A 288,358-nucleotide genomic window follows, 5' to 3' on the forward strand; every position below is an offset into this window, starting at 1 on the left:
ATGTTTTGAGCTATAATCTTAGACACCCTGTAGTGAACTTTGGCCTGGCTAGTCACATGTTTTTGACTCAAGGGTCCCCTTGGCTGCTAGAGGAGAAGAAATGGAGAAACCTGTGATATTTCAAGTAAGGATTCAATAGAGTCAACATTTAAGGAAAGAGCTATGATATAAAGCAGAAAGCATCAATAAAACTTAAAAGAGAAACTAAAAAACAGAATTCATAGAGCCCCAGTGTTCATATCAGAGAATGAGATAGTAGCAGCAGTACTGGGAAGGAGGTGGGGAAAACAGCTCCTGACTTGGTAGTTTTCTTCCTTCCTTTCTTTCCTTCCTTCCTTCCTTTCTTTTTTCTTTTTTTCTTTCTTTCTTCTTGAAATCCTCTTAAGCTAGTCTGTATTCCTGTTTAATTCAATTTAATTTCACAAATATGTATTAAGTACCAAGTACAGGTACCATTTTCAAATGGCTTATATTTTACTAAGGGGACACAATAAATAACAATACTTAAATGGAACTGTGATCTCACTGATGAAGTACCCCTTCCTAAGGTGAAGATCGCAACGCATCCATGCCTTCTCATGCTATGAATTCCTTGTCCATGGCCTTCCTTAAATCCTTCGGAGAAAATTTAAGACCCAGCAAGTTGGGGTCTTGCTACTTTCTTTCCATAACTTTTCCAGCATTGGCTATTTCCATCCATGTCATCTTTGCCAATTTCTCTGCATTTTTCTTTTAGATATCTTAAAAAGTGATCAAATTATTTTATCTTCAGAATGTAGTTCTTCTATGTGTACCTGCTCTGACCCACTGACTCTGTTTGTCTTTACTTTCTTAAGTTGTATTTCTATTTCCTCCTATTTATCTGTGTTACATTCTTTTACATGTATACATATATACTCTACACAAAGAAATAGAGTAACTTGAGGAGGGATTGAGCAAAAGGGGATCAAGAAGGGCTTCACAGAGGAGATGACACCCAAGCTGAACCTTCAAGGAAGATGAGGATTCTTAGAGGAAGAAGGATGTTTCAAGGCATGGGAAACAGCTATTGCAATGCATGGAGTGAGTAGGCAGAATGTTGATTATGGGGTGCAACTGGTCGACCAGTTGGACCAGAATGCAAAGTGCAGGAAAGGAGTAAGGTGAAATAAGGCTAGAGAGAGAAATTGGAGGCAGATTGTGCTAATAGGCTTTAAAAGCCAAGCTGAGGAGTTTGGCTTTTGTTGTATAGGCAAAAGGAAGCCACTGAAGATTTTTTTTTTTTCTTTTTTAGCAGGATAGGGACATTGGATTGTTTTGGCGGCTATGTGAAGGATGGATTGGAGAAGGGAGAGACCAAAGTCAGTAAGGCTAATTAAAAACCACACTGGTCCAGAAGAGAAGTAAGGAGGGCTTGAACTGTAGTTTTGGCTTTAAAACTAGATAGGACCTCAGAGATCATCTTGCCTAATTCCTTCATTTTACAGCTGAGTAAACTAGTGTTTCATTTTTATTAATACTTCACGATTTATTTAGCTATTTTCTAATTGTTAGAATGTAGATTGCTTCCAATTTTTAACTACAAAAGCATCTATGAATATTTTTGCATATAATCTTCCCTTTTTTCTTTCTAGGTTATCTTCAGGATAAAGTCTTAGCAATAGAATTACTGAATCAAAGGACAGAATCAATTTTGTCTTTTTTTGCAAACGGATACATTCCTCTCTAAAAAAGTTTACACCAGTCTATAGTCCTTCCAACAAATTAACGTGATCTAGCTGAAGTGTCCCCTCCCCTTTTCAATTCTGGACACAACTCCTTGTTTACATGTTATGTCTAGCTGAGACACACACACACACACACACACACGTACACACATGGATTAATTCAGTGGGCTGTCTTTCCAATTGCACGTTGTAACCTGAGCAATATTCCCCTCCCTCCATCCCCATTTTGCTTTTCTAATGTGGATGGCTAAGTGTATCTCTTTCAAATGATTACTATTTCCATTCAGAAGGCTTTGTATTTTTCTCAGGGTTAAGGCAATTATTAAAAAAAAAAGAAGTATTTGAAGAAACTTGTCTGTTTTGTGTTAAAGTACTATTTGTGTTCTTATTCTTTACTTTGGAAAACTTTTCTTTGAGATCTTGAAAATGGATTCAAATTATTTTAGGATGGCATTACCTTCAGTATGGATTTATTCTGTATGGATATAGTCAAGTCTGGCCAGTCTTTCTGACTTCATCCTCTTCAATGTCATGGTCTCTTCCTTGCATAGTATATCAGGTATCATTGCTGTAGTCATCAACAGCCTTGTTGATACAAATAGGTCATTATAAAAATGTTAGCAAGTTGTTTTTATTTCAGACCTACTTACTATCCTTCTAGTTTCATCTACAAATATTCTCAGAAAGATCTCTTCTGAATAAATGAAAAAAGCATTTATTAAGTTCTTACTATATGCTTGGCACAGTGATCTTTCCTGGGTATATAAATACAAGTAAGAAAGATAGATCCCCCCTTCAAAGAATTTATGCTCTAATGAAGGAAGATGACAAAGGGGAACTATAAAGCAAGGGGTGGAGAGGGCTGGGAGTATGTATGTAGTGGTACGGTTTTGAAATAGCTGGGAAATGGCACGGAGGCCTGTGATAGCCAAGATCAAGTGAAAATTCATGTATCAGAGCCTAGAGTCCCAGGCTGGTCCAGGTTCTGGTGGGAGTGGGATCAATCAGGAGGATGGCCAGAGTACAGGATGTTTTAGAAATGGCTGAGAAGTGACAAATGTAGGATCAGATCATACATTTTCCCTAATGCTACTTCTTGAGTGTAGACTATCATGAGAAGTATTCTATATCTTGCTTACATTCTTCATCCATCTCTTTTTTGCTCTTTGGCCACAAAGACTGTTGTTCCAGGATTTGCAATTGTATGGCTCCACCAAGACATTTATTTTGGAAAAAAAAAAGTCTTTTCTTAGAGGAGCAATTTGGGATTATTAAAAGTACCTCATGAAAAAAAGTCAATGAAAATTTTTTCAAAAAACATGCTATAAAAATGTTACTTAACCTAAGTAGTTGAAGATGGGGCGGGAAGGTTTTGAACACTATGCTTATGTGGGCATGGAAAGGGAAGGGTCATATGTAGGGGGTGTGTGTGTGTGTGTGTGTGTGTGTGTGGACACATAAATAATTAAAACTAAAGAAGTGAACAATTTAAGTAAATATTCCTTGGGATAGGGCAGGTATGTGTGTGTTGGGGAGAGAACCCATGGGAACAGTTTAACATCAAAGTAATGTAAGCAAAACTAACCACATGGACAAAGAGCAGATTTTAAAGAGGAAGAGGTTAAAAAATTAATAGAAAAGAAATTGAGGATTTATAACACAAAGAATCATTTCCCAGTAGAAAAGTGGTCAAAGGACATGAACAAACAATTCTCAAAGGCAGTTGCAAACTCTTAACAATTACATAAGAGATTGTTCCAAATCACAAATAAAAGAGGTACATATTATAATTATTAATGGGATTTTACCTCATATTTGGCAAAGATGAAAAAAAAGATGGAAATAATCACGTTAGAGGGGCTATAAGAAGACAGGGATGCTAATGCACTGTTGGTAGAATTGTGAATTGGTTCAATCATTCTCACAAAAATGTCTGAGATCTTTTGATGCAGAGATCTCACTTTTAGAAAAGTAAGTAAGGCAGGAAGAGGGAAGGGAACAAGAATTTCTGTAGTTGCCTACTATGTGTCAGGCACTGTGCTAAGTGCTTTTTACAAATATTAGATCACATGTACCGCCAAGGAAGTCAAAGATAAAAAGAAAGGTATCATATATAACAAAATATTTATAGCAATACTTTTTGGGGTAAACAAAGAACTAGAAAGAAAGTCCTCATTGCTTGGGGAATAGTTAAACAAATTGTGGTATCTGAATGTGATAGAATACTATACAATGTAAAAATGATTTATATGAATAATTAAGAGAAGCTTGGGAAAACTTATAGGAAGTACTGCAAAGTGAGGTAAGCTGAATCAGGAAAACAATATATATGACTACAACAATGTAAATGGAAAAAAAAGTAAAAAGAAATTGGGCAATGTGTAATTATGATGACCAAATATGGCCATGGAGCAGAGATGAGATAATGCATTTCTTTCCTTTTCATCAAAGAGGTGGAAGGCTATGAGCAAGGACAGTTATATATACTGACAGGTCATTGTGTCAGTTGGTTTTGCTGATTTTTTTTTTTTAATCTTTGTTACCAGGGAAAGCTCACAGGGTAGGATATATCTGGAAGAAGGTACATTATAAAACCAAAAGGCACTAATAAAACTTTAAAAGAAAATTTAAAGTGCTACATAATCCTCAAATGCAATCCAGTCCAATTACTTCCTCCAATTTAATTCTAGGACCAAATAACTGTCCATCTGTGACACCTGTTCCAAATATATGTACTAATGTACTAACTCAATGTATTAGCTGTCCAATTGTGTCTTGAAACTCATCATCCTGAAAAACTTTTTATTATCATTTCCTTCAGGATAAAATCCAAACCCATTGTCTGGTTGATTAAGGTACTCCAGAGTTCAGCACTAATTTACCTTTTCAAAATCTCTGATGTTACCTCTGCTTTAGCCAGATTGATGTATTGATTTTTCTTTTATTAACCTTGTATTTTCTTATTTCTTAGTTGTCTCTTTCTTCTCTACCCCTATTATTTCTCCCTGATGCTTTTCCTCACCCAGTTTCTAGTTCTTCAGTTAAGCCTTTCTTTAGCACCTTGATCCCCAGTGCCTCTCTATCTTTGAAGTCTTATAGCTCTTATTTTCTATGATAACTATTTGGAATTTATTATAGGATGCTTAGTCACAGAACTCTCATTACTGTCCTGAAGTCAATTTAATCTTCAATTGTTATTTAAGAATATCGATTGTGACCAAATGGAGAAATGTGCAGGACTTAGAATCAGGAAGCCAACCTCACTGGCGACAAAGGCTGCAGCCTTAAGGCTTCGATCTACTCAGATGGCTTGCATTTTGCATGGGCAGAGGGAATCCTCATATAGAAGATTTATCTCTTCCTTTTCTTCTCAATTAGATGATAGATTCCCTGAGACCAGGAGCCCTGTCTTACTTATCTAAGAATTATATGGTTAGAGATGGAGGGGACCTCGGAGATACCTAGTTAAGTTGTTTTCAAGTTTTGTTTGTTTGTATATGGCACAACTTTCTCTGCATTGGGGAACTGAGACTTGGACATGTGCAGTTTCCCTTCAAAAAGAGTAGCCTTTTTTATCTCTTTGCAAGTTCAAGGTATCTGTAGTAAAGTAACATTCAAAATTTTGTGGTATATCTAGGGATGGCACAATAGTTTCCTGAGGCATTTCCTTTGAGAACCACTGGTCTAGCCAATCCCCTTAGTTTTTAATTTTTAAAAAAGTATTGACTTTTTTTGCACATAACCCCAATGCTTTGGAACTGAGGTTACATTTGTCTTTATATCACCTCCATTTCCAAATATATTTCTCTCTCCTCTACCTAGAGAAACATACCTTGTAAAAGAGAATGGAAAAGGAAAAAAGAGCTCATCAAAATTGAACCCATCATAGTATGTGCAAAGTTCCACATTCATAGTCTTTCACCTCTGTAAAGTATATTTCTCATTTCTTCTTTGGGACCAAACTTAGTCCTTATAAAACCCAACTTTTTTTTAAAAATTCTTTCCATTGGTATTGTTGGAGTCATTGGGCAAGGTTTTCCTGATTCTGCTTTGTATCAGTTCATAAAAATTCAATGCTTCTCTCTATTCTTCATGATAGTTTCTTACAGTGCAGTAAGTAATGTTCCATTGCATTTATATATGACAATTTATTTAACCTTTCCCCTATTGACTGGCACCTACTTTCGTTTCCAGTTCTTTGTTACTATATGTGTATATAGCATGTATGGCATATATAGTATATATGTAGTTATATATATGTAAATATTTTGGCATTTATGGGCCTTTCTTTTGTCATTGATCTCTTTGGAATATATGCTTAACAGTGGGATCTCTGTGTAAGGGTTATGGACATTTTAGTCATTTTATTTGCCTGTAATCTAAATTACTTTCCAGGATAGTTGGATCAACTCGCAAACCATGCAGTTTGTCTGTCTTTTCAGAACTCCCTTCCACACTGTCTTTCTTTATCTTTGCCAATTTGCTGGGTGTCAGAGAAATTTCAGAGTTGTTTTGATTTGCATTTTTCTTTTTAACTGCGATATGGAACCTTCTTTCACACCCAGACATCCTGATTTTACAGGTGAGGTATCAGAAGCCCAATTCAAACAAAGCTAAGCCAATAAGTATTTAATTAAGCGCTCACTGTTGCACGTCCAGTGCTAAGCAGTGCACACAGTAGGCGCTTAATTGTATTGACGATGGAATAGTGAGAACAGCCCCTGCCCTTGAGGAGCTTACATTCTAACTCAGGGGAGGCCGGAGTGGTTTGAGGAAGATGACACAGTGACTTAGCCTAAAGGCCAATCCGAGCGCCCCGGGTCTCGGCTGTTGCTAGGATCTTCGACTCACACAGCAGGTATTCACTAGGTACGTGTTGTGATGTGAAACTCTTTGGCTCTTTACAGGAAACTGTTCTTGTCTAGGACGAGTCACTAGCACCACACTGTAGTCACCTAGGTGACTCCCTCCACTTTACTGAGGCCAAAACGTCTGTCACCTGGCCCGTAAGCCTGCGGGGCCCAGACCGGCCCTTTGCCACGTGGGAAGGCCGGGAGGGGGCGATGTGGGGGGGAAGGGGGTAGTAGGAGCGGAGCGCTCGCGCTCCTCCCGCCCCCGCGCGCCGCTCCCCTGCGCTCTCCCCCCCAACCCCCTCCCCGGCCCCGCCCGCTCCCGAGCTCGCCGCTCTCGGGCTCTAGCGCCGCCGCGGCTGTTGGCTCTGCCTCAGTCCAAGATGGCGGAGGGCGGTGAGGGCCTGGCGGCCGTACCCGAACACGAGCGGATCCTGCAGGAGATCGAGAGCACAGACACAGCCTGCGTGGGGCCCACCCTTCGGTAAATCCGCGCGGCTTCCCGGTCTTCCCTGATCTCCTAGGGTCCCGGACCCAGGGTGGCGGCCGTTGTCCCCCGGCTCCCGCTTGTCCCCGCCGCCGCCGCCAAGGGAGGGGGCAGCGTGCGGGGAAGCGCGGCCCTGACAGGTGACCCGGGGCCAGCCGGGGGCGCGGGGCTCCGTGGGCGGGCCGCTGGGCCGGGCGGCTGCACCTGCCCGCTCGGCCCCCCGCAGGCAGGAGCCCGAGCTGTCACCGGCTCTCGGGGAGGAGGGGCCGGCAGCGTCGGCGGCTTTGACACTTGGGCCTCTTCCCCTCCCCCTCCCCGCAGCCCCGCCCGCCCCTGCGGGGGAGGGGTTGCGGGCCGTCTGGCCAAGGTGTGGGCGCCCGCTGCTGACCTCAGCCCTGCCGGGCGCAGCCCAAGGTGGAAGGTTCTGTACGATCGTCCGGCGGGACCGAGGTGCCGGCATGGGGCTGGACGACTGACAATCATTACTATTATCGTTCTGAGCGGGTGTAGACTGTGGAGCTGGCGGGGAGAGGAGCAGAAATTAATAAGCGAGGTGCTGTAGAGACTGTGTATTAGCATGTTGTGCGTGCACAGAACAGGGCATCCTTGGTGGGTCACTGAATTGGAATTTTAATTTATTTAACTTAAAATAAAAACAGCTTTATCATTTCCATAAATCTACCAGTTTGTGTAAAAGCTACCAATACTTCACAATTTATTTTATTGACCTTTTTTTAAGTCATCGTTATTTCTGGTTATACTTCCTAGAATGGCATCCATTGTTACAAAGATTAAAAAGAGAGGGGAAAAAAACAGCCCAACAAAATTAATCATTTTTCTACTGTATCTGACAGCATATGCAATTTTCTGCATCCATAGGGACTGTCTTTGATGTTCACGCCTCAGTCTAGTGCTTAGCACACTGTAAGCACTTAATGCTTCATTCATTCTGTATCTCCTTCCCCCTCCCCCCCCAAAAAGTGAGGAAGTGGTATTTTCTCAACTCTTCTCAAGGGCCAAGCTTGATTGCTATCATCACACTACATTCAGCTTCCTGTTTTTGTTATTTGTATTTACATTATTGTCAGTGTGATTTTTTTTAACTGGTTCTGCTTACTTCACTCAGCAGCATCTGTTCATAAAAATCTTCTTTTGCTTCTCAGAATCCTCACACTTCTTACAGGGCAGTAACATTCTATTACACTAAGATACCACAATTTCTTTGTATGTTCATCATTCTGTAGGAATTTACTTTATTCTCTGTTCTTTTCTCTCATTTGTCATGAATATTTTGTTGTATATGGGACTTTTCTTTCTATCTTTGACTTTTTCCGGGATGCATGCCTAGTAATGGGATCTTTGGGTCAAATGACATTTGGATGGCTTGAGAGAGAAGAGATGGAAAGCAGATAAATCAGTCAGGATACAATTAGAGTACTTTGAGGAAAGGACTTGAATTAGGGTAGAGGTCATATGAATGGAAAGAATGGAATGGTAAAAGAGATGTTATCAAGTTAAAATAAGGTTTTGGTAACTAATTAAATGTAGGTGATTAGGGAAAGAGTAGAATCGAGGATGATTCCAAGATTGCAAACCTGAGTGACTAATGATTGTGTGCCATCACTATGGGGAAGTCTGGAGGAGACATGGATTTGGGAAGAAACAGAGGTCTGTCTGTTTTAGGCATGCCTATGGGACATCCAGGTGGAGATGTCTGGTAGGCAATTAGTAATTTGGCTGCATTAGACTGTAGAACAGAGGTTAGGGCTAGATAGTTCATCACTTATTTACCAACTTAATTTCCTCTCAGCACTCTCTCTCTTCCAATACATACACATATAGGCACAGCTAACTACAATTTGTACATCCCTCACTTTTAGATTGTAATTTTTTCTGTTCCAACTTTTTTCCTCCTTTTTCTCCTGTGTTTGGTTTATGTTAATGTTATTCTTTATTAGCGACTCATAATCATTTCCTAATTAGCCTTAATCCATTTTTCACAGACATTCTCATTAGCTCTAGAGTACTGGTTCTTTGGGACTTTGTTCATTTCCTGTGCTATCTTTTCATTACTTTGTTATCCTGTAACTATCCTTTGCAGTTGGAACTTTGTATTATCACATGGGAGTCAATTAAGTATAAATTGGTGTGTTCTGGAGATTTTAGAAGTGGTTGGGTGGTATTTTGATTGGCTGGAATACTTATGGGGAGTTCTTATGCAGTAAGAGCTTGAGGTAGGCAGGTCAGAGAGGTAAGAGAAGAGTGAAAGATAAAGCAGTGAGTTTTTAAACATCAGTGCCTGGAATTAGGAGGGCTTTTGCTGCAGTTTGGGTTTCAAGCCAGGCCTAGACAGTAAGTCATGGGAAATGAATGATTGAAGGGCTTTTTCAGATAATGAACTAAAAAGCAGGGAATGCATTTAAAATTTTTTTTGGTCTTTTCTGTCTTCTTTCAGCTTGAACCTTTGGATGAGGGACATTATTGGGACTGTAGCCTCCATAGGCAGTTTCTTTGGATAGTGGCATCCTCTCTGCTTCTAGATTGGCCCCACAAAATTCTTACTCCTAGCAGTATCCCAGGCAAAATATTTTTGTTTTGAATTCTCTTGAGAGGATTTGGATTGTTTCACAGCAAACTTAAGTTTTTCTGGTCCTGAACTGAATTCCTCACTTTCTGGCTTATTGGACCTGTGAACTTATGAAGGACCATCTTTTCCAGCAGACAGCCCCCATTATCATACCCTTCTCTTTCTAATATTCAATTTTTTTTCTCTTTGCTGACTTTGTCCAGTCCCTATCCTCAATAATCTTTCACTAATCCTAACATCCCTGCTTGCTATCTTCCTATATTTCTCCTCCCTTTCTCAGGTAAATTCCTTGAAAAAGCCATCTATACTTGGTGCCTCTGTTATACACATCTCACTCTCTTGGAAACCCTCTGCAACCTGCCTCTATTTAAACTCCTCTTACTGTCTTGAAAATCCTCTGCAGACTTCGACCTTTGTCACTTAAGTGAAACTGCTCTCTCCAAAGATACTAATTTTTTAAAAAAATTTATTTTTATTTTCAATTCTGAATTCTCTCTTCTCTTCAGCACTTCTTCACCCATTGAGAAAGCAAGCAGTATATACCCCTTATACATATGAAGTCATACAGAACATTTTCACATTAGCCATGTCAAAAAAAAACAAACCCAAGAAAAATAAAAGGGAAAAATATACTTCAGTCTGCACTCAGAATCCATCAGTTCTCTGGAGGTAGATAACATTTCTATTATATCATAAGTCCTTTAGAATCATGTTAGATCATTGTATTGATCAGAGTCTTACACAGTTGATAATTTTCACTATATTAACTATTATTGTGTAAATTGTTCTTTTGGTTCGGCTCACTTTGCATCAATTTGTGTTAACTCTTCCCAGGGTTTTCTGAAACCATCCTTTTTATTATATCTTTTTTTTAAAAAAAGTTAATATTTTATTTTTTCCCCATTTACATACAAAAACAATTTTTAACATTTAAAAAAAAATTTGAGTTCCAAATTCTTTCCTTCCCTCTGTTCCATCCTCATTGAGAAAGCAAGCAATTTGATATAGGTTATACATGTGCAGTCATGCAAAATATATTTCCATATTGGTCATGTGGCAAAAGGAAACAGAGAAATAGGTCCTTTTCCTTTTTCTTTCATCTTCTTGGGATGCAGACCTAGTAGGCGTATTGCTGGGTATGCAGAGTTTTACATAGCCCTTTGAGCCTAGTTCCAAATTATTCTCCAGAATGGTTGGACTAGTTCATAGCTTCATCTACAATGCATGCAGCACTTCTGACACTGGGAAGTGACCCAATATGGGGTCGCAACCCACAGTTTAAGAAGTGCTGAAGGGGTTGCAAGTGGAAAAAGTTTAAGAAGCCCTGCATTATACCTATGCCTATTTCCCCACAACCCTTCCAGCATGTGTCATTTTCCTTTTCTGTCATGTTAACCGATCTGATAGGTATGGGGGGTAGTACCTTAGAGTTGTTTTAATTTGCTCTTCTTTAATCAATAGTGATGTAGAGCATTTTTTCATATGATTGTAGATAGCTTTGATTACTTCATCTGAAAACTGATCATCTCCCTTGACCATTCATCAGTTGGGAATAATTATCTCTTTATTGCCAAATTTTTTGGCCTTTCCTCAGGCCTTATCTTTCTTGACCTTTCTGCGACTTTTGAGACTGTTGACCGTTTTCTCCTCTCAGGGTTTTTGTGTTACTGCTCTCTTACTTCTCCTCGTACCTGTTTAACCACTCCCTGGTTTTCTGTGTTGCATTTTCATCCGTGTCACACTTTAGTAACTGCAAGTGTCTCCCCCAAAACTCTGTCCTAGGTCCTCATTTCTTTTTTATACTTTCACTTGATGAGCTCATTACCTTCAATGGATCTATTTTCCATCTCTATGTAGATGACTGTCACATCTCTATAACCAGCCCTAGTCTCTCCTGAGCTTCAATCCTGTATCATGACCTTCCTATTGGACATTTTGAGCTGGATGTCATTTAGTCATCTCAAACTCAGTAGGTACAAAGCAGTTATGTACCCTCAAGCTCACCCATCTGTCAAGGCTACCACCATCCTCCCAGTCATTCAGGTTTGTAACTTTGGTATCATCCTGATCCCTGTTCTCTCATTCGTACCACGTATCCAATCAGCTGCTATATTTTTTGTCTGTCCCCTTCTCTTCATTCACATAGACACCATAATTTTTCAGATCTTCTGTTGCAGTAGCCTCCTAATTGGGCTTCCTGCCTCTAGTCTCATTTCACTCTAATCCTGTCAAGGTCATTTTCCTAAGGCATAGATTTACTCAATAAATTTTAGGGGCTCCTTGTTACCTCTACAATCAAATATACTTTTTTCATTTTAGAATTTGAAGCTCTTTACAACTTGAACCAGTCTTCTTACACATTACTCTCCTCTACACGCTCTGTGGGCTAGCCATACTGGCCTACTTGGCATTCCTGACACTGGATCCACTTCTCAGCCTTTGCATAGACTATCCCTCATGCCTGGAATGCTCTTCCTGTTCACTTCTACTGCTTGGAATCCCTGAGTTCCTTCAGTACTTTAAGTGCCACCTTCTGCAAGAGGCCTTTCCTGATTTCCCCAGCTCTGGTGCCTTCCCCTCTGAGATTACTTTATATCTACTGCAGACACATACTTTTATATCTATCTATATCTATCACTCGCCTTGAGGGAAGGGGCTTGTTTTTTTTTTTTTTTTTTGGAGAGGCAATTGGGGTTAAGTGACTTGCCCAGAATCACACAGATAGTAAGTGTCATGTGTTTGGTCTTAGACCTGATTTGAACTCAGGTCCTCCTGACTCTAGGGCCGGTACTCTATCCATTGCACCACCTACCTGCGCCTGGGAAAGGACTTATTTTTGCCTTTTCTTTGTACCCTCAGGACTTAACACAATATCTGGCATTTATATATTTTTATATATAATTTATATATTTATATATTTTATAAATGCATCTTGATTGATTAGAAATGACTTGTTTTCTATTTTCCCTGAGGTCAAGGATTTTCTAGGGCTAGTTTTGAGGACTTGACAGAGGGAGTAATGTCTCTGAAAATGGACCTTCTAGGTCCTTGGGTGGAGCCTTTTGTCTGAGCCCATGTTTTACAGAACAAATCCTTTTATTAAGGGGATTTGTTCTGTGTAGTTTGGATTCAGTCAAAGGGCCACACTTGAGGCCCTAGGCCCTAGGCTAACACTGTACTAATTTAAAACAAAAGGATTTAGGTGGAGTCAGATTAACATAGGGAAGTTCTGATTGTGCTAGTATTTGGTTCACTACATTCAGCTCTGAATGTTGTGTCCATTGAATGGGCAGGAAGGTCAGGCACTATCAGCTGTTGATTATGTAGGTTGTGAATTTTCTGTATACCTTGTTAATTGTTTCCTGCCACCTTGGGTTGGGGATATGGCCATATATGCATGTTGAGAGCATGTTCAATATATTTTATTTTTGAAATAGGTGAAGATTTATATTTTTATTTTATTTTTTATTATGAACTTGATAAACATAAACAGATATGAACATTTCTATATACAAAGGAGAGAAAAAGATTATATACGAAACCTAAATCTGTTATTTATAGATTACTTTTTAAAAAAGGTTATATTAAATTTAATGTGACAATTCCAACACTGTCTTGCATGTATGTCTTCTGCTTTTTTTTTTTTTTTTTTGAGTATTTTAAACTGTTTCTTTGATCCTCTTTCTTTTGGCATCACTACCTATTTGGGATCACTTTGTGGTTTGGCATCTCTTTATTTTAGCATTACTTTGTGGTTGGTCATTGCATTATAGTTTTTAAGGCTTTTAGAGTTTTCCTTTATAATATTATAATCATTGTATTAAGTTGTTTTCCTGGTTCTACTTGCTTCACTATCAGTTCATGTGAGTCTTCTCAAAATTTCTTGGAATCTATCCCTTTTGTCATTTCTTACCACATGATAACATAATTTGTTCAGCTGTCACCCAGTTGATTTGAGACCTATTTTGTTACTGGTTCTTTGCTACAGCAAAAAGTCTTGTTATAGTTTTTTTTTTTTTTTTTTTTTTTTGCATGTAACTCCCTTTCCTCTGCCTTTGATCTCAATGGAATGTACAACCAGTTGCACAGCCCTCCTTCACTTAAATTCCATGGCATCATGCCATGGCTCTGAGAATGAAGGAACAACGACAATGTATGACTAGTCGTGTAGTACTACTAGTAGCCACAATTTAGTGATTTTTTGAGTAGTGTCCAAAATTCCTCTTCAGAATGCTTGGGTCACTTCATAACTCCCCCAAGAGTGCATTAGGGTACCTGTCTAGCTAAAACTGTCACTTTCCTTTTTTGCCATCTTTTCCAGTTTGATGGGTATGATATAGAGATTTGTGATTTGGAGCACTTTTTCATATTGTTAGCTTGTATTTATTCTTTGGAGACTGTGTATTCATCTCCTTTAACCATTCATTTATCCATTGTGGAACAGCTCTTATTCTTGCATATGCCTATCAATTTTCTGTATAGCTTAGATATCAAACCTCATCAGGTAAATTTACTGCAAAGATTTTCTCTAATTTACCAGTTTTCTTCCTAATTTTAACTGTATCAATTTTGTTTGTGCAAGAACTTTTCAATTTTATATACTTAAGTTTGTCCATTTTATTTCCTGTTATTTTCTCTATCCATTTTTTGGTCTAGAACTCTTTCCCTGTCCATATTTGTGAAAGGTATCTCCTTCCCCACTCCTCTAATTTGTTTGAAGTATGACTTTTTATATCTAGGTCAGGTATGCATTTGGAGCTTATTATGACATTGGTATAAGATACTGGTCTAAGCCTATTTTCTGCCTTCCTTAAGCCTACTTTTTACTGAGAGTGCTATCCTATTTTCTCATCAGTTTTTGTCAGATAGTCCTTCCCTAATGGATTCGTCCCCAAAGAATCCTTGACTTTGTTGAAAATGGTTGAACATGCTACCATATTCATTTGCTTCTTTTTCCCAGGGTTTAAAACTTTTCTTTTGCATGTTAAAAATTGTGCATTCCAATAACTGAAATTATTTGAAAAAAATGGTATTCTTTTTATATTTCATAGCTTTCTAGGACCTTGGTACAGCTTTGCATTTTACCTTGTTAACCAGATTTACTGTGATTCCCCCCAGGTTCTTCTTTCATTAACATGCAAACTCTTTATATTCCACCAGGATCCAAACTAGCCAGACATGCAGATGGAAAGGTCTCACAGTTCAGCCTTCTGATATTGAAAGGGACAGTGCAGTTATTTAAATTTTATCCAGTCTCTTTGCATCATACAAAATTAAACAGCAAAAGAAGTGAAAAAGAAGGCAGTGCATGTGGAATATATAGTGCACTTCAGCAGGGCTGACTTCATTACGATTCCCCCACTTCTCTTCATTTGTTTTCTTTTGAAGGTAGTGGGTTTTTATCTTATGTTTCTGTCTTTTTCACATTCGACTTACTGAATTTCTGAATCTCAGTCATATCTGGTTTGTGAGACATTTTTGCAGATTAAGCAACTGTGGGGTTATGCACCAGTAAATGAGATGTCTGAGGTATAAACTCCGAACTGTTCTTCATTTACTTTTTTGTGTTGTGTTTCTAATCTGTTCCTTTGATAAACTCCTTGTAATATGTTTTAGCAAGATTTTTATAAAATTGTTCTACTCAGATGGAATATCTTTGCTAATGATTCTAAATGTTAGGTATTACTGTGCTTCTTAAGTGTTTGGAAGGGGAATCAATTCTAGTACAGGAGGTTAATCATGGATATTTGGGTGTTTTTTGTTAAAATGAATTAGAATATCTCCCATTAAGTTGGTGGTTTTTTTTTTTTTAAGAAAGGCATGATTGTTATCTCAAGTATTTTCTTTAACAGCAGAAGTATAATTATTTTATCATAATGCATACCTATGGTTTTTGGAATTTCTGATTATTTTAATTATTATTTACTTTTTCTTTTGACCATCACTGTAATTTCTTTAGCATAGGTTGCTCTTGTTGAAGGATTTCCTCTACTGTTGAAGATCAGCAACTTCTCTGCATATTGTAGTCACAGAGTTGGGTCAGCAGACACAAAGAGGTTAAGTCACCTGCCCAGGGTCATAGCCAGTATGTGTCAGAGATGAGACTTGAACCCAGGTTTTCCTTAATCTGAGGCCAGCTGTATATCCATTATGTCATGTTGCTTTTCATATTTTAGTTATAAATAAAAAACCCCAAAATTAAATATAATGTTTCATCCAGAAATATAGGAGAAACTATAAATTTTAGGTTATATATATAACCCAATAGTCACTGTGTTCCTCTTTATTTACGCAGCAACAAAGACAAGCGGCCTTGAATTTTCATTTCATCAGTGATTTTTCATTTGGTAGAAAAGGAAGAAAAATTCATTTCTACATGTTCAGAAAAATCTATTTCATTTACTAAATAAGAGTCTAATCAAACACCCACCTGTGGGCCCACTATTGTATTAGGTCCTGGGGATCCAAAGGCAAGTGATACCTGCCCTCAAGGAGTTTACATTCTATTAGGGTAAACAACTTTATACATATAGGTTGATACAAAATATGTACAAAGCAAATACAAAGTAATTGGTGGGGTGGAGGTCAAAGAAGCCTTGGTAACTGGAAAGGCCTCCTTTATATAGGACATTGTGCTTAAGCAGAACCTTATGGGAAGCCAGAGGTTCCAATGGGTATAGGTAAGGAGGGGGTGTGTTCTAAGCATTCTGTGTAAACAGAGCTGGGAGATAGAATATTTTATATAGGGAACAGTAAGTAGGCCAGTTTCTCTGGATGATAGAATGTGTAAGGTCTAATTAGTCTAGAACGGTAGACTGGAATCAAATTGTGAAAGATGCTGTAGGTGTTCATATTTCATTCTGGAGGTAGTGGGGAGCCACTGCAGATTCTTGAGCCACTAAGTGGTGTGGTTAGATCTGTGTTTTGGGAATATTGCTAGAAAAGCTGTGTAGAGTATGAATTGGAAAGGGGAGACGCTGGAGGCAGGCAGCAGACTTTAAGAGGGGAAAAGTAGGCTGGTGACCACGTGAGAGGAGAGAAGGGGACGGATGTAAAAGTCAAGTTAGCTAACATTTATTAAGTACTTAATATGTAAGCATTGGGGATCCAAAGAAAATCAAAACATTCCCTTCCCTCGAGGAACTATATGATGAATTGGAAGCAATCTCAAAGGAAAAGCACTAGAATAAGGGAAGCCAGAAAGACTTTTTGCAGAAGGTGGAATTTTAATTGAGACTTGAAGGAAGCCAGGAGATGGAGATGAGAAGGGTGACAACATCAGGCGTGAGGGACAGCCGGTGAAAAGGCATGGAGTTAGGAGATGCTATTTTGTGTGAGGACTAGCAAAGAGCCCAGTGTCATTTGGAGTTCCTTCTATTCTCTTTATTCTCCTTTTTCTGTCTAGATGTAGTGCTCCTGCCAGAGAATGCAGTGAGAATGAATACAGACAGTGAGGAGATTGAAGGCCAACAAGGGGTCCCTTAAACCCAGAATCAGGCTAGGCATGGAGGGGGTCAGTAGGTAGACTACAACTGCTCTGTATTAAATTAAAAAAAATTTTTTTGCTCTCAATAACTATTGATTAGAGACATGAAAATTAAAATAACTCTGAGGTACTACCTCACATCTATCAGGTTGGCTAATATGACAAAAAAGGAAAATGATAAATTTTGGAGGGGATGTGGGAAAAATGGGCCGCTAATGCTTATTGGTGGAATTGTGACTGATCCAACCATTCTGGAGAGCAATTTGGAGCTATGCCTAAATGGCTATAAAACTGTGCATACCGTTTGATCCAGCAATACCACTTCTAGGTCTGTATCCCAAAGAGATCAAAAACAGGACCTATTTGTACAAAAATATTTATAGCAGCTCTTTTTGTGGTGACTAAGAATTGGAAATTGAGGGGATGCCCATCAATTGGGAAATGGTTGAACAAGCTGTGGTATATATTTGTTATGGAATATTATTGTGCTATAAGAAATGACAAACAGGATGATTTCAGAAAAACCTGGAAAGACTTACATGAACTGATACAAAGTGATGTGAGCAGAACTAGGAGAATGTTGTACTCAGTAACAGCGATATTGTACAATGAAGAATCGTGAATTATTTAACTATTCTCAGCAATATAGTGATTCAGGACAATCCCAAAGGACTCACGATGAAGCGATACTTTCTGCGTCCAGAGAAAGAGCTGATATTGTCTGAATACAGACTGAAGCATGCTATTTTTCCCTTTCCCTCTTTCCTGTCTTCCTTCCCTCTTTCCTTTCTTCTTTCCTTCCCTCCCTCTCTCCATCTCTTTGTTTCTTTCTTTCACAAAATGACTTATATAGAAATGTTTTGCATGACTAGACATGTATAACCTATATTGAATTGCTTACTGTCTCAGGGAGGGGGGAGGAGAAGGAGGGAGAAAGTGATAGAATTTGGAGCTCAAAACTTAAAAAAAACCCCCAAATGTTAAAAAATTGTTTTAACGTGTAATAGGGGGAAAAATAAAATATTATAAAATAAAACTCAAAACATTTTTTGTTTTTTTAATTCTGATCTTAAAACACCAAAAAAGAACATTTTCATTTTTAAAGCAAAATACAAAAAGAGCTTTGTATGTGAAGCTGTCTCTATTTCATACTTCTTGCCAAAAAATACATAATAAATTTCATACTTTAATTACAAAACTCCTGCTTCTCCATGCTTCTTTCTGTTCTCTGCATTTTAAGAAAATATTTTAATGGTTTTCTTTTTGGGACATCATTATTGCTACCCTTCCTCTTCTCCCTCCATCCCCAACCTCCCTTGCAGGGGTGATACAGTGTTCTGTGGATTCTTCCTATCATCACTTTGCTCTACAGTTCTGATAGAACTTGGCAGTTTTGCTTTATGATGGCTGAAATAGAGTGACATGTATTTTTTTTTTCATGGCTTTCAGGAAGTACAGTGATTATTAAAAAAAAATTATTTTATTTTTGGTACATTTGAGTTCCCAGCTGTTTCCCTCTCTCCCTCTCAACCCTGTGCTAGAGAAGGCCACCGTTTGACACAGATATATATATGTAAAACTATACAATTTATAGTTCCATATATCAGTTCTTTCTCTGGAGGTGGATAACATCTTCCTTCATAGTTCCTTCGTTGTTGATTTGAATATTCATATAAGAGAGGATAGCTTAGTCATTCACATTTACTCTGTGAACAATATGCTGTTACTGTATATAACATTCTCTTGGTTCTACTAATTTTACTCTTCATTCCATGCAAGTCTTTCCATGTTTTCCTAAAATCAACCTGCTCATCATTTCTTGGAGCACAGTAGTATTCCATCACAATCATATACCACAACTTACTCAGCCATACACACACACACACACACACACACACACACACATACACACATATATACTTAGTTTTATAACTCTTTGAGCATAATTCCAGCTTAGTCTCCAAAATGGTTAAATCAATTTACGGTTCCACTAACAGTGTATTAATGTCCCAATTTTTCCACATCCCCTCCAACATTTGTCATTGTCTCTATCATTTTATTCATTCTCATAGGTGTGAGATGGTATCTCAAAGTTGTTTTAATTTACATTTCTCTAATTAATGATGATTTAGAGCATTTTTTCATTTGTTTATTTGTGGCTTTCTTCCTCTGATTTCTTCCTCTGAAAACTGCCTGTTCATATCCTTCAGCCATTTATCAATTGGGGAATGACTTATATTCTTATAAATTTGACCAAATTCTCTATATATTTGAGATATGAGGCCTTCATCTGAGAAATTGTCTATAAACATTTTTTCTCTAATTTTCTACTTTCCTTCTAATCTTGGCTACCTTGATTTTATTTGTACAAACCCTTTTTAATTGAATATATAATCAAAATTATCCATTTTATATTTCCCAATGCCCTTTATCTCTTATTTATTCATAAGTTCTTTTCCTGTCCATAAATCTGATAGATAATATGTTTCATGCCCTTCTAATTTTCTTATGATATCTCCCGTTATATCTAGATCATGTGTCCATTTTGACCCTTATCTTAGTAAATGGTGTAAGATACTGTTTTATACCTAATTTCTTCCAGACTGTTTTCCAATTTTCCCAATAATTTTTACCAAATAGTGTATTTTTATTCCTAAAGCTTAATTCTTTACTTTTGTCAAACACAAGGTTATTATATTCATTTACTACCATGTATTGTAGGTCTGCTCTGTTCTGCCGATCCACTTTTCTGTTTCGTAGCCAGTGCAAGACAGTTTTTGATAATTACCGTCTTGTAATATAGTTTAAGATCTGGTACTGCTAAACCTCTTTTTACTTTTTTTTTTCATTAAATGAAGACATTTTTAACGAAGTGAAAAGCCCTTAAAAAAAAAAAAACCCGTCAAATGAAGCTACAACCCCATGAAGATATTACCCCCCCATGTATCTTCCTCCTTTTCACTGTCAAATTCTTAGAAAAAACTACTGACACTTATTGTCTCCACTTTTTCTTCTCGCTTCTCGGTATTTGTTATCTGGTTTCTACCCTCAGGCATCTGAAACTGTTCTCTCCATAGTTACTAAAGTTTTCCTAATTGACAACTATAATGGCCTTTTCTCAGTATACCCGTCTTCTTAAAGTCCTTCGTTACCTGTCACCTTCCTGCCTTTTCAGTTTTACAACTTACCCTTCTCCATATACTGCAGTGACACTGGCTTCTTTGCTAGTCCTCACACAAGACAACATCTCCTGATTTCATGCCTTTTCACTGATATCCCCTATGCCTGGAATTATCTCCTTCCTCCTGTCTCCTGGCTTCCTTCAAGTCTCAATTAAAATTCCACCTTTTTCTAGAACCCTTTCCTGGCTTCCCATAGTGCTAATACCTTTCCTCTGAGATTACCTCCAATTTATCCTGTATGTGTCTTCATTGTATATAGTTGTTTGCATGTTGTCTCTTCTTTTGGACTGAGTTCTGCGAAGGCAAGGCCTGATTTTGCCCTTCTTATATCCCTAGTGTTTGGCACAGTGCATATTAAGTGCTTAATAAAGACTGGTAAATTTGACTTTCCGACAGTCGTTAGAGGAGGTCTTTCTGAATTCTAAGTCCAGAGCCCTAACAACTTACTAAGCCACATTCCCTTTTAAAATAACTTTACTTATCCCTTTTAAAATTTCCAAACTGTATTATTCTGCCTTTCTACTTGTTGGAGGTAGTGATATAACCTTATTGGGTTCATTAGAAAATTATATTACCTTATCTTAACTGGATTCCTTACTGCTTCTTGACAATTCTTATGCTCTTCCTTGCCTGACTTTAAAAAGATAGATTTTTACTTACATCTTTTGTTTTTATATCACTTTCATTAACCCCTATTTCCCTCCATTCCTTCTTAGAGAGCTATCTGTTATAACAAAGAATTTTTAAAAAGAGGAAGAGGAAAAAAAATCAGCAAAACCCCCAGTTAACATGTTGAAAAAAAATCTGCATGCAGTGTTCTGTATCCCTGGGTTCCTATTTCTGCAAAAGAGTGGGGAGAACTGTCATATATTTCCTTTGGTAACAAGCTGCTGTTTTATAATTTGATGAATTCAGTTTTTATTGTTTTATGGTAGTTGTTCTTTCCATTTATGTTGTTGTAGTCAATGTCTTGTTTTCCTGGTTCTACTTCATTTTGCATCAATTTATATGACCCTTTTTCATGCTTCTCTGTATTACTCGTGTTCATTGTTTCTTGTAGCACTATAATATTTCATTACATTTATTTGCCACAATTAATTTAACTATTTCTTATTCAGTGGGCGTCTACTTTGTTTCTGATCCTTTGCTATCATAAAAAGTGCTGCTATGAATACTTTGGTACATTGGAGTCTTTCCTTTTGCCGGTGATATTCTTGACTCCACATAGCAGTGGAGTTTCTGGGTCAAAGTGATGGACGTTTTAGCCACTTTCTATGCATAATTCCAAATTACAGTACAGAATGGTTGTACTAACTCACAGCTCTTCCAACACTGCAAAAGATACCTCTTTTTACATCTGTTCTAACATTGACTAAGTTGTCTTTTGTCATTTTTGCCAGTTTTCTGGGTATGAAATAAAACCTCAAGGTTATTTTGATGTATATGTTAGCATTTTTTCATATGTTTTTTGTGTAATTTGTAGTTCTTTTGAGAACTACTTGTTTCTATCTTTTGACTACTTCAATGTTAGCATTGAATGTCTTTGGCTTTAGATATTTCTGCGAATTGTCTATATATCTTGTATATAACACTCTTTATATAAATTTTTGGTACAACTATTATTTTTTTTTTTACCATTACCATTTTTTACCATTACCAATGCTTTCCTTCTTATTCTAGATGCATTACTTTTGCTTGTGTGCAAACTTTTAAATTTCATATAATTAAAATTATCTGTTTTATCTTTTGTAATTGTTTCTATCTCTTGTTTGCTGAAGAATTCATCCGCCACCCTCAAGTGTGAAAAGTATCTAATTGGTTTCTCTTCTGATTTTTCTCTGGTATGATTTTTAATACTCAGGACATGTATTCATTTTGAATCTATTGTGGAAGATTGTAAGATGTTGGTCTAAGGCTCTTAGCCTAATTTCTGCCAGACTATTTTCTCATTTTCCTGGTTCTCATTTTAGCTGACTTACTCTGTATTGAACTTCTCTCCCTACACTTGATCCAGGCTTTTTCTTCTTTCCTCAAACCACCTGTACCATCCCATTTTCCTCCCCCTTAGCAGGGGAATTTGCCATGTAATTAATTGAAAAAATTGAGGTTAATCATCCTGAGCTCCATTTTTTCCCTTCAACATCATCTTCCCCTCCTAATACCTGTATTCTTTGCTCTAGTCTCAGTGAAAGAGGTGACCCTTGTCCTTGCCAAGGCTTACTCCTCATTTGTGCTCTCAGTACCCATCCTTTCCTGTCTTCTTTGGCCCCTTGCTCCTTCAGTTATTTCTTATCTCTCTTCCACGGTTAACCTTTGCTTATCCACTGGCTTCTTTGCTACCTATAAACTTGTCCAGATCTTTCCTGTCCTTAACCTTTACTTGACCTTGCCATCTCCACAAGTTCTTATGTGTTATTTCTCCTCTCTTTCATAGTCATACTTTTAGCTAAAGCTTCCTACCTCATTGCCTTTCCTTTCTCATTTCTCACTTGCTTTTCAGCCTCTTGAAATCTGGCTTCTGACTTCATTACTCAACTGAAACCTCTCTCACCAGGGCTACCAGTGATTTCTTAACTCTAATGGCTTTTTCTCAGTCTTTATCCTTCTTAGACTTCTCTGTAGTTTTTGATGACTACCCCCTTCCTTCTGCTTATTCTTCTCCCTGGGTTTTTGCAATAGTACGTTTTCTTTTTTTTTTTTTTTCTTCTTTTTCTTTTCCCTTAAGCAACTGGGGTAAAGTGACTTGCTCAGGGTCACACAGCTAGTAAGTGTCAAGTGTTTGGTCTGAGGCTGGATTCGAACTCATGTCATTCTGACTTCAGGGCTGGTGCTCTATTCACTGCACCACCTAGCTGCCCCAATAGTGCTTTTTCTTAGTTCTCCTCCTGCTTGTCTGATCACTCTTTCTTAGGCTCATTTTTGTAGGATTATTCAAGTCCCACCTTCTGTATATGGATGTATTACAGGGTTCTGTTCTGGGTCTTCTTCCTTTCTCTTTATGCTGTCTCAGTGATTCTCAGCAGCTTTTATTGGCTTCATCATTATCTTTCTAGAGAAGACTTTTAAATTTATATATGTAGCCCTGCTCTATCCATCTCCCATTAACAGTGGCCTTTTGGAAATGTCTACCTAGATGTACCATAGGCATTTCAAACTCACAATGACCAAAACAGTATTTCCTGCTGTCCTAAACACATCACTTATCACCATCTTTGTAGGCACCCAGGCTCACAACCTCAGTCATCCTTGTCTCTTTCCTTTCTTTCACTTTCTATATTCAATCACTTGCCAAATCTTATCAGTTCTACCTTTGCATCCTTTCTCACACCCACCCCTTTTTCTGAAGGCACTGAGGGAAAGAATATGAGGTAAGCCTGGAAAGGTAGGGTGGAGATCCTTAAAAGTTCTACTGATGTTATCCCATTTGTGATAGGATAGTTATCTAGTCTAATTCATACCCCAAAAAGAACCTCACCATAGCATATTCAGTAAATGGTCATCCAGACTTTGCTTGAAAATCGCTAATTAGGGGTTCTCACCGCCTCTTTAGGTAAAACATTCCATTTTGGGATTGCTGTAATTATTAAGAAGTGTTTTGGTACATTAAATTTACTTGTTTGCCATTTCTACCCATTTCTTGTTGATTAAGAGCTTGCTATGTATGGAGCCCTATGCTAAGAGCCTGGGATACAAGCAGAAAACAAGATATTCCTTGCTTTCCAGGAATTCACATTCTAATGGCAGGGACAACACATGGGAAGCTTCATATGTAAGTGAAATGGAAAGGCCCAATGGTTGTTAAGTGGTAGCGGCAAAGTAGATGGTAGTGTATCTTTTGAAATGTCATTTACATTGATAAAAACCATTTCTGTCTCTGATATTGAAACACTTGACAGTGCCAAGATCTTTGGTGGCAAAGATTTTCTTTTTCAGAACTTTAGTAGCTGTAGCTGCTGAGGAGGCTGTGTGGCCCCAATAGAGGCACTTGATGGGTCTAGTCTTTAGGGTTGGTCTCCTGGCTTATGCGGCTAGGCTGGTAGTAATGTTGGTGGTTTAAGGGGCACTGCTATTCCAGTGACTTTTAGACTCTAGGTAATGGGCTATCTCCACTGGGGTTCAAGCAGAGATGGTGGCCACGATGATGGTTGAAATGGTATTGGTTTGACTTGCTTGGCATCTACTGCCCACTGTCTCTCCCTCAGGATATTTGGCTGCTTCATAGATGTGTTATCTCTCATATACATGTACCTGTGTGCACTGATCACTGATATTTTGATGTTGATAAGTGAAATTAAGAGAGGGGAAAGAGGGAAGAGAAAAATAAAACAAAAAAGAGTATGAAAATAAGTTTTAAAAGACCAAGAAGAAAGGAGATGAATAGTGATAAAATGAGAGGACAAGAAAAAAATGAATGATACATGTTTTGGTGAAAGACAGAATAAGCAGTGGAGAGGAAGTATGGGTATTCCTCTACCTCTCCAGAGGGAAGAGCTTTATAAATCTTATAGCAGTATAGAAATGTGAATTTTTATTATTGAGTTGGGGAGTCAGAGAAGTGAGAGTAGGTGAGTGGGAGAAGGTGGTTGGGGAATGGAGAAAGAAACTAGGTTATGAGTCAAAATGTAACGAGGCTATAGCATATAACTAGTGGGCTTTGATTGCATGTTCTATGTATGGGTCTGGATACACAGTGAGATGGAAAGTGAATTTTCCTGTCCCTTATTTTCTTCCAGTTGATGCAAAGATTCTATTGCCATCCTCTAGAATTAATAGGGATTGGAGAAATCCTATGATACTGATGATAAAAATATCTGATGAGAAAAAAGGCAAAGGTGAGGCTTGGAGGGAGTTGAAAGTTCCTTCTGATTAATAAATTGAATAATTATTCTGTATAAAATAATGTTTCAAAAGTGAATGACAAAGCAATTAGCAATGGGTGCTATGGTAACAAATATAAGCTTTGTCCTGTTGTCAGTATGGAGCTAAATGTTCTATTTCTGTGTGGGGAAGAGAAATGTTAGTATAATTTGAACCCTGGGAAGAAAATAAAGTCAAAGAACTGAGGTTGAGATATTTGGTATTCTTAGAAAAAAAGACTAAATAGCTGGCCTAGTCTGGTTCTAAAAGGTAAAGGTGTCAGGTAATGCTACCTTTTTATATGACAGACTAATAAAGAAAAGCCTATTTATAGGTTTAAAAAAATACTAGAATCTGTTGGAGCTGGTTGTTGGAGTGGGGAGGAGAGTGGGGAATGACACTGGGAGCAAGCTGAAGACATAGAAATAATACGCTGTAGTGATGTGGAACCAATTTGAGGTATTAAGTGTGAAATGATCATGAAGGAGATATAAAGAGTCATAATCCTGCATGGAGTATAGTAAATGGTGAATATTTGTAACTGTTAATTTGAAATTTGAGGATCCTAAGGGTTTCCTGTCTGCCTTGTCAATAAGAAAAAGGGAAACTGAGGAAGTGTTAATATCCTTACATGAATGCGGTGATGACATCAGCGTTCATGTATTCCCTGATTTTCCAGTATTCTTTAACCCTTCAAATTTTCACTCCAATTTTCACTTGTCACAACCCTTTCCCACTATATGAATCTCCACTCTCTGGTTGAATACTGCTTTGGTCACAAAAACTCTTGAAACTAGTAGCATAGGGATAGGGCTAGACCTATAATTTCTTTGGGGATTATAGGGAATCCTAGTTTTAGGAAACACCTTCTGCCAATGCAGGTCAGTACCTCCCCTGCACCTACTTAAATGAATTGCCTAGAGCAGAGGTTCCCAAACTTATTTGGCCTTCTGTCCTCTTTTAAAAAAAAAAATTACTCAGTGCCCCCCTGGAAATCTACTTTCTTTAACCCTTTGACTTGCTTTTTTAATTGTGTCATTTCAAAAAAATATAAAATATATTAAAAAATGTCATCTTAAATTTAATAATTTATTGTAAATTTGTGGATTTTTTCCTGCATTGAAATTTTGATGATGCAATATTGTGTTATGTAACCGTATAGTATGGAGTTGTGAACCAGTCATTACATGCATATATTCCTGTGTATGTATGCTGGACTTCCTGACAATGTGCAACATGCTTACCTGCCAACACTCACTTGTTAAGACCTGTCAGCAGACTTGACCACTGATCAGTTATAACTTGCATTTTGTGTGTTTGTTGGGAAAATAATGTAATCACTATGACTTTAACTCTGTTACACAACAGATGAAATATGTATGAATGGTTTTTCAGATTTTCTTCTCTTCTTTACTTATGCTTCCTCTGCCCCCTTATTTTTATTCAACACTCCCCCAGTCACACCTGAGGCTACTAACTCCCCCCTGCATGTTTCAGTGCCCTCCAGGGGGCAGTATCACCCACTCTGGGAACCAACAGCTAGAGCAGTGAAAGGATCTGTGGTTTCTTAAGTGTGATGACCTTTCAGTAAGGAACTTCTTTGGGGAGGAGGTGCTTAGAGGTTAAGTAATTTGAACAAGGTTAGGTAGTTAGTATATGTCATATGTGGAACTTGAACCCAAGTCCTGTGACTCTGAGGCCATCTCTCTGGTATCCATATGCTGTGTCTCTTAACATGTTAAAATATCATGGTAAAAAAAAATCTCATTTTTAAAGAAGGTAGCCTATTATCATTTCTCAGTTCTTTAGAGTAACCTTAAGTAGATGCTCATAACATGCTACCTCTCAGAATCATTTAAGTAAAATGGAAAAGGAAAATGCATAGACTTTTCCAGGGACCTTGTGAAGAGTCTTAAACACATGGGATCCTTCAGGGGAACTTTCTACTAGTTTTAAGTTTTTTTTTTTTTTTTTGAAATTATTATTATAACTCAGAGGCATCCGCACCATTATCTTAGAAAGATTTCTAGCAAACCCTCTCCCCCTATATTAAAACCCCAGAATGTTTTGGCATTAAAAGCCTAAGCTCAAGTTATCTGAAATGTTTTATTCCTCATCCAGGCTGGATAGTTGAAGCCTTAGTAGCTATGCTTTAGGCGAAAACTCTTTCTTAAGGAACTATGAAGAAAAATCTTTTGGAGAAGAATCCTTTATTCATGTAAATAATTATCTCCTAATTTATGTTTTATTACTGTATGGTAAAGCTTCAGCAAATGTACCACAACTATTGTAATTAACTTTCCCCTATATGTATGGATTGCTACAATTTACAACTCCTACTTATTGATTCTAATTTTGCCTTTTGAGCCAAGAATAATGAGTCTAATCCTTTTACTACATAACAGTTCTTCAAATACTTGGCCAGCTGTTATTTCCCTCTCCCCAATCTCTCTACCGTAGCCCCCATATCTTCTTTTTTCCAGGATAAAGATCCTCTTGTCTTTAATGACATTTGAAGCCTTCTACAACCTCTTACCTGTCTTTCTAGTATTATTTAATGTTACTTTTCCTTCTAGATTCTCAATTTGAAACTAGTCTGCTAAGCTGTTCTTTGTACATAATATTGCCTTTTCTACCTCCCTGCCATTGTACAAATTTTCCTTTGTGTCTGGAATGCATTCCCTTCTCCCTTTTACCTTATGGAATTCCTAGCTTCTTCAAAGCAGATTGCAGGTATTGCTTTCTGTATGGGCCTTTTCATATCCCTAAAGTTTTTTAGCACTCTCCTTTTTGAAATTATCTTGTATTTGCTTTTGTACATGTATACAAAGTTCTACTTTTATGCCTTGTGGTATGGAGGTGACTGGATTTTTAAAGGCTATACCTGGGGAATTTAAGCTTTGACAGTTATTGTGTTGGAAAGGCTTCAAGCATGGTCCTGGCAATAGACCAAGTACTTTGCAATACCAGCCTAACTAATTATAGAGTGGCTCATCACCAATAGATTGGTCACCTGGTGATGAATTCTTTGGCTGTGGTAACCTGTGAAATAAAGAAAAATACAAAAAAAATCCTCATTCTGTTTGGCCTTTTGTTTCTGCAGTGATGGTGCCAGTGTTGTTGAAGGAGGTAGAGTAAGCTAAAAAAATCACACAGCTTTTAGATCACCTATGGATTTTATTTAGCTTTTACAAAGGGATATTTACTGGGAAAATACAGCAAGAACAGAGGTACAAAGGTTTTCGCAAACTTGGGCACACTTTCCCTTCTACCACTTTGGTCTCTGGGGAGAGTGGTCTCAACTTAAAGCAGTTGCCTCACTAAGTTCACTTCCAGATAAGGCTTAGCCATCAGAGGAAGTCACTCCAGGAAATTGTCCTAGGTGCTGAATCTGATCTCTTGCTGGGCTGAGTCCCACAGCTTGCTCTTCAGAGCCTCACAGGCACTTTCACTGGACGTCTGATCCTTTGACCTTTATAATCTCACAAGATCATAGCATAATTCATTTAATTTCTAATGTTTCTTTACCTAAAAGCAGGGAAGAGTAGACAGCAGAGAAAGAAGTAAAAACAGGATTATATGATTGTAGCACAAGGCCTTTCCCAACTAGAGGCTTATAGCATTCCTTGTTTCCACATTTGAATGCAGCAAAGAAGCAAAGAGATGCTTTAACCATTTTGTGATATGGTATTCGGTTGAAACAATTAATCCTGACCTGTTTAAACAAGTTATTGATAATGAAAATGGGGTAATGAATAGATAGTAAAAATGATATTAATATGTAAGTTAATTGCTATAATAATACCACAAGAGTCTAAATGCCTTGGTCAGCAAATATTTGACTTCAACTCCTTTAAGGAGGAGAGCAGATTGGATTGTCATTCTGGAAAGTGCAAAACTCCTTTGATGACACCTCTATTGTTTTTATGATTTCCCCTGAGATCCTAGAGATTTTATTTCTTCAAGTGAATTTAATTGTTATGTTTAGCTCTATAACTAGTAACCCTTTGGTAGTTTGTATAGCACCAAATTTGTAAAATAATTTAGGTGGTATTGTTATATTTATTATAATGGTACAGGCCAACAATAAGCAATGAGTATTGCTCCAATTATTTTAATCCAGGTCAGAGTAAAGTGAGACTATTGGTTCCCTCTGTTATCTTGGACTCTGTACCCCTTTTAAAGGGATTCATTTAGCTTTTTTGGCTCCTTATCATCATTTTGCCTCATGTTAAACTTCTAGTTCATTGAAGGCTTTAGGGTTTTTTTTTCTTTCAATTGATCTGTTGCCTATTTATACTTCACCTATGCACTGGATATTGTTTTCAACGTTGACAATGAGAACATTGGGTGGTATAGCAAACTGGGAAAGGATACTTAAGTAATTTGTTACATATACTCATAACTGATGGCAGAACACAATTTCCAGGTTCTAGACTATATTAGTATTATCAGTAAAACAAATAAAATATGTTAATGTAAAACATTTTTGTATTTAGTTCTTACATGTAGCTCTTTAACTCTGTAAGAAAATCAAGTCAACATAGGACTTCTGTTTTATTCTTTGGTTGGCAGACAGGAAGGTAGACTTATTACTTAACCTGTGCTAACGTTATTTTTCTGTGATTTTGCAAAAATTTATAAGGAAGGGATACTCATATCCACACTCATTAGTCCATCTATGGCATTTAAAATTTCTAGACTAAAATTCCTTAGTATTTTTAATTACATATTTATGTAGAAAGCAACTAGGTCAGTGGCTAGAGCTCTGGACCTAAAGTCAAGAAAACTTTAGTTAAATCCAGCCTCATATTCTTATTTGTTATATGACCCGTAACTTCTTTCTGCCTCAATATCCTTATGTAAAATGAGGATAATAATAGCCCTTGCCTCCCAGGGTTTTTATAAGGCTCAAAAGAGATGATATTTGTAAAGTGCTTTGTAAACTTTAAAGTGATATATAAATCCTAGCTATTATTGCTAATTATGAGTGTAAGAAACTATTGTAAAATCCTCCAGTTTATGCTTTTCCATTTCTTATTTTGTGTTTTACCAAGTAATACAAAAGTCAACAGGAAGAGACATCTTGGTTGGAGTGTAAAAACAGGAAGGAGGAAGTCTATTGCAAATCTGTGTTAACTGATTATCAATTCAAGTTTTACAAAAGAGGATGTCCATTAATGACCATCAACGTGCCGCATTGCTTATCCAGAGAGAACAATGACCATGTTAGTGGCAGTACTACAGAATATTGACCCTAGTTATAGGAAGTAATGTTAACTAACAAACTGTACTAGGCTCTTTCCTACTCATAGAAACAGGATGCTATTAGTGAGAACAATTCACAGAAATTGCACATACAGGAAAACAAGGCAAGTAAAATATAACATCAGAACTATAATAAAAATTATCCTGCAACTTAACCTTTGCTTGATCTGAGTTCTTTGCTGGACCACATGCCCTTTTAGTCCTATAAGTCCTTTAAGGACTTTTTATTAAGGTAGTGCTTTGTGATAACTTGGTAATTTAAAAATATGTGTGCTGGAATGTGTTCAATTGAATTACAGGAAACACCTGGACATTATTTTATAAAGCATTTTAAGAGTGTATGCAGCAAACTACATGACATGCTCCATGGGAAAATATACAGAAGGTTGAATATTATGTAAACAAGAAATATTTTTGAATATTTTGGGACAAAAGAAATTGAATTTTGTGTCTACAAATTGTTTTTCTGGGGTTGGTGGAAGCTTTGGAATGCTGAAGCTAGCTTTAAGATACCCAATAGTTTTTATAATAACTTAGCAGCATTTTAAAATGTTGGGCACCTGTCCTAGCACTCCCCTGCACTCTGAAATAGGGCAGCATCAGTGTATCAAAAAGTAGATATAAAAAAGAGGCAGTATAGCTTAGTGAATAGAGTGCTTAATCCCACCTTTGACGTTCATTAGCTATGTAAACCATGGGCAAGTCTCTTAATCTTTCTGAGCCTCATTTTCCCTAAATCTCCCTCATAGGTTTGTTGTGAGATTTAAATGAAATAATGTATGTATAGCATTTTATAAACTTTGGAATGCTATATAACTGCTAGTTTATGTTATAAAAAGATGAGTATTATTATTACATAACCAGAGGCATAACTACCAATATCCAAAGCTGGGGCAAATGGTAGTGAGCATGGCAGTGAGAAAGGGAAAGTTAGGCTAGCTCAAAGGATAGTCAGTGATGGGCTTCTAAACTGTTGAGGATGAATGAAGCTATTTTTGGGGTGGCAGGGGAAAGAAACCTTTTCCCTTCCATTCCAGAATGTGGCTCCTATCCCCTAAAGAAGTCTTTCTTTCCTAAGAGGAGGAACCTAGACCACCCTACTCTAGTGATAATTTTATACTTAGTTATTATCTGAAGGATCTATTTTGGCCTGCGTCCTACCGTAGTAACAACTCTCTACCTGGTTATTGTCTGAGAGACTTATTTTGGCCTGGTTATTATCTGGGGATAATCTGGGACCAGAGAGTGAGACTTTTCAAATTGTTAAGTTTTTTGCCTTTGAGAGTTCCAGTATAATTCTTACTATTCTACCACATATTTGTATCTTTCTTTAGACTTTTATTCATGCTGCTTCCTCAATCTGAAATATTCCCCTTCATGCTTCTCTCTTATCTTGAAATTTTTTGTGAATGTATCTTGCCTTCCCAATGAAGACATTCTATAAACTTCTTGAGTGCAGAGATTCTCTCATATAGGAATACTTCTAGGAGCATAGTAGGTTCCCAGAACTCAACCATTAACCCATTATTTCAGATCCTTCTACTGTTCTCTGAAACTTTTCTCTTCCCACATGATGATGATGATGATGATGATGATGATGATGTGTGTATGTGTAGCTCAGATTGTTCTTTTTCTGAATTCCTATAACATATTGTGGTTGTGTGACTTATTTTTACATTTGATCATGTATTTTTTGCTGTCATGGAATGTGTTTGTGATTGTCTTGTCTTTCCAATGAGATTGTAAATTCCTTGAAGATAGAGATAATTTCGTATAATACTTTACTTTTTCCTATAGCAAGTAACACACTGCTAGAAACACTGATGGTGCTCAATAAGAAGTAATTGAATTGAATTAATAAAAAAAGCTTCAGGTCCTGCCTGTAATATATATATTGGCCATGTGATACTTTACAGATCACTTAACCTTTCAGTACTTTAGGTAACTCTCTAAGACTATAAATATGAGATAGGCTATGTCCTTGCATTGGTAGAATTTCCTCATCTGAGACTTCCTTATAGTAATGGAATCCCAGAATCAGTACCTGTTCCTATCTACTTATTCTTTACTTTCCACCCAAAGAAATCATAATCCTGTAACAGATCTGTTTAGACATATGCTAGTTGAAATCATATATTCAGTATTCAATAAAAATGCATGATAAATTTCTTGAAATTATACCATTAAATTTTTACAGACTCCATATCTCTCTTCTGTACTTGCTCAGCCTGGCCATTCCCAGACCCACTTCCATTGCTGGTGAGCACAGAAGCTTTGCTCGGAATTGGACTGGTTTGTCTTTCTTTAGGTTATCTGGTGGGCTCCTGATGTCAGAGACTTAGCATATTGATGCCAGATTTACTAGGAACATCTTATCAGCCTTCGCCCCATTGCAGCTCAGAACTCCTGAGCTCAAGTGATCCACTAGCCTAACATCCCCAATCCACACACACAGAAGAGGGATTACAAGCCTACTGCACTATTCCTAGCTGTACTTATTTCCAAATAATACATCAAATATGATGAAATCTTAGAAAAATTCAACAATTTCTAGATTATTTATGCTGATTGGGGGAGAAGGCTAACAGGTATAAATAATATGTACAAAGTCCCAAAGTCTCATTAATGTAGATTTTTTGCCCAGTTATATGTGAACATAATTTTTAACATTCATTTAAGAAAAATTTGAGTTCCAATTTTTCTCTCTTCTTTCTTTACCTCCCCCTCCTGGAGAGAGCAAGTAATATGATGTAGGTTATACATATTCAATCATGCAAAACATATTACCATATTAATCATATTGTGAAAGAAGACACAGACCCAAAGGGAAAAAAAAACCACAAAAAAAATACAGAAAGTGAAAAATAGTATGTTTCTATCTGCATTCAGACTATCAGTTCTTTCTCTGGAGGTGGATAGCATTTTTCATCATGAGTCTTTTGGAATTGTCTTGGATAATTGTATTATCAAGAACAGCTAAGTCACTCACCGTTGATCATTGTACAGTATTGCAGTCATTGTGTACAATGTTCATCTAGTTCTGCTCACTTCACTTTGCATCAATTTATATAAATCTTTCCAGGTTTTTCTGAAATTAGCCTGCTCATCATTTCTTTTAGCACAATAATTCCATTACAATCATATACCACAAGTTGTTTAGCCATTCCCCAATTGACGGTCATTCTCTTAATTTCTGATTCTTTGCCACCACTAAAAGAGCTGCTATAAATATTTTTGTACAAATAGAACCCTCTCCCCCCTTTTTAATGTCTTTGGGATGTAGAAATGGTATTGCTGGATCAAAGAGTATTCATAGTTTTATAGCCTTTTGAGCGTAGTTGCAAATTGCTCTCCAGAATGGTTGGGTCAGTTCACACCTCCACCAACAGTGTATTAGTATCCCAATTTTTCAATACCCCCTCCAACACCTATCATTTTCCTTTTCTGTTATATTAGCTAATCTGGTAGGTTTGAGGTTGTTTTAATTTGTATTTCTCTGATCAATAGTGATTTAGAGCATTTTTTCATAGGTTTATATGTAGTTTTGATTTCTTCCTCTGAAAACTGCCTGTTCATATCCTTTGACCGTTTATCAATTGGGAAATGACTCATTCTTATAAATTTGACCAAGTTCTCTATGTATTTGAGATATGAGGCCTTTATCAGAGATACTTGCTGTAAAAATTGTTTCCTAGCTTTGTGCTTTCCTTCTACTCTTTGTTGCATTGGTTTTGTTTGTGCAAAAAACTTTTAATTTAATTTAATAAAAAATTGTCCATTTTACATTGCATAATGCTGTCTATCTTTTATTTGGTCATAAATTCTTCCTTTCTCCAGTGAAACTAGGCAAACTATTCCTTGCTCTCAGTTTGCTTATGGTATAACACTTTATATTTAAATCAGGTAACCCATTTTGATTTTATCTTGGTACATGGTGTAAGATGTTGGTATATATCATTAATACAGATTTTAAATTTATTTAAAATTTATTTTAGGTCTTAGGCCTGTGCTGTTTTGCATAGTTTAACAGTATGTGCATGTACTTGTAAGTTTAAACACTAACATTCTTAAAATTTACTTTCCACTGTCTTTATGCAAAAGTAGACCTTGTGACAATTATCAGAGGTTGTTTATAGTTACCACAGGAATAAAAGCTTTATTGTAACTTTCGGGGAATTTCTATGGTATCTGTTCTGTCATTCTGTGTCATTTGTAATCTTGTACTATTTTTGACTGTTGATAAAAGAAATCAACTGGTGAAACAAGTTCAAAAGCATAAGAAAATAACATCTTAATTTATGTTTTCTTTTGAGTACTAAAGTGGTACCTTTGCGCTATTAAAAACATTAGAGGAAAGTCTTTAGAGTTTTATGTGAATCTTTGATGGAAGCGTTAAAGAAAGACGTTGAAAAGGGTTACATAGGCTGGGAAAGAGTAGCAAGGTTCTAATATGCACCGATGATGACTACCCATACCTATGAGATAGTGGATCTATGTAAGCGTAGTACCTAATTCTCTCAATATGAGGTCCAGTGAAACAAATACTTGGTTTTTAAGAAGTTAACTTCAAGCTAAGAGGCGCCATCTAGTGATCATGTTTTCTTTATTAGGTACAATCCTCATTTCAATTCAGTGAGAGGCCACGTGGCAGAGTAGAAGCATGACCAGTTAATTAAAAAACAAACAAACAAACAAACAAACCAGTAAGATTATTATTAGGAATGTCATGAACAAACTTACTTGGGTTGAGAGGACAGTGATCAGGATGGTAATGGGACTGGAAACCATCTCATATGAACGTCTGCTGAAGAAACTAGGAATGTTTAATGTGGTAAAGGAAAGAATTAGCAACAAGATAGTTTTCTTCAAGTATTTGAAAGGTTGCCATGTGGAAGAAGGATTAGTATTATACATACATACATACATGTATTATATATATATATATATGTATATAGCGCCTACCTCTATGCATATCCTCAGAGTGGTCTTCATTAGACTCCTACATTATCACATCTCTTTCTCCCTCTGCTTATCTTTATTCAAATACTCTAAACTCCTGAGTGTGACATAGTTAGATTAAAATGTAATTGGGAAATGTTTAACAAAATAAAGAAAAATACAATGCAACAAAAATAATGTTAATTAGTGGTTTTCTGAATTAATATGCAGCCTGCAGAGATCCTTTCTATTTATGTTTGACACCACATCTTCACTGTCTTTACATTTTCAGGTTGATAGTAGTTCTGTATAGATGTGACAAAGCCAGGAAAGGATATTTATGCATTTTCTACACAGTTTGAAAATTATGCCCATGTATGTTACCATGAACTGTAGGCATTGAGGTATACTCTATACATTACAATGAACCGAAGGCATTGCAAAGTGAGGCATAAGCACATGATTTAACTCATCACAAAATAAATATACTTACATGCCATGGAAAGTAGAATTTTCCAGTATTCACAATATTTACATTTATAGGAAGTAATATTAAAAGTTATGTGGTAGAGTGTATAGAAATCCAACCTTGGAACAGTGAAGACCTAGGTTCAAGTCCTGCCTCTGACACATACTGTCTTTGTGATGCTGGGCAAGTTACTTAACCTATCACTCTCTAGGTGGCTCTCTAAGATTGTAAGTTGAAGAGAATTCCAACCTTCATTGGTTAAGAGAAAGTTTCTTATCTGGAGTTCACTAGACCAGTGGAATCGTAAGTCCAATCCCTATCCTTGATATTAAAAGTATTGCTCATTTCAGTACCACCCTAGTTCTCCCTGGTTAGGACATAAATGAGTACTTACCTAGAGTTCCAGCTTTGGTAAATAGGCAAAAATTTTGATAGGTAGGTATACGTTGTAAAGAAGGGTACATTATGTATGGTACTGCTCTGATTCCCTTCAATTAGATCTGTTTCTTTTGAACAAAGCAACAACAGCAGCAACAAGAAGAAATACATATTAAGTGCTTACTCTATGCCTGGTGCTGTGCTCACCACTGGAATATGTTGAAAGGCAGAACGAATTCCTGCATGGTAAATTGGAGGTAATGTCAGAGGGTAGGCACTAACATTAAGGGGACTAGGAAAGGCTTCTTGCAAAGGTGGAATTTTAGCTGTAGGGGACAAACCTATCATGAAGAAAAAGGGGGAAGGAAAAAAAGAAGTAACTGGAGGAAGAAAGGGTTAGTGTGCTAGAAATTAATGACAATATAGCTATGGAAACATATTAAAAAACACAATAGAGTTTTTGATATTATGAGTATACTGTATTAAGTATACTCAGTATAATATCTTGCAAGATACCAGGACACAACTGAGTAGTCCCTATTTCCGCATATTTCTACAGGTGTAAGAAATTTGCCTACTGTTGAGGTCTAAAAAGTACTTTTAAACTTTGTGAGTTTGTCATCATTGCCTTGATAACCACAACTGCCAAGAAGCTAAGTATTTTAAATATGAAATGTGGTAGTATTATAAAAATATAATTTTGTTTTCTTAAATAAACAGACCCATCAGTGATTTAGGGGGTTAGAAATGTCATAAAAAAGTAAGAACATGTAAACAGATATTTAATTGGGCCTCTACTATGGGCAAAGCTAGGTTTTGTTGGTATAAGACACCATGGTTCTTGATTAGTAGAGCTGTGAATTGGTCCAGCCATAATGGAAACTGATTTGGAATTATGAAAAAAAGTGACTAAAATATTCCTACCTTTTGACTCAGAGATCCCACTGCTAGGAGATCAGAGATAGAAAAATCCCATATACATAAAAAACACTTTTGGGCTCCTTTTTTGTAGTGGCAAAGAATTGGAGACAGAATAGATGCCCACTGGTTTGGGAATGGCTGAACAAATTATGGTACATGAATGTGATAGAATATTATAGTGCTACAAGAAATAGTGAATGTTAAGAATATAGGGAAGCATGGGAAGACTTACATGAATGGATGCTTACTATCCTTGTGACCTTTTGGTGAGACACTTAACCTCTTTGGGCCTCAGTTTCCATGTGCAGAATGAGAGGGTTAATCTAGATGGCCTTTGAGATTCCTTCTAGCTTTACTTTTATAATGCTAATAATCTTAGGATGAAAAATGAATTAAGCAGAACCAGGAAAGCAATATACATAATAACTATAGTAATATAAAGGGAAGAACAGTAACAAAATTGAAACTGAATGTTTGGCTTGGAAGAAGAGATAAGAAAATACACCTCTTCATTCCTTGTAGAGGTTGGTGGTAGGGACTATGGATGTGATTTTGGAATAGTGCATATATGACTTGATTGACGTGTGGGTCCATTTTTCTTAACTGCTTTCCTTACCCCCCTTTCTTTTTTATTCTTTGTTATATGGGATGACTATATGGAGTAAAGTAGGGGTAGCAATATATTGGGAAATGAATATGACGTAAAGACAAAAGATATCAATATATTAAAAAATGAGGTTATCTTCATTTCAAACTCTACTCTCATTTTCTCCTATACCATTAAACATGACCAGGTTTCCTCCATTTTGAAATAAAATTTGACCCATTTTACCTCTTCTTACTGCTGTCTTATTTCTTTCCTTTATTTAACTTTGAGAGCCATCATGGTGCAAATTGATAGGGAATGGGCCTTAGACTAAGATCTGGGTTTAAGTCCAACCTTTGACATATATTGACTGTGGGACATTGGGCAAGCCACTTAACTTCTTAGTGCTGTAGACAGTTCTCTGAGACTAAAGTTGAAGAGAAAGTGGGGACCTGTTCTGATGGAATGAGTTCATCTGGGAGTTCTGTATGTCAGTGAAATCACAGATATAGCGCTATCTTCATTGCTAAAATTTTTGAGCAAGTGGTATATCAAATTTTCCTCTATTGGTTGTCTAATATTTAGCCCAAGTCTTTTCTCTAAACTGCTCCTACAGTTACTGCCAAAGATAGAACATTTTTTTTCCATTTAAGAACTTTGATTTAAAGGATATTTGTAAAGAAAATTTCAATTTTAGATAAACTAATTTTTGACTTGAAATCATTAGTGCTCATCAAAATGATATTCTTTTCATTTCCACTAGATGGTGTCCATTATACACAAAAGAGTAAGGATCCTTCTGCTGGACCTTACAGATGATTTAGCAAATGTGTGGGAAGACATAGTCCAGGATTTTGTTCTTTTGATTAAAATATTTTATTTTGTACAAAGTGGAATAATGCTATTGATTAGAAATAGATACCCCTTTTAATTTTATTATTTGCTTTAAATAGTAAAGATGTTGTCTAATATGTTATATCAATTATAAAAACCTGCCTGATCCTCTCCTAATAACCTCATCAAGGATGCTTTCAATGCACATGTTGATTATTCTTACAAAAATATAATACAGATTGGAAAGTAGACGGATGATTTGGTAGTTTTTAATGGTCGCTTGGTTGCCTTTTTGAAGTAATATTGTCTGAGACTTTTTTATATGCTTATCATTTTAAATCTTCCAAATACTTTGAGAATCAGTTTCTTAGCACCCTCAAAATTATGTCACTGCCAGTAGGACTTCCTCTGTGTACATTTACCCTCTCTGTGTACAGTTCTTCTAGTCCAGCTGCTTTCCCCATCTTTGTTGACTTCATTGCCACTTCTATCTTCTTTCCAAGCAAATCAGTTGCTGTAATATTAGAGCCCAAAAGTGGTGCCTGTATTGCCCTTACGGTGAAAAGAGTTTCTCCTTGAAACAGAGATCTATCTTTTTAATATCAGCATTCTTCTAGTGTCATGGTATGACTGTAAGTTTCCACTTACCACTACAGACTCCGAAGATTTGAAATTAGAACGTCACTCTAAGAGCAATGGAGAGTTGCGTGGAAAAAAGAAACACATGAGTGAAAAAGGAGTTAGGTTGGCCAAATGTCAAAAACAAGGAATAGTTGATGTGTTGAGAAATCAAGGAAGAGCTTCCAACATATTGGATGGACAACCTGTGGTGGACCTGGTCAAAGAGTTGCATTAAATGGTCAGGATTAGTTAGGTTGTGATCTCCGTTGTTTTTTTTTTTCTTAAATTTTTAGTTTTCAACATTCACTTCCGTGAGATTTTAAATTCCAAATTTTCTCCCCATCTCTTCCCTCCCTGCACCCCAAGACAGCACGTAAATTGGTATAGGCTCAACATATACATTCATATTAGATCTATTTTCACATTAGTCATGTTGTAAAGAAGAATTAGAACCAATGGGAGAAACCATGAGAAAGAAGAAACAGAAAAAAAGAGAGAAAGCAAGTAATATGCTTTGATCTGCATTCAGACTCCGTAGTTCTTTTTCTGGATATGGACAGCATTTTCTTTCTTTCTTTCTTTTTTTTTTTTTGGCTAGGCAGTGGGGTTCAGTGACTTGCCCAGGGTCACACAGCTAGTAAGTGTCATATGTCTGAGGTTGGATTTTGAACTCAGGTCCTCATGACCCAGGGCTGATGCTCTATCCACTGCGCCACCTAGCTGCCCCTGGGCAGCATTTTTTATCTTGAGCCTTTTGGAGTTGTCTTAGATCTTGCATTTCTAAGAGATAAGTCTATCAAAGTTAGTCGTTGCATAATGCTGCTGTTACTGTGTACAGTGTTCTCCTGGTTCTGCTGTCATCTCTATTGTTTAAAGGAATACGTGGATACATTTGAGCTCTGAATTGCTGCAAATAGCTCAAGTATGCTTACTTAAATTGAATAGATATTGGTTTTTATTTCACTTTCAATTCAGTTTAGTAAAAATTTATTAAGTACTTCCCATGGGCAGAGTTCTGTTAGGTGGTGTATGAGATACAAAGTTTAGAAAAGCACCTGCCTACGTGAAACTTGTAGTCTACTAGGAGAACTTAACAAACTAAGTGCAAGAAATGTGTCCGCAAAGAGCCCTATGAGCTCTAAGACACTCATTGTGTGCTTTCTACAAACATGCCCAGATCTTTCACACCCTTAACAGATCTTCACTTGACCCTACTATTCCTTCAAGCTACTGCCAATATCTCCCCCCTTTTTTATAGTAAAACTCCTAGAAAAAGCTAGTTGCTGCCACTTTCTTATTTCTTACTCACTTTTCATCCCCTTATAATTTTGCTTCTGATATTAGCCCTACAATGTAGCTAACTGCTCTGTCCAAAATCACCGGTGAGCTCTTTATTGCTAAACCAAATGGTTTTTTCTCAATTATCATCCTTTTTGGCCTCTCGGCAGCATCTGATACTAATTTTTTACCTCCCTCTACCTCTGCCATGTACTATCTCCTCACTGGGTTTTCATGACATTGCTCTATCATGGTTCTCTTCCTGACTTTCTTACCCTTTGAGGTTTCCTTTGCAGGATAATCCAAATCTCATAGGTATATGTGAGTATATGACTGACCTGGACCCTGTCCTCTTGTATCTCTATTCTCTGTTGATGATCTTATCAGCTCCATGGAATTTATATGCTAGTCAGCCTCAAGTCTACATATCTAGTCATCTTTTCTTTGCTGAATTCCAGTTGTGCATTTCCAGTTGTCTGCTGGGCATCTACCCTTGGATATTTGGTATCACCTCAAACTTAAGATGTCCAAAACAGAATTCATTATATTTCCTCCTGACTTCTGTATTTCTTACAAGAATACCATTCTTCCAGGCACCCTGTTTGCAATATAGTAGTCATCCTTGACTCTTCATTGTCTCACACTTTATTCTTTTGAAGTATTGTGTTACTTTTTCATTAAAATATTTTGTTTTAATTAGATAAAATCTTTCTTTTTACCTGTTTTTTACCCTTCCAATAATTGAGAACACAAGAAAAACAAGATTCATTAAAGCATATATAGTCAATTAAAACAAATTTCTGCATTGGCTCATTTTGCATTCTCAGCCCTTAACCTCTCCATCATGAGGGAGGTAGCATGCTTCTTTTTTCCCCTATTTAATAGTATTTTATTTTTTGCAATTACATGTAAAGATAGTTTTCAACATTCACTTTCATAGAATTTTGAGTTCCAAATTTTTTTCTCCCTCCTTTCTCCACTCCCTGCTCCCCAAGACGGTGAGCAGTCTGATATAAGCTATACATGTACAATCATATTAAACATGTTTCCACATTAGTCATGTTGTGAAAAAAGAATCAGAACAAAAGGGAAAAACCATGAGAAAAAACAAACAAACATAAAAAAAGAGAAAATAGTATGCTTTGATGTGCATTCACACTCCATAGTTCTTTCTCTGGATGTGGATGGCATTTTCCATCATGAGTCTTTTGGAATTGTCTTAGATCATTGTATTGCTGAGAAGAGCTAAGTCTATCAAAGTTGATCATTGCACAATGTTGCTATTACTGTGTATAATGTTCTTCTGGTTCTGCTCACTTCACTCAGCATCAGTTCATGTAAGTCTTTCCAGGTTTTTCTGAAATTTGCCTAGTCATCATTTCTTGTAGTACAATAGTATTCTATTACATTCATATAACACATTCCCCAGTTGATGGGCATCCCCTCAATTTCCAATTCTTTGCCACCACAGAAAGAGCTGCTATAAATGTTTTTGTACATGTGGGTCCTTTTTCTTTTTTTCGTGATCTCTTCGGGATACAGACCTAGTAGTGGTGTTGCAGGAACAAAGGGTATGCACAATTTTATTGCTCTTTGGGCATAGTTCCAGATCGGTAGCATGTTTCATCATTAGACTTCTGGAATAATGGTTGATCATAATGCTGATAAGAGATTAGCACAATAGTATTCTATCACATTTATATACCATAACTTGTTTAGCCATTTTCCAATTTATTGGTATCCCCTCCAGTTCCCAATCTTTGCTACCTCAAAAGAGCTATAAATATTTTTCGTGCATTCTTAATTAGCATTTGGACAGATTAGGACAGATCTCTCCTTTAATCTACCCTCACTCAAAGTCCTCTTCCCTCTTTCTTCCTTTCCCTTCCTATTTCTCTGTTCAGTGAAATGTATTTATGTACCTAACTCTCTATATGTGTGTGTATTTTTCCTTCTTTTGACCAGTTCAGGTGAGAGTAAACTTCAGTGTCAGCTGCTTCCTCCCTCCCTTCTTGGAACTGAGACCCTGCTCTGCCCCTGGAGTCTGAGCCAAACTGCTACTGCTTGCTTCTGAACTTCTTCCTTTCTCTGTACACAGTCCAAGACCTCCCTATGTGGTAATGCGAACCCCTGTGCAGGTCCCTTTTCAGTTTGCTTTGGGTCTGTGACATGAAACTGGGTAGTAAGCAACAGAGCTGCCAATTCACACCTGTCTCCTTTGAAATGCCCTGATATGGAGCTGGTGGAGCCTGAGGGTGGGTCTGGAACCTCCTCTTGCTTTGGTATACAGCCTCTTCCTGGGTGCTACACAATTTCATGTGAGTCCTCTTGGCCAGAGCCCATTTCCAATGTTACTTTATGCCAAGGACAAATGACTCTTGTGACATTTTTCCTGGATCTTCCCATCAGAATTCAGTCTGGTGCATTTTCTAAATCTGTTTAGAACTTTGGCCACACTGGTGCCTACTGCTCTGCCATCTTGGCTTCTGCTCTTGGCTTTTCATTTTTAAATACCTTGCCATCATCCTCCAAATCTAATCGGTTGTTCAGTTTTATTGATTTTCTTTCCTCAGCATTTCTCATATCCATCCCTACTCCTAGTCTGTTCTGGTTCCATCACTTCTTGCCTGGACCGTTGCAATAGGCTCTTCATTATTCTATCTACCTTTTGTCTCCTCCAATCCACTTTTCACATAGCTATTAACTTTGTTTTCCTAAACCATGCCACTCTTTTGCTCAGGAAACTTTAGTGGCTTTCATTGCTTTGTGACCCTTTAGCATTTAAAATTTTTCACACTCTGGCTCCAGCCTGTGTTTCTAAGCCATATGTACATTACATCCCATCATGTAGTCTACAGCCAAAATGGCCTACTTTCTGTTCTTTATACTGGACATTCCATTTTCTACTTGTCCCTTTGCCCAGATTGTCTTCTATGCCTAGAGTATTTTCTCTTCTCACTTCTGCTTCTTGAACCCCATGGCTTCAGGTTTAACTTAAGTTAAGCCAACTCCTTCATGAGATTTTTCCTGATTTCCTCAGTTGTTAGTGCATACTCCCTCCCCCTAGTCACTTTATATTTATTCACTTTATATTTATTTTGTACATATTCTGCATTTGGTTGTGAACATGTTGTATTTCTCTAATAGAATGCAGGCTCCTTTCTGGGCATTTTTATTGAAGGTTTTAATTCTGCGTAGGATATTTTTCTCACTCATTCTCCATAATTTAAAAAAAGATAGTGCTAGGGGCAGCTAGGTGGCACAATGGATAGAGCTCTGGCCTTGGAGTCAGGAGGACCTGAGTTAAAATATGGCCTCAGACACTTGACACTTACTAGCTGTGTGACCCTGGGCAAGTCACTTAACCCTGATTGCTTCACCAAAGAGCAAGAAGAAGAAGAAGAAGAAGAAGAAGAAGAAGAAAAGATAGTGCTACAACATTTTATTGTTTTTTGAATTAATTTCTAAAAAAATTATCAAAGATTTATTTTTTTTCTTTCTAATCCTACTATCCATTCAGTGTGAGGGAAAGAGGAGAAGAATAAAACCCTTGTAACATTCATAGTTAAGCAAAACAAATTTCCATATCAGGAGGCAAGTCCATTGTTCATCACTGGTACACTGACAATCTGGAAGAAAAGTAGTAAAGGATCAAGAAAGGGGAGAACAGGAACTGGGAGAACAATACTGAAAAAAATTTTGGTTGATCATTGCATTGATCAGAGTTCTTAAGTCTTTCAAAATTGTTGTTTTTTAAATATTACATTTATAGTATTAACTGTTCTAGTGGTTCTGCTTATTTCACTCTGTGTAAGTTTATACAAATCTTTCCAGGTTTCTCTGAAACCATCTCTTCATTTCTTATAGCATAGTAGTATTCATATATCATAATATTATGAACTTACCATTAAATTAGTGTTTTTAGACAATCTAAAAACTCCTTTATAGAATCTTCTGCCCCCTTTCCCACTATTTTGCTACTGTAATTGCCAAAACAAATTTTTTTATATGATATATTTTGAGTTTATGTTTTATTGTTATATTATCTTCATTTCTAACTAAGAAAGCCATCTCTTGTTATAAAGAATTAACCTGAAAGAAAGGAGAAAAGCAGTTTAGCAAAACCAGTCAATTAACCAAATCCGACAGAAAATGCAATATTCTAAATCCACAGTACTCTATGGAGAAGAGAAGCTGGTGCATTTCTTCATTCTTTATTTAGGGTCAGATTTAGTCCTATTGCATATATTCAGTTTTGTGGGTTTTAAAAAATTCCTCTTTCCATTTATATTATTGTAATTGTACATTTTGTTTTGCTAGTTCTGTTTCTTTCCTAGTTTCCTCTTTTTTGCTAGTTCTGCTTTGCATCAGTCCATATTAGTCTTCCCTTGTTTTCATGTGTTCTTTATGTTCAGGTAGGTGGTGCAGTGGTTAGAGTGCTGGGCCTGGAATCAGGAAGACCTGATTTCAAATCTAACCTCAGACACTTACTAGCTATGTGACTTTGGGCAAGTCACTTAACCTTCATTTGCCTCAGTTTTCCTCATCTATAAAATGAGGACAAAAATAGCACCTACCTCTCAGAGCTGTTGTGAGGATCAAATGAGATCAAATGAGGCAATTGTAAAGTACTTAGCACAGTGCCTGGCCCATAGTAAGCATTATATAAATGCTAACTGTTATTAGCTATTATAATAATTTATTTTTGCACAATAATATTCTGTGACATTTATGTGCCACAGTTTGTTTAGTTGTTCCTCAGTTGATGGGCATCTGTATTTTTCTTTTCTTTTCTCTCTTATTTTTTCTCAGTGATACGTAAAATTTTTGTTTTTAAAAATTTTGAGTTTTAAATTCTTTCCCTTTCTTTCTCCCCTCCCCCATCTTTGAGAAGGCAAGCAATTTGATACAGATTTTACGTGTGAAGTTCTGCAAAACATATTTCCATATCAGCCATTTTGCTAAAGGAAACAGAGGAAAAAAACCCCAAGAAAAATCCCCAAAAATAAAGTAAAAAAAAAAGCATTCTTCAATCTGCACTCAGATTCCATCAGTTCTTTCTCTGGAGGTGGATAGCATTTTTCATTGTAAGTACTTCAGAATTGTCTTGGCTCATTGTATCGCTCAGAATAGCTAAGTCATTCACAATTTGTCATCATACAATATTGCTATTTCTGGTTCTTCTCACTTTTCTTTGCATTAGTTTATGTCTTTCCAGGTTTTTCTGAAATCATCCTGCCTGTCATTTAGCACAATAATATTGTATCACGATCATATACCACAACTTGTTTAGCCATTCCCTAATTGATGGACATTCCCTCAATTTCCAATTCTTAGCCACTACAAAAAAAGCTGCTATATTTTTGTACAAATTCAACCTTTTCCTTTTTCTTCGATTTCTTTGGGATACAGATGTAGTAGTGGTATTGTTGGGGTAAAAGATATACGTAGTTTTATAGTCTTTTAGGCATAGTTCCAAATTGTTCTCCAGAATGGTTGGTCTAGTTCACACCTCCATCAACAATGCATTTAGTGCCCCTGTTTTTCCACCTCCTCTCCAGCATTTTTCATTTTTCTTTTCTATCATATTAAACAATCTGATAGGTGTGAGGTGGAACTCAGAGTTGCTTTAATTTGCATTTTTCTGATCAATAGTTATTTAGAACATTTTTTCAAATGACTTTACTTTTGATTTCTTCTTCAGAAAACTGCCTGTTCATATGCTTTGACTATTCATCAACTGGGGAATGACTTGTATTCTTATAAATTTGACTCAGTTCTCTATATATTTGAGAAATGAAGCCTTTATCTGAGAAACTTGCAGTAAAAATTTTTTTCCTGCAGTTTCCTGTTTCCCTTCAAATTTTGGCTGTAATAGTTTTGTTTGTGTAAAACCTTTTAAATTGAATGTAATCAAAATTATCCATTCTACATCCCATAATTCAAATCTGGCCTCAGACACTTCATCACTTTGCCCCATTTACTTCAGTTTCTTATCTGTAAAATGATCTGGACAAAGAAATAGTAAACCACTCCAGTATCTTTGCCAAGAAAACCCCAAAATGAGGCCATTAAGAGTTGCACACAACGAAAAGTGACTGAATGGCAACTGGAAAATGCTCTCTATCTCTTGTTTGGTCATAAACTCTTCCCTTATCCATATGTCTGACAGGCAAAATTTTCTGTGTTTCCCGAGTTTGCTATAATATCACCCTTTCTGTCTAAATCATGTGCCCGTTTTGACCTTATCTTGATATATGGAGTGAGATGTTGGTTTATGCCTAGTTTCTGCCAAACTGCTTTGCAGTTTTCTCAGCATTTTTTGTCATAGTGAGTTCCTGTCCCAAAGCTTTGATCTTTAGGTTATCAAGTACTATGTTTTAATGGTCATTTACTACTGTGTATTGTGTACCTAATCTATTCCACTAATCTACCACTCTATTTCTTAGCCACTACTACATAGTTTTGAGGATTACTGCTTTGTAATGCAGTTTGAGATGACATCTGTTTTTTCCCCACTTTTTCACTATCACAAAAAGTGCTGCTACAAATATTTTGGTGTATAGGGGACATTTCTCTTTTTGCCTTCCTTGGGACTACAGTGGGATGCTTTGGGTCAAGAAGTATGGACATTTTAGTCAAGGAAGTTGATAATTCGAAGGATGATAAAAATGAGTTGGAGAAGGAAATGACAAAGCATTCCGGTATCCTTGCCAAAAAAAACCCCAAATAGGGTCATGAAGAGTCAGACACGACTGAACAACAGTTTTAGAGCAAGATTTAAAGAAATCCTAATATGTAGCTACTTACTCATTAACTGTTTTAAATTACTTTTTAGTCTAATTCTGGCCTTTCTTAAGAAGGAGAATGAATGTGACCTTCTAACTTAGGTTTATCATTTTTTCTTAATAGCCCAGAGCTCTTTGGGGAGTGTACTTCATTTGACTTGGTTTCATAGCAACTTTGTACCAAAAGCCAGAGCAAGGGTTTTCATCTTTCATTTCTAGAATATACTTATAGCTGCTTGTGTGTAATCTCTCAGGGGATAGGCCTTTTCACTTTATCCTTGTGTTCTCATGACCCCCACAGAAAAAAAAAGAAATAAAAAAGGTTATGACTCATTCTTTTTAATGCCCCCATATGGCCTTATTTTCTAATCAGTGTTTCCCTAACAACCAGCCTTCTAAGTTACTCCAATGCCTTCTGTTCAGTAGCTAACTATTAGATTTACTGAGTAATACCTGATCTATCCAGTGAGTCTGTGTGGCAGCATGGTATGGTGGAAAGAGCCACTCGACTGAGAATCAAGAGACTTGGGTTTTTATTGGTTGAGTAGAAATAAGCTTAGCTTTTGTCATTGTCAGCTGCCGCTACTTTCGCAGCATGTACTTATGAATCCTTGTCTACTCATATCTATCAGAATATGTAAAACCCAGAAAGATGCAGCCAGCCTTAGTCCTTGGATCAAACAACATTTGTGTGGCCCTATTTATTTTTTCTAAACCTGGAGTTGCTGTCTGGAATCTACTTCCTGCCCATCCCCTCCTGTTTAGTCTGAACCTTTAGATGCCGATTCTAGCCTGTTTACTTGAAATTTGCTTCCTGCCTGTTTCCTTCTGACTGCAGAGTACTTTTAGACTGTACATTTGCCTTACTGTCAAGTATTTAAGGTACTAACATCCTTCCATAGACTACCCAGTCTAGCAGTTATCCTTTGCCTTTATAGCTGTAAATTAACAACCATAGAGGAAGGGGGAATATCACTTATAGAACATGACTTATTTTTCATGAGATTTTCCTTATTCTCTGGGCTCGCACCACAGACCTATTTATTGGTCTTGTTTCTTTAATGAAATTAAGACACAGGGTTGAAAAAACAAAACAAAACCATTATCAGCCATTGAGCAAAAATTAAAAAAAAACCTTAAAGCAAAAGTAATGTACAAAATCTTAAGAAAGTAAAATTATAGTGATATTAATATTCTTTCACATAACCTTGTCTGGGAAGCACTAATCTAGCATCTTTGCATATTAACGTTTGGAGTTTTGGCTTTTTATCTACCCTTCCATGAGTTCTGAGAGAGATCAAGTTTTCAGTCATCCATATTCACCTGTCTTTTGGGATGATGAATTAAGTTTATATGTTCAAGGCCTCCCCCCACTTTTTTCTTGCATGTTACGGATCTGGTGTTCTCCAAGATGTTTCAAGATGATGTTCACATGTCAGATGTGTTTGGATTTAATGGTGGTAAAAAATTAACATAGGCATATCCTATATGTGTGTGTATGTATATGTATGTATGTTTCCCATATTTATGAATACATATACATATATACATACACACATATATATAATGTTGCCCTAAACAAGAGTTATTTTTAATAGTGTCCTGAATATATTATCACCAAACCCTGCTATAACAATCAGTAGTCTCTCATGTTTCCATTCCTTTCAATAAGTTACTGTTATTCTTTACTTGTAGTTATAATCATAGGGTCAGAGTAGCATCAGGAAAAACTAGCTTGGGGAGCAGTATGTTAAGGGAAAGGTTTTGGTAATAGAGGCTGCACGTGAAGTACATTTAGCCACTTTAAAATATTATTTGTATTAATGGTGGAAAGAATATTAGACTAGCTGTTAAGGGACATAGATTTTAGTCCTTAGTCACTAACTAGTTGTAACTTTATTTTTATTTATAAATTTTGTTTTGAAAAAACAGTTTTTACAGCTCACCAAACGAATCTCCCCAAAGTATATTTCCTGAAAACATTTAAGCAAGATTGCCTCATCATATGATTGTGACTGATGGTATACATCATTTCCAGTTCTGTAGTTTACCATAACTAGACCCATAACTAGGTCAGAGTAACTGGAACTCAACCTCAAAGCATTAAAACTTGGAGGATATTACCAGTACTCTATTCTCCCTAAGCCAGTAGAAACAATTGAATTTAGCACCTAGTTAGCAAAAATAATTGATTAAAAGTGGAAGCTACCTGTGAGTGTCTTCCCATTGTTGATTATTTCCACTTTATCACAAGTATATCTTGTTTGTACATAGTGGTTTGTATGCTGTCTCCATTATATTGAGCTTCTTGAGAGCAGGGACTGTCTTTTGCCCCTTTTTATATCCCCAGCACCTACCACAGTGCTTGACCCATAGTAGACACTTAAATGCTTGTTGACCTGACTCATCTATGTAATGAGAGAATGAATATAAAAGCATTTTGTTCTTTTGATTTAGTACTTATAATCAATTCTCAGTGGTTAGTTTATTAATTTAATCAGCAAAATATTTGATTAATGGATCAATGTCAGCAGGAAGAAAGTTTCAAGTAGATTGCCAAGGAGTTTTACTCTTGGTCCTTTAGCATTTTGTATTTTTGTCGATTTCTACAGATTTGAAAGTGTCCCTTCTGTATCTACATGCAGATCATTAAACAGGACAGAAACAGAACTGTGTTGCCACTTAGGAGTCAGATCTCTAGTGGAGGGCTAGCAGGCAAATATTGATTGGGTTTAGGTGCCAGTTTTCATCTAACCCATTTAGTATTGTGGCATAGTGTGGAAGATCTATGTTCAAGTTTTACTTATGATGCATTCTACCTGTGGGACCCTGGGCAAGTCACTTAACTTTTCAGTGTTCCACGCCTATCTCTAAGATTACACATTGCAAGGTATTGTCAACCAGCATTGGTAGAGGGAGTTTCCTTACCAGTGAAATCACATGTTCAGTGCCAACATTGTCTCACTATTTTATCCATAAGGATACCATGAGTGATTTTGCTTCTCATTTAATTTGCTGACAGATACATGATTTGTTGTTGCTGCTACTGCTGCATTCCTTTGATTGACCACTCTTAAACCGTATTCAGGCTAGTTTGCAGTTACTTGTTATTAATAAATCATAATAGTAATTGCTATATTTTAAAAAACAGTCAACAGACCATATGCTTGATAACTTATTCCAGAATGACTGATAGTTGGGCTTGACACTGTTTTGCATTTAATTCCTTCTCTGATACTTTATCTTGATGTGGAAGTATCTCTGTGTTTTCAGAAGCCTATGTCAGCAGAGCATATGCTCTGACTGATTGTGTCAGGCTGGAAAGGCTCTATAACAGCCCAGTGGCAGACTGTGTCTGTTGTCTGAGAATGATTTAAATGTGGAGAGACACAGCACCAGAAGATTGGTCACTAGCTTTGATGATTAAAAAAAAAATTGGTCATGATAACTCAACTCATGACATTAAAGCTTACCTGTTTCAGGGTATGCCCTACCCCAGTTTTTAAAATCCAGGGACATATTGCTATATCTAATCTTCTGGTATATCACTTTTCCATAATTTCTAAAAGATCAAGGATATTAGAGCTATCTTCATCTTTGTGCAGCATTAATTAGCCTGTAGAGCTGTATATTTACGGTGAAATGTGCTCCCCTCCTAACTTAGGCGACATTTCTCTCTGTGTTTAATTGTACTTTGTTTAACTGTACTGCCATTATGTTTAACTGTACTTTATGTTTAACTGTACAACCATTTCTAATATCAATACAGTTCTTCTTATAGGACCAGACAGGAATTAACTTGAGTACCTCAAAGGTATATACAATGATGTTTTTGAAAATCAATTTTGAGGTTTAGGATAGTGGTACATATTGTGGCATTCTTGCATGCTGCAGGATAATAATTTTCATACCACTCAGGAAATTTAGCATTTTGGGGGTACCATATTCTCATATATATTTTACTAAATGATATCTAATGCAAAATGTATTAATGGAGTTATGATACTTTTCACAAAAGACTCTCCACCCAATATTTACAAATATGTATCTTCAGACTTAACTAGATGAAAGAAAAGGGAGGTCTGACATTATAGAAAGGGGATCTTATTCTTTTATTTATATTTTATGAAAGAGAAATAACTGAATCGACTTCTAATGTAGACAGCTGAAAAATAGGGCTGGATATTTTAAGTTACTGACTTACTGAAAATTTCAGGGACTTAGCATATTTTAAAATATAGTGTTTATAACACTAAATTCAAATAAATTACCTGAAAAATCCAGACATTTGGTAAAGTGCTTAGCAATAGCGTAGGAATAGACTATTAAATGAGAAATAATGATAGATGGAAATAATTTAAATTTTTCTTTTAAATATATTCAGGTCTGTATATGACGACCAACCAAATGCACACCAGAAATTCATGGAAAAATTAGATGCTTGTATCCGCAATCATGATAAAGAAATTGAAAAGATGTGTAATTTTCATCATCAGGGTTTTGTAGATGCTATTACAGAACTCCTTAAAGTAAGAACTGATGCAGAAAAACTCAAGGTAAGAGCCCTGTTAGAATTATATTTATCTTTGTCCTCACTAAGTTATTAGAATATTAATTTAATTCATGTTGCATATATACACATCAGTACTGAATAAGATCCTGTCATAGAAGTGAGTTAGTATATATTTTTGGGGGATATTCTTTCTGCTCTATTAACACAGTTGTCATGCTAATGACTGGGCTAATCCCTCCATTTCTTCTCCTCCCCCCCTTTTTTGGGGGGGGAAAGCTAGTAATACATTGACCTAATAGGCTTTCTTTCCTTGAAGGAGCTCATGGGAGCTTTTAAAAATTTCATGTATTTGAAAACTCATTTTATAGTTTGACTTAAAAAAATTCCTAAAGTTGAGGAGAGATTTTAAAAAGCTGTTTTTTAAAACTTCAAAAATATTTAATTAGAATAATTTAAGCATAAAATCCTCTTTATGATTTGAAAATGAGACCTTTTTTCAATACAGATTCATGTTTTCCTTTAGGTTTTTTCAATTCCTGCTATATGTTCCCCAGATTATTAAAAAATAGATTTTTTTCAGTCAGGATATAAATACAACGAATACTCTTTTAAAGCATCCTTTACACTTGAGAGCATGGCAGATGGAATAACCCTAGTTTACCAAGGGTTATGATTAAAAAACTATTTTAAAAAGGATATTCAGATAATAAGAGACCAAATAAAACATCATTGAGGCCATTGAGCATTTTTGTTTAGAAATTAATGTGATTTTTAATAAACCATAATATGCTTCCTTACTATGATGACCTAATGAGTCACTTAATATGTGGGAAAATCTGAGGTTGGGCTTTGCCTGCACCTGCAGTATTAAAATGTTACTATGGTTTGGAGATTTGTACATTTAATGTTAATCAACCACCCAGTGTTTGCATTCAGCAAAGTATGAATGTTTAATTACCATAAAATGCAATCACCATTTCCTACAGACAATGAATGGCACATAGAGCTCATTGAAGTTATCAAAAAGGGACCAGTGGTCAATTGGGTCACTGATTTGAATTGTTTGACAGACTTAGAGAAACAAGTAAAGCTCAAAAATCCTGAGTAAATTTGAGAAGTTTGCCACAGAATCTGTTAAAAAGAACTGTCATAAGTAATTGAAGTTAACAAAAGCCCTTTGCAATAAAAAGTTCAAGTTCAAGCTGTAGAGTTAATTTGAATTCTTTTGTTCTGAGTTTGTCAAGAAGCATGATCTGATTACAAGGGTGAGCAGTTGCATCCGGGCAATATGTGCATACTTTTCTAATGAAGGTGAAATTATTTTTAAGGTCCAAGTTACTGATACCAACAGCAAGCTTCAAGATGCTGGAAAAGAGGTGAGTTTTTGGTGACTTCTTTATGTCTAGTGAATAGATGGAGCTTATTTAAATTGTCATTTTAAAATGTGAACTTTTTCATATCCAAGGTGATAGCTCAAACAGAAGACATCATTCGATGTAGAATTCAGCAGAGGAATATTACAACTGTAGTAGAAAAATTGCAGTGTTGTCTTCCAGGTGAGTAAAATTATCTTTATTATGATGTTTGTCTTGATAACATAGTAATTAAACACTAAAATCTAGTCATTCATCTCTATAATCTAAATTACAGATTATCTGGCAGTTATTCCAACACAACCCCATAACTATCCCTGTATTAGCTTTATTCATCTTGATTTTTCATTGTTTTCTTGACTGTTTTACAAAGCCTTTGATTATCTATTTCATTAATATCTCAGATAACAATTGTTCCTTAGGGTAGCCTTTCTCTCTAGTTTCCAAGGGAAGGAGAGAAATACACATTTATGAATTTCTTTTCCTAAGCTTTTGCCTTCCCATCAATGCAAGAAAGAAAAGGTGAAGAAGCATCAAAAAATGCTGCAGTTCTGTTTTGCTCCTCCTTCACTCTGAAATCCTTTGAGAAAATTCTATGGAACCATGAGTTCTTTAATTTCCTAGTTTGGAGCCTCAGGTACTGCTTTGTAAAGAAGTAAGGCCCAAGGAGGATTAATCTCATTTAAAATTTATTACCTGATTCAATGCTTCCTTCTATTCATTGGTAAAATCATAGGTTGACTATAATTCAAATCAAGAAAGAGAATTAACAGCTGTTGTATGCAGAAAGAGCTCCACATTTGGATTCCAGTGACCTGTGTTTAAATATTCTAGCCCTACCACTATATGATAGTGGGCAAGTCTAAACCCCTTTGAGCTTCATTTCATTTAAGTATAATGAGAAAAATGTCTGTCCTGTCTAACCTACGTAGTTAGTATGAGGATCAAATGAAATGATTTGTGAAAAACACTCTGTAAATCATAACCTGTTATATAAATATTATATTTTTAGAGATATTAGATCAAAAATTTCTTCAGTGCTCAAGTGACATTAATATGTGCCCAAAGGGGACATTGAATCTTTTAGACCACTAAATCTTGACTGTGATCTGAGAATACTGCCAAGAAAGCAATAAGTTCCATTTATAGAGTATATTTCAGTGGCCTGAAAATCTTGCTTTGCCTTTCTAATGTATACCAAAGAGTAACGTGGGCACTTGGGGCAGGGTTTAAGAACCAAATAGCCAGATGGATCCGTGATCTCATTTAAGTGAATATTCTTTTCAACAGGGCACATTATGACTAGCCACATAGATTACAAATCCATACTGTGAACTCTTGTTCATAGTCCCTGTCCCATGGTCTAATGTACTTTCTTAAATGGAGGCCTTATTAAAAATGGTTAGTTATCTAAAACAGAAGAGAAAATTTATTACCAGGTTTCAAAAAAAAGTTACTTCTTTCTTCCAAATGATAAGAGGAGTTTCTAGATCTTTCTGACCTATTCTCAGATTCTTTTTAATTTAGGCTATGTTGCTTTGGAAGATTAACTTTTTGGCTATGAGAATATGGTTTCTGGTTTCAGATTAGATTTTTGGGATTTAAAAAAAAAACTGCCAAAATGATCTGTTTGGTCATAATGCCATATTTTGAAAATATATCCTGACATCATCAGATAAATTGAAAGAGTCATACTAGCAGGCTTTTTTTTTTAAAGCCCAGATGCCTGGTTGTGTGGTTGGTGATAATGATAATAATAATATCTAGCATTTATATGTCACTTTAAAGTTTGTGAAGTGCTTTACAAATTTGATCTCATTTTATCCTAACAACAGCTCTAAGAGGTAGGTGCTATTATTATCCCCATTTTACAGATGAGGAAACTGATGCTGACAAAGGTTAAATGATTTGCCCAAAGTCACATAGCTTTCTGTCTGAGACTGAATTTGAACTCACGTCTTCATGACTACAGTTCTAGCTCCTTATCCACTGTGCAATCTTGCTGCCTCTAGGCATAAGCCTGAGAAGTTGGATAATGAAGAAATTGTTTTTTAGACTTATTCTAGTCCTAAAGTGGCCTACAGGTGGGAGAGGTCGGAGAAGGAAAACAAAACTGCTAATACTGCTATTACCACTCTCAGGCTAAGGAACAACTTTTTGAGTCTTAATGAGCAGGGTGCCCCTGTAGCCTACCATAGCCACTAAGCTGTAGCCATAAAGAGGGAATCAGCTTTACTCAATGTGATTCCTATATCACTTTTTAGTATTGAAGCCACGAAGCAAGATTTCTCCTAGACATAGGACTAGCAAACCTGTTGGTTTTGCAGACGCTATTTACTTGGTCCATAAGAGTTCCTGCTGCTTGGTAATCACTTAATCAGTTACTTGGGATATCTTGGAATTCTAATATGGCATTTGGATGAAAAGTTATGACGTCCTTTTACTGAACCCTGTGAAAATTATAGCAGATAATTATCAACCCTATGTCTTTAAGGATGGAAAAGGACAAACTTCTTCCCTTTTAAATTAGCCTTTTAGCATAATTCATGTATTCTGCTGTAAATGTCATAAATTTTCCTATTTTTTATGGATTTTGGAATAAAACTTTCATTATACTTAGTAGAACTTTATGATTTGATTTTTAAAAACTTGTTAGTTTATGTGATTATATTTGTGTGTTGATCCATAGTAGGGATATAATAATATGATATTATAATCAATGAATAATAATAACATCAATAAGTAATATCGGTGATCAATTATAATAAATATATTACCGCATCATATAATTATATTATGTACAAAATAATATTAAAATTAATAGTGAATTAATGAATAAGGGTTATGTTTACACTTTTATTGTAAAGAATTTTTTTCTTAGTTTAAGAAGGTTATTATGCTTTGGTTATAGTTGTTAGAACTTAGAAATTATTTCGGTCTCTATTGTGAAATATAGGTATATTGAAATTCAAACACCAATTTTGTTTATATAGAATCTTAAAATTTTACTTTAAAAAGGGTAAGATTAAACAATAGTTGAAATAAGACAGGAAATTAGTTAGTATTTTAGGTGTTCTTTTTGGACCCTGTCTTAATATTGTAGTTTTAATCTTATAAAGTATTATTTTTAAACCAAAATGTGTTACGGTAATTTAATTTTATTTTAATACAGTCTTGGAGATGTACAGTAAACTAAAAGAACAGATGAATGCAAAAAGGTGAGTGGAGCTTTATAATTATTTTTAAATTAATATACTAACTTGGTTTAGTTTTTTTTGCAACTAAAGGATTGAAGAAAAATAACATTAGTGCATAATGTATGGAATTCTCTTTCTGCTTTTTATCATTATTTCTTTTATTTATGTGTGCTAATCATCATTCCAAAAAAAAAACCCCGGCAACCTTGTTGTATTTTGACCTGTGCTGAGGCACAGTAGAAATCAATTTACATAGATCTAACTCCTTACTTTTGTGAGTTTATAATCTGAGACCTAATACTATTCATTAAATTAATGCATGTACAACTGAACAAGAATGAAAAATGATACAGATTAGGCCAGTTAATAATGTCTTTCACTAAACTGTGTTGTAACTTTAGTCCTTATTGTGATGTGGAGGTGACCATAGTACTTGAAGGTTATGCCAGCAAAACACAAGCTCACATAGGTCTTAGTAAACTATAAAATTTGAATATGGAGCAAGCAAGAGAGTGTAAATTCTTGTAAGTTTGGAGAGATTTGTCACCAGAAGGATGGCCGCTAGGTGATGAATTTTTTAGCCAAGGCATCTAATGGTCAGAAACTTGTAGAGCTTAGATGAGAAAGGTGGTGGTCAGATTTGCCCTGGATCAGACTACCTACAGAGCACTAAAAACCTGCAGATCCCCAGCCTGAGCATCCCTGAGATCTTGGAATAACACAATGCCTAATACTCAGAAAGCAACAGCAGGATTAGCTCACAAATTCCCAACAGAAGTGTGCTGAACCTGGCCCTAATATAAAGTTTGAAAGTAGACTGGAAGAATAAGCAAACAAAAAAAGAAGCACACCAAAGAAAAACTATTAAGGATTCTCAAGACACGAATCAAGAAGAGAATGACTCCAAAATATCTGTAGGCAAAGCCTCAAAAGGAAAAAAAAATTCGGGCACAAGTTTAACTAGAATTCCTGGAAGAGATGCTGCAATAATTTTTTAAAAATGTTTTTATAAATGATATGAAAGTGTTAGAGAGAAACATTAGAAAAGAAATTAGTGTTATGGAAGAATTGGAAAGGGAATTAGCAGCTTGGCACAAGAAGTACAAAATAAGCAGCAAATTTCCTGAAAATTAGAATAAACTAATTAGAAGCTAATGATTTCCTAAGACAACAGAAATATTAAAACAAAGTCAAAAGCCTGAAAAAGTAGAAGAAAATATAAACTGTCAGCTGTAAAACTACTGACCTGGAAAACAGGTAGAAGACATAATTTAAGAATCATTTGTATTACCTGAAAGCCAACCAAAAAAAGATCTTATGCATCGTATTGGATGATTTCTTTCTTTCTTTCTTTCTTTTTTTTTTTTAGTAATTTTTTTATTTTAAACTTAAATACAAAATGAGAGAAGAAAAAAAAAACATTGCCATTGATGCAGCAGATCATAAGAGAGGATTCAATATAAAAAATTTATTTCCATTTTAAGAAAACCTATGTAAACTAGACATTCTTTTTAAAGCTGCCTAGCTTTTCTTTGCTTCTTTGTTGGTTTTCTTTTGTTCTCTGCCGTGTACTTTTTATTTTATTTTTTTCCCCTCCCTTCTCCCACCACCCTTAAGAAAGCTACAATTAAGCGTGGATGTATATACATAATAGATGTCTATAAATATAGACATATATACACATATACACTCATACACATAAATGTAAGACTGTACTATGCTTATTTCCTCCTGTTATCTGTTTTTCTGAAGGTGGATAGCATCTTCCTTCATAAATCCAAGTCTTTTCACTTTTTTCTAAAGCAACCAACTCATCATTTCCTACACCACAGCCCAATCACATCCTCTCCAAGAGATTGTGAAAGTTTTTTTCTCCCGACTTTTTGCATTCCTTCTATTCTTGACTACATTTATTTATACAAGAAAATTTTAATTTAAAGTAATTGAAATTATCCTTTTTATACTTCATTAATGCTCTCACCTTATAATATAGTTTAAGGTCTGATACTGCTGAATCTACTGCTTTTACATCTTTTCCCACCCATTTCTTTGAAGTTCCTGACCTTTTGTTCTTCCAAATGAACTTTATTATTATTTTTTCTAACTCAGTAAAATAATTTTTTAGTAATTTAATTGGGATGACACTGAATAAATAGATCAGGTAAAATTGTCATTTTAAAAATTATATTGGCTTTGCCTACCCATGAACAATAAATATTGCTTCAGCTATTTAGATATGAGTTTATTTGTATAAAAAATGTTTTATGTTTATGTTTATACAGTTCCTGTGTCTGTATACACTCAGGTCTTTTATACTACCTAGGTATTTTAAATGGTGTAAAACAATATTGAATAATATTGCTGACACATAGTGTAGTTTCTCTATTTTTCACTTTTGATTCAATCTATTTTAACTTTAACTTTGTCTGAGATCATTATTAATATCCCTGCTTTTTTTACATACTCCTACCCTTTGTTTTATCTTTATGTATATCTCATGTTTATAATGTTTCCTGAAAGCAACATATTGTTGAATTCAAATTTTTTTTGTTTAATATCTTTCCCCAAGTACATATAAAAACAGTTTTAACATTTTTTTTCAAGTTTGAATTCCAAATTCTCCCTCTTCCTCCCCTACCACTCCCCCCTCCCCTACCACTCCCCCCTCCCCCAATTGAGAAGGCAAGTAATTTGATATAGGTTATACGTGTGTAGTCATGCAAAACACATTTCCATGTAAGTTATACTGTGAAAGAAAACACAGAAAAAAACCCCAAAGAAAAATAAAGAAAAAGTATCTTTGATCTGCATTCAGGCTATACCAGTTTTTTCTCTGGAGATGGACAACACCTTTCATCAGAAGTCCTACAAGAACTGATTTGGATCATTGTATTGCTGAGAATAGCTAAGTTATTGAATTCAAATTTTTAATCTGTTATCCATTTCAGTTTTATGGGGAAATTCGTCCCATTCACATTCTAAGCTATAATTACTTGTGGTGTATTTTCCTACTTCCTATTTTTCCTTACTATCCTTCTTACCCTATTTACCCTATCCCTCTTCACTCCTGTGCTTTATTTCTATATTTCTATATTGCCCTCCTATTCCTTAACCTACCCACTCCTGTAAGAGTCCCTCCTTTATCCTCTTTCCCCCACCCTATCCCCTTACTGTGTTATTTTTTTCTGAATTTAGAATGTTGTTCCTACTTTAGCCTTCTTTAGCATCGGGAATCGATGAGAGTAAGGTTCCAGCACTACCTGCCCTCCTCCCTTACCAGTTTCTATATCAGTTTTTCCTTTTGTGCCTCATTTGTATGAGATAATTCCTCCTTTTTTTTTTCTCTACACAGTTTTCCTTTTTTAGAATCACCCCATTATACTCAGCTTAGCCCACACCTTTTTTTCAAACTACCAAATAATGGTGACAGTCATAAAGAGTACTGCTAATATTTTCACATGTACGAAATAAACAATTGAGTTCCTTATAATTGGTCTTTAATGTTTACCTTATATTTCTTTTGGATGTTATATGTTGAATTTTCCCTTAAGTTCTGGGGTTTTTGTCACAAAAACCTTGAAAGTCTTTTGAGTTCGTTAAATGTCAATTTTTTTTTCCATTCAAGATTATACTTTGCTGGATACATTACCCTTGATCATAATCCCAGCTATTTTACTATATGGAATATAGTATTCCAAGACTTACAGTCCTTCAACATAATGACCGCTAGGTCTTGTGTAATCCTTAGTGTAATCACATGATATTTAAATTTTTTTTTCTTGTTGCTTCCAATATTTTCTCCTTAACCTGGGAGCTTTGAAACTTGGCTATAATACTCCTATAAGTTTTCTTCCTGGGATCTCTTTCAGGTGGTGATCAGTAGATTTTTTTCTATTTCTACTGTGCCTTCTTGTTCTAGAATTTGAGGACAATTTTCCTTGATAATTTCTTGTAATATTGTATCAAGATTCTTTTTAATAATCGTAATTTTTAAGGTAGTGCAACTATTCTTATATTATTTCTCCTCACTCTGTTCTCCAGATAAGTTATTTTTCTGATGAGATGTTTCACTTTCTCTTCTATTTTTTCATTCTTTTGATTTTGTTTTATGATTTCTTAGTGTCTTAGAACATCATTAGCTTTCCCTTGCCCAATTCTAGTTTTCAAGGAATTGTTTTCTTCCTTAAGTTTTTAATTCTCTACTTCTAGTTGGTTGACTTTCTTTTCATAATTTTCTTGATTTTCTTGGATTACTCTTATTTGAAAAAATTTTTTTCCTCTATCTCTCTTATTTGATTTTTAAAGTCCTTTTTAAGTTCTTCCAAGAATTCTTTTTGTGTTTGGAACCATTTGACGTTTTTTATTGAAAAAAGGAGTGGCTTTTTTAGCTGCATTATCTTCCTCTGAATATGAACCTAGATCTTCTCTATCCCCATAGTAACTATCTCTGGTTGGGTTTTTTCTCCTTTGCTTACTCATCTTTCTTTCTTTCTTTCTTTCTTTCTTTCTTTCTTTCTTTCTTTCTTTCTTTCTTTCTTTCTTTCTTTCTTTCTTTCTTTCTTTCTTTCTTTCTTTCCTCATTGTTTTGGTTTGGTTTGGTTTTAGCAGCTATTAGTATAATCAAGTTGTAGTCCTGAGGTATGGGGAATGATGCCCCAAGCCTCAGGTCCTTCTTACTGTTATCTTCTGAAGTCTGTCTTGGGGCCCAATCTTGGGCTCTCTTCTCTACTCCTAAGCTGCAGCTAGGGCTCCCAGGCACACTGTCCTACAAATGATCTCTCCCAATTTAATAGTATTTTATTGGAAATACTATAAATAAATTCTATTTACATGGAAAGATAGTTTTCAACATTCACTTTTATAAGATTTTGAGTTCCAAATTTTCTCCTCCTCCATCTCCTTCCCCCTCCCCAAGACAGTGTGCAGTCTGATATAGGTTCTACATATACATTCATATTAAACATATTTTCACATTAGTCATGTTGTAAAGAAGAATTAGAAACAATAGGCGGAACCATGAGAAAGAAGAAACAAACAAAAAAAGAGAGCAAATAGTATGCTTCAGTCTGCATTCAGACTCCATAGTTCTTTTTCTGGATGTGGATAGCATTTGCCATTATTAGTCTTTTGGAGTTGTCTTAGATACTTGTATTGCTGAGAAGCTGCTCATCATTTCTTATGGAATAGTAATATTCCATTACATTCATATACCACAACTTGTTCAGCCATTCCGCAGTTGATGGGCATCCCCTCAATTTCCAATTCTTTGCCACCACAAAAAGAGCTGCTCTAAATATTTTTGTATGTGTGAGTCCTTTTAGGATATGAACCTAGTACTGGTATTGCTGGATCGAAGGGTATGTACAGTTTTATAGCCCTTTGGGCATAGTTACAAATTGCTTTCTAGAATGGTTGGATCAATTCACAATTCCACCAGCAGTGCATTAGTGTTCTAATTTTCCCACATCTCCTCCAACATTTATCATTTTCCATTTTTGTCATATTAGCCAATCTGATATGTGTGATGTGATACCTCAGAGTTGTTTTAATTTGCATTTCTTTAATCAATAGTGATTTAGACCATTTTTTATATGACTATAGATAGCTTTAATTTCTTTATCTGAAAATTGCCTGATCATATCCTTTGACCGTTTTTCAATTTGACATTTATCAATTGGGGAATGACTTGTATTCTGATAAATTTGACTCAGTTCTCTATATATTTTAGAAATGAGACCTTTATCAGAGACACTGACTGTAAAAATTGTTTCCCAGCTTCCCTTCTAATCTTGGTTGCATTGGCTTTGTTTGTGCAAAACCTTTTTAATTTAATGTAATAAAAATTATCCATTTTGTATTTCATAATGTTCTCTCTCTCTTGTTTGATCTTAAATTCTTCCCTTCTCCATAGATCTGACAGGTAAACTATTCCTTGCTCTCCTAATTTGCTTGTGGTATCACCCTCTATGTTTAAATTGTGTACCCATTTTGACCTTATCTTGGTATATGGTATAAGATGTTGGTCTATGTCTATTTTCTGCCATACTGTTTTCTAGTTTTCCCTGCAGTTTTCGTCAAATAGTGAGTTCTTATCCCAGAGGCTGGAGTCTTTGGGTTTATCAAACAGTTGATTACTATAGTTGTTGACTACTGTGTCTTGTGCATCTAACCTATTCCACTGATCTACTCCTCTATTTCTTAGCCAGTGCCAAATAGTTTTGATGATTGCTGCTTTATAATACAGTTTTAAATTTGGTCAGCTAGGCCACTTTCTCTTCTTGCAAATGATCTTGCTTCCTGGGGTCCCTCCAGTGGCTGCAAACTACAGCTGTCCTCTCTGCCCCTAATTGAAACTCTGCTGTCCTACAAGTGCCTGCAGCCAACGGGATCCCTGCCTCTTGCTACTGCACTTACCAGGTGTGTGCCAGCTCCTTCTCTCCACAGCCACAGCCCAGGACCCATCTGGTCAGCACTGCTGTGCTTGACATCCCTCTACTGCCATCCCTGTACTGTGGAAGGTCCTTCAATTGTTTCCTACTCAGCAATCAGACCCCTACACTGTTTGTGAGATGAAAGTTTCTAAGGCCAAGGCTGCCTCTCAACCCAGCTGCCCCCAGGGCTTGTTGATTGTTGATTCTGCAGCGTCAGCCTGGAGGTATTTGTACTTCACTCAGGCCAAACCTCTGCCCCTGGAGGTTGGGTCTTTCCTGGGGTCTTCTCAGATTGTCTTAGGAGGACCACTGCTTTGCCCTGTGTTTATTTCTGTTGCTCTAAGGCAATGTTCTGTCTTTTTTTTTGTGGAGGAAATTTGGAGAGCTGAAAAGTTTTCTGACCTACCCTGCCATCTTCCCAGAATCCTCTCCTAGAATGATTTCATCCCATCATATTTCAGGAAATCTTAAAAGAAAACTGCTCAGATCTTTTAAAATCAGAGAAAAATAGAAATGGAAAGAATCTATTGGTTTCCTCCTAAAAAAACTACAAAATGAAAACTCTCAGGAACATTTAGTAAAAGACCCAGAACTTCTAGTTAAAGAAAAAAAAATTGCAAGGAATCAGAAAGAATTAAAAGGATCCATAGTCAGCATCACAGAGGAGCAGAGACTTATAATACAATATTTCATAAAGCAAAGAATATGGACTTACAACCAAGAATAACTTAGTCAGTAAATTGTGTATTATTATGCTACAGGGGGAAAATAGATTTTTAATGAAATAGAAAACTTTCAAACATTCCTTATGAAAAAAACAGATCTGAGTAGAAAGTTTGAAATACAAACATAGGAGTTAAGAGAAGCCTAAAAGATAAATAGGATTGAGAAATGAGAGGTTGCATTATTTACATTCTGATATTATTAGGAACATATGATAAAAGTGTCCCTTAATGTCATTAGGAATTACAAAAGAGGGTTAAATAAGACAGAGCACCCAGGAATGTTTTGTTATGTTCCAATTATCTTAAAAGAAGAAAGGAAATGGAAAAAACAATACATTAAGGAAGAAAGAGGGAAGGTGAGTGGAGGAACTACAGTCTCACATAAACAAGGGTGGTTGTGTGTGTGTGTTTGTGTGTGTGTGTGTGTACAAGACTGTACAAAGAAGAAGAAAGGAGTAGGGGGAGTTTGAATTCCTTGAATCTCACTTTTATGTGAACTGGTCATAGGAAGGTAGAACATGTGCACATGTTAAGAGTTTGGTGTAGAGATATGTTTACCTAAATAGAGAAACAGAATTAAATAGAGAGAGGAGAATAGAGGGATGATTTAGCCATAAGCAAAATAAACTCTAAACTAGAGAGTGGATTACAAAGAGCGACTTTAAAAAGAAAGAATAGGAACCTGAGAATGGAGTCTGGGTGAGAGAAAGGGGGAAGAAAAAATGGGGGGGAGGGAGCTGAAGCAGAGTGCATCAAGCATAGAGCACTTGTGCTAAGCACACATCTTTCTCATCATCCCCCTTTTCTTTGTAAAGAGGAGGGTAGGAAGCAAAAAGTATAATTGAATAGAATGGAGAGAAATATATAATTAATTATTTTAATTATGAATGTAAATGGGATAACTTCACCCATAAAATGGAAGAGGATAGAAGAATGAATTAGAAAGTAGAATCCAATTTGTTATTTCTAAGAAACACACTTGAAACATAAAGATTGATAGAGCATTAAAATAATGGACTGGGGTAGATTTATTATGCTTCAGCTGAAAAAAAAACCAAATAAACCCAGGGGTCACAAGCAACATCTCAGAGAAGACCACAACAAAAATAGACTTAATTAAAAGATAAAACTAGGAAAATTACATTATGCTGAAAGGTACCACAGTTAATGGATTAATATCAATACTTAAACATATATTGCTTAATGGAATAGCATAAAAGGAAATAGGCAGGTAGGTGGTACAGTGGATAGAGTACCAGGTCTAAAGTCAGGAACACTCATCTTCTTGTGTTCAAATGTAGCCTCAGACATTTATTAGTTGTGTGACCCTGGGCAAGTCACTTAACCCTGTTTGCCTCAGTTTCCTCATTTGTAAAATGAGCTGGAGAAGAAAATAGCAAACCACTCCAGTATCTTTGCCAAGAAAACCCCAAATGGGGTCATGAAAAGTCAGATATGACTGAAAAACAACAAACAACACTTAAAAGAAAAAGTAAATTATTTACAGGGAGAAATAGATCATAAAACTACAAATAGTTGGGGACTTCAGTGTATCACTTTCAGACCTAAACACATCTAATTAAAAAAAAAAAGAGGTTAAGGATCTGAATAGAATTTTATAAGAGTTAGATATGATAGATCTTGGGTAGTAATTCCTGAGTGGGAATAATTACTGAGTGAGAATAGAAAGGTGTTTAAATGTTTTGAATTATAAACAAATTAGAGGAGCAAGGAAGAACATAACTATAGGTAGGAAAAAAGTTTATGTTAGAGATGATCACAGGTGGTAAAATTAACATGTGGATTACACAAAATGAAAAAGTTTGAACACAAACAAAACCAATGCAGTTAAATTGGAAGAGAAGCAATTAACTAAGAAAAAAACAATCTTTGCAGCAAATTTTTCTTATAAAGGTTTTAATTATACAACATATATGGAATTGATTCAGATATATTAGATAAGAGCCATCCCCAGTTACTAAATAGTCAAAGGATATGAACAAACAGTTCTCAAAGGAAGAAATTAAATCATTGATTTGGAAAACTGTTCCAAATCACTGATAGAGTAATGTTAATTAAAGCAAGTCTGAGGTTCTACCTGTCATCCATCAGATTGGTAAAATTGATAACAAAGAAAAATTATAAATGTTGGGAGAGCTGTGGGAAAACAGGTACATTAATTTACTATTGGTAGAACTGTGAATTGGTATAGCAGTTGGAAAGCAGTTTATAAATATTCCCTAAAATGACCAAATTCTGTGTAACTTTTGACCTAGCAATGCCATTATTATGCCTGTATCCCAAGAAGATCAAAGAAAGATGAAAAGCTCCTATATGCAAAAATTTTTATAACAGCTCTTTTTTTGTAGTGGCCAAGAGGGTGCTCATCAGTTGGGAAATAGCTGAACTAATTATGGCATATGAATATAATGGATTACTGTTGTGATATAAGAAAAGATGAAAGGGATAGTTTTAGAGAAATCTAGGATGACATGTATGAATTTATGCAGAGTGAAGTGAGTAGATCCTAAAGAACAATTATATAGTAACAGTGAAGACAAACAGTTCTGAAAGAATTCTTACTAATGCAGTGACCATTAATGATTCCAGATGACCAGTGTTGAATTCTGCTACCCAACTCCTGACAGGTGATGGAGCACATTATGCTGCAAAAAATCTGTATTCTGTTTTAGTGAAGGGCACTAAAATAAGATTCTTAGAATAATGATTTAAATTATACAAATTGGTCATTAACTGGGAAAAGTAGGGGGAAAAAACACCCAAAAGAAAATGCTTAAGAGATTGTAAAAACTAAAAATTTGTTAAATAATGTATCCATTTCCCAGCAGGCTAGTTTCTTCTTACTGAAAATATTAAATGTAGGCAAAAAGTTTTAGACAAATTGACCAGTAGGTGAATTGGTTTTAGGGAAACTGGTTTTAGGGAAATTGACTTTTAGTCAATTTGTTTAAGGGAATTAGCTTGCTTCCTATCTACTCTACTCATTTTACTTTAAACCAGATATTCACAGATCTAGGACTAATTGTGTTATTTTCATTTTCATGGTAAATTCATCACCTTAGGAAAAGCAGTTTATTACCAATGTGATTTTGGGCAAGTCACTAAATTTTTCTGAGCCTTAGTTTCCTAATCAGTAAAATGAGGGAGTTAGACTAGATGACTTGCAAAGTCTATTCCGCCCTTCAGTCTCATGATCCTTTGATACGTTATGGTCTGATAGAACTTTGATTCTTGTCCCAGCCCTGCCACTACCTAATTGTATAATTTGACTAAATTAGGTAACTTTCTATGCTTCACTTTCTTCATCTGTAAAATTGAGAAGATAACGTCTGCCCTACCTACTTCATAGGTTTGTTGTTTTAGGCAAAATGGTTTTTGATTATGAAGTTGAAAGTGAAGCAAAACTATGGGTTAAAATGCAGTAATTTACTTAAAAGCTATTTGAAAGGTAAAAAAACACTGTATTAGTGTTTCTCAAATCTGGTTTTGCAACAGCCTGGGTTATTCCTAATTACTTAAGTACCGATATTGTGAAATTATTTTTTTAAAAAGTTCATTTTAATTTAATTTTTTAAAATGCTATGCAAAATTTAGAAGGGAGAAGTAAGACTTAAAATGACCAAGTAGTTTGAAAATCACTGTACTACATAAAGGTAAATTATATTGATGATAATAATGCTATGAATGAATGAATCAGATAACTAATAAAGAGGTTGTACTTACATGCATGATATAGCCTTGTAAATAGCCATCTCTGGACTTTGTGCAGAACACTGTAATATGTGGCAAATAGAAAAGAATGCTTATTTTATTGGACCCTTCCCAGTAAAGAAGGGAGAACTATCTTTAAAATAAATTATGACTTGATGTATTTTTTGAAATTGTTTTTAAAGCTTTTGTAAGTAGAACATTTCATGGAACTTCCTTTTTTCCTTTGTAGGTACTACTCTGCTCTAAAAACTATGGAACAATTAGAAAACATATATTTTCCTCGCGTTAGTCAATACCGGTTTTGTCAGATAATGATAGAAAATCTTCCAAAACTCAGGGAGGAAATAAAAGAAATCTCCATGTCTGATCTCAAAGACTTTTTAGAGAGCATTCGAAAACATTCCAATAAAATAGGTGAAACAGCAATGAAACAGGTGAGATTAATAATGGAATAGTTTTCATCAAACATGTTAAAGTCAGATATTTTAAAGGTTTTTTTTTTCTACATAGAAGCTTTTAATGGTATTCTCTAATAATGGGAAAATTTCTTAATATTTTATGTTTAAAATGGGAAACCAAAGAATGTCAACATTTGCATAGTTAAAATAAATTCTAGAAAAAATCTATCTCATTTTCTAAAGCTTTATTTCTTATGAGAGTTATTACTATGATGTTCTCACCTTTCCCCACCTTCTGAAAATGGTGTTATAGCCAAAAATCTTTTTATAAAGTTAGTTACTTATTTCTTGCTCTTCAATCTTGGCCTTGTCGTTGTTATCTTATTTCTTATGTAGCCTCAACTCTATCAGCCTTTTTTTTTGTTCCTCAAGTACTTAATCAACAAGCTTTTAAACACCTACTACGTGCCAATATTGTGCTAAGTTCTAAGAGCATAAAAACAAAAATGAAGCAATTCTTATTCTCAAAGAGGTTACATTCTGTCAAGGGAGACACACGCATATGAAGTATATACATATATATAAAGTATATATAGATTTATCTATATGTATCTGCACATAAATATTTTATATATATACACATACATACTTAAATGCATATATGTATGTATACATGTATATATACACACATACCCAAATACTTTATATGTGTGTGTGTGTGTGTGTGTGTATATATATATGTATATATACACATACATATATGCATATAAATGTATATGCAGAATAAATACAAGATAGTCAGGGAGGGTGCTAGCAGTAGGTGGAATCAGGAAAGGCTTTTTACAGAAGGTGATGATTGAGTTGTCTTGAAAGAAGTGAGAAGTCTTTTAAGCAGAGGTAAAGAGAAAGTATATTTCAGGTTTGGGTGATGGCCAATGCAGAATACTTAGAGGAGATGAAGTGCTGTGAGTGAGGAGCAAAGAGAAATCCAGTTTGGTTGGACCGTACAGTGCAGGAATGGGAGTAATTTGTAATGAAAGTTGAAAAATAGATTGGGACTAAGTTGTGAGTGGCATTAAAAGCCAAATGGAAGAGCTGATATTTTATCTTACAAGTAATAAGGAGCCATTGGAGTTTGGGTTGGGAAGTGATATGTTCAGACCTTCATATAAGAAAAAACTTTTTGACACCTGTGTGGAGAATGAATTAGAGTAGGGAGAGATTTGAGGGAGGGAGACCAATTAGGAAATCACTGTAGTACTCCAGACAGAAGATGATGAAGGCCCAAACTAAAGTGATGCTTATATGAATAGAAAGAAGGGGTTAGATGCAAGAGATGTGGAAATAGAAATGGTAGAATTTGGCAACCTATTGGATATGTGAGGTGGGAAGAGTGAGAAGTTGAGGATAGTGCCAAAGTTATTATGAACCTCAGTGACAGAAGCGATGGTAGTGCCCTTGAGAAAAATAGAGTTTAGTAGAGGGATAGGTTTTTATAGGGCTGGAGGAAAGATGATGAATTCTTTTTTAGACTTGTTAAATTTGAGATGTCTCCAAGATATCCAGTTTGGAATATCCATCAGACAACTGATGATTTAGAATAGGACCTAAGTGGGGAGAATGAAGTTGGATATATAGATCTGTGCGATGAGATCACCAAATAAGAGAGTATAGAAAGAGAATATAAGAGGGCGCAAGTCAGAACCTTGGGGAATACCTGTAGTTGGGATACATGATATGAATGATGAGCCAGCTAAGGAGCCTGAGGAGTAGTCAGGTAGGAGGACTAAGAGAGAGACCTCGTGTCATAAAAACTCAGAGAGGGAGAATATCTAGGAAGCAAAGGTGGTCCATAGTGTCAAATGCAGCAGAGAGGTCAAGAATAATGAGAGCTAAGAAAAGAAATGACATTTGGCAATTAAAAATGCTTTGGTAACTTTGGAGAGAGCAGTTTTAGTTGGATAATGAGACTGGAAGCTAGGTTGTAGAGGATTGAGGAGTGAGTAAGAGTAAGTGAGTTAGTGAGTGTCCTTGGCAAGGAGAAGAAAGAAAAGACTTAAAATGTTATATACAGTTCTGTGTTGCTTTCTGAAGGACTTCATTGTTGTACATATCATTGAAGTATTGGGAATTAATAGGTACCTTTAAAATAAACTCACGTAGACAAAGGTTAGCACAGAATTGTTCATATACCTTTGAGGATCCTTTGAGTTTCTTTTGATGAAACAAGACCGGCTGGTTCAGGTGCTTGTCAGTACCATATCACATTTAATACGTGGATAGACATTTGAAAATTAACATAAGTCTAAATCAATGTAGTAGAATTGATATTTTGTTTGCATTTATTTATTTAGTCTGATTTCATCCTGTGACTTCATCCATGTAGGGAGTTCCCTGATAGGAAACTGCCCTCTATCGATGTAGATTGTCAATTTATTTTTAAATTATAGCTTAAGAGAGTTGCTTGAGGCACACAGCCAATACATATGCATCAGAGATAGGCCTTGAATCCAGGTATTTCTGACTCCAAATTTAGCTGACTTTCCCTTCATCCCTATGCTCTTTCTTTTAAAATTAGTTAAAATTTCAAAGGTATGGATTTAATTAGTTATGTAAACTAAATCCTTAAAATTAGAAAATTTTGCCTCTTATGTCTTAATAATTTGTTCAGATGTGGGATCAAGTGGAAATAAGACCTGGAATCCTGTCCTGTGGAACCTTGATTTTTTTTATTTTTAACATACCATAATTTAAGATTCTCAAAAGTGAACTGTTGGTGAGCACTAGGAAGCATGCTGTTGGTGGAAAATCTGTTGCTTATCAGATCATGGTGTTAGATTCTCAGGTAGAAAGTTTTAGCAAGGAAGAATCTATTTTCGTATTTTTTTGTTATAATTTCAGTTTTAGAGTATGTCAGTGGAAAATAGGTGTAAATATAAGAAATTTTACTATTAACTTTTTAGGAATGTGTATAGTTTATAAATTAGTTTTCTAAATCATTCTTTATTTTCTCCTCTGTGAATAATAATGATGATTACTCACATTTGTATAGCATTTTGCAAATGCACATTTGCAAAGCATTTTTCTTACTAGAATTTTTTAAGGATATATGTTTGTTAAATGACTTTATTGGGAGAGAAGTTAATTTTCAAAATTCTTTACTAGTTATCACTATTTTAAGAAAAAAATAAAAATTAATAATTTATTGGTATACTTAGTATATAGCCATAATTTAAGTGTGATGTTTCTTCAGTTATAGTTAATTCTTAGTTTTACTTTGGGTGGATTATGGCAAATATTATTTCAAAATTTTTATATAACTAAAATGAATAATTAAATACTTTATTGACACATTATCTTTGATGTTTGTAGAGTAGATGAGACTAGGAAAGAAGAATTTAAGGCAAAAGAAGAAGTTCCCAAAAATTTACTGTCCTCTAAGTAGCTTAGCTCTAAAAGCTAAGAAGCTTTTCTTTCCTGAATTCTGGGCCCAGTGCAGTGTTTCCTTTCATTAAGACAGGGGTGTGGGTGTTTGTGGGTAGACTAGAAATGAAAATGGTTCAAGACTGGAGACTAGTAGGTTAGAAGGCTCTGAATTGAGACACCTGAGATCTAAGAATGTAGTTACAGAAGAAACAAAAGGCACAGTGAGGAAATCCAAGGAGACCAAAGTTTAAGAGACCTCATTCATTCAATGGAAGCTCTATCAGGAGATCTACACTCAGAACTTTTGATTCTGATTGAGACAGTACCACAAATATGTAAGATCAAGGGTTGGGGGGATGAGAGTTCAGAGGTTCTTTTATCTGTGGCTATAGAGTGACTTGAGTGCTTTTATAAATCCTAATTTTGAACCTTATCTCAAAACCTGTTTTGAGATTACCCCCTTCATTTTCTATTGTTTAGAACTTCAGACACTTAGATGGGAAGATATTTTCTCTGATAAAATGAGAATCGAAGGAGCCACATTTTTTTTTTAATCTAAGGATCTCTTGTTCTATTGTTGAATTTCAGGGCCTTTTCTTGTTGCTATTATACAGGGGCCTATTAGAGAGTACTTCTTTTCCCTTGCTGTGTTTCTCATATTACAGGCTTTTCAGTATTTTTTTCTTATTTCTGATCAAATAAGAAATCCAAAGTACCTCATGCAGGTCAAATGTACAGTTACTTTTTACTGTAGCTAATGAAGGATTTGGGCATAGGGATATTTACAGCTTAATGAATGCAAATATTATTTACATTCTACATGAAATTTAATTTATAGTAGTGAAGTTGTGACTTGCCTCAGTCAAATGCTAGCATATGATCTAGAAAGGGGCAACTGTGTGCTCCAATAACATTTATTGAATGAATGAATGTTAGGAAATGTGGGGGTGGGTGCGCCAATAAGAGGACATACTTGAAAAATTAGGATTGAAAAGGCAGAGACTGATGGAAGACATGATCAAAATCTATAAGATCATAAATGGTATAGATTAAATAAACATGAACTTGTTTACTGAATCCTGAAATGGTAAGATGAAGTTCTTGTTGGAACTTAAATGTTTAACACAAATAAAAGGAAGTATTATTTCATAAGAGGGTATTAAACTTTTTTTTTTTTTGTTTCAGGCAATTGGGGTTAAGTGACTTGCCCAGGGTCACACAGCTAGTAAGTGTCAAGTGTTTGGTCTGAGGCTGGATTTGAACTCAGGTCCTCCTGACTTTAGGGCTGGTGCTCTATCTACTGCGCCACCTAGCTGCCCTTTAAACATATTATATTAATAACTCCCTTTCATATGGTGCTTTTTATAGTTACAAAGCATTTCATATACATTATCTCATCTGCCCTTTACAACAACCCTGTTAGGTGGGTTGTGTAAATATTATCCCCTTTTTAAAGATATGGAAACCGAAGATCAAACAAATGAAACAACTTGCCCAAAGTTACACAGCTAGTGGTGAAGCCAGGATTCAGACCAAACCTAATACTCTTTATGTTATGTTATACTGACATTTTAACTTAGGATTGATAAAAGCAGAAAATATAAATTAATTAAAAAACACTTGGATCAGTTTATGATTTACTGAGCCATATGTGGCTACAAAGGGAAGTTGAGATATACCTGATCTTTAAAGTTGACATCAGGGAGAGCAGCTATCTTTCTCAGAATATTTCCTTTGGGGCTAGTAGAGGAACTGTTGTAAATACATCCTCGGTTGGATTGAACTATAGCATGGCCCTCAGTTCTTTATGTAAGGTATAAATAGAGACCGCTAGGTGGTACAGTGGATAGAGCACTGGACCTGGAGTCAAGAAGACCTGAGTTCAACTCCAGACTTAGACATTTACTAGCTGTGTGACCCTGAAGAAATCACTTAACCTCTGTTTGCCTTAGTTTCCTTGTATGTAAAATAAATATAACAATAGCACCTACCTCCCAGGGTTGATGTGAGAATCAAATGAGACAATAATTGTAAAGTGCTTAGCATGGTATATGGCATATAGTAAGCACTATGTAAATGTTAGTTGTCATCATTATTATTAAGTAGAATATTTACTCACATACTTGCAAGTATTTGGACCGTTAGTGAAACTTGAAATATCTGCATTTTAACGTGAATTTTTCTTTTTCTGAAATAGGCTCAGCAACAGAAAATCTTTAATGTTGCTCTGCAGAAGCAAAATAATACAAATATGGGCAGAAACATGTATGTAACTAATGGCAGAATTCCAGAAGAAAGAAATGAAGTAACATCAACGTATGCATTTGAGGAAGAAGATGAGAATGAGGAGGAGGTGAATATATTTCCTTTTTCACTCATCTGCAGTTGAGTACCTTTTTGAATATGGGCTATATGCAGGATATCAGTCTTCTGTTCAGGAATCCATGATGGTTTCCTCTTGCCTACTGCATCAATTTTAATTTTTTTCTTGATTGGAAGGCTGTAAATAATTTGGCCTCACTCTAAATATCCAGTTTTATTTCCCACTATTTGCCAAAACCTACTCTCCACTGCAGTCAGATCATTCTCCTCACTCTACGTCAATTCCTCCATTTGCTTATATCATGCCCATTCTTATATCCACATCTTTGTTCATGCTGTTCTTCTCTATTCATCTATCCTTCAAGGCACTGATCGAGTCCTATCTTCTGCATGAAATTGGTATTTTCTGACTTCTTCAGCCTCCTCTGATCTCTCCTTTCTTTAAGTTCTTTGGCATCCCAACATACATACATATACATACATATATATGTACACATGTAATTTATATATATATAAAATTATGCATATGTACTCTGTATCCTATATATAATATATGCATATACTATATCATATATATACAATATTGTATTGTGTATGTACTACATACATAATTATATATAGATACATGTGCGTAATGATATACTTTGTCATCACCACATAATTTAATATTTAATTATTTTAAAAACCATTTCTTGTGTGTTGGTTTAGTCTTTGTAACTAGATTATAAATTCCCTGAGGGCAGGTGATTATGTCTTACACTTTTTTTTTTTTGGAATTCCCACAGCATTCCCAGACATGTAGACACTCAGATATTTTCGGTTAATAAAAGGGACAATAGAAGTACATGATTACTGTCTTCTTTACCACTGATGAGGCAATGTGATACCTCAGCCTTATAGTTGGATGTGTCTAGAGGAAGAAAAGGAGAGTGGAATGGGAGAGGGGAAGAGCGGAGGTTGTACATATATGCATATGCAAGTGACTGTCCTGCATATTATCCTGAATGCCTTACCACTTGATAGTATCAGTTTAAATTACTCCTACTTTGAATATAGTGGGTCCTATTCACGTTCCCCTCACTACTATGAATTAAATGTTTTTTATATATGAGTACATCAGTAATTTGCCTTTCTACTCCTGATATTTCTTTCAGTTCAATAGCTCCAATGAACTCTGCACCTAGAGGTTCTATTGCCACATTAAAGTCAATAGGGCAGAAGAGAACTCTTGAATGTTTCTGAAATTTTCCTCATCTTGTTTTGTAGCTCTTTGAGTGTTAGTAGCATCTCATTGCTAATGTATGGTTTTTGGATGCACCTTTCTTTTCCATACTTCTGTTAAAGACCTTGATCAGGTTCTGCCTAACTTGTTTCCAAACTTAAATAATTCCTATTTACTCTTGCTTTCAACATCCCATCCGCAGTTTGCCCTATAGGTTTTTTAAATTAAGATTTGTATAGTACTTTAGCCTTTTGGGGAAGGGGGTAAATACTGCAGGTACTATTGTCTTAATTTTATAGATGAAGAAACTGAGACTCAGAGATGTTATATGACTTAACCATGGTCACATAGCTACTGAGTATTGGTCGTGGGATTCAAACTCAGATCTCTCTGACTCCAAGCCTAACACTCCATCCTACACTATGGTGCTTCTTATAAATTGTAGCCAGAATGATTGAGTAATTTTACCATGTTCTTTCATTACCTCATTATTTAATAAATTCATTATGTATTCTCATCTATAAACTTTAAGGTACTCTATCATCTTTTTTGGGCAACTAGGTAGCACAGTGGAGAGAATCCTGGCCCTGGAGTCAGGAAGACTCATCTTTCTGAGTTCAAATCTCGCCTCAGACACTTACTAACTGTGTGACCCTGGACAAGTCACTTAACACTCTTTGCCTCAGTTTCCTCATCTGTAAAATGAGCTGGAGAAGGAAATGGCAAACCACTCCAGTATCTTTGCCAAGAAAACCCCAGATGGGGTCATGAAGAGTTGGACATGACTGAAACGACCAAACAACAACAAAAATACAGATAGATTTACAAAATATATATTTACATGTATTTACATCTCATATATATATTTCCCATTTAAAGTACCCCAGTTTGTTTTTGGTGTCTCTCATTTGATTATAAGCTTCTTAAGAACAAGAATTGTGTCTATGAGGGGCAGCTAGGTGGTGCAGTAGATAGAGCACTGGCCCTGGAGTCAGGAGGACCTGAGTTCAAATCCAGCCTCAGACATTTGACACTTACTAGTTGTGTGACCCTGGGCAAGTCACTTAACCCCATTGCCTAGCCAAAAAAAAAAAAAAAAAGAATTGTGTCTATGGCCAACTATATATATTTTGTATCACCATTATTGAAAGTAATAATAAGCACCTTCTTATGTATGGTGTTTGTATAGGAGCTGAACTAGGTTAAATACGTATTCTTATATATAAATATATCCTTGTAATCCAAAACAAAAGGGACAGTGAACATATAAAGATCAAGCCAGTGAATTAAACAAAAGAATAAATAAGCAAGGTATGATATTTACATTATGTATTAGTAAAGGAGTATATCCTATGAGATGTTAAATATTGATGGTCATGACTCTCTTATGCCTGTTTAAAATTTCATTAATCTTATTGGGATTTGCTTATTGTATAAAAGAAAAACTCATTCCTTGTAATTTCATCAGGTTGATTGGGAAACTCATAAAATTGATCAGGGATTTTTTTCCCCCATTTTTAAAAAAGTTGAATAGTATTTTATTTTTTTCTGCGGTTACATGTCGAGAAAATTTTTAGCATTCATTTTTACAAGATTTTGAGTTCCAAATTTTCTCCCTTTTTCTCTCCCTCCCCTCCTCTCTTCTGAAAATGGTAGGCAGTTCAACATGGTCTATACATATGCTGTCGTGTAAAAAAAATTTCCATATTGATCACGGTTATGAAGAAGAAACAGATTTGAAAAAAAAAAAACATGAGAAAGAATAAAGTGGAAAAATATGCTTTGATCTGCATTCAGAATCCATCAGTTCTTTATCTGGATATGGATAGCATTTTCCTTAGTGAGTCCTTTGTACTTGTCGTGGGTCATTGTTTTGCTGAGAAGAGCCGAGTCATTCATAGTTGATCATCATGCAATGTTGCTGATACTGTGTACAATGTTTTCCTGGTTCTGCTTATTTCATTTTGCATCAGTTTGTACAGGTCTTTCCAGGATTTTCTGAAATCTGCCTGTTCATCATTTCTTATTGCACAGTAGCATTCCATTACATTTATATACCACATCTTGTCTAGTCATTCCCAAATTTATGGGCATTCCCTCAATTTCCAGTGTTTTACCACCATGAAAAGGGCAGCTATGAATGTTTTCGCATGTATTGGTCCTTTTCCCTTATTTATGATCTCTTTGGGATACAGACCTAGTAGTAGTATTGCTGAATCAAAGGGTATACACAATTTGGTTCCCCTTTGGGCACAGTTCCAAATTTCTTTCCAGAATGGTGGATCAGTTCACAACTCCACCAGCAGTGCATCAGTGTCCCCATTTTCCTGCATCTTCTCCAGCATTTATCATTTTCCTTTTTTCTTATATTAGCCAAGCTGATAGGTATGAGGTTGTATCTCAAAGTTGTTTTAATTTGCATTTATCTAATCAAAAGTGATTTAGAGCACTTCATCATATGCCTACAGATAGCTTTGATTTCATCATCTGAAAACTACCTGTTCATATCCTTTCACCATTTATCAATTGAGGAATGGGTCGTATTCTTATAAATTTGACTCAGTTCTCTATATATTTGAGAAATGAGACCTTTATCAGAGATACTTGCTGTAAAGATTTTTCCCAACTTTCTGCTTTCCTTCTAACCATGGCTGTAGTGGTTTCATTTGTATAAAAGTTTTTTAATTTAATATAATCAAAATTATCTATTTTACATTTTATAATGCTCTCTGTCTCTTGTTTGGTCATGAATTCTTCTCCTCCCCATAGATGTGACAGGTAGACCATTTCTTGCTTTTCTAATTTGCTTATGGTGTCACCCTTTATGTCTAAGTCATGCACCCATGTTATCTTGGTGTATGGTGCGAGATGTTGGTCTATACCTACTTCGTGTTCTATTGTTTTCCAGTTTTCCCAGCAGTTTTTGTCAAATAGTGAGTTCTTATCCCAAAAGCTGAGGTCTTTAGATTTATCAAAGATTAGGTTACTATAGTCATTGACTACTGTGTCTTGGGTACCTAATCAATACCACTGATCTACCATTCTATTTCTTAGCCAGTACCAGATAGTTTTGATGATTACTGCTTTATAATATAGTTTGAGATCTGGTATTGCTAGACTACCTTCCTTTGTATTTTTTTTTTCATTAATTTCCTTGATGTTCTTGACATTTTGTTCTTCCAGATGAATTTTGTTATTATTTTTTCTAGCTCTATAAAATTTTTTTTGGTAGTTTGATTGGTATGGCACTGAATTGGTAAATTGGTTTAGGCAAAATTGTCATTTTTATTATTATTAGCTCAGCCTACCCATGAGCAATTGATATTTTTCCACTTGTTTAGATCTGACTTTATTTGTGTGAAAAGTAATTTCGTAATTGTGTTCATATAGTTCCTGGGTTTGTCTTGGCAGGTAGACTCCTAAGTATTTTATATTGCTTACAGTTATTTTAAATGGAATTTCTCTTTCTGTCTCTTGCTGCTGGGCTTTGTTGGTAATATATAGAAATGTTGATGATTTACGTGGGTTTATTTTATATTCCATGACTTTGCTAAAGTTGTTAGCTTTTCAAGTAATTTTTTAGTTGATCTCTAGGGTTCTCTAAGTATATCATCATATCATCTGCATAGAGTGATAGTTTTGTTTCCTCATTGCCTATTCTAATTCCTTCAATTTCTTTTTTTCTCTTATTGCTATAGCTAACATTTCTAGTGCTTTATTGAATAATAGTGGTGATAATGGGATTCCTTGCTTCACCCCTGATCTTATTGTGAAGATTTCTAGCTTATCCCTGATACACATAATGCTTGCTGATGATTTTAGTTAGATACTGTTTATCATTTTAAGGAATGCTCCCTTTATTCCTATGCTTTCTAGTGTTTTTAATAGGAATGAGTGCTGTATTTTGTCCAAAGCTTTTTCAGCATCTATTGAGATAATCAGATGATTTCTTTTGGTTTTGTAATTGATATGGTCAGTTGTATTGACAGTTTTCCTAATAATGAACCAACCTAATCAGGGATTCTTTTGATCAACTCCCTTAATATAGTATTTTGTAGTGTTTTAAAATGTTTTTCCTTTTTTCAGGTGTTAACTGTGCAGGATCTTGTTGATTTTTCACCTGTTTATAGGTGTTTGCATATTTATTCTGTTTTGGTAAGTACTTTTCTGATGAATATATTTGTCTTTAAAAATTTATGACCCCTATTTTATTTTATTAGTAAATTAAGATGAATTTTAATCAGTTAATGCCTACACTGATAATATCATGGTCCACTGAAATATCTCTCCTGAATCACAAAGCATAGTCTTATAAGTACAAAGATGGAAAAGAGATTGGAAGGGGATAGAGAACAAATAGTTGTTTCTATTATTTTGTTAAAATGTATGTTATTATTTTAAGTAAAATATAGATAGTTTAGAAAACATCTTACCAAGAGTGGAATTGATTGGATATGTTGTAGAAGGGATTCTTGTTCAGTTTTGGGTTGGACTAGATGAACAAGTCCCTTCCAGCTCTAAGAATCTTGCATTCGGTAATACTTCTTTTTTTTATTTGGAGTTCAGTTCCATATAATTATTTATTTGTATTTATTTAGAGTGCTATTATATTTATAGTAGGCACTTGAAAAAATAATTTTATAAAACCAGGAAATAGTTTTGTTATTCAGATGTGGATTTTCTGTCATTTTTAAATGATCAAAATGATATCCTTCTATTATTTAGTATACTTCTGTATGGCTTTCTTCTGGCATCATTTGGTCTGTGGTTAAGAAGTAGGAACAGATTTTAACATCAGTGTATGTACTTTTTTCTTTTGATATAATGTCTCTTTTTTGCCTTGGTAGGTAATTTTTGTAAATGGTTATGACTGAAAAATTTTATTTCCTTGTGACCAACCTTTCAATAATGAACTCTCTGAACTTGGGCTGGTTTTTTGTGTGATCTGTTGCTAGTCCCATATCTTAAGCCTTTCTAGATTAAGACATACCAAAATCTAGGGTCACCTCTATGCCTAAAGTATATCTTTAATGCAAACTTAGGGGAAAAACTAATTAAGGAGTTAGATATCATCTCAAATAGTAAAAATTAATGCTAGAATATAGTATAGATTATTTGGGGATTATCTATGTACTGATCCTGTCCTTTAACAAGCAAAATTAATTGATTACATCATTTTAGTAAAGGAAATGAGAGTAAAAGGTACTAAACTTTATTAACTGAATCTGGAAATAAGATGGTTTTATATAATTTAAGTAAATCATTCTGTATCAAAAGAAAGTGTCAAAACTTTTTAGTCTTTTTTATGCTCAAATAACAATTACTTGAAATTTTATAGTACTTTGGTTTTCAAATTACTTCCATATTTAAAAATAATTTTTTCACACAGTATCCATGATACAGGTCTCTCCCACTCACTACAGTAGTTATTCCAACTTTTTCTTTTCTCTTCAAGCCTGCCATAGCACTCTTTTGCCCCTGTCTTCTTGGGTGAGGACTCTTTGCCTCATACATCACCAAAAAATTAAGGCCATTCCATTAAGCCATTTTCCCCTTTTCCTTTTCTCTTCCTTGACACCCTCCCCTCCTCCTTCAGTCTAGTGTCGACTGTCCTTGCTTAGACCAACGAACATTACCCTCAATTTCATATCTACTTGACTTCTCCAGCAGATTGACCTTACAATAATTCTTCCCTTCTCTAATCTTTGGTCTTTCCCTATTTTGAGTTATGATTTTAAAAATTAATTTGATATTCATTATTTATAACAGAATAGTTGAAAGTAACAAAAATATGTTTATCTTAAGATATTCTACAATTTGAGATTCTGATAAATTCAGACGAGTCTTATTTTCTTTTATTCCTTATTTTCTGATTAGTGGGGTTTCACTGCAATATAAATGAAAATAAGTACGTGTAAGCATGGTAATAAACATCTGTTGGGTGCATGTAAAATACATATGCTCTTCTTGAGGGTAAGAATTCTTATTTTTGTCTTTGTATTTCCCAGTGACTGCACAGTGCCTGACACATAATAAGCACTTAATGAGTGCTTGTTGAATTCAATTGAACAATTGAAAATAGTTCTATATTTACATATATGTTTTCCTCCTTTCTTCCTTTCCCCCTCAAATATTTTTAGTGTAAAAACTGTTTGGAGAGACATAGACATTTTTATGTCATTCCCAGAGCCCTAGCAATGAGGATCATAATTACCCTTAACAAGATACTTGAATATTTTCACTTGATATTCCCCTATCTAATTAGAATTTCAGAGGACACTGATAGATGTTTAAATACAGTATGTGTGAAAATGGTACTGCTTACCTGTACACTTGGGGGATATCACCTCTATCACTTGAGGTACTATAGCAGCAACATTAGCAGCTCATGCCTGCCTTGAATCTTACTTTCTGTAAATCTGCAGAAAAGCAGGACCTCACAAAATAATTTATTAATTAGCCAGCAAGGGAGTCAGCACTTACTATTTGCCAAATACTGTGCTAAGCACTAAGTATAAGATCCAACTTGTCCACCAAGTAGCTCTGCATTCAAGCTACCATTTCCCACATGGTGGCAGAAAGGGGGAGGGCTAACAATATCCAACCTGCTGACTAGAAGGTACTCATATATAAATTTTTTACCTACTATTCTCTGTCTCTGCTGTATTTGAAGGCATATTAGGTGTAAACAGATCCTAGGCAGTTGAGGTGGCAGAGGTGATTGAATGTTGATTTAAATGTATGAAAATAAAATAAAAATATCACTGAATTAGGAGAATTATGGAAATCTCTATATGGCTCCTCCCTTACCTTGTGACTGGGAGATTACATAGGCAATCCACATTGTGGCCACATGGTTTATTAAAACATAGCAAAGTAAAATTATCAAGTTATCTTAGGGTGCTTTTCCCAGTTTTCTCCCTAAAGCTCTTTCCAGCTCATAGGCCATGGGAACTGTTAAGGGAAGGTAGCTGCCAGGTTAGCTCTGCAAACAGTAAAGAGGATAGAAAATGTGCTAGGGGTACGAATCAATTTCCTGGGGCATGAATTCACCAGCTAGTGAGGTTTCATGGCAACTGACAGTCCATTCCTTGTATTGGCTTCCATTTCCTAGTTGATCTAGGCAGTACCTACATCAAGGCACCTTGGTCTCCTCTTCACCTTTTCCTCTGAAGCTTTCCAGGATCTCAATCAGTTTGGCCTTTGCTTCTCCTAGATTAAGCTGTATGTAGCAACAAATAGCCAACAGTGGCCATTACCTGCAGCAGCTTTCTCTCTCTGCGTTTAGCGTCATTGAAAGGAATAAATAGCCTTACTGGACGTCTCAGGTGAAGAGGAGGAGGAAATAGGAGACCTTAAGACCTGTAATTTCACATAGAGATCCTTCAGCTCCCAGGTATTTCACTCTTTTTCCTCATCAGTACTCAAAAGGCCTGTATCAGGGTGAATCTTCATTGTAGAAACATCCACTACATAGTGCTATACCTATCACTGTAATGAATGAGATATGTGGACTGTTTAATTTCCTACTAATTAGTTGACAGGAGTAGGATTTTTAGGTTTCCTTCTCAGTTTTTTTTCTCCAAAGAATAAAAAACACACCCAATTTCCTCTTACGTAGCAGCAGGCACACACAAGTAAACCACTTGGCCCCTTGCCTCAATATGTTTTCAATTCATTTGAACAAATATTAAGCATTTACTGTGTGAGGTTGTGGATTCATAGTCAGGGGTTCTGAGTTCAGATGCTCATCCTAATATTTACCTGTGTTACCCTGAGTAAGTCCTTTACCTTCTCTGTGCCTCAGTTTCCTTATCTATAAAGTGAAGATATTGGAGTAAATGACCTCAGAGGTCTCTTGCAGCTCTAAATCCTGTAATTTTATGAAAGCCATTTGGCTAAGTAATGTGGATACAAAGAAAGAAATGAAATACTTCCTATCCTTAGGGAGTTTATATTCTATTTGGGATGCAGTATGAACATAGTATGTTATACTATGGGTAGGGACTGAAGAGGGTAAAATAGAGAACAAAGTGTTTCAGGAAACTTTCAGAAAGATAAGAACAGGAAGATCAGTGAAAACCTCAAGGAGGAGGTGTAGTATTTGAGTTAGGCCTTGAGATGAAGCTGGACATTTAAATTGTTCCAGTGCCATCAATTCACGTCACACCAGAAAAAGTCAGCAGAATAATTTTGAGTGTTTTAAGGTTGTACCAACATTATTTATGAAGAACCTTAGAGGCAGAGATAACTTTTCATACAAAAATAACACATTATTTTCTATATAATGCAAATGGATAAATCTTAAAAGGATTTATTAAAATGTTTAAAAATCTCATTGTGAACTTGAAAACACTTATCATACTTTAAGATTTTTCTGAGGTAGTTGTTTTATGTAAAGAAATGATATATTATTGCCTTTTCAAAATTGAGGGGAGAAAGGACTAATAGAGAGGGAAGGGAAATATGAGTAAATATTGAGTATTTGAGATATGTATCTCTGAGTACATTTTTATCAAATTTCGAGTTATAACTTTTTATCTCATCTGAACTTACTACTTGTTATCTATCCTATTAAAAAGGATAGATAACAAAAGTTGATCCCCGAAACAGTTTGTTGAGAGAATATTATTACTATGTTGTTGATTAGAATTATTTCTCTAGATTTGTTAAGATGGTGAAATAAGATCACCCTCTAGTGGTAAATATTGAAAAACAACAGGCAAAAACAAAATTTGATCGAGGGAGACAGTGGTCACTCATATTTTACATATTGTGAATCAGATACTTTAATATATAAGTTGGGGAATAAAGTATTTTCTGATCTTTGTTGTGAGAAAAATAGAAACATTTTGGAATATTTCTACCTGTCCTGTTGTGGATTTTAATACTGTGATAGTTCTCTTTTGTATTTGTTGTGTGATATTTGATCTGTTATGTGTTACTCATAGATATTTTGTCAATATAGTTCTCTTTGGCATTAAGGATGAATTTAAACTGTCTTATTATAAATAAAAAGTACTATAGTTACAGCAAATTATATTACTGCATGTCAGCATATTCTGAATAAAAATGTATCCATGATGTTTGATTTTAACATTTAACACTTAAAATTATGTTATATGGCTTTTTATATGTTCAATGTGGAGAAAGATCTTTTTAGTAACATACTTTAAGTAACAGACTTGTAAATAAGTAAGTACAGTTGAATAAAGATGAAAAAAGGTCATAAAGACATCAGCAAAAGTTAACATGAATACATGTCATTTTGCTGTTTAACCTTGATCTAGCTCATATGTTTGTCACTTGGCCCTTCTTTTCACCATCTAGCCAAGACAGTTGGCCAAGGCATGGAGAATATCAGTTACAGTCTCAAGCAGATTCTGTTGAGCTTGGCTAAGACTCCTTTTTAATAGAGTCTGCCTAGTTGTAGTATTTGACCTTAGATAAGTCGTGTAACTTTTCAACTTCCCAGGCATGTCTCTTAGACTTTAGCTGTAGAGCAAGTGCTGATTTGTAGTGGAAGAGAGAGAACTTGAGTTCCCTATACTGAAATTACAATTGTGGTACCTTTCTGCTCCCCATTCAAAAAGCTTCTCTGTTCATTCTGTTTGCATTTTAGCCCTCTATTCTACTTCACTTGGCATTCTCAACAATTCCTATGGATTTTGTGCTGATGATTCTCAGATCTACTTATCCTTCCTCAAACTCTGCTGACCTCTAATCTCATATCTCCAACTGTGTTTCAGACATCTCGGACTGGGTGTCCCATTGACATATTAAATTCAACAAGTCCAAAACAGAACTCATTATCTTTCCCTTCAAACCCTCCCTGCCTCCTGCTTCCCCTGTTACCATAGAGGGCAACACCATGCTCTCAGTTCCTCAGGCTTCCAATCTAGGATTCCTTACTCTCTCACCCCCAATATTCAATCTGCTGCCAAGCCCTGTTGATTTCACCTTTGCAGCATCTCTCAAATACAGCCCTCTTCTCACTACTGACACTGTTAGCGTTCTAGAGCAGGCCCTCACCACCTGGATTATTGTAATACCTTGCTGGTAGGTCTACCTGCCCTGACCCACCCACTCCAATCTATCCTCCATTCAGCTACCAGAGTGATTTTCCTAAAGAGCAGGTCTGACCATGTTACATCCCACACTCAGTAAACTCCATTGGCTCTCCATTGCCTCTAGGATCAAATACAAAATGCTCTGTTTGGCATCCAAAGCCCTTCATCGCCTAGCTCCCTTCTACCTTTCCAGGCTTTACACCTTACTCTCTGACACATATTTTTCAGTCTGGTGACACTGGCCTCATGGATGTTCGACGAACAAGACACTTCATGTCTCAGCTTCAACATCATCTTCTCTGGCTGTCCTCCATGTCTGGAATACTCTTCCTTTTCATCTCCACTTACTGGCCTCCTTGGATTCCTTCAAATCCCAACTAAAATCCGTTCTGCTACAGGAAGCCTTTCCCAATCTCTCTTAAATCTAGTGCCTTCTTTCTTTTAATTATGTCCTCTTTATCCTGTGTGTAGCTTTTTTGTGCTTATTTGTTTGCTTGTTGTACCCCCCATTAGATTGTGAGTACAGAGATTATCTTTTGCCTCTTTTACCTCCAGTGTTTACCAGAGTGTCTGGCACAACATCATAGGTGCTTAATAAATGTTTATTTACTGACCAACATGTTTCTTTTGTTCTTTACCTTTGTCTCAAAAAAGTATATATATGCTTATATATGTACATACATACATACACATATATATATATGTATATATATGGATTTTTTTTTTACCATAACCTCCATGTTTCCTAAAAGACTTGGGCTTCCTGCCCTGATATTTATAAAGACACTTTCAAGACAAAGAAAGCTTAAAATGGTGTGGTGTAGTGAAAAGAACATTGGATTTAAAATCTGATGACTAGAGTTTGAATTCTGGGTTTTGTTACTACTTGTATGACCTTGTATAAGTCACTTAAAATTTCTGGGTTTCATGTCTTTCATTTTTTACCTAAATCACTTATTAAAATCATTGAATTTTACTGTTATAAAGGTGGAAGAAAAAAAGAGTGTAGCATAGGAAAAGAATTTTTACCCGAGCTCAGTCTAGCAAAGGGTCACCCTACTGTTATTTGGCTAGCTTCAGCCTGAGGGGAAGACTCCCCCCCTTCTCCCCATGTTTAGACTGATTTAATGAGTCATACTGTTAGTAGGTCTGTAAATCAAAGACAGAAAAATTGTGTCTTGAATATAATGTACACAAACAAATACATCAGTCTTTCTATCATTTACCTTGTGTTAAGCAGTTTGGGATAATGTTAGTCTATATGGGACTTTCTATGTTTTTTTTTTTTTTAACATTTTCAGGAAACAGTGACATCTTTTGACCTTTTTTCAATGAGTTATATAGAAAAATATGAAATCTAATTGTATTGTAGAAATAATTTTCTAAAATGAAAGCAAACTATGAAAAGAAGCTGACTTACTAAAATAGTATTCAAATTAAGAAGCATTGAATAAGTCAGAGAAAATCTTATTTTAATTGTTTTAAATGGAGAGATACTTTCTTCTTAAAATTCTGTCTCTGGAACTCTCTCCCTCCTCACCTCTGCCTCCTGGCTTCCCTGGCTTCCTTCAAGTCCTGGTTAAAGTACCACCTTCTACAAGAAGCCTTTTCCAATCCTCCTTAATATTAGATCCTTTCCTCTGTTGATTATCTCTAATTTAAACTGTATGTATCTTGTTTGTACTGTGATAATTTTGATACTGTACTCAAATTAATCAGCATTTACTCAGTTCATTGTGATTTAATGAGAATCAGTGATTGTATTAGTGAATTAAACAAAATAGGATTAAGTTTAAGTTATGTATGTTAATGCTGTTAGGATAAGAGTTATGAATAATTAATTTACCATGTATTGATGATTAGATTACTTGTACTTGATTTATCAGCCAGATTCATGATGTAAAAGAATGTAATTAGTGCACTACCCCCTCCCCCAGCCTCTTTTCCCCTTTATGTGCTGTAATAAGATTCATTTGCTGGTGTAGTACCCCCTCACCTTTATTATGAATCACTACCATTCACTCCGTAGTGATCTTTTCATCAAAACCACGACTTTCTTGGACCTTAGGATACTATTGATCAAACACAAGGGTTTTAGAACTTGTGAAAAGACCTAAGATGTTGAAAGGGTCTTAGGACCTTTGGAAAACCCCAGCTGAGATGACCTAGAGTTGATGACCTGTGGAAGTTTTCATGATCTGTGAAAGGCTATTGACAAAGTGGTTATGATTAATGGACATTTCCCTTAGTCAATCATAAGATTTCCCCACTTCTGGAATTGAACAGTCATTGAATTGTAACATCTCTTTCTATTTTTGGTGCTCTCCCAAGTGTATAAAGGTAGTTGGCACCCAAGGGGAGGGGTCCCTAATCATAAGGAAGATCTTGGACCCAATTAATTAGGGACCCCTGGACTCCCTAATAAATTAATTAATCATGTTTGGAGTTCTTATTGATTTGTTATAGATTGGAATTTTCTCACCCATAGTACATAGTTTTTTGCATGTTGTCTCCCCACTAGACCAGAAGCTCCTTGAGAGTAGGGACTGTCTTTTGCCGTTTTTTGTATCCCCAGGACTTAGCACGGTGCCTGGCAGGTAGTGGTACTGAAGAAGTGCTTATTGACTAGACTGTAATAATGAAAATGCTAGCATATTAATCTGATCTTTTCATGGTATAACCAACAAAAATGGAGAATATTTTTACCTTAATTTTTGAAGATTCTTATAGAAGTTTAAGTCCAATGTTTTCTGAATATGAGATGGTTAATTATTGTTTTAAATTATTACTTTTTTATGAAAGGCAAATTTAGCTTAAAGTAGAATCTTAGATTTTTGATTTTTAAAAAGTATTAATTAATTTTTCTTAAGGATTAGAGTTTCATATATAATTACTTACAGTAGTTATCTTCCAAGGACCAGAGCTTTAAACCAAAATGATGCTTGATTAGAGATTTCAGAACCTCCCAGAGGGTGCCAAGTGCTTTCTCTCTATTAAGAATATCATCATCGTTGTTGTCATCTTAGCCATTGTCATCATCACCATTGCCAGTGCTATGGGAAGTAGAGAGAATACTGTGCTTAGAATAGAGCCGTCAAACTCATTGCCTGCAGCACTTGAGTAGGGCTCAAACAGGATTAAAATGTAATTGGAAAATGTTTAACAAAATAAATAAATATATAACACAACATAGATAATATTATTTTGTGGTTTTCTGAGTTGGTGTGCAGCCTTCAGGGGATCCATTTCCAGCTTCCACAAGCACTGTATACTCTTGGGCAAGTCCCTAGAACTTATATGCTAAGGCAGAGATGAATTGTGAGTACACGGGTGGAAAACATTGCCATACTAAGAATAGATCCTTTATGTATTTGCATATAGTGATAATAAATTGAGAGGCAGCATGGTATAGAGGACAGAGAGCTGACCTTAGAGCCTGGAATATCTGTGATTGCAAGTCCCTTTTTTTTTAATGTATCTTGGCTGTGTGAACCTAGGGCCCCACACAATTCCCTAGATGGTATTTCTTCACTTGGAGCTCCGAATATCCATGAAATCACAGATCTAGTAAAGGAAATAGTAAGAAGATGATGAAGAATTAGGTGAACTGGCGTGTTTAATCATTCAATTCTTCTTGTTGACTCATGGTTGAGTCATAAATCTGTTAGGTCTAAGGCAGGTGAATAAGTGTCAGATCTCAATTGTTGAAATTTGTTCTAGGGAGTTTATTCACTTAATTGTCATAGATTTGAATACGAAAGTTCTGTTTTGTACTGTATGTTGATATTATAATTATGAATATATGACTTAATCTTCAGATATTATTTTGTTGTTCAGTTAATTTCTGTTGTGTCCAACTCTTTGTGACCGCATTTGAGGTTTTCTTGGCAAAGATACTGGATACTGGAGTGGTTTGCCATTTCCTTTTTCTTTTTTTAATTTAATTTTTTTTTTTTTAGGCAATTGGGGTTAAATGACTTGCCCAGGGTCATACAGCTAGTAAGTGTCAAGTGTTTGGTCTGAGGCTGGATTTGAACTCAGGTCCTCCTGACTTCAGGGCCAGTGCTCTATCCACTGCGCCATCTAGCTGCCCCTACCATTTCCTTCTCTCCCCATCATTTGACAGATGAGGAACTGGAAGCAAATAGGGTTAAGTTACTTGCCCAGGGTCACACAGCTAGCAAGTGTCTTAAGCTGAATTTGAACTCAGGTCTTCTTGACTCTAAGCCCTGTGCTCTATCCACCTGGCTGCCCCAGTTTTCAGATATACATATGCTATAGGTAAAGTTGTATCTCATAATGAAGTATGTATTTTGATGGTAGATTTCTTATCTTTTTTTATTAACTTTATTTCAGGGTGATGAAGAAACATTTGAAAATTATTATCGAAAACAGAGAAAGAAACAGGCAAGACTGGTATTGCAGCCCCAGCCAAGTATGGTAAATACATGAGGTTTTTGTATTTAGTTATGTTATCTTGAATACAAGTTTGCTTTTATGGCATTGGGACTTATTATAAACCTTCTTTTTTCCTTTTAAAGCATGAAACAGTTGATGGTTATAGAAGATATTTCACTCAAATTGTAGGGTATGTAATATGGAAATGTTGAATTTTATTATTTTGTTATTTTTGCATTAAATACCAGAAATTACCTGCTATATATTTTTAAATTAAAAAAGTGTTTTGTTGACAACTACTTTTTATTTAGGTTCTTTGTGGTGGAGGATCACATTTTGCATGTGACTCAAGGATTAGTAACCAGGGCATATACTGATGAACTTTGGAATATGGCACTTTCAAAGATAATTGCTGTTCTTAGAGCTCATTCAGTAAGTGAGAAGACTTTGTTATATTACTTTTTAATTTGATTTACTTAAAGAATTTGTAAGTGTACAAGATGGATAATATCAAAGAGAAAAGTTGTATCTCCACCATAGTGCATCTTAAAAAATTAATAATTGCTTTTGTATGGAAGGAAAGGATTGCTAAGGCTTTTGTTTTTCACTGTAGTATCTGGCTGTGATTTTAGCATAATTCTCTGTTGATTTGCAACTGACTAGGCCTTCCACGCATGCTCCTATTCTAGCCCCTTAGAATATGCAGAGTTAATCTGTTGTTATTATTGCAATCTGGTCTCATTAGTCTCAACTGACCTCTTCATTAAATCAGATTGAATAGTTCTGCTCTAAGAGCATCATGAGGAAATAGTTCCTAATTATCATTCCAAAATCTTTGTTTCCAAAATAAACTCCACCAGCAAAACCCATTAGACCTTCTTTCAGTGTTTGTAGAAATAACTTGTTTACAGTGTTATACTATAATCCCAATCTTGAAAATATATAAAATGGTGAAGTTTGGCCCTATCACAAAAATGTTTATTTCAAATGTCAGATTACCATTGTCTTCATAATTGAAGTAAAATTACTTTTTTTCTTTTGAAAAAAATTGAATATTACATAATATAAACAAAATCTAAGTTGTTAGTATGATATTTACTCAGTCTGCATTCTTGTGAACTTTACACAGGATTAGTAATCATTGTTTTGACCATTTCTTTATTATAAAATGACTCTCTGCATTTAAATTTGGTGCTTTTCAACTGTTTGCAAAGAACAGGCTGTATATATTTGGGGGAAAAAATACCTTTACAATGGAAATGTTAGATTTTGTAATTTTGTTATTTTAATATTCTTTAATGTTTTAAAAGAGGTTCTAGGTGAAAAGATTTTTGTATCTTTATATTGTAGTACAACTAAGATGGTTTTGAAGTTATGATTGAGTCTCCTTTTGTTTCAGAGACCCCAAATGTGAGATGTATATAAAAAAGTATTAGTTTTAAAAATTGTATTATTGAAGACATTCATGTCAAAAAAGTCAGCTCTAAAATGTAAAATTTAAATTGATGATTTAAAAATTTATTGTTTTTCTTTTACTGGTGAATTCTTACTGAAATGTTTAAACATTTTTAAAAAATGAAAACCAAAACTTGAATCCTTGTTTCAAGGGGAAAAATTAATGAATAAAAGATTGTATAAAACTTTCATATTATTCTAAATAATATTCATAATTCATGATATTCTAAATAATCATCTAAATATTCTAATTTAACCTTTTTCCTCTATGAAATACATGGTATTTTATTAGAAAATTATGAAATATGAGTTATTCTGAATTTTAATCCATGTGAGTTCTCCAGAGATTTCTTTTATATAATGCTGTATCTCGTAGTACTTACGTGTGTTTGAATGTCTTATCTTTTTGCGTTGAATTTTTTGCTTAGTGCACTGGTGATTATGGAACATATTTCCTTTTACCTAGCCAAAGTTTAAATTTATTGAAAGTATTATGATGCATTTTTAATGTATAAAAAAATCAGAACTTTGTATCTTAAATATTCCTTGACCAGTGGTGTTTGTTTTTAGTCTTATTGCACAGATCCTGATCTTGTTTTGGAACTGAAGAATCTCATTGTTGTATTCGCAGATACTTTGCAGGTAGGTGATGTCTTGACATGCAAGTTATTGACATATGTTAAAAAGTTAAAGATTCATTAATAAATATAGTTTATGTTTGCTTAACCTTTCTGTAGATGTCTTATGGCAGCTGTCTTTTGCTACTCTGCATAACAATGTAAATTTTGTTAAGGGAATACAAAATCATTTAAATATTTTATTTTGGCATTTCAAAAAAAATCTGAATTGCTTGATGGCCAAGCTTTGGTGATGATTAGGAGACACTGGAATAAGAAGACATGGGTTCAAATGTTGCTTCCAGTGCTTACTGTTTGTGTAACCTTGGGCAAGTCACTTAACCTCTTTGAGGCTAAGTTTCCTCATTTGTGAAAAAAAAAAAAAGTGACAAAGTTGAACTATAATGGCCTCAGAGTTCTTTCCAGCTCTATGTCTAGGAGGCTAAGTGCCTGGGTACTTAGCTAGGCTGTCCTCAGGCAGCAGTCAGTCGCTGTACCTATACTCAGAGCCTTTCAAAGTTTGTTGCTACCTGTCAGGACTTGTGCTGTGCTGGAGTTCACCTTCAAGAACACACGTTCACCTTTATATCGTAAGGTTTTGAAACAGGACTTTAGGGGATTTTAACATCAGTCTAAATAAAATAGAAATTAGTAAGGTAAATTTGCGGTAACAAAACTATAGCCTTTTTATAGTATTAGTGGAGAGAAAGCACGCAATAGTGCATTGGTCTTGGGGTCAGGACGTTCTTGGTTTAGCTCCTCCCTCTGATAGACTGTGGCCAGATTACTCCTCAGTGCCCCAGGCAGCTTTCTGAGACTCAAAGTATAGTGCCTGGCATAGATTAATTGTTATATAGCAAGAGAGTTGCTGATCTGTATTCATTGAGGAATTTTATTCACTATACTAGTAAAATCACAGGTGCCTCAGCTACTAATACCATTCTGTTTGTTTTGTCCTTATATTCTCATTGCCTAGTGGAGTGTCTTGTACATAGTTGGAATGTAATAAATATTTGTAGAATTAGATTGAATTGAAATTGATCACTTTATAAAATGTTTTTTAGGGTTATGGTTTTCCAGTCAATCGACTATTTGACCTGTTATTCGAAATAAGGGATCAATACAGTGAAACACTGCTGAAGAAGTGGGCTGGAGTGTTTCGGTTAGTCTAACTAAACTTAAGTACTTTAATGTGATTAGTAAGATTTATTTTAAATGCTTAATAATTTTCATTATTTAAAGAAAATTTGTTCATCTTCTAATTAATTTTAAATCCTAAATTTAATTTAACTCTGATTTTAAATTCTACTTCTATTTAGTGCATTTTGCCTAATGTTGAAGCATTATGGTATAGTGGAGAGAAAACTGGAATGAGAACTAACTCGTGTGTTTTAATCCTGACTCGGCTCCTTACTAGCCACATTAACCTGGGGAAATTTGGCTTCAGTTTCCTTAACCCTAATTGACTTCCTAACAATCTCCTTAAGTGATAGCCACAACCTGAGTTCTAAGCTCTCACCATTTCTCCCCTGGTGTACTGTAATAGTTTTCTAACTAGTGTCAGTGCTTCAGTCTCTCCCCATGCCAATCCATTCTCCATTCAGTGCCGTGGTAATTTTTCAAAAGTGTAGATCATGGCTGTGTCAACGCTGCTCAACGAGCTCCATTTGTTCTCAATTATATCTACACCTATACCCTTCTGTTTGGCATTTAAAACTCTTCATAAGAACTGAAAACCCACTTATTCTGTTTTTAACAGGGAAATTTTTGAAGAAGATAATTGTAGTCCCATTCCAGTAGCAAATGAAGAAGAATACAAAATAATCATTAGTAAGTTTCCTTTTCAAGATCCAGACCTTGAAAAGGTAAGAGCTAATTTCTATTACAAGAATTTCGTTAAAATAAATTCATGTGAACATACCATAAAAGTTTGAATGTAACTGAGAATAAAGGCTTCTGAATCCAGAGCGTTTATATTTATTGAGTTATATTTGAAAATTTATACAGAATAGAATCACCATTTTGATGGCAAACTCATGTATTATGAGTGCTTTGAAGGGAGGGCTTTGTGTTATATTTCTTTGTGTCCTTGACATTGCTATGCATAAAACGGGTAATTGATAAATAGTTTTGCTTTTGACCACTGCCTTCCTCAATCTGCCCTCCCTTCAATCAGGCCCCTCCCTTTTCTTTCCCTTTTCCCTTACTGCTTCTTCCTTCCCTTCTATCCCCTACTCCCTTTTCTTTTCCCCTTTCTCTTCCCACTGCCTATAGGGCAAGTTATATTTCTATACCTGAGTATGTTATTCCTTCCTTGAGCCAAATCCAATGAGAGTAAAGTTCAAACAATCCCCACTCCCTCCCTTCTTTCGCTCTACTGTAATATGTCTTTGTGCCTCTTCATGTGATGTAATTTACCCTTTTCTGCCCCCTCCTTTCCTCTTCTCCCATTATAATACCTTTCTACCACTTAATTAGGTTTTTAAATAGATATGTATTTTTAATAAATAATTAAATGAATGAATATCTCTACCCTTAATGTACATCACTACATGTTTGTTCTAGACAGATGACAATAAATGTCCACTGCAGAAACATATGCCAAAAAGAATGTATTATATTTATTGAAATAAGCTAGTTTTTAGTTATTTATTACTTTAGTCTCAATGATTTACCCATTTTAATTTAGTTAAATTATTAGCCTATTTATTAGACATCTTTCAGTGGCTGACACATAAGATATCCCCAAGGTAGCTACATGCTTTGTTCCTTGCAGTTGTATCAGCTGTTAAAGTGAACAATTTTGCAGTTCTTTTTTTATCTAAGTGTTTTGTTTGGCCTCATATCTTAGTTTAGAGAAAGAATCTGGGTTGGAGGATTCACAGGAAATTGTACTTGGGAAGCTGGTGTGCAACACAATAAGCAGACAAAAATGAAAGTGTGAACATACACACACACACACACACACACACTATCTAGCAGTACAGACAGATTCAGCCTCACAGGGCCAGTGTCACTCATGTGAAAGAGACTGCACGGTCTCAAGGTCTCATTGGGACAATGTGTGCAGAGAGAAGTAAGGTGGGTTTTGTTGGGACAGGCAATCGGTTCCAGATGTCAGAGGGAGCATTCTTAATCAGACAGGTGTATTGGAGAAATTCACCAATCTTGCTTATTAATACCAGACTAAGGTAGAAGATTTTCCTCACTGGGACCAGAGATTGGGTTAGGGTCTGAGTTGGTAATTAGGGAGTCCAGGAGAGACTGTCAGCACATAGACATTGCAGTCAGTTTAGGAGCCTCGCCTAATCAGGAACTGAGATTGTTTATATTTGGCACAGGATCAGAATGAGTCAGGGCAGTGGAAAAGTACAGGCTCTCTTTTATTGCTTGTATGTTTATGGTCATTAGGACCACTTAGCCTAAATGACTCTATATTGGAACTCTGTCACTTATAACTAATACATCACATGATACATTTCAAAAACCACGGTTATATTGGAAATTGAAGGGATGCCTATAAATTAGGGAGTGGATAAGTAAGTTGTGGTATATGATTGTGATGGAATATTATTGTTCGATAAGAAATGACAAGCAGGATGATTTCAGAGAAACCTGGAAAGACTTATATGAACTGATGCAAAGTGAAGTGAGCAGAACCAGAACATTGTTTACACTAACAGCAGTATTGTATAATGAAGAACTGTGAATAATTTAGCTATTCTCAACAATACAGTAATCCAAGACAATCTCAAAGGACTCATGATGAAACACACTATCCACCTCCAAAGAAAGAACTGATATTGTTGAATATTTTTTCACTTTCTTTCTTTCATTCTTTTTCTTTTATTTGAGTCTTCTTATGCAAAATGACTAATATGGAGATGTTTTACATGATTACATATGTATAACCTATATCTGATTGCTTACTGTGTTATAAATTGTTATAACATGTAATTGGAGAAAAAAAAATATATATATATAAAAATCACAATTATCATAGTATACATTAATTCACTTCTCTCAGTGTTTCTTAGTAAGTCATGAGGAAGTTAAAAACGTATCCATAATGCTGTCTCCCTACATTTGTTTGATGGTGACAACTAAAACTTTAATAAAATATCTTTCTTTGCTTCCTTGTACCCCTCTCTCTTGTAAACAGAATTTAATTCCTAAGTATATGTAGAAGCTACTTATTATCTCCATGACGGCCACTATTCCTTTAAACCTCTTTCAAAATATGTCATCCTTTACTGAGGTTTTTGTTTAAAGAAAGATGTATGTTTTTTTTTTTTTACTCTGAGACACATTTTTTTTTTTTGAAAAAATTTTTTTTTATTTTTAACATGTGTTTTTAAAACTTTGGGTTGCAAATTTTCTCCCTTCTTCCCTCCCCACCCACTCTCGTTGAAAAGGCAAGCATCTCGATACAGGTTATAGATGTGCAGTCATGCAAAACACTTCCATAGTAGTCATGTTGTGAAAAACTAAGTATATTTCCCTTCATCCTATCTTACCCCTCATTTATTCTATTCTCTCTTTTGACCCTGTCCCTCCTCAGAAGGGTTTGCTTTTGATTATCCCTTCCCCCAATCTGCACTCCCTCTGTCAACCCCCTGCTCCCTTGTCTCCTTCCCCCCTTATTTTCCTGTAGGGTAAGATAGATTTCCATACCCTGTTGTGTATGTTATTCCCTCCTTAAGCCAAATCCTGTGAGAATAAGATTCACTCATTCCCTGTGACCTTCCCTCTTTTCCCCTCCACTGTAAAAGACTTTTCTTGTCTGTTTCATGTGAGATAATTTACCCCATTCTACTTCTCCCTTTCTCCTTCTCCCAGTATAATCCTCTCTCACCCCTTAATTTTATTTTCCAGATATCACCCCTTCATCTTCAACTCACCCTGTGCCCTCTATCTATCTATCTGTCTATCTATCTATCTATCTATCTATCTATCTATCTATCTATCTATCTATCTATCTATCTATGCATATGTATAATTTTTTTCCCTCCCACTACCCTAATACTGACAAAGGACTCATGAGTTACAAATATCATCTTTCCCTGCAGGAATGTAAACAGTTCAACCTTAATAAGTCTCTTATGATTTCTCTTTCCTGTTTACCTCTTCCATGTTTCACTTGAGTCTTGTATTTGAAAGTCAGATTTTATATTCAGCTCTGGTCTTTTCCTCAGGAATGCTTGAAAGTCCCCTATTTCATTGAATGACAATTTTTTACCCTGAAGGATTATACTCAGTTTTGCTGGGTAGATGATTCTTGGTTGCAGTCCTATTTCCTTTGCCCTCCGAAATATCATACTCCATGGCGTCCGGTCCCTTAATGTAGAAGCCGCTAAATCTTGTGTTATCCTGATTGTGTTTCCACAATACTTGAATTGTTTCTTTCTGGCTGCCTGCAATATTTTCTCCTTGACCTGGGAATTCTGGAATTTGGCTACAGTATTCCTAGGAGTTTTCCTTTGGGGATCTCTTTTGGGAGGTGATTGGTGGATTCTTTCAATTTCTATTTTGCCCTCTAGTTCTAAAATATCAGGGCAGTTTTCCTTGATAATTTCTTGAAAGATGATGTCTAGGCTCTTTTTTTGATCATGGCTTTCAGGTAGTTCAATAATTTTTAAGTTCTCTCTCCTGGATCTATTTTCCAGGTCAGTTGTTTTTCCAATGAGATATTTCATATTGTTTTCTAATTTTTTATTCTTTTGGATTAGTGTTACAGTGCCTTGATTTCTCAAATTGTCACTAGCTTCCAATTGCTCCATTCTAATTTTTAAGGAAATATTTTCTTCAGTAAGCTTTTGGACTTCCTTTTCCATTTGGCCAGTTTTGCTTTTTAGGGCATTCTTCTCCTCATTGGCTTTTTGGATCTCTTTTGCCATTTGGGTTAGGATATTTTTTAAGGTGTTATTTTCTTCAGTATTTTTTTGGGTCTCCTTTAGCATCACTCTCAGTTTTTCCTCTACTTCTCTTACTTGCTTCTCAAAATCCTTTTTGAGCTCTTCCATGGCCTGGGACCAATTCATATTTTTCTTGGAGGCTTTGGATGTAGGAGCTTTGGTTTCATTGTCTTCTTCTGGTTGTGTGCTTTGATCTTCTTTGTCACCAAAGTAAGATAATATAGTCTGACTCTTTTTGTGCTGCTTGCTCATGATCCTGGCCAATTACTTGAGTTATAAACTCTTTGTTAAGGTAGAAATCTGTTTCCAGTGTGGAGAATGTACTGTCCCAAGCTTCAGGGGTTTTGTGCAGCTGTTTTCAGAGATACTTCTAGGGATCTGTAAATTTTTAGTTCTTCCAAGGTGCTATGATCAAGGGTGAGGTGTTTATTCCTTTCCTGGCCTGTGCTCTGGTCTATGAGTGATCACAAGCATTGTTTTCTGTTTTGGAACTGTGAGGAGAATTTCCTCTCCACAGCCACTGCAAGCTCCACTATGCCAGCGCTCCTCTTTGCCCCAGGACGGCCACCCAGAACTGTGACCCAAATCCAAGCACAGGCAAAACAAGAGAATCCTGCACCAGCAGAGATATCCCTGCAGTCCCCCTCTGATCAGCTACCCTATTCTCTCTCAGTCTGTGGACTGGAAGCTCAGGAGGCAGCTGCCGCCCCAGGGCTGAGCTCAGGGACTGGGACTGGAACTCCACTGTGCTTCTCTCTCACCACCGCAGAAACAGACTTTTCCCACTGACCTTCTAAGTTGGAGGGGTTTGGGGGAGAACTCAAGCAAGTCACTGCTTTTACTCCACCATCTTGGCTCTGCCCCGACTATGACCAAGAGGTCATTCAATTTGGCAATTAAAAGATCATTGGTGACTTGAGAGAAGGCAATTTCAGTTGAATGATGAAGTCAGGAGAAAGTTTAGGGTGAGAGGAAAAGTAGAGTCACTGATTATAAATGACTTTCTCAAATTATTTCACCATCAAGATGACATTTAGGATGATGATGAGAGGGGTTGGATGGATCAAGTGAGGTATTTTTTAAATATGGGGAAAACATGGGCAGAAAGCCCATTAATGAGAATGAGGATGAAAAATGGGAAGATCTGCTGGAGATGTTAGAATGGAATCAAGGGTTCATGTAAAGGGGTTTGCCTTGGTAAGGAGGAGTGCTGTCTTGCTGTGTGAGACAGAGGTGAAGACAGAAATAGTGGGAGAAGACATCTAGATTTGAATTGAGGAAGGAAGAAGAAGGTGCTCTTGGCAAGTGGCCTTCAGTTTTTTTCAGTGAAATATGAGGCAAAGTTCTCACCTGACAGGGGCAAGGAGTGGGGGGAGAGGATCCCATAGGAGACTTGACAGGGAGTGAAAAGGAAGAATGAATTGGTTATAAAAGGTATAAAAGGATTGCCTTGCTGCAGTGAGAGCCCAGTTGAGATTATGTAACATAAAGTTGTAGTGAACTCAGTATAGTTCATGATTTTCCCTAACTCTGTTTAGCAGCTTGTGAATAGGAACAGAGGCAGCAGATGGTGAGAGCAATCCATGGGGCTTGACAAGGCATGATATGTGAAAGGACAAATTGTATAGTATCTGTTTACATATATAAATGTATACATAAAGATGCAAATATGTGTACATATAACACACTGTGAAATACTGTATAATTTTAATGGTAGTCCATTTTGGTGATGTTGTTTGTAATTATTTAAAATTATTATTGTGTCAGCCTTGATTTTTGAGGGAGATGAGCAGTAAAAGTACCTGAATATTTCTGAAATTTCAAGAATAGTATTAATTTTTGTTTTTTTCTTCCACAGCATTCTTTCCCAAAGAAATTCCCAATGTCTCAGTCAGTGCCTCATATTTATATTCAAGTTAAAGAATTTATTTATGCAAGCCTTAAATTTTCAGAGTCACTTCACCGGAGGTAAGTATTAATAATGAACAATAAATTAATGTTTATTATGGTTGTTTTACTGGAAGATTATGATTTTTTTACTATGTGTATATGTGTGTGTGTATATATATATATATATATATACACACACATACATATTTAACTTTATTGTATGTATTTTGTGACTTTATGTAATCTGTGACTTCATTGGTATGGGGAGCTCCTGATGAAGACCTTCCTCTACCAATGCAGGTCAGCACCTTCCCTGGGGTACTAAGAGGTTCAGTTATTTGCCTAGGGTGATGCACTTCCTAAGTGGTAAGACTGACTCTCTCTCCACCAGTACTTGCTGTGTCTCACTGTTTGATTTGGGTTCTTTAAGGGACTCTTACTTTGGTGGAGAGATTTGTTTAATTCAGTTACCTTTGGGGGCTGTATTTCTAGGAGTCTAGCCTTCTTGATAGGGTCTACTCATAGCAAACAAGCCTGATCAAGCAACTAGTGAAAATACTTGTGATAACTTATAGCACCTGTTGGTAGCTGTGGTTAGGTTGATTGTAAAGGTTGGCATTATCTTGTAATCATTACTCCATATATTTTTACAATAGTTTTAAAAAGTTTTTTTGATACTATTTAAAAAATATCACTGTTGTTTCTCAATATACTCCCCCAACCCAGATGATTCCTTTTTTATAACAATGAGGTGTAGTTAACCTAAATGAATGGACATATTTATAAAAATGCACGTTTATTGCTAGTTTTTATTTTCCTATGGCCTAATTTCCCCTGTATATTCCTCCCTTCCTCCCCTCCCCCCTCGAGAGCCTTCCCATATAACAATCTTTTTAAAAGAAAAAAGAATAATAAGCAAAACTGATGAGTTCATTGGACAAATCTGAAAATATCTGCAGTGCTCCACACCCATGGACGTATCATTTCTGCAAAGTAAGAGAGGAGGTTTCTTCTCCTATCTCTTTGTTGGGGCCTTGCCTGTTCTTTTAATATTGATGTACTCACTTTTGATTATTTTATAGTTCCTTCCATTTGCATCATTGTAGTTATTGTGCATGTTATTTCCTTCCTTACTTCACTTTGTATCAGTTCATGTAAGTCTTTCCATGTTTCTCTGAAGTAATCATATTATTTCTTGCAGTACAGTGATATTCCATTAATATTCTTGTACCACAGTTTGTTTAGCTATTACCCAGTTGATGGGCATCTACTTTGTTTTCACTTCTTTGCCACCACAAAGTGTTGTTATAAATATTTTGGGACTTTTTTTGGGGGGGGATATGCCTAGTAGTGGAATCTCTAAGTCAGAGTATGAACATTTTAGTCACTTCCTTTGCATAATTCTCAGATTGGTTTTCAGAATGGTTGGGCCATTTATATCTCTATTGACAGTTCACTGATGTGTCTATTTTCCCATAACCTCTCCATCATTGACTATTTTCATCTTTTATCTTCTTTGCCAATTTGATGGGCATGACACTAAAACTCAAATTTATTTAAATTTACACTTTTCTTATAGGCTGTTTGGGACTTTTTTCGTGTGGTTAATAGTTTGCATTTCTTCCTCTTGAAAGTTCATATATTTGAGTGGAGTTTTCAAAGTGCTCTTACATACATTATTTCATATGATCCTCACATCACTCTTACGAGATAGGTTGGTACGGCAGGTATTATCTTCATTTTACAGATGAAGAGATATGAACATAAGGACCTTAAATTCATAGATTGATTTAGTTATTCATCAAATGTTTATTAAGTACCCATTATGATTAACTGGGGAAGATACAAAGGTAAAGCATCTTATCTATCCTTAGGCACTTGTGAGTTAGAAGAAAGAAGATACATAAACAAGTAGCTAGAATATAAGAAGTATAAGAGAGACATAAACAAGGATTTTAATGAGAGAACACGGGAGGGTAAACTTTACACTGGGAGTAATCGGAGAAGACTTCTTTAGGGAGTTAGCATTTGAACCTGGCTTCATTCAAAGTATTAGTAGGATTTTGATAGTGTATGGGTAATAATAATAATGATAATAATAACTAGCATTTATGTAGAACCTACTATTTTCCAGGCTCTGTGTTAAGCACTTCACAAATATAATTTCATTTGATCCTTATAAGGACTCTGGGAGGTAGAGGCTATTATTATTTCTATTTTACAATTGGGAAAAGTGAGGTTAAGCGACTTGCCCAACGTTACACAGAAAGTTCTGTCCAAGGCTAGATTTGAACTCAGATCTTCCTAACTCTAGGCCTAGTGCTCTACCCATCGAGCCACCTAGATAACCTGCCAGCTAACGTTTTTAGGTACATAATATAAAATACCTATGATTACAAATGAAAGCAATTATATTGAAATAGTTATCAAAATATTTAACAAAGCCAAATTCACAGACCTCAGGTTAAAAACTTGCCATAAGGCTTTTCATGTGGAGAGAATGACGTAACAAAAGGCCTGAATGTTGGCTTGTGTGACATCCCTATTGGCTGAACCTTTCAATTTTTTCTACGCCTGTGAATTACAATATATTGAATCTTTGTTTCTCTTCATACCTGCAGTGTGCGAATTTTACCACTAGATGGTGCTTATGTGTCTTTACTTGTATTTAACACAACTTCAGTCTTCTCATTGGAGACATAAGGGATTTCAAAGGTTAATAGAATTAGAGCCCGAAGGGATCTCAGGGTTCACCCAGTCTTGTAAACCCCACATTTAGAGATGAGGAAATTGAATCCTTACCGATAGTAAGTAGCAAAGTTGGGATTCTCACACTGCACCATCACTTCTTAACAAATCATATTTTTGTTAATAACAACATTAGGGAAGCTATGTGGCATAGTGGATAGAGCATTGGACCTGGAGTCAGGAAGACCTGAGTTCAAATCCAACCCGAGACACTTACTAGCAGTGTGACCTTGGGCAAGTCACTTAACCCTGTTTGCCTCAGTTTCCTCATCTGTAAAATGAGTTAGAGAAGGAACTGGCAAACCACTCCAGTATCTTTGCCAAGAAATGCCCAGATGTGGTCATGAAGAGTCAGAAATGATTGAAACAACTGAATAACAAATTAATAACATTACAACTATTTTTTAGAACTTTTTGAAGAAGAAGCTAGCTTACAAAGTTTTCTGTCTAGACTTTCTTTAAACGCGATCTCTGAAATTCAGTCAGAAATATATAAATAACTTAAAATTTGAAACTTCTGCAATTTAAACTTTTTGAGTGTCCCTTTGTTTAGTTGTGTCTAGTTCTGTCTAGCTCTGTCTCCTGTTGCTACAGATCATCTGAATTTGCCTTGAAGTTAAACCCTTTTAACTAATTTGACTAATGGTTGTTTTTTCCCTTCTTCAAATTGGACTATTTTTTTCATCTAGTTGGGGCATAAGCACAGATTGTCCTTTAAGTTCTCCTCCCTCCTCCCAAAGGTAAATTATTTGTGCAACAAGCTCATGCCTTTGTTTTACTTTGACTCAAACTCATTTGTATACTTAAGGGAACTTTTGGACGAGAACTTGAACACAGATTCCTAAGTTCTAGAGCTGGAAAGAATCTTAAGAGGTCTCTAGTTCAACCTTTTCATTTTAGATATGAGGAACTGAGGTCCAGAGAGATTGTGATTTACCTATGCTCACAGAGATAATGAATAGCAAAGTCAGAATTTGAACCCAGGTCATTTGACTTCAGATCAGGTATGATTTGCCCTGTATTCTGATGTCTCCTGGGTTCCTAAAAACACTCAATCTAAGTATGGCAGTATCATTTTAGGTGTTCTTTTTATGAAAATGATAAGTTATTTTAAAACCTTGTTGTTGTTTTTTTAAGAGCCAATGGTAAATTACTTTCCAAGAAACCATTTATTCTTTCTTGTGATTAGTAGGAATGAAATGGTAAAATAACATAATAATATAATTTTCCCCACAAGGTATAGTAGGGGATCATGGGAGGGTGGGATTAATATAGGATAAAACAGCTAGAATAGTTAGAAAAGGCTTCATTCAGGAGAGTGTGACTTGACCTGGATCTTGAATGTCAAGTAATGTTTATATAGACATTCCCAAAGCTAGAGGGACAGCATAAACAAATGGACAGAGGATTATTTTCTAAAATAGTTTAAGTTTTACACATAAACAACTTTGGTCTCTATGGTGCCTCACCCATGTAGTGCAGTAGTAATTTCTCTCCAGAATATCTGGGTAGATCCTGCCTATTCCTGATAATTTTGAATTATGCTATATCATTATATGTCAATACTTCAGAGATCCATAATTTCATCTTTGCACTGATCATACTCCCTGTATGTTATAGTATTTATTTGTGAGGTGTCAGAGTCTTGTACCTTTGATTTCATCAGTATGGGGAACTTCTGGTATGGAAATCCCATCACTCATGCAAATCAGCAACTTTGAATTACAGTTTTAGATCACTGAGGCAAAATAAGTGACTTTCTCATGGAGTCACATAGCTATAATGAATCAGAGGTAGGATCTGAACCCAGATTTTCCTGACTTCAAGGCCAACTTTCTAGCCACCAATCCCTGCTTTCTCTAATTCCATAATAAATATATAGCAATAGCAAAAATAAAAACAAAAAAATCACCTAGTGGCTAAATCTCTGGTAATGAGTATTCCTAAACTGAGCAGGGCTGGTCCTCAAACAAAATCGCTCAAAGAGATGGCCTTTGAAGAGCGAGGGTCACTTCCATGCAGTGATAGAACATCAAAAAAGAATTGCAGTGGAGAATACATTTTGTATATGTTAGTATTTATTTGTGTTAGATGAATCTGATGTCAACTTACTAAAATTAGGTGGTATTGACTAAGTAATTAAAATATTTTTCTTCTTTCAAAAATTTAAAATTTTTTATTCTGAACTTGATGAACACACACAAAAATGAATATTTCCATATACAAAGAACAAAAAAGAGGATTGCATATGAAACTACAGATTCTCATTATATATAACTTGCTTTTTAAAAGAATATAATATATTCAGTGCATTGATTCCAAAACTGCCCTACTTGACTGTTTCTCTCTGAAACTCCATATCTCTTCTATGCATTTGAAATGTTTTATTGATGCTATTTATTTCTTTTTTAATCATTGCTGTTATTACTACCATCTTCAATGTTCTCTCATCCCAAAAATAAAAAAAGCTCTCCTTTATAATAAACATAGTCGAGCAAAAAAACCCCAAACTTCGACATGACTAAAAAATGTATATCTCACTCTGCTCTTTCAGTCCATTACCTTTCCATCGTGAGCTGCAAAACGTATTTCATTCGTTCTGTGGAATCATGATAGGGCATTGCACTGATCAAATAAAGTTACTCAGTCTACTCAATTCCCATGAATTGCTCCTCCACTCTACTTCTGCTCTCCATAGAGATGGTCATACCCTTGATTTTGCCATCAGTCACTTACACGATACATTATATTGATACACACTGGCCATGTTAAACAGTATATCAGCAAAGGTATCCCCCTTCCTTGTTCAAAAACCCCAAAATTCCTTTTCCTGATTATATTTATCATTCTGCCTTATTTTGTGCTTCACAACCTAGAACCTCATTTTTCATCTTTATCACAATTTCCAGTTCCTCCACCCCTGTTCTTTCCCAGACCATCATCCTTGCTCTAGCTGTATTCTCTTCCTTTCCCCATCTTGAGCCCTTGCCGAATCAATTCAATTCTATACTTCATACTACTTTTTAATCCCTCATTCCTTTCTCTGATCTCTGATCACAACTTGCCAAGCCTCAACCTGGGATTGCTCTGATAATCTGTTTCCTTTCCTCCTATTCGTATGCTTCTGAACAGAGCTGAAAAAAAAATCATAAAATTGTAATGATTGGGTCCACTATAAACATATCTAATCTCAACTGGGTACTCACTATATCAGGGCAAACATTTTATTTATCCTTGATTAATTCTATACCCCATTCTGTGCAGCGATTGTTCCAAACCTTCTTATCTCTCTTAAGCTAGAGGCATCTGGTGGCACAATGTCTGGAGACTAGGATTGGAATCAGGAAGGCCTGAGTTCAAATCTGGCCTCAGACACTTACTAACTATGTGACCCTGGGCAATTTGCAAACTCTGTTTGCCTTAATGTCCTCAATTTGAAAATGAGGGTAATAATAGTACCTCCATTACAGGGCTATTATGAGGATCAAATGAGATAATATTTGTAAAAAGTGCTTAGCACAGTGCCTGGCACACAGTAGGTACTATACAAATGTTTATTCTCTCATCAAGTTTTCTATGGCCCTCCCTCTGCCTCATCCTATCAGTTGGCAAAGACTCTATTCCTCCCGAATTGATTTACTATCCTACTTAATGCAGCAGCTATTCCAAACTTCATCTCTCCCCGAGTCTTGTATGGTACCCCTTCCTCCTACCTCTCTGCTGAGGATCTAACCCCATCCTTCACTGAAAAGAAATAGAGGCCATTTCCCATGAATTTTTCTGACTTCAGTCTTCCTCATTTCAGATCATTTAGATCTGTCTACAGTTCTTTTCTCCTTCTTTTCAGTCTCCTATGAACAAGACCTCTACTTGTACAATTGTTCCTGTTTTTCTCCTGACTTCTCTAGAAGTTTGCCTTCATAATCTTCCCCATTTCATATCAACTTCATTTTGAATCTACTGGCTCCTTTTTTCCTGCCTATGAATATGCCTATGTTTCCCCTATCCTTAAAAAACTAATTTGATCTTATCATTCCCACTAGCTAATATCCTTTATCTCTCCTCTCCTTTGTGGCCAAGTTCCTTGAGAAAACCTTCTACATAAGGTACCTTCTACGTGTGGTACCTATTTCCTCTTCTTTTTAGTCTCCTCTAAACCCTCTGTAATCTGGCTTCTGCTCCCTCAGGAAGTTATCATTGATTTCTTAATTGACAAATCTATTGGCCATTTCTCAGTTCCTGTTCTTCTTGACCTCTCTATAGCATTTGTCTCTATTGATAATTTCCTCCTGAATACTCTCTTCTCTCTAGGTGTTTGAAACACTGTTCTCATTTGGTTATCCTTCTATTAGTTCCACTGTTCCTTTTCAGTCTCCTTTTCTGGCTCTTCATCCATGTTATGCCTGCTAACTATGAGAGTTCCTCAAAGCTCTGCCCTGAGCCTCCTTTTTTCTTTCTAAGCTGTCTGACTTGGTGATCTCATCAGCTACCATGGCTTCAGTTATTATCTCTATGTGAATGCTTCCCAGTTGTGAATATCTAGCTCTTAACTCTCGTATGAACTGGAGTTAATCATTACCAATTGTCATTTGGGTATCTCAAATTACATATCCTGTGAGCATCTCAAACTCAACATGTCCAAAACGGGATTCATTATATTTCCCTTCCCTTAAATTTCCCCCTTTTTTGAACTTCCCTTTTACTGTCAAGGGCAATACCCACAGTTGACCCAGGTCATAATCTGTATGATCCTCAGCTTCTTACTCTCACTCTCTTCCCTTCATCTAATCCATTGCCAAATCTTTTCATTTCTACCTTCATAATATCTCTTGTATATGTCCTCTTCTCTCCACTCATTCAGATCTTCATTGCCAGTTACCTGGTCTTCCTGCTTCAAGTCTGTCCCCACTCCAATCCATCCTCCACTCAGCTTTCAACATCCCCATCCCCTACTCAAGTAGAAAGGACATAGGTTATGAAGAGTTTATCTATTTTTACATTAAATTTTATTTTTTTCAGTCAGCAAATATCTGTCCTCTCCTCACCCCCAATTCGAGAATGAATTAAAAAAAAACCCTTAGAAACATTTGAAGTCAAATAAAACATTTTTCCTCACTAGGTGGTGCAATGGATAGAGCACTGGCCCTGGAGTCAGGAGGACCTGAGTTCACTCAGCTACTGAGTCACTCAGTAGCTGTGTGACTCTGGGCAAGTCACTTAACCCCAATTGTCTCACCCCCCCCCAAAAAAAAGAAAAGAAAAACTATAAATGTCTGTATGTGTCTGTGTATATGTATGTGTGTATATACACACATAGATATATCTTCTTTTGCACTCTTGGGTCTTTAACCTCTTTATTGGGAGATAGGTAGCATGTTTCATCATTAGTTCTCTGGAGTCATGGTGGGTCATTTTGCTTATCAGAGTACTTTTCAGAGTAGTTTTTCTTTTACAACATTGTTGTCATTATATAAATTGTTCTCCTGGTTCTGTTCACTTTACTCTGCATCAGTTCATACAGGTCTTCCTAGGTTTCTCTGAAACCAACCCCTTCATCATTTCTTACAGTACAATGGTATTCCATCAGATTTATGCACCATAACTTTTTTTGTCCTAATATTTTATTTTTTAAATTTTTTTATTAATTTATTTTGATTTATCAATAATCACTTCCATATGCTTTTGAGTTTAAATTTTTTCTCCCCCTTCCTCCCCACCACCCTCCCCAAGACGATGCATAATCTGATATAGGCTATATGTTACATTCATATTAAACATATTCTCACATTAAACATATTCTCACATTAGTGATGTTGTATGTAGAAATTAAAACCAATAGAAGGAACCATCAGAAAGAGGAAACAAAACTCAACAGAAGAGAAAAATATAGCAATTCGGCTTCCATAGTTCTTTCTTTGGGTCTGGATAGCATTTTCCATCACACGGCCTCTGGAGATGTCTTAGATCCTTGTATTGCCAGGAAGAGTTAAGTTTATCAATATTAGTCATCACACGATGTGGCTGTTGTTATGTACATCGTTCTCTTGGTTCTGCTCACTTCACTCAGCATCAGACCATACAAGTCTTTCCAGGTTTTTCTGAAGTCAACCTGTTCATCATTTCTTATAGCACCATAACTTGTTTAACCATTCCCTAATTAATGGGCACTCCCTCAGATTCCAATTCTTTGCCACCTCCAAAAAAGCTTTAAATATTTTTGTACGTCTTTATTTAAAGATTTTGTTAAGACAGATCATTCCCTTAATTCACTCTCCCTCTGATTTCCCCTTCTGCCTTCTCTCTCCCCATTACTATTTCCCTATCAAATGAAATATATATTTTTGTCCAACTGTGCGTGTTTTTCTCTTTTGTGTAGTTCAGATGAAAGAGAGATGAAGTGTCAGGTGCTCCCTCTACACCTTCCTTGTTGTTCGCATAGTCTTATATTTATGCTCCCCAATTATGTGAGATAATTTTCTAGAAGTTTTCTTTCTCTTCTTCTCCCTGCCCCCCAAAGGTTTTCTTCCCCTCCTTTTCTGTTCTTTTTTTGTTTTTTTTTAAAGATTATCAGTGCATAATAGAACTACTCCCATGCCTTCTGTCTCATTAGACTCGAAGACTCATTAGATTGATGATGATAGGACTCAGAGAAGACATGTGACATCTTCTCATATTTGAATGTCAGCAGTTTATCTTTGTTTGGAATCCTTTATCATTGTTCATTCATGTTTACTTTTTTATGTTTCTCTTAAATTCTGTATTTGAACTTCAAAATTGACTAAGCAGCCTCTGATATGTTCATCAGGAATGCTTGGAAGTCCTCTATTTCATTAAAAATCCACTTTCCTCCTATAGGATTATACTTAATTTTGCTCAGTAAATTATTCTTGGTTGTAAGCCTATATAATACTCTGTCTTCTGGAATACCATATTCTAAGCTACTTTATAGTTTGGGATAGTTAAGAGGTAGTGGTGATGTGTAACTAGCTCAAGAGAGAGAACAGCGCTAGATGTACAGAGCTGAGAATTATCTATATAGAGATATTATTGAACCCATAGGACCTGATGAGATTACCAAGTGAAATAATACAGACAAAAAATGAGAGTAGGGCCCAAGATATGACATGAATGAAGGCCTTGCAAGGGAGACTGAATGATAAAAATGAAGTTAGAGGACTTTAGACCAGGACACTATCTCTTCAACATTAAGTCTTTTATTCAAAGGAAAACTGATTATATCTTTATATCTTTTACTCAGGTGAGATCACAACACAAATTATTTTTTGCTAATATTTCTAAAAGAAGTTTAGGAGTTTCTGTATATTTGTGTGACCTTAAGCTTCTTGGGTCTCAGTTTCCTTATCTGTAAAATGGGGGGTTTGGAATAGTTGACTTCAGAGGTCCCTGCCTGCTCCAAATGTTTGACCCTATATTCATGTAAACTAATCTGAATTTGAATGAGAATCTCCTCTTCCACATCTAGAACTAGTTAGTCATTCAGCCTTTGTCTGAAGACTTATAGTGAGGGGGAGCCCTCTAACTCTGGCCATAGCTCATTCTACTTTGGGACAGCTGTAATTATTAGGCAGTTTTTCCTTTCATTGAGCCTAAATCTGTGCCTTTGAAACTTCTTTCTGTTGCCCTTAATTCTCCCTCAGGGGCCAAAAAGAACAAGTCTAATCCCTCTTCCATCATTCAGATACTTGAAAACAATTATCATGACTCCCCAAAGTCTTCTCTAGGCTAGACATCCCTAGTTCTTTTAACCAATCCTCATAGGCATGATCAAAGTGCCCTTTATCATCCTAGTTTCCTTACTTCTCTGTGCTGACTGAATGGATCTGATAAATGACAGGCATTTGAGCTGTCACTCTAAACTTTGTCATCTGCAAATTTGATAAGCATGTTATGGATACCTTTATACAAATCATTGATAAAATGTTAAATAACACATACTCAAGGGCCGAACCCTGGGGCACTTTTCTAGAAACTTTCCAAGTTGTCTGTAAACCGTTAATGACTTCCTGGCTAGTCAACCACTCTTGAATGTCTTGAATTGTACTGTTGTCTAACTCTAACCTAACTCTATCTCTTTCACAAGGATAGATTGAGAAACTTTGTTAAAAGCTTCGCTAAAATCTTGGCAAATTGTATCTTTAGTATACCCTTCATCTAACTTCCTAGTATCCCTTTCAAAAAAAGGAAATGAGATTAGTCTGGCATTATTTGTTCTTGATCAAGCTATGACACTTTGTGATTACTACTTCCTTTTCTAGGTGCTTATTAACCATTTCTTTAATAATAAATTTTAGAATTAAGAGTGTAAATCAAGCTCAGTGTTCTGTAGTTTATAGACTCTAGTCTTTCCTTTTTTGAAAGTTGAGAAATCAAATGTTTTTGTCTCTCTTCAACCCTGTAGTACTCTTCTCATTCTCCATGGTCTTTCAGAAATTTCTTTCAGTATCCTGTGATAGAGTTTGTTTGGGCTTATTGACTTGAACTTATCAAATAAAGCAGTTATCTCTTATCTCTATTTATCTTTGTTACACAGTCTATATTTGTATAAATAAACAATGTGTAAAATAAAGAATAATGGTTGCATACTTCCATACAGATATTGTTGTGATGTCTAGTACGATTTTTGAAAATACCAGATTAGGATTTTGACCAGATAGGGTTTTAGGGGGAGAGTCAAAGCATAATTGCCACATGAACTATAAATATATCACATGTAGACAGAATATTAATTATATTTCCATAGTTGTATTCCTCCCTAAGGCCCCATTTCTTAAAACTGTTGTCTCACTACATTCATTATATGTAAAATCTTATTATTTCAGAAGGAAAAAACATTGCTGTTTCCCAGAAGAAAGATTTTCAAATTATTTTTCCATCTTAGATAAAATGTTCTGTTACTTATTTTAGTTTACTTTTAATAGTACGCTTATTATATTTTAAAAACAATTTTCTCCTAAATAAGTTATCTGTGTTTTGCTACTTTATTAGAGGAATATAGAGGAATTCAGAATGAAAAAATGGCATAAACAAAATAGTTATTTAGAAAATCTAAATCTTATTTCATTTATTTATTTACATTGTATGTGTTTATTTTATACAGATAAACATGTGTACATTATATGTCATATATCCATATATTAAAATATTTTGTATTCCCAGTAATGTTTTATCAGTAATAGGTTTTTAGAAAAATTATCTCTGTTTCAAAAATTCTTTCTCAAAGCGTGTTACAGTCTATGAAGAGTGTCATGGCTTCTTTAAAAACAGGGTGATATCAAAGGCTAGTCTTTTAAAAAATTGCAAAGAGTTTGCAGGTTAATGTTTAATGAATATGATTTCAAGATCAGGAATTATACAAACTAAAGGCCGAAAGGTGCCAAAACTTCCTTTTGTTAGGGAAAATGCCAGTTTCAGGGAGGTTATACCAGTAAATGTAGGATGTTGGTGGTTGTGATTTTCCTTTTTCTTCTTTTGCCTAAGGAAGGTAAAAAGGTGCAGAATCCCTGAAAGCTCAGAAAATCTACCTACAGGGGTTAAGGAAGGTGACCTAAGATATCTCCTCAGGATTAGCAAAAACTGTATAATATAAACCCTCCTCAGTAAAGGAAGCCACAGGTCATGGTCTTTAACTCTTAAGTGAAAATTGAGCTGAACCAGGGATTTCAAGTAGAGGAGAGTAGAAGGAATTGGAGGAAGACCTTTGTTCGGTTAGGGAAAAACAGGGATGGGGAACCTTCAGCTTTCTAGGTCCTTGGGTGAAGCCTTTTAACTGAGTCCAAGTTTTATAGAACAAATCCTTTTATTAAGGGGATTTGTTCTGTGAAGTTTAGATTCAGTCAGAGGGTTGCACTTGAGGACCTAGAGGGCTACATGTGGCGTTCAGGCTGCAGGTTCCCCACCCCTAGATAGATTGCTTGTGGCTAAGATGGCGCTAACAAATAAAGCCCTCTGTAAGAACTTTATGATGCCAACTTGCCCTCAAAGCAATATGAGTCTTGCACATTCCTTGGAAGTTTTACTTGAGATGTAAATATTCCAAGTGAATTAGTTTTACAAAATCTGGAAGAAAAAGAGGATTAGATTAAGCAGTAACTGAGAACTGTCATGTAGTAGTGAGATTAGTACTTGATGGCACCTAAGTATTTGTCTTTCTTTAAATTTTTCTCTTATTGGGTATTTAAAAATACTTTTGGTGACTAGTAAATATTTGTACTTACTTGTTTTAATGAACATTTTTTTAAATAAAAAGTTTGAGTAGTAGGAACATGTGCAATCATTTTTGACCAAGGCTATAGGAATCCTAGCTATTTGGATCATGTTGCTATAACCAAGGCATTATAATGTTGGTTACAACTTAGCCAGGTTTCAAGGTTAGTATCTGAGAATGAATAATCTTTGGAGAGCTAGCTTTAAAAACTAGTGAAGTGTTGGCAAATATCATTTGATTAGTTTGCACTGAGCTGTCTGATGTCTAATTCAAGAAATCTATGAAATCTATTTTTCTTTGAAGAATATCATTGAAAATTAATAATTCAGTCAAGTAATTGTCTAATGAAGGATTTGAATGAACTCAGGTCTTCCTCGCTCCAAGTCTAGTGCTCATACCCACTGTACCATCTAGCTGCCTGTCAGAAATTGCTTTCTCTCTTTCCTCCAACTGCTAAGAAATAGATCTTTTCTCTGTCTCAGCTATAGTTGCCATGTACCCTTTTTGTTGGTCAGTATTTTTAATTGAATGAAACAAGAATGAATAATAGGCGTAGCATATATAAATATTGTATTCATTGAAAATGGCACTTTTGTAAGTTAAATATAACTGATTTGTTTCTGTCTTTTCATAAACCTGGCATTAAGATGATTTGAGTTATGTAAATAAGATAGCTATTTAAAAAACTTGTTTATAAACAAATTCTTTGAGAAAAATTGGATCAGACATTACTGAAACTTGTGTGAATTTGAGAAAAATAAGGATTATTTTGGGAAGAACTTTTAATTTTATAATCTCACATCAACAGATAATGATGAATTATAATGCCAATTGGAGAAGATATTAGTTTATTTACTTCTCCCTCTGCCCAAAGAATAATTTACTTTGGTTTTTATGTATTAAAGTTTTCTTACTAAAATATTCTTAATTTGGGGAAAGCTTTAGAATAACTTTTGTTTTTAGTTCAACAGAAATTGATGACATGCTTAGAAAATCGACAAATCTGCTGCTGACAAGAACTTTGAGTAGCTGTTTACAGAACCTTATTAAAAAGCCTCACATAGGTCTGACAGAGGTAGGTTTAAGAAATACGTGCAGCTTAAGGTTTCTTAGTTGTAATAGTTGTCATAAAAATCTACTAATGTTGATCATGGCATTATAAAATTAGCTTTGTTTCAGTTTTATATCAGTTAATATCAAGGTATTATGTTTTGAACTAAAAACAAACCAACGCCCAGTCAAAGAATATATGAAGGGAAATAATTTACATAAAGGAAAGTAGATGACAGAAGAGATCAGAATGTATACATTTGTAGTTGCCACAGATTCAGTGGCAAAATTTGGGAATTGCATTTTGCTGCTTTGTAATTGAAAAAGAAACACTTGAAAAAATATCTTTAAGTTATTTTAAATTAATTGGCAGGGCTTAGATTATTTTTAACTTTTTTATTCTTTACTGTTGTTTCCTTCATAGGCATTATTTGCAACAGACTTTCAAAATCAGTAGTTAATCAGTTGTATCCTGTAATACTATAATTATGTAGTGATGGTGCAGTTGTCGGAAGCAGTAATCCTGTTTTTAAAATCAGATGGCTTTGGGTCATGTACCCTGCATTTTACCGGATATATTTTGTGTTTTTCAGCTAGTGCAAATCATCATAAACACAACACACCTGGAACAAGCCTGTAAATACCTTGAAGACTTTATAACTAACATAACAAATATTTCTCAAGAAACAGTTCATACTACAAGACTTTATGGACTTTCTACTTTTAAGGTATGTAAAGTGTAACTTAGTTACCAGACCAAAAAACTTCATTATAATCACTGTAAGCAAACTATTAAAAATAAAAGGCAATTTTTATTATATGCTTAATGCCAGCAAATTCCTAAGAATTGAGAATTATAGATAATCATTATCAACAGTGAGCAGATAAATATAATTTCCTTTTTGGCATTTTAAACATCTTATTAAAATTGAGAAAAATGTCTGTTTTCTGCAGATGTCACATTTTGGTCACATTTTGGTCACATTTTAGAGGATCATAATAAATTCTAATATATCTATCATTATCATTAGATTTTTATTAAATTTTTACAGTTATATTAATTTTATCCAGAGTAAGTATTGCTATACACATAGTAATGAGTAGAATTAAACTCTAAAATTAAGATTACATAAGTGAACAGCGAAAACTATTCTGTATCTTTTATTGGCAAAGAGTTGAAAAAATAATAAATTAATTACCTTTTTATATGACATTAAAAACTTTTACTTTTGCTTGAGTGGAATAGTTTGCTATTTGTATATTTACGTATGTATTTACTACAAGGTGATTAAAGTCGTTTTGATAGAACAAGTTTTGTGAAATTGTGCTTCAGAATTTAGAATTATGGTAAATAAAAGCGTTTTGTGAGTTACAAATGTTGGTTTATGAAGTGTTTTTTTCCCAAAAACACAGGGCAATAACATTACCTAGTTATAGAAATCACTTTTATATTGAGATATGTTGACTTTAAATGGAACTAATAATGTTTCATATTTTCCCCTATAAAAATTTGTGCCTCATAGAAATTTTACATAAATGGTGCTACACACACATATGTGTATGTGTGTGTTTATATACACACACATAGATATATACACATATGTAAATTTTTTAAAGTTCCTACTTAAGTTGCTTCTAAATGTTTTGTGTTTTTAAAGATGTATATACCTTTATATTTTTGGAGTATAAATTAGCTAAATTACCTCATAAAATTTGGTGTCATTTCAAGAATACTTAGGTTCCCTCCCCCCTCAAAAAAATTTACTACAACTAGAGAAAAAAACCCAGTTAAACTCTGTAAACAGATAAAGGGTCAGCTTCTCAAAGTATGTGTGGGACCCAGAGTAATCAAGTCTAGGATTTAATAGAAATTGGCTGATAATTTTAACATATTCCCTCCATTACCACATCTCACAACTTTAAATATCTCTTAACGCCATGATCCTAGTACCCTTTGATTACAATGCAAGGTAGTATCTATATCAACAGTTCCAAATTTGATGACTAAAATTTAGCCAGACTCTGAGAGGTACCTCTTTTGAATTTCCCCACATCATTCATTCCAAACCTTAGTTTTTCTCCCAAAGCCTCCCATACCTTCCCCTCCCCCTACCCTGTCAGCTGAGGACATAGTTGCATCATACATTACTGAGAAAAGAGGACATTTGCCATGAGCTTTGTCTTGTCTTCTTTTTTTCATCTCAGAACTCGTTGACATACTTCATCTCTCATTCTCTTCTCTTTTACTACAGCCTCACTTAAAGCCCTTTTCTTTATCCTAACCAATGCTTTTAATGTATACCTTTGACCCCAACCCCTTCCATTTCTTCCAGCAGAATGTCCCCATGATCATTCCCCTTCCCCCCTTATTTGCTATCTCTCTTTATCTACTGATTCCTTCTGTCTTCCTTCAAATAAGTCAAAGTCTCCTCCATCCCTAAAAAAACCTAACTTGACACTACCTTCTCTTCAAGCTATTATCCTATATATATATATGTATATCTTATCATATCTATCTATATATATATATATATCTTCTCTTTCCAGTCAAACTCCTAGAAAAAGTTGTCTCTTCTTGTTGCTTCTATTTCCTTTCCTATCACTCATTCAGACCTTTGAATTCTGCTTCCAGTCTCATCACTCAACTGAAATTGCTATCTCCACAGCTTCCAGTGATCTCCTAATTAAAAAAGAAATTCATTATGAACTTAAAACATCAAAAAGAACCTTTCCATACACATCTAAGAGCATAAAAAGGTATTCTTTAAGAAACAATAAATCTGTTTCATATTGTTTTTTTTCCTATTTTTTATTTTTTTTTCTCAATTTTCTTTATTTTGATAGAATTCTAAAGATGAATCATTTGAATGAGTGAAAAAATTTGAATCATTATTTGCAGAAATGCACTAGAAGTATCTCATATATTTCTCATGTTAAAAGGACTGAGGAAATTTCCATCCATGACCTTTTATTTCATTGGTGTAGGATCTCCCTACACCCATGCAGATGGCAAAGCCTCTGGAATTGATGCTCTGAGGGAGTTGCACAAAGCTCTGAGAGTTGATTTGACTTGACTTGCCCAGGGTCACACACCTAGTAAGGGGCTGAGATAGTATCTGAAGCAAGATCTTCCAGACAGCACAGCAGTGACCTCCTTTCAAGGATATTTAAATATTAGAAGTTAAGCCTTTCTTTGACTTGTTTAATTTTGATGTGTCAAAACTAGGATTTGGAATTAAGTGGCATCTTAAGACTAGACCTGAAATAGTGATTAAAGTTCTAGACTTAGGAGTCAGGAAGACAAGAGTTCAAAACCTGCCTTGGACACTCCCTACAAGACCCTGGACAAATCATTTTACATCTCTTAGCCTTATTTTCCTCCTCCATAAAATGTAGGTTGGACTAGATCAGAAATGTTGAACACACAGCTGGTGGGTCACATGTGGCCCACAACATTCCCCAGGGTAGAGGGAAGCAGATTAGAATGTCATCAAGAAATATTTAACAAAATAAATAAAATTACAACAAAACATAGATAATGTTAATATGTGGTTTTCTGAGTCAATATGTTATATTTCTATTTGAGTTTGATGCCACTGGATTAGCTGACCTCTGAGGTCCCTCCTGGCTGTAAATCTATGATATTATTCTTTTTTTTAATTAATTAGTTTATTTCTTTTTAGTTTTCAACATTTACTTCCACAAGGTTTTGAGTTCCAACTTTTCACCCCATCTCGCCCCTCCCCCCACCCCAAGATGGCATGCATTCTGAATACCCTTCTTCCCCTAGTCTGCCTTCCCTTCTATCTCTCCCCCCCTTCTCTTATCCCCTTTCCCTTCAATTTTCCTGTAGGGCAGGATAGATTTCTGTACCCCATTTCCTGTATTTCTTATTTCCCAGTTGCATGTGAAAGCATTTTTTTTAAACATGTGTTTTTAAAACTTTGGGTTCCAAATTTTCTCCCTTCCTCCCTCCCTCCCCACCCACCCTTATTGAAAAGGCAAGCAACTCAATATAGGTTATACATGTGCAGTTATACAAAACACTTCCATAGTAGACATGCTATGAAAAATTAACTCTATTTCCCTTAATCCTATCCTGCCCTCCCCCATTTATTCTATTCTTTCTTTTGACCCTGTCCCTACTCAGAATTATTTGCTTCTGATTACCCCCTTTCCCAATATGCCCTCCTCTCTATCATCCACCTACTCTCTTGTCCCCTTCCCTCCCTATTTTCCTGTAGGGTAAGACAGATTTCCATACCCAACTGAGTGTGTATGTTATTGCCTCCTTAAGTCAAATCCTATGAGAATAAGATTCACTCGTTCCCTCTCACCTTCTCCCATTTCCCCTACACTGTAAGAGATTTTTCTTTTCATTTTTTTGTGAGATAATTTACCCTGTTCTACCTCTCCCTTTCTCCTTCTCCTAGTAGAATCCTCTCTCACCCCTTAATTTTATTCTCTGGATATGACCACTTCATCTTCACCTCACCCTGTGCCCTCTATCTATCTATCTATCTATCTATCTATCCATCCATCTATCTATACATACATACATACATACATACATACATACAATTTTTCCCTTCCAACTACCCTAATGCTGACAAAGGTCTCATGAGTTACAAATATCATCTTTCCATGCAGGAGTGTAAACAGTTCAACCTTAATAAGTCTCTTATGATTTTCTCTTTCCTGTTTACCTCTTCATGTTCCACTTGAGTCTTGTATTTGAAAGTCAAATTTTCTATTCAGCTCTGGTCTTTTCATCAAGAATGCTTGAAAGTCCTGTATTTCACTGAATGACCATTTTTTTCCCCTGAAGGATTATACTCAGTTTTGCTGGGTAGGTGATTCTTGGTTGTAATCCTATCTCATTTGTCCTCTGGAATATTATATTCCATGCCCTGTGGTCCCTTAATGTAGAAGCTGCTAAATCTTGTGTTATCCTGATTGTGTTTCCACAATATTTGAATTGTTTCTTTCTGGCTGCTTGTAATATTTTCTCCTTGACCTAGGAACTCTAGAATTTGGCTACAGTATACCTATGAGTTTTTCTTTGGGATCTCTTTCAGGAGGAGATCAGTGGATTGTTTCAATTTCTGTATTGCCCTCTGGTTTTAAAATATCAGAGCAGTTTTTCTTGATAATTTCTTGAAAGATGATATCTAGGCTCTTTTTTTGATCATGGCTTTCAGATAGTACAATAATTTTTAAATTCTCTCTCCTGGATCCATTTTCCAGGTCAATTGTTTTTCCAATGATATATTTCACATTGTTTTCTAGTTTTTCATTCTTTTGGATTTGTTTTACAGTGTCTTGATTTCTCATAAAGTCACTAGCTTCCAATTGCTCTTTTCTAATTTTTAAGGAAGTATTTTCTTCAGTAAGCTTTTGGACTTCCTTTTCCATTTGGCCAATTTTGCTTTTTACGGTATTCTTCTCCTCATTGGCTTTTTGAACCTCTTTTGCCATTTGGGTTAGGCTATTTTTTAAGGTGTTATTTTCTTCAGTATTTTTTTGGGTCTCCTTTAGCAAGCTGTTGACTTGTTTTTCATGATTCTCTTGCATCACTCTCATTTTTCTTCCCAGTTGTTCCTCTACTTCTCTTACTTGCTTCTCAAAATCCCTTTTGAGCTCTTCCAAGGCCTGGGACTGATTCATATTTTTCTTGGAGGCCTTGTATTTAGGAGCTTTGGCTTTGTTGTCTTCTTCTAGTTGTATGTTTTGATCTTCTTTGTCACCAAAGTAAGATAATATAGTCTGACTCTTTTTGTGCTGCTTACTCATGATCCCAGCCAATTACTTGAGTTTTAAACTCTTTGTTAAGGTAAGGGTCTGCTTCCAATGGGGAAAATGTAGTGTCCCAAGCTTTGGGGGTTTGTACAGCTGTTTTCAGAGATACTTCTAGGGACCTGAAAATTTTCAGTTCTTCCAAGGTGGTATGATAACAGGTGAGGTGTTTCCTCTCCACCGCCACAACAAGCTTCACCACACCAGCATTCCTCCTTGCCCCAGTATCCCCCCTCAGAACTGTGACCCAGATCCAAGCATGGGCAGAGCAAGAGATTCCTGCCTCAGCTCTGGCAAAGAGATCCCTGCAACCCCCTCTGATCAGCCACTCAATTCCCCCTCAGTCTGTGGGCTGGAATCTCAGGAGGCAGCTGATGCCTTAGAGGCCGTGCTTGAGACTTGTGGCTGAAACCTAGCTCCTTCTCTCACCATAGTCACAGACTTTTCCCACTGACCTTCTAAGTTGTCTTTGGTGTTCATGGGTTGAGAAGTCTGGAAACCGCCATAGGTGCCCGCGATTCAGTCCTCTGAGGCCTGCTCCAGGTTCACTGCGGCCTGCACACCTGCGCCAAACTGCGCTCCTCTCCCTGCCCAGCACCATATACCTTTCCAATCAACCATCCAGGTTGTCTTAGGCTGGAAATTTGTTTCACTCTGTCTTTTTGTGGGTTCTGCTGCTTTAGAATTTGTTTAGAGTCATTTTTTTACAGGTATTTGGAGGGGTTTGGGGGAGAACTCAAGCAAGTCACTGCTTTCACTCTGCCATCTTGGCTGCCCATATTGTTTTTTTTTTTGAAAGCACATGATTAATTCTGCATGTTATTTTCAAAACTGTCCGGTATGTCTGTGCTTTGTTCTGTTTTCTTCTGTGCATTTAAAAAATATACCAAATCATGTGACTTTTTCTCATTCTTCATCCTTCTTGACCTTTCTGCAGCATTTGATACTTTTGACCACCTGTCTTCTTGGCTTTGTTGACATCACATTGGTTCTTCTATCTGATGGCTCCTTTTCATTTTTATTTTCTGGATTTTAATCAGAATTCTACTTCCTAACTACTGCTCCATATGTTCGTTCTAGGTTCTCTTCTCTGTCTCTATTCTCTTGGTGATATCATCAATTTCCTTGGATTTAATTATCATCGCTATGATATGATGAATCCCAAATCTATGTATCCAGATCCAGTCTCTCTCCTAAGGTCAGCCTTTAGACTTTAATGCTTTAGACTCAAGCAAATAATTTTGAACTCAAGATATCTAAACCAGAATTCATTATCTTGTCAAAAGCTTCCCTAAAGTTCTCTTCCATACTTCTCTATTTCTGCTGAGAACACCACCATCCTTCCAACTAGCCAGGTTTGCAATTTGAGTTATCCTCAGTTTCTCACTTTCCCTCACCCCACTTACCCAATCAGTTGCCAAGTCATATAAATTTTACCTTCAGAACATTTATTATATTTGTGTCCTTATATCTTGTCACATGTTCATTATGTTAGTCAGGCCCTCCTCATTTCTGTCATTGACTCGTGCAACAACCTTCTAATTGATGTCCTCTGCTTAAGTCTCTCTTACCTTTAATCCAATCTCCATTCACCTTCCAAAATGAAATTCTTTAAGCGCAAGGCTGACTGTCTGTCTTCCTTAATAAACTGTAGTGGTTGTGTATTGCCAGTAGAAGCAAATACAAACTCTTATGTTTGGCATATAAAGCTCTTCACAATCTAGCGCTAACTTACTTTTCTAGCCTTATTACGAATTATTCCCCTTTGTGTGCTCTGTGATAAATCCAAATTGTCCTTATTGCTATTCCTCACATATGACATTTTATCTCCTGTCTCTCTGCTTTTCTCCTGGTGTTAAACTATGCCTGGAAGGCATTCCTTCCTCACCTCTTCCTTCTAGAATCTCTTAATTTTCTTGAAAGCTCAGCTCAATGCCACCTTCTATGTGAGATCTTTCCTGCTCTCCCAGTTGCTAATGTCTCCCTCCTCTATTATCTTGTATTATTTTGTGTATACTTATGTGTGTACTTAACGGCTGATTTATAGCTTGCTCTCTTGACATTATGTTGATGCCACTGAAGTACTTGAGTTTTCTTTTGTTTATCCTTCACTCTTACCATGTGATTGGCCAACTCTTTTGAATCATACATTTTCTTTAATGACATTCTTTATACTATTTCTGTTGTTCAGTTCTTCATAAAGGCTTCTGTTTGGCATTTAAAACTCTTCACAACCTGGTTCCCTTTCTACCTTTCTAATCTTCTTTAACTGGCTTACTTATTCCTCAGACATGATCTTACATCTCCCATTTCCCAGCCTTGCTTCCTCCACAGTGTAATGCTTTACCCTTTCACCTTTGCTTCTTAGTTTCCCTGATTTCAAGACCCAAATCCCACATATTCCAGAAGTCCTTTCCTAGTCTGCCTAGCTGCTAGTGCCTTCCCCTCTGAGTTACCTTTCATCTACTCTGTATTTGTCCTCTATATTCTGATTTATATATGTTGTCTTACTCATTCAATGTAAATTCCTTAAGGGCAAAGGCTGTTTTTGTTTTTTTCTTGGTATTCCCAATGCTTAGCACAGTGCCTGGCATATAGTAAGTGCTTAATAAGTGTTTGTTGATTGCTATTTTGCAGTCTATTATGTATGTCTTCATTACCATTTGGGTGACCATTGACTTTAATTGTGACTTGTAACTAGACAGCATTGCTGGTAAAACTTTTATGGTTAAAAATATGGGGCTTTGTTTCAGTTGCAAATATGGGGTCATTAAAAGGACTTCATGGTTTCCCCAAAACAATCTAGTGCACTCTACTCATATTCAGTTTTGGTCCATGCATGTCTGTCCAATTTTTAATGCACCGATTGACTAGCTTTATGGGATGTCCATTCAATACTATCTACTTTTTTTTTTCTGTGTGATTAGTTAGGTCACCTTTTGATAAGACAGTATAATGTTCCAGGGCTTGATGCAAACAATACATTTTCTACAAACATGAATATCTGGAAGACCTTACTTTCTATACTGAGCTCCTCTTTTGTTTATGTTGAACATTATGTTGATCATTGTTCATAACAGTGGCAAACACTTTTGGTAAAATTGCATCTCTCTTTTTTGTGTCTCAGTTGATATTAAAAATATGAAGATAATATAAAAGTTATTTCTGTTGTTAGACCTTTCAAAGAATCTTGTATGATTTTGACATGCATAGGAAACACTTTTTTTGACTTTTAAATTAATTTATTTTGATTTATCAACAATCACTTCCATATGCTTTTGAGTTTCAGATTTTTCTCCCTCTCCCTGCCCACCACCTTCCCCAAAATGGTGCACAATCAGATATAGGCTATACATATACATTCCTATTAAACATATTTTCACATTAGTGATGTTGTAAGTAAGAATTAGAACCAATAGGAGGAACCACCAGAAAGCGGAAACAAAACTCAACAGAGGAAAAAATAGCAAATAGTATGCTTCAATCTGCATTCAAATTCCATAGTTCTTTCTTTGGATGTGGATAACATTTTCCATCATGCGGCCTTTGGAGATGTCTTAGATCCTTGTATTGCTGGGAAGAGTTAAGTTTATCAATATTAGTCATTGCACAACGTGGCTGTTATTGTGTACAACGTTCTCCTGGTTCTGCTCATTTCACTCAGCATCAGATCATACAAGTCTTTCGAGGATTTTCTGAAGTCAGCCTGTTCATCATTTCTTATAGCACAATAGTATTCCATTACATTCATATACCACAACTTGTTCAGCCATTCCCCAATTGATGGGCATCCTCTCCATTTCCAATTCTTTGCCACCACAGAAAGAGCTGCTATAAATATTTTTGTACATGTGGGTCTTTTTCCCATTTGTATGATCTCTTTGGGATACAGCCCTAGAAGTGGTATTGCTGGGTTAAAGGGTATGTACATTTTTATAGCTCTTTGGGCATAGTTCCAAATTGCTCTCCGAAATGGTTGGATCATTTCACAGCTCCACCAACAATACATTAGTGTTCCAATTTTCCCACATCTTCTCCAGCATTTATCATTTTCTTGTTTTGTCATCTTGGCCAATCTGATAGGTGTGATGTGGTACCTCAGAGTTGTTTTGATTTGCATTTTTCTAATCAACAGTGATTTAGAGCATTTTTTCATATGACTATAGATGGCTTTAATTTCTTCATTTGAGAACTGCCTGTTCATATCCTTTGACCATTTATCAATTGGGGAATGGCTTGTATTCTTATAAATTTGGCTTAATTCTCTATATATTTTAGAACTGAGGCCCTTGTCAGAGAGACTGCTTGTAAAAATTCTTTCCCAATTTTCTACTTTCCTTCTAATCTTGGTTGCATTGGCTTTGTTTGTGCAAAAACTTTTCAATTTAATGTAATCAAAGTTATCCATTTTGCTTTTTGTAATGTTCTCTATCTCCTGTTTGGTCATGAATTCTTCTGTTCTCCATAAATCTGATAGGTAAACTATTCCTTGCTCTCCCAGTTTGCTTACAGTATCAGCCTTTATATCTAAATCATGAACTCATTTTGACTTTATTTTGGTATATGGTGTGAGATTTTGATCTCTGCCTAGTTTCTGCCATACTCTTTCCCAGTTTTTCTAGCAGTTTTTGTCAAAGAGTGGGTTCTTATCTCAGAAGCTTGAGTCTTTAGGTTTATCAAATAATAGATTACTGTAGTCATTGACTCCTGTGTCTTGCATACTTAACCTATTCCACTGATCCACCACTCTATTTCTTAGCCAGTACCAAGCAGTTTTGATGATTGCTGCTTTATAATACAATTTAAGATCTGGAACACCTTCCCCTGCATTTCTTTTCATTAGTTCCCTTGATATTCTGGACCTTTTGTTCTTCCAAATGAATCTTGTTATTATTTTTTCTAACTCTATAAAATAATTTTTTGGTAGTTTGATTGGTATGGCACTGAATAAGTAAATTAGTTTAGGTAGAATTGTCATTTTTATTATATTAACTCAGCCTACCCATGAGCAACTGATGCTTTTCCAGTTATTTAGATCTAAGTTTATTTGTGTGAAAATGTTTTGTAATTGTGTTCATATGGTTCCTGGGTTTGTTTCGGGAGGTAGACTCCTAAATATTGTATAATGTCTACAATAAGTTTAAGTGGAATTTCTTTTTCTATATCTTGCTGTTGGGCTTTGTTGGTAATATATAGAAATGCTGATGATTTATGTGGGTTTATTTTGTAGCCTGCAACTTTGCTAAATTTGTTTATTATTTTGAGTAGTTTTTTACTTGATTTTCTAGGATTCTCTAAGTATATTATCATATCATCTGCAAAGAGTGATAACTTTGTTTCTTCTTTGCCTATTCTAATACCTTCAATTTCTTTTTCTTCCCTTATTGCTAAAGGAAATACTTTTTTGAAAGAGAACTTTTAGGGTGACATTTTTCTCTACTCAGTCAAATGCTTCTTATAATGAGTAAACTGAAATACAAAGAGATCTTTTCTGTACTTTTTTATAGTATTTTCTCTACTTTTCTGTCATTTATGTGATTGTAAATATGTGTGCTGCTGGGAATTTTCTATATGCAAACCTTCACGTTCCCTTCTCAAACCTTCATCAAGGATTCCCTTTGTGTGTATTGGTTATTAAAAAAAAAACTTTGTAGGGAAAGTAGGCACATAGGTGGAGGGTTATTAATATTTCCTTTGTAACTTTTCTTTCTCTTGGTAGAAGTAATGTCTGAAATTTTTTCCCAAGTCTTCAATATTCTCTCCCTTTTCAGGTATCTTGAAAATCAATTACTTAATGTCCTCAAACTTTTGTCACCTCTACTATGGGTCCCATTTTGTTTATAATTGATTTAGTCTAACTACTCTTCCTTCCTTGTTTTCTTTAGTGCTATTTTATTTCCTCAGGCAGTACAGTGGTGACAGCAGAGACCAAATCTTGAGTTCCGTTGTCACTAATGGCTAAAATAATTTTTTAAAAGTCTTTACAGATATTTTCTATTTTTCATCAGTTTGTTTCCTGGCTTCTGATTTCATCCTTAAATGCCCTTGAGATGATTTTTCTTACTTGGGTCTCTCCCCAACCTTTTCTTAGGTCTCTCCCCAACCTTTTCTTAGGTTTTTTTTTATTACTCTTCTCACTCCTTACTGTTTTATGAGGTGATATTGCTCAGTCTCCTGCCATCATTTTCCATAAAAATTTTTAAATGAGTATGTATTCTAACTCACTGTTGCCCTTGGCTATCCATATCTCCATTTGGCAAAGAGATGAATCATTTGCCGGGTGAGGCAAATCCTATGCTCATTTGGTCTCCTATTCATGGTAATATTGGTTAAATTTTTTTAGAAAACTTAATAGTTTATGTTGATGTCACTTCTTTCATCCCTTTACCATTTTTCAACATAAACAGCTTGTTTAAGTGGGTTGGGTTGTAGTTGCCTCAGTTGTATTCTATGCCTTTTCTTTTTAATTTTTCTAGTTTGATATTGATCTTGGCTTTTATAGTAAGCTGGTAGTCTGATTGGACATACTGTGCTGATCGGTAGTCATTTTCTGTCTGTTAAAATATAATCAGTTTAATTTTTTTCTGATCTTATTTCATACTTACCGTGTTCAGTGCCTCGTGACTCTCTTCATATGAGATATATGTGTAAGGCTTTTGGATAGACACTAAGGTTTTTACAAACTCTTACACCAAGCTGTAAATTCTCTTCCATAGCCCTAATTTCTTTTCTAATTGTTTCCCTTGAAGTTCTCATTTAATTTATAAAAACATTTTAAAATAATTCTTCGTCTTTACCAGGCATTCTAGTTGAATTTGTGCCAAAGCTGTGTTTTCCTTTGAGGCTTTGCTTGTAGATACTTTGGAGTAATTTTCTTCTTTTTAGATTTGTATATTGAGTGACCCTATTACCATAATAGCTTTTTATACTGGGATTCTTTTATTTTTGCTTGCTTATTTTCCCAGCCTGCTTTCTGACTCTGGACTTGATGTTAGGACCAGGTTCTGCACACTTTCAGAGGGAAGGTCTGAGCTGATCCTGTTGCTGCTTTCTTGAGGGTATTGCGTTATCTGGGCTGTCAGGGACAGCTGAGGCTGGGAATCTGCAAGGTTTTGGTGTTCCCAAAGTACTGCGATCTAGGGCAAAACATTGTTCCAAGCACAGCAAGTTCCTGACCTGCGACTGGGTTGGAGTAACAGTAGAATGCTGCTGGACTCAGTCTCTGTCAGCCAGCTGGGAACCACTGCTGGTTTAGAGCAACAGAATTGTAGACTTCCCTTGAGTCTACTATTTTTGCCCTGTTCATTCACTTGTAGGCTTCAGACTGCACTAGAAGTTGGAACTAAGACCCCACTTTGATCCTGGTATCTGAACCCTGTGATGACTTTTAAATGTTGTTGTGTCACATGTGACTTGTATGCCCAATTAGACTGTAAACTAACTGAAGGCAGGAGACATAGACCTATATATATACTATACACAAATACAAATATGTATGTGCTTTGCAAATCTTAAAGCACTATATGAATACCTTCTTTGATCATGATGATGAGTTATATCAATCTCAGTAATTTAATTAAAATTAATGCCACTTGTAATGAAAGTTTAGCAAAACCAGCCCAGGGAAAGAAATGATTATAGAGTGTTGTAAAAAACTGAATGTGTCAGTGTTATTTAAATCTAATGAAGACTCGAACTACTTAAAGGGAGTGGTGGATATTGCGGTGACACAGATTGTCAGAATAGAGAAAGTATATAGAAAAAAGAAAAGGGCAAATGGAATACCTAAATTCTTAAATAAGGGAAAAAGACAACCTGTGACATGGGAAGATAATCAGTTTGCAGTTTCCTATTAGTTACTGGGGAACGTGACTGATTCGTTCTATATTAATTTACTTTTCTTCAGCAGTAGTGTCAAGTTATTTAGAGAAAGAAGATGCAATGGAAATAATCTAGACTTAAGTATAGCTATTAATTTTTTTGCATATGATATTTTCATTAACAAATCAAGAAACTGTCCCTAACCCTTACTGCTGTTCGGTAGGTGAATAACTAGTTTGAAGGCCACACATAAAGGTGACCAAGGAGTCAGTGGTGTCAGCCTGGAGATTGTGTAGTAATATTGAATGATTATTCAGCAAATATTTGCCTATTACTAGCTCAGTGCAAGGTACTCTGCCAGGTGTTATGAGGTATACAAAAAGTGGTAGGGCAGAACTAATCGCCAAATTTTCAGTATGAGCATTTACTCCTCAAAAATCAGCAAACACTGTAGATCTGGGGTTGATTTATTGTTTTGTTAGTTGTTTAGACAAGAAAGCAATGGATAAAGTGTTAATAATTCAGATTAAACTTAAAAGTGTGCCATGTGTACTTTTTTTTCCTTGAAGAGATGGTTGTTAAATATTTCTCAGTACTCGCCTGGAATCAAACATATGGAACACACGGCCTCCTTCCTCTGTCTTCTAGATGCTTACAATCAAATATTGGAGGTTTTTACACCCCCCCCCCCCATATTACAGGGTGGTATGTGATTAGAGTAAGTGCCATATGGCTGTGGAGGATAAATCTATTCTAGCTGCCATAAACAGTTTTTATGGAAGAGGAACAATTTTGGTAAATGGGTAGGCTTCAAGTCTTTCCACATTCCAGCCCATCTTCTACATAGCCACCAAAGTGATTTTCCTAAAGTCAAGGTTACCGTTCTACTTAGTAAATGCTAGTCATCTGTTCTCCCTCCTAATCCATTCTCATACCCCTGCCATTAGATTGTGGGCTCCATGAGAGGAGGGACTATTTTTTGCCTGCTTTTGTATCCTCACTATTTAGCATAGTACCTGGTACATAGTAAGTATACTATTAATAATAACAGTAATAAATGCTTATTGACTGTTTACTTATTGTTGACTTTTTACCTCTAATATCAACTGTATATTCTTGTAATTTAAAGCTGTTAACAACCTGAAATTCTGGAATTTTTCCTACTTTCCAGTCTGCTTACACATTATTCTACTTTATGGCTTGTTCAATGTCTTTTTCTGAGAAATAGGTAAATACTCTTCTGTTTCTTGTTCTGTTAATATAAGTATTTTATATTTTGTACATATTTATCCATTTCACATAAGTAATCAGTTTTGTTGGCATATAATTAGGCAAAATAGGTTTTAATAATTTCATTTGTTTCATTTCCATTTGTTGTGAATTTTCCTTTTACATTTTTGACATTGGTGATTTTATTTTGTCTTTCTTTTAATCAGATTACCTAATGCTTTATCTAATTTAGTATTTTTAAAAAATAGCTCTTAGTTTTACTTATTTCAGGTTTTTTTTTTGCTTTTAATTTGTTGTATCCTTTCTTTGACATTCAGAATTCCTATTTTTGTGTTAGAGATTTTTGATTTATTGCTTTTCTAGGTTTTTAAGTTTTGTGCTCTGACTTTACCTTCTTTAAATTCCTTTTTCCTCTCTACCTGTAGCTTCCTGTTTCTTTTTTGAGTCTAATATATTTGTTTGTTTGTTTGTTTGTTTTTTTGGTAAGGTAATTGGGATTAAGTGACATGCCCAGGGTCAGACAGCTAGCAAGTATCATGTGTCTGAGGCCAGATTTGAACTCAGGTCCTCCTGACTCCAGGGCCAGTGCTCTATCCACTGTACCACCTAGCTGCCTCCAAGTCTAATGTATTTCTTTTTTTTTTAATTTTTTTAATTTTTAAAAAATTTTTTGGTAATTTTTTTTTGTTTTCAACATTTATTTCCACAAGATTTTGAGTTCCAAATTTTCACCCCATCTTGCCCCTCCCCCCACCCCAAGATGGCATGCATTCTGAATACCCCTTCCCCTAGTCTGCCTTCCTTTCTATCTCTCCACCCCCTTCTCTTATCCCCTTCCCCTTCAATTTTCCTGTAGGGCAGGATGGATTTCTGTACCCCATTTCCTGTATTTCTTATTTCCCAGTTGCATGTGAAAACATTTTTTAAAACTTTAGGTTCCAAATTTTCTCTCTTCCTCCCTCCCCACCCACCCTCATTGATAAGGCAAGCAACTAAATATAGGTTATATATGTGCAGTTACGCAAAACACTTCCATAGTAGACATGCTGTGAAAAACTAACTCTATTTCCCTTAATCCTGTCCCACCCCCCCCATTTATTCTATTCTTTCTTTTGACCTTGACCCTCCTCAGAATTACTTGCTTCTGATTACCCCCTTTCCCAATCTTCCCTCCTCTCTATCATCCCCCTACTCTCTTGTCCCCTTCCCCCCCCCCATTTTCCTGTAGGGTAAGACAGATTTCCATACCAAATTGAGTGTGTATGTTATTCCCTCCTTAAGTCAAATTCTATGAGAATAAGATTCACTCATTCCCTCTCACCTTCCCCGGTTTCCCCTCCACTGTAAAAGCCTTTTTTTTTTTCTGTTTTTTTTTTTTTTTGTGAGATAATTTACCCCGTTCTACCTCTCCCTTTCTCCTTCTCCTAGTATAATCCTCTCTCACCCCTTAATTTTATTCTGCAGATATGACCCCTTCATTTTCAACTCACCCTGTGCCCTCTATCTATCTATCTATCTGTCTGTCTGTCTATCTATATCTATATGTACACACATATAATTTTTTCCCCTCCAACTACCCTAGTACTGACAAAGGTCTCATGAGTTACAAATATCATCTTTCCATGCAGGAATGTAAATAGTTCACCCATAATAAGTTTCTTATGACTTTCTCTTTCCTGTTTACCTCTTCATGTTCTACTTGAGTCTTGTATTTGAAAGTCAAATTTTCTATTCAGCTGTGGTCTTTTCATCAAGAATGCTTGAAAGTCCTGTATTTCACTGAACAACCATTTTTTCCCCTGAAGGATTATACTCAGTTTTGCTGGGTAGGTGATTCTTGGTTGTAATCCTATCTCCTTTGCCCTCCGGAATATTATATTCCATGCCCTGCAGTCCCTTAACGTAGAAGCTGCTAAATCTTGTGTTATCCTGATTGTGTTTCCACAATATTTGAATTGTTTCTTTCTGGCTGCTTGTAATATTTTCTCCTTGACCTAGGAACTCTGGAATTTGGCTACAATATTCCTAGTAGTTTTCCTTTGGGGATCTCTTTCAGGAGGTGATTGGTGGATTCTTTCAATTTCTATTTTGCCTTCTGGTTCTAAAATATCAATCCTTGATGATTTCTTGAAAGATGATATCTAGGCTCTTTTTTTGATCATGGCTTTCAGATAGTCCAATAATTTTTAAATTCTCTCTCCTGGATCTATTTTCCAAGTCAGTTGTTTTTCCAATGAGATATTTCATATTGTTTTCTAATTTTTCATTCTTTTGGATTTGTTTTACAGTTCTTGATTTCTCATAAAGTCACTAGCTTCCAATTGCTCTATTCTAATATTTTTAAGGAAGTACTTTCTTCAGTAAGCTTTTGGACTTCCTTTTTCATTTGGCCAGTTTTGCTTTTTAGGGCATTCTTCTCCTCATTGGCTTTTTGAACTTCTTTTGCCATTTGGGTTAGGCTATTTTTTAAGGTGTTATTTTCTTCAGTATTTTTTTGGGTCTCCTTTAGCAAGCTGTTGACTTGTTTTTCATGATTTTCTTGCAGTACTCTCAGTTTTTCCTCTACTTTTCTTACTTGCTTCTCAAAATCCCTTTTGAGCTCTTCCAAGGCCTGGGACTGATTAATATTCTTCTTGGAGGCTTTGTATTTAGGAGCTTTGGCTTTGTTGTCTTCTTCTAGTTGTATGTTTTGATCTTCTTTGTCACCAAAGTAAGATAATATAGTCTGACTCTTTTTTGTGCTGCTTACTCATGATCCCAGCCAATTACTTGAGTTTTAAACTCTTTGTTAAGGTAGAAGTCTGTTTCCAACGTGGAGAATATACTGTCCCAAGCTTTGGGGGTTTGTACAGCTGTTTTCAGAGATACTTCTAGGGACCTGAAAATTTTCACTTCATCCAAGGTGCTATGATAAGGGGCAAGGTGTTTTCTCTCCACCGCCACAACAAGCTTCACCACACCAGCATTCCTCCTCGCCCCAGTATCCCCCCTCAGAACTGTGACCCAGATACAAGCACAGGTAAAGCAAGAGATTCCTGCCTCAGCTCTGGCAAAGAGATCCCTGCACTTCCTCTCTGATCAGCTACTTGATTCCCCTTCAGTCTGTGGGCTGGAAGCTCAGGAAAAAGCCGCGGCCCTGGACCGCGCTGGAGATATGTGGCTGAGACCTAGCTCCTTCTCTCATCTCAGTCACAGACTTTTCCCACTGACCTTCTAAGTTGTCTTTGGTGTTCGTGAGTTGAGAAGTCTGGAAACCACCACAGCTGCCGGCGATTCAGCCCTCTGAGGCCTGCTCCAGGGTTGCTGCGGCATGCGCGCCCATGCCAAATTGGGCTCCTCTCCCTGCCCAGCACCATATACCTTTCCCATCAACCATCCAGGCTGTCTTTGGCTGGAAATTTGTATCACTGTGTCTTTTTGTGGGTTGTGCTGCTTTAGAATTTGTTTAGAGCCATTTTTTATAGGTATTTGGAGAGGTTTGGGGGAGAATTCAAACAAGTCACTGCTTTCCCTCTGCCATCTTGGCTCCGCCCCCCAAGTCTAATGTGTTTCTATATTCACCTCTTTATGTGTGTTATGTTCAACTCTTCCCTTGTTCAGTATAGATGAGAGTGAGGTTTATGTGATACTTGTTCCTCTTGCCCTTTTCATGTTTGTATATTTTTTTCTCTCAAATCACCCAGTTGTGAGAAACAGTAAGTTCTACCATTTTCTCCCTTATTTCTTTTGTGGTATTTTCTTTCCCCCCTCTTTTCTTTCTATAAGACTATCAGAACAGGACAAGACCACTCCTGTGCCCTCTGTTTTGACTCTTAACTTTAACTTAACTCTTTAACTCCCTTTTTGACTCTTAGGGTTTTGAAGGGACACTTACTTATCCTCGTTTTGGAATATAAGGACTTAATCGTCATTCAGCGTCTTTAAATTATGCAAATGTTTTTACTTTTTTATGTTTCTCATGGCTCTTGTCTTAACATTTCAAAATTTCTCCTCAGCTTGGGTCTTTTCATCTGGAATACTTGAAAGTTCTTTATTCTGTTAAAGGTCCACCCTCCCTACTCCACCCCTTAGTTCCCCCCATGATTGTACTCGGTTTTCAGGGCAAATTATTCTTGGTTGTATGCCTTTATCTTTTGCTTTTTGGAAAAGCAAGATTTTCAGGGGCAACTAGGTGGAGCAGTGGATAGAGCACTGGCCCTGGAGTTGAGGACCTGAGTTCAAATCTAGCCTCACTAGTTGTGTGACATTGAGCAAGTCACTTAACCCTGATTACCTAGTCATTAAAAAAAAAAAGATTTTCTCTTGTTAGTATTTGTTAGTGCCAAGTTGTTGTGTGATCTTGTACTTTTTCTTTTTGACTGCTTGCAGTACTTTTTCTTTGACCTGGAACCTTAGATTTTGGCTATACTATTCCTGGGAGCTTTTATTTTGAGTTTTGTTCAGGTGGTGACTGGTGACTTCTTTCTCTTTTCACTTTGTTTGCTGATTCTTATGGATCTGGCTAGTTTTTATTAAAGATTTCTTGAAATATGGTATACAGAATTTTTGTTTGGTCATGGTTTTCGTGGAATATATTGATTCTTAAAATATCTCTACTTGATCTTTTCCCCAGATTATTTTTGACAGTAGATACCTTATCTTACATTTTGTTCTGTTTTTTAGTCTTTGAATTCTATTTGCTCTATTATGACTCTCAAGGAGTTTGTGGGTGATATTTCCACTGTTGCTTTGGTGTTTGTGAGTTGAGAAGTCTGGAAACCACCACAGCTGCCGGCGATTCAGCCCTCTGAGGCCTGCTCCAGGGTCCCTGTGGCCTGCGCACCCATGCCGAACTGGGCTCCTCTCCCCACCCAGCACCATATACCTTTCCCATCAACCATCCAGGCTGTCTTTGGCTGGAAATTTGTTTCACTGTGTCTTTTTGTGGGTTGTGCTGCTTTAGAATTTGTTTAGAGCCATTTTTAAAGATTTTTTTTTTTTTGGGAAAATTTTGTTGTTTGCCCAGCTCTAATCTTTTTGTCACTTCTCCTGTTCTGTATGGTTTCTCAAAGATTACTGACAGTGATTCTGTCATAATATCTGTGAGTTCAGACTCCTGGGATGCAATTTGACAGGAAGAGCCTGGGGGATTGGACTAAAAGTTGCTAATTTCTCTATTGCCATCTCCTCAAATACTTTGGACTTAAATTCTGTCATAATTGTTCATTCTTCATTTCCCAGTTTTCTCTAGCAATGAGAAATAGAATTAGGCAAAAGTGAAATTAGAATATTAAGTAGTTCTGCTTTTTGTCATATGCTAACATTCAGTTCAGCAAACATTCCATTCTAGCTAAAAAATGTTTTGTGCTATCTTTAGCATTTTCCCATTTTAGATACAACGAAACTAAGGCTCAGAGAGAGAATAAGTATCTTGCCTAGGCTCACACAATTAGATTGGGGCAGAGATGGAACTCTAGAACTTCAACCCAGGTTTTTCATTCCAAAGTCCAACATTCTTTCTGTTACACTGTGTTCTTTAGATGATGAATACTTTACCCCCTTAAAATAATCCAAGATGGATGTAATAATGTGAATGTCAAGGTTTAGGATATAGTTGGTGACTAGGAAGGAAGTATAATCCACATGCCTATTATTATTTAAAATGAGAGCCCAAGTACAAAAAGCAAAAGAAGAGCAAGTATGTGGAAAGGGGAGAGCACTGGGGCAAAGGATGAAATAGAGATTTAAGTAAAGTACTTTATTATACCTTTAGAAATAAGAGCTAATGACTAGCATTTTATATAGTATTTTAATGTTTGCAAAGCACTTTACTATTTTCTTATTTTATCCTCACAACCCTGGGGGTTAGGTTTTATTATCCCTATTTTATAGCTTGAGGAAACTGAGATGTAGGGACTTGTTATGAGTCTTATAGCTAGTAAGTGTCTGAGGTCATATTTCAACTTATCTTCCTGACCACAGGTCCAGTGCTCTGTCTGCTGTACTACCTAGCTGCCTAATGACTTTTTATCCTGTACTTCAAATAAATATGAAAAATAGATAATAAAAGAAAAATAGAAATAGATTCTGTCACTGAAATAGACAAATAGATAATAAAAGAAAATTTAGAACTTCAGGGAAACTTTTTATACGCTCTTTAATCATTTATTTTGTTCTCATTGTGTGTGTGTGTGTGTGTGTGTGTGTGTGTGTGTGTGTGTGTAACACTAGGATGCCAGACATTCAGCCGAAGGTGAAATATATACTAAGCTCAATCAAAAAATTGATGAATTTATTCAGCTTGCTGACTATGACTGGACAATGTCTGAGCCAGATGGAAGAGCCAGTGGATATTTAATGGATCTTATTAATTTCTTACGAAGCACCTTTCAAGTGTTTACTCATTTGCCTGTAAGTATGAAAATTTAAAAATGACTTGTTTTTATTAAAGTCAAGCTCTCTGTAATATGCCATTAGGAGATGATTTTTAATGAGGGAGTTGAATAGAAATTAATTTGGTTTAAAATAACTTTGCTAGTTTATTTCTAGCTTCTTTCTATTACCTAATTAAGATTTATGAAAATATTGAAATTCTAGATATTAAAAAAACTTGGCATTTACAGCATAATACTAAATTAAATATGCATATTGCTAAAAAGTTAAAACAAATGGCTTTTCTTGCCAGAAAGGCAAACAGAAAGTTGGGTTATATTATAAATAAATGACTTAAAAACAAAACAGAAGATATTCTCCTTCAGTACAAAATATGGTGTGATTTGTATGGTTGGCAAGACATAATACTCTGGAAAAGATCCAAAGGGGGCAGCTAAAGTGAGCAGGAGTCTTTTATTTGAGCATAGATTAAAAAGAATAGACTCTCCAGTCTAGAAAGATAATGACTAAGAAAGAATCTTATTTGAATGTATGGCGATCATAAGGGATATAAATATGGTGAGCTTGAATTTGTTACCCAAAGACTAGAACTAATTTCAGAGTTTACAAAAAGTAATTTTAGAATAAAAAGAACTACTTTAAAGAATGGTCAATAAATTTATTGAACTTCTTATTCCAAGAGAGTATATTAACAGGAAATATAAATAATAGATTTACATTCATATTTTTCCTCAATACCATTTTAAAAGAGGAAATATGATTTTTTTTCTTTTCCATCAAAAGACTGCTTTGTAAGTACCACCCACCATAGGAGCTTTGATAGAGACTTGGTCAGTTAAGGACATTTTAAATTTGAAGGCTTTTTGCTAAAAGTGGAGAAAGAGTCCCTAAAGAGAGCTAACAAGGGTTAACTGCTCTGACCAAGGCATTAGCAGCTCTTTAAGGGAAGATATTATGCTACTTACTAAAGTATGTGGTTATATTGTCTCTTGTCACTGTGAATTCACTCTTCTCCCACCTGGGAACATTTTACCTATGTAACTCTCCTTCTACACACACACACACACACACACACACACACACACGCTTTAATGTCAAGATTTTTACTGAAAAGGAGAGTTAAAGATTATGTATGTTAATAAACTAGTTTTAAGAAAGCTTTAAATAAATGCACGAATATATCAATAACGATATTAAGAGAAGTTATGAATGTTTGTGATAAATCTCAACCTTTTCCTATTGGTATCTGGTAGGGCACTTGTGCTGTCTCAGAGAACATCCCTTAGTGACACTGTCAGAGACAGAAACGTGGACCAAATAGACCATTGTTCTGACATAATATTGCACTTCTTGTGATCTTAGGTAAATTTTCATGTATCATAGTTTTTTTTTAAAATCATCTAATGCATATTTATCCCTTGTAAAATAAAACTAGTTTATACTGATATCATAGCAAGTGTTCATTGAACAGCAGTTGCCATCATTATCCGAACGAAAACATCATCAGCCTACTTTCAAGTTTACCAATTATTTTTAGTTATTGAAGATCTCTTTCATGTATGCTTCTTCTTTGCCAAGGCTTTACATGGATGGTTGTTTTCATTTGGTATGCTCTAAATTAAAAATTGTATTCTAACCACTGTTCTCTAACTGTAACTCCTCAAATGGACTCCAGATTAGGAGGGACTAATATAAAATTATTTCATGAAAAGAGATAGTTAACATTTTGCCTTTGTGTGTGTGAAAGGAACTGTCATGGTGTAGTGTAATTGTATACCCTTACACTGATTTGACTACTAATTACAAAGTATTAAGTATTGTCTTAAGCTGTTCTACAGTTATTTCCCATCACTGCTTATGTTTCCCTTTTCATCATTTAAGTATAGGCTTTCGTATTCATTTTTATAAGTAGTATACTTCCTATTAAAAATTGTAATGCTTTTAATTAGTAACAGTGAAAGCTTTTTCTTTCTTTTTTTGGCTTATAAACAGTTCTGTACATTTGGTGATATGCTCATCTGTAGATTTGTCTTCTTATGAAGAATCATTAATTGAGGTGGTATAGTGACTTTGAAATAGAATTTGATATGTTACAGAGATTAATAATCAAAAACACAAGTGTTCTAAGTATATGTGGTTCTCCAATTTTTTTTCCATTCTATCTGTAAAATTTTATGTAATTCTGTTGGCTTGATCATTTAGAGATGAGTAACTCTCTGCAAAAGAAATAGTATATATTTTGAAAAATGTAGATTAAATGTTTCAATTGCAGGGTGTGTCCAGATTAGGTAGAAGTAATAGTAATGATAAGAATAAAAAGAACAATTAGAGGAAGAGGAGGAGGAGGAAGAGGGAGAAGAGGAGGAGAAGGAAGAAGAAGAAAAGAAGAAGAGGAAGAAGAAGAAGAAAGAAGAAGGAAGAAAGGGCAAGGGGAAGAAGACCACCAGTACTACTACTACCACCAATGTCAGGGAGACAGTTTAAACCCATTATGGTTTTGGCTAGCCTTAAATACTTTATTATCCCTCCTAAATAAAATATTATCATCTTTACTAAGTAGATCTAAGTGTAACTTCAAAATTAAAGACCAAGGTGAACCAACAAACATCTTATTAATCATTTGATATAAATCAATTATATCAAAGTAGAAGGCTTTACCAAAACACATTAAACAATTACTTCATATTATGGAAGTTTTCTCCAGTTATATAAAAATATTTGTATTTTGTGAGCATAAAATTCTTTTTTTATTGTGCAATTATGTATACCATTTCCATATTAGTCTTTTTGTACAAGAAGACATGAATAGAAGAAAAAATGAAAGAAAGTGAAAAATAGCATGCTTCAGTCTGTATTCAAACAATGACAGTCTGTATTCAAACAATGAAAGTTCTTTCTCTGGAGGCAGATAGTATGCTTCATCATTAGTCCTTTGGGATTGTCTTGAATCATTGTATATATCATAAAATTTTTAATTAATTTATTTTTAGTTTTTAACATTCACTTCCATAAGATTTTGAGTTCTAAATTTTCTCCCCTTTACTCCCTCCTTCCCGAGACAGTTTGATATAGGCTCTACATATATAATCATATTAAACATATTTTCACATTTGTCTTGTTGTAAAGAATAATAAGAACCAATGGGAGGAACCACAAAGAAGAAGAAACAAAAAAAAAAAAAGAGAGCAAATAGAATGCTTTGATCTGCGTTCAGACTCTATAATTGTTTTTTTTTCCCTGAATGTGGATAGCATTTTCCATCATGAGTCTTTTGGAGTTGTCTTAGATCCTTGCATTGCTGAGAAGAGCTAAGTCTATCAAAGTTAGTCATCACACAGTGTGGCTGTTACTGTGTACAATGTTCTCCTGGTTGTTCTCACTCAGCATCAGTTCATGTAAGTCTTTCTTTCTTATGGAACAATAGTATTCCATTACATTCATATACCACAGTTTGTTAAGCCATTCCCCAACTGATGGGCATCCCCTCAATTTCCAATTCTTGGCCACTACAGAAAGAGCTGCTATAAATATTTTTGTACGTGTGGGTCCTTTTCACATTTTTATGATCTTTTTGGGATACAAATCTAGAAGTGGTACTATAGCATAAAATTCTTAACATGCACTAGTGAAAGCTAGAAGTTGAAAGCTTTGAGCTTAAATCACAAAGTCACATTGAACCAGTGGATGAAAGCATTACCTCCAGATATCTTGGGCTTTTTCAAGTGGGGCACAACAAACAAAAATTTTTCAAAGAATAGGCTGGAATTGAATATGTTTAGAGGCTTACTGGCATCCTGAAATCAATACAAATGTGAAGAGCATGTTTAAAGCTTGGCCTTAATGTACACTTTCAGAATTGTAAAGTGAGCCATAACAGATTTGGAAGGTATTTGGAGAAAAACACATGTGATATGAAACATAGTGCCTACTAGAAGTCAACTATAGAAAGACTAACAGTTCTTCATGAAAGAGGAGGAAAGAATTGATAGATGTGCTTAGTGCACATTATAGATAGGTCAAAAACTTATGAAATCCTCCTGGAATAAGCAGTCATCCTTTCATTAAACAGTAGTAAAGGATAGTAACAGGCACATATCATTGGATTTATTGAATATAACTGAAAGTGCTTTACTTCTGGATGGATCCTACAGAATGGTTTAGATTAAAGAATGCAATCGAAAGGCCCTCCATGGGTGACCATGGGTTCATCTTCATGAACTTAGGCACTAATTTGTTGAACAGAAAAGCATCGAACAATAAATGCCTTGTTCATATGAATTTATTTGTGGAAACATGTATTTATGATAATTCAAGGACAGCTTATTCTAATCAGAAATGACAGATGTATTATTATTAAAGAGCCTGGACTTTATGATCAATGGAGATTATAAAGGAATGAATGAAAAAGCATTTACTAAATGCTTACAATGTACAAAGCATGGTGCTAAATGCTAGGGATACAAATAAATAAAACAATCTCTGCTCTTAATGAGCTCACATTCTACTAGGGGAGATAAAACATACATGAGGTTTAAGCTGAAAGATAGGCCCAGTGTGCAATGGCAAAACAGTAATGCATCTTCTTTAATGTCATTTCCATTGCTAAAACGTCCATTTCTGATTTTGAAAAATTAATGTTAAATTCATTTCACCAGAGTGGTGAAGAAAACTTTCTTTTCTGGGTTTACAGTATCTGTAGATGCTGAGGAAGGGAGCTACAGCACTTATAGAGGCATCTATAAGGAAATGGTAGATACGTGCAACATATCATTGCATACTTCAAAAATTTAGCATCTATCAAATGCTTGGGAAGATGTGACCTGCTAGCTAGAATTATGCATCCGAAGCTTGCTATTCTTCATGGACTGGCAGATGACTAATCCCTTTACCCAGAGCAGTTGTGATAAATAACACCCCTTCCTGCCCTTAGAGTTATTTCATTGGTGTGTGGAAGCTTGTAAGATGGGTAGCATTGCAAATAGGGACCTTGTAAACTCATGGAAAACTCAACAAATAAACTCTACTTGAGCTAGAATATTATGGCAGACTCTACTCTTGCACACAATTACCTGGGTATAATACTGATCCATAAAAACTAAAGAACAATGTTTTAATAGGTATCACCATTTTCAAATACTCACATTTTCCAAACTATTTGAAGTGAAAACCTTAAAAAATATAGAGACCTAGCAGAGGAAATAAAATTCACAAAGAAACAATATGAAGTGCATACCATCCCTCTTTTCCTGTCTACTACTTGTATTGGATGAAGAATGTGTTCAGTGAACCTACAGAGAGGATAAACTTACATTCAAATAGTTTTATTCATTTACAGAAAGTAGTTACTTTATTTATTTGTGCAGTAGTCTATAAAACATCAAATGTGAAAGAATAATAAGATAATTTATTCTGGGAACCATTTCCATTGAAAAGGATAAAAAGAACAAGATGATGGTGGCTGTAGTGACGATGATGAAGGTAACACTAAAAAAATAGCAAAGGAGTCTGCCAGCTTCTTCTCTGATGTAAAACTGATTCTATGTTTCTTACCAGAAGACATCACATGTTTATTACCAAATCATGTGAGTACCAATGACCCCTCCAAATATAGGCTATTTGAATACTCATATATTTTAATAGAAATCATTCAAGCTTGTATTTCTCTTATGAATACACACACACACACACACACACTCATTAGAAAAAAAAATAGTGACTGAGAAGTAAGAGGCCGTACCAAAAAAATCTCAGGGATGACAAGAACCACTCATTATGGATTTGGCAATTATTGAACTAGGCACCTGAAAATTTTGAAACATTTTTTTATCACTTTTATTGATTATTGCAAAATTTTTGACTCAGTTCCATAATCATCGCGTAGTCATGAATTGTAAATATATAAAACAGCTCCATGCATAATGAAGATGCTAAAGTATTTGATGATCATATTTAAAGCACACCACCAATACAATAATGTCAAGAACAATTGATATAAAATATGACATCTCCAGGGAAAGGTTAATCCTGGTTTGTTCTGCCTAGCCTAAAGTCATTATGATTACCCCTGAACAGAATTGAGTATGGCTTTCAAGTCAAAAAGGGAGTCATACAGAAACATATTTATCACTTGAGTACATGGATGATATAAAATTAAATGGCTTGATTGAAAAACATTAAACAGCTACTTCATCTGGTAGAAACTTTCTTCAATTGTATCATAATGTCTTTTGGACTTAGTAAGTGTAAAATTATTAATGTCTACCAAGGAATAGAGAATGAAGGCTTTGAACCTGAATCTGGAGGTCAATTTAAACCAATTGATGAAAGTGATACTTAAATATATCTTCCTCTTCTCTGGACAAGATACACGGAGCATGAAACTGTCATGGACAAAACTGAGGTTGTGTATCTGAAGAGACTGACTTAAAATAATGAAATGAGATGGTAATCTCATTGCTTTATTAGTTTCTCCTAACAACGCAGACCATAACCCACGCCTGCATATGATATGCACCTCTTGTCTATTCCCTCTGACAAGTTTGCGACAGGAGATTCACCCAATATGCCAGAGACTTCCTATCAGTGGACCACTCTAGTTATCTACCTGTCATGCCTCATTCTTGCCAAGTGACAGCTCATGTTTTTCTTCTATTAGACACTTCCTTGATGATGTCTTTTACTCTTGCGTTTCAGCGTTCCTTGTTGGTTATATGTTGCAGCCTGATCATACCCATGTGTCTATTCATTATCTTTTGTTCGATAACTCATTTTTGGTTTATCAGAAACTGTTTTGTTCTTTTATTTCCCATGATAGCTGACATTTATGTATACATCCAGATCCCCATTAGTGCAAATAATGAATTCCCTACTAAGTGGTTACATGATTTAAATCCAAACTATTTGAAATTATAATTATATGTAAAATATGATATTTGGTTCAAGTATAGTAGAAATATGCAGTGAAAATTTTTATTTAATCTAAGGATAAGAAAAATACATTTCTGATTCAATAGAGTATTTTTAGAAAGCAAAATTTATGAAATAAAAAGATTTTTTAAAAACTACTCCATATTGTACCTAAAGATAAGCCTACACTGATATGATGTAAATGTCATTATTGTTATTTAAAATATTTTAGTAGCATAGTTTGAACTCTTTTTTCTTTAAATCTTCATAATGGTAGTTAAGAGAGATTCCTCCATCTCTCAGCTAACTTGGCGTACTCACATTCTCACACACTGAGCCAAGTTTAGTTGGATAACCTCTGGCATTATCTAAAATCAGTAATGCTTTAAACACAATTTTATTATCCTCACAATATTTTTCAGCAGTCAGGCTAAAATAATTTGAAGACTAGTCTTTGAAAACAGTTTTCATCTCCTATGCTTTCTCATTTACCAAAGAACTGGAAATGATCAATACCTATAGCCTTCCAGAGTACAACTATTTCAAGTCTGATTAAATAAACAATGGTTTTAATTTGGAATCCCCTTCATTGCTTCCCAAAAAAATGTTAGGTAATCCTTAGACAATTTATATCCAGATTAAGTTTTTTTTTTCTAGAAGACATCCTTTTCCAGAATAATCTTGTTTAACATTAAAAATTTTGTTGATCAGTATATCTACCTTCTTTGATTATTTTCTTCAAAACATCAAGATATTTGGTTACTGTGCCCTTATCTGCATGAGCCACCATTCTGGTAATTTTAGCATTATACAATTGAACTTGATTTTTAAAACTATCGAACCAGTGTTTGCCATAAAAGTTTCTTCACTGTCCCCTTCATTTCTATTTTCTTTTACTGCCTTAAATGAATTTGAAGATTTTGTCTGTATGGCTGCTTTGCTAAGAGGAATGTGTTTTTTATTTCATTCTTCAATCCATAATACTTCTGTTCCTTGTAGATATTTGTTAAATACAAAAGGCTGAAACTGTGCCTTTTTCTTTTATTTTGTCTTAATGTTTTATAATCTGTGTTATAGATTAAGGCATTCTAACATCTTGTCTATTTTAGAGTTACTGTGATCATGTTCTTACTATTTAATTATATCAAATTTTTGTTCTAATGTAATAACAAACCCACCTAAAGTATTTTTCATTTTGTACATTTTATCAAGGGCTCTTTAAAAAAGAAGAGCACATTTGTTGGTAATATGGTATGCAGCAGCACATCACTTATACATGTGTCTGTAGACAAGTGCAGACTGAGATGTTGGGTTAATAATAATAGTTATAATAATAACAATGGTAACTAACATTTATATAATACTTACTATGTGCCAGGCACTGTGCTAAGCTCTTTACAATTATTATCTCATTTGATCCTCACAACAACCCTGGTAGCTAGGTGCTGTTATTATCCTTATTTTACAGATGGGGAAACTGAAACAATTGGAGGTTAAGTGACTTGCCCAGGGTCTTATAGCTAGTAAGTGATTGTCTGAGGCTGGATTTGAACTCAGGTTTTCCTGACTTAAGGCCCAGAGCTCTATCCACTGTACCATTCAGTTGCCTGGGATATGTTAAAACCCTTAACTTGCTTGCACGTGCTACATTAATGAATTTTGGCTTGTGTTAAATGCAACCTGATATTTTATAATTTATAATCAAATTTCACATCTTTTGAACTTACATTAATCATGACCTAATTTTACCCCAATTTTTGGAAAGGACTTTACACACTTTATCATATGTTGTCTTCATAACAACCTTGTGAAATCACACTATAGGTGTTATTTTGTTGTTCATCCTTCATAATCAAAGAAGATCAATAACGTCACTTATGTTGGAGTCAAGGTACAGTGTGTCTGACTGTGGCTGATCAGCCCAGTATGAGCTCAGAAGGCTCTATCACAGGTTGGAGACAAATAGTTTGTCTAAACATTTGGAATGAAGATATCTCTAGATTTGTACATCTCGTGTTTCCTTTGTGCTATTTCAATTCTGCTTTGCTCATAGAGCACAGCACCTTCTTTGATGTGAGCATGCCATGCTGGGTGGTTTTGTGCCATTGTCTTCCATATCTCACAATCAATACTAAAATCCTTCAGAGAGACCTTGGGAATGTCCTCGTACTGCTTCTTCTGGCCTCCATATGAGTGCTTACCTTTTACGAGTTCTCTATAAAATAGTCTTTTAGTTAAACATACTGGCATTCAGGCTACGTGACCATCCCATTGGAGTTGTGCTTTCTGCAGTAGAGTTTGAATGCTTGAGAAAGTTCAGCTTGAGAAAGGACCTCAGTGTCCAGTACCTTACTTTGCCAGGTAATCTTCAGAATCTTCTAAGACAATTCAAATGCAAATAGTTCAGTTTTCTGGTATAGTGATGATAGGCTGTTAGGTTTCATAGGCATACAGCAAATAAGTCAGCACAGTGGCTCTGAGATCTTCAGTTTGGTATACAGCATAATACCTCTTCTCTCCCACACTTTCCTTTGGCACCTATCAAATGCTGAGCTACCTCTGGCAATGTGTGTGCCAATCTCATTATCTATGTCTGCATCCCTGAAAGGTATGCAACCAAGGTAAGTTAACTTATCCACAGCACTCAGAATTTCTCCATTTTCTGTATCTGATGGTTTCATGTATGGATGGCACAGTACTGGCTGGTAGAGAACCTCTGTTTCCTCAGAATTGATTTTCAGGCCAAAATTAGCACAAGCAGTAGAGAATTGATCCATAGACTTTGGCGTCTCAGCCTCAGAGGCTGCAGTGAGTGCACAATCTTCTGTGAGTTGCACATCAACTCTCCCTCCACTTTATTCTTGTCTTGTAGCCTTCTCAAGTTAAATAGTTTACCATCAGTTCAGTAGCTGACCTTGATGCCATTTTCATCCTTGTTGAAGGTGTCTAACAACATCAAGGAAACCATCATGCTGAAAAGCATGACAGCAAGCATACAGTCCTGCTTTGCTCCACTGGTGACTGGGACAGTGTGAGAATAGCATCCTTTATTCATAACCTGTGCGAGCATGCCATCATGAAACTAGTGTACAATACTGTGTTATTCTGCCTAGAGAGCTTAAGTAACTTTATGCAGGTCCTACAGCCAGTAATATCCATGGCAGCATTTGAATCTGAATCTTTCCTGACTTTTGGGTACAGCATTCTTTCTACTGCATCATATTGTCAAGAGACCTCAGTTGAAAACATAAATATACTCCTAAGACTAGAACATGTTCCTTCTGTTGCTACTTTGAAAGAACTCAGAAGTAAAAACATTGACAAGTTGGTTTTGATTATTACATACAATAAGAATTTATAGAATAATTTTGTTCTCATTTTAAATTATATTTTAATTTTAGAAAAAATTAGTTTTTATGTCAGTTTCATTTTACAAACATGTTCCCCTCCCCACAAATACATCTTTTGTAACAAAGAATAAAAAATGAAGGATGGGGGGAAAGGAGTTTAGAAAAATTAACCATCTGAGTCCATTGGTGTTCAAACCCATAGTCACCAATATAATAAGTATACTTGTGTCAGCATCTCCAACCGAGTCTTTTAGGGTTTTAGTATCTCTTTGGAGAGGCCTTCCTAATTCTCTGTCTGCTTGTCTTTCCTTCTCTTATTTTTGTTTGGTGCATCTGGTGTGGTTTATTCCAGTTACCCCAGGATGTTTCTCGGACACTTCCAAAAGGAAGGCGGAGTCAGGGGCTCCCAGTTCACAATCCTATGGCTCACAGGAAGAGGGACAACTCCTTATTACACAAAGGTCAAATAAGAAGCAGTTATGCCTTTAAGGAGCTTATAAATTTGAAAGGAAAGCAAAACATGTAGATGGACAACTATGCAAACCCTCTATGAGTGACTCATTTCTAGCTTTATTTGAAATTAATCATAAATAGACTCCTAGTTATTCTCTGATCTAGTCCTGCCCTTTTCTACATCTATACATTCATATGGCGCACCCCCCCATATTTAGAGTGAATTTCCACATTTTTGCTTATTTTTTGTAACAAAACATTGCACAGATTAGAATATCACAAATTTTTGTATTTTCATTTTTGTAAAATGACTTATTGGAGACAACTGTATGAGTACATAAAGATTAGAAAGACAAGATATTCTGCTGATATCAGGGTAATAATGGTCAGTCAGTAATTTACGGTATTAAGTAACTTCTGCAAAAAAAAACCCCAACTACATGTGATGCCTTTATTATATTTAATAAACATCATGTCTTATAGTATTCATCTGAATAAAAAAGACTAAAATTATTCATTATGATTACATATATAAAAGTCTATGTTCAAATAAGAAACAATTTATTTAGCAACATTCACCAGAGTACCTACTCCTATAAGGTTTGAATCTCTGTAAGGTTCAAATTAAAGAATGTATGTGAAAGGCTTTGCAAATTTTGAAGAGCTATGTAAACATCAGTTCTTATAGTTATGTATTACAAGGCACAGTGTTTGACACTGGGGATACCAGGATATAAAATTATATAACCTTTGCCCTCAAGGAACCTAAAGTTTACTAAGGGGATAACACATGTACACAAATAAGTATAATGCAAAATAGGATGTCATAGGGATGAAGAAGATCTAGAAAAAGTACTCTCAGAAACCATAAGGGAAAAAAGATCATCATCATCATGGGTGAGGGAGTAGTCAGGGAAGCATTCATGGAGGAGGCAGTATCTGAGCTGATCTTTGAGGAATTTCAACTGGTAGAGATGTGAAGAAAGCACCTTCTAAGTATGACAGATGACCTGCATACATTCATACAGAGACAGGGGAATCTAGGACAAAACAGAAAACAATTTGGCTGGGACACAGTCCATAAAGGGGAGTAAAAACAAAGAAGGTCTCAGTAGCTATGCATATATTTCATATTTTCATAATTAATTTGCTTTAGGTTTGCACAAATCTAAAAAAATTTAAACATTTAATGGTTGAAATATTTTTAAAAGCCTGTTAGATAATATCTTTTTTTAAAACAACTGCATTATATTTGATGGCTAAATAAGTAAATAAATAAGTAAATGTTACATCCAGATTTTTATGGTATTCTTTCATTACCTTGATACCCTTTACCTTGGTTGCTTTTGTTACTCCTTTGGATTGTTATTTATTTCCTTAAGGAAAATAGAATTTAACAATTAAATACAAAATAATTTTTACAATCTTTTTGGTTGAGTTTTGTATCTATAATTGCAGAATGCTTTGACAATGTGAAGTTATTGCAATTCACCAATAACTTTGACTTGATTTTTTTATGATTGAGAAGATCATTAAAAATTCTCTTAGTTTCATGTATGTGTATGTGTTCAACTTCAACAGTGTGTAAGTATTTATGTATATTCATGCTGTTATCTATTTTATCATAAGGACAGACAGAAAATCATAGCATTTCATTTATGTTCCTTTAGTCAATAAGCAGCCGGTGCTACATGTATCTCTCTTACACCTTTTGTTTAAATTTCATTCATTAATAATTACACAAAGACCACCAGATGGGAGATACCTACAAAGGAGTATTACATAATTAAGTTAAAAGGAGAACTTTTGTTAATTTTTTTCTCAGTACTTAAAAGAAAGGCAGTAAAATTTTCTGTTATTTGTGAATGGAATAGGCATTTTATTTCTCTGCTGGAAGGAACTATATCAGGGCTCTCTCTGTTTTTTGTGCCCATTCAGCAGACATTTAAATACCTCTTGGGAATTCAGATATTTCAGTAGCCATTTTTAAGGGTGATTGTTGATGACTAAGAAGAAAAACAAAATAAGGAGGTTTTATTTTCTGAGTAATTTTTGTGTATACAAACATTCATATATAAACCTTTAAAAGAAAAGTAATAGATAAGTTTACCTTGTAAATTAACTTTTATTTCCAGAAGTATATTTAAAATATCCTTTAAAATTATAGCAAGACACAAGACTAGTATACTTCTTTACGTTTTGCTACTATGAATACTGCTGCTGCTATTTTCAAATATATTTTGCTTTTTGATTTGATTGCTTTGCTGATTTCCTTCTCAGAATAACAACAATGACCATGCAGCCATGTCGGTAAGTAGATAAAAGCCAAAGAAAGCATGTATACTGAAAAACTATGAACTGCCTACAGGCTTATTCTTCTCTGCTTAATTGTTAAAAGAAATTTTAGTCTTCTTGGTAACTTGTTTGATATCATATTTGTGGTTTTGTGGAGAACTCAAGTTTGAGGATAGTATTATTTTCACTCATTGGCATAGCATAGTTTCTAAGGCTTGCTGAGGCAGGTTATGATTAAAATTATTTTGCAAACAAAGTCCCTCAGAAGCAACCATAAAAACTCTGAGATTTGAGATTTAGTGTCATGTGTAGGGCTGTGAACAATTAGGTACCCTCCTCAGGGAAACCCTGAGCTTGAAGCATATACAACAGCGTGTGTCTACTGAATAAAAGAAGTTTTCAGGCTTGTCTTTGAATCTTATCATAAGGTATTTTTACCTATAACTCTATTCCAGCAATCCCAAGAAGGGACCTCTGGAAATGTCCCAGGGGTAGTGACAAACTACCTATAGGGGTTTCAGGTTCCTAAATGCCTACTTATTTCACTCATAGGAGGAGAGGGTCTCATGGAATCACTGTGTGATTTGGAGGTCTTCCAATTCCAACTTTGTGCCATGATGCTGAGGTTTGCCAGCAATGTGGCACTACTGGCATTCTAGCTCTATACTATGGGGAAAAGAGCCACACAATGGAACCATTCTCCATAGCACCTTCATCAGACTAAATGTGTACATAAGAGAATGAAGTTAAATAGTGAAAAGTGCCTTAGAATAAAATAACATTGAATTATATATAAAATGACTGTTGAATTATATTCCCAGATGTTATTTGGAACCACTTTAATGTGTTGAGACATACCCTTAAAATAGATTAATTTTTAGATTCTTTTGTGGCCCAGTTATTTCCAGATTACAGAGCTTTTGGATAAACTGTTTAGTGATTAGTGCAACTTTCCTCAAAATTCAAATGGTTGTTGTTAGGAATGATTTCCTCTTTTCCATTGTGCCTTTGAAATTTGTTTCTCAGAAGAATAATATAGGATGGTCTGGAAAAAATGTGTATTGAATCAGGTATCCTGACTTTATTTGTGAATCCTTAAAAAAAGCCAATCCAACTTAAAAAACATACTGCCTCTAGCTTACAGAGTAGTTCAGAGGAAAATGAAAGCATTAAAGAGTTGGAGGAAGTGTAGGATTTTTGTTTTGTTTGTTGATTAGTTGTGTCTGACTCTTCGTGACTCTATTTGGTGTTTCCTTGGCAAAGATACTAGAGTGGTGTGCCATTTCCTGCTCCAGCTCATTTTACAGATGAGGAAACTGAAGCAAACAAGGTTAAATGACTTGCTCAGGGTCACACAACTAGTAAGATCTGAGGCTGGATTTGAATTCAGATCCTCCTAACTCCAGAGCTGGAACTCTATCTACTGTGCCACCTAACTGTCCTGAAGGAGGTGGTAGCAATAAAATTTTTTATTAGTATTACAGTTACCTTAACCCCAATTGCCTCACCAAAAAAAAGAGCCACTATAGCATTACAGTTAAGCTGTCACATCTTTTATAACCTTATCTTAAGGCCAACAGGAGTGATTATTGTTACTATTATTGAATGAATTCTTTTAAATTTGAAAGTTGGAATTCCTTAGGAGTGTTACAAAATTCCAATCCAATGCTTAAAAAGGCCCGAAGTCTTTTTTTTCCCACAGTAAAAAGATTGTGTACATTTTGGTTAAGAGAAATCTGTGAAGAAAATGAGAAATATAAATACTCTTTATAAAGGAAAATAAAATTGCCTTTCTGCCAATAAAAACAAAATCAGCCTTTTAAAAAAATCAAGGAGATTTTTAAGTTCAGTGTGTGATACTTTGTAGTTTTTGTAAGTGACTGCTTTGAATCTATGATAAATGAGAATAAATAGTACCTTAAGAAATGGGAAACTTTATGAATGAAAGTTATTAAATGAAGAAGATACCAGTAAATATTTGAGATTGAGTAAAATTTAAAATATTTGTTGCTTGAGGTTTTTTAAATATTAATACAAACACAGTAAAAACAAATAGTAATACCCATTGTATCTGGAAGTTATATTTTCAGTTTTTCTCAAACTTCCAGAATGCAGTTGCAAGCCCAAAGTTGAGTGAAAAGAGTTCACAGTAACAGAAACAATTGTTAACAGAGTCCTAGAGCTATTAACAAGTATTTGACTCTTTTAGTCTCCATGAACTTAAAGAACGTGTGGGGAAGGGTACCAATAAATTTAGTTTTGGTTGTGAATTACTCAGGTTAACAACTAAGTGTTGCTCTGAGGCTAGAGGAGGCAATCATTGACATGGCCAGAAAGGAATCCTTACTATAGGAAGTTTGGGCACCTTATAGAATATTGGATCCGAGCAAAGTTATGGGAAGGTGGAGATAGTTATTTGAGAGGGCTCCATAGAATGGAGAGGGTTCCATAGAATGGAACAAAAAGGTGTGTCAACTAAATATGCTGATAAGCAGAAAGCAAGGGAAGAAGTGAGACTTTAAATGAGAACCTCTTTACAATTAATGACTGAAATTGGCCAAGATTTCCATTTCCAATAACTGTTCTTCTCTAGATCTGTAGATTAGAGTAAATAAAAAACACTATTCGGGCTCTGTGTCCTTTTCTACATTAAAGAAATGTAATGACCTGTAGGCATGGACAAGGGGACAGATAACATCAGAAAGGCATAAAAGAGCTTAATGTGGTGGGACCCAGGGACTGTATCTGTAGCCACTTTGTGTTCTGCTGCAGTTCAGGTTGCTTCTGCCATACCTGCAGAAGTCGTCATTCTTGTTGGCTTTGAAGCAGGCTCAAAGAGATTGTGAAGGAGGAATGGAAAAAAGGGGAGAGTTTAAAGGGGCTCATGGAGTGGAATAGAACGGAGCTCCAACTCTGCTACAATAGCAGTGATAATAATATTAATAGATAACTGGTGAAAAAATCCTAATAATAGGATCATTTTGGGAAGAAAGTAAAAAATATGAATCTCATAGGAAGAAGAGCATGAGGCAGAAGCATGAGTGTACCATAGATATTGTAGGGCATAACAAAGCCTGTTCTGGGGAGGCTGGAAAATCTCTTGAGCTCAGGAGTTCTGAGCTCAAAATTTGATATTAATAATGTGAGTTGGGTGAGGAAGGGTACCAACTTACCTAAGGAGGGTCAAATTGGCCTATATCAGAAATGGAGCAGTCATGGCTCCAAACCAATCAGTAGTGGGATTGAAACTGTAAGAGTAGCCCCTGTACTTCCAACCTATGCAACACAGGGAGATCTAATCTTAAACACACAAATAAACAAACTGAAGTGTAAGCTGACTTGATTTTTTGTGTTTCCCCTGGGTGGGGGTAAGATAAATCTCCTCCAAATACGTATATATATATCTGACCAAAAGAGGCAATCAGTATTTCTGCTCCATGCCCTTGAGTCTAAAGACTGTTAAAAAGGTGAAAGTTTCATGGAGGAGAGTGAGCTTCTAAGGAAGAATGAGAAATGTTGACTAAGGATTTATAATGAACTTGCATGGTAGAAAGGATTATGGAGAATGTTTGAAAATTATAAAAGATTGTAATAGAAGGAATATTAATTAGAATGGACTGGTGGGTTAAATTTTTTGGTGAATTTCAGGATGCATTCTTAGAAATCTAGACTTATGAAAGTGTTAAATATGTTGAAATTCACCAGAGGAGATTCATTCTTATGTCTGATATTTTAAACTCGCAATATTCTATTCTTGGAAATTACTGCTAATTTTATAAACAACATTATGCTTAGGAGTAGGATATAGCATGTGGAGATTTTACAGAGAAATTCATAATTATAGAATATAGGTATCTGTTTTATAAGAAACAACTTAGATAATCTTTCATAGCCTTTACCAATGACACATTTTTTTCTTCTGATTTAGTAGCATTTTGTGGTTCTTAGACTATTTGATGTGACTGCTTTAATTTTTTTATAAGAAATAAAATTTTAGATAGCAATCAAAATAGAAAATAGAATTCCTATTTATAAGGAAGAATAGATCATTTCTTAGATGAAAATACCCCTTTTGTAATTTTTTTCTTATTTTAATTAAGAAAAATATAATCCTCAGTCTTCAAGCTTGCATAAACTATGAAAAGATTGTAAATTCAGGCTCCCTAGGAGGCCAGCCAATTCATCAGAAAGCTTTCCCTCCCCTTTTGCCTTCACTTAAAAAAATTTAAATCAGCCCCATAGCTAAAAACTTTTGTTCCAAAGAGGCAGAAGTTTGTGTAATACAAGAGTTTTCACTTCCTTTTAAAGACTAACTCTAAAAGCCACATCATAGAATCAGAATTAGTAGGATCAACATAGAGACAAATTTTAATATATAAACTGCATTTTGCTCTTCCATAATAAGTTAATATATTTAATTATACTTTTATAAAATACATTATTGTGAATTTTAAGAGAAATAAACATGCCATATAGTATTTCTGAATCTTCATAGAATTGTTAGATTTTTATTACCTCATAAGAAAGTTTATAATGAAAAATTGATTTCTTTTTGAATTATAAAGATAAAGTAGTATTTTCTCGGTCTATTCTTGGGAGGAGTTTTGATCTGTCATTAAGACATATAAACACATGTATACATACATACATACCATTACATTATACCCCCCCCACACACAAAGAATGGTTAGTTGCCAGTGCTGAGTTTTCAATAACAGATTTATGATGAGTAATAGAACTTGAGAGAAAGAATGGAATAATTGGAAACTAATTACAAATTATTTTTAAATGAATGCTGGGCATTTGATTTACTACTTTAAGAAGTAAAATAAGATAACAAAATAAACTAAGGCTTTAACTTAAATCTGGCAAATTTATGTTTTTGAAGTATTCCATTCTCATTTGATATTTTTTTTACTACAGTGGAATTGTCGCAGCAGAAATGATCCCTACCATAGCTAAAACACAAAACATTGTTTTCATGTTATTACAAATAAAATGCATTGCATTTTAATTTTGTGATTCTATGGTGTTTTAAAAATAATATCTGCAACCTGCTCCATAAATTTAAAATAATTTTGAAATTTTGCTAATTTGAACATATAAACAAATGAATTTTTTTTTAGGTTGGGGGTTGGGAGTTTGTGTGTTATTGTTCTTGTGATTGGCAGTGAAAGCCTTATTTCACAGCTTGCAGTGAGGAGCTATTGGGTAAAAGGTGGCTGTGCCCCACAAGTTAAATTCAAAAAGTGTCAATCAAGACTTCACATAGGTTACTTAGAGAATGCATTTTCTTACTGGTTTCACCAAATGTCGTCTCATGCTGTCTTTGATTGGCACAGCCTGGCAGGGAGGATGGATGAATCTGTCACCGGCTGGTTAATTGTGTTGCTGGTCTCAGCCTGACATCAGGTCTTTGACTCTTAAGTGACTCAATACAAAACAAATTAGCAGATTGTAGTCATATTTCTCATTCTATATGCTTTGACTTTGTTGAATGGAGTCCATAAATCATATTGACTGACACTCTAGTAAATGATGAAAGCTGCTTTTGAGGTAGCTAGTGTGGATCTAGAAAGCAGCACTGTGAAGGTGCCATGGAAGGATGCATATGGCTGACCCTTTGGGAATTTCTTAGGAGCCAAATGTCTCTTTACTGCAATTGTTCTTAAAAGAAAGGCTTTTGGGTACTGCAAAAAGGATCTAATATGTCAGCAGATTCTCTTTTACAAGTTCCTTTGAAATACAAGAAGTTTATCTAAGGGTTTTCTCCTTTTACAACATGTATTTCAGCAAAATGTTAGATGGTGGGTTAAAAAATTGTTGTCCTTAAAAACTTCAGCAGGTGTTTTTACTTATAGATTAGTTCCTTATTTTTTGAACTTAATTTGTTGAAGCCAAAGAACAAGCTAATGATGTTGCAATTAATTTTTCAAACGTGAACAGTAGATATTCCACAGTTGTTTGCAATTGGAAAGCTATTCCATTTTTTGGCAAATAAGTGCATCTTTTTTTGTTTCGCATAATGAAAGAAGTAGAACATGCTAAATGAAAAGCCCTGGCATATGAAAAGCATCTTATCTCAGTATTCTAGATGGCAATATGTTATTAAGGGCATAACAGTAATGACAACACAATTCAAAGAAAGACTTCAATCAGTGGCTTTCACTATAAATACTGATGATGGAAATGACTTACTAGAGACATTTTATGTGTATTTGTATTTGAAATGTTAACATTTTTTCTATTTTCAATTTCAAAATAAATACCAAAAGCAATTTAAAAGAGTATGATATGTAAATTTCCCAAGTTGGAAGTATTGAATGTTTAAAAGCACCACGCAGACAACTAATAAAATAATAGTTAAAATAATTTTATGCCTGCATCTTTATTAACCCTAATTTTATATTCATATCTGAAAGGAAAACTTCAGTTTCATTTGCATATTTATAAAGTACTTTATAATTCATTTAATATTGTATCATTGAGAATAATAAGCCTGTAGTTACTATACATAGTTTAAAGAAATATCTAAATTTTGCTACAGATGTATTGAAAGGAAGAATTAAATGCACATATATATACATGTATATGTATTTGCTTTTGAAGTACTTATTTTCCCCAGATTTTTTGAGTGTCTTATGTTTTAGTTCTATTATCATTATTTTCTGCTCTAATACTGTTATTATTATTATGTACTAATTTGTAGCATCTGTTTTTGATCATAAAGGCTCATTAAGAGTATCTTTTACTTATATGCAATATTTGCATATAAAATAAATTGAATGCTAAAACTTTTTTGACAACTTATAAATCTGCTTATGCAGTTATTACATTATAGTAACAACATAAGTAGAAGATGGAGCTAATTTGATGGAACAGTACATTCAACTAAAATACTTGTTCATTGAATCAGAATGACATTTCTATTATATATTTTAGGTCTATTCCATTGTAATTAAATGAATTTCCATTTATTCTTTTCCTTTTTCTTTTCTTTATTTTCCCCCTATTCATTTTGATATTATGCTGCTTGAGGAATAATATTGCATGTCTACCAGATTAATTCCTGTTGGGTTTGGGATCTTGAAGCATGCATGTTGACTTGCGTTTTTTTGTATTGTTTTATATATTTGTTTTCAGCAGTTCATCAGTGTCTCTCAAATATGTTGTTCATACTTGTTTTCTTCTGTAAGATTTTTGTTTGAAAAATTGACATCTCAATTTAGATATATAGTTTTTTTTAAACTGTGCATGGTGTTTAATGCTAATGGCTCATTTATGCAAACTTAAAATTTCTAATCTGTCTTGTGAAGTGTCTGATTTTTAAAAAATGTATGATGTTTAATAATATTATTTGAAAATATATGCTTTTATCTCATCAATTTTTGTACTTCTAACAATTATTATGAAGTTTTTTTGCACCGAGATTTCTAGCTTTTGTGTTTGATATCTTTTTTTTTTTCATTTAGAACATGTTTTTTAGGCTCCTGTTGTTTTATTTGTCTTTGACTGTTGTATGTAGGAAAAACATAATTAAATAAGGAATTTTACTGTAACATGTTGTTGATGCGAGTAAGACAAAAATGCAGCTTTTTATGCTCCCCAAAGTACAACTTTCTGACTAAATAATGGGGTTTTGCATACCACATTGGAAAAACAATGGTTTATAAACTGTATGCTATAGCACATACTTGTCTCTTACTTCACTTAATATGTTAATATTTCATTTGTAACATACTAAGAATTATATTGTAACATTTTACTAAAAGTAATCACTAAGTTTTAAATTTTCAACATTCACCAACTTTGAAAAGTAAAATTTATGCTTAAAATCATTATAGTGTTATGGTTGGAGACAGCTCTGAAATGTAAACACTCAGATTTAAGTTGTCTTTATAGAAAAAGTTTTGATAATGTTGTAGAAGAAAATATTTTAACAGTTTGTACAAGTTGTAAGAAAGATACAGTTATGTTTTTCTTGGTTATACATTTCTAAATTCTAATTTAGAAAATTAATGTTAGTAATTTGTAAGGTTTTTTTTGTAAGTTCTGTTGATTAATTTTGTAAGTTCTATTGATCTCTAAAACTAACAGATGACTTATGAAAAACAGATTCTGTTGACAGGTGATACATTTAAAAATGTTCATAAAAACTGTTATAAATTATCTTTTTTATAAGAAAGCAATATACTCAGCCATGGTCCTTTTTCAGATTTAGGTCATTGTTATTTGTGACTTCATGCAGTTAACTTGTATAATTCATGGATTACATTAATTTTTTACTTTAATTGCATAAAGGATGCCTTATCCTATTTTTGACAAAATTGCTGTGATCATAGATCAGTAAAGTATACTTATATTTGAATTTTTATTCTTATAAAAATGTTTGTTGTTTTTCAGGTGATAAAAATAATGACTGATGATTATTGAACATGTATTTTAGTTTATCTTTGTGCCATTACAACTTTAATGTTATTATCTGAGAAATAAAAGTAAATGGCAGCACTGTTTAATTCCTAGTCCTAGGGCAAATGCATTGAGTATTCTGAAATTTAAAGGACTGATAATTATAAATAGAAAACTAATCTTAAGATTTGATGAGGTCTCACTTAACTGATATTTTATGATGTCTTTGTGTATGTGGTTTTCTCTTTATTAGGGAAAAGTTGCCCAGACAGCTTGTATGTCAGCCTGCCAGCATCTGTCAACATCCTTAATGCAGATGTTGTTGGACAATGAGTTAAAACAGATAAGCATGGGAGCTGTTCAGCAATTTAACTTAGATGTCATACAGTGTGAATGTAAGTACCTTATTCTGAATATTAGTTAAATCCATTTCATTTCCAGGAGCTTATTTTTTAATTAGGTGAAATAATCTAAGCACAATTCAGAAACTTAAGAGGCCAAGAGGGATACATGGCTCTAAATAAACTTCCAGCAGCCGTAGCTTCTGGGAAGCCTGCTGCCTTGCTCCTCAGGGGAGGAAATAAGATCAGCCACAGAGCTAGGGGATGCCAGAGAGGGGTGTAGAAGTGGAAAAGTAAAAAATAAATGACAATCCATCTTCCTACCTTTCACATTTTACTTTCTCTAAATCAGGGGTTCTTTTTTGTATTAGGTCTATGAAGCCTAAGGACCCCTTCTCGGAATGAATGAAATAAATAATGAAATATGTGTGTGTGTGTGTGTGTGTGTGTGTGTGTGTGTGTGTGTAAATATATATATATAAAATTACAAAGGAAACCAATTATATTGAAATAAAATTATCAGAAATATTAAAAAAAAACCAAGTTCACAGACCCCAGATTAAAAATACTTGCTCTAGGTAGTCCAGTCTTTTCAATAATGTCATGTAGTTTCCCCCAACATTTCATTCTGAATGAACTTAATCTGTAGAACCAGTTCTTTTTTCTTTTTTGCTGTTAAGCATTCTGTTATGACTGAATATTTTCTTGTATTCTGAATCTTTTTTCTTTCTTCCTGCAATTCTTAGGCAAAGCACCATAAGAAAGTATCCATTTTACAGATGAGGAAACTGTCTCAGAGAAGTTTTACCTGACATGGCCAGAGTCACAGCTAATAAGTGTCAGCATTAGATCAGGAACCTAGATCCCAATATTAGATGTTACTTTGTATTAGCATGAAATATATGTAAAATGCGTGACTGTGGACATGTGTACAACTGAACAATTTTTAGATAGTGTTTTATAGGACCAATTCAATAGGGATTTGTTTAAATTGATGAAAACTCCTGGTTGGCAAATTCCACCTTATCATAAACTCAAGTACTCAGCAATTTAGTCAGGCACCACTGGTGAGAAATTGAAAATCAGTGGGGCACAAGGGGGATTATAAATACTTATGTGAGGCAAATTTTGAGATAATAAATCTTGTATTGGAGAGTGACTTTTAAAGAATAAAGAGATTAGAACCATATATTTCTAAGAGTGGCCCTATTTGCTTATGAACCTGCTCATTTCTTTCAAGGAAAAAGTTAAAAAGGAAAGTTTTCTTTTATGAAAAGAGAAAGGAAGAAAGAAAAGGGGTCTGTACCTCCGATAAAGATAAATGGCTTAGAAAAAAGGAAAAATTTTAGATTTTTAGAGGGAATTATTGTTCCCTTAGATACACTTTCATTTTTTTCTCTTCAATCAGGAGCTATCCTTGCTTCACTCTTCCTTAATTTTTTTTCTTGCAGCAAATTGTCCAGCTCACAAACAATTAAGATCATTTCTACGCTATAACTATTGAGCATCTAATTCCTTCATGTTCCTTAGAAGCTGCCTCATCAGCTCAACTTGAAGACTTGTTTATTCAGGAATCATCTCACATAGACATTAGTTAACCCATTTTTCGTGCCTGCTAATTTTCAATGGTCTGTTGGTGGTGCTGAGATAAATTGTTGCATCCTTTAGGTTATTGACAGATGATCATTACTTGAATATTGGATTTGTTACTTCAAGGTAGAAACTGCCTTTCTTTTAGGTTCAAATGACAAGGAACAGATCTCTTTATTATTGTTGAAGTTTGCCACAGAACCTCTCTTGCTGGGAATTTACATCCCTAAATGTATACAAAGAACTTATACACTTATTCGAAGAATCACAGAATGTCAGAATTGGAAGAGCTCTCAGAGGCCATCTACTCCAACTGGTATTTATAGAGGAAATCCTTGTAGAACATCCTCAACCTCCCAAATAACATTTGCTTGAAGTCCTATGGCTAGGAGAACTCAATAATATCGCAAGGTGCTTCATTTCTTTCACTAAACTGAAAAATTGGCTTAACTAGCAGAAAGTCAGTGAGAAATCCCTCTGCCCCTGCACTAGAGACTTTATGTATATACATACATACATACACATACATACACATACATACATATATACATACATATATACTTTATAATGAACAAATTAGAGCATTAACTCTTGGGGTTTTAATGTACATGTAATTAATTTTAATTTTCCTAACTTTATGGCATAAAAGAATCCCAGTACATTGACTATCAAAGAATTATACAAAACCATTTAAATAATTTATTTTCTCTAATGGCAGAGTGTCTTTTTTGTTTTTGTTTTTTTTGGTTAGGCAGTGGGGTTGAGTGACTTGCCCAGGGTCACACAACTAGTAAATGTTATGTGTCTAAGGCCGGATTTGAACTCAGGTCTTCCTGAATCCAGGGCCGGTGCTCTATCCACTATGCCACCTAGCTGCATTAAAATAATCCTAAAGAGGCAACCTAGAAACTAAAAAGGAAATATACTATTTGTATACTTGGGTAGCAACAGAATTGGGATAGCTGACAGTTGGAGGGATAGAACTCATTATTTGACTAGATAGGTTGGGAATTGGTAAGTAATACAAATTAAGTCCAGGAAGATCAGCCCGGGCAAAGAGATCTTGGAGACAGAGGTTTGGAGCCCAGGCAGAGAAGTCTAGACTCCAGGAAAGTCAGATAGTAGGGATCAAGAAGTCCAGGTTAGAAAACTGGAACATATGATCAGAATCCTAGGCAGAAGAGCCAGGAAGTATAGAGTTAAGATTGTTGACTGTCAGTATAGTAGAGAGTGGGGCATTTGAAGATGATGAGATGGAAAAGGACACAGAACCTTGTGTGATGCTTGGATGCTACTGTGACAGTGGGAAGCAGTTGAATGTAGTCGAGACTGATTATACCAATACCTCCACTTGAGTATTTAGGGGAGCTGAGTAGTGGGAAGGCAATTAGTCTTCAAGGGATGATAGGATTTAAAGCTCAAAGTGAACTTAGACATCCTATGATCCAAACTCCCCACTCTGCAGATGAGGAAATTGAAATCCTGCTAATATGTGATGAGTCTGATCACAAAGCTCATGTATCTTACTGCTTTTAGTCTTAGATATTATTTCTGTCAGGTTACCTCACATCTCAGGACCTTAGTCTCCTTACCTGTTAAATGATGAAGTTATACCTGTTATCCCAAGGTCCCTTCCAGAGAGCATCTTGATGGCCACTAGTAAGGAAGTTATGTGAAATAAAGCTGGAGAGGCAACTTGGAATTGGATTGTGGAGGGGGCCTTAAATGCTGGGCTAAGGCAATTTTATCTTGTTGCTAATGCTCATTATTGATGGGGTTGTGATCTAGACCCCAGAAAGGAAAAACCCTGGACTTCCCCCCCCCCCCCATGGCCAAATCTCTGGCGGTTGCCTGAGGCTATAATTCCATCAACTTTCATTGTGGCTACACCCAATCTCCCCTCTATTGTCTTACCGCCCTGTGGCCCCCGGCCATTTCCCACCCTCAATCCTAGCTAGGCTCCATTCTCCCTTGGCCACGAGGTCCAAGTCCCAGGAATTCTATTACTTCATAGAGTCCTTGGCCACTCCTAGATCCCTCCCATAGGTTTTCTGTATGTAAGGTCCATCTTGTCTCCATTAAGATGCTCAGATTCTTAGAATCTAGGCAGTGGCCCATAGATGCTCAGATTCCTTAAGAGTCTGGCTAATATGGTGAATCTTCAATAAACCTTGTCTTTGGCTGAAAGAAGGCTTGGGTTGAATTTTTTCGGGCAGGACCTGCGTGTTGTGATTTTGGGGTCCCAGCACCCCTGAACCCCTCCGTATCATTTTGGAACTGCCTTACCCCAAGTTCTTCTCCAGCCAAGACTGGAAGGTATGTGAGCTTCCCTCCTCCCTCTTTTCTTGCTCTGCAGTTTGAGTCGCTCTCCAAGCACCAAGGCTTGGAGGTGCTTTTCGGGCAGACAGTTATGAGGCTGTCTTGAGCCCAGCCTGATGCTCTCAGGCTTTCGGTCCAGTGGGTTGGTTCAAGGCCATGGACTTGGGTACACCTTCCGCGGCATAGAGGACAAGGACGGACGCCCTATCTGGAAGTGTATGCTCAATTCTGTTAATTCTGTCAGTGCTAGGGAATTGGGGAAAACTGCAGTTGCTTTTTGGTTCCCTGAGGCTTACTTACTCCCTTCCCTCTGCACCTCTGAATCCTCCTTCATGGAGGTCACAGGGAAAGTTAGAACAGCTAATGGATGTTCTAATAAACTTTGTCTTTGACTGAAAGAAGGCGTGGGTCGAATTCTTTTGGGCAGGACCCGCGGGTTGTGATTTTGGGGTCCCAGCACCCCTGAACCCCTAAACCGCATCAGTTATTATATGTGGCAAATCTGAGATTGAAATTCAGATCTTGTAATTAGCAAGATCTTAGCAGGCCCAAATTGACTTGCTGAAATATTAAGCTGTGTAGAGTTTGAGAAGCCTCATAACATAAATCTGCATCACCCATAAACCTTCACGAATAAAGAAGACAATGTACATAGAAGTACTCAAATATTCAAATGTGTCCTTGATCTCATCAATTTGGAAGTTTCAGTAGTGCAGATCACACCCCATTCGTTCCTTCAAATCATTTGTAACTCTTATTGATGTCAACTCATAAATTCAACAGAGGAGGTCAGCGTCACATTTTTCCTGACATTGTGGGAGTATCTGTAGAACACACTGGTAGTTCACTTGTCCTTTAATCAGTCAGTCAGCAAGCATTTATTAAGTACTTATGTGTTACACACTATGCTAAACACTGGGAATACAAATGCAAACCAAAAGAGCATTCTTGTTCCCAAATAGCATTGCATTCTAATGGAGGTGAGAGGTTAGGGGGAAAGGGAAGAGGGGTGAAGGTGCTTGGTGTGTATATGGAGGTGGAGAGGCACAGTAGAGACAGCTCAGAGTACAGTTCAGACTGGAGAATAATGAGACATGTCTGGTCTGGGCACCCTCCTTAAGTAAAGGTTCTGGGAAGAGCCATTCAATCAGAGGAAGAGGCCACAAGGGCCTTCTTGTGAATTTTCTGACTGGAGTGAACTTTCGGAATTGAAGAGCTTTCTGAGTCATGGTAGAGAAATTTTGGAGTGCAGTGAAGCCTGGAAAGGAAAGAGATCATTTCTTATTCTTGCCACCTAACCACCCCTTCTTCTCTTTCTATCAGATAATTTCTTGATGACATCTTTTATTCCTCTTCACCCCCTTCTTCCTACTTCCTCATTGGTTATATATTGCAGCCTGCTTACACCCATCATATGCCTCTCCATTGCCAAAGTGGAAGAGGAGGAAGGGGAGTGCTGATATACTGTCAGAAGCAAGACGTGATAGCTTATGATCGGAAAGAGAGTGAGTAGCTAGAAAAATTATAAAAATAAGTGTAATTCAGTTTAGAAAGATTTCTAACAAACAATTAAAAATTCACTTATAAAAGTTAAGCCTCAGTTATTTGTGAAATTCACTCGTTGATCACTGCATTCTTTTGTGATGTGTTGAAAAAGTAAGGTGTTACTTGACTTTGGTTTTTATTTTGTTGCTGTAGATTGTTACACTGTCTTGTGTCACCATGCTTGCTATGTGGTCTCAGACCAGGTTCAGTCATGAGGGAAACTGATCCAAACAGAGGGGATGAGGCTTTTCTCATGCTCTGGTTGGTTATAACTCTACTATGGAATGGAACTCAGGCGGGGTAGGGGAGCGGAAATCTCTGAAACTATGCTTATATATAGCTCATGTCTAGGTTTTTTCAAACAGGGTCCCTTCTAGAAAAGATATTTAGTGCATATAAAATAGATATCAGTTATAGGATACCAAATTTTTTCTCTACCCCCCCAAAAGTTCTTAACAAATACTTAAAGTAATAATCTGTCATAATTATCATTTGAAATAATTATCTGTCATGTCAGTTATATCCTGTAACTTTTTAGAGCTGCTGAGCAGATATTTTACATCTAATTTGTATCTGTACTATTGCAGCAACTCACAAAGTCTAGACCTTCTGGCCACTTAGGCATGGCTCTTTATTCCCTTTAGGTTCAGAATGAACCTGTTGTTGGTCATTTTCTCCTCTTGAAAAATGATATAGTTATAGGAAACACCTCTTCCTGGTCAGCTGGCACCCACTCAGAAGGGAGGATCTCTCAAATTCATGAGATAGCTGTGAAGGCTAGAAGGAGCCATCTTTCAGTATCAGTGGTTGCCAGTGAAAGACTTGTGCTTGGAAAAGGAAACACAAAGCATAAGAGGCAGCCCCAGAGTCTTGAGGCCCAGTTTCTGGCTCATTTAGGCAAGCACATGTTTTTACTACTGTATGTTTCTCTTCCTTTGCTGCTGGGGGAGAGGGGAGAGAAATGCCCTCTGCCCCTTCCTGGTAGTGCAAGGGAGAGCTGGCAGGGTCCCAAACCACATTCTCCAAATAGAGATGGGTAGAACTTTTCTATATTCCTTATAGCCAGCAGCTCTTCCTGCCTCAGTCACTAATAATCTTTGACACAAACTATCAGTCACAGAGACCAAGGGACCCACCAGGAGACACTGGTTGCACATGGCCTTTAACAGGGAGTCAAATCACTGGACGGGTTGGAACACATGTTGAGCTCTAGGGAAATGCTCCAGGCCAACACCACTCCCTAAGAACACAATCCCAAGAGATGAAACTGGTTGAAAATATAAATATTCTCAAAAAAGATTCAAGTAATTTCATAGAAGACAAATCACTAATGAATTGTAAGCTAAACTAGGTTGTCCAGAGCACATCTTTAGCTTTTGAAGTTGATATCTCACAAAAACTTCCTTAAACTGTGCTGCCTCCTATTCTTAAAAATTCCTTAATAGCAGAGTCAGAGATTGGTTACAGACCTAGGTGGACAATATTAGATCCAATAACAACTCCCAGGTTGTTTATGAGTATATTCTTATTTTTGTAAAATTTGAGGCCTTTGTTTTTTTTTAAACCAACTAAAATTTGAATAAAATTAAATAAAGCAGCAGTTAGTAAAATCTCAGTGTTAAAACTTTTAGTGCTGTAGTAATCGATTCTTTAAAGATATTTTTGGAAACAAGTTTGTTACCTGCTTTGAAATCTTTAATCTCTAAAGTAGAGCCAGCATGCTTTTATGAGAAAATTTATTAAAAGACATGAGCAGACATTCCTACTTAGTTCTGATTTTGCTGCTTAAAACATTCCACCTGTTGTCTGCATATAAAGGTTACTCTGTACCCTTGTGTCTGTCTTTTATTGCTATTTGACTAAAGGTGGGATTTTTTTTTTTATAGCACAGATGCTGTAATAAAAGCAGATTTTTTAAAAAAATGTTGACAGCCATGGAATTGGTACCATTTAAAAATGCTTCTATAATCATTTACCTGGGGCCAAAATTCAGAAAAAACTGAATTTGATTGAAGTTATTATTTCTTTGTACTTTGTCATATAACTCTTCTAAATATATTGTAAAAAGGATTATAGCAGATCTGAAGTTCAAAGTTGTTAGAATGTTTGTGGTAATGGGTGTGGAAAATATTCTAAAAGGTGGAAATTATTGGTTAGAAATTGTTAACCTTCATATGAAATTGTTAAGCATAAAAATTAGAATACATTATAGCAGTGTTTATGATGAGTAGAAATTAATTCAGCTGTTAAATCTTCAAATACTTTAGTCATATTGTTAATGTTGTTCTTTTTTTTCTCCAGTGTTTGCTAGCTCTGAGCCTGTGCCAGGATTCCAAGGGGATACCCTGCAGTTAGCGTTCATTGACCTCAGACAAGTAAGATGCAATAATATACCTTTCCTTTCTTCCCCCTTTTTTCACTTTTTAATGGTCTACAGTGTACATTTACTATGTGCACATTATACATTTGAAAAGAAATGTGTTTTCTTAGAAACTTTGTTACTGATTTAAATAGTGGATGTCACTTTCTCTGTGCCTCCATCCTGTTAATATCCCATCATGATGGGTTTTCATCAGTGGATGTTTTAACACTTACAAAAATATGAACAGTAGTTTGACAGCTTACTAGTAGAGAAAATCAGTGCTACACCTAGTTTAAGAAGGTTAGATGCTTAAGTTAACATGAAAGTAAACAAGTTTTAAGGAGGGCAAGAATAATTGATTTAGGATCGACCTCCAAACCATTAAGATTTTAGTATAAGTAGTATTAAATCCTACTACACGATCATCATTGAGCAGCCTCCATGGGTGGAGGAATATAGAAGAAGCAATAAGTTGTGCTGGTTGATTTGAAACTTCGAGGAACTTCCTGGAGGAGGTCTGTTACTCAGAAGGGGTGGACTTGACCATCCAAACTGGAAAGTCCAAATGGGTGAATATTTATTGTTCAGATTATGACATGCATTTGGTTGGACAACTTATAGAGTTTGTCCATTAGTATGTATATCTGGGTCAGATGGCATAGATGGACAGTGACTTGGGCCTTGAGCTGAACATGAAAAGGAAAGTAGGCTAGATTGCTTTCAGAAGACTCTTTAATTATCCCAATATTCTCATGGAAATAAAAGTCCATCTTTTTTAATACTAACATTTTATTGGTGTTGTAGGTCAGTGAGATATATAATAGTATCCAAAGAACAAAAAATAATTATCACACAGCAGACAATGGAGAGATTGCATGGTAGGTGTGAGGAGGCTTCAACATAACCACTGGGGAAATTTGAAGAATTGTAAAAATACAAGATATCATGAAGGAAATTATAATAGGAAGAAAAAATGGGCTGGTGAGAGCATTGTATGACAGGTGAGCAACCAAACGGCTTCATTAGTACCCTTTCAATGCTGGGAGAAAGCGAAAAAGACCACCAAGATGCTGGGTGGACCTTCTTTGATGAATTTATAGGAGTACATGGATAATAGTGGCACAAGAAGGGCAGGCATGGATGAGTTGTGATCTTTGATCAGTGGCAGAAACTTTCAGATTGATGAGATCACACATCCAGTTGAGTAAAATAAAATACATAAAGTTTATTTCTATATATCGTCAGCTTTATATATGTCAAACAGATACCCTGGGGCCACATGTGACCCTCCACACTCCAAAATGCAATCCAAAACCAGATTAACATGTAATTGAGACAAAATGAATAAAAATACAATAAAACATAGATAATGTTAATATATGGTTTCCTAATTCAGTATGTAGCCACAGGCTTCCTTATGTACAGTTTAGTGGTCCTTGTTTCTATTTGAGGATGATACACTGGTCTACTCAATTACCAATGACAATGACCTGGCATACTAGCCTATAGTGAAAATCCATGGATAATCTGCTTTGCTTATTTGGTCACCTAACGCAAGTCAAAGAAACAGTGGAGAGAGTGAAGATGTAACCCCATTCCAGCAGGTCAGAAGAGTGTTCCTCATAGCAAGTTTTCCTAAGTGGAGAATAGGATCTCATCCTGGACTGAAGGAAATACCATTACCATATGAAAAAAAACCCCACTAATAGAGAAATTTAAATTAAAATGACCTGACACCCATTATAAAGGTGATAAAAAGGAAACCGACAGTTGTTAGAGGGGCTGTGGGAAAATAGGCACAATGTCACACTGTTCATGGAGCTGTGAATTGGTTCAGCCATCCTGGAAAGCAATTTGGAATTATGCCCCCAAAAGTCACTAAACTCTGCATACCCTTTGGCCTAGTAATTCCACTATTAAGCTTAAACCTAAAGAGTTCAAAGAAAGAAGATGTACAAAAATATTTAGAGCTCTTTTATAGTAGCAAAACACTAGAAACTAAGAAGAATACCTTTCTTTTGGAGAATGGCTAAACAAATTATGGCATATGAATAAGGAAATATTATTTTATTGCACCATAAAATATTATGAAATGGACAGTTTTAGTGAGAACTGAGAAATTTTGTATGAACTGATGCAGCATTAAGTGAGCAAAACCAGGAAATAACAAGTAACAACCAGAAAATAACAACAGCATTATAAAGAAAAACGGCTATGCAGACTTGAGGACTCTGATCGATGTAATGATAAACCACAATTCCAGAGGACCAGAGATGAAGCATGCTACATAAATCTTAATTAACAGACAAACGATGGATTCAAGATGTAGAATGAGACATATACTTTTTGGACCTGGCCAGAGGGAATTTGCTTTGCTTGACTTCAAATTTGTTAGGAAGATTTTCTTACTTTTCTTTTTGTTCAGTGGGGTAGGGAAAGAGGAGGAGGAAATAGAATGGAGATAAAATTATTACTTGTTAATTGAAGAAAATCAAAAATAAATTTAAAAAAAAGGGAATACCACTTATGGAGTACGTTCTCCCTCAGCTTTCCTAACTGGATTGAAGCCACAGTCCAACTCTCCTCCCTATATTTCCTTGTTTCAAGGAATGAGACTACATTACAACCCAACAGAAATATGCAAAGTAATTATGAATGGCTTCCAGTGTGCACAAATAATCTGCATGCTGGAAATTTGAAATTGACTATGAAACATTTCCTCAGTTGTGTTTTTATTGTGTCAACCATATACTATATAAATAGCATAGTATAGAATTTTCATAAGGGGTCAGAAAAGAGGATTATGGATGTAGCTAATAAACACTTAATAAATGTTGCTTAAAAATAAAGAAGTTCTAACACCTGTATTTTAAATTTGAATTATTTAGTGATTATCTCACTCAATACTAAAATCCAAGTCCTTCTTTTTCTTCCTAAAACAAGTTGTACTTTCTATCATTAGACAACATGTAATCTATTATGATAGCTCACACTCATATTATCATGTTATCGTTATTAACTTTGTGTCATTTTGGCTTCATCATCTGTTCAGGTATGTATATTTAGCCACTTGGGACCAAAGATCAAACACTTTTTCACATCTCTAATATTTTAATAAATCTTTAGTGAATAGTGTTTTTGACTATTACCTTTCTTGATTTTAATTGTCCAGGTAAGTGATTAATTCACAAAATATTAAATATATTCATGGCAAATGGAAAGGTCACAAGTTATTTTATATGTATAATTTTTACATGTGGTTTGCATAGAAATAGCTATTAAAGTGTGAAACATGATCAGATATGAGAAATATGCAATAGAAATTAATGGTATGGAATAACTGCATTTTCATTTCTCTAGTTACAGAATAACTGCATTTTCATTTTTCTAGTTTTGACAGGGGCTTAAGATCATTTCTTCTAATAGTTAATGATGAAATTTAATTGTAGTCCCTCATTATTTGTATTAGAAAATGAGAACAGGCAACTTTTTGTTTTTAGCAATTGGACTACTGTGGCCTAACTCTTTTTTTAAAAAAAAATAGAATCCTAGATCTAAACTGTCACCAAAAGAAAAAAAATGTTGAAAAAGTATTTTACCTTTACTTGTTTTTATTGTAAAATATACTTATGAAAAATTAAATGGTGAGATGTTAAATGTTTAAAGTGGTAAAAATTGAATTATATGGAGGACTTAAATATCCTTATAGACGATAACAGTTTCACTTATACCGATATTCCTTGCCTTATTTATTATGAGCGCTGTTGTATTAAATAAGAAATTGAGATTTTATAGTGATAATGTAGGCCCCTTATCTTTATACAAACAGTGCATAATTTATTCTTTTAATGCCTTCAGTTGAAGTTGTAAACCACCAGCACTAAAGAGTGTTCTAACACCTGTATTTACCTTTTAGTTGGATTTTTGTGTCCTCCCCCTGCCCTCCACTTTCTAATCTGTGATACATTTCTGTGTTAATAGGATAGCTGACAGTTCTTTTCAAGTATACTTAGGAGAGCAAAAGAGGCTCTTCTCATGGTTCTTATGGGAAGGAGGTCATGCTTCTGTTTTTTAGTTTGAATTTGATACTGTTTCATGAATTGTGGGGTATGAAAGATAAGGAAGTAAGTCCAGTGGTCAAGTTTTACCTGCCCACCCGGACTTTGCCCTGAGGTCAAACTTCTGATATTTGCTGTTCTGAATAGAGGAGTTGATGACAAGTAGGAGCTGATACAAGAGAAAAGTTAGAACCATATCAAAGCTTAAAGGCAAGAGAATTGGGACTCAATGAGAGCCTGTAGCTAAAAGATGGATCAGCAGGACTGCTCTTTAAAAAAAAAAAAGCTGACCTGTGAATGAAAAGACTTTATCATCCTGCCAATCACGTGCTTGCTAATGGAAGCCAGTTATCTCAACATTTTATGGCCCACTGTCCTAACAGGACAATGTGGAGGAATAGCAAGCAATGATGAAAGTGGATTATTTAAGTATATTTCTTTTAAGGAAGTTTAAATGTATGTTATTTTGAACATAATTTGTATTTTTGTGTAGATTGTTTTTTTTTATCAAATTGCTTACTTTTTTAAAAAAAACTCCTTTCCTTCCAGTAAAAATTTAAGACACTTATTTGATCAGAGCTCGGTTCTGCTTATTTATACTTACTCATATTTAGCCTCTCAAACTGAGACCAACCAAGGCTTTCCCAGGTACATTTTCTATATATGTCCTTCTGTCATATAGGTATCAGATGGAGATTGTAGGTCTACTGTATTATCATCTATATGAAAGTCTTGTTACTTGAAAATTAGATTTGTTTTGTGAAACTATATGCAATTCAATTCAATAACCATTTATTAAGTGTTTACCATGGTTCAGGCACCAAGAATACAGAGACATAAAGGAGAGTCCCTGCCTTCAAAGAGTTTGCATTCTACTTGAGGGAAACACTATTTCATGGATAAGTAAATACAAAATAAATATAAGGTAATTTATGAGAGGAGCACTAATTGTCCTCTTACTAGAAGTGGCTCTTGAGCAGAGCCTTGAAGAGATTCCAGAGGCAAAGGTGAGAAGAAAAAACATTCCAGGCATAGAAGAGAGTCTATACAAAGGTAGGAAGGAAGGAGACGGAATGTTATATATGGGTAGCAGCAAGTAGACCAATTTAGATGGAATGTAGAATCCATGAGGGGGACTTAGGTGAAATCTGTCTGGAAGGATAGATTGGAGCCAGGCGGGGAAGAGCTTTAAATGCCAGAAGAATGTGTATTTTATTCTGGAAGCAGTAGGGGACCACTGGAGTTTCACGAGGAGAGTGGCATGGTCAGAACTACGCTCTAGCAATCGCAGTTTGGCAGCTGTGTGAAAGACAAATTGTAGAGGGGAGAGAATGCTGTCAAGAATACCAATTAGGAGGCTGTTGCAGTAATCCAAGCAAGAGGTAATGGGGGCCTAAACTGGGGTATCGCCGTGTAAATGGAGAAAAGAGCACAGCTATCAGAAGTATTGTGGAGGAGGAATCTGTTGGCAGTTGATTAGATATGGGAAGTAAGAGAGAGTAAAGAGTTTAGAGTGAATCTGACATTGTGAACCTTAGTAACTGAAAGGATGGTGGTGGCCTCAATAGAGATAGAAAAGAGAAGGGATTGAGTGTAGAGGAAAAGATAATAAGTTCAGTTTGGGAACAAATTGAGTTTGTAATGCCTGTGATAGCCAGGTGGAGATTATGTAGCAGACTTTTGATGATGAAAGACTGGAATTCTGGAGAAAGATGAGGGTTGGAGATGTGTAGATTTGGAGTCATCTACATATGATTAATGAGATTATATAGTGAACAAGAGAGATGAGCACAGGACAGAGCTTCATCCGCAAATAAGGAGTAGGACGTGGATGGCGATCCTGTAATGGAGAATGAGGAGGAGCTATCAGACAGGTAGGAGAAGTAAGAGTTTCATATAAAAATATTTTAATTAATTTGCCTGTTTTATTTGTCGCACATCAAGCTTTATGCAAGTTCATTTTCCTCTCCATTGCTTTTTTTGTGTTTTGTGAGGCAATATAATTTGTAACACCCCATCATATATCTTTACATTATTTAAAAAATGAGCTTATATAAAAAACCAGCATTGCCTTTGCCTTCGCCTTCGTGTCTTTCCATTTGTCAAGGAGATAAAGTGTGTCCTGGATAATTTCTGGAATCTTTTGGTCTTACTGGTTTATTTTAAAGTACTATTTAATTTTTTCCCCAGTTACACATAAAGACAATTTTAACAGTTTTTAAAATTTTAAGCTCCAAATTTTCTCTCTCTCTCCCTCACAACTCCCCTCCCTGAGATAGTAAACAATTTGTTATAGGTTATACATGTTCAATCATGCAAGACACATTACCGTATTAGTCATGTTATGAAAGAAGACACAGACCCAAAGGGAAAAAAAATACCAAAAAGTTACAGAAAGTGAAAATAGTATGCTTCAATCTGCATTCAGACTACATCAGTTCTTTCTCTGGAGGTGGATAGCATTTTTCATTATGAGTCCTTTGGAATTGTCTTGGATCATTATGTTGCTGAGAATAACTAAGACATTCACAGTTGATCATCATGCAGTATTGCTATTACTGTGTACAATGTTCTCCTGGTTCTGCTCACTTCACTCTGCATCAGTTCATGTAAGTCTTTCCAGGTTTTTCTGAAATCCATTTTGGCCTTATGTTACCAGGGTTTGAAATAACTTAAACTTCTCTAAGTGTAATGTTCAGAGTCAGAGTCTTCACTTTTATTCATTTTCCATGTGTCAGAATCTATAGTTTATTCAAATAAGTCATGTTGGAACTGTTGAATTACACATGATGCTTTTCCTTTCTTTTAATTTGGTATTAATATTGACCTTTACTCTAATCAGCTAGTGTTCTGACTGTGCATAGACAGCTAATCCTAAAATGTCTCCCATGTTGGCATCTAGTAGTTTCCTGTGGGCAAAATCAATCAATCAATAAATATTTATTAAGTACTAGTATGTGTCAGGCACTGTGCTAAGCACTGAAGGTACAAAAAGAGGCAAAAGGCAGTCCCTGCCCCACAAGGAGCTCATAGTCTAATGGTGGAGACAGTATGAAAACAAGTATATACAAGTAATTTATATATAGCACAATTAGGAAATAATTAAAAGAAGGAAGGCACTAGAATTAAAAGGGGTTGGGGAAGGCTTCTTGTAAAGGTGGGATTCTAGTTGGGACCTAAAGGAAGCCAGAGAGCTCGGTAATCAGAGTTGAGGGCGTGGAGGACAGCCTGAAAAAATGCATGACCCTAAGATATGGAGTACTTTGTTTATGAAATAGCCAGGAGACCAATGTCACTGGATCAAAGAATAGATGTTGGGGAGTAAGGTGTAAGAAGACTAGAAAGGTAGGAGGGGGCTAGGTTATGAAGGACTTTGAATACCAAACAGAACATTTTGTATTTGATCCTGGAGGCAATCGGGAGTTTATTGAGTGGGAGAAGTAACATAGACCTATACTTTAGGAAAATTACTTTAGTAGCTAGATGGAGGATGGATTGGAGCAGGGAGAGACTTGAGGCAGGCAAACCCATCAGCAGGTGATTGTTGTAATCCAGGTGAGATGTGATAAGGGCCTGTACTAGAGTGGTGGCAGTGTCAGAGGAGGGAAGGGGGTGTATTTGAGAGATGTTGCAAAGGTGAAATTGACAGACTTTGGCAACTGGTTGGGTATAGGTCATGAGAGAGAGGAGTCCAGGATGATTCCTAGGTTGAGATCTTGGAGGAATTTGGAGGATGGTAAAAGGGAAGGTAGGAGGTGGGCAGGGGGTATTAGGAGGAAAAACAATGATTTCTGTTTTGGACATAGCAAGTTTAGGGTGTCTATTGGACATCCAGTAAAAGGTATTTGAAAGACAATTGGAGTTTGGGGCAGGATGGATAGATTTGAGAATCATCAGCATAGAGATGGTAAGTAAATCCATGGGAGCTAATGAAATCACCAGATGAAGTAATATAGAGGGAGAAGAGAAGGGGCCCCAGGAGCAAACCCTGAGGGACATCTACTGTTAGAGGACAATGTTGATACTGTGAGGTAGAATTGTAGTTAGCTAATCAGCCTTGCCTAGATATTCATCTGTAAAATAAGAAGTTCAAATTATATGATGTAATTACATTATGTAAGGTTCCTCTAGCTATAACATTCCTATATACTGTTTGATTAATGGGCTGATGTCAATCCATAGAGAGTTTTTAGCAGCATTCTAGAAGGCTCTATTTTTGGCGATATTCTGGTCCATGTATTTTATCAGTAACTTTCATCACACATATATGCATATGTATGGATGTATACATGCATGCATGTACATATAAATACTTTGAGAAAATAATTAGGAGGCACTGGACATAGCAGGTGCCGCTTGATAAAAAATATTTGATAATTTAACAGGTAAGAAACAACTCATTGCTGATATAGGAAATTGTTTCCAGATCAACTGTCTATATACACTCAGGCCACTGACTTCTTAGAGCAAAGATTAAAATTAATACAAAACATGAAGAATAAAAATGAGAACAAGATATATTATCCAGTTAACATGAGGACAAACTGGAGAAACAGAAATCACTGTTAATTATACCCATTCCAAAATAAATTTTGTTAATGTAAATCAGTTGTCATAATGAGGAGATCAAAAGAGTCTAGAAAATGTTAACAAAAACTTTACCTCCTTGGCAAGCTGACAGATATGGCAGAGAAGGGTAAAATTGGTTGAGAATATAAAATTCTGTAAAGGAGATAATGAGTTTCTGTCTAATCAGAAAATGATCTGAATTTGTTCCTTAACCTGAGAAAGGGCCTTGACCAGTGAACCAAACTTCTTTACAACTTTGGGGGTGTGAAGTTCTTTAATCAATTTGAAAAGATTGTGGGGCCTTGCTCGTTGACTGATAACAGTTGATACTACATGGGAATTGTCTAGTCGTTGGCTGAAAGGATCTGCTGTGTTTCTTGGACCTATATAAAAAGGAAAACCAGTCAACTAAAAGGAGAGTCAGCAGTAGCAGTTGAGAAGAGAGTCAGCTATGGAGGAAGAATATAGCTTTTTCTTTTCATCTCTTAGAGAGTACAGCGAGTGAGAGTTATCTCTCTTCTTCCCTCTCCTATCTCTGCCCTTTCGTTGCTACCCATGACATCTTGAAGCAGAAGTGTCTGGGCCAGGGGTGGGGAACCTGGAGCCTCAAGGCCACATGTGGTCTTCTACATCCTCGGGTACAGCCTTTTGACTAAATCCAAGCTTTACAGAATAAAGCCTTTTACTAAGGGGATTTGTTCTGTGAAGTTCAGATTCAGTCAAGGGGCTGCACTTTAGGACCTAGAGGGCCACATGTGGCCTCGAGAGGCCGCAGGTTCCCTGCCCCTGATTATGGGCTATTTCAAGTATTCCATTTTCTATTCTACATTCACTCTCTGATGTAAGCAAATAGAAGGGACTGTGAATTTAAAATAAAAAGAGCCAAGCCTGCTACAGAGTCCAGCTGTGAGGCTAAATGGTAACAGAAGAATTTAATAATAACCTAAGTCAGGATTTCAGTAGAACCAGAAGCTGAAGGTAGTGGTGATCATAACCAAGCAGCATCTAGCATAGAGTGAGACACCAAATTCAGTAGGAACAGTGCAAGGACATCAGCAGCCTTGCAACCCTGCAGCATCAGGAGTGTGATTTGAATTTTTTGCATTTATGTGTGTTAGCCACCAGTATTGCTTATGTGTGTGCCTTTCTATTTGCAAACTCTATGAGCTCTTCCCACTGACATTGTGTTCCCCAAAGAGATCAAAGAGGAAAAGGGGACACACACACACACACACACACACTCTTATAGGATCTCTTTTTTGATGGCAAAGAACTGGAAACTAAGTTTGTTGTGCCCATTGATTGTAGAATACATGAATATGATAGAATACTCTTATGCTTTAAGTAATGATGAAGAGGGTAGTTTGAGAGAAAGGTGGAAAGACTTGTATGAACTGATGCAGAGTGAAGTGAGCAGAACCAGGAGAATTTGTATAACAGCAGCAATGTAAAAATGAATAACCTTCATGATAACCATCCTCAATTCCAGCAGATAATAAAGAATGCAGCTTCTTCTTCTTCTTCTTCTTCTTCTTCTTCTTCTTCTTCTTCTTCTTCTTCTTCTTCTTCTTCTTCTTCTTCTTCTTCTCCTTCTCCTCCTCCTCCTCCTCCTCCTCCTCTTTCTTCATCATCATCATTATCATCATCATCAATGTTAAGTGATTTGCCCAGGGTCATACAGCTAGTAAGTGTCTGAGGCCTCTGACTCCAGGGCTGGGGATCTATCCACTGCACCATCTAGCTGCCCCACTGTGCAGATTGGACACTTAGAGTTTGTCTGTCAGTACATGCATCTTGAATAGACTCTGCAAAGAGACAGTGAGTGGTGTACAAAATTGTATGGAAGTGGGAGAGTAGTTTGGATTGCCTTTGGGAAATCACGTTTTTTTTAGTGGTTCCAAACTTTTCTGTGAAAAAAGGACAGTTTTTAACACAAATATTTTTCCAGTGATGTTGTTTAGCTGCGAGTCATGAAATACTACAGTCTTCAAAGAATTACAATTGAAAATCACCCAAGTATAATGGGGAAGTTCATGGTGGATGTGAGTAGGCTACTTATGTTACATAAAGAAGGGATTGTGAAGGAGAAATAGTATAAAAGATGTCTTCAAACAAAAGAAATGTCTTCAAGGGGCAGCTCGGTGGTGCAGTGGGTAGAGCACTGGCCCTGGAGTCAGGAGGACCTGAGTTCAAATGTGACCTCAGTGTGACTCTGGGCAAGTCACTTAACCCCAATTGCCTCACCAAAAAAAAACCCAAACACACAAATGTGTGATCAGAAAAAATACATAGGCTCATTACAAAGTAAGAATGAGGAGGGAGGCAGAGTCAAGATGGTAGAGTAGTAGGGAGAAGTGCAGTGAACTAACCCCTCCAAGTCCTCCAAAAAGTTTTAGAAAATATACCAGACCAACTCCTGATTGGGAAATCTTAGGGAAAGTGTGTTTGTGTGTGTGAGAGAGAGAGAGAGAGAGAGCCTGTCCTCAGTGTCCAACATCTATCTAGCCAGTAGCATTCTAGTACCCAGGGACTGTGCGCAAGGGGAAGATGAGGCTCTAAACCTTTACCAGAATAACATCCCATTGTGCAGAGTATAGAAACAGGTACCAACTGGCAGCTTTATCACCCACCACCCAGTTCCTCGGTCACAAATCTGAGACAGACAGGAAGGGATCTGTGCCCAGGGTGGCATTCTGAGGTGAGGAGTGGTTGAGGATCCTAACCTGTGTGCTGAGCAAGGAAGAAGTTCAGAAGCAAGCAGCAGTACTGTGGCTTGGACCCCCAGGTATAGAATAGGGTCTCAGTTCCAACTTCTTGCTTGATCTCAACTCTGCAGAATAAAGCATGAGTCTCAGTCTAAAGGGAAGTCTGCAATTCTGTCCCTCTGAACCGGCAGAGCTTTCCAGCTGGCTGGCTGATAGAAACTGAATCCCATAGCAGTCTTTGGTTCCTCAGACCCTCAGACCCTCACTCAGGAACTTGTGGAGCTGAGCCCACTTTGGGAGCACTGAAAGCTTTCAGGTCACCAGCAAGCTATCCTTGAGAGCTTGGAATAACACAATAATACTGTGCCCTCAAGAAAGCAGTAAAAGAACCAGGCCAGACCTTTCCTTCGGAACTGCACAGAGCCTAGTCCTGATATTAAGTCCAAAGTCAGAAAACAGACTGAAAAAATGAGCAAACAAAAAAGATTCCCACCAAAAAAAGATAGTATGGTAACAGGAACACTCAAGACACAAACACAGAAGAACATATTGACTCAAACATCTACAAAGTCTCAAAGCAAAACACAGCTTGGACATAATTTCAAGAGTTGAAGCAAGAATTTAAATTTTTTAAAAATATTCATTTTGAACTTTAAAAAACCCCCAAAAAAGAACATTTCCATGTATATGGCAGAACATAAAAAGAAGATTCAATATAAAAACATGAATTTCCATTTCACACTGTTTATTTTTTTAAACTACACAATAAACACTAGACATTGTTTTCAAAATTACGCTGCTTTTTTATGTGAAGCAAGAATTTTTAAAAAGTTAAAAAATATATTTTTATAAATGAGACATGTGTACCAGAGGAAAAAGCTAGAAAAGAAATAAGAACTAATTTGAAAGGGAATTAACAGCTTGACACAAGAGGTACAAAACCTTGACCAAGAACGCTCCCTGAAAATTAGAATTGACCAAATAGAAGCCAGTTGCTTCCTGAGGCAAGAAGAAATATTAAAACAAAGTCAAGAGACTAAAAAGAAGAAAATGTAAGAAGCTTCAGAAAACAGATCAAAGAGAAAAAATTTAAGAATCATTGGATTAGGGGCAGGTAGGTGGTGCATGGATAGAGCACCAGCCCTGGAGCCAGGACAACCTGAGTTCAAATCCGACCTCAGACACTTGACACTTATTAGCTTTGTGACCCTGGGCAAATCTTTGAACCCCATTGTCTAGCCAAAAAAAAAAAAAAAAGAAGAAGAAGAAGAGTCATTGGATTACCTGAAAGCCATGAGAGAAAAAAAAATTGTAGACATCGTATTTCCAGAAATCTTAAAAGAAAATTGCCCAGAACTCTTAGAACCAGAGGGCAAAGTAGAAGTAGAAAGAGCCCATTGGGTACTTCCTGAAAGAAACCCCAAAGTGAAAACTCACAGGAATATTGTGAAAAAATATTGTAAGCATCCAGAAATAAAAAAAATTCAAATACTGAGGAGCCCTAGTCAGAATCAAACATGATTTATTATCTGCCATTATAAAGAACAGAGAGTTTGGAGCATAATATTCCAGAAGGCAAAGGACATTTGCTTACAACCAAGAATAAGTTACCTGCCAAAACTGAATATAATCCTACAGGGGGAAAAATGAATCTTTAATAAAATAGAGGACTTGCAAGTATTCCTGGCGAAAAGACCAGAGTTGCAGAGACACCCCTTTGAACTTTTTGAACAATTTGAACTTTAAAGTTCAAATACAAGAGTTAAGAACAACCAGAACAATCATGAACTGAACAAGGATAAACTGCTTATATTCTAATATGAGGAGATAATACAAGTATCCTTTCTGAATCCTGTCATCATCAGGGCTCATAGAGGGAGTCTAATTAGATAGAAGGTCTAAGAGTGGTTCTGTCTTGTCTTATTTCTTGATTATCTTAAAAGAAGAGTGAAAAAAGAGAGGGGAAGAGGAATACATTGGGGTGGAGAAGGGAAAGGGAGGTTAGGGAAAGATCTCAGTCAGTGTGTGGAAGTAGAAGTCTATACAACAAAGAGGAAGGAGTTGGGGAGAGACTGACACTTGAACCTCGTTCTTATATGAACTGGACAAAAGAGGGAAGAATACACACACAGTTGAGTACAGAAATATATTTCACTCAACAGAGAAATAGGGAATGGAGAGAAGGAAGAAATGGGGGAGAGTGAATTCAGGGAGAGATTAGTACTAAGGAAAACTAAGGATGTACAAAAATACTTTTAACTTTTTGAGACTGGGAATGTGAGAATCTGAGTAGGTGCCAATTAGGAATGGCTGAACAATTTATAGAATATGTGATGAAATGCTACTGTATTATAAGAAATGATGTAGACAGTGGTTTTAGAGAAACCTGAGGAGTCTTTTATGAACTGAGTCAGAGTGAAATGAATAGAACCAGGTAAATTCTATACAATGACAGCAGTACTATAAGACAAACAACTCTGAAACCCTTAGCAATTCTGGTCAGCATAATGACTAAAAATGATTCCAGAGGACTAATAGTGAAACATGCTACCTACCCCCTTAAAGACAAATGAGAGATTCAGAGTGCAGAATGAGACATCTGTGTACATGTGTGGTATGTATATGTGTATATATGTGATGTGTTGAAAAAGTGAAGTATTACTGTACTTCAATTTTTGTTTTGTTGCTGTAGATTTCTATACTATTTTTTGTCACCATGTTACCCTTGGCCCTAGGGGTCTCCTCTTCCACACGAAGTTCTTGCTGTGGTCTCAATACAGACCAGGTTCAGTCATGAGGGGACCTGACCCAAAGAGAAGGGATGAGGCTTTTCTCACGCTGTGGCTGGTTATACTTCCACTATGGAATAGAATTCAGAGGAAAATTTCTAAAACTGTACTTATCTGTGACTGTCATCTAGGTTTTCTCCAAAAGGGATGAACAGGATCCCTTCTAGAAAAGATATACAGTATATAGAATAGACTCCACCACACCAAAAAAAATTCTTAAACACAAAAGATTAATTGTATATTAACAAATACTTAAAGTAATAGTCTGTCATATCGATTATACCCTCCTGGAGTGTTACGGCAACTTTTTAGAGCTATTGAACAGATATTTCACGTGTAATTTGGATCTATACCACTGAAGCAGCTCACAAAGTACACACGCAGAGTTTGATATTCTACATAATTTGTAAGAGGAGTTTTCTTTTTTGTTCTCAGTTGTGGGGTGGGAGTGGGCTGATTTTTGCTGATTAACAAAGTAGAGTGAGTAATAACTTTTATAGACAGACTTTTTGTACTCTATTGGTATCCATGCAGAGTCAGTGGGAAGGGCATGAAAAGAAAGCATCTTTTCTTTTGAGTTGACTCTCTGTATGGAGAACATCTGTAAGAATTACACAAGATGCATAGGAATAAATGGATTGCTAGGTACATCATTAGAGGGAGTACCTGATATGAATGAGGTAGATCATAGATCCCCTGGAGTATTGGAATATAACTTTTGTGAAGTCATAAAAGCTATGCTTATCAAATTTACAAATGATACAGAGTTGGGTGGGATAGATAATATATTACGGATTTGACATTCAGAATTATCTTAATTGGTTGGGATGGTGAATTGAAAGAAAGAAGATAAAATATAGCAGATAAATATAACATTTTCCATAAAGGCTCAGGAACTCAGTTGCACAGATAGAAGATATGAGAGACATGACAACAGTTTATATAAAAAACAAAAGACCTGGAAATTTTAATTGGTTACAAAGCTAATATGGAGAAACAGCATGATGGGGCTACATCAATAGAAATTGATTGCCCAGATTCTATGCTAGTGAGATTGTAACAATTCTGCATGCTGCAAGCAACATTGACAGACTAGGCAAAGTTTGGAGTAATAAGGATGGGGTAAAAACTGTCACATGAAGAATAGTAGTAAGAATTGGTTAAATAGAGAAGAAGGGTAACTTGATAGCTGTCTTCAAGCACTTAAGAAATTGTCCGTGAGAAATAGAGTATTCCCCATTCTTTTTAGAGAAGACAAAATTAGTCAGTGGGTTACAGATAGAGGGTAAGATTTCAGATCAATAGAAGATATTCAGTGAGGCAGTGCTGGTGACAGTCTTGGCAGGTGTCAAGTAACATAACATATGAGAGATACATTTAACAGTTGCTGCTGTCCAACAGGAGAATAAGGTATCTCGGGAAGACAGCTGTCAAGGGAAGGGAGAATCCTTTGAGAGATCAGACTAGATAACCTCCATTGTCCATTTAAAATGAAAGATTTTGTGGTGCTGTGATTGTTATGAATCTGTTTGAGATGGCTGGAGATGGTGGGAAGATCCACCCCCAATGGGGGTGCCCTTTTCTTTGCTGTTTAACTATTCACTTGTTTTTGATGTGATGGGAATTAACACCTTTATTCTCTCCAGTAACACGGAAGACCACCAAGCTGTGTAGTGCTCTTCACTGCCTGCTAAGGTTCTCCAGGCTTTATCACTGCCCTTCCTCAGAGATACCTGGCACTGTGAGCTGATGTGCTTATGTAAACTAAGCATGACTGGGCTTTCCTGTTTGCTTCAGTCCACGGACTTCCAGTCTGTCCTCCAACTGAACTTTCCTTTGTATCTCTCCCAATTAGATGTGAGCTTCTTGAGAACAGAGACTGGCTCAGTTTTTCTCTCTGTAACCCCAGTGCTTAGCATGTGCTTGGCACATAGTAAGTGACTGATAAATGTTTTTCATTTATTCATTATGACCAGGAGTTACACTGAACAATAATATAGAAACAGCTTCAAGGGTGACATGTTTCTAGGGGTATTTGCTCCTATAATAAATAGACTTACGTTGTTATACTTATTGAGTTCTTCTCCTACAGTTTTTCTTTCTTTCCTCATTGTCACATTGTCAGCTGTCACTTCTTGTTGTGTTTCTCCTTAGCCATTCAACATGTTTCCTCTTATCTGTTCAAGGATGAGAAACCAAATAGCCAAGATTGTTTGGTTTGTGTCTAACATGAGAGGCTTTTTGCCTATAACAAATTATACCAAAATAAGACATGATTCAGCTTGTCAGGGCAGGAGAAAGTAGAGGAAGCACACTTAATAACTAAATAACCAATCTTTTAATTTGAGAAAAAATGTTAATATCACTATAATCTTTTAATTTTTTGGTTGCTGATGAACATTTGTTAGCTGGTGAACATTAAAAATTACATCCTTGACATCATTATAAAAAATGTGAAAATTTGGAGTTGGTTAAAGCATTTAAGTTAAAACTGTTGCATTTTTGCCAAGTTTAAAGGCTATTTTAAATGGATCACAAACAATTATATGTAGCATTAGAATATCCAGACAAATGATGACTTCAACACCATAGATCTCTGACAGAAGAAATAATTGTTTCAGAAGCTATGGTGTAGCATACAAGGTGTTCTCAACCTACTAGATAAAAAAAACCAAAAACTTAAGATTGCGTGCTAACAACACATGACATACACATGTACATGCATGTATACATACACCCAATATGCATATGTAGCAGAACTTACTTCTGGAGTTTGGCATTGATCAGTCAAAGGAAGATATATGCATATGTTCATGAAAAGCTTACTGCTTCTACCTTAGCTCCCTCCCACAACATTCCTTACTTAGTGAGTAGGAGCCAAAAGTAATTTCAGTATGCTTTTGTGGCATATTCACAGCTGGTTTGGATTGTCAGATTCCATGGGCTATGTTATTCAGAGTGTATGAGAAAACTCAATCAAGTTAAAAGCTGTTTTGATCTCCATGCTAAAATTCCATCATTTGTAGTTTTTATTATCTATAACCTGGTGACAATGGTATGGATGTGTTTGAAATGGTAGGATTTTCAAGGATTTCAAAAACTTTGAAATCTACTCTTGCCATCATTGTTTCAGTGCGAACATCTATCAGGCATTTTCTGTGTGTAAAACATTGTTCTAAGTTTGGGGAATACCAAAAAAGCTAAAAAAGTCTCTTTCCCCAAGGAAATTATGTTCTAATGGAGTGACATGAAAGTAAATAGGTGCGTACAAGTTACATACAGAGTAGAGGCAGGATAACTTTCAGGGAGAAGGCTGTAGCAGCTTTGAGGTGGGGAAAGTAGGAAAGTGAAAATATCCTTTGAGCTGAGTATTGGAGGAAGTCAGAGATTCTGAGAGGTGGTGAGGAGAGGAAGCATTTGAGGCAAGGCCAGCGGCCAGTGAAAAGGTGATGAAAGGAGATGGAGTGTCATGGGTGAGAAACAGCAAGAAGGCCAGTGTTGTTGGATCATGGAGTGCATGGAGGGGATTGAAGTATAAGATTACTGGAAATGTAGAAACGGGTCTGGGGTATGGAGGACTTTAAATGCCAAAAAGGGCTTCGTATTTGCTCCTGAAAGTAATAAAGAGATACAAGACACTGGAGTTTATTGAGTGGAGTAGGGGTGGAGGATGCCTTGGTCAAGCCTGCACTTTAGGAAAATCACTTTGGTAGCTCTGTGGAGGGTGAATTAGAATCAGGGAGAGACTTGATGCAAGGAGACCAATTAAGAGACTATAAACAACCAAATGCTCAAAATCACTAATAATTAGGGAAATGCAGATTAAAGCAATTCTGAAGTTTTGCCTCATATTCATCTGACAAAATTTATAAAAAAGGAAAATGACGTGTTGGAGGGAATTCAGGAAAACAGAATCATTAAGGCATTGCTTGGTTCAGACATTCTAGAAAGCAATTTGGAATTCTGTGCCCAAAGTTACTCAGCTTCATACCCTTTGACCCATCAATACCTTTACTAGTCTATACTTCAAAGAGATCACTCATATGTACAAAAATATTTGTAGCAGTTATTTTTGTAGTGGCAAAGAACTGAAAACTAAGGAGATGTCCTTCAATTAGAAAATGGCCAAATAAATTATGAGGTATATGAATATAATGGAATACTATTGTGGTGTAAGAAATAATAAAAGGGACAATTTCAGGGAAACCTGGTAAGGCTTATCTGAACTAATACAGAATGTAGTGAGCAGAAATAGGAAAGCTATTTATAAAATAATGTTGTAGAAACAAATTTGAAAGCTTTAAGAACACTGATCAAGATGGTGACCAATTACAGTTCCATGATGATGCATGTTACCCAGCCCCTGATAGAGAGGTAATAGTCTCAAGATGAAGAATGGGCATACATTTTTGTACATGGCCACTGTAGGAATTTGCCTTGCTTGATTATGCATATTTATGATGAAAATTTCATTTTTCTTTTTGTTCACTTGGTGGGGTGGGGGTAGGAAAGGGTGTGTGAAATGGGAGGGAGAAGAAATAAATGTTTGTTAATTAAAAAATAAATTTTTAAAAGAAAGCAATTTGTAACTATCCCCAAACATTACTAAACTGTGTATACCCTTCAGCCCAACAATAATACCACTAGGTCAATATTTCATTCCCAAAGAAATTTTTAAAAAGGAGAGAAAAACCTATATGTATAAAAATATTTTAGCAATTCTTTTTGTTATAACAAAGAACTAGAAACCTAGGGACATGCCCTTAAATAGAGGAATGGTTGAATAAATTATATGAATGTAATGGAATATTATTGTTCCATGAGAAGTAATGAAAGGGACCATTCAGAAAAAAAGGAAAGACTTGTATAAACTAATGCAGAGTAAGGTAAGAAGAATCAGGGGAAGAATTTATACAATAACAATGTTATAAAGAAAAAACTTAAAAAAACTGTTCTGAATAATGCAATAACCAAACATGATTCCAGAGGACTGATGATGAAATGTGTTAGCCACTTCCTTATAGGTGATGGACTCAAGATACAGAATAAAGTATACATTTTTGGACATAGTCAATGTGGGAATTTTGCTCTTGGTTGTACATATTTGTTACAGGGGCTTTGTTTTGCTTTTTTTCCATTGGAATGCTTTGGGGGTAGGAGTAGGAATAGGGTAGCCATGAAAAAAGAGTCTCATTAAAGCACTTTTTAAAAGCACAGAAAAAAACACAAGGGCCAGAATCACAGACAAGTAGGACAACTTTGAAAGTTGCACCTTGAATTTAGAAACCAAGCTGTCCATAATAAAGACCTGCAATTTCATTTATAGTCCTATTTTTCTATAATATGATATATGTAGACATATCCATTTTATTTATTTTTTGTTAAGTTTAGAATAAAAAAAATTAAAGGTGGGGAAAAAAGAGGCTATTGCAATAAGCCAGGGGAGAAGTGAGGAGTTCTTGAGCTTGGGTAACGGTTATGTCAGTGAATAAATGAGTGAAGGACCTGTTAAATACTTACTATATGCTAAGCACTTGGAATACAGAAGGACAGTTGCTGCTCTCCAGGAGCTTACATTCTAATAGGAGAGAAAACACATGTGAAAGGTTTCAGCTGTAAGACACATGGTCTCATGTTCCTTAGGGTGCAGTGCTAAAGCAGATGGTGATGCCTCTTTTTTAATGTCATTTCAACTGATAAAATCATGTTCTTCTGTTGAATCATTTTGTAGTGCCAAGGACTTTGATGGCAAGAACTTTATTTTCTAGATCTTCTATTGATGTGGTTCTATCACTTGTAGGAGTAGTTGCAAGGTAGCATCTCCACAGGGTTTGCTTCCTTAGGGACAGTGGCCGAAAGCATTGCTATTCTTGCATTTGGGGTTCTAGACTGTCTCCATAAGGGTTTGAGGGAAGATAGTAGTAGGTGGTGGTGGTGGTAGTGTAGTGGTTTGACTTGCATCGACATACTACCTCCTTTCTCTTCCTCAGGGTGCCTTGCTGCTTCAGCTAGGCTAGTTTGCCTGCCCTTAGAGTAGTAATTGGTTAGCATTTGATGGAGATGACTGGCCCCTTTCTCCATAGGAGTTGCTTTTCTTTATTTTTTTATTTTAGTTTTTTAATTTAATTTAATTTTATTTGGCTAGGCAATGGGGTTAAGTGACTTGCCCAGGGTCACACAGCTAGTAAGTGTTATTTGTCTGAGGCCGGATGTGAACTCAGGTCCTCCTGAATCCAGGGCCGGTGCTCTATCCACTGCTGCCTCCTAGGAGTTTCTTTTCCAGGTGGTGGCTGTGAGGGCTGGGCTGGAAGCAGTACTGGTGGTTGGGAGGGTGGTGGGAGAGGTGGTTCTGCCACTTCTGGGACTCTTGTGTTTGGCTTCCGATTGGAACAGTTGATCAACAGTTGTTGCTGATGATGATGAGGTAGGGCCACTTCTCCACGACGATTTCTTTCCTCAATGACAGCATTGGGGGCTGGGCTATAAGAAGGCCTGGAGTTTTGGGGGATTATTACTGTTCCCAAGGCTCTTGGGTTCAGAGATCTGAGGTGAGGTGGTAGTTTGACCTGCCTGGCACATACTGATCCTGTCTGTCCCTAAGGACATCTGTGGGACATCTACTTGAAAATGATGAATTCTCTTTTGGACATTTTGAATTGAAAATGCCTGTGGGACATCCACTTCAAAATGCCCTACAGGCAGTTGGTGATGTGGGACTGGAGATTAGGAGGGAGACTAGGGCTGGATATATACTTATGATATGTATATTTATGTCTGAGATTCATCTGTATAGAGATGATAATTTAATTTAGACATCAAGTGAATTAGTATAGAGAGAAAAGAGAAGAGGGCTGAGGACAGAGCCTTGGAGGATGCTGAGCAGTTTACTGTGATTAGAAGGTCATCTCTTCATCATAGGTGAGTGTGAAGGAAAAGAGTGTGGGATGATGTCAGGTGGATGTGAGATGAGGAGAGAAGATGGATCCCATGGCAAATAGCCTGAATTTTTTAGCTCAAGTATGAGGTAAGGTACTAAGAGAGTGAGGGGAGTGAGTTTCCCTGGAAGGCTTGAGGAGGAATGAAAAGGTGTGGAACAGCCACTTTAGTAAGTAGGATGAGAATCAAGTAGAAAGATTGCTTTGCTTGGTGAGTGCCCAGCTGAGAGGAGATACCAGATTTGTGGTGGAATCAGTCAATATGTTTCTTGACTTCCTCCAACTCCATTCAGAACTCTGTTCAGCAGTACGATAGGGGAAGCAAAGGAGATAGACAGTGGTTTTGGACAAGGTTGGGTTTTGGCAAGGCATGATGAGCAACAGGAAAAATGCCTACTAGAAGTTAGGAAGTGAGGACAAAGAGGTAAAAATTAAGCAGTCCCTGCCCTTGAGGAGGTTAGATTTAGGGGCAGATGTGACATAAATGTAGGTACATAAAAAATACATTAAAAATAAGACAAAATAATTTCAAGATTGAGAGAGCATGGACAACTGGGAGGATCAAGTAAGACTGAGCTTTGAAAGAATCTAGGGATTTTATGATTAGGGATGAGGAATGAGTGCATTCCAGGAATGATGGTCTACCTGTGAGTGGTCATGAGGCTGAATGCTACATATGAGGGACAGCTGGCAGGAATAGAAGTAATGAAATAATACTGCAAAGAGCGTGGGAGGTCATATTGTAGAAGGTTTTAATTTCCAGGCTGATGGTTTGTATTTTTTTTTCCTATACATAATTGCTAGTGATTTCTAAGTTACATTTCCTGAAAACTACAAAGTAATTTAGTGTTGATCTATATGAAGCAATTGTCTTTTAGGAAGAGGGCTTTTAGGGATAGGTAAGTGGCTTGAGGAAAAAAAAAATGTTCAAAACATTTTTAACTGCATCATGGTTCCTAGTGACATAGGTTACTTCTAGAGCACATAGGCTGCTTTATACAGCACCAGCTATTTATTCTAAAAGGAGTGGGAATTTGTAGGAAGAGGGCAAGGAAGAGAATCATGAAATATTGAGGGTCCAAGTGTGCCACATTGAAGTATTTTTCCTGACATCTTATGTAAAGCGTGTATTAGATCTCAGACTACCAGAGCTGGCAGGGATCCTGGGTAAAATAAGTCCAACCTTATTTTACATACAAGAAAATTAAAACCCAGGGAGTGAAGTGACTTAGCCAGGGTCACACAATAAGACAGGATCAGGGTTTAAACCCAGGCTTTCTCACTCCCAAGTCTAGGGTCCTTTACAATGTTTGGAAAACTACTGCTATCATATTTAATCTACTAGGTCTTGGTCTATGTAATTGGAACTAAAAATTATATTGTCACGGAAATAAGATTGACTACATATGCAAAAATTCTGTCTGTCAAAATTCAAGCATTAAATATAGAAATTAGTAATATTTATTGAAAGTTTTGTTGAAGCTATTTAAATTACTTTATTAAGACAACTAATTACTGAAGTACTACTACTACTTAGAATTGATAAATATAAATAAAAAGTAAAATATTTTAAAAAGTAAGAATATAATCACTTAAAGGAAATGAGTTATTTGAGTTCAAATCCTAGTTGCCTGTACAAAGTCATACTGGGTCATTGACAGATTTATCTTTTCTCCATATAAAATTCTTTATATAATTAATATAATCTCAGGTATCTTAGTTTTTTAAAGTTTGTGCTCTTTAGGTAGACAGTTATGATGACTAAATGATAGTTAATTAAATCCAAATTGATACTCTTGGAAATTCATAAATCTTTTGAATCTTGTACCAAATAGAATTTAGTCTTAGAAATCTTTTGTCTTCATATATTCTACAACTTCTGACAGATGTTGAGAGTAGAACACTGCCAACAAAGTTAATGTTTCCAAGATTTTTTTCAAAATATCTAGTTTATCCTGTGCTCAACTATTTAAATAGGAGGGCAAAGCAGTTTATATGAATCTGCTTCATAGATGGAAGTTTCATTCTCCCAGGTAGTTGTACCTGTTGATGCAACAGAATTCTGATGAAGATGTGGTCAGCTTCTTTCCATGGGTATCATACCTGATGCAACCACCAAGGTGAAATTATTTTCTTTTGAAATAATGCCTCCTTTGAAATGTGAAAATTAAATTATGTAGAATTTTGTAAAAAAGGCACTTGCCTGAAACATGTTATAGCATTTATAACCAACATTTCTTTCTGTTATTCCTGTATATTAGCTGTTTGGTGATAGAAGGCCAAAATGAATTATTAGACTAAACATAAAAGGGAAAGGAACAAGAATAAGGGGAGATATGGGAAGATATATTTTGCCCATTAGGAAGGGATAGTAAGTAAGAAGAATGAATTAGAAGAGATTGAAGAAAAGGAAATTGTAATGAAGTAGATAAAGGCACAATAAAAGTGGAATTAGCATGAAGAATAACATAAAAATAGGGAAAGCACAGAGATTAAAGGGGATATCATCTGATCTTAGCTAACTAAAGAAAAGAAAAGATGAATTGTTTCAAAGATTAAATCAAGATTCTTTTAAATCAAACAAGATGTCCACAGAGTAGAGGAAATACCATAATACCAATTTTTAAGAAAGGAAGTACTTATATATATGATCATTATAGACCAATGTATTTGACCTCAGTTATACCTAATGATAATTGGAAAGAAACATAAAGAAGTAGAAAGCTCTGGAAATAAAATTAGGTATTCTACAAATGTTACTGTATTTCAATATTGTAAACTAATGCAGGGAAGGATGTGTTCTTAAGAGTTTCCAAATCTAGATCACTTTTCATAGTATTCTTACAATAGAAAACTATAGAAAGAAACGAATAGTGCCATTGAAACTACAAAAAGCAAGCTTATAGTGGGATCATAGATTTAGAACTGGGGAAAAAAAACTTTACAGGTATGATGTGATAAATATATAGTAAGTGCTTACTATGTGCCTGGGACTATACTAAACACTGGGGATATAAATAAGAAAAAAAAGACAGTCTCTGCCCTCAAGGAACTTACAATTTAGCCGAGGAAGACAGTACACAAAAAGAATCTGAAAGGCTAGTATTGGTTGTGATAAAGGTGATAGTGGAGTGAAAACCAAGCAGAGCACCAAATGACAAGTGAAGATTTCATCTTTAATTTACAGATGAGGGACACTGAGGCCTAGAGATATTAAGTGATTCACCCAAGTTGATGGAAGTTTTAAGTAGTAGAACTGGGGGAATTTGAAAAATCTTCTGACTTCTTTTCACTGCTCCACATAGGATCCTGGGCTGAATGGAAAGATGAATAGACTCATACAGAACAAAGAAGCATTCTTCCCTAAGAACGTGAAAATATATGAGAGTGAAAAGACACAAATGAAAATTAAAGTGTGGCTTTAGTAAGCAATTGCAGCCTTAAAATTGTGAAGTAGACCATTTGTGATTGGCAGCTCTGATTTCCTTTTATTGAGGGTTTCTCCCTACCTTAGGCATATTCTATTTACTTTCTTACTAATTGCTTCTACCTACTCTCATCTTCCCTAGGTGCACCACAAAAATCATAGATTTAGAGTTGGAAGATCATTTAGTCCAGTGTGTCCCTCCCCTGCCCTAGTTTTATGAAGAAACTCAGCTTCCTCACTTATCTGTGATATGTTCTGTTCCTTCAGAAACCTATTTAGTGAATTAGTGTTAAGACATTAATAGTTATTAATGGATTACTCTTCCCAGATACTGTACTAGGTTCAAATTTAGCAAGTTATCTGAAGATAATGCCAATTGAAAAGAGTTGAAGGGAATTCAGACTCTGGAGGCTTGTGGGATAGATACTTCCCAGAAAGATCTTTTGGCTTCCTTCAACACACACCCTCTAGATAACTTCCTATTCTACTTATGTTTCCAGGCTTCTAGGTTCATAGCCTCAGTATTATCCTCTGCTTCTCACTCTCCCTCACCCCACATATCCAAGCAGTTGCCAGATATTGTCATTTCACTTCCAGTGTCAATATCATCTGTCCTCTTCTCTATTAGTGTAGCCTTCACCCTTGTTCAGGCCCTCATCACCTCTTACCTGGGCTATTACCAAAGCCTCCACATTGGCCTTCTGTCTCAAGTTTCTACCCTCTGCAAGTCACATTCCATATACCAGCCAAAGTGATTTCTCCTTCAGGGTAAATCTGACCATATCACTGTCCTACTCAGTAAATTCCAGGAGCTTCTTATTGCCTCTAAGATAAAATATAAACTCCTGTTTGTTTTTTAAGTCCGTCACAATCTGGTCTCAGCCTATCTTTGTATTCTCATTATAAATTATTCCCCTTCCTGAAATCTATGATCCAATCAAATTGGCTTGTTTGCTTTTTACTTATATCCAGCACTTCATTGCCAATCGCTGTGCCTTTCCTATGACCATTCTTCACACTTGGGATGCACTCCCCTCTCCCCTGTGCCTCATAGAATCCCCTTGGCCTGCAGCTTACGCAAGATCTACTACCCAGCTACTTTTTATTTAATTTCCTTTTACTTATTTTGTATATATTTATGTATGTGTATATTATCTCCCCGAAAGAAGGTAAGTTCATTGTAGTAATGATTTAATTTTTTTCTATTTGTTTTTCTAGTGCCTAGCACAATGCCTGGCACATAGAAAGTACTTAACAAGTGCTTGTTGAATGGTTGATTGATGAGTAAAGCCAACCTGGGCAATAATTTATTTAGCATTAGTATGTTTTTGTGACCTTTATAAAAAAATTATTGATATCTTTTGTATTTTATGTCACCAAAATTTCCGCATCTCTCCCTTTATATTTTTATAGAGATATTCCATATAACAGTATTTTTTAAAGAAGAGAAAAAAGTCACCAAAACTTATTAATACATCCAAAAAGTCTGAAAAATATATACCTGCAGACCTTCTGCCTCTGCAGAGTAACAGATGTCTTCTCACAGCTGTTCTTGTTCTTTGTAATTTTGCAGCATTTACTTTTGATTGTTTTATGGTTCTTGGCATTTACATTGTTATAGTCATTGTGTTGCATGTCTTCTTGACTCTTCTTACTTCACTCTGCATCAGATCGTATAAATGTTTCCATATTTCTCTATGGTTGTCATTTTCATTGTTTTTTACAGCACAGTAATATATTGTATTACATTCATGTACCACAGTTTAACAATTCTACTGTTTCCAGTTCTTTTACCAATTAATGCTGCTATAAAATGTTGGTGTACATGGGAACTTTCTTTTTATCAATGAATGAGCAACCTCCTTGTGGTATAAATCTTATATTAGAATCTCTGAGTCAAAGGGTATGGACATTTTAGTCACTTTATTTCCATAATTCCAAATTTTTGTTTTTGCTTCTCATATACTTCTTTCTGTCCCTGTTAGCATGAGAAAGCAGAAACATTTGCACTGACAAAAGTTGCTTGAAAGAAACTGATATCCTCCATGAATCACGCTTTATCATCTTCCTTAACTGAATAAAATTTTCATTTTTTTTTATTTTTAGAGAAGATACTGAAGGAATAGAAATCAACTATAAAATTTCATTTCTCTATCTACTGTAGTAGTTCATTGCATTATTGTATTTATAAGCATGATTCTTTTTGATGATTAAGTCAACTTTCCCTTTCTCTCTCAGACGTTTTAACTTTTCTTTAGAACTAATGATAAGCAGAAGACCACATACTTAAATTTTAAGAAGCAGTTAACTCATAAATTACATTTGAAGTTTAAAAATATACTATTTCATTGCCAATAATAATATATGTTATTTCTTCTGCATGAATACTTCTCTGCCTACAGTAGTGTGGACTGTAACCACTCTCTGCCTTAAGAGACAGTCTTTGTAAGTTCTTAGTCAAAAAAATTCACCACTTCATGGCTCTGATGATAAAATTCTTGAAACCTAGTTAAACTGGTCAAGTTAAGACACATGATCCATTGCCTTGATCCTGTACTTAAAGCCTTTGCAGGTTGGTGGGATTTACCAAAAGAGATCCAGAGCCCTCTGCTGACATGGCCTTTGAGAAACCCAAAGTCACCTTCAAGGTCACAGTGAAACATTGGAGTAGAACTTTCAGGAAAATTCTTATATTAAAACTTATATGAAAGGATGAATGAAAGCCCTCTACACTTACTAGGAGTCCTTATGTTTTTCACCAAGAAGCCAGACTCATCTAGGATTTTATTGTGGCAATTCCTGTGATAAAACAGGATGCTTAATTAGAGAATAATTTTCTCTGACAACCGGTGTTACAAAAAGTTATGTATGGAATCTGCCATTCTTTTCTACGATGGTGTCAGTTCCACTTTTAACTTAAAAATGAAAACAGAAGACACTAAATTAGTTAATACTGACCATTGAAAGTAACTGGTAATTAATTGAATACATTTAAATGATAATATTTGGCATTTTTAGTGCCTTATAGAGTATTTTAAAATTGTTTTTTTATAATAGCATATGAAGTATATTATAGTCACTTATTAATATCTGAAGATAAATTACTGTTGAATCTGTATAAAAATGGTATGAATTCATATTTGCATAGTGCTTTAAAGTTTACACTTTAAAGTTTAAAGTTGCATTTAAGCAACAAAGTGTTTCACAACAACCCTGTGAAGTAGGTGGTATGGGGATTATTTCTATTTTGTGAATAAGGAAACTAAGACTGAGAGGTTGAGCTTAGGGATACAACTAGTAAGTATTGGAGTAAAGATTCTATGGTAGGCCTTTCTGACTACAAAAATCAGTACTTTAACCACTGTACTATGTTGTCTGTTAGTATTGTTTAATTGTTTGTTAGTACTGTTAAAAAAAATCTTATGTGACTACTCTTTTATAAATAGTATGTCAGTTTTACTATAAACATTAAGAAAACTTGGTGAAGTACCATAAAATTTTGAATTAAAATGGGACAGCAAACATGAAGTCACAACTTCAGTAAAATTCAGTTTTCCTCATTTGTTAATTGAAGGGAATAGATTAGTTAATCTAGTCCCTTCCAGCTATAAAAATTCTGTCATTCTGTGAAACATATACATATAGATTTATATGTATGTATAACAGAATTTATCCTTGAGTTAGATGTACTACCTGCCCTTTCTGGAAATGAGTACTTTTCTCAAAGCTAAAAATTAATAATGAATGTATAAATGTACTTAGACTATCAATTATAAAGGTCAGCCTGGTTTATAGTGGCTTTGTAGCCACCTCTTCATCCCTTGCCTCTGTTTATCAGTAATCCAAAGAGTGAGCCTCTTTAGAAGATGAGAAATCATGGGGAGACAAAATGCTAGCCTTCCCATGGTTTGCAGATATTTCAAATAGTATAGTGCCTTAAAAACAACTAACCCTTTTCCAGCATTCCCCAATTATATGTCAGCCTCTCATCTTTAGTTATAACATGTAACTTGAGCCAATTACAATAAGTGAGAACACAGTAGATTTCATCACAAGAAGGTTGAAAACACCCTGGAATCATACATCCTTCCAAATTTCATTACTTTAATTTTTGTCAAGAAAGACTTCATCATAACCTAAGCAGTTTTAAAAGAATTATTTGTCCACAAGACCTTCCCTGGAACCTGGGCGTCTGCTGGGATGTTACTTTAAAATGTCTTTCTAATCTTGTCATTATAATGTACTTCTTTTGCCACTAGTCCAGTTTATTCTTTTATGATGAGGAAGAAGGCACTTCATTATAATGATTATTTCCACTGTAATTAAACAAATCTTCTTTTGTTTGTATTATATTTGTTACTATATTGTATACACACCCTGCTTGCTTAAACTTGTCCTTATGACTATTTCACAGGAAGTTTCTTTTTTAAGTTTTTAAGACCATGGCTTCTTAAAGTATTAATAGGATTTGCCAACATTGTAGTATTTGAATGCTTGTCTAGATGTGGTAGTAGGACAACAAGCTTGTTCACATAGCTCCTGCAGCAAGCATTTTTTCCTCAGACAATTCTAAGTTCATTTGAAGTGCCAAAGAATTAGAGAAAGATGTATTATGATTTATTCCTAAACATAACAAGACCAGGCATCTCGCAGAATTTTACCTTAGGTCCAGATATTAGGAAAGTATGTTGCCCTTTGGGAAAATTTAGGTTATAAAGGATTAGTCTGAATTTAAATGACTTTTGTCATTTTCTTAGAAAAATTAAAAATCCTCTGGGATTTCACACACTTCTGTGCATTTCACACACTTAAATAAGATATTTTGCTTTAACATTTAGGATAGAGAAATGACTTAGTACTATTGAAATAAAATTTAAATATATAGTGATTTCAGAATACTTAAGGGTAAAAGAGGCAACTAAGTGGCTCAGTGGATAGAGCACTGGGCCTGGAGTCAGAGAGAACTGAGTTCAAATGTGACCTCAGATACTCAGTAGCTGTGTGACCCTAGGCAAGTCACTTACCATCTGTTTGTCTTAATTCCCTGGAGAAAAAAATGGCAAACTGTTCCAGTATCCTTGCCAAGAAAACTCTGTGGATAGTATGGTCCATGGGGTCACAAAGAGTCAGACATGATTGAAAACAGCGACAGTGGTAAAATGTAAGAGCTGTTTTATAGTTTTGTAGTTGATAGGATTATAGCCTCAGGCCAAAGTCAGAGATTTGGCCATGTAGGAAAGTCCAGGGTTTTTCCTTTTTGGGGTCCAGATCCCATCCTCGTCATTCCCCTCCAAATAAATGGGATCCAAATTCTTTTGGGGTAAGGGGCGAAGGTCTTGGCTTCTGAAACTGCTTCCTGCTGGCAAGGGGCATGGAGCTGTACCTGCCTCGAGGGGTTCCCAAAGAGGAATTTGACTGGAACTGAGCACAGGCATCCAGGGAATGAAGGGGGAGACATTGGCTGGTACCCACTGTTTGCTGCCAACTGTAGGTGAATGGCCTTTAGTCCAAGTTCGGAGGCTAGCTTCTTTACCTTGAGCAGGATATGCTGAACCTGAGTGATGCTTCCAAGCAAAGGTTGCCCCAGGGCCCAAGGCCGCTGCCAGGGGGGCCTATGCTGTAGAAGGTGAATTCAGAGGTGGGGGTGTGTGAAACTCTCTTCTTCCAGTCTTGGCTGGAGAAGAGCTTGGGGTTAGGCAGCTTCCCCGTAGGGCCACCAAAATGTTGAAGGTTAGAGGTTTAGAGGTACTATGACCCCACAGTCACAACACATGGGTCCTGCCCGAATTCATTCGACCCAAGCCTTCTTTCAGTCAAAGACAAGGTTTATTAAAGATCCACCATATTGGCCAGACTCTTAAGGAATCTGAACATTACTGAGCTGTTGGCTAGATTATAAGAATCTGAGCCGGAGATGTTATTTAAAGGTTTATATTTTTAAGTGCTAATATAGCTTAGTGATTACCCAAGATAATATGTTACTAATAAGCCAACAGTGGACTGCCTCTCATACTCTGGGCAATGAATGTTTTTCATCCTTTGACATCCATTGATACAGGAAAAAGCCTATGTCAACTGTTAGGCTGAGCACTTTTGAGTGGTCCTAGATAGCTTTAAAGAAGCCCTGAATGATTCTAAAGTACCTTGCCATCTAGTGCCTTCCTTCTGTTAATTATCTCCAATTTATCCTGTATAAAACTTGTTTGTACATTGGTGTTTGCATGTCACCTTCCCTATTAGATTGTGAACCCCTTGAGAGCAGGGTGAGGACAGATCATTATACAGACACTGACACATGTTGCATTTTCCATTTGTTTGTTGTTTAGTTGAGTAATGATGCCAACCTTTCTGCAGACTTATGTCCCCCTCTGTTGCTTTTTGTTGTTTTGTGAGGCAATACAACCTTTCACTGTCCTGCTCTGTAATGTTTTACAAATGAGACTATACATACCGAAAGACAGTTGAACTAGACTCAGTCCTGGAAAATGAAGAATGGAAGGCACTTGACTCCTCTTAGTAGAAAAGTGGAATGCTACAGGTGCAGAATGTTGTCTTTGTTATCAGACAAAGTTACTTGTTTAGTTTTTACTTAACTGTTTTTCTTTTGTTACCAGGAGACATAGCATCTGGTGAGGGAATAACCAGGAAATGGATTTGGTAGTAAGCTGCATGAGGGGAAAAGTAATAGAAAACATGGTGCCAGTGTTCAAAGAGATTATAATTTAGGTGGGAAGTCAAAATGTGTGTACATTAAACAAGAAGCCAAGTCAAGCACATGCAATAAATTTAATATTAATATGTAGCCCAAACTGTAGGGCATTCCCTATGGTAAATATCCTTGCCCAGGACCATGTGAGCTAGGTAGTACTGAACCTAGGAACTGTATTTATAAATGTCTTGCTTAACAAGGTTAGGGTATAGTTTTGCTCCTGAATAAAACTAGAATCAGTTGATTTATCCTTTAAAGTTTTATATCTAAATCTAATTACATATTCACACATGAAAATGCTTTGTACCTAAGAGTTAGGTGACATTTTGGTCTCCTATATGTTTATTTGGTCAGACCTATGAATTAATCAGGATAGAGAACTCACTTGATTTTTATTTTATTTTTTTCTCAATTACATGTAAACAAAAATGTTTAACATTCTTTTTTAAATTTTGAGTTCCATATTCTCTTCCTCCTTCCCCTCCCACATCCCTTCCTTCCTTGAGAAGGCAAGCACTTTGATATAGATTATCCATATGCAGTCATATAAAATAAGAATAGTGAACTCCTAGTGAGGAATTTCCCTCCACCAATGCGTATTAGTACTTGCTCTACAACTTACAGTCTTAGATGATAATGACAATACCATCCAGGATTAATGTAACACTTTAAGGTTTGCAGAGCACTTTACTCACGTTATATTAGTTGATCCTCACAATCTTTTGAAGTTGGTGCTACTGTTATCCTCTTTTATGTTTTACAAGTGAGGAAATTGAGTCAGACAGAGGTTAAGGGACTTACCCATGATCACACAGCTAGGAAGTATCTGAGGCTAGATTTGGACTTGGGTCTTCCTGATTCCAGCTGCAGTGTTCTGTGCACTGTGGTGCAACTGCTCTTACTATTTTTTATTTGTTTTCTCATCTATGCAAAATCTTGATGAGAATCATCTACATGAGTATCAAAAGTGAAGGCATGTGGAAGTGAAGTGAAGCTTTTGAAAAGTGACCTTCTGCAGAAGACACAGTGCCACCCATGTGGCTGAAAGGTACAGGGCAAATAAGGTTTCACTGTTCTATTGTTTTCTGTTGCAAGAGTTTGGTCTGTTCAGCAGATTGCTGGCTTAGAGGTTCTTCTCCAGAGCATCTCCTGTACTTGTTTTATACTTGTACAAGATGTTTTGAGAGGTTCAGTGATAGAGCTTTGTACTATGGCCCTGTTATTACTGATATCAAACAGGTTATGAAACAGGGATGCACATCCACCTGAGAATCATTTACTGCTATCATTGATGATATTCCACACAGAACCCAAATGGAAGAGTGATTTCCTGTGGTTGAAGTGCTCCAGATTTCCCTTTTGTCTCAGATAGTGTCTGATTGAAAACATCACAGAATCTCTGAAATTAGATCCATAGTCATTCAAAAGTTTTGCCTAATTATCCATATAGGAAAAACTAAGCCCTGCATACCCACACATCAACAAGATCATAAATCTATCAAAGCATTGTCAAAAGAGCTACCCATTAGCTGCAGTCCGACATTTGGTATGTGATGTTTATTTAATGAAAGGACAAATAACTTTTAGAGCAAGCAAGGTTCCTGCCTTAGAAATCATCTAATCAAATTTCTCTATTTTACTGATCCAGAAGCTGTGGCTCAAATAGGTTGTAACTTTCTTCAATACCTAAGGAAGGTTATTTGCATCTCTGGTTGAAGATTTAAAAAATAAGGCACCAAACTAATAGCAGTATTGCAAGTGACATTAGGGCTTAGGTATTTTACTTCCATTATCTGCTAAGAATAGTTGGCCTTTCCTAACATTCCTAACATTGTTTTCAATCAAAATTCTAACATTTTTCAAATATTCTAAAGCAAAATAAATATACATTTTTATATCATATTAGAATATTTGTTGAATGTCACTTTATTTTTTTGTTTATTTTTTAAAATGTCTCTTTAAAACCAGTGAAGGTTCATTCACCATATCTTAATTCTCACAAAATATGAAGTTTTAGTTTTCTGTGAATTACAACTCAGCAGATCTGTATTCTGATTTATTTGTTAACCTTAATTTCTCTTCTTTCTTCTCATCCTCACAGTCACCATCAACTTCATCATCCTCTTCTTCCTATTCATCATCCATCCTTATCCTACTCATCTCTTCATCTTCCTTTTCTTTATTTTTTCTTTTTCTTCTTCCTCTTCTTCCTAATCACCTTTATCAGCATCATCTTTTTCATCTTCCTCCTTTTTTTCCTCCTCATCTTCTAGTCTTCCTTATATTTATCTTCATCCTCATCATTTTCCTCCTCTCCCTCTTCTTCTTCCACTCCTTTTTATTCCTGTTCTCTTCATTGTCCTCATTATCATTAACATCATTAATAAACACCTATTGAGCATCTATAGGGTGTAGAACCCTATGCCAGGCCCTAACTTAAAATAGTAAACAATATTGTCTTATTAGTCAACATGAGATATTTATAAAGCATCAGTGGAAGATGTCTTAACATGTCTTAACATGATGGCACAACTTAATTTATTTAAAATTTTAGGGTTCCCAGTGTTCTCTTCCCATGTAGGACATGGTTCACAGTACACAAACATGAGATTGAAATAAAAATACATTTTAACTTCAGTGGCTCCAATTATAGCCACGAGAAGACAAAATCTCTGTGTCTCCTGGGTTAATTTTTCTCTTCTTGCTCTCCTTCAGTTTATCTCTAAGTATGTGACTGGTCTGTTTGATGACCATGTAAGGTCCATAGCTTCTTCTTCTTAGTTCTTTCCTCTGGTCATTTTGAAGTTTGTGTGAGAAGAATCCAGTGTTAACCAAAATACTACAGTGTTGCCACTATTGCCATGTCATATAGATAAGAACTAACTAAGCACTAGGCTCCAAAGTAGATCTCAGCTTCATGCCATGAACTCCTTCCTTGGAAAATCAGCTTCAGTGTATTTTGATAACTGCCTTTTTTTTTTTTTTTTTGTTAATTATGCCTTGAGGCTGTGGAAAGACAGCATTTATCGGTTGAAACAGACTAAGGAGCAAGTGTTCTGACATGTTTATCAGGCAGATTATGCCTGACAAAACGGTAATTACACATACAATCAAGTCTGGAAATAACTGGATGATTAGGGGTTAATAAACTGTCTAGCAAAACTGAAGGCCTCTTCAGATTCAAACAAAGTCATCTAAAGTCAATTAAAATCCATTTCCTTCTAATTGTTTGAATGAATATCACAAAAACTTAATAAGATTCAATAGGCTTAGTGGAGTAAAAGTATAAAATGCCCCTAGCTTTAAATGCTAACAAAGAGTGACTTCAGAACATCCTATATCACTAACAGATATGGTCACTTGTTAATCAGGTATAGTATTCTAGTTGTATACAAACATTATATAACTATATTTTTCTTGTCCATTGAATATTTCATATTTTGAAATTAAAATTTTATTGATAGTTTTTGTTTTTTATATTGCCTACATTTGCCAATATATTCCTTCCTCTTCCGCTCCCAGAAAGCCATTCTTTAAGCATTCTTGAATTTGTTTATTTAGAAACGTCTTGATAAATATATTTCAAAGTAATTGGCTTCCCTTGTAATCCGATGAGTTTCATTTTATGCATTTAAAAACATTCTGAGAAGGGGCCTATAGACTTCATCAAAGAACAGGGTCTATGTCATAAAAATGTTAAGAACTCTCTGTCTTATAATTTAGAAGAAAACAAATTCAGCAAAACCAACCAACATATAGGAAAACAAATTTGGCAGTCTAGATGGTTTTGCCCCATCCAGTAGCCCCCGACCTCTGCAAGGAAATGGGAGGGAAGGTGTCTTCTCATCTCTTGAGTCCAAGTTGCATCATTATAATTTCTTAGTATTCATCTTTTTTTTTGTTCTATTTATATTGTAATCATTGATTTCCTGGTTCTGCTTGCTTCACTTTGTATTAGTTTATATAGTCTTCCTAGGCATCTCTGTCTTAATCATACTCATTATTTCTTATGGCACAATGACAATATTCTATTGTTCCACATGTTCCCGTTTGTTTAGCCATTCCTCATTTATGGAATTTACATTATTTTCAGCTTTTTGCCACCAAAAAAGTGCTGCCATAAATATTTTAGTGTATATGGGGCTTTCCTTTTTGTCACTGATATTCTTAGGGCATATGCCTCACACAATGGAATTACTGGGTTAAGGGGTATGCCCATTTTAATCACTTTGCATAATTCCAAATTGCTTTTTAAAATGGTTAGACCAATTCATAGCCCCACCAATGATGTATTAGTATGTTCTATGTGACTTTAACTGCCTTTAAAAATGCAGAATAAAATAGATCTCATAACATTCTCATGCATTTCTAATATTCTACTTAGTGCATATTCTAATTAGTGTTGTGTTTTATCATCTCTATGACATTGTAAATTTCTTTAGGGACTTTTAGGGCAAGGACAAATGCCTTATTTATCTTCTTGTTTTTCCTAGCACTTTGCACCTTGAATTGTAAGTGCTTTATAAATGCTTTTTGAGTGAATGAATGACTGGAAAAGAGCTCTATACTTAGTTTCCCCTACTCTTTCACTTTTTCGTCCATTTCTCTTGATGTGCATATACTTATGTATGTATATTTACTGCAATATGACTATATCTATACAACCTAGGCAAAATAGGCACAAGATTGTTAAATTTGATCTAACCCATTCATTAGAGGTTTATATCACTCACTATGTGACAGCTGCCTTTTAAAGGTTTTCTGGTTCCTCTCTGCCTAACTACTGCCACAGACACATTTAAACAAAGACTGAATTTGATAGTTCTGGTTTATTTCACTTAATATAGATGTCCTTTAAGTTCCATTTCATAATACACATTGATAGAAGATTCTCATGGACAGTCACCAGAGATGTTTATAATCTTTAACAAAAAAAAAAGTGTTTTAGGTCAAATATGTTTAGCTCTATAAAAAATTTACTTGGCTCAATTCATAGAAGACTGTGCCTTAGATTTTAGCCTTAGATTTAAATTCACCATCTCATTTAAATAATTTAGAAAACAAATAACATATCCACGTAAGTAAATTCCTTGAGATCCTTAAAAGTGCTAATTTCTCCCTAGTCCATCTGCATAACTGTGCCATAGGGAATGCAAAACATAACAAAACAGAAACATATTTCAACCTGCATCACTTACTTTTAATGAAACAAGGACCATATTTTAGTGTCTAGAAATGTTTGTATAAACTCATCTTAAATAACTACCTTTTCAAGTGTTCATTGATTAATCCATACTCAGTCTTTCTTTGTTATTGAGTTCCTTCAAAGCCCATTCATATGGGCAGATCTTATTTCTTCAGGGGTTCATTGATGCAAAATGACTCATTTGAATCAATTAAAATTATACTGAATACCAACAAACTCTCAGCATGTGTGTTTCAAGGTTTGATTTCCCTGGTTTGGAATACTTCAAGTTCCATTGGTGGTGTTACTTACATAATTGAATATTATGTAAGTGTGACTGATGAAGTAATGTATCTAAAAAAAGAATGAAATATATGACTAGGAACTATTTACTTAAAAAAGTTTGATGGTATTGCCTGTTTACAAAGAGTGGAATCTCCAAAGCAAAATTTTAGGTGTTTTCTGTGGCACACATAAATTAACTAATTTGGTTAATTTCCCTTTTACTGTCATAGATCAAAGATATTAAGAAAAAAATGGGGGATTCCTTAGAGATATTCTGTGAACAGTTAACATAATCACAGAAATGTATTCATGTCCAATAAGATATTTACAAAAAAATTTGACACAGTTATTAGAATTCTTCATCTCAAGGTCTTTGTATATAAACTGAAGTTAATATTTTACTGATTGAAAAAATGTAGTGCATCCAATTTTCTTGTTAGACACTCTGGATGGACAAGGAATTGGGCGCAGAATTGAACAGGAGCAGAGCTAACTAGATTGCCTTTGGAAAATTGCAGTATTTTTAATGATCACCAATTCTTCCTTGAAACTAAAGCCCATCTTTTTAATATATTCTTCCAGGAACACTGTGCAGCCAAAGAAGTAAAATTGTAGGTCACCCAGAGGGCAAGGGAAAAGGCTTATGGTGGGAGTGCTGCAATATATTATCAGTTTTTAAAAATTGTACCAAAGAAGCAGTGTAAAGTATATCACTAAAGAGGTGTACTCTCGGAGAAGGAAGATACCTGGTCATGTAGTTGGAGTGAGGGATTACCATTGAACAGCTTTCTATGATCTATTGGTGTTCACACATTGTCAAGAGAGATAGAGGAAAGATTTCCCTCTCCTCACCAGGAAGTTGAATGGACCTCTCTGATGGATTTGTAGGAGGTTGAGAGTTGTCAGGTTGATAATAATAATACTAGCATTTCTATGGCACCTACTATGTACCAGGTACTGTGCTAAGTGCTTTATAAATATTATCTCATTTGATCCTCACAACAACCCTGGGAGGTAGGTGCTGTTATTATCCCTGTTTTATAGTTGAGGAAACTGAAGCAATCAGGTTAAGTGACTTGCCCAGGGTCACACAGTTAGTGAGTGTTTGAGGCCAGATTTGAACTTAGATCGTCCTGACTACAGGCCTAGCATTCTATTATTCTGCCTAGCTGAAATTACATGGATCTGTGCCCTTGAAGGGAATACTCAAATAAATGAGATCATAGATCCATTGGTGTATTCACCTGGTGGATTTTAAAGGTGAATGTTAATATCTAGGACTTCTGACTGACAATTTCACAGCATGAAGGGTCTGGATGCGCTTTGGAAGCATTTTCTCACTTTGTTAGTCTTTGTACACCCACCTCCAAGAAGCCTGGCAAAAGTATGTACCCAATATACTGAGCCCAACTTCCTACTTGCAAGCATAACAATCTTTCACATTACTGAATAAAGCAAGTTTTATTGAAAGAATGGGAAAACAAAACAGAAACCCTCCACCATGTTCTCCTTGCCCAAAGATCTATGTAAATTCCTGGTCATTTATAGCCCCTGATAATAATAGAGTTCTGAATAAGAGACTACTCTCTGTAGTAAATTGAATAACAGCTCCAAAAGTCTGAGAAATTTCAAAATGAGGAGGACTTGATTAGTTTCTCCTGCCTATTTCAGATCCTTCATTTGGCAACAGATGCCTCTCCAAATGAGTGATTTTGTGGTAACTATGTGCCCACCCTAGAGAGGGGAAAAGGAACTCTGTGAACAAGACTTGTATGTCCAATTAAGGATTTATTAAACAGTATTCTGTACAGACAACCAAGGCCGCGGGAGAGTTAGAGAGGGAATTATGATGTTGTGTTCCTCCAAATTTGTGAATTGGGATGGGAATATGACAGCTCCAAAGGTGGCTTCCAAGCTTTCCCTTTGGTTTAATAATGGTCCTGTCTCTGATAAGTATTACAAATGTTTCCTCCTTTTTGAGTGGTTTCAGGATGACAGTTTGTGGAGAGCTAAGTAACATCTGCTGCTTCCACTTCTAGATCTGTATTTTTTAAAATTATTTATTTATTTATTTATTTTGTTTTCAACATTTACTTTCACAAGATTTTGAGTTCCAAATTTTCACCCCATCTCGCCCCTCCCCCCACCCCAAGATGGCATGCATTCTGAATACCCCTCCCCTAGTCTGCTTTCCCTTCTATCTCTCCCCCCCTTCTCTTATCCCCTTCCCCTTCAATTTTCCTATAGGGCAGGATGGATTTCTATACCCCATTTTCCTGTATTTCTTGTTTCCCAGATGCATGTGAAAACATTTTTTTTAAACATGTGTTTTTAAAATTTTGGGTTCCAAATTTTCTCCCTTCCTCCCTCTCCACCCACCCTTATTGATAAGGCAAGCAATTAAATATAGATTATATATGTGCAGTTATGCAAAACACTTCTATAGTAGACATGCTGTGAAAAACTAACTCTATTTCCCTTAATCCTATCCTGCCCACCCATTAATTCTATTCTTTCTTTTGACCCTGTCCCTCCTCAGAAGTATTTGCTTCTGATTACTCCCTTTCCCAATCTGCCCTCCTCTCTATCATTCCCTTACTCTCTTGTCCCCTTTCCCCCTATTTTCCTGTGGGGTAAGACAGATTTCCACACCCAATTGAGTGTGTATGTTATTCCCTCCTTAAGTCAAATCCTATGAGAATAAGATTCACTCATTCCCTCTCACCTTCCCCTGTTTCCCCTCCACTGTAAGAGCCTTTTCTTTTCTGTTTTTTTTTTGTGGGATAATTTAACCCCGTTCTACCTCTCCCTTTCTCCTTCTCTTAGTATATTCCTCTCTCACTCCTTAATTTTATTCTCCAGATATGACCCCTTCATTTTCAACTCACCCTGTGCCCTCTATCCACCTATCTATATATACATACATATAATTTTTTCCCCTCCAACTACCCTAATACTGGCAAAGGTCTCATGAGTTACAAATATCATCTTTCCATGCAGGAATGTAAACAGTTCAACCTTAATAAGTCTCTTATGATTTTCTCTTTCCTGTTTACCTCTTCATGTTCCACTTGAGTCTTGTATTTGAAAATCAGATTTTCTATTCAGCTCTGGTCTTTTTATCAAGGATGCTTGAAAGTCCTCTATTTCACTGAATGACCATTTTTTCCCCTGCAGGATTATACTCAGTTTTGCTGGGTAGGTGATTCTTGGTTGTAATCCTATCTCCTTTGCCATCCAGAATATTATATTCCATGCCCTGCGGTCCCTTAATGTAGAAATAGCTAAATCTTGTGTTATCCTGATTGTGTTTCCACAATACTTGAATTGTTTCTTTTTGGTTGCTTGTAATATTTTCTCCTTGACCTGGGAACTCTGGAATTTGGCTACAATATTCCTAGGAGTTTTCCTTTGGGGATCTCTTTCAGGAGGCACCAGAGTCCACTAAGAGAAAAACCTCAAGAGTTCTCTTTTTCTGGAGTTACAATTCAGACTGCAGTGCCTCATAGTTGTAATAATGCAATACTAGATCAGAGACTTGGTAATGAAGCTGTTTCTGTTGTCCTGCATTATTCCTGTCATAGTGACTTGCCTAGGAGCAGGGTCTCATATATGTTTCACTTTCGTGAAAATCGCCTTCATGAATTCCAGGTTCAGATTGTGTGAGCACAAATTTTGATATTGGAATTCCTTAAATAGATGTCTTTTCCTCCCATTTGTTTAAGATTTAAGAAAGTACCTCACCTGCTCTTCAGTTAACTCTCTTAAGCATGTTGGTAAAACTAAACGTAACTAACAGCTGTTAGCATAGGCTGACAGCACTAAAATCACCCTCAAATCAACTTAAGACAAATTGGGGAGAGAGAATGTTGAAGAATTAGTTACTATGATAACTGAGATAAATATTATTAGCAATGCAGTTATTAACAAAGAGAAGAGGTAGCTTCCTATTTTAACTGCTTATTCTTGCTAACTAGGTGCTAAGCTCTCAGTAAGGTATATCCTTTCATTGCTGAAGGATTATGTGTTAAATTTTTGTAACCTCTAAATTTTAGTGCCACAGGACTAAGCACTGGTGATTCTACTCTAGTTACAACTCTGCAGATCACTCAAAGCTATCAACAGTTTCTTCTAGTCACTAGCCTGTCCAAAGATTGACCTGTGTTTTTATCAGTTCTCAGCCATACACCCCTTCAGATCTCAAGTCAGGATGGTAGGAGAAGGGAAGAATTCATATTTATAAACCCAAACACACAAGCATGATGTAGATATATGTATACCTCACTTAACACTGTTAAGTTGTTTCATACACACACACACACAAATACTGCATTGTAGGCACATAGTTTCAGGAAGAAATTACATTAATATAAATATTTTATGTCCACACACAACATAATATTTAAGATCAAGGGGAGTTACCACCCCCAGAAGTGCTGGCTTATATTATTACAGACCATCTGATTTGGTTTGTCAGTTGAAGACAGTTATAAAAGGGTTTCCAAATATTATGAAAGAATCATAGACTCTGAGTTGGGAGAATCTTGTGTAGCATACTCCAACCTGTGTATGCCCAAGAATCTTTCTACAACATCCTCAACAGGTGGTTATTCCATCTTCACTTGAAAACCTCTGTTAAGGTCTCACTCTCACAATGTATCATATTCCTCTTTTGGATAGCTCCGTTACTAAGTTTTTTCCTAAAGCCTGACAAAAAATGCCTCTTCAGAAATTCTGTTCTTGGTTCCTGATTCTGCACTCTGTAGAGAAACAGAGTAAGCCTAATCCTCTTCCAAGTGACAGTTCTTCAAATACTTGAAAACAGCTATCATGTTTCCACTAAGTGTTGTCATCTTCATGCTAAATATCCCTAATTGCTTCAGCCAGTCCTCATGTGGCAGAATATCAAGGCCCTGCACCATCCTGTTTGCTCTTCTTTGGCTACCTTCCAGCTTGTTAATGACCTTTCTAAATTTGGTTGCCAGAACTGAACACAGTAATTCAGATGTGGTCTGACCAGATTAGAGTACACTATGACTGTCATCTCCCATGTTCTGGATACCATGCATCTAAATGCAGCATAATACTGCATTAGCAGTTTTTGGTTGTCGTATCACACTGTTGATTCATATTAAGCTTGTGTTTCACTAAAACCCAGATTTTTTTTTCAGATAAATTGTTCTTTAGCTATACCTCTGCATATCCGGTACTTATATAGTTGATTTTTTTAACCCGAGGGTAAGACCTTATATTTATCTCTATTAAATTTCATCTTATTAGATTCAAACCATCATTCTAGTCCTTTATACCCTTTTGGTACTGACTGCCATTCACCCTATTTACATGCCCTCCATTTTGTATCGTAACCTTGGTGCCACGTTTACTTCATCTGAGTCACTAGTTAAGAAAAAAAAGATTAAACAGTTTAGGACTAAGGACATTTGACATATAGACATTTGGTAATGTCTTTCATGATGATACATAATGTCCATGCTGTATGGCCAATATGGAGAGATGTGGACTATATGATAGTAAAGTATTCTTTACTGGTTAAATGACTAAGCCCAGAAAATATTAAGTAATGGCTTGCTGTCAATTTGGAGGGAGGTCTCCAGTGTGGTACTTGAGTCATTTAGTAATCTGTCCTTAGTCCTAACTAAACTGTTTTTTCAGGTCTAGACAGGGAGACATAGTTTTACTTGAAGGTGGTATGGGGTGTTTAGGTATTTGCCTTTGAAGCACCTTAGGAGCAATTTACCCGAGGGTTTTGAAACCACAGGAAAGATGATCTTTTTCGCTTTTGACATCTGCAGAAGCCAACCCCAAAGCCTCAGGTCAATTTGATATTTGAAAAAATGAATTTAGGGGACTGGGGTTGGCCCCCAGGTTACTTTTCACATTTGCTAAAGGAAATCTGGTGTTCCCCAGTTGCTTTTCCCTTGAGGCTAGCTTAACTGTATTTATTTTTTGCATTGGGTTAGTGCCTCTGATGTGCTTCAAAAGACCTAAAACAAAGAAAGTTTAACCAACTTGAAGTGAAAAATGATCGACTTTTACTAATGCAAAAAGTAATTTTAAAGGCTCCAATCCCCACAAAGTCATTTTGCCAAATGCTAAAAGTGCACTTAGGGCCCAGGGTGGCCTCAAAACTCATGTTTCCTAAATATAGACTGGCAGCCATACAACAGAGAGGAAGCTGTTAGCCAGGTGAACATGTTGACATCATAGCCCAGAAAGGTAAGACATTGATTCCTCATTGATTCAGCTCTTTTGAAAATGCAAATGGGACCACCCATGCAACCATTTCTTTCTTCAAGCTGATCCTTTTGTTAGCAGCAAGCATCACAGCAAGCATCAAGAAATTGAAACATACAATTAACTTGAAAATATTGGCATAAATCCAATTTATATCAAATTAGATATCCAGTGTGTTTTGGAATCCTTTAAGAGAAAAGTTGGGCTACTAAATTCTGATGTTATTCATGATTTTAAATAATTGAGATGTGTTATTTTACTTGGCTATTAAAAATAAGCCATTTCTAATACTGATTTTTTTGTATTATGAAAGAATTATCAGTTTTTAAGTAATTTTAGTTGCTCTTAGGTCATATTAAATACATTCAAACTGGGTGGGATAGAATTTTGTTTTGGTTAGGGTATGCTCTTCATCTTTAAATTTCATTTTCTAATGAATTCACCTGTATAAACTGATATATGCTATTTTTTTAAACAAAAGTATGAAAAAGATGTTTATAAATGATAGTTAATGCCTTATTCATTGCCATGTTGAAGCAATTTAGAGGGTTGAATGTTTTTTACTTATTTTAGATATAGTAAGACCTACTTTGATGCCTCATCATGGGATACAAGTGATTTTGGGTTCTCAAAGATTACCCTCAATAGACTGCAAGGTCTCCCAGATTCTACCATGTTAGAACATATCTCAGTAGAGTCCTAGTAACACTGCTTTCTGAGGGCCAGCCCAGATCATTACTAGTAGGCTGGACACTATTAACCAGCAATCAGCAACTATTTATTAGGTACCTACTATGTGCCAGGCCCTATGCTAACCGCTGGAGATTACAAATAGAAAAAAGATATTCCTTACCCTCAAGGAGCTTACATTCTACTAGGCAGGGGGATATACTGTGGTCACAGATAAGTAAATAAGTAAATATATACAAAATAAATACACAGTTGTGAAGGACACTAATAAGTGGGGGGAATTAGGAAAGGTCTCTTGAAGGAGGTGGCCTTGAGGGGCAGTAGTGGTTCCAAGAGATGGACATGAAAAATGAGAGCCTTCCAAGCATGTGGAACAGCTTCTGCAACTACACAGAGGCAGGAGCTGGAACATCATGTATGAAGAATAGCAAGAAATCCAGTTTGGCCAAAGTATAGAATTTGTGAGTCGGAGTAATGAGTAATCAACTGGTAAAGGGAAGCAGAAACAGATTATGAAGGGCTTTAAATACTTAGCAGAGGAATTTATATTTCTCCTAAATGCAGTGAGGAGACATTGAAACTTCTTGGGCAGAGGAGTGACCTAATCAGACCTGTAAGTTAGGAATAAGCCATAAAACAATGAAAAACATACAATAAAGCTTTCATTCTTATTTAACCTCCTTTTGATTCTGTGGTGGTGATAGCAGAGTGGTAGACAAATGAACAGAGTGTGCTAACAATCTCACAATTTTTAGACCATCCATATATATTAGCTCTTGATATTCTTAATCTGAAACCCTTGTTTAGTGGCTACATGAGAATATTGTGAAAGAATTGTATCACATCAATCTTGACATTCTATAGAGATGAAACCATAAAAAAATCAAAAGAAAGTTGCAGCTAAATGTCTTATAGATTATTCTTGGAGTTGGCAGAGTTGGTTTTATTATAGGCCCAAAGGGAACAAGAAATATAATTTTATGGAATTCTTGGCCATGTTGCAGTGCTTATGATAATCATTTTTGAAGACTCTCAAAAATGCAGAAGCTTCACTGCTATACATTATGAATTCTTTTTTTCAAGAAGAAAGTCAGAAAGTGTCAAATACCAAATGACACAATAAACATTAAACTGATTATATTCTAACAGGCATTGATGTTGGAGATATTTCAAGATCACTTATCTTTGTACAGTCAGATCATTGACTTATTAGAACAAAATCAAATCAATCTCAAATTTGAACAAAGAATAAAAATGGGAAAATACAGAGTGGAATTGAAGCAGTTCTAGCCTGAACTGTTTAAATAAGCTGTTGATGCTTAAAAAGGGGGGGTGGTGTATAAAACAATAGTTATCAACATTTTCTAAGGAAGCTTAACCAGTATGAATCAGTTCCCACAGTGAGCAGACCAAAAAAATCCTAGATACTGCCTCAGTCAACAAACATGTTCTCTTTGCCAAGCAGACAGATATGGCAACGAAGGGACACAGTTTGAAAATAGAGGCTTAATTATAAAATCTTATGGAGAATTATGGTAGAAGATTATAAGCAATATCACCTCATTAAACTGTGAAAAGCAGTGGAAGGAAAAACAAATTTTTAGAAAACTTGACATGAGACCTAATTAAGCCTCAGCATCCCCAAAACATTTAAGGATGGAACTGGATGGAGGACAATAAACAGGTAAAAATGCAAAAGATATGTCAAGATGTTCATGACAGATTCGGTTTTTTTTTTACATCAATGATAATAGAGCCACTACATTTAGATTTTATCATTATAGTCTCTAATGTGCTGTGGAAAGAAGTAGAAATTGCACTAAAAAAACAGGTGGAAAGAGGAGCTGAGTAAACCAAGTACATACAGAGGAATTGCTAGAGGTGACAAAATTTCGAGTGTATCAAGGGATCAATTTTCAAGCTGTCTGGAAAATAGAGATCACCAAGTGGCTGGAAAAACAATCACAGACATTTTTACTGAAAACAATAATAAAACATCAGTAAATACTGAGACATGTGATTACTTTCTCATTTCTATAAAGTCTTTGTTAGAATAAAATATACATGTCAATGACATTGTTAATGAAGGTATTACCATCACCAAAATACTCCTGGAACATTGCAGGTAGGAATTGAGCTACTATCATACCTTACCAGTCTTATCCCCTCCATATACCGTGTACTTCAGCCAAACTGGATTACTCATCATCCTCTGTATATGCCACTGTATTTCTGTTGTTCTTTGTGACCAGAGTCTCCTCCTTTACCACTAGCTCCATCTGGTAAATTCCTAACTGTCTTTGAAAAGCCAGTCCAAATGATACTTTATCCATCAAACCTTCTCTGCTCTCCAAATTACCAAAAAATGTTGCTCATTAGGATACCAGTATTTTCCTGGTGGTGCTATATGAGTGTGAATCATGAAATATACTATCATAAGGATTACTATTAGAAGCTATACCCAAAGGACAATAAAAGCATGACAGGAGCAAGCAGGCTACTGTCTATTAGAAGGTACTATTAAAGATATATCTGATGTGGAAAGGAGGTGGGCTGGTCATGTAGCAAGAATATGCAACAGCATACAATTTAAGTGGAAGATTGGGAGGATGAGAGGAAGGACTCTAATGTATTGTGAGTAGATCATTCATGGAGATTTATGGCAAAATATGGGTAAGAATTTCAAGGGATAGAGTGGTTGCAATCTGTATCAGTAGAATACCCACTCCAATGAAATCATAGTTGGATAAAAAGCCTTTTTTTATCTTCAAAATTCATTGGATTTTCATAAAATATCTGTGAATATACAAATATATAAAATTATTAATGTAGATACTAAAACAGATGAGACTCCTGAGATTACAAGTGATTTGCAAGTGAGTGCCTGTCTATATATGAAAAATTTAAAATAAGCCAATTCCTTATCATAGAGAAGGGTCTTAGTTTATATCTAAAGCTAGTATAGATTCTTATTCATTAAGTAATATCCTGCCTGCTTCATCCTGGGGTAAGGGGAGTGTATATAGATCATCAGAAAGCCCTTTAAAAAAGATGTCCTTCAGGCTTCTGTATACAAAAAGGTACATTGTCGTGAAAGATAGCAGTGTAGTCACTGATAGAGGGAAGGGAAGGGAACAAGCATTTATTAAGCGTCTACTCTCTCTGCCAAGCACTATGCTTAGTACTTGATAAATATTATCTCATTTGATCCTCACAACAACTCTGAAGGGCTGGTGCTATTATTATCCCCATTTTACAGTTGAGGAAGCTGAGGCAGCCAGAGGTTAAAGTCACATGTCCAGGATCACATCTTTTAGTAAGAGTCTGAAGGCTAAATTTGAACTTGTCTTGACTTCAGATCTAGAATTCTATTCACTGTGTCACCTATCTTCCCCCTAGATTCCTCCCCACTACCTCTAAATGCCTCCCTCTGGCTTCCACATAAATGTACAGGATAATGATGCTGAAGAGATTTAATATACCTTGTAGGAAACCTTCTAAATTGTGGCTTTTAGTTATGCCTACATAAGGAAGTTTTCTGGAGAATAAGAGAGGAAAAAAGAAAGAAGAGAGAGGACAAAGAAGCAGTGTCAAACTACAATAGTTAAGCAGTTGGTTAAGCTCAATTAACTCATCTTATTACTATACACCCCTTTTCTTCACCATAGGATTATAGAATTAGAAACTGGAAGGGACCTAGAGGTTAGCAGATCAAACCTCATTTTATCAATGAGTAAACTGAGGTTCAGAACTTAAATAGTTTGCCAAGGATCACACAGCTCATAAATTATTGAGCGATAGGATTCTAACTCAGATTTTCTTTGTCCCTAATCCAGTACTTTATCCGCCACTCTATGCTGATGGTCACATTGTTGGGTTTGTTTTGTTTTTTACCCAGTTTAGTTAACACACCTCTGTTTCTGCTGTCAGTTCTGTAGTGCCTTTGCATTTGTGTTTTACTCCTTTGCAGACATTATAAAATGGATTTTAATCCTATTACTTCATAGGATTTTTGGTTCATAGATTTTGAACTGGAAGATACCTTATAGGTCATTTATTCTCATTATACAGAAAGTCTGTATCATAAATATCAAATTGGATAGATGACTGTAACTGATGAAATACTGTAATATTATAAGGATTACTATAAGAAATTATGCCCAAAGGACATTTAAAAAAATTGTAAAATGTTTCCTGTACTTTCTCAAGGAAGAACTTGTTATTTGTAGCTTCTTTGGATGTCTTTAATCACACCAGAGGTTTTATCCCCTAAATCAGTGGGTCAGCTCACATATCCTGTAAGTAAATGCAAATGTTTCCTTTCTTCATTTGAAAACAAAACTGACAGGCCCCTTACTTATAAAGTAAGTTAAAACAAAAAGAAAGAATAATATGAAACTAAAGGAAGGTAGCAAGTAAAGCATTTAGCTTACTGAAACAATTCAGATGAGGATAGGAAGTTGGTTTTAAATGGCTTAAAGGGGATTAGGGCTTTAAAGTTGGATAAAGAGTTCTGTGCTTTAGTTAGACACTGCATTGGCTTTTAAAAGGTTACTTTCATATTTGACAACAGTCCTAACTGTTTATAGTTTATAAAGCAAATAATCAATTTAAAAATACTATAGAAAACAAGTTTTTTTTTAATTAAAGTTTTGTTTATATAGAATTATCTGTCAGAGTTAACAGGCAAAATCTTGAAATCTTCAGTTTCATAATATTACTGAGGATCTATCACCATGGAGAATCCAGCAGGGGTTGTTTAATGCACTTAATTGAGATTATCTGAGCTTCTGGTTTAAATTACTTTGGAGAAAATCTAGGTGCAAACTGTTTCTTTGAAAGATAAATATACTTACCTTCTAGAAATAAAGTTCAATTAAAATATTTTAAATTTCTTAGTTAATTAGCTATAGCTAGCACACTAGGGCCTTTATAAATTATATTTTGTTAAAGATGGAAAAATATTACAAAAGTGAAATTGTTTTATGTTTGTAATGTATATTAATGTAAACTATTATTACTTTATTTACTTTAAAATGAGTTTTAGCTAAAAAAAATTCCTGTGACTTATAAGAGAAAAATAACATGTCAGTTTTAAATATTTTTAAAAGTAGAATGATTCATGTTACTATTTGTGGTAGAGATTGTGAATGAAATGTTTGAAATTTGTCCCATTAATTTTCAGTAAAATTAAGCCTATAGTACAATGGATTGAGGATAATGTATTTACTATGTATATTCTGCTGTTGGGAAATAGATAAAAGTCTGGTTTTTTTATTTGCTTGTTTTTTAATTCCCCACATCAGCTTCTTGACCTCTTTATGGTTTGGGACTGGTCTACTTACCTAGCTGACTATGGACAACCAGCTTCTAAATACCTTCGAGTAAATCCAAATACAGCCCTTACTCTTTTGGAGAAGTGAGTATGTATGCTGAAAATTTTTTGTTGAATATTTTAACATTTTAGATTTTGGTGACAAAGCTAAGAACTGATTGATTTATACCAATGAAAAGGATATGTCTAAACTAAGCTAAAAAATGTAATCCCTATCAAGGAACAAAAAGCAAATCTCCCTTTCACCAGTGCTGTTGTGGTTATTTAAATATTTCTACTTGTTTTGAGATCAACAGCAAATTAGCTCATCTTGTAATCTGATCAGCATTACGTTTAACAAGATGTTAGTCTTCACTAGAAACTGGCATAGGAAACTGGTACAAGAATTAAAGATATTTGCAGAAAGGTTTTAAAACAGAATAAGGTAGAGATATTTGCCAGACATGACCCAGAAATTAGAATATTTTACTTCAGTGCTGTCAAATTCTATTGTGCCTTTTTTTTTTTAAACTTAATTTCTTTGTAGGTCTAAAAATCAATGGTTTGAAATAAGAATTTGTATTGGATGGTAAGAAATGAGAATATCTACATAGCACTTTTTTTCAACTAAAAAAAAAATACCAGTTTTAGTCACCATTTTCTCTCTAAAATAAGATGAACTTGTCTTTTTGCGTTGTCATTTCATTGTTAGGTATCACCATAAACATCATCGATTTAGAGTTAAATTTTTAAATACCCTTATGCTCTTATAATTAAATCTCCTACAGTTAATTTAATTTGTGAAAAATAAATAGGCCTATATTCAACATAAATTTTCTTCAGTAACAAATTACAGTATAAGACATACCACTAAAGCAAAAGTTTGTGGTTTTAAATTTTCTAATGTTATTTTTCCTTTCATCTTGTCTTGCTGTGAATGTGATTTGCAGAGTCCATAGAGGGTATGTATTTTAACATATTTTATGGAACTGTTTTATCATTGAATGAGTAAGCTTACATATTTTTATAATAGCTATAACATTTTAAATTATTAATGTGGATGATGAATGGTTGCTCAAAAAATTAAAAACATTTTTTCCGGGAGCATGTGTTTTCTTAAAAGAATAGTTTAAGCCTAAAACTTGGATTAATGTAAGAGAATTCAAAGCATGTTAAGTAAGATATTTAGTTTGTGACATTTTGACTCAGCACTGAGAAGTGTTTAACTTGAACTAGAATAATTTTTAATTGCCTTTTTTCATAAAAAAAATTTATATATTTTCCAGGATGAAGGATACCAACAAAAAAAACAATATATTTGCTCAGTTCAGGAAGAATGATCGAGACAAGCAGAAGCTAATAGAGACAGTTGTGAGGCAGCTTCGAAGTTTAGTCAATGGTATGTCACAGCATACATAAAAGTTATAGCACTTTTCTCCATTGGTGCCAATTAGCCAATATTTCTACTTAACAAGCACTGGTCATGTTTTGGACATTTTGTTTTGCTGATTACAGATGCACTGTAGAAAAAGGATATTGATGAAGGCTTACACAAGAAGACTGTAATAACTGTCATTTGTATGTATTTTTAAATAATTGAATACTATTTTATATATGGTAAATAGTACATTGATTACTTTTTTCATCATCAGGAAAAGTTATGACTGTAAAATATAAAATCAGGTTAGTCAAATTGTTTATGAAACAAATGAATTGTAAATATGTTTTTCAAAATATTTAACCCTTCTTGCAAGTATTTTTCTCTAGTTACATTTGAGTAACCTGTTTTTCATCAGTGCCTGGTTTCTAAATTCAGTAATAGATAATGCCTGATAGTAAAGTATTCATTGTCATTTTATGACTTTTCATTATATTTTCACCACTGTATGTTTTAAGATGGCAAAACTTTCTAATTGGGCTGTTTTTAAGGAGGATTAGAGAAATCTTTAAAGGTACCTGAAGCCAAACTTGATATTTACTCAGAGTAAGACTATACACTCTTTGTTCTACTTGGGTGATTTCATTTAATAGTATTTGAATGTGAAGATTAGTTGTTTGGACTCTCTAAAGATGCATTTTTGTTTCTGTTCCTCAGGGTTAATCTTTCTAACTATACCATTTATATAGCCAATCTCACTCTAGGTTTTTTGGTAGAATTTAAAAGAAAGGATAAGAACTAACAATTTAATCTGCAGCCTCTGCTGGTATGAATATGTTTGCACATAAAACAGTCACCACTGTGATCTCAGCAATGTATTCTCCCTATGGGAACAGAAAAATTAAAAGCCAAATGAACTATGGAAAACATAAAAAGAATGTACATTTTCCTCTCTATGTTATCCATGGTCCAAGATAAATTTTACCTTTATTTTTTGAGAATTGAGAATGTTTCTTGCATTTCTTATCATGTTATATAATCTCCTTTGCATTTTTTCTGGATTTGTGCTTATAAGACACTTATACTTTGTAAAATGTATGTGCAATCAATTTCTTGATTTTGTGATGAAATATTAAAAATGGTGAACAGGTTGTTGAAAACTTGTTGTTATTGCCATTCACTGCTTTCTGAAATATTTACATTTATGAGATGATAGCTAATGTTGAATTTAGGAAATGCCTTCTTTTTTCTTTGATATCCAAAAATAATGCTCCCTTTCCAACAATTGTGTGAGGATGAAGTTGGGATCACTATCAAAGAAATGGGCTTTTGTTCTCTTACTTATCTGCTACCCTAAAATATGCTGTGAAAAAATTTATATAATGGAGAACTCATATGCTGGGAAATCCCCCTAAACAATAGAATAGCAATCTGAGGTGGGACGTAGCAGCAAAAAGAAGATGCCAGAGAAAAAGATGCACTCAAAACACTGTTTCAAGTTCTTTTCTGGCTTCCTCTGCCCAGAAATCCAGGGCTGAAGTTGAGTACAGATAGTTCAGATGGGTAATGAAAACCCCAGATGCCTCTCTAGCCCTCAACCATCATGGCAACATAGCAAATCTGCCCCAAATTTGAGACAAAGGGACCCCTGGATTTGGTTCAGAGTTGAGGCTCAGGATTGGTATGTCACATAATGTATCCTGCCACAGTATCCTGGAACCTACTGATATTTGAAGGCATATGATCCCTGTCCTGGTGGATTGTGGGAATATCTAGGGATATTAAAGGCCCTCAGGAGTGGAAGCAGGGAATACTGGAGTCTCTATTGCTTCTTTAAGGGCAGACACGATGGACGCAAGTAGTCAAATGTAGGATAAGAAGAATTCCTCCTTGTAGAGAGCTACCAAGGGAGTTCCTTGAAGAGGACCACTTTTCTTTCTTTACTCCCTCAATGATATCTGAGACACAATGTACAGAAAAAAAGTCCTGACTATGGAGCAAACAACATCATGAGAACTACCAGGAGCATGCTCTCTGGGGGCAGGAGTTCCTACCTCCAAAGGGGGGCCAGGAGTACCCCAATCACCTGTCTTTCTAAAAAGAAAAGGAACAAAAAGAGAAAATGCCTGATCCCCGTTGCAGGACACTTGAGATTTTTGAGCAGTATCTTAGGAGTACAACCTTACTTCATACTCCCCAAGTGTCAGGGTAGGACCAGAGCTAGCTGTCTTTGCCTGGGACTGGGACGGGTTTGTCTGAAGTTGTATGATAACAGGAAGCTCTAAGTGATCTGGGAAACCAGAGATTATGTTCTTAGGGGAGAGCCTGACCTTCCCCACCCCCACCCCCACCCCCAAACCCTTTCACTCACATTGAGTGAGTGTCAGGAGGAATCCAGAGTCAGAAAAGCTCCGCCTCTGCCAGGAAAGCCAAACTGCCAATCTGCTGTTCTTATTACCTGATTGCCCAGTCAGGCCCCTATAGGGCCCCTGCTTAGGAGCTGTCACAAAAGGCTTCTATGTATTTTTTCATCAATATATACGCTTTCCACTGCCTCCAATCACTACAGTTTGCAAGCTCCATAAATATGCATAAAGACGTCATCTGTGAAGGTGGATCGAATAGTAAAAAGCCATCGAGGCAGTCGGTATGGTTAACAGATAAAGGCCAGGAGGTGTGTGTTTATTTTCGTGGACAGTTTCTTGTGTTTATGATCGTTGGCAGCCAGGTGAGTTTCTCTTCTCAGTTATCCCTTGTTGATTTGAACCAGGTGAATTTCACCTGGTGTTTTCTGGGTTTTGACTGTCGTTCTGCAGATAATGTGTGGAGGGGTGGGGTGGGGTGGGGTGGGGGGGAAAGAAGGGAGGGAAGGTGGGTAATAGCTTTTCTTCCTCCCCAGAGGAATGTCTTCGGACCTTTTCATCACTGACTTTCATTGGTAGACATTTGAGGAATTGAAGGAGGGCAAGGGTATGTTGAGCAGTCTTTCAATATGATCACCTGGTTAATGAAAAAGGAAGTAACTAAAAACGTGGGACGTGGTTGGTCTTTACCTACTGCAAGAGTCCTTGCATTACAGATTGTCCCCTAAGCCTAGGGGTCATTTAAAGACAGATCACATCTGGGAAGGGCTTTTTGCATAGAATCTTTTGGCTCCTGAGTTCCCTGGGGACCAATGCCCCTGCCCTTCCCTCTGCTCCAAGGGGCTCCTGTTTTTTTGCACACTGTCGTCTGGGTTCTGTGATCCTGCCCCACCTGACTTCTCAATCTTGGAGATAGAAAATGTTTCCACTGGCGATGAGCAGTCTATCAATGGTGGAAGCTGCATTGACTGCCTTACTGTCCCTGGGGTTGCTGCTCAGCCTAGCACAACACCTCTGGACCTTGCGCTGGACTTTAAGCAGAGACCGGACATGCTCTCTGCCTCTTCCCAAGGGTTCTATGGGATGGCCCTTTTTCGGGGAGACGTTGCACTGGCTAGTTCAGGTAAGTAGTCTTTGCCTTTCACACTGCATTCATTACTGTCCTGTGTGCACATTCCTTCCAGCCTCCTCTCTTGCCTCCTTAAGGAAAGCTGCAATTTCCTTTACCAAGCCTACGGGCTCTGGAGATCGAATGTCGAAACCTCGTTTTTCCAGCCCTACCTCCACCCCTGGGATGGGAGTCACCCAGTAGGACTCACAACATAGGCTTTTCAGATCCCGCTAACCTCCTAACCTGGAGCCCAAGTCAAGGGATGGGAGTGGGAGACATCCCATCTTAGCGGGTGACCTCCCCTGCCGTCCCCCAATCCTCTTTCCTCCCCGATTCTCTTTGTTCCCATCGCTTCCCAATCGTAGGGTTCCAGGTTTCACAGCTCTCGTCGGGAGCGCTATGGGACAGTATTCAAAACGCACCTGCTGGGCAAGCCATTGATCCGCGTGAGCGGCGCCCAAAACGTGCGCACCATCCTTCTGGGCGAGCACCGCCTGGTGAGCAGCCAATGGCCTCAGAGCGCGCGCATCCTGCTGGGCTCTCACACACTTCTGGGCGCAGTAGGGGAGCCCCACCGACAGCGTCGCAAGGTGAGAGCTAGGTCGGTCAGTCCGAGAGGCAACGCACTTCGGGTCTGGGTAGGCAGTCAGAGTGGAATCCTAGGGTACCCGAAGTTTACAGCTGGAAGGCCCTGCCGGGCATCTTTGGGGAGATCGGCTAGTTTATCGCAAGCGCGAAGGAGTTTGGCTGGCTTAGGAAGGAGTGAGAGTAGCAAGGCTGCTTAATTTTTCTATTTTCCCGAAAGCGTAAGAGGCTAGACCGAAGGATGGCCCCTGGGCTACGGTGGCAGCGTGGGGAGGGAATGGTTCCGTTAGCGCCCCTAGCCCAGCCGCAGGCTGATGAACTCAGAGCTGCTGCATTTCGCTGCAGATTCTGGCCCGAGTGTTCAGCCGCGCAGCACTAGAAAGTTACATGCCGCGCATCCAGACCACGCTGCGGCGGGAACTTTGGGCTTGGTGCGGGGTCCCGGGACCAGTCTCGGTGTACTCGGCCACTAAGGCTTTGACCTTCCGCATCGCCGCGCGGATCCTGTTGGGTCTGCGCTTGGACGAAGGCGAATGCAACGAACTGGCAAAGACGTTCGAGCAACTCGTGGAAAACCTCTTTTCCCTGCCTCTGGACGTCCCCTTCAGCGGTCTGCGCAAGGTACTGTGATGCCCTTCTTTCCTTGGGCTGGTCGGGGAACTCGAGTCAGCGGGCATTGGGAAAGTCTGGAGTGAGGGGAGAAGGCCTTTGTATCTGGGAACTAGGTCCCTCGCCGCCGACACTGGGGAAAGCACGAGCCAAGTTACTTGGGAGAAGATTAGGACTGCTCGAGAGAAATGTCCTCCCAGTTTCTTCCTCGGTCTCAATCCTGGGAGCGCTCCGGTCATTCCCCTCCTGCCTCTGGGGAAGCTCAAGCCGGTTGGATTCTTTCCTTTGTAGAACTCACTCCCAGAACTTAGGTGCCTTGAAGGGCAGATCTCTGGCCTTTTCCAGCTCCAAATCGGTGATTTGGGGAAGGCGTCTTCGGGGAGATCGGCTAGTTTAGCGCAGAATACTTGGAATTAGGAACGCCGAGAGCAGACAGTATGACCCTAGGCAAGTCACTTTATTTCTCTCAGCCTCAGCCCCTTCATCTGTGAAGTAAGATGATAATAATAGAATCTATGAGGATACCATATAAAGCACTTTGAAAACACTAAAGTGCCAAATAAACGTCTATTAAAAAAACTCAATCCATAGTCTCAGAAGAGAACCTGTCATCCTACTGGAAAACATTCTTAGGTGTGGGAATTCCCTTCCGGCCAAGATCTCTTTACCAGCTTTTTTTTTTTTTTTTTTTTTTTTTTGGCACTCAGCCCTTTGTCCTTAGAAGACTTGTACTTGGCCTCTCTCCCTCAGGTTCCTCAGGTCAGTGTCAATAACCTGAGATTTCTTCCCATCTCACTTGTCTTGGGAGAAGCTGGGGAGCAATTCCCCAGGCATCAAACAGGGGCAAGTAGCTATGGTGAAAACCTCTGGCCACAGGTAGCTGAGACCCCAAACCCTTACCTTGGCTGGCTGCCAGTAAAGCGCTATGTTAAATAAAAACATCTCATCTCTTAGCAATAAAGAGCACGATGAACTATTCTAGACCTCCCCCACACTTCTTCCTGCTCTCTGTTGCCGGCTAATCACCTGATAAAATTAAACTGGTTTTCCCTGAGATGATTCCGTAGGCTCCTAACTCCTCCTTTGTGACTTACCTGGTTTCTAGTTGGACAGAATGAAAACAACAATAGCTGGCATTTATATAGATTCTTTAAAGGTTTGCAAAGTACTTTGTAAATATTACCTCATTTGAGCTTTACGGCAACCTTCTGAAGTAGGTGGTACATATCTTTATCCCCATTTTACAGAGGAGGAACCCAGGTGTAGATTAAGCGCCTTATCTATTGCCACACATTGGTAAATGTCAGGGCTGGGATTCAGACCCCTTCTTAGTCCAGCAATTCTACTTTTTCAGGCCATCCTTCTCTAATAATTACACATTTCATTCTCCTCTCTTTACCTAAGTTCTGCAATGTACTTTACTCTCAGCTGCTTTCCTGCCAGTTACGTTGCCCTATCCCCTAGCTGCTGGAGGGACCCCTCTCCACAGAGCAGGATACCTTCCTCCATACTCACAGGACCTTTTAAGGTTTTTGATGTTTCTTCCACAGAAGTCAGAATTTCCTTCCACTGTTCAAAATTAGGATCCATATTAGTGCCTGGATTTCTGTTAATATCAAGACCTAGAATGGAATCTTCTTATCCATCCTTCTTTTAAAGGCTAGAGAAATGGTGCGAGTTGGAGGTGGGCTCCTTGTATGGACAGGTACAGGATCAGAAGAGATTTTATCAAAGAGAGGTCATTTGAGACATTTCTACCAGGGCTTACCCCATCTCATTTGCCTCCCTCTTCATTCTGCTTTCTTGGAATTGTTAGAAGTCCTAGTACCAATCCTTTGTTTCAGATTTCCCTGGGATCATCAGGGTCTGATGTCTGAGCGATTGGAGGCAGGCCCTGGGCCTCTGGTTTAGGAGTTGGGGAAGAAAGAAGCCTGAGGAGAGAAAGCTATGGGATAGTCACCAAAGCCAGAGACTTGGTCTTAAAGGACCAGGCATGGAAAAGATGGTATGGAGAGTGGGTAGGTTAGATCCCCTGCCATGGCAAAAGAGGAAGGGCTTCCCTGCATACCACCCTTGCCTTAGGGAATCCGAGCCAGAGACCTACTGCATGAGCACATGGAGAAAGCCATTTTGGAGAAACTGCAGAGGGAACAGCCTGGAGGACAGAAGGATGCTCTGGATTTCATCATCAACAGTGCCAAAGAACAAGGCTGGGAACTCACCATGCAGGAACTGAAGGTATGGGAGCAGATCCAGGGTTACAGATCTAGGGACTAAGGAAGGAAGGGGAGGAAAAGAGGATGGAAGATTATCTGGATCTGTGGGCATGGGTAAAGAGTTCTGTAGTTTAAATTTCTTTAAATCCAGGAGACAAAGCTTATTGACTGTAGAATAGGTTTCGCCTCAACTGCATCTCACACTGAAAACACTGCATGGATACCCAATGGAAACTGGGAAGGAACCCACTATCCCAGGAGCCCTATCTGATTGGGTGGGTCTTTCCTTAAGGATAATCCATGCCTTTGTAGCCTGAAGCTTGGAGGCAAAGAAAGAACCTAGACCCAAGGCTTGTGTTTCTCAGAACAACCCATAGGGATGACAGAGAATGTGGGGTCACTCAAGAAAGTGAAAAGTCCTCTATTCTGGGCAATAATGACATTAGGACAGTGCTTTACTGATATAAACTATTTTCACATATTTTCATTTGATTCTTCTAACAAAACTAAGTTCCGTTGCACAGGTATTATTCTTCCCATTTTACAAATAAGAAAACTCCTTACATTAAGTACCCAGAAAGTATGTTTTTGCCTTACTTACATTACACACCCAGAAATATGCATTTGGTTGTCAGAATTCAATTCAGTAGAGAATTTATTATATGCCCACTATGTTAAATGAGGGCTTGGCATCTATGCTCTCTCAGGTTCCCTCTAGTTGTGAATTTCTGAGTCTATATTTACTCAAGGTAGCAACTGTTAAGTTTAAAAGCTGGGACCCAAATGCAGATATTCTTTCAAGTCCTTTCTTCTTTGTAGTAAACCACAATGCCTCTAAAAGGAAGTAGCAAAACCACTTCTGGTCTGGTATCCAACATTCACAGGACCATAGACTGGAGGGGACCTCAAATCCAGTGAGACCTTCCCACCCTCCCTGCCCCCCCATTCAATTCTATCCAATTCATCAAATTTTTCTAAAGGGTCTACTAGGTGTAAACCACTGGGTTAGACTCCAGGAGATACAAAGCAAAAATGGAACAGTCCCTGTCCCCAAGGAGCATGCATTTTATGGAGGAGGAAACAACAAGTTTAGGATAAGTAGATACAAAAATACATAAAAAGTAAACACAAAGTAATTTTGGGGAGTGGAGAGAATACTAACATTGGGACAGTCAGGAAAGACCCCCTGGAGGAGGAAATCCAAAAATCACAGGTGAGGAGGGAGAGCATTCTGAGTACTGTGATACTTCCTATGAAGGTAGGAGGGGGTCATGGAATGCCACATGTGGGGACAAGGAAGTGGATCAGTTTGGGTTGAATGTGGCCTGTGTGAGAGAGAGAATTATGAAGTCAATTTGGTCAGATCTAAAGCCAGAGCAAGACGGGCTTCTAATGTCACACAGGGGACTTTTTCTTTTATCCTTTTAATTTTTTTTACTGGTTCTAACAACAGCCCAGAGAGGCAGACAGAGTAGGTAAGATTCAGAGAGGTACGTTTGTCTTTTCCAGAGTTACATGAGTCAAGGTACACCATTAATCTACTTTTTAAAATTCCTATTATGAGCCCATTTTCTTTATATTTGACTCATCAGAATTTTTTTTAATTCTACCTTATTAGTTGAATTTTGAATATGATATTTGGTTTTATTCTCCCTGAAGATTTCAGGCTCCTTGAAGGCAGGCATTGCTTCATTATTTTTTAAATCTGTGTCTCACAGCACCTAGCACTGTACCTGGCAAAGGTGTTTAAATAAATACTTTTTTTTAAAAAAAACAATTTATTTTTAGTTTCCAACATTCACTTCCATAAGATTTTGAGTTTTAAATTTTCTCCCCCTTCCTCTTCTCCCCTCTCCCCAAGATGGCATGCAATCTGATATAGGCACTACTTACACATTCATGTTAAGCATATTTTCACATTAGTCATGACATAAAGAAGAATTAGAACTAATAGGAGGAACCACGAGAAAGAAGAAACAAAACAACAAAAGAAAAGGAGAGCAACTAACATGCTTCTATCTGCATTTAGACTCCATGGTTCTTTTTCTGGAGGTGGATAACATTGTCCATCATTAGTCTTTTGGAGTTGTCTTAGATCCTTACATTGCTGGGAAGAGCTAAGTCTATCAAAGTCAGTCATCGTATAGTGTGGCTGTTACTGTGTACAATGTTCTCCTGGCTCTGCTCACTTTACTCAGCATCAGATCATATAGGTCCTTCCAGGTTTTTCTGAAATCTGCCTGCTCATCATTTCTTATAGCACAATAGTATTCCATTACATTCATATAGCACAGCTTGTTCAGCCATTCCCTAATTGATGGGCATCCCCTCAATTTCCAATTCTTTGCCACCATAAAAAGGGCTGCTATAAGTATTTTTGTACATGCGGGTCCTTTTCCCATCTTTTTTTTATCTCTTTGGGATACACACCTAGAAGTGGTATTGCTGGGTCAAAGGGTATGCACAATTTTACAGCCTTTTGGGCATAATTCCAAATTGCTTTCCACAATGGTTGGATCAGAATTCTACCAAAAATGCTTTAGTGTTCCTATTTTCCTACATCTTCTCCAACATTTACCATTGTCCTGTTTTGTCATGTTAGCCAATCTGATAGGTGTGACATGATACCTCAGAGTCGTTTTGATTTGCATTTCTCTAATCAATAGTGATTTAGAGCATTTTTTCATATGCCTATAGATAGCTTTAATTTCTTCCTCTGAAAACTGCCTGTTCATATCCTTTGACCATTTATCAACTGGGAAATGACTTGTATTCTTATAAATTCGACTCAGTTCTCTATATATTTTAGAAATTAGGGCTTTATTAGAAACACTGGCTGTAAAAATTGTTTCCCAGCTTTCTGCTTCTCTTCTAAACTTGGTTGCGTTGGCTTTGTTTGTGCAAAAACTTTTCAGTTTAATGTAATCAAAGTCATCTGTTTTGCATTTCATAATGTTCTCTATCTCCTCTTTGGTCATAAATTCATCCCTTCTCCATAGATCTGATAGGTATACTATTCCTTACTCTCCTAGTTTGCTTATAGTATCAGTGTTTATATCTAAATCATGTACCCATTTTGATTTTTATCTTGGTATGGGTGTAAGATATTGGTCTATGCCTAGTTTCAGCCATACTGTTTTCCAGTTTTCCCAGCAGTTTTTGTTAAACAGTGAGTTCTTATCCCACAAGCTGGAGTATTTAGATGATAACGCTTTTAAAATAAATTTAATTGGGGGCAGCTAGATGGCCAGTACCAGCCCTGAAGTCAGGAGGACCTGAGTTCAAATCCAGTCTCAGACCAGACATTTGATACTTACTAGCTGTGTGACCCTGGGCAAGTCACTTAATCCCAATTGCCTAAAAAAAAATAAAAAACCAAATAAAATAAATTTAATTACTTGATGGACTGAGGTTTAACTGTATTGTACCTGGAATAGGCTATTTTACTTGTTCTTAAGAGCTAAAATTGCAAATTTCTTAGATGGACTTTTTGATATTTAGAAGGATTGTTTAGTTTATTTTATTCTTGCAATTCAAAAAACTGATTACTATGTGGGGGGGGCGGGCCGCAACAGACTGTACTAGTAGATATGCAAAGGCTGGGTACTATATCAGGAGATATGCAAAGTTCAAGTAAGACTATAAACTATTTCACAAATGATTTTTTCCAAGGTCACACAGGTAGTAAATGGCATAACCAGAATTCAAACCCAGGACTTTTAACTTCAAATCCATTTATCTATCCATTGCAGCACACACAGCCTAATAACAGATCAACAAGTCATTATTAAGCATCTACTGTATGCTAGGAGGCACTGTTGATTCTGTTGGGGAAGATCAGAGATGACAATGTCCTTTCTTCCATTCCTCTTTCCTCAACTTCTCTAGAACCTTTCTTTCCTACCCTCTTAATTTGCATTTACTCCATTTGGGTTTTCATCATCAGAGTTTTACAACTGAAAGGGAGGGGCCCTCTTTTCTTATAGGTGAGGAAGCCAACCAGAGAAGGGAAATGTTTTGGCCAAGGTCACACTCAGACATACCAAGTAACAGAACATAGTAGGTTTCCTAACTGTTTTTTTCCCCCATACTCTTTCCTCATCTTTCCCTCCAGGCCCATCTGGGAATCTGGGCCCTTTGCATTAAGGTTATTTTCTTATGCTTTCACAGAGGGGTAGGAGCAGTGGTAGTGCTGGCTGTTATTAAGACCAAAATAAAGACAGAATGTGGATCTTGCCCCTTTCCTGTCTTATCTTTCCAAAACCCAGCATCCAATATCACCTTTGGTAGTCTTCAGAAGTGACTAGGAAATGCACCCTGACCCAGGGTCAGAATCTGGGGAGAAAACACTGAGAGTTGAACTGACCTCCAGTGCGCCAATTCCATTTCCTCAAGCTGGAAATCTCAGAGCAGTCCTTGACTCATCAGTATCCTGTATCCTTTACCCTTTAAATCCTATATCAATATCCATCTCCATAACCATATCCTAGCAAAGAAAACTGTAAGAGAAGGTACCCACCTGGGGCATTGCATACAAAGAGGAATACTTTATATAAATGCATATATTTTAATGCCAGAAAATTCCACTCCTCTTGATATGTTTTTTTTGATAAGTCACATGTTACAGCAAAGGTACAAAGCCATCATGAAGGGTTCAGTCAAAGGGCCTCACTAGAGGACCTAGCGGGCCACATGTGGCCTGGAAGCCAAAGGTTCACCACCCGTAATAGGCAGATCTCTTAAAAGCCTTCAGTTCCTCAAAGATTTAGTTTGTGCATTTGTGGTCTGGGCAGGAGAGGAACCACAAAGCCTCTGTCTGAAGACACAGGTGTCCCTGGAACTGTCTGGCATAGCATTAATCTAAAGTAAGCTCCCTCACACAAGCCCTTTGCACTGCCCTGCCTTGCTTAGTGAGCCCCTTATACATGCTTGGGGAATTTTGATTGGCTTCTGTAGGGTGGATCTCAGTTGCTTTTTCCCCTTGGGTGTTAAGTTCATTCTGCCTAATGACATTTCCTGTTGTCTGCTTAAGCTTCTGAGTGAATCAGCCACGAAGATAATGGGAAACCCATTCTCCCATTATTCTCTCCCCAGAGAACCTCCTGGAAAGGGAGGTTTGTTATTGTTTAATCGGTTCAGTTAGGATTTTCTTGGCAAAGATACTGGAGTGGTTTGCCATTTTCTTCTCCAGCTCATCTTACAGATGAGGAAACTGATGCAAACAAGGTGAAGTAAGTACTTGCCCAGAGAGATACAGCTAACAAGTGTCTGAGGCCAGGTTTGAACTCATTAAGACGAGAATTCCTGACTGCAGGCCCAGCACTTTATCCACTGTGACATTTAGCTGCCCCTAGGAAGGGTAGGTTCCCCAAAAAGCTAGTTGTGCCTGGTCATGGTCCTTAGATTTCCCACTGTGTAGTTTATTCAGATGCTGTCAAAGCCTGGGTCTCCCGAAGGACTCTTTTTTTCCCTCTAATATGAAGGAATGGTGACTGATCCCAGAGGTGGTTGCTAATATGGGTAATCGGTTCAAGCAGAAGTGGCTCGTGTGGTGTAGGGTACTAATATTGCCGCAAGATGTGATATCAGTGTGCAGTAAACATTTATTAAGCATTTACTATGTGCTAGGCACTGGGAATAAAGAAAGGCAAAAGACAGTCCTTGCCCTCAAGGAATTCACAGGGTGGGGGATGGGGGAGGACATACACTTATATACAAACAAGATATACTTGGATATAATGAACAGAGGGAAATAAGGAGGCAGAAAAAGCTCGCAGAAGGCCAAGGGAAGTCAAGAGGCAAAGATGAGAAGGGAGAGAATTGGGGGACAGACAGTGAATACCATGGAGTTGGGAGAGGTGGTGTCTTGTTTGAGGAACAGCTCGGCGGCCAGCATCACTGGATAGCAGACTGCCTACCCAGTTGTTCGTGAGCAAATCTCTGCACTTCTTCTAGTCTGCAGTTTCATCATCTGTAAAACAGTGATAACAGTCCTTTGTTTCTCTACCTAAAAGTGGTGCTATGAAGACCAAGAGAGGAAATGGATGAGAATTTTTCCTAATATGGAAAGCCCTATACAAATGTCAGTTTCCTCATCCGTAAAATGAAGAGATTGGACTAGTCCCTTCAGCTTTAAGTAGGAAGCAATTGGGGCAAAGAGACTAGGATTTTTTTAAAGCCTGTTTTCTTAGTGAGAACCTTTCCCACCAGGCTTGCCTTTGTCCTGACTTAGTGTTGTTCGTTCTCTTATGTCCTGGAAATAGATCCAGATTTAGATATGGACTGTTTGTTAGTGACTATCAGCCCAACTCTTGAAGCCCTGAAGTCTAATGACTTGTCCAACGTCAGACACAGAGAGTAGGTGAAGGAGCTGGGATTCGTACCCAGTTTTCCTGCCTTGGAGCACCCTTCCCAGAGGCCAGTTGGGAAGGGGAGCGGTATTTAACTATTGGGAGGAGGGAAGGAGTGGGGTCAGCAAAGATTGATGAGCGCACTGTGGCGGGATTAAACGGGGTGGGGCTCTTGGACCGGGTTGGCAACATAATGCTAAATTAATCTTAAGATCTCGTACGTGCATAAGAATTCAAGGCATTCAGTATATTATCTCAACTCAATTGGGATACGAAGAAGGGGGAAAAAAGTCCTAGCTCTAAGGGCGGCAGAGTGAGGGATATACGAGCAGTCCACTGCTAAGTAAATACGAGGTAATTTGAGTAGGGAGAGAGCACAAACAACGTGGGGGTTTTCAAAGGCTTTGCGTAGAAGGTGTCACTGCTAAATCCTTAAGAAAGCTAAGCATTCTGAGAGGTGGAAATGAGAAGGGAATCCTTCCTAGCATGGGGGAATCCGTTGTTTTTTCCTAATTCCCCAAATCCTAGGAATTGTTTGTTTTTTTCTCCCTAATTAATTGGATTGTAGTTGTGAAGAAAGGTTCAATTTTCGTTCTTTCCTAAAACCTACCTCACTGGGCTGTTGTGAGGAACGTCCTTTGTGAATCTCAAAGCGCGCTATTTTACAGACGGGAGTTTAAAAAATATATAGACCCCAAGAGCTTCTGGTTAGGTTGAAAAATCACTCCCACTGAAGAAACTGCAAGACAACTAACTTCGTGGAACTCGTGGGTCCCATTAAAGGGGTACACCTGCTCACTGGAAACTAAAGATTTCTCGTGGTTGCTTTGCAGGAGTCAGCCATAGAATTGATCTTCGCTGCTTTCTTCACAACTGCCAGCGCGAGCACGTCCCTTCTCCTCCTCCTCCTGAAATACCCTGCCTCCATAGAGAAAATCAGGCAGGAGCTGGCTTCTCACGAACTGACCAGACGGTGTTCCTGCTGGCCTCCTCTGGGCTTCCCAGACCTCGTCAGGCTGGGAAAGGACCTGCATTCAAGGGAGACTCTCGGAGAGGAACAGAAACGGAGGACCCCTTGGGGCAGACCAGAAGTGAGAGGAGAGACCGGCCCTCTCCTGCAGCCTCCTTCCGTTCCCGTAGCCCCAGAGTCGCAAGAGAAAACGAGCCCTGGGAACGGCTGCCCGAACGCCAAGCCGGGACGAGCGGACCTCGAGCGCTCCTCCCCAGGGCTGGAGGCATCGAGCTGGCCGGAATGTGAGTGCGATGTTGACCTCAGCCTAGAGAAGCTAAGCCGCCTTCAATACCTGGACTGTGTAATCAAGGAGGTCTTGCGCCTCCTGCCGCCGGTGTCGGGTGGCTACCGCACCGCGCTGCAGACCTTCGAGCTGGACGTAAGTGGCGCACGCCTAGCAACCCAGGACGCTGCAGGTTTTTTTTTTTTTTTTAATTTTTTGGGGCGGACCGTTCTAGTCGCGTATTCTAACACCCACTTCTCCTGTCGTGGCGCGGCTGCTTTCTTTCTGCCGGGGCTATCTCAACCCTGGAGCCTACGAGCCACTCCCCGATTCAATTGTAAGCGCTTTACTCATAGCACCACCCACACCCACTCGTAATGCAAACCTCGAGCATGGAGTCACCAAATGGCAACCAAGCAGGCAGGGTGTCCCGAATCACTGTTAATAACGAATGAAGGTGTATTGATTGGTTGAATCCTTCCGACTGTAGCCAGGCCTTAAAGTCTCTGCCACCAGAGTGTATTCAGTGGCCCCCAACCCCCTAGAAAACAGGCCCTCTTGGTGCTCAGGGTACCTATAATCACATGGTGGTGTGTGGCATGGTGCACCATTTGGGGACGCCTGGCACCAGTTAATGACAGTAATGAAATTTTCTGGTACTCCATTAATACGAAATGGTAATACACACCAGTGTTTAGAATTTTTCCATGAAAACTCTGAGACCAGGGAGCACCAAATAACATTAAAATAGGTTATATTAAGAATAGGAATGGGGTTAATTGTTTAATAATCACAAGTAGGATTCCATTTAATTCTCTGATTAGGAGGAGGGAGAGAGAGCAAATTGTGAAGCCCCTTGACTTTGCAGCCTTCAACTGAGATGGAGGTTCCGGCCCCCCCCCCCCTTCCCCCCCCGAAAGCTGAATTCCAGACTAGCAGGTCGAGGCCAGAGTTCAGATCTTCCCCAGTGTGTACCCTTCTTCTGCTCCTAAGTGGGGCCCAAGGAGACCTCTTTCCCACCCTACCACTCCACCAGCCCACTATGTAGTTTGATTCTTTCTTGAGCACCTCCGCCAACCCTCTCCGGGGCGCTGACCCTCTACTCCCTCGCCTCTTTACAGGGCTACCAGATCCCCAAAGGCTGGAGTGTGATGTACAGTATCCGCGACACTCACGAGACCGCGGCCGTATACCAGAGCCCGCCCGAGGGATTCGACCCGGAGCGCTTTGGCCCGGCGTGGGAAGAGCATCGGGGGGCTGGGCGCTTCCACTACATTCCATTCGGTGGCGGTGTGAGGAGCTGTATCGGCAAGGAGCTAGCTCAGGCCATCCTCAAGCTGTTTGCGGTGGAGCTGGTGCGTACGGTGCGCTGGGAGCTGGCCACGGCCAGCTTCCCAGACATGCAGACCGTACCGATTGTGCACCCAGTGGACGGACTCCAGGTCTTTTTCTACCCACTCCCGCCCTCCTGCGGCCAGGAGCTTGTGAACTTTTGACCTGTCTGCAGGGGCAGGACCGGGACCAAGGAAACAACTCAGTCCGCCTGGGATAAGACCGGAGACAGCCCATCTCCTCTCTGTCTTTTAATTCCACAGATCCTCCCTCCCCCTTTCCTCCCTGCTGAGCTTGGTTCCAGGCCTAAATGGAAGGAGAATTCCCTGGAGCCAGAATTTACACCCAGATTCGGGCCTTGGGGAGCGCTCTCGAGCAGGGATGGTTTACTCTCCCTGAAATCCAAAGAGCAAGCAACTTCTGGAGTTCGAGGAGAGGAAGCCCGCAGAGTGAATCACTGCAGGGAAAAAAAGGGCAAGCCTTTGCGTAGATTCCAAAGGGGCCCAGCGGGCTAGGGCTGAGGCTGGGCTGGAAACGCTCGAGGGAAACATCCAAAGCGCAGGGTAGGCGAGGACTCCCGGCTTGGCAACATTCCTGCCCGCTTGGTAGATTGTAGTCACTTAGTGCTTTCTTACCTGGCTGGATACATTATAGCAACATTTCCCCATAGGCTAAGTCAGAAAAAGAATAACAGGGAAAAAAAAGGGGGGGGGGGATGGAAAATAACCTTCCATCTGGATAGAGACTTGGAAAAGCTGAATAGCTGGAGCCAGAGGTCGCCTGGTAAAACCTCCTGCTGCAGGTCCCATCCCATCTGAGACCTATTTATTTCACAGAACAGGAGGCCAACTACTATCTGGTGTAGAGAGTAAAATCTCCATTTTGAGCTCTGGTGAACCAATAGTGCCTCCACTTATTCGGGTGATTTCTTCTCTCCAAAACAATTATGAAGCATATTAGACAGATAAGTAATCTTGAAGATTTGGTTTAATATTTTTAGAATTTGTTGAATGTTAATCCACTATTAATTGAGAAAGAGCATGGGGGTAGTTTATAAGGAAGGTCTCAGTTCAGGCAAGTCTTGCCTTTGACATCCTGGCTGTGAGACTGAGAAAGTCATTTAACTTCTCAGTAACCCAGGCAACTCTCTAAGCTGTAAATGACAGAATTCTGAAATCAACATAACTTGCCCCCACCTCCACCCCTGTAAAATCCCTAACTAGGATGTTTTTTAGATATTTGTGCTAAAAGGCCAAGGAATAAATTTTAGGTTGCAGAGGCTTCGGCTAAAAGATCAAACACAGGTGCTGTTATTGGGGGACATTCTCCTGGACCTTTAGGGACAGAGACTGGAACAGGAAAAGGAAGTGTAGGGGTCAGATTGAGAATCTTCTTAGCCACTTATAGGATACTCCTTCACCCTACCTTGAGGAGCTTAATCAGAGGGAAGATGTGGAACTGGGCTTTAGGATAGGTCCGACAGACTTTGTTTCTTGGATTGGAAAGTAGCCCCAAACCAAAGGTAACTTTTGCCTTATCCTTAAATGTGGGGTATATTTGTTGATTAGCTTGCTGTTTGACCTTAGGCAAGTCACTTCACCTGGGTCTTTCTGAAAAGGGAGTGGGGGAGGATTGAAGAAGATGATTCCTAAGGTACCTTTCAGTTCTAACATTAAATGCCTCTATAAAAAGAGTCGGAGTCAAGTCAAGTATTTATCTAGTGCCTACTATGTGCATTAAACATTGGGGATATAATGAAAGGCAAAAGAGAGACCTTGTTCTCAGTGAGTTCAATCTACTGGGGTGGGGGGAGGAGAGACAATATGCACACGACTATGTACTGACACAGATATGGGACAAATGGGAGATCATCAATAAAGGCAATGGCATTAAGATGGGAAGGTTGTGTGTGTGTGTGTAAGAGAGAGAGAAGAGGAAAGGGGAGTGGAGAGGAGAGGAGGGAAGAAGAAAGTGAGTTCAGATTCCTTATTCATCTGACTCATTTATTTCTGCTCTGTCAGGGCAGGGCATCCATGTAATCTTTTGCTCAAAAGAACTTTTTACTAGGTGTCAAATAAAAATTAATACTATTGCTATACTATTGGATTTAGGCAACAGTTTTCCAGAAATAGTTTTATTATTATTGATCTGATATTCAAACAACTTCTAGCTTAAAGAAAGAAATGTCCAAACTGGCGAAGTCCACCATGCCCTATGATCTGACTCAGACCCAAGATAATTTTAGGTAACATTCTAATGAATCTTGTACAGGGTAGGGATATGCTAAAATACAGTCTGGGTTAACATTCCATAATTTAACAAGCATGTCTATCCCCTTCTTTCTGAATTACTCTCTTCAAGGAATGAATGTGGTGCTTCCTACAGAGTTATGTCAAGAACCCAAATTGAATAGGAGGTTTACCGTTTCCATTTTATGGAAAAGGCTACTTCCCAGGGAATGAATCTCAGTCTAATCTCTTAAGGGGATCTTTAGATGGATCCATTTCCTGGTCGCATACCTGGTCAAGTGGTAAAAGGCAAGATACTTCTTAAAAAGACAAGAAGTACTTTTTGTTAAATTTCTAGTTATTACCCTTAATCCATCCACCTAAGGAAAGGCTCTTTTCCCTTTTGTTTGGACCTATACTACCCACTTTTCCTGAGTTTTCCCCTAAAGTCTGCAAAGGGCTTTAAGAAATATATTAAGATTTCTATAGTTATGAGGCAACTAGGTGGCGAAGTGAATAGATTGGCGGGCTTGGAGTCAGGAAGGATCTGAGTTCAAATCTAGCCTCCAGCATTTACTAACAATGTGACTGTGGACAAGTCACTTAACCTCTGTTTGCCTCAGTTTCCTCATCTGTAAAATGGGGATAATCATAGCACCTAGCTTGCAGGGTTTTTGTGAAGATCAAATGAGAGAATAAGTGTAAGACACCTAGCACAGTGCCAGGCATGCAGTAAGTGATATTATTATTGTTAATACTAATAATACTACTACTAATAATAATATGCTACCTCAGAGCCAGGAGACCTGATCTAGAATTTTGGCTTTCTTACCAAGTTGCTGTGTGATCGTGGGCAAGTCTTCTCACTTCTCAGGACTTTAGTTTCATCCCCTGAAAAAAAGGGGGCCAGGAGAAATTGGACTAGGTGATTTCTGAAGAACCTACCATCCCACATGCTATGAATTATCCTAGGGATGAGGTTTTCATTTCCAAAGCCAAGTCAAGGGACCTGAATCTGGAAGAGCCTGGCAATTCAGATATAACGGAGATTTCCCTGATTGTAGCATTTAGCAGCATCCTTCCTTCCTTTATTAGCAATGAAATAGAATGTTAATACCTTATTAGTAATTTAACAGAATGTAAAAACTTCATTAGTAATTAAGTACACCTCAAGTAAGGGTCAGCAGGAAGGGCATAAATGATAGAGGACTGACCTCCGAGTCAGGAAGACCAGAGTTCAAATCCTGGCTCCGACACAAACTAGCAATGTGACTTGGAAAGTCGCAGTCTCTCAGTGCCCTAGGCCATACTGAGACTCTCAAGTTACATCTGAATTTCTTCTATAGAGGAGATTGCCACCAGAAAGACTATGAGGCAGTGGATAGAATGCTTGACCTCAAGGCAGGAAGATGTGGATTTGAATGTGACATTTACTAAATGTGTCAAACTCTGGGCAAACCAATTACCTCTGAACCTCAATTTCCTCACCTGTGAAATCTTGATAATAATAGCACCTGACTCAGAAGGGCTTCTTCAAAGGAGATAGATGTACCTATATGACTTTGAGCAAGACATAACTCCCCCGCCAGCCTCAGTTGCTCAAGTGTGAGGGCAAGTAGGTGGTGCCGTGCTGGACCTGGAATCAGGAAGACCTGAGTTTAAACTCAGCCTTAGATACTTAATAGCTGTGTGACTCTGAACAAGCCATTTAACCTATCTCTGCCTCAGTTTCCTTATCTGTTAAATGGGAATAATAATAGCTTCCACATCTTGGGGATAAAATGAAATTTAGAAGTGAAGCACTTTGCAAACCTTGAATCACTCTCTGTGTTGTTGTGATTATTATCTCTGTAAACTGAAGTAGTTGCACTAGTTGGTTTTTTCTAGCTTTAGTTTAATGCTCCTATAAATGTGAGTGATTGATACAACTTCAGGTCCAGACCTCTTGCCCTAAACACCCAGTCCCATTCTCAAAGGATCTATAATTTCTTATGTGTGAGTGCTCATTCTACCAGAGCAGCTGGAAACCTCCACGAGTTACTGTGAATGAAAAATTCATCACTTTGCACCCTGCCTGGTGATGAGTTTCTCTTAGTATAGTAGGCAGATCTTGGACAATAGATGAGTCCATCATCCAGCCTGATGTGCAGTCCTTTTCCAGCTTAGTAGGACCCACCAGAGCTTGAGATATACTGACATAACCTCTTTGACACTTCCTTGGCAGCATTAAAGAAGAACTTAAGTGGAAATTTTTAAAAAATAGAACATCTAGCGTATACACATATAGATATACACACATATATGTATATACCCACATGGACATGTATAGATGTGTGTATGTATACCTACATGCATATGTATGTGTGTATATCTCTGCACAATCTTACTTTTAGACTATGGGCCTGGCATTCATTCTAAAGCCGCTCAGGAGTGTTCCCAACTCAGTTCACACCCAGCTCACATATAATTTAATAACAATCTTTTTTCACAGCATCCCACATGCAACCTGTCATCCACCCAGTGACCTGAATGGTTCTTAGATGTGACAGGTCAACCCAGGAAAAGGTCGGGCTAAAAGTCTAAACTGAGCGCTGTGGGTAGGTTGACCCTTTAGTGAACCAGAAGGAAACTCCTGCCCTCCTGACCTTGCGTTTAAGGTAAATCTCTGTAGCCAAAGGAAGGGAAAGCAGTAGGCGGTGGGTATGAGTGTCAATGACTAACTTTAATTAGGGCAGGGACCGAACTGACCTATCCAAACGCCACTGGAGCTTTTGTAATCCCTTCTCTCCTCCTCCCTCCCCCCGAGGCGGAAAAGACTTTCTTAGCCAGCCCGAGACACGCAGCCCCTCACTGCCCGTCGGGCAGGTTTCCCTTCCACGTTACGATTTGTTTTGTGCTGGGGGGCGGGGGGTTCGTAGGTAAGGGGCGCTTGGCTGCTTCCTGTTGATCCTCAGACTCCCAGGAATAATCTCGTCCTTGCAAAAAACCATTCAAATAACGCCTGTCAAACAACGCCCCTCCCCCTCAGCCACCACCATAGGCACTCAACAAACAGCTTTCTCCTCCTGGTGTTACCCCCCCCCCCCGACACACACCCCTCCTCGTTTTATGCAATAGTAACCTAGGAGTCCAGCCGAGAAATGGTACAATTGTGTTTGTTTTCCGACCATCTAGAAGCCTCATCAGCGAAGTGATAGCTGGAGCAGTACTTTGATCAGAGTTTATATCCGGTTGATAATTTATTGACCACTTTCCAAGATATTTTAAATGTTCCCTTTCACTCTTTTGCAATGCAATTCTTTTTTGTCGCACGTAGGACTCGATGGTCACTAGAGATAAGGGTTTCCTGCGGTAATTATCAGTGTTTAAGCCAGCGTTATCTCGTTATCTGACGGCCGGTGAACTTGGCTAAGTTGCAGCTCTGCAGAGTTCATTCAGATGTCACGGTCCGGGGCTGAATAGGTCACCGGCAGGTCAGCACAGAGGAATGGGAGAGGGCCCCGAGGTCACGCCCCTGCTAACCAGCTCAATTCCCTGGCCTGGAGACACAAGAAGATGGTCAACTTTATTAGCAGCAGTGTAGGCTAACCTGCAAGAGTCTTTAGCTTCTCTTCCAATGCCTGCCTGCCAGCCTGCCTATGCAGGCGAGGTTCAGGACGAAAAGTGGTGGCTTGGGACTGAATTTGTACGACCTTCAGTTCCCAGGAGCCCAAAGTGCTTCGCAAATTTCAAGAAATGTTTAGGAATATAACTAGCCCAGATTATCTTTCTTTGCATTGATGATCTACCGCGTTGGTTGCTGTTACCGCCACATTCATCAAAAGAAAAAACAAAACCTGCCCAGGGTCCGTTTCCCCCACCTAATCTAGTCTCTTGATTCAGGATTTTGCAGGACAAAAGTACTTTCCTAGGTACTAAGGCATAATTGCTGAAAACGTTCTTGATGTGCTAAATGGAGTCGAGGGAAGGCAGAAGCAGCGGAGCGTTTAGAGGTGGATCAGTCCGAGGAGGCCGCCCAGGCGCTGGACTCTATGTAGGGCCAAAGCGCAGACGGCCACAGACCTCTCCCCGCCCAGCGAGCAGCTGGCGAGCGTTAGTTTAGCATCCAGACGACAAATTTATTTAGGCCAAACGCTTATCATCAAGGCCCGAGAAGCGTTCTCCAATGTGGCAGTGCCTAGCTAAGGGGTGGCCTCAGTAGGAGAAGGAAATAATAACTTCGTGGGGTTTTAACATTAGAATAAACAAACTTTTTTTAAAAATAATTTATTTTCTCTTCTTTTCTCTTTTACTTTTTTTTTTTTTTTTTTTGGCATCGTTATACAACTTATTGTCCAAAACAAGCAGAGCTTTTGGCTTTTGCCAGTAAGGGTCCAACACAACCTGGCCTGACTCGGGGATGGAGATGGATGCTTAGAGTATCTCCTGCTTCAGCTTATTCGAGCTGCTGGTGTGGTTGCAAAAAGGCATCCACCTCCCCAGCACTGGCACCTATAGGTTTCCCTGGGAACTAGTCTCGTTGCAGGCATTGAGGACCCCCAACGGCGCGCCCAGTGGAGACGAATTGGACATTTCATCCTCTGGGGCTACTGGAGGGACGACCCAGGCAGGAAAAAATCTCTGTGGGTGGGACGGCCCGTAGGAACAAGAGGGGAAAGACAAACGCTGCCAGGGACAGATTTCAAGAAGGTGGCTGCCCTTCCTGATCGCTCTTTCTCCCACATTTTTGGATCGATTGAAGGCCAGTTTGGAGAGGCTTCCTGATCCCAGCTACCAAACATTTCTTCAGTTGCTGCTCACTTTCCAGGACCCACACGTCCACAGTCTCGGTCGAGTCCAGGCTCAGGTGTATGAATCCAGGCTCCCTGCAGCCCCGTTTTAGCCCAGCAGCACTCGGGTTGGTAAATGGGGTGCTGACTGGCTAATCGTGTGGTTAACCCTTGCGGTTCTTCACTAACCCTGTGGCTGAGTTAATTTTTTGGCACAGAGCCCTACCCAGGGTTCTAGTGTTTGTTGCAGAGAGAGAAGGAATGATATATACAACCTTCTTCAAACACAGAAGGCCCCTCTATCCACTCTACTTTATATCCTGGCCCATCGTATATCCGCTGCTATTCGCCCTGGAGTTTCTAACCAAGAAACATGTGGGAACGGGGGAGGGGAACCTGGGTCCCTTAAACCACCTCGGCAAGAAGCTCCTGCCTTTGGGCCCTGCCAGGCAAGAGTGGCATTCTCGAATTCCCGACTATAAAGGCTCCAACATGCCAGAAACAGCTTCCCAGCTGAAAACACATCCTCTAAGAGTTTTTTCTACCCATCTCTCCCGCTGCCATTAACTTTTGCCAGAACCCGAAGGGTTGAAATCTCTCTCCTCTTCCATCCTCCTTCCCCTGTTACCTCCTCTGCTTCCCATGGTCCAGGAGTCATCAAACTCTGCTTACAAACCTGGCAAAACCACAGACAAAACTTAACAATAAACCCATGAAACAGTAATGATGGCATACAATTTCCACTAAGAATAAAAGGGTAATTTCTTCACACCAGTCATATGCCCTTCCTGGGCAGAAAAAAAAATGGCTGACTTGTAAACCTGAGTTCCAAATCACGTTATTGGTGACTGGAGGGGAAAAGACTCCTTTGGGCTTTATCTCCTCCCGGGTCAGAGAGTGCAAGCTTCAAGAGCCTCAGGGCTTCTAGTCATACAGAGAGACCTGGGGCTGACCTGGAACCTGGGGCATTTTTTCTTTTACTGCCCATCCCTCCCTCAAACCTAGTCGCGGGCGTCTGCTGTTGCTCCCAGGCTCTACACTCTATTGTCTGGGAAGATCTTAACACCTTGTCCCAGGGAGATGGGCGGCTCCTTGGCTCTTCAGGGCAGCCAAAGAGGCGCAGCCAGGGAAGCCACCGCCTCTGTGCAGAGCAAACAGTTAAAGATTTTGGGCAGCGCCTTGTGGGGGGAGGAGCCAGGGCCCCAATCCACAATTAAAGATGAACTTTGAGTGAACTAATTTATCTGACCAAGGATAAGCATATAAAGGAGAAGCATATAAAGCCCACGACGGGGCTCAAACCACGCTGCTTCGCAAACCAGGTAGAGACACCGCACCGATGGGTTTCTCCGCCCTGCTAGCGAGCGCGTTGTGCACCTCCGTGCTGCCGCTGCTGCTCTTTCTGGCTGCGGTCAAGCTCTGGAACCTGTACTGCTTGAACACCCGGGACCGCAGCTGCAGCCTCCCGTTGCCCCCAGGGACTATGGGGCTGCCCTTCTTCGGAGAGACGCTGCAGATGGTATTGCAGGTAAGGTTCAAACCAGGACGCTTCCTCTTCCCTTGGCTCCGCGAGCAGTCAGGCAGGCGCTCCGATAGCCGCCGTCCTTTTCTCTCCCTTCCCGACCCCGAAGGGACTCCCTACTCAGCGCTGAGTAAGCCTGGTTCACTCCTGGTGCGCAGGGGCCACAGAGCTAGCTCGAGATGCTGCCTTTACGCGCGAAGTCGTCCGGGGGTTTACATCGCTTCTCTACTCTTTTTCCTCGCAGCGGAGGAAGTTTTTGGAGATGAAGCGCAGAAAGTACGGCTACATATATAAGACTCATCTCTTCGGGCGGCCCACGGTGCGGGTCATGGGCGCGGACAACGTGAGGCAGATACTTCTGGGGGAGCACCGTCTTGTGTCCGTGCACTGGCCCGCCTCTGTCCGGACCATTCTGGGCTCCGGCTGTCTCTCCAGCCTCCACGATTCTTTGCACAAGAAGCGCAAAAAGGTAAGGCACGATCGCGGCGTGGCCCCTGGGAGTCTCCTGTTCTCAGCCCCGGAGGTTCGCACACAGGACACAGGGACCCTGGGGTTGCTTGGCTAGACTAGAGGGCAAGGTGGTTCTGGGAAGATGGGGAGGGCGGGCTTCTGAGCTGATTGAGCTGCCTTCCGCCCCGCAGTTGATCATGCAGGCTTTCAACCGGGAGGCGTTGCAGTGCTACGTGCCGATAATAGCTGAAGAAATAAGAAATACTTTGAGAAGGTGGCTCCAATGCGGCGACCGCGGCCTCCTGGTCTACCCCGAGGTGAAGCACCTCATGTTCCGAATCGCTATGCGCATCTTGCTGGGCTGCGAGTCGGACAGCGCGACCAGCGGGGACAGCGAGAGGGAATTAGTGGAAGCTTTTGAGGAGATGATCCGTAACCTGTTTTCCCTGCCCATCGATATGCCCTTCAGCGGACTTTACCGGGTAAGGGCCACGCGTGGGCGCCGTGGAGCTGGACAAGGGCCGGCAGAGCAAGGAGCTGTTCCAGTCGCAATGGTGAGTCCGGCTGAGTCCCGTTGCCTTTTTCTGCACAGGGCGTGAAGGCGAGGAACCTCATCCACGCGCGCATTGAAGAGAACATTCGTGCCAAGCTGGGAAGACAACGGGAGCCCGAGGCCGGGGGTTGCCGTGTCAAAGATGCTTTGCAGCTGCTCATCGAGCACACGCAGGAGAATGGCGAGAGGCTAGATATGCAGGTGGGTAGCCGCTGGGATACCTAGAGAAGAGATGAAAAGAGGATAGACCCAGAGGGCCTTCCAGTCCTCCTCCTCCAGGCAGAGTCACTCAAGTCCAGACTTATGGCTTTTATAGCTCGAGCTACATCCTTAAAGCCACCATGCTGGGGGGAATCTGTGTATCCGGAGGTGGCAGCCTTTGGTTGAAGTTGGCCAGATTTCAGCCATTATCTACCCCTAAATCCCCAAGGAGCAGCCATCGAATCAAGCAGAACATTTTATCAAAGGGAGCAGCCCTCGAGCAAAGACAATTGAATTTTTTTTTTAAAGGAAAGTTTACCTTTGTAATAGTCCAAGGGAAAGTGATTTCTGCCTTGGGTGATATGAGAAACTCAGCATTTAGAGGTCTCTAATGTTAAAGGTATCTGGATCACAAACCCTGCTATGACTGAAAACAACAGGCATCTATCGTCTTTGGAATTCACTGTTAAAAAAAAAATCCTGGGAAACCAGTATAAAGATGTGGTTGTAGCTCAGCAAAGTTGACTCTTTCCCTTTTCCCCTCCTCTCCACTAAGTCCAGTTTCCCTCCCCTTCCCGCACCCTCCATCCACCTTAGTTTTTCTGTGACTACTTGCCTAAGATGCTTGTTCTCCTGAATCCTGCCACAGGAACTGAAGCAGTCTTCAACTGAACTTCTCTTTGGAGGGCATGAGACTACATCGAGTGCTGCCACATCTCTGATCACTTACCTAGGACTCCATCACCATGTGCTTCAGAAAGTGAGAGAAGAACTAAAGAGTAAGGTAAGGTGTGTGTTTCTGTCAGTGGCCAATTTCATTCTCTTTTCTCCACTCACCTAAAGTTGTGGACAAAACAGAATAGATTTAGCATAGGAAAGAGAGTTGACCCGCTTTGCATGAAACTGGGGAGACACAACTTCCTATTATAGAACTCTGTAAGTGGAGTTTATGTACTGCCTCAGTTTTGTAGAACCTAATGCTTAGGCAAAACTGTCACCCAGCTTTGATAAATATTTTTTAAAGAAATCACCTTCTTGGGTTTGTAAAATTTTCTTAATAATATAAAACTTTTCTCAAACTCAGGAAGGGGAAATAACATGGCAGTTTTAGCCACCCTAGCATTCATTCCCTGAATTTGAATGGTAAATTGGTATTCTATGTTTCTCCTTCAGCCTCACCTCCTTAGCACATCAGCTGACTGCTGACTTTTCCTTGCCCAAGGATATTAATTAAATATATTCATATGTATATATGTATACATATATTCATGTGTATATTTATTATACATATATAGGTTTGATGTATGTGGATGTACATAAAACATCTATCTATCTCTATAAGATTCCACTTCACTAACATTCTGTTGATTTTTGCTGTATCCTGACTTTAATGGATTAATATTCACCCCTTTATTGCTTTTTGGTAGGGTTTACTTTGCAAAAGCAGCCCAGATGAAAAACTGGACATAGACATTTTGGAGCAACTGAAGTATATAGGATGTGTTATTAAGGAAACTCTCAGGCTGAATCCTCCTGTTCCAGGGGGCTTTCGTATTGCTCTTAAGACTTTTGAGTTACATGTAAGTTGTTTTTTTTTCTCTCCCTCCCCATCTGCCCTTAAACCCCCTGCATTGAGTTAAATTCTTTTATGATTACAATGGATCTGAATGTCTGTCTTGTATATCACAACTTGCTTAAAAGAGGCTCATTTTCATAATTTGCCCTAAAATTGAAATGGGCTATCATTTTATTGTTGCCGTGACTGAACTGAAGGTTACAGTTAGTCTGTCATCTTCTTTCACAGGGGTACCAGATTCCCAAAGGTTGGAATGTTATCTACAGTATCTGTGATACCCATGATGTTGCAGACATTTTCACCAACAAGGAAGAATTTAACCCTGACCGATTTCTGTTGCCTTATCCAGAGGATTCTTCCAGGTTCAGTTTCATTCCATTTGGAGGGGGGCTCCGGACCTGCGTAGGCAAAGAGTTTGCAAAAGTTCTTCTCAAAATATTTACAGTGGAGCTGGTCAGGCATTGTGATTGGCAACTTTTAAATGGACCTCCTACCATGAAAACTGGTCCCACTGTGTACCCAGTGGACAATCTCCCTACAAAATTTATGCATTTCAAGGGTGAAATTTAGTTAGTGAAAACTCTAGAGAACTTAGGAATTAATTGAAGTAGATATAAAGCTTTTTATAGTGTCCCCTGTTGGTTTTAATATTGTATTTAATTTGTAAATATATGTTATATAGTTATTTATAATGCCTTTGATACTAAATACCATCCTAAATACCAAAAACTTAAATTTAATTCTAAATACCATGGCTACATTTTAAGAGTACTAAAATCATGGATTTGTATGATTCCTAATTAAGGTAATTTTCTGAAAGTGGCAGGTTTTTTAATTATTTAAAAATCTTATTGGATAGCTTATCAAGTGAATATCTGAGAGCTTATGTTTTGTGTTCATTGTGTCATTAAACCATATTTCAAAATGTGTACATGTTTATTTTTGTCATTGATAAATGTGTTTTCTGTGAAAAAAATGTGATTCTATGTATGTGTGAGAGATTGAGAAACAGGGAAAAAAAAATAAATTGTATTTTATTCTAGAAATAATTCTGTTGTCCATAATTACTTTTGCAGTAATGGCTCCCCCAAATGAGATTTTTGTTACTTCTACATAAGTACCATTTCAGATTCAGCAGAGAAAGACCAAACTGAAAACTGAAAACCCTTTGAAAGTAATTGCTATAACTCATAATCTAAGTAACTTGAGCTAGTGCTGCAATGTTGATTTCACAAGTAGAATAGATATTATTCTCCACTAAAGTAAATCTTCCAGAAATACATGTTTTTGAAGTTGAGGTTCTAGTCCATTAGAAATCTACTTTCCAAGTTAAGAGCAGCCCATTGCATTGGCAATGAATGAGATTAAAAGTCTTTGGTCTGTCACCTTTACTAAGAAATGGTCTGTGGCAATAGCTCTGGGCAAACTTAATCTTAGGGTTAGATAAGAGGTGAGATTTCAGTTTTTCTTCATTCACAAGAAGGCAAGATGGTCGATTTACAGAACTGACAGATAAAGTTTGTATTTGTCCCAGGCAGTCGGGTGCATGCATGACATGACTGATAAAATGGCCCAGTCATGACCCTCTGAACCTTGGCTAACCTTAGCAAAAGTTCTGGTCGGTCACATTTCTAACCCTGGCACATTCATACTTTGTACTGCAGGCCAACTTTAAATCCCAAACAGTGAGGCTGATGATATTTGAAATGGCACAGAGTAAACTCACTGAATTTTTTTTAATCAATTGTATCCCTGGATACCTAAAAAGCCATTTTAGACTTCTTTTTTCCTCATTCTTTAAAACCATAGGGTTAGGTAATTCTAGAGAAACCCAGTGACCAAGATACAAATTTTGCTGCAACAAATTGTTCCAATTCTACCTAAGTTTTAGAAATAAGTGGTGCTCTGTACAGAGTTTGGAAATTTTCTGATTTTTACCACCTGGCTACAAATCTGATTACTAAATATGAATGAGAAACTTTAAAAAAAAACAGTTTAGTTCTCAGCAGAAGTCATTATTTACCAAGACACATATTCGATATTATTCACTTTGGGGAAATATGACAATGAGTTCAGCAAAGCCAAGAATTGAAGCAGTGATATCTATACATCATATGACAATGGTTTTATGGACCTTCAGTATGGAGCCTGATTTTTCACTAGCAACCTTACTCCTTAAAGATGCTAGTCCTCATGTATAGATACAAAGGTTATGTTTCTACATGCAAAGTATAGTGGGGTTGTAAAGCAATTTATGCAGATAGTTAAAGTCACAAACATGCTTTATTCCTTCCCAAGATATCCCAAGGTTAGGTGTTTTGGGGCCTGAATTTATCCAGGAAATACTTATAGTCCATGCAATAAACTATGACAGTAAACTGCACCATCTACCTTATGCCTAGTATAAGGCTTTTGTTCTTATTGTATGATATGCTTAACACCCTGCACAACTAGGTGTATATTTAAGTTGTGGTGATTAACCAGGGGTGGTGTGTGTGTGTGTGTGTGTGTGTGTGTGTGTGTATGTGTGTGGCAGAAGAGGTGGGTATATATTGAACATAAAACAGCACATTGGCCATACCTGTACAATGATAGTATGATTGACAGGTATGGGGACCACTGCTCCACTGTTTGAACATTCCCAATGTATTTCTGACATTATGTTTTTAGATGTCATGAGACAGAGAAGAGGATGATGGATTTGGAGTTGAGAACCTAGGATCAAACTCTGGGTCTGCCAATGTGGATAAGTCCTTCCCTGGGCCTCAGTTTCTCATATTTCACTGAAGGGGTTGTACTAGTTCACCTCTGAAGTCCCTTTTAGGTTTCAGTCTATGATAGTATGATCTTCTGTTCTCATGCTGCATTGAGCCAGGTCTTGAGGGTCTTGTGGCAAAACAACCCTTCCAATCCTTCGAATCTAGGCAGATGTGAAGGCCAGACCGTGCACAAAGCCTACAAATAATGTTTTTGGTGCCCTCCCACCTCCCTTTCTGTGCCCCTTTCCTACCCCTCATGCCACTGAATAAAATTTCAAATGTCTTTCTTTAATTGAAATATTTCTTTTAAAAATCTTTTAATTGAATATCTGTGTCATGTTCAGACCCCGCCATTCTCTTTCTTCTGGTTACCGAACAGTGTAGATGTGGGATTATTTCTATAGGAACTCTTGTCACCTTGTCCCACAAACAACAATAAATTTTAGAGCTTATATTGACTTTAGCAACTTAAGGGCCATTTTATTCATTTTGCACAGAGACATTTCAGTTCAACAAGCAGATGCTCTGCATCTCTAGTGCCCTTTGCGTGGTACTCATTTTTAATTCCTCAGAGACAATTGTGTTCCATGGCTCACGAACATACAATACTGCCCACCAAATATTGACGTTAAAAAGATGAGCCTCTGCTTCTGGGAGAAGTTTGAAATTCTTAAAAAGCTTTTCAATTTCCTGAAATCAATCCGGTTAAGTTTTTGACTTCTGTTAAATTTTGGGCCTAACTCATTATCCATTCGTATTGTTTATGCCAGATTTGTATGTAGCATTGGACAAGGTCTGTAGTTTATTCACCTAACTACATTTTATAATGTGAACAGTAGACATTCTTCATCCGCTCAATTTTTCCTCTGTTGATGGTTAGGCCAAAATTTTTGGAGTGGTTACAGATCCCTTTCGGTAAGGTTTGCAGTGTTCTGGGGCTTCATACAACCAATATGGTGTCATCCTCAAACAGGAGCAGTTAGAGGGGGAATCCACCACATCTTGAAGCAGGTTATTCCACTTTTGGACAGCTCTAATTATTAGGAAGATTTTCCTGACATCAAGCATAAATTCACCTCTTTACCATTTCCACTCATTGCTCTGATTTGGCTCTCTGAGGCCAAGCAGAACAAATCCAATCTTTCTTCTATGTGCAGTCCTTTGAATACTTGAAGATAGCTATCGTGAGCTCCATGAGTCTTATTTTCTATAGGCTGAACATGTCCATTTCCCTCAACCAATCCTCATATGTCATAGACTCAAGGCCTTTCTCCATTTGGGTTACCCTCCTTTGGACAATCACCATTTTGTCAAAGTCCTTCTTAAGCTGAAGACAACTTCCCATTATCCTCATCTAGTCTCACCGTTGCATTGAAGGCACTAAGATTCAGAGTAGATGATGATTTAATATGGAGGGTTTTATCAAGGACATCATAGAATTGCTCTACCTTTTCTACCTTTGCAACAGATGTTGGCGAATAAGTTGCATTATTTTCATGGTGATCTCTTTGAAAGTACTAATCATGAGGTCTGTGATAACAAATGACCACAAGTCCTAGGAAATTATATTTCTTGTTGCCTTGGGGCACACAATAAAACCAATTCTGTTGATTCCTTTTTTGCCTCTCTAAGGAAAATCTGTGAACCATCTTTCCATTTAGCTATGACTTTCTCTTGATTTAATTTATGGCATGAATTCAAGGTTAATATGATGTAGTTTCTCTAGTAATGGATCTTCTCATTAGTCTTTAGAAGGGGAACTCACATTTAGAGTCTCGATAAATAAAAGTTAACAAACAGTATATATAAAAGATAAGTAAGTCTCTATGTGCTCTGCCCCCTTTTATTCCACTTCTGTCACTACAGAAGTAGAAGGAAGCCACGCTTTGTCTTTTTCTTATTTGATGAGTTACCATGGGCTAAGAATTCATCACCAAGTGTCCAGCATACTGGTGATGGGCTCCCTTATACTTAGTGAGGCTAGTACTTGGAAATCAGATTCAATTGGATTCTGGGAGTGTACCTGAAATAACTTGTGCTCTGCTGGAAATCCTTCAAAAACTCACATTATCTCAAGCCTCAATGATGTAGATGCAGTAATGTAGTACAGTCTTGAAGGGAAATAGGGATTCCAAGAGGTCAAGATGAGAAAAAGAACATTCCAGGCATTTGGGGGATGACAAAGTGCATAGAATGACAGGTTTGGAATAGGAGGAATGTGGACCCAAACTCTGTTCCTGAGTGTGAGAAGTCACTTATCCTCTCTGGGCCTCAGTTTCCTCATCTGTAAAATGAAGATGAAGTTCCTAGCTCATGGGGTTGTTATGAGGCACAGTTGGAATAATGTATGTAAAGCAGTTTAAAGAGTTGTATAAATATCTGCTATTATTTATATTTCTATATAATACAAACATATATATGTATTCTGAGTGGTCACCCAGCTAGTTATTGTCAATGTAGTGCAAATATTTGAGGCTATCTCCTTCCTTGACAGCATTGAATTTAATTCATTCTCATCTACAACTTCTGTTTTCAAATATTGCATACAACCTAATGTTACCAGGTTATTAGGACAGTGATCCTCACCTCCTGCTTTGGGGTTTCTTTTTTCTGTCCTCAGAAAGGTTTTAATAATCAGATTAATTTGCTTAGGGCAGAGCAGTTCATTAAATTTAATACCAGGTGACTCTCATAATCTTAGAATTACAACTTTTCTTTAAAAAAAAGTTTTAGTGATAATTTTTGTTTTTTATATCACAATCATTTCCTGATATATTCTCTCTTCTTTAGGTTGAACTTTGCTTCATAAAAAAGAAAAACAGTTCAGCGTAACTAACTAAAGAAAGTGACTAAGTCTGGCAGAATATACAGCAATCAGCCTGTATAGTCCAACACCTATCTACTCTCCTAGCTCTCTACAAAGAAGAATGAAGTGTGTTTCATCCTTTGTTCCCTATAATGAAGACTGGTCATGACAATTCATCTGAGTTCAGTTACCTTGTAGCGGTTTTACTTATAATAATGTAATTGACCTACACTGGTAGAGCTAATTTCTTCATCTAGGCAGCGGTCCACTCCCTATCCTTATCACTATCTCTCATTGCTATTCTATTGTAGTTATGTTACATCTCATTTTTCATGATTCTGCTTTCTTTGCTCTGCATCAGTTCATACAAGTCTTCCCATGTTTCTCTGAATTCCTCACATTCCTAATTTCCTATGGTACAATAATATTCCATTTTATTCATATACCACGGTTTGTTCAGACAATCAACGATCACACAATTTGTTTCCAATATTCTGCTTACACAAAAAGTGCTTTTACTTCCTGGCCACCCCATTTCCTTTTCATTTACATAATAGTCTTGGCTTCTATCCCCACCTCCAGCCCCACTGAATTATTCTCTTGAAGGTTATCAAGTGATGAAAAGAAAGAGAATCAAAGAAGAAATGCACTGCTCACTCCATTCTGGCCCTCCACCCTCTTGTCCAGAATTCCTGGGTCCCTTTTTCACACTGCCACCACATAGAAGTCCACAAGAGGGCAATCTTTTCCCTTCTGTGACATTTTTCCCATCCCTGGATTGCTTCCTGTGCCCTTCTCTACCTGGATCCAGGAAACCCAATACATGGAGACACTAGTGATGTGTCATGCAAAACCATACTTTGACTACATATGGGGAAAGGTTTTGAAGAATGGAAAATAGGCATTTTCCATCTTAAAGATGATGAGCATTTTCCTGATTTTGAACACTTAATTAAATTTTTAGTTTCATTCTTTGTCTTGTCCTATTTGGTGTCCTTTACATAGGTCAGTCCTATGCTGTTTCTGGTCTCCAGCCTTTTGTTCTTAAAGCCATCATTATCTCTCCATGAAAGATCCCTAAGGGTAGGGATTCTGTAGGTTTTTGTATTTGTATTCTTAGTGTTTAGCACAGTTCCTTGAATACAGAAAACACTTAAGTATTTGTTGAATTTAGTTGAATACTCTACTATATTGCCTGGTTTCAGTTTACATCTGTGCTCTAATCCACCTCATCCAATGACATCTCTATATTCTTTGGAAGTCAAGCCACTCCTAAGTGTTGTGCTCAATATTTCAGAAAATGTTTTAAGAGACACCAACACATGAGAAAGTATTTAGGGAATTACAACCGGGATGGTAAATGTTCAGGGAAGAAAACATGGAAAATGATTGAAGGAACTAGGGATGTATTGCCTGGAGAAGAGAAGAATGAGGGGAGATGATAATTGAATTGAATATTTAAAGGACTGCCAAGTGAAAGAAGTTGTTTTGTTTTATCTAGTCTCTGAAGGCAGCACTAGGACCACAGGGGAGAGGTCACCAAGAAGCTGATACTGTCTTAATACAATAAAGACTTAACAATTAGAGATGTCCAACAATGAAATGGGCTACCAGCAGAGGCAGTGAACTGTCAAACAGTGGAGATGTTCAAGTAGAGATTGTTTGACCTGTAAGGAAAGCTGTGGAAGGGATTCTGGTTTTGGATTGGAAGTTTGTCTAAATGATCTACCTTTTCAAATTAGAGGAATCTGTAATTCTAAGGTCAGTCATTTAAAACAAATATTTTAACACTGAAATATCATTCACTACACTTTGAGAAGGAAGAAATGTACTTATATATTTGTTCTAGTCAGATCCAATAGACTTCTCAGAGCATATTTTTCTTAATCTCTCTTTGCTATAGGACAGCTAGGTGGTACAGTGGATAGAGCACTGGGCTTGGAATCAGGAAGACTCATCTTCATGAGTTCAAATCTGGCTCTAGTCACTTACTAGCTGCCTGACCCTGGGCAAGTCACTTAATTCTGTCTGCCTCAGTTCCTCCTCTGTAAAATAGATTGTAGAAGGAAATAGCAAACCGCTCAAGTATCTTTGCTAAGAAAATCCCAAATGGGGTCACTCAGAGTCAGACACAACTGAAAATGACCAAACAACAACGCTGTGCTGATACCTTATTTTTGAAAACTCTTTCCTCTTTGTCTTCCATGACCCTAAGTGGGGCCATCTATAGTCTTCCTGATCTATATGTTGCCACTGGACTCAGATGGTTCTAGAGGAGAGAGTGAGGCTGGTGATTTTGCAAATCCCTCCTCCACTCAAATCCAATTCACTTGCAAGTCATGGCATCACCTTCCTGATGTCATGGTCCTCTTTGAGAATGAAGGACAAACAACAACAACCACCATGACCCTATGATCTCTTCATGCTTTCTACCATTCTTTTTCTTCTCAGGTGACTATTCTTCCTGGCCACTAACTATAGATTTTCACTGAGTCTTAGTCACTGCTACGTTCCCTGCATTTATTGTTCTCTCAAGGCTTCAACTATCACACCTATGTGAATGACTGCCACATCTCATCCCAAGCTCTCGTGCACATTCCATTCTCTTATTTCCAGCTTCTGGTAGGATATTATCATTTTGTTGTGCAACCTTCTGTGTGTGTCTTGTTATAGGCTGGAGGCAAAAGGTAGAGACAAGAGGAAAAAAGTATTCACTCCCTTCTCTGACCACCACCTTTTGGAAAACGTGACTGATGGCAGTCAGGACCAGCCACACCTTTTCTCCTCCCACTGATTAGTTTCTTCTTCCTAGTCACAGTTCCTGGCTCCACTTCCATCAGAGAGCTCTCTGTAGGCTTGCTTGGAGGGAGAGAGGAAGGAATGAATGAAGCCAAATGTCCCTACAACCCAGCCTTGTTCCAGATCCAAGATGGCACTCATTTTTAGCCTAGGGTAAAGGAAGGAGAAACTCTAGAACAAGTTTAGCTCTGACTTTGGGGAGTTTATTCAAAAATGATTAATAATAAAAAACTACAATATTCTCTCTGTTTGTCTTAGCTTCTAGCCAAAAGAAAGCCCAGAACTTGTGGGCTCCTGGTCCTTTCTCTATCTCTCTGTATTTGTTGTTCAGTTGTGTCCAACTCTTTGTGACCCATTTGGGGTTTTCTTGGCAGAGATACTGGAGTGGTTTGTCATTTCCTTCTCCAGCTCATTTTACAGATGAAGAAACTGAGGCAAACAGGGTTAAGTGATTTGCCCAGGGTCACACAGCTAGTGAGTGTCTGAGGCTGGATTTGAACTCACAAAAGGAGTTTTCCTGACTCCAGATTCACTTAATACACAAACTCTGCTCTTCTCTGCACTATCCCCCATTCACAAATTTAGTAACACACTGAGATAGAATTTACCAATAGATCAACAACATTCACAATTTATCTAGCCCACAAAAAAAATTCAAACTACTTGAACATAAAAAGTAATCTTTGGAAATAGCTTCTACCCTATGGGTGGGAGTGGAAGGTGGGGGTAGGGGTAGACGGAGAGACCATACTTCACGATCTGGTACTTATTCTTCCCAGTAGAAAATTAGCAACCAAGGTCCCATTCTGGCTGCTGAAAGTGGAGACATCTGTGGTGCCCAGATAGGCATAGACTGCTATGCTTCAATATTCTGCTCCCCAGTCTCTAGTCTTCTGCTCCAGCTCCCATTCCATCACCTTGCTCTCTCTTTAAATGCACATCATGACTAGCATTGCTGCAACACACAGTTGCCAACCCTGCTGCTACCATAGTACTCTTGTTAGTATGAGCCCTTCCCAGAGCAGGAAGAAGATCCCTCCCAACAGGGGAGTGGTGTGTGGGAGGGAGAGAATTTGGAAATACAATAAAATTCAAATTAAAAAATAAAATAAAATGAGGCATTGGATTAGCAAACAAAAACAAAAACCCACCAAGTGGGGCTTTGAAAATTTCTCTGCTGATAGGAGTCTGTCTCAAAAATGAGTTACAGATTCTTCACTATCCCCATGAATGTGGTATGTTCAAAACCAAACTCATTACCTTCTCTCGAAATGGACTCTCCTTTCCAAATTCATCGTTTCTGCCATTGGTATACACTACTGTCCCAGCCTAGAGGCCTTGGAATTGGCTCAACTTATTTCCTTTCATTCCATCTATCTGATCAGAAGCTAAGTCCATTCAGCTTTCGAGAAATTTTCCAATTTATCACCTCATAGCTTCATCTACTGCCATAATTTTCATCGAGACCCCCATAATCTCGCACTTGGATTCTTCTCATTGCCTTCTGGTTTATCTTCTTTCATTCTTATCCTTCTCCTCTAATCCATCTCACTCATCTCTGCCAGATTAATTTTCCCAAATTGGAACTTTCCTTATGTTCTCTGCTCAAGAGTTTACAATAGTTTCCTCTTGTCTAGACCCCAAACTTCAAATTCCTGTCTTACAGTCAAGATCCTCCATAATTTGGCTACTCTTTACTTCCTCAACCAAATACCTCAATAGGAACTCTCAGTCAAAGCCAGTCTCCTTCTTATCCTTTTCAAAGCTCCCAACTTACTTCCAACACTGTGCCTTTGCTCAAACTATTTGCCCTGCCTGCACTTCTCCAAATTCACTCCTCTATCAAGGTTCTCCTCAAGTTCCATCTCATCCATGACACTTTCCCTGATTACTTTCAAGCATAATTTCCCTCCTTTCTTGACTACATTCCAAAGTGCATAATTATTATTACTTGCTATTTCATTATGTGTGTACATGTAAGAATTATTTCTTAGAACAAGCTGTAAGGTACTTAATGGCAAAGATGATAACAATATTTATTTTGTATTTGCCTTGGTCAGTTCCTAGCACATAGTTCAGTACTTTTAAGGATCTGGGATTTGCATGGTGAAAGGGAAAGTGTGTGGGACTATCTGACTCCCAGATTTGAATTCACCCATGACATCTAATAGCTGTGTGACCAGAGGCAAATCGACCATTTTCCATGACTCCATAGCCAGCTTTCTTTTTCTGTACCGAGAAGTCACAGTTCTTGAAAGCACCTTCCTCCTTTGAATGACTGACTGTAACTGCATCCATCTGCTTGTAATGTGTTATCTCTGCCTCTCTGTTGGATGTAATATCTCCTCCTGGTTGAGCATCTCTGTTTCAAACTGATATGACCCAGGTGAGGGGAGGAGAGAAGAATCCTCTTTCCCTCTCAAGGGCTGGCTTCCCAGGCCACTGTTGGCCCAAACCAATGAACTCTCAAATCTGGATGGATGTCTCCAACTGTGTGCTGTTACTAGTTCATAAGAAGTAATACATTTTCAGTGTGAGCATTTATATCTCAGAAATCAGTAAATGCTACAATTCAAGGGTTGGTTTATTGTTTTGTTGATTGTCCGGGGGTCAGCACATCTAGCTTCCTGGTGGCTTGTGTATGATCTTTAAACTAAGAATGGCTTTTACATTTTAAGGGAAACACCATTCGTAGCTCAAGATCTATACAAAAACGGCATGATTTGGCCAACAAGCCATAGTTTGCCAATCCCCAGACTTGAGAAACTGATGGAGCAAATATTAATAATGTAGATAAAACTTAAAAGTGTATTTTGAGTACTTTTTTTTTGAGAACCAGTTTTTAAATATTTACCAGTACATCTCACTGTGTAAGGTGCTGCTAGACTTCTTACCAAGAAGGGGAAGGAGAGAGTCCTTCCTCCTCATCTTTCAAGGGTTGTTAACTCCACAGATGATCTGAATCTTCACTCCTACTCTCCCAGGTTTACCTATTTGAAGCATTCAGCGGTATTGCTCCTTTCTGACTGGAACAAAAAGTGTTCATAATACATTCTTTTAACTCTTTCATACCTTGTGATGCAAAAATAAAATTTAACACTTCTTTTATGAAAGAAAGGAAAATAAGGGAGGTGAAAGAGGAAGGAAAAATGGAGAGAAAAGAGAAAGATGCTGTAGAGTTGAATGACTGAAATCCCACTGAAGGGGAAGGTACTAGGTGAGGCCATTAAATCACATGTCTTGGTCAAGACCTTTTTTTGGATATCTATCTCTATGACACTCAGAAAATATTTTTGAGGACAAATGGATGGTTAGCTGGATTCTTCTGGGTTATGAGGATATCATTTGTAAGGTAGAAAAGTCATTCAGGATGGCTTAGGTGAAATACCTAGTTCATAAACATGGTGTTTCGTTTTTTTTTCTCTCTCAAGGGGGTCATGACTGAAATGACTGAAAGAATAATAGGAAGAATTCTTGGAGCCAAGAGATGGGGAAGTGCCACTTCTACCCCTCTGTAAAAAAGAGGGGATTGGATTAACTCATCTCTAAGGGTCCCTTCTAGCCCTAAGCTACTGTACTTCTCTGTCCTGTGTTTGCATAGCCCCATTTATAGAATTCCCCCAACATTTGCACAGCGCTGGTATTTTCATTGTCGTGCCTGTCAACATGCCAGGGAGCTTTTTCTCCGATGGTGAAAGGAAACCAGGTCTCTGTTGGGACATCATAGTTGAGTCAATTACCTGCATAATTCAGGTGAAGGTGGAAGTCTGGGCCTCCCCTTTCTGTTTCTTTTTATCAGAGGGAGACTTGGCCCATGGATGACGTCAGCCAAAGACTCATTGTAACTGTATCGTACTCTCTGCCACCTGTGGAGTTTGGTGGAAAGAGAGCTTAATAGAGAAGTGATGACCAAGTGCTCTGAATTTCCCTTGTTAAAGAGCTGAAGTCAAACAATGAACCACAAAGTAAACTGGGAAGCAGAGGACAATGGAGTTCTCTGGCTAATGGACTTGGTCATTGTGAGGTATGATGCTGCATTTCTCCCTCTGGGCTTATCCCAAATTGAGTTTCAGCGCTGTAGAGTATGTGATGAAATGTAGTTTACAAAGCTGAGTTGAAAACAAAGTTGACTTCAGATACGAATTGGGAATTCATCCAAATGCAGTGTTAACAGAGGTACTGTGCTAGGCAGGAGTGAATTCTTTCTGTTTCCTTTAAAAACCAGGTCTTCGCAACCATAATTATCTGGATGATTTGTCTGACCCCGAACACCTAATCTGGGTAAGTTGTATAAAATCATGAATTTTTGCCTAAAATGACCTTTGGCAATGTCAATCTGCCTTAAGATTTTTTTAAATTTTAAAAAATATTTTATTTTTTTCCAGTTACATGTAAAAACAATTTTAACATATGTTTTTTTAAAAATTTTGAGTTTCAAGTTTTCTCCTTCCCTCTTCTGGCCCTTCATTGAGAAGACAAACAATTTGATATAGGTTATACATGGGTAGTCATGCAGAACATATTTCCATGTTAGTCATGTTGTGGAAAAAAAAACAGACAAAAAAATCTCAAGAAAAATAAAGTAACCAAAAAATGTGTTTTACTCTGCATTCAGATGCCTCCAGTTTTTTCTCTGTAGGTAGATAACATCTTCCATTGTAAGTCCTTTGGAATCATTTTGGTTTGTTATATTGCTGAGAATACCTAAATCATTCACAGTGGATTGTCATTACGATGTTACTGTTACCATGTACACTGTTCTCCTGTTTCTGCTCACTTTACTTTGCATCAGTTTATGTAAGTCTTTCCAGGTTTTTCTGAAACCAGTCTGCTCATCATTTCATATAGCACAATAGTATTCCATCACAATTACATACCATGACTTGTTTAGCCATTCCCCAATTGATGGGCATCTTCTCAATTTCTAATTCTTTGCCACCACAAAAGAGCTGCTATAAATATTTTTGTACATATAGGTCCTTTTCCTTTTTTTTTCCCTTTTGGGATACAGACCTAATAGTGGTATTGCTGAATCAAATGGTATGCACAGTTTTTATAGCCATTTGGGCATAGTTTCAAATTGCTCTCCAGAATGGTTGGATCAGTTCACAACTTCACTAATAGTGCTAAAGTCTCCCAATTTTCCCACATCTCCTCCAATACTTGTCATTTTTCTTTTCTACCATATTCGCCAATCTGATAGGTATGAGGTGGTACCTCAGAGTTCTTTTAATGTTCATTTCTGTAATTAATAGTGATTTAGAGCATTTTTATATAACTATAGACAGTTTTGATTTCTTCCTCTGAAAATTTCCTGTTCATACCCTTTGACCATTTATCAATTGGGGAATGGCTTGTATTCTTATAAATTTGATTCAGTTCATATATTTGAGAAAGGAGGTCTTTATCAGAGAAACTTGCTAAAAATTTTTTCAGTTATGATTCCTGTGTATTTTTCTCTGTCCTATTTTTGTTTATCCTTCTCTCTTTTTCCCTTTTCACGTTTTGCTTCTGATCACTGCTTCCCCCAGTCCATCCTCCCTTCCATCATTCCCCCCTTTCTCTTATCCCCTTTCTGTAGGGTAAGATAGATTTCTAATCCAACTGAATGTGTACCATTATTCCCTCTTATTCTGATGAGAGTAAGATTTAAGTGTTGCCTCCACCATCTTCCTCTCCATTGTAAAAGCTCTTTTGTGTCTCTTTTATATGAGATAATTTACTCCATTCTACTTCTCCCTTCCTCCCTTTCCCGGTGCATCCTTTTTCTCACCCCTTAATTTTGTTTTGTTGTTGTTGTTGTTGTTTTTTGCTATCATCCCATTGTGGTCAACTCATGCCTGTGCCCTCTGTTTATATAACTCCTTCTAACTGCCTTAATGATGATAAGGTTCCTAGGAATGACACATATCATCTTCCCAAGTAAGAATGTAAACATTTTAATCTTATCGAACCCCTTATGACTTATCTTTCTTGTTTACCTTTTTAGCTTCTCTTGAGTCTTGTATTTGGCAATAAAATTTTCTATTCTGCTCTGGTCTTTTTTATCAGGAATGCTTGAAAACCCTATATTTCATTAAATATCCATTTTTCCTCCCTCTGAAGCATTATACTCAGTTTTCCTGGGTAAGTGATTCTTGCTTGTAATTCTAGCTCCTTTGTCTTCAGGAAAATTACAGTCTAAGCCCTCCACTCCTCTAATGTGGACACTGCTAAATCTTGAGTTATCCTAATTGTGGCTCTATCATATATTCATTTATTGTTTCTTTCCAGGTACTTGCAATTTTTCTCCTTGACCTGAGATCGCTAGAATTTGGCTATAATATTTCTGGGAATTTTCATTTAGTGATCTTTTTCAGGAGGTGATCAGTGGATTCTTCTGATTTGAACCCTCTGGTGCTAGGATATCAGGACAATTTTCCTTAATAATTTCTTGCAATTTGATGTCTAGGTTCTTTTTTTTTATCTTGGCATTCAGGTAGTCCAATATTTCTTAAATTATCTCTCTTCAACCTATTTTCTAGGTCAGTTGTTTTTCCAGTGAGATATTTCACATTGTTTTCTATTTTTTCATTCTTTTGATTTTGCTTTATTGTTTCTCAATGTCTCATGGAGTCATTAGCCTCCACTTACCCAATTCTAATTTTTAAGGAATTATTTTCTTCAGTGAGCTTTTGTACCTCCTTTTTCATTTGGCTAATTTTACTTTTTAAAGAGTTCTTCTCTTCCACGGATCTTTGTGTCTCTTTTATCATTTGGCCCATTCTGTTTTTTAAAGTGTTATTTTCTTCAGTGTGTGTGTGTGTGTGTGTGTGTGTCCCTTTTTTTACCAAGCTATTAACTCTTTTTGCATGATTTACTCTTTTTTTTTCATGGTTTTCTTGCATTACTCTTATTTCTTCTCCCAATTTTCCTCTGCCTTTCTTATTTGAGTTTTTAAATCCTTTTTGATGTTTTTTTTTGGGGGGGGGGGGGGGGCTGAGACCAATTCGCATTTTTCTTTGAGGCTTTATATGTGGCTGTTTTGACATTGTTGTTCTCTTCTGAGTTTTTGTTTTGATTTTTCCTGTCACCATAGTAACTTTATAGTCAGGTTCATTGTTGTTGTTAGTGTTGCTTGCTTACTCACTTATCCAGACTATTTCTTGACTTTTAACTTTATGTTAAAGTTAGGCCCTGCTGCTGAGGTGGAGGGAGCATCGCCTAATGCTTTTTTTTTCTGTTGTTTTCAGAGCTAGTTCTTGGGGTCTGTACAATTTCAGTTCTTCTGAGGTGGTATGATCTAAGAAGAGGTGTGGTCACTGCTCTCCTGGCTTGTACTCTGGTATGTGAATGACCACAAATACTGTTTCCTGCCCTGGAACTCTGACCAGTTCCTGCAGCAGGGAGCTCTAGTATATTAGTGCTCCTCCTCACCCTGGAACTATGCCCCAAATCCCTATATGGGCAATGCAACAGAGTCCTGCATCCAGTGGCAGCAAGAGTCCCCTGTAATCTCCTTCGGGCCAGTTGTCTGAACCCCTTATATCTACGGGGCTGAGAGCTCCAGAAGTCTCTGCTGAAGACTCAGTTTCCCCAAAGGCCTGCTGCCTGCTTGCAATGGGAGTAGCCTTCTACTGGCTGCCTTGCTCAGGGGCTCAGAACCTCATTGATGGCTTGCTAGGGGTAGTATGTGCTGTACTTCACTCCCCTCTAACTCTAGTGAGACAGACCTTTCTTGCCAACTTTCTAAGTTGTCTTGGGCTGGAATATTGTTTCATTCTGTCCTTTTGTTGGTTTTGCTGCTCCAGAATTCATTTTGAGCCATTATTTTAAAGCTGTTTGGAGGTGAATTTGGGAGAGGTTGGGTGAGTCCCTGCCTTTACTCTGCCATCTTGACTCTGCCTCCCTGAGATCCTCCCTTAAGCTTTTGAGGGATTCCTGATACCACGTACTTGGATTCTCCCTCCTTGATATAGATCACAGTCCTTTCCACATACTAGCTGATGGTTTAGTGAGTTTATCTGTCCCCAAAAAAAGTTCATCATGGATGAGTTTCTCTAAACTTAGCTAGATTAGTCCTCAGCTGATATATATATGGGATGACCTACTTTCTCTTCCTTTCACTTTTTCTTTTTTTTTTTCAACAAATAGTAATGCTCAAAGAACCCAAAGCATACATTGGGGAATGGAGTCAAGAAATAATACCTTGCTTCTCACCACGATGCTAGAAAGTTCAAACTAAGATAAAGAAAGTTCAGATCTACATATTGAGCAGCTATCTGTTGACCTAATAACAATAGAGTGTTCCATTGTGTTTTGGGGGCAAGAATCCAAGATGTAACAAAGAACACCTTAAGATTCATCAAAATGGATGACAACTTCTCACTCACTTCTTGTGATTCATATGGACACAAATGATACTGACAGAATGAATCAAAAAGGTACTAAAAATCGTTACGAAGTCTTGGGCAAGGAATTAAAGATCATAGAGGCACAGTCAGTGTTTTCCTCACTGTTGTACATGGAAGACAAAGAATACAGAAGGGAAAAAATAATTTGTTAAGTGAAGAACTCAGAAGGTGGTTTCTGGAAATGAGATTTGAATTTCTGGACCATGGGATGACAGATTCCAATATCTGGTAAAAATGGATTTGCTTTGATCAGTGGAACAAATTAGATACACAACATACAGAAACAAACATAGTAGCATAGTGTTTAATGATGATGATGATGATAATTAACATTTAATAGCACTTTGATGTTTGCAAAGCACCATGCCTATGTTGTCTTATTTAATTCTTATAACAGCTCTTTCAGGTAGGTACTTTTATTGTTCCTGTTTTATAGATGAAGAAACTGATCTGGAAAGAGGGTAAATGACTTGCCCAAGGTTAAACAGCTCATAAGTGTTTGAAGCTGAATTTGAACTCGGGTCTTCCTGATTTCAAGTCAATTGCTCTTATCCACCTAGTTACTGGAGGAAGAACTCACAATTTTAACAATAACTGTTGGTAAAACTGGATAACAGTCTGGCAGAAAATAGGTTTAGAACAGTACCTGATGCAATGTACCACGCTAAGCTCTAAACATATACGTGACCTAGATGTAAAAGATCATATCACAAAGAAATAAGAGGAATAAGGAAAAAATTACCCTTCAGATCTAAGGATTGGGAAAGTGCGCATGACTAAACGAATGACAGAGAGGATTGCACAAGCTAAAATGGGCAATTTTAATTATATAAAGTTTAAAAGATTTTGTACCAAAACATTTAACATAGCAAAAATTAGAAGGGAAACAAATAGCTGAGAAATGTTTTTAGCAAGTTTCTCTAAAAAGAGTCTCATATTTAAGATACATAAGAAACAGATTCATATTTATCAGACTAAGAGACATGCCCTAACAGAGAAATGGTCAAAAGATATGAGCAGGTAGTTTTAGAAGAAATCCAAGCTATCAACAACAATAAGAAAAAAATGCTCTAAATGACTAATGATTAGAGATAATAGATAATAGAATAATAATTAGAGAAATGGAAACAAAAGCAACTTTGAAGTTCCACCTCACACCTATCAGACAGACTGCAGAAATGACATGAGGAATATGAGAAATGTTGGAGGGACTGTGGGAAAAGAAATGGTCTAGTGTGCTGTTGATGGAGCTGTGAGTAAGACCAGTCATTCTGTCCCCAAGCTATACTGCTACTAAGCCTTGACCTTTCTCCCCTGAAAAAAATCAAAGAAAGAGGAAATATATCTATATGTTCACAAATATTTACAACAGTTCTTTTGATGGTAGCCAAAAATTAGAAACTAAGCAGGGGATGGTGGAGAGTCAGGGCATGTCTTCCTATTGGGGAATGGTTAAGTAAATTGTATGGATGTAGCAGAATTTTATTTTACCATAAGAAATGATGAAATGGACAATTTCAGAGGAAACTGAAATTTTTAGTTTTTTCTGAAGCTGAAAGTGAGGACGACCTCTATGAACTGAGGCAAAGTGAGGTGAGCAGAGCTAGAAAAACAATTTGTACAATAATTATAATGTTGTAGAGAAAAGCAACTTCAAAATGTTTCAGAAATCTGATCAACTCAGTGGTAAACCAAGGGAGCTGAGAAGAGTGAGGACAAAGCTTACCACTCATCTCCTGGCAGAGTGGTGATAAACTTTAGATCCAGAAAGACCCTTATATTATGGATGTGGGCTAATATGGGAATATTTTTTCTTCTGCTGGATTACACAGCTATGTATTGAGGACTGTATTTTTCAGTTCGTTGTTTTTTTTTTTTTTTTTGTCTGTTTGCTCAATAAGGGTAAAGGAGGTGTAATGGGTGAGAAAGATTTTTTTTAAAGAAAAAAAGGAGATTATAGGTAACAGAATATCAAAGTAAATTACTATGAAATGAATAGGCAAAATAGGACACTGCTTGTACTTAGAGTCTGTCTACTTTGCTATAGATATTAATTTTTTATTTTGGTAAAGATAACTTTGCCTTTGTAAAAAAAAATTTTTTTAAACCTTACAATCAGCAAGTGCTAGTTGTTGTTTATTTGTTTTTCAATCATGTCTCACTCTATGTGACCACCTTTGGGGTTTTCTTGGCAAAGGTACTGGAGTGGTTTGCCATTTCTTTCTCCAGCTCATTTTACAGATGAGGAAACTGAGGCAAACAGGGTTAAGTGACTTGCCCAGGGTCACATAAGGTCACACACTTATCTGAGGCCAGATTTGAGCCCATAAAGATGAGTCTTTCTGATTCCAGGCCCAGTGCTCTGTGCATTATGGCACACCTAGCTGTCCAAGTGAGCACCAGTGAGATACCCTAAATATGTAACTGCAGCTCATCCTTTCTAAACATTAATATATTATGAGTTAATGTGATTGTAGACACTGGATTTGGGATTGGAAGTCCTGGGTTTCAATGCCAGCTCTACTACTCACGGATCCTTGGGCAAGTTTGGAGACTTCTTGGTGCCTCAGTTTCTGTCATTTAATGAGATCAGCATGAATGATCTCTGAAGTCTCTCTGAAGATCCTATGTGACTCATGGATCAAATGGTATCCTAATATTTCTGGAACACGGTTTCCTTTGTGATCCAGGAAAGCTGTAGGAATATACTCCACCCTGCAATTTGGTTAAAAGCATTAAGCCAGCGTCCTCTGGGATCTCCCAACAGGGCAATCACAATGTTAGCACAGCAGAGCAGAGCAGAACTCAGCTGGCTCCCAGGGCTAGTGATCACTGCCTTTTGAACCGTGATTAGCTAGGGGATCTATGACGGTATCAGCCACACAGTTTGTCTAGGGATACATTTTCTTCCTAGAAACATTGGCAGCCAGGATTCATGTTGTAGGAGCTAAAATATTAAGCATTTTCCACTTGGTCTGGACCCTATTGATAGCTGTCTTCCCCTGTTCTCTCTTTAATGCCCAATACCACACATCCAGATGCTGAGCTCACTTCCTATTTAGGAACCCTAAAAGAGGCCAGAGAGTTTGTGTAAAGAGGATCAGGTTCATGTAAATGTGTTCTGCTCACTAGTGACCAAACTTCAAGTACTCTGATGGCCAGATTCCAGACATTTTCCTGGAGAGATTTCAGCTGTTTGCCTGTCTGCCTAGAGGACCTGAGACCCAGTTTCTCCTTCCCCTTAGCTCTGACACTTTCTGCTTCTCATTGACTAGGAAACCAGTCACTCATTGGCCCACTGTCTTCATCCTCCTGCCTCTGTGAGCTTTGATTTGTAGTGGGCTCTGACATTTGCCCGGGTCTTTTCTGTCTACTAATCCATGTCTCTTAGCTGCTCATGCTCTGTCATGGCGTCCCTCCACTGACTCTGTTACCTTGTAACAGAAATATATCAAATACATAAATACATACTGCATAAGTCAAATATATACATAGAAAGAGTCAGAAATAAATGTGGTAGATTGGATTGTGGTGAGAAGGGAGGTGACTGCAGCTGCTTCTAGCTGCATTACTTTTTTCTGTTTTTAAAGAGGGAGAATATGAAATTGTCACCGTAATCACCATGGCTGTCTGAATGATTCTGAGAATCCAGAGAGTTCATTATTTCAAGATGAGCATACAAAACCAAATGCCAATAATTTTATTTGTTCAGCACCCCTGTTCACATCCTTAAAGGGGGCTGAGGAGATTCTTTTGAATGTTATGAGTGCAAGTGACACTCTAGAATAGAAGGGAAGTAATTACTAGTGCAATTTCGTGGGTGAGGAAATGGGGCAGGGGGAGAAGTCCAAACTTGACAAGTCCTCAGCCCTTCTTCCCAGTGCTGGCTTAGTGTGGGGTAAGCCTTGAGTAGGGCAAGCATCAATCTCATGGGTTGACATGTTATACTGAATCTGAGTGGACTTTAGAATGTTGCCTTCTGGATGAAATCAGTGGTGGTTCTCTAGAAAGAGGGAGAGAAGGAGGAAGGGAGGGAAGGAAGGAAGAGAGGAAGGGAGAAAGGAAAGAAAGAAGGGAGGGAGGGAGGAAGGAAGGAATGAAGGAAAGAAAGAAGGGAGGGAGGAAGGAAGGAAAAGAAAGAAGGAGAGAAGAAAGACTGCTAGAAAAAGAACAAGCACTGATAATAGAAATCACTTCCTGAGAGAAGAACATGGGTCTAAAAAGAGTTTTTCCTTGAGCTAGGAGCAGAAATTTTGTGCTCTTTCTTGTGTTTGTTTTGTATATCTTTTTTCCCTTTTTCCCAAGATCTCACACTTCCTAGGTGTGTCCTGAAAGTCAGTAGACATTCACCTAACTATAAGATACCTTCTTTATGACTGTTAACGCTCAGAACAATGGCCTAGAGTTCTGAAAAATTCGGGTTCATAGACTTAGAAGCAACAAGGACATTCGAGGTCATCTAGTCCAAACCCACTCATTTTATAGATGAGTAAACTGAGGCTTAGAGAGCCAAAGGGACTTGCCTGTCCAAGATGTCACTGCCAGTGAATGGTAGAGCTGGAAATGGAAGGAAGAAAAGTTTTCAGATTTTCAGACTCCCAGCCCAATAAAAAGAACTCCAATGGTTATCTAGTCGAATCTCCTGGTCCTTACAAGAATCTTTTCTATAGTATCTCTGACAAACAGCTCTTCAGCCTCCCCTTGAATACTTAGAAAGACAAGTTATTCACTATTCCCCAAGAAACTCATTCCATTTTAGGAAAGCTCTGATTGTTAGGAAATGCTTCCGGTCATTGAGCTGAAATCAACGTCCCTATTACTTGTACTCGGTGATCCCAGTTCTGCTTTCTGGAGCCACACTTAACAGGTTTAATCCCTCTTCTCTGTGATAGCCTCCAACACTCAGAGACAGCTCCCAGAATGGAACTCAATCTTTCAGATGTGGGCTGACCAGGGCAGAATCGAGCAGGACTACCACCTTCCATGCTCTTACTGGTGCAGCCTATCTAAGGGTGCAAGCAGTGGCTTTTTTTGGCTGCAGTCAGATACTATTGGCATAGCACTAGAGATCTCTCTTTTCACTGGAGCGACTGTTCCTCCCATTACATCTTCCTACCACCCCCAGCATTCGAGGAAGTTTCAATTGCATTCGTTACACTTAGGGGGGAAAGTGGACTTTGGGAAGTACATTTTAAAATGATTTTTAAGAATGAAGGTCGTAACAAAAGATGTTTCTGAGTAACCAAGGTGAGGTAGATAGGAGTAAGGAAGAAATTAATTCTTGAGTTCAAATCCTGCCTCAGAAAGTTATTTGCAGCATGGCCTGAGTGAGTCACTTAACCTCAGTTTCCTCATCTGTAAAAATAGGACAATAGCACCCACCCAGAAGAATTGTTGTGAGGATTAAATGAGATATTTGTAAAGCATTTTGCAATTATTTAAGTACCATATGAATGCTAGCTATTATTATTAACTAAAATATTCAATATCGCAAAATTCTGCATTCCTTGAGGATTTCACTTATGTAGAATAATACAGTAGAGTTGAAAAAGACTTAACATGGAATCAGGATATATGAGTTCAAATCTCAACCCAACACTTACTTATAAGTCATCATCAGCAAGCCATCCAACTTTTCTGAGCCTCAGTTTCCTTATATGTGCAATGAAGACAATAATCACTTTCCTCATAGAGTTGTGGCAAAGGGAAATCATAATAAACCTTTAAACATGATGTACATGTTGTTTCTTCTGCCACTCCAACCTCCTAACTCCAATCCTAATAGAATATCAACTACTTGAGGGCAAGGATAGTTTAATTTTTATTTTTGTATTGCCAGACAAGTGATATAGCAAAGACATAATGAGCTGGATTTGGAGGTAGGAGACCTGGGTATAAGTTCTATCTCATGTTAATTGTATGACCCTGGGCAAGTCACTTAATTTTTTGGTGCCCCAGGTAACTGTTTTAAGACTCTAAATTATAGAACAGATACTAATCCATAGAGGGAATTTTTCACTGACAGTTTCCTATACTAATCATGAATATGATAAAAAAAAAAAGAATTCCCATTACTTCACAGTGCTTGAGCACATAGTAAGTGCCTAACAAATAAGCTAGGTGGCGAAGTGGATAGAGTGCCAGGCCTGGAGTCAAGAAGACTCCTTTTCCTGAGTTCAAATATAACCTAAGAGATTTACTAACTGTGTGACCCAGGGTAAGTCACTTAACCCTGTTTGCCTCAGTTGCCTTATTTGTAAAATGAGCTGGAGAAGGAAAGGGCAAATCACTCCAGTGTCTTTGCCAAGAAAATCCCAGATAAAGTCACGTAGAGTTGGACACAACTGAAAATGACTGAACAACAACAATAAATACTTGTTGAATAGCTATGTAAATGTGCTGTTATAGTTATATGTTTGAGTTAGATTCATCTGTAGCAATAGAATGAGAATGTTTGAGGTTCCTGGTTTTGTTATCAAGGCCTGACTATCTCGATTACCTTTTCTGTATTTTCATTCAGAAGCGGCATTTAGGGTTTTAGAGCTGGAGGGATCTAGTCCAACCCTGTCATTTTAGAGATAAAGAAATAGAGGCCCAGAGAGGCAAGATGACTTATCCATGGTCCTACAGCTAGTTCATGGCAAAGGTCAGTCTAAGACCTCCTGTCTCCTGCCTCCACAGCCAGAGCTCTTTTGATAATACCTCACAAATAGCTGTGGTTGAAGGCTGTGTGTATGTGTGGAGTATTTCCTCCTTTCTGGTCCCATTATGCAACCCTAGATTGGAGTAGGAACATTTTTGAGAGTTCATGGAGAACATATGGTTAGTTGGTCAGCTAGACTTATTAAGAATAATGAATCAACAAATGAACAGATATTTATTAAGTACTTACTAAGTGACAGGCACTGTACTAATGCTGGAATACAAAGACAAGAGTCAAAGTCCCTGCTCTTAAGGAGGTTACAATCTTGTCAGGGGAGACAACATGTGTACCTACAAGTATGTACAAGACACATATGTACATGTGGTAATCATGGACAGGAATAAGAATAAGCCTATTAGTGCACATTTAGATATTACTTTAAGATTGTAAAGCCCTTTCCTCACCATGTGGTGAGATACGTAGTTCCTCCCAATAATTCTGCTCCTTATTAATTATAACCTTGGGTAGGCCTTTTGGACCTGTATGTTTAGTCAGTAGCCCAGTGCTGGAACCTTGAAATCATTTGTTTGGCTCTACTCGCTAATTACCCAAAGGGCATTGGTCATCTATTAATAAAACCATTGGATTCTAAAATCTATATTGTTAAATTGAATCATTCATTAGCACTTGTGACAAACACCAGAAAAACAGTCTGGAGGTGTGAAAGAAAGACCTCATCGAGCTCCCAGTTTAGTAGAAATGATACACTATGTAGATAATTAAATATAATACAATTTAGAATATTGGTGTATAATAGGAATATAAAATATTACTATAATATGGTTAGAAAACTCTGAGATGAGGAACTCCCTCTGTCAGTTCAGGTTGGCACGAGCTCTATACCTTACAATCTTAGAGTTGTTGAGACCACTGAGAAGTTAAGTAATTCATCCAGGTTCACACAGCTAGGATGTGTCCAATACAAGTCTTCTCAGTTCCAAGGCTGCCCATGACATCATAACCCTTTAAAGTCTCACATAGTATCTTATTTTGTTCTCACAACAACTCTGTGAGGTAGGTGCTGTTATTATCCCCATTTTACAGATGTGGAAACTAAGGTCAAACAAGGTGACTTACCTAGAGTCACACAGAAGGTAATGTCTGAGGTGGGATTCAAACTCAGGTCTTCCTGACTCCCATTCTAGTGGTCTATCTATATACAATACTATTTTGTCACCTAGTTGCTATGAGAGCAGATAAATTAAAGGTCATTTCTGTCTTCTGAGGGGTAGGGAATCCGGGACATTTTCACGGAGATGACATTTAAGCTGGTTCTTGAAGGATGGGGGGGCATGTCAATAAATGAAGAGAGGTAGGTTATGTAGAATAGGGAATGCCATTCCTGGTATGAGAAGCAAACAGTGTAAGCAAAGACATGAAGGTAGGAAGAATTGAATAAGTTCAGTTCTACGTTCAATTGAGTAGTTGAGCTTGGATGGGGACAGAATATATGAAAGGGCATAGTATGAACTAAGGCTGGAAAGATCAGCTGAAACCTACTTCCGAGGGCCTTTATTGACAGGTTAAGGAGTCTGGGCTTTATGTGGCAGGCAATGGGTAGCCATCATAATTTTTTTGAGCATTAGAGTAACACTATCAAACTTTTGAATTCAGAGGGTTATTCTGTCTGTGTTGTTAGCTTGGATTTGAGAGGGGAGAGGCTGCATCTGGGGAGACCTGATAGAAAGCTATATTAATAGTCCTGGGAAAAGGTAATGAGGGCCTAAACTTGTATGATAGCTCTTAGAATGGAAAGGAGGGAATGGATGCAGGAGATATCAGGGATGGATAGAATGGATAGGACTTGGTCCAATGCCACTTGTTAGATGAAACTCTTCTGGAACCCCTTCCTCCAAGGAAACTCTCCTCTTCCTCCATTACCTTGTATTTATTTTGTATGCACTTAAGTGTGTACATATAGTCTTCCCATTAGAAGGTAAGCTCTTTGCATACAGAGACTGTCTGTATACTCAGCACTTAGCACCGTGCCTGACACCTAGTAGGCATTTAAGAAATACTTGCTGATTGTTTGAAGGAGAAGGAAGAGTTAAATGTGACTTAAGTTTTAAGTCCACTTGACTAGAAGAGTTATGGTGACATTGACAGAGAGGGAGGAAAATTGGAAAAAGAAACAGGTTTAGGGAATAAGAAGTGGTGAATTGTGATTTTAGAAATGTTGACTTTGATGCAATCATGACAATATTCAATAGGCTGGCAGAAATGAAGATTTGGCATTTAGGAGAGAGGTAAGGGCTGGCAATATAGATATGGTAGTTGTCCACAAAGAGTTGGTCATTGGAATTATGGAAGCTGAGACAGCTAAGGAAAAGACTTTAGAAAGCAAGAGAAAGGCATCAAAAGCAGAGCCTTGGGGAACAGCCATATTAACAAAGAGGTAGCATAGAAGAGGAGCTGACAAAAGGACAGAGGAATAATGAGTGAGCTAGAACCAAGATAATATGTTGGTCAATAAGATGGTCAATAAGACCACTGAGAATAAAGTATGGAGGAGGAAGTCTAGTCAGTTGTGTTAAATGCTACAAAAAGTTTGAAGATGATGAGGACTAAGTATAGGCCATTGGTGACCTTTGAGAGCATTTTCACCATAATTAGGGTATTGGGAATCATTCCAGAGTGAATAGGAGGTGAGAAAGTAGAAATAGCAAGTATAGACTACTCATTCAAGAAGTTTCATGGCAAAAAAAGAAGAGAAAGATGGATCTTCTTTCTTTAGGGATAGGACACATGAGCATGCTTTTGAGCAGAAGGATAAGAGGTGGTAGAGTTAGATTTCAGATTCGAGAAGAGACGATTGCTGTAGGGATCCTCTGAAGGGAATAGGGTAGGGGCATTGAGGGAGAGGTTTGCCTTGGCCTGTTTCTTTCTCAGAGACGGAAGGGAAGGAAGAGACAATGGGTGAAGACATAGTATTTTGAGGGGAGGACTGTTAGACTGGAGGGAGCCCCTCATGGTGTAGCTTGATCTTAGTTAAATTGGAGCTGAGGTCATATGCTGAAGGGGTATGTTGGGAGGGGGTAAGGGTAAGGCTGAAGGCTTTGAAGGGAGATGAAAAGGATTGGCTAAGCAATGTGGGAAATATGATACGGACCATATACCACATTTATATTAGTCATTTAAAAACAAAACGAAGAAGTTAAATACATAGAGTCACAGGTCTGGGAAAGACATTAGAGGGGACCTGAGAGGCTCTCTATTCCATTCCTCTGTCTCAGGAAGACCCACCCGTAAACGGCCTCTCATCACTGAAAATGATCCTATTTTTAAAAATGCCAGACATGGATACTTTCTCAGTAACCCATTTTAATGATTACCTCTTTTGTGGCTAACCCAAGTCCTTTGTGCTGTTCTACTCTTTGTAGGCTGAGGACTTCTTGACACAGTGGTAAGAAGGTACCTGAGTTCTGCTCCTGACTCTTCCTACTTACTTGTCATACGGCCTTAGGGAGTTACCTCATTTCACTTAGCTTGGCCTCAGTTTCTTCATCTGTAAGACTAAAGGCTAGATAGGCAGTGATGAACTGTAGGTGGAACTGTGAAGTGGTTTGATTATTCTAGGTTTCAGTTTGAAATAATGCAAGAAAAGTAACCAAATTATTCACAGCCCCTGACCCAGTTATCCCACTACTGTACATGTATCCCAAGGCAGTCAAAGGAGGCAGGACAGTATAGTAGAAAGAGTTTTGGACTTGGTGTTAGAGGAATTGGGGTCACGTCTCAGCTCTGCCACTTAGGTATGACCTTAGAAGCGTTTTCTCATCTGTAAAATGTGGGCATTGTACTAGATGATCCTTGAAGTTCCTTATAGCTCTAAAATTTTCTGATTTTCTGATTTTTTGATTTAGTCTTTAGAAAAGTCTCATTTTTTATGGGAGGCAGGACTGTGGTGGAAAGAATATCGGTCTCGAAGTTAAAAGGCTTGGGGTTCAGTCTCAGTTCTGACATTTACTTACTATGTTACCCTAAGCAATTTCCTTAACCTCTATGAACTTCGGATTCTTTATAGATCTGAAGGGGAGAAAAGGTTGTGTGCTGGATGTTGTCTAATGTTAGTGTAGTGATCCCTTTGGGCTACTTTCCCAGAAGGCAGTAAATAGCTTGAGGTTCTAGGATACCTTGTGGGTGGCTACTCCTAAAGTTATAGTTTACAAGCCCCACTTGGAGTGCTTCCTCTTAATAATAAGCCAGTAGACACACCTGGCTCTTAGGAAAGGCATTTACTAAGACTGCATAGTAAAAACAGTATCTATAAAACCACACTCCCTCCTAGCAGAATCATCACAAAGCTCTCCTCTGGGCATAGTGTCTCTGGCTCCCAGGGGCTGGTCTCTCTCAATAGCTTGACTCTCAATTGCTAGGATTAGTTCTCTTAAGTCCATAGTTGGCTTTCTTTTCTGCTGCCAGAAATTCTGCTCCTCAAAGAGACTTCCTCCTTTGAATGACTGCCTCTCTGTATGTGTATCTTTTTGGAGGGTGTGTCTTCTCTGTGCCTTAAGTTCTCTCAAACTAACTGCCTGTCTGCTTGATGCCATGTGCTTTTGGGTGAGTAGCTCTTGCTGCTAGGTACCATAGCTAATGAGGTGAGAAGAGAAATCTTTCTTACTGCAGGGATCTCCCTGAGAAGCAGCTCCTGGTCTACACTCACCCAAATTCCTCAATTCCCTTAACTCATTGCTTAGCTATGAAAAGATACATCCAATTTTTACTTGTCCAACAAGAATGTTCCTTCACATCTATTATCTGCTCTTTGCTTCCTGTGACTGTATCAACTATGAGGGGAGGGGTGAAGGGAAAGAAGTCAAATTCCTGACTCCTCTTATAATAATAAAAAAAAAGTATGCTCAGGAACAAAACCACCATCTCTTATAGGCCTTTTTCCTAGAAAACTTTGTACCCAGCAGGCTGGCAGTTATACTCTAGAATATATGGTAGGCTCTCTGGATTCTCTATTAACTGACATCTGGGGGCAGAGTGGGGGAGGGGAGCAGAGATTGATTAGGGGGATCTTTCCACTAGCCATCTCAAAGTGTGTGGTAGGGACCAAGTGAGATAGTGGATATGAGGTGCTTTATTACCACAAATCATTATAATACGTAAGTGGCAAAGTAATTTAAATCTGTGTTAAGACCAATTTTATAGGAGAACAGAGGAAGAGAATCTTTACAAGTGACCTGAGTCTAAGAAGACAGTCAGCTGGAAATTGCTCCGAGACCCAGGTCAGAGAACTACATCAGACGGTATCCCGAGAATCAGACAGCTGTATGAGACGAGACTTCTGAGACTTAAATGGACAATTTTTTTTTTACTGTTTACTTTTTTTCTTTTGTGTCTTTTATCTGTAAAGTCTACTTCCTAAAGGGGACCACTTTGGTCTGTCAATTCGTTGATCAGTTTCTCCTCTTTTCCTTCACTTTGTTGCCCATCATAAGCCCCATAGTTAAGAACCCTTGATGAAATGTTTGTAATATGAGTTAGTGATTCATTGAGGAGACTTCATCTCTCAGTTAGTATAGCAGCAGCAGCAGCAGCAGTAGCAGCAGCAGCAGCAAAAAAAGAAGAGGAGGTACTGCCCTCCTGGGACCCACTCACATGGAAGAGCAAACATCAACTCAATGGGGTGATGTGGGCTTCTATTTGCTGTCCAGCCAACACCAATGAAGAGAAAAGTCTGGGAATGAATGAGCTGAGGATGGCTCCGGAGCACTTGCTGGATCTTCCTGACTCCCAAAGTGAAAGGCTCAGCCCAGAGGGAGGGGAAAGGCAAAGGGTAAAGAGCCAAGCCCCCTCCACTGCCTATTTAGTAGGATGACAAGGGGTTGCATTTTAGCCTGCGTCACAAGTCATATTTTGGAATGGATGAAGGAATGGAAAGTTAAAGAAAGCAGTTGCAGGAGACAATGGGTAGAAAGAGCCAATTTGAGAAAATTTTAAAATAAATTTGAACCTGAGCCAACGAGATGAAAATGAACTTTGCAGTTGAATTAAGGATGAATGTGTAGAAAAACATTTAGAGTAGCTCTTTATGTGATGGTAACAAAATGGAAACTAAAGAAATGGATGGTTTCAGAGAAACCTGGAAAGATGGGTGGGAACTCAAACAGAGTGAAATGAGCAGAACCAGGAGAACAATTAAAACTTTTAAAAAAAATATTCATTTATTTTCAGTTTTCAACATTAACTTCCATAAGATTTTGAGTTCCGAATTTTCTCCCGTTCTTTTCCTTCTCACCACCCAAAGATGGCATGTAATCTGATATAGGCTCTACATATATATTCATATTAAACATTTTCACATTAATCATGTTGTAAAGAAGAATTAAAACCAATGGGAGGAATCATGAGAAAGAAGAAACAAGAGAGAGAGAAAGAGAGAGCAAATAGTATGCTTTGATCTGCATTCAGACTCCATAATTCTTTTTCTAGATGTGGATAGCATTTTCTATCGTGAATCTTTTGGAGTTGTCTTACTTAGATCCTAGGACCTAGAATGAAGCACAACCTCCTATATGTGATGGACTCAGGGTGCAGAAGGAGATGTATTTTTTTGAACATGGCTGATGCAGGAATTTGTTTTACTAGACTGTATTTGTTACAAGTATTTTGTTGTATGGATGTGCTTGTGTGTGTATATGTGTGTGTGTGTTTTAATAGGGGAAGGAGGTAGGAGAGAGAAAAATTAGTTTTTGTTCATTAAAAAAATTAAATTGAATTTAAAAACAAATTAAAAATGGATACTACATAGACATGAAAACTTCAGGGGAAATAATCAAAATAAACCAACCATTTCCTCCCCTCCTGCTGAAAAATGAACAACCTCATTTTTTTCTTTGTTGGTTTGCTCAGATTTATTTTTTGCTGTGAGGTAGCTTTACTATTTAAAAATGCTATTTTGTTAAATACCCCACTCCTACTCCCGTTTCATGCCATGAGTGGGAATTTTGTACTCTGCCTTAGTGGTATAAAATAGTGGAAAGATAGAGTTTGAATAGCCATTTCTTAGTTGTGTGATTTTGAGCAAGGCACTTCAATCTTTCTTCCTCTTAGCTTCCTCACCTGCTACTTCACCAGGCCACTGTAGGGATCAAATGAACTGGGAAAGAGAGAATTCAACTCGTCCTGATTCCAAGCCCAGTGCTATATCCTCTGCATCCCTGAGCTACAACCACTCTAGTGATACTAGGCCAAAACCAGACAATCCCTGTCTTCAAAGAGCTTACATTCTACTGGGGGAGCAATATGTCCCTAAATAAATAAGTACAAAATATATATATGACCATAGATTTAGATTTAGAGAAGCTAGGTGGTACACTCCTTGGATAGAGAGGATAAGAGTACTTGGCCTGGATCCAGGAAGACTCATCTTCCTGAGTTCAAATCTGACCTCAGATACTTACTGGCTGTGTGACCCTAGGCAAGTCACTTAACTCTGCCTCAATTTCCTCATCTATAAAATGAACTGGAGAAGGAAATGGCAAACCACTTCAGTGTCCTTGTCAAGAAAACCCCAAATGGGGTCACCAAGAGTCAGAGAGGACTGAAAACAACTGAAGAACAACAATAGATTTAGATATGGAATGGGCCTTGGAAATTATCTAGTCTGATCCCCTCATTTTCCTGATAAGGAAACTGAGGGCTAGAGAAACGAAATAACTTGCCCAAAGTCATACAGGCAGTAAATGGAGGTAGAATTTAAATCCAGGTCCCGTGATTCCAAATCCAGCATCCTTTTTACTGCACCTCTGTGCCCCCTTCACTCACCTGTCTGCAGGTGTGTTTGGGGGCTTGTCTCTTGGTGCAGAATTGCTTCCCAATTAGGCTTCTTTGTAAGATGGAATAGCTTCTGACACACCCCTCTCTGAAGGTGACACAGTGACTCAAGGAGATTCCAGATTGTCCCATCCACTGGTATTCCTCAAGCTGGCAGCTGACAGGGCTGGGAAAACCTTTCTCCCATTTTACTCTTGGCCCTTGGAAATCTTGGAGCTTTCTAAGGTGGCCTTGGGAATGCAGTGCCCCGCCCCCAACTACTGGTTCTCCTTCCAACTGGAAGCCCTAAGCCATTATAAAGGGAGGAGCCAACCCTTGTAGAAAAGAGCCCAAAGTAACTATATTGTTGGCTCTGTTTCTAGCTGGGGGCTTAAAGCCATCATCCGGGGAAATAACTTTTGTGGAGACAAGACCTGACAACCATGACTGCAGGTGCTATAGCCCCCCACTTCCTTAGCCACTGCTAAGAAAGTTCTTTCCCCAAAAATCTTTGACACAATCAAATGGTTCAACCTCAGAAATGGGTGTGATTTTATCACTGGAAATACAGTGTAGAGATTTAACACATACTATATTATATAATGCATATATCTCCAGCCATAAAATAAAGACATTGTTACTGTTGCCACCATACCACAGGGAGCATTGGTCTTTCCATATGACTTGCAGATTGAAGATTCTTATATGAGTGGTCTTCTCCATTGAAATGTGAGTTCCTAGAAAGTAGGGGATGCCTTGCTTTTCTATTTGTATCCTTAGTGCTTTGCACATAGCAAATACTTAGTACTTTTTTGCCATTCATTAATTCATTCAATCATTCATTCTGGGGTACAGGTTCCCCTGAGTGTGTTTCTCTGACAGCAGCTGTTTCCTTGCACTGATCCTTTCCCAGAGAAAGATGGGGAGTAGTGAGGAGAACCTCTGAGTGAGGAATACTTTCTTTATAGTTAGGTTTTTCAACTTAACAAATTCAAAGTCTCTTGCAAAGAAAGATCCTTATTTAATGGTCAATTTTAATAGTAACCTTTCTCACATAAAGCAGACATTATTGACTTGAATGATCTTTTAGCAGCTTTGGCTGCTTATAGGTGTTTTCTGAAGTCATAACACAATGTATTGTTCTAAAAATACCTGTCATAAAAACAGAGACTGACTAAGACTTTGGTTGGAAATCTTTGCTTGCCAAAAACATCATTTGAGTTTTGCAGAAACCAGTTGAGCCTTTGAAATTAGGCTGGAGACAACAATGAAAACCACGTATATTTCTTTTTCTGTCAGTCTTTTTTTTCTTTTTTTAGTCACCCTAGCCTAGATGATGGCTTAAAAACTAAAAGCGGTTTTTGGTCCATAAATAGAAAAATTGAATCCTTTCTATGAAGCCCAGCTGGCTAGATTGTCTTTCTTTATATGAATGTACTGATTTTGTGATATTGAATTTGTGACCCTTGCTATGGGCCAATGTGTTTTTCTTCAGTTTAATGTTTAAAATATTTAGAGGAATAACTTTTTAAATATCAATATGAAGTGTCATATAGAAATAAAGCAATAAATTTTTTTTCCAAAATAGACTCTTAAACAAAGAAAAACCTTGGGAATTAATTGTGTATATTTTGAAAACATCTTCCCATTTTTATTCTATGAGACTTAAGTGTCAGCCTGATCTCAAAATTCATTAAATATAAGCAATGTTTGTTTTTATGTGTGTTTTCTTTTTTTTTTTTCCTGAAGACAAAAACACATGCATTCATATTGGTAATCCAAAAAAGAGAGGACGCATTGGCATGGTTATTAGCACCAATATGTGGGGCTTTCTTGAAACCTTTGTAAAGTGAATTTCCCAACCCAAGAGGCCTTTAGATCAATTTATTGGGGGTGGGGTTCTAGGGTTTTACTCTTTTCACCTTTCCCCAACCTGATGAGACCTCTCTTTTGGTGAGCAGAACAATGGAAGACCAAGTCACACACACTTGGTGACCCAGCCATAAGGTCACTAAAAGGCGGGTGTCCTGAGTGCAACCTCAGGGAAGAAACAGAGCTCGGAAGGAGGTCACCCTAGCTGCTGTTCATCAGGGTTGGTCCCAGTGTGATTTACTGGATCAGGCCATGACACCTTTATATCCTCCCTCCCATCTCAGCAGGGACCAGGAGACCCAGGCCAGGGGAGAGGTGAGATTGTGAGCTTTTCCCCGGCTCACCTTCTGAAGAACTTTCCCATAATCTAGCTTTTCCAAGGCAGCAGCAAATGAACCCTAAACTTCCCGTTTCTTTGGGTTACCAGCTATGGGGTAAGCCAGTACCTTTGAAGCAATAGACTGAATTTATGACACCCGAGGGCGGGAACGACAGTTTTCGGCTCTTCCATCTTCTAGCCACTGAACTTCATGTGGTCCAGTGTAAATCAACAGAACTACTGCTGCCCAGCTCCCATTGTTGCCAGGATGTTTTATACCCCATCCTGTCAGTGACTTAGAAGAGTTAAATAGAATTGCAAAGGTCCAAGAAGTAAAGTTACACTTGTTAGCTTTCTCCGCCTAGTGCAGACATTATGGAGAGACATAAAACCCTAAGGTAGATTTAACATAGAACATAAAACTCAACTGAGCTCCCAAAAGAAAAGGGTTGGGGGTTGGGGTGGGGGTGGGGAAGAATTCAACCTGGTTTCCAGTCATTGAAAGCATTTCCCAAGTGAGACACTAGTCACCCAGTCCAGTGAAGGAGGGGATAGGAGTTTATAGTGGGCCAGGGACCCTACAGAAATATTCTATTCCTTGAAGGAAGCTGTCCCTGACAAAAGAAAGATTTGTGTAGCCATACCTCCCCATGAGGCAGTTAAGTGATTAGTGCACTGGGTCTGGAGTCAGGAAGATGTGAGTTCAAATCTGGCCTCATAAACTTACTAACTGGGTGACTTTGGGCAAGTCACATAACCTGTTTGCCTCAGTTTCCTTATCTGTAAAATGGGGATAATAATAGCACCTACTTCCCAGGGTTGTTGTGAGGACCAAATGAGATAATATTTGTAAAGTGCTTGGCATACTGCCTGGCACTAAGTAGGTATCATATAAATGCTAGCCATTATTATTGTTGTTGTTGTTAATATTACTATTATTTTTTGTTGGAATGGAGATTCACCTGCCTCATTCTGATAAACTACAGCCAGTGAGCCAAGGGAAGAGAAATTCCCAAAATTCTTTTTAGCAAGATACCTAAGAGAGCTCATAGGCATGGGGGCTTAGGGCTGTAAAAGACTCAGAGGGTTTTGATCTGGATGAGACCTTAGAAATCATCAAATTCAAGTACTTCTTTTTGTAGATAAAGAAGTGGTTTCAACCCAGTTCACTCCCTATGATAGCAAATGCCTGCCATATATAAGGTCTACATGTTGAGGACTCGAAGGTGAGGAGGATAACAATATAACAATAGCTAGCATTAATATGGCACTTTATGGCTTGCAAATAACTTTACTGCTATCTCATTTAATTCTCACAATGCCCTGAGAGGCAATTATCCCCATTTTACATATGGGGAAACTCAGGCAGCCAGAGGTTAAGTGACTTGCCCAAGGTCACACAGCTAGAAAGTGTTTGAAGTCAGATTTGAACTCAGGTCTTCTTGACTCCAGGTCCAGAGCTTCATCCACTGGGCCATCAAGCTACCTGATCTAGTTACTCAAAGGAAAAGGAAAGAATTCAACTGTCCCTCCTTCCCCACTTAAAGGGGGATGAGCTGATGGGATCCAAGTATAAGCAGTTCGGTCCTTCTAGGTTAGAAAATTGTGCTGACACTTTGACTTTGTCCTTTAGCTCCCTGTTCTGGGGCGATGAGACTGTTGGATAACGACAAGGGTGGCAGCTAAAGCAGTGCCATTTGGAACTGAGAAAAAAGACCCTCAGTTTCCATGTAATGCTTAGGTAATCAAGCCATGCCAGGAGCTCACTGTCTCTCTTTACTCCTCATCACCAAGGGATGACTGGCCAACCATTTCCTATCTGTGGGACTGTGGGCAAGACTCTTTCCCTCCCTGGGCCTCAATTCCCCCATCTGCAAAATGAGACGATCGTACTAGATGATCTCCAAACTAGATCTTCTCTAAGGTCTCCTCCAGCTCTCAGTCCGTGATCCTGTGGCCACCCTTCTCCCTCCCACCCAGATTCCCCAGACCACATGGTTTAGGGCTTCATTCTCTGTCAAGGCTGACTTTTGTTCTTCGGTCTAATCTCTTTAGCAATGGTTGGCGTTCAAAGTCTGCAAAGAACTTTACGTCCACTGCCTCATTTGAGTCTTACAGCAACCCTAGGAGGTATGTTCCACAGCACGAATGCCTCCATTAATGAATCAGTCAGTCATTCAACAAGCATTTGTTAGGTACTTATTATGTGCCAGGTACTGTAATAAGTATTGGGGATACAAAGAAAGGCAAAAAACTAACCCTGCTCTCAAAGAGCTCACAGTCTAATGGTGCAGACAATATGTGAATAACTATCTCTACCTACCTACCTTTCTATCTATGCACATATATGTGTGTGTGTTATGTATACATATATGGAGAGAGACAGACAGAGAAAGAGAAAGAGACAGAAGGAGAGACAGAGATAGAGAGAGAGACAGAGAGAGAGAGGAAGAGATAGAGAGAGACAGAGACAGAGAGAAGATGGAAATTAATTTGGGGAGACCAGTTACAAAGCTGTTGTAATAGCCCAAGAAGTGATGGAGGGACTGTACTGGGGTCGTGGCTGTGTGAGTGAGAAGTGGATGTATATGAAAGATGCGAAGGGAGAAACAACGGGGTTTGGCAACTGATTGGATATATGGGATGTGTATAAGTGAAGAATAAAAGACGACGCTGAGGTTATTAGCCTGGGAGGATATCTGTGTCCTTGACAGTAACAGGCAAGTTTGGAGAATAGGAGATGATGAGTTCTGTTTTGGACTTTTGAGTTGGATGTGCCATAGGGACATCTAGTTTGATAGCTCTGAAAGATGGATGTTGATGTGGGACTGGAGCTTATGAGAGAGATTAGGGATGGCATGTAGATCTGGGAACAATCAGCAAAGAGATGATGACTGAGCTGATGAGATCACCAAGTGGGATAATTTCCAATGAAAAAAGGAGGGCCCAGGATAGAACCATGGGTAATACCCCTAGTAAGTAGGCACGACACGGATGAAGAACCAACAAGGGAGGTTGAGGAGCAGTTGAATAGATAGAAAGGGAGACAGGACGGAACAGTGACGCAAAAATTAAGAGAACAGACAGTATGTAGAAGGAGGTGAACAACATTGTCAAATGCTATAGATGGGTCGAGAAGGCTGAGAACTGAGAAAAGCCTATGCGTTTTAGCAATTAAGAGATCACTGGTAACTTTGGAAAGTTGGTCATGAGCCAAATTGCAGAAAATTAGAAGAATAAGAGGTGAAGAAGTGGAAACACCGAGTGTGTAGATGGCTTTCTTGAATAGTGGTAGGGGACAATAAGTAGTGTGGACGGTAGGAGCAGATGAAGAATTTTTAAGGGTTGTGGAGACATAGGTGTGTTTGTAGGAAGCAGAAAAAGAGCCACTAGATAAAGAGAGTTTGAAAATGAGAGAGAGAGAGTAAGAGAAGGAGAGAGGGGATTTCTGTGTGGACAATCTACTAAAAGAAGATGAGAAGAGATGGGAACAAAGGTCATGGTAGAGGGCCTGGTTGGTTTTGGCAAGTAGAAGGGCCACCTCTTCATCCAAGAACACTGAGGTTGAGAAAGGTTAATAGACTTGTCCAAAGTTACAGATCTGTTAAATGGTGGAAGCAGGATTTGGAATCTAGGTCTTATTCCCAACTCTTGAGTTAGGAAGAAAAGGGCATTGGGAAGAGTAGAAGCAAATCAAACCATGTGCTTTCTCCCCTCTTCACTTTGCGACCTCTATCATATATCCTCTAGGGCTAGTCCTGCTTTAAATCTTTTTTTGGTTTGAACCTATAATTTCACTAGTGAAGGTGACTGGTAACAAAACTTCCTAAACCAGGGCAGATCCACGACTGTTCTGCAGCCTACTCTTACATTGGATCATCTTAGACAGGTGACAGAGGCACTAAGAAATGCAAGGATACTCCCAGGGTCGCACAACTGGTAAGTGTCAGAAAATGACCTTGAATTCAGTGTCTCCTGACTCCAAGGTCAGGTCTCATTCTGATGTACCACACTGCCTCTCCAACATTATGAAATCAAAAGATTGGCCCCCTATTAGAGTGCGCACACAGTAGGTATTTAATAAACGCTAGTTGAATGGAACTTTTTCCGCATTTGAAATCATATTCAAAAAACTTGGCCTTGCAGGTATAACATGGCGGGATTGAGGACAGCCACTGAAAAGGCACAGTCAGGAGATGAATTGCCTTGTCCCAGGAAAAGCAAGGAGGCCAGTATTATTGAATCATAGAGAATGTGGAAGGAAGTGAAATGTAAGAAGACCAAGTTGGTAGGAAGAGACTGGATTATGAAGGGCTTTAAAAACTAAATAGATCTTGTCACATACATTATTTTATTTGATTCTCACAAGACCCATTATATGCAAGAGGGAGCAGGAGGTGTTGCCCATTTAGTTGATTGGTAAAATAAACAGTGTTTGGCGAGCCCCATTCATGAATATCCATGTGCATGGTACTATAATAGACACTATAGGGAGATACAAAAGAGATAGGAGGCATGTGCTGTCTCCTAGGAATGTGGCCCTGCTGATGTCCCCTCAGTAGGGCATGTGGTCATGAGCTTCATCTGCCTCCTCTGTAGTATACTGGAAAGAGTAGATGACAGAGAACCAGAAGACCCAGGGCTCAGTCTGCTTTGCCACTAATTCATTGTGGGACTTCAGGCAAGTCACTTCACCTCTAAAGATTTGGTTTACTGATTAGGGTTAGACTGGACAATCTCTATACTCCCTTTTAGTTCTGGTTATAGGACCTAACAGTTAGTGTGATACACATGATGCAATGGAATGGGAGTCAGACCTAGTTTCTAGCCCTGGTTTTAACATGTAATAACTATGCGACCTCAGGAAAGCCATTTTAACTTTTCTGAGTCTCAGTTTCCTCATTTGTAAAAAAAAAAAAGAAAAAAAGAAAAAGAAAAGATAATAACACTTCACTCTATAGGCAGTTTACTATTCTCTCATCAGACCGCATGGAGAGTAGTGGTTTAAGAAGGATGTTGATAAGTTAAAGAGCATCCGCAGGAGGGCAGCCAGGATGGTGAATATCCTTGAGTTCATGTCATTTGAAAGAACTGGGGACATTTAGTTTAGAGAAGAGAAGACAGAAGAGACATATTAGCTCTCTTCAAGTATTTGAACATCTTTCATTTTTACATCACTTTCATCTCCAAATATACTACTTCTTCTTCTCTTAGTCAGTGAGTTATCCTTTATAAAAAAGAAATAGAGAAAAAAATCCAGCAAAACCAACCAACATATCGATGGTTTCTGATGGTACATGCAATGTTCCATACCCATAATTCCCCATCTCTGCAAAGAAGGGAGAGAGGTATTTTTTTTTTCATCTCTCCTTTGAGGGGGTGGTGTCAAACTTGGGCATAATTCCATATCATTTGGTTGTAGTCATGTATATTATTTTCTTGCTTTAACTTGCTTTACTCTTCATCAGTTCGTGTAAGTCTTCCCATGTCTTTCTGCATTCATTACACTTGTAATTTCTTACCATGTGGTAATAGTCCATTACATTCATATACCACAATTTGTCTATTCATTCCTTAATTGATGGGTATCTACTTTGTTTACATTTCTTTGCTACCACAGAAAAGAGCTGCTACAAGTATTTGGTGTTTAGTGCTGCCATCAATATTTTCATCCCTTTTCTCTTTGACTTCCTCAGGGTATATACTTAGCAGCAGGATCTCTGTGTCAAAGCAGATAGACATTTTAGCCACTATGAAAGCATATTTTTTAACTCCAAAAGGACATGCAAATGCTAGGTATTTCTTCTTTTTCTTCTTCCTCTTCTTCTTTTCCTTCTTCTTCTTCTTCTTCTCCTCCTCCTCCTTATTCTTCTCCTTCTCCTTTTCTTTCTCCTTCTCCTTCTTCTTCTCCTTCTCCTCCTTCTCCACCTCCTCCTCCTCCTACTACTACTACCACCACCACCATCACAAGATCAGCACTGAAAAGTCACAGATATAAGAACACACAAATAAACATGTCAATAAGTTAAAATTTGTTAGAAAAAGCATAGTAAGGGGAAATTGAAATTAAGGGAGCCATGTGGAAGGAATCAGGGAAGGTTTCCTAGAGTAGCTAGGTCCTTAGGAGGGCTTTGAAAAAGAGGAGGCAGGAAGAAAGGGACAAAGTTATGTGAGAAGAGGAGAAATAAAATAAGGTGTACATTTGGCTAGCCTGTAAGAAAATCTGCCTTCTGATGCTGTCTCATAGGTAAATGTTTAATTGATGACAATAATAGCTAGTATTTAAGGTGTGCAAAGTGCTTTATGAATAATATCCTGTTTGATCCTTATAACAACCCTAGGAAGTAGGTGCTATGTTTAATCCCCATTTTTACAGATGAGGAAACTGAGGCAAACAGAGATTAATCGAATTGTATAAGATCACCCAGTTAGTAAGTGTCTGAGGCCAGATTTGACCTCAGATTTTTCTGACTCCAAGTCTGGAACTCTATCCATTGTACCACTCTTTATTTACAATAATTACATATGTACACCTTGAGTTATCTCTCAAAAATAATTTAGGTCAGGTTTTACCAAATCATGTTTAGTCAGAGAACAACTTCCAACTTGAGCAGACTTATATTCAGTATTATTAGCACCCTAATTAATAATAATAATGATAATGATAACTATGTTAAAATTGTGCTAGCTTATATTGCTTTCCCAGGCTGCTCTATTCTCAGGAAGTACTTACATTGCAAAATAATACAAAATGAGTGGTACCAACTTTTGACCAGGAAATATATAAAAAATTGTCTTGGATGCCAGTCCTAGAATAAAAAGGAAGGTCAAAGAAGGGAGAAAGAGGATGCAGCCAGAGACATTTCTGGAGGTTCAAAAGTAACTTAGCAGTCGGGGTTCTTTATTATAAATTACTACATTACAACTGTCTTGTAGACAGTACATTAGGGTCTATGGATTCTAAATCAGCTGTACCTTCCAAATTTGGGGAGTAGGTCAGAAATATCCCCCTGTGAGATGGATGCTAGTATCAATCAATGTAAAATAGATGAAATTATCTAGCTGCAAGAGATAGAGATGGTTTATAAATGTACCACAGATAAGACTAGGAAGTTTCCTGAGTCTCAGCAAGGGGTGTGAGGGAGGGGGGGAGAGAAGGTGGTTCCCCTAAAGAAAAAGGCATTTATTTCTTTATTTTTAAAATATGTATTTCTTTATTTTTAGTTTTCAACATTCACTTCCTTAAGATTTTGAGTTCTAAATTTCCACCCCTCCCCTTCCCCCTTCCCAAGATGGCATGCAATCTGATATAGGCTCTATATATACATTCATATTAGACATATTTTCATATTAGTCCTGTTGTAAAGAAGAATTAGAACCAAAGGGAGGAACCATGAGAAAGAAGAAACAAACAAAAAAAGAGCAAATAGTACGCTTTGATCTGCATTCAGACTCCATAGTTCTTTTTCTGGATGAGGATAGCATTTTCCATCATGAGTCTTTTGGAGTTATCTTAGATCGTTGCATTGCTGAGAAGAGCCAAGTCTATCAAAGTTGGTCATTGCACAATACTACTGTTACTATGTATAATGTTCTCCTAGTTCTGCTCACTTCACTCAGCATCAGTTCATGTAAGTCTTTCCAGATTTTTCTGAAGTCCAGAAAGCATTTATTTCAAATGTAAGTAAAGCAAGATAAGCTGTGATCTTAGAAACTGTAACACACCTTCATAAGAAAGTGTTTCAATGACCAATAAGAAATGTTGAAAAATGAAATTGGTCTAAGAATGCATGAGTGTTTCCCAAAGCTATTCAAGGGAAAGAATCACAAAATTTTAGAGCCAGAAAGGACCTCAGTGCAACCCTAATCCCATTCATATATGGAGAGGAATCCCTGCTTCAGCATACTCAGCCTTTTCTGCCTGAAGACTTCCTGTGAGGTGGAACCTATTACCGATCACGTCATCCCACTTCACCTTTGGACAGCTCTGATTGTTAGGAAAATTTTCCTGGACAGTAAACCTAAATGTGCAACTTAAATGAAGGAAAAAGTGCTTATTAAATACTTACTATGTGACAAGCACCGTGATGTGCATTGAAGATACTAATAGGAAAAGCCCCTTCTCTCAGGGAACTCACCCTCTAATTGGGGGCAATAACACATAAAAGGACGGTCAGTGGCAGTGGAGATGGAAAAGCCTACCAGTCCTAACGGTACATATGTGGGACAGATGGCAAGGTCCAGGGATCCTTCATCACATGACAGAGTCGGGGCAGGTAGTAAGTTTAGGACACATCGCAGAGAAGGTGGTAAGTTCCTTCATCTCACTGGAAAGAATAGAGTTGGTGACTCCCATCTCTCCAAGCCATGTGAGTGTTCAAGTATCCCTGATGGGTTCTTGGTGGCCCCTGCTGAGGAGAAAGGAGTGGGGAGGAGGAAGAAAATTAGGAGAAGGGCACCTCCAGGGGTAGCCGATCTTCCTACCACAAAATGTCAGCAGATGCAATATCCACCAGAATGGCAGTAGAAGTCGGTTAGTCATTCAACAGATATTAATTAAGCACCTACTATGTGCCAAGGACTGTACTAAGCATTAAGGATTCCAAGAAAGGCAAAAACATAGCTCCTGCCCTCAAGAAGCTCATAGTGGCTGTAGACATTTGTGGGAAAACAGGCATTCATGGATGGTGGCAGCTTCAGGGAGTGAGATTGTTCCAGAATCACTGAATATGTACTCAATATAGATATGGACCCTTGGAGACCAACTTGGCTGCTTGCACAGCAGAGAGCTAAGGGGAATTTGGTGAGAAGGCCACAAAAAGGGAAAAGGATTTCTAATGTAGGAGTGGCAAGTTACCTTTTTACTATTCATGTTCTCTACATGTATGCCTCCTTACGAGTCTTCTCATGGAATCTCTGTCTCTCTTTCTGTCTCTGTCTCTCTCTCCCTCTCTATTTTTCTCTCTCTCTCTCTGCACCCCAGATTTTTGGGAGAATGCTTTGTCTCAATTCTTCTTGCTATATTTTCTCAATTACTCCCTTCTATAAAAACTAAGTAAGCCTAATGGATTATTATTGGGAGGCATGTTGGTGGGAGCTTGTGAACAATGTTACTAGAGACCAAGCCCTTCAGGGTTACTCCCCAGGGATCCAGCCCACCAGTTCCAGGGCTCAGGAGTGGCCACAAAGAGAGTGTTACACTTAAATGGATGAATGAATGAAGAGCCAGGCATATTCATGAAAATAAAGAGGAAGTAAAGATGTTGGAGGAGACAGTTCCCGAGAAAATACTGGCAGCAATTTTTTCATACAATTTGATTGTAGTCGTGTGTGTGTGTGTGTGTGTGTGTGTTTGTGTGTGTGTGTGTGTGTGTGTTTGTGTGTGTGTGTGTTTAGGGAGGGAAGATGAAAGCCATATGCAACTCACTATCTATATGTTAAGGATGTTCATAAATTTAAATGTAATTCAGAGACTGCTTATATCATGGCTCATTTTTCATTACCCATAAAGTCTGAATTAGATCCACCATGCATTGCTGTCTGATGTTCTTTGGTGATTAGCCATTATTATGCTAGAAAAAAACAAATTAACCTTGTAGATTTAATCCTGGATAAAGTCATAGCCTAGTTTTTGAATAAACCATTTGCCTTTTTGTTGACAGACTAAAATCATCACATTACATTTATGTGGTTTTCCACAATGTTACCTCTCACTAGGGATTTCAGCTCCCAGACCTTACAAAAATTATTTTAAAAATAAAAAAAATAGAGATTTTATTTGCTTGTTAGGAACAGAGCTAAATTATAGTAGTATCTGGGATTATTTTTAATACTCCCTTGTGTCTAGAGTTATTCTGAGTCATCACTGATAGAAAGGAAACCTTTATTTGCGTGTGATAATCAGGTTAAGATATAATATCTTAAAGTTAAACTAGTTGATTAGATTTTTGTGGGGGTTTCTTTGAGTGATAAAGGGCCAAGAAACTTTATTTACTTCTGGATTGCCTTCTTTTATGTGGTCAAACATATAATGAAAATTATTTTCCAAATCTGCTTCTGCCCACCCAAATCTCCCTTTCTGTGATGGGGACAGGGAAGGGAAAAATAATCAATCAGAGTGTCTTTTAAGTCATGTCTGTCCTGGGAAGGTGAGATGGAAATTTGAGGCAATTACACAGATTTGTTGTTTTGATGAATCCACAAAATCATTGATGTGGGGACTCCCTTCACTATTTGAGGTCCCAGTGGATTCATCCATTTCATTTCTCCCTTTACTATTCTGGCTCAAGTCCTCCCATTCTGCTCTATGGAGGATCCATCCAAAGCACTGGAGACCTTCTGTGAACCCGTCTAATATTACATGGGTAGTACTGCAGCAATTGGGCTGGCCATATGTCAATCATCACTCTTACTCATTGAGCAACTCCTTTTTTTTTTTATCCCAAATGACTTTCATAGTATCTTTTATACCATTTCTCATGTAAAAGTCATCCCTTGGCCATGTTGAACCATAGAGATTATTTGAGGCAAAAAAAAAAAAATGCTTATGTCTGCAATCCCCAGGTAATTGAGATCAAAGTAATTGTGGTGTGTCATTTTTTTTTTTAAATAGGGGATGAATGGGAGAGAGAATATCCACAACCACTTTCTTCATTTTATAATTAAATGACCTCATAAACATTCACAATTTTATTTTCTAGGTGATATTCTTGTGTACCATGATGTGTCAGTTATGAAGACAAAAATGCCTCACGGTCAAAGTTTTAAAGTTTTGCATCTTAATTTACCCTTAGGGAAATATAAACTCTTGGTATCAGGATCTCTCTCCCTCTCCCTCTCCTTCTCCCCCCCTCATTCTCTCTCCTCTCTCTCTCTCTCTTCCTGTCTCTCTCTCTGTCTCACTTTCACTCTCTTTATCCCACTGCCCAGTCTAGTGCCTTGTACATAGTAGATAATAATTTTTGTTGAATTTTTTTAAAAAAGTAAATCATTTTTGATATTTTCATTTTTACATTGCCTATGTTTGCTCTGGTAACCCTTCCTTTCTTCCCTCTCAAAGAGGGAATATTCCCTCCTTATAACAAAGAATTTTTTTAAAATAAAGAAGAGAAAAACAAATTCGGCAAACCCAATCTAGTCTACACATCCAAAAGTTTTTTTAAAAATCTGCCATTATAGGCAACATTTCATACCCATAAATACACACCTCTGCAAAGGGGTTGTGGAGGGCGGGGAGAGATGTCATTTTATCTCCTCTTTGGGACCAGACTTGGTCTTTATAATTTTGTAAGTCAAGTCAAATCAGCAAGAATTTATTAAGTGCATATTATATGCTAAGCATTGTCCTAAGTGCTGGGGATACTTAAAATATCATTTTCACAAGAAGCCTTTCCCAACCCCTCTTAATTCCAGTGCTTTCCTTCTGTTAATTATTTCCTATTTATGCTGTATAGAGCTTGCTTTGTACATACTTTTTGCAAGTTGCGTCCCCCCATTAAATTGTAAGCCCCTTGAGGGAAAAGGACTGTCTTTTGCCTCTTTTTGTATCCCCAGTGTCTAACACAGTTTCTGGCTCATTAGTAGTCATTTAATAAATGTTGATTGATGGATTGATCCTCTCAAGGAGCTCACAGTCTAATGGGCAGACAACATGTGAACAACAATATACAAACAAGATAAATACAGGATAAATTAGAGATAATGTCAGAGGGAAGGTACTAAAATTAGGGAAGACTGGGAATGGCTTCTTTGAGACAGTGGGATTACAACTGAGACCTGTAGGAATCCAGAAAAGACAGAAAGTGGAGATCAGGAGAGAAAGAGTTCCAGACATGAAGGACCACCAGTGAAAATTCCTAGAGTCAGGAGATAGGGTGCCTTGTGTGAGGAACAGCAAAAGAGAACAGTGTCACTGGATTGAGGAATACACAGGCAGGTAAGAAGACTGGAAAGGCAGTAAGGGGATGGGTTATGAAGGGTTTTAAAAGTCAAATAGAAGATTTTATATTTGATCTTGCAAGTAATAGGAAGCCACTGGAGTTTATTGAGCAGGAAAGTGGCATGGTCAGACTTGCGCTTTAGGAATATTAATTTGACAGCTGAATAAAGGATGGGCTGGAGTGGGGAAAGACTTGTGGCAGGCAGACCAACCAGCAGGTTATTGCAATAATCCAGTTGTTCTTTCCATGTACAGTGTTGTAGCCATTTTGTACATTGATTTCTTGACTCTGCTTACTTTGCATCAGTTCACATATACTTCCTAGGTTTCTCTGCATTCATCATGCTTATCATTTTTTTTAAGCACTGTAATACCATATACCATGTACGACACTTTGTTTAACCATTTCCCATTAAATGGGCACTTACTTATTCCAATTCTTTGCTACCACAAAATGTGCAGCTGTAAAAATTTTTGTGTACAAAGGGCTTTTCTTTTTGCCATGGACCTCTTGGTGTATATACCCAACAGTTAAATTTCTGGATCAAAGAGTATACATATTTTAGTCATTTTATTAGCATATTTCCAAGTTACTTTCCAAAATGGTCATACCAATTCATAATGACACCAATAATATATTAGTGTATCTGTCTTTTCAAAACCCCAACCAACATTAACTATTGTCATCTTTTCTAATATGATGGGTGTGAGATAAAATCTCATGGTGGTTTAATTGAATTTCTCTTATTATTAGTATTTTGTAGCATTCTTTCATATGGTTGTCAGTAATTTGTAATTCTTTTGAGAAGTGTTCATGTCCTTTGACTGTCTTTCTATTGGGAAATGGTTTTTGGACTTCTACATCTCTGTTAGTTGTCTATATATCTTGAATATCAAATTCTCAACAATGACTTTGATACAAACAATTTTCTCCCATTTGGCACTATTTTTTTGTTTATGTTTTCCAATTTCAGGTGGTCAGATTATCTCTTTTTTGTAATTCCTTCTATGTCTTGTTCAGTTAACTATTCATCCCTTACCCAAAGCTGTGAAAGGTATTTGGTCTGCTTGTCTTTTAACTTTTTATAGTATTATATGTTTCATTGAATTGAATTGAATGAATCAGTGCACTTTCTAGGGGAAACAGCAATCTGTTCTGTACTCTCCTGCCAAAAATCTTTCTTAGCAGCAGAAAACAAATTGCTAGTTAATGATCACTAACTTTTAGTAAGAAATTTGTCCAGATAACCCAAACTGGAATTTTACTGATGTGTTTAAAAATTCATTAATTTATTCATTCACTCATTCATCCTGAATAACATATAGCTCAGCTATCTCCTTTGCTTCATTTGCTCAGTCACCACTTTAGCCCAGGACCTCCCACCTGGACTCTTGGAACACCCTCCTAACTGTCCACCTAGCTCTTAGTTTCTCCACTGTCCATACTATCTTCCATTCAACCTTCAAACTAATATCCCTAAAGCCCAAGTCTGACTATGTCACTTCCTTGATCAAGAAACATCAGGGGCTTCCTATGGGATTGAAGATAAAAATACAAACTTATCTACTTGGCATTTAAAACCTTTACAATCTGCTTTCAGCCTACCTATTCAGATTTATTAGACATTACTCTCTTTTACTCACTACGGTAGAGCCAAAATGGCTTAGTTGCTGTTCCTCAGTTATAACCTTCCATTTCCTGTCTCTGTGTTTTTCAAAAGGCCTCCTCGCCTTTATTTCTAACGTTTTCTAACTTTCTTCAAGACTTAGCTCATATGCTATATCCTGGGGGAAGCCTTTCACACGCATACACACACACACACACACACACACAAACACACCTTATTTATTTACTTATTCATTCATCTATTGAT

At 37.1% G+C, this 288,358-nt stretch overlaps 3 protein-coding genes across 6 annotated transcripts; all 3 read left to right on the forward strand.

Annotated features, from left to right (window-relative positions):
• The first annotated feature begins 6,933 nt into the window (after positions 1-6,933).
• EXOC6 (exocyst complex component 6) lies at positions 6,934-214,275 on the forward strand. 4 transcript variants are annotated; one of them, XM_027839889.1, is made up of 24 exons: positions 6,940-7,040; positions 51,621-51,792; positions 53,078-53,125; positions 53,215-53,305; positions 56,295-56,340; positions 67,437-67,641; positions 73,229-73,384; positions 78,662-78,730; positions 89,002-89,085; positions 89,187-89,233; positions 89,355-89,475; positions 91,069-91,140; positions 92,180-92,277; positions 92,875-92,980; positions 98,889-98,998; positions 112,857-112,968; positions 113,537-113,671; positions 134,001-134,180; positions 155,829-155,970; positions 163,672-163,745; positions 212,646-212,758; positions 213,604-213,615; positions 213,940-214,052; positions 214,169-214,275. In XM_027839889.1, exons 1-24 carry the CDS (start codon positions 6,940-6,942, stop codon positions 214,177-214,179), a joined length of 2,418 nt encoding a protein of 805 aa, XP_027695690.1. In that variant the 3' UTR covers positions 214,180-214,275. The 4 variants fall into 4 exon arrangements, with proteins under 4 accessions (XP_027695692.1, XP_027695690.1, XP_027695687.1 ...); XM_027839886.1 differs by having other exon boundaries at positions 213,940-214,275; XM_027839890.1 differs by lacking the exon at positions 214,169-214,275 and having other exon boundaries at positions 212,646-212,762; positions 213,940-214,013.
• A 2,907-nt stretch (positions 214,276-217,182) lies between these two features.
• Positions 217,183-231,725, forward strand: LOC114026209 (cytochrome P450 26C1). Its single transcript, XM_027839847.1, has 6 exons — positions 217,183-217,517; positions 217,871-218,095; positions 218,436-218,711; positions 220,782-220,937; positions 228,099-228,656; positions 229,622-231,725. Exons 1-6 carry the CDS (start codon positions 217,314-217,316, stop codon positions 229,994-229,996), a joined length of 1,794 nt encoding a protein of 597 aa, XP_027695648.1. The 5' UTR covers positions 217,183-217,313; the 3' UTR covers positions 229,997-231,725.
• A 6,443-nt stretch (positions 231,726-238,168) lies between these two features.
• Positions 238,169-241,712, forward strand: LOC114026234 (cytochrome P450 26A1). The gene is made up of 7 exons (XM_027839898.1): positions 238,169-238,357; positions 238,596-238,820; positions 238,993-239,283; positions 239,394-239,555; positions 240,205-240,339; positions 240,983-241,135; positions 241,360-241,712. Exons 1-7 carry the CDS (start codon positions 238,169-238,171, stop codon positions 241,699-241,701), a joined length of 1,497 nt encoding a protein of 498 aa, XP_027695699.1. The 3' UTR covers positions 241,702-241,712.
• The last annotated feature ends 46,646 nt before the right edge of the window (positions 241,713-288,358 follow it).

Source organism: Vombatus ursinus, unplaced genomic scaffold (genome assembly GCF_900497805.2).
Source record: "Vombatus ursinus unplaced genomic scaffold, bare-nosed wombat genome assembly UNPS02014833.1, whole genome shotgun sequence".
NCBI lineage: Eukaryota > Metazoa > Chordata > Mammalia > Diprotodontia > Vombatidae > Vombatus > Vombatus ursinus.

Excerpts from the sequence above, each read along its gene's own strand:
- EXOC6 (XM_027839886.1), top strand. The coding sequence starts at position 6,940 with ATGGCGGAGGGCGGTGAGGGCCTGGCGGCCGTACCCGAACACGAGCGG. Across the intron at positions 78,731-89,001 it reads TGCATATTTATTCTGTTTTG|GGTGATGAAGAAACATTTGA; the intron begins GTAAGTACTTTT and ends ACTTTATTTCAG. Across the intron at positions 89,086-89,186 it reads TGCAGCCCCAGCCAAGTATG|CATGAAACAGTTGATGGTTA; the intron begins GTAAATACATGA and ends TTCCTTTTAAAG.
- LOC114026209 (XM_027839847.1), top strand. The coding sequence starts at position 217,314 with ATGTTTCCACTGGCGATGAGCAGTCTATCAATGGTGGAAGCTGCATTG. Across the intron at positions 217,518-217,870 it reads CGTTGCACTGGCTAGTTCAG|GGTTCCAGGTTTCACAGCTC; the intron begins GTAAGTAGTCTT and ends TCCCAATCGTAG. Across the intron at positions 228,657-229,621 it reads TGCAGACCTTCGAGCTGGAC|GGCTACCAGATCCCCAAAGG; the intron begins GTAAGTGGCGCA and ends GCCTCTTTACAG.
- LOC114026234 (XM_027839898.1), top strand. The coding sequence starts at position 238,169 with ATGGGTTTCTCCGCCCTGCTAGCGAGCGCGTTGTGCACCTCCGTGCTG. Across the intron at positions 238,821-238,992 it reads TGCACAAGAAGCGCAAAAAG|TTGATCATGCAGGCTTTCAA; the intron begins GTAAGGCACGAT and ends TCCGCCCCGCAG. Across the intron at positions 239,556-240,204 it reads GCGAGAGGCTAGATATGCAG|GAACTGAAGCAGTCTTCAAC; the intron begins GTGGGTAGCCGC and ends ATCCTGCCACAG.